This window comes from Globicephala melas, chromosome 1 (assembly GCF_963455315.2).
Source record: "Globicephala melas chromosome 1, mGloMel1.2, whole genome shotgun sequence".
In the NCBI taxonomy this organism is placed as follows: domain Eukaryota; kingdom Metazoa; phylum Chordata; class Mammalia; order Artiodactyla; family Delphinidae; genus Globicephala; species Globicephala melas.
The window spans coordinates 22312301-22600658 of NC_083314.1; the positions used below are offsets into that span (position 1 = coordinate 22312301).

A 288358-nucleotide genomic window follows, 5' to 3' on the forward strand; every position below is an offset into this window, starting at 1 on the left:
GGCTCGCGCTCACCTGGGCGGAGGCGTCCTGCTGAACCACGGGAAGTGACCCAGCACCAAGGGAGGGGAGGGGGTAACATGGCTGGAGGTGGACAGGTGGCTGTGATTAAGGGGGTTATTGTGAACTGGAAGGATGCTCCAAAGCCACGTGCACCTGAGATGCTATGTTACAGAGAGGGATGCGGGAAGAGGGACGATGAGCTGAGGCGTGGACACGCTCAGCTGATGTGACTTTTGGGTGTGGAGTCGGCCGGAGTCCAGAGCCTCGTGCCCCGCAGAGGTCCAGCTGGAGGCGCAGATCTGGGAGCGTCAGTATCCAGGAGGCCATGGGGAGGAGATCCCCCAGGGAGAGAGAGTGGGGAGGGCTGGAGAGGGGCAGCGAGGAACACCAGTGATGAGATGGGCAGAGCTGAAGGAGACGGAGGAGGGGCAGCCGGGGAAGCAGGAGGAAACCGAGAAAACAGGGCAAGATGTAATCCAAAGGAAGACGAGGGAAGGGCTGGTGTTGTCAGAGGTCAGGCTAAATGAAGCCAGAAAGGTGAGCAGCTGGGGTGTGGGTGTGCACAGAAAGGCCCTGGGAGGGGTGACGCTGAATCTAGAGGGACAGGTGGGAGATTCTCGGGTGGAGCCCAGGCACCCAGGATGAGGAATCGTCACATGCAAAGACACACAGCGGGGGACTTCCCTGGGGGCGCAGTGGTTAAGAATCCGCCTGCCAAGACTTCAGCGTCATTTCCCCTGAACCCCGTGGCCTCCTTTGAGACATCTGTTGACTCAAAGAAAGACACACAGCATGAGAGTTGTGAGTTTAAGTTTTATTCAGGGTCCTGCTGAGGACTATAGCCCAGAGACGCCACTCAGCAGCTCAGAGGAAACTGCTCTGAAGAAAGAGGGGAAAAGCCAGTTTATATATGATTTTTGGCTGGGAAATACTTGCAATCAAGCATACATCCTGGTAAAAGATGACTGCTAGTCACAAAGAACAGATATCTCCAGTTAACGATTTTAGTGCTTTCTTATGTATGGGAAGATGCAAAAATATAGGGTCATGGGAATTCTTCCTGAGATATACATCTAACTATCTAGGGGCCCATTTATCCAAAGCACAGGGTGTCTCGTCCTGTTTCTTACCCTGAATGCCTCTCAGGGTGCACGGTTGGTGGGACCGCAGTGGGTTAAGACTTAACCCTTGCAGAACTGGGTGGTGAGCCACATTCTTTGTTCTTTGTTCACACAAGTGTGCAGGATGGCTGTGAAATAAACTGTCTGCGCGTGAGGAATGAAACGGGAGGAAGGTTCACTTCCTCAATCTGGAAAGACAGACAGGCCTCACGCTCCTCAGCCGGGCTCTCAGAGAAAAGGAGAGATGGGGACAGAAGGCCGACTGACTGCTGCTGCTTCAGGGGCTGCTGAGGCCCGAGAACATCCACTTGGGTTGCCCAAGGCCTGGCAGCGACAGAGCCTAGGCCTCGGACTCCTCCAGCGGGAAGGTCAGACTGCCCAGGCGACATGGCAGGTGCCCTGCACAAGTCCACAGAGCTCCCTGTGCGTGCCCGTGGCCATCCAGGAAGACCCTGTGGGGGACGTCTCGGAGCCTCTGGAGGTGGAGGCAGTGCTCAGGAACAGGAGAGGCAGCGATGACCACCCAGGACTGTGGCCCAGGCCCCTTCTCGTGTTCCTATTCCCCTGAAACCCTCGGGACTCCTGATGAGCCCATGGAATTGGGGGGAGGGGTTCTCCAGAAATAAAAAGTGGACGATCCCCCTCGGGGAGATACAAGCTTGAGGTGAGATTAATTTAGTTTAGGAAAATGATGTTTGTTGTTTCTTTTACATTCCAGTGTTAAGGTTCAGTCGGGAGTAACAGAGATCCTAACTTTTACCCAAAAAAGGTGATTCACTGGAAAGAGGATGAGAAAGCAGCGGGAACCTAAAGATGGAGGTACAGAACAGTGTCCCGGCACTGGAACGCCAACAAGAATCAGCCATGCCCCTTTGCTGGCCTCTGCTTCTTTTCCCCCAGGGGTGGGGCATACCCAGAGCTGACTCCTGTTGATCGCTTACTATGTGCCAGGCACTTACAGAATGGAGTACTTTACATGCGTTGTTTAATCCTCATGACAACCCCATGAGCTAGGTATTAATAATATTACTCCCATTTAGCCAATGTCTGATTGAGGCACAGAGAAGTTGAGTCACTTGCTGAAGGTCACACAGCCAGGACATGGAGGGACATATTCTCCAGAGAAACAAGAGGCATCATGAACTGGATGAGCACCCTAGGTGCGTCTCCTACCCCTGGCTAGCCCCCTCCCAATAACTTGACAAGGCACCAGGTAGGACAGGCAGGAAGAAGGCGGACGGACGGGTTATTGTTATCCACCAGTTTACACGACACTTCACACGTGTTCTCATCTCAGCCTCACCACAACTCCCTGTGGAAAAGGAGACCCAGCAACGAAGTGACGGGCCTGGAGCCACTGCCGCTGCTGAGAGCTGGGCCCCGTCCAGGGTCTTGGGGGTGTTTTTTCCTCACCTCAGCCTTGGCAAGCGCAGGGGGTGCTGCTGGCCCCGTTGGTGCAGCAAGGACAGACCGTGTGCAAGGCTTTCCGACCAAGTGGTGTGTTCAAGCTCTCCAGGTCCTGACGCTACATGAGAGGAGCGGGGTGGGGCCGCAGTGAGGTCTCCGCGCTTAGGGAACTTGGATCCACCTGCAGCGCCTGCCTGAGGGAGCCGCCCTTTCTGTGGCTAGGGCTTTTGAGCTCATTTCCTGTCTCGGTTCTCTCTTCAGGTTGGGGGGAGGGCGGCGGGGGGGGGGCGGGAACGCGCGTCCTTCCACAGAGGATGGGTGTGGCCAGGACGGGGCGGGGCTGCGGAATAGCGGCTCGCCCCGCCCTCCGGGGGCAGGAGGTGATGGGGGGGCACTGCGGGGGCAGTTCTGAGCCTTTGGGTTCCTTTCGCCGAGGCGGCTCCTGAATGGAGGTGCGGGCAGAGAGGCCCGTGAGGCTCTCAGGGGCCCTGGGGGCTGGAGGGCCAGGCCTCTCGGGAAGGGTCACAGGCCCGCGATTGACAGACATCCCGCTTGGAGAAGAGAAGGATAAGGAGCTTTCTGGTCACCAGGGAGCGTGTGCCCAGGCACGTAAGAACCACGCGCTCCCCTTCAGCCCCGTGGATGAGGTCTTTAGAGACCCCTGGGACCGTTCCTTCGCCAGGAGCCGGCGGGGCTTGCACCATGTGATCCCTGAGGGGGCTTCCCACTTCTGACCCCCAGAGCTTCAGTTGAACCCCCTGGACTGTGTGCAGGAAATGCAAGGAGGGGGAGGGAGGGAGACAGACTCCAGGAAGTCTTGTTTAAAAGGGAGCCCTGGGGGCTTCCCTGGTGGCGCAGTGGTTGAGAGTCTGCCTGCCGATGCAGGGGACACGGGTTCATGCCCCGGTCCGGGAAGATCCCACATGCCGCGGAGCGGCTGGGCCCGTGGGCCACGGCCGCTGAGCCTGCACGTCCGGAGCCTGTGCTCCGCAGCAGGAGAGGCCGCGACGGTGAGAGGCCCGCGCAAAAAAAAAAAAAAAAAAAAAAGTGAGCCCTGTTCCTGCCTACACCTACTAAATGAGAGGCGGGGCCCAGGATCTGCATTTTCACCATTTCGCACTAAAATCTGAGACATACCACACCGGCCCTTGTGCAGTTCCTCAACCACAGCTTCGCCTGCTCTGCCTCTGCCATTCCCCCAGATCTGCACAGTTCTCCCTCCATGTCATTCAGGTCTCTTCTCGAATGTCCCTCAGAGAGTTCTTTCCTGACCTCCAGTTTGCAATGTTTGGGAAATACTTGTACTAAAAAACTATTTGTTGTGAACCTAAAACTGAAATTGAACTGGGCATCCTGTATTTTTATTTGCTAAATGTGACCATCTTGAGGCAGGAGGACTCTGCACCCGCAACCCCCTGAGAGTAGGGCCGTTTGGTAGTTGAAGTTTCCAGGAGCAGCAAACAGGGCTGCAGCTGCCCTCCCTGCACAGCCCTGCCCTGCAAAGAGGGCAGATCCTCTTCTGGGGCCCTCCTGCATATCTGAAGAGGAGTGTGTAGGAACTTCCAGGCTAGGAGTTAAACCTAAGTGCTTTCTTCTCCCATATTCTCCTCCTTGGCCCTGCTTCCTGCCCCAAATGCTCAGGTGTTCTGCCTCAGTCCCCAGGTGATCACACACTGCAATGGACTCTCTAGACAGGCCTGGGTATACTGTACTCATTTCCCCCCACCCTCCATGGGTTCTTTTGGTTGCTCTAATAATGAAATTGATACAAGACAGATTAACAGGAGGAAAAACAATTTAATTTGTATGCACAGAGGTCTTATAGAAATGGGACTCCCAAAGTGACCAAATCAGGATGTCTATATACCATTTTTAGACAAAGAAATAATTATTTGTGAAGCTTTAACAAAGGGCCCGCAGTGCTTGGGGCTGCAGACTAATGAAGAAGTAACAAAGTTTGTTTATACAGCTTTCTTAGCCTTGAATTCCCTGACTCTGGTGATAAGGATGTTTTCTATCCTTTCCTTATAGGGAGGATACCTTCACATGGGAGATTTATTTACCACTTTCAGGGGGAAAGAGAGGAGTTGGAGTGTTTTTCTATGTCATTTTTTTCCCCACTGGCTGTTTCTCAAATAACTTTAATTCAGATAATCAGTATGCCACTGCGATACATCTTGGGGTGGCCCGCTCTGAGCCCGGAAGGGACAGGGAGCCCCTGCCATAGGAAACAGACGCCACAGGGCAGGCTCAGAAATAGATGATGAGCTCCCTGACCTTCACACCAGTAACCATGACAACTTGTGGTTGGGGTGAGTTAGGAGTTGAATTGTGCCCCACCCCCAGTGGGTATGTTGATGTCCTAACCCCCAATGCCCCAGAATGTGACCTTATTTGGAGATAGGGTCTTTACAGAGGTAATCAAGAGGTAACGAGATTATTATGGTGTCCTTATGAGGTGAAATTTGGACACAGACATGTACGGAAGCAAGACCGTAAGAAGACACAGGGAGAGGACAGCCATGTACAAGCCAAGGAGAGAGACCTGGGACAGATTCTCCCTCCCAGCCCTCAGAAGGAACCCTCCCACCTGCTGACTCCTTGATCTTGGACTCCTAAGCCTCCAGAGCTGTGAAATGATACATTTCAGCTGGTTAAGCTCCCCAGTCTGTGGCACTTGGTTACGGCAGCCCTGGCAAACTAATGCAGGGTGCCGGTCTCAGAGTCCGGGGCTGACTCTACCCTCTCTGCCCTGGCACCTCCCATCCCTCTATCCACCCAGGTGGGGGTTTCCACAGGACAAGTTTGTGGTGAAGCCTCAGGTCACCCTGGGCTTCTTGGATCCCTTAACTTTTGTCCGAGCAACAGGCTTGGTTCAGGAAACCCATTTGGTGTCCCCCAGGTTGGGGTCTCAGCTCTGGTGGCCAACCTCCACGTGGGGAAAATGCCTGCTTGTATAAGAGTTTTGCTGGGGAAACTTGGGCAGTGGCTGCAAACAGTTCACTGTGAGCCAAGGATAAGATTGTCAGGTCTTATAGCCGAAGGAAAGAAATTCAGACCAGCCAGAGTTGGAAACGGCTTTTGGGCACATAAATAAAGCAACATGGAGATCGACTTTCCGGTGTCCAGAGCTGGTCTGTGCTCTCAGGACAAACCTCAATGAGGCAACACACTCACCAGTGGCCAGGACTGTGTTTTATTTCTCTTCGTGTTCCCAGCACCCAGCCCAGCAGCAAGTACACAGTAGGTGCTCAGTAAGTGTCAACACTTCCTAAAATAAAACATAAACATCTTCCTCCAAGCAGTAGAGAAAGGAAATAATTCAGTAAGCTGGGAAGCAGTCCACTTGGTGGTGGGCAATTTGATCTGCTCCCAGTTCTGGAGCAGATACCCAATGCTGGGTAACCTCAGACAATTCTCACCCCCATGCTCTAGGACTCCGCGTCTCTGTAAAACTGGGAGCCTCAGTACCTGACAGGGCAGCCTCCAGCCCCAAGAATCCTTCCTGGTTTGGGGCTAGGCGGATGGTGCCTGGTACTAATAGGCCTCACCAGAGCTAATGGTGGGGAGGTGCTGGCATCAGGGAGCTGGCAGGGAGAAGGCCAGGCTGTTCTCACCTACCCAGCTGCTCCCCAGGACCTCTCCCATCTCTGCACCTTGCAGCCGGCTGGACACTTTCTAACTGTCTGGGTTGTTCTAAAGTTCTACCTTGAGAGGTCAGAGCTTTCAGAGGCTGGAGTGAAGAATCGGGGAAGACATGCCCACCCCCACCACTAGCAACCCCATCAGGGTTTCAAGGGTGAGGAATCACGTGGAGCTGTTGTGGACTGAATGTGTCCCCTCAAAATCCCTGGGTTGAAATCTAACCCCCAATGTGATGATATGAGGAGGTGGGGCCTTTGGGAGGGGATTAAGTCATGAGGGTGGAGCCCTCATGAATGGGATTAGTGCCCTTATAAAAGAGGCCCCAGAGAGCTCCATCACTCCTTCTGCTGAGTGAGAAGATGGTCATCTATGAACCAGGAAGCAGTCCCTCACCAAACACTGAGTCTGCCAAGCCTTGGTCTTGGACTTCCAGCCTCCAGAACTGTGAAACATAAATTTCTTCTGAGCCCTCCAGGCTGTGGTACTTTGCTACAGCACCCCTTATCGACTAACACAAGAGAATGCTTGGCTTATTTATTGTGTATTAGGGAGATGAATGCCAGTTTTGAGTGACTGTCACCTTGCACCTGCCTGTGGACCCCTGGGCCAGAGGAAAATGGGGGTGAGAGCAGAAGGATGGGAGGGTCTGGAGCTCTGCACCTGGTGGGAGGGGCTGGGCATCCTGAGGGGAGGTCCCAGGGCCCAAGGCTGTGACTCACCATCATTGCTGGATAAAAGGAAAGAGTAGACAGACACCAGTGGGGGCAGAGAGACCATGGAGCCAGCAGGCGACCAGCACACTCGGCCAGGCTGGGGAGAGGACAGGGCTGGAAGTGAGTGGGAAGCTGGGGTCCAACACCGTCGCCCTGAAGAAAGTGGTGGCCTTCCTGTCCGTCCACTTCCACTCCCAACTTTGCCTGAACACACACTGTGCTTAGGCCCCTATTCAAGCCACCTTTGCAGAGGTGAGTTGTGAGGGATGGGACTGCCTTAAGAAGTCAACCCCAGTCTTTATTGGGGGTCCAGGGAGTCCAGAGAGTTGGGGGACCACCCCTCTTCACTGGATAACTGGGAGGGCCATGCAGTGAACCTCCTGTTCTCCGGGTGGGGCTGACACACGGAGGAGGCTGGGTCAGTAGCAGTGTGGCCCCTAGGGGGAAGTCCAGGGTTATGGGGCGCCAGACCTGGTTTCAGCGCCCCCCACCAACCCTCCTCACCCCCTCGCTACCCTGCACTACTGGCGGGGGTCAGGCGACTCCCAGATGGGCCTCTCAGAAGGAGCGACAAGGAGGGTGGTGAGCTGATGGCTACCCTGAGGACGGGGTCAGCCTCAGGTTTTGAGTCAAGGTCAAGGTCACCTTCCTCTCGGCCCCTTCAGCCAGTGACTGAGCGAGGTGAGGGCATGTGGGTCTGGCCGTTTCCGTCCTCCGCTGGCTCCTCTGATGGGCTCCCAGCATCCACTGGGCTGCGGAGACGAGTGTAGCAGGTCCGAGTGGCACTTTGCCAGCTCTTCCTACCCATTTTCTCCGCTGGTGCCGCTCCCCTGTAAATCTTTTGAGCCCCTAACTCTGGCTCAGTGCTGGCCTCCTGAAGAACCTCACCCGCGGCACCTCTTCTACACCCTCTGCCTCAGTTTCCACTTCACGGGGCAGTATCTGTGCCTCGGGTTCACCCCTGGCGAGGGGCAGGATGACCCGCCCCCCCGGTCCTCACGCAGCGCCCACGCCCCAGGTGCAGGGAGCTCAGCCTGTCAGAGGCTGGCGAGTAAGACATGTCCTGCGCCCCGACGGAGCCAGGCCCTGCGGTGCGTCCACCCCCGAAGCCCCCGGACCTCGTGAGCCACCCCCTCACCCCCACACAGGAGAGCAGATGGCCTCCAGCCCTCCCCAGCGCTGGCCGGGCCTCCTGTCCTTTTGCTAACGCCCACTGCTCTGCATCCCCCAAGAAGCTGTAAGCGCCCTGACGGGCCCCTCACATCTGTCCACATCCCTCCACCCCGGCCGGCAAGGGTCAGTGAGCGGCCGTGTCCACCTTGCTGGGCAGTTCCTTCCTTTGGAGGCAGCCAGGCTGGCAGAAGGCTCTGGACGGCAGAAATCGGCCTGTCCACGGTCCCCACCGTGGAACACCAGCGCGCTCCGACCCTCCTCCCCACGCAGCCCTTCGGGTGTGTGGAGTCCCCTCGTGTTCCCCAAGTCCCTTCTCCGGGCTGAAACCCCCCATTCTTTCCATCTTTCCTCACATGACTGGACTTTGAGTCCTCTCACCATTCTGGCCATTCAACCTGGCCGTGTTGCGGTTTGCCGCTGATGGCTTTCCGCAAGTGGGATACCCAGGGCTCAACACAGCCCCCAGGAGTGGTCAGATTCGCTGGGCCCGGGGTAAGGCTCTGTGCACACATTTTTGTGGACATAACTTGAGGTCATATTAGCTATCTTGGTCTTAACGCAGATGCTGCATTCAAAATGCCCAGATTCACATCCCTTCTCAGTCAGTCTCACTTTGGATAAATTACTTAATTTCTCTGTTTCTCACTTTTCTTAACTGTAAAATGGGAATAGTAACAGCATTTCCCAATCCCAAGGCAAAATTCGAGGAAAATAAAATAACGGCTGTTGGCCGGAAGGGGGCGCTACACACCCGCTTTGGGCTTGGGGGGGGTGTCACTGTCGAACGCGATCGCCAGGAGTCGCCCGAGCGCCGCCACCCAGCTCCACGGGCCAGGAAGACCCCGGCAGGCCTGGCGGCTCCATCCCGGCGCCTCACCTTGCCTTCCTGCAAGACTCTCAGTAGTTCGCTGCAACCCCTCTCACCCGGATGCGGACCCAAACCGCGGATGCTGTGGCCGGTGAGCAGGTGTGAAGGGGAGCGAGGGTGTGATGGGAATCGCGCGGATGGTGTAATGGGGAGTGATGCAAAGCCTTTGAAGGAATGGAAATAACACTCCGCAGAGACGCACGATACCCCATCCCCACCCCCGTGAGCCCCACCACATCCAAGAATATTATAGGGCTGGGTCTAACTCTGCTCTCCAACAGCCTCCTGCCGTCACCTGCCCCTAAGGCCTGCAGTGGCCCCAGGTCGTCACACCCTCCCCCTGACCACCCCCCTTATATCCCTCCACACTGCAGGGGGTACATTCACTGTGTTTAGGTGTTGTCCTCCTTTCACCAATGCCCCCTGCCCCCCCCCCCCAGGAGCCTACAGACTCCCAGGACAGGGTCTCCTTGGTGAAGCATCCCCAGGGGTCACCGGGACAGGCTGGCCCAGGTCGGTACATTAGAAGGATCTGGGGAATCACAAATGGAATACAGAAGCAGATCTTTGCATTCAACTTCTTCCCATTGGCAATGAAATGGGGGCAAAACCTCTTTCTGGTCACAGGTGGGAAAGGGCATAAAGTTTCCCTTACTCAGCGTAGGAGGAAGCGTTTGGATCTGACCTAAGTGGAGAAAAGTCCTGTTTCCAGAGTGTCTGCTAGGTCTTTGGCAGCCAAGGGAAGATCAAGAGGACATATCTACGATGGTTGATTTTATATGTTGGAGTTGACTGGGTTATGGGGTGCCCAGACATGTGGTCAAATGTTATTCTGGGTGTGTCTGTGAGGGTGTTTTTGAATGACATTAACATTTGAATCAGTAGACTGAGTAAAGCAGATTGCCCTCCCCAGTGTGGGTGGTCCTGACCCAATCAGTTGATGGCCTCAACGGAACAAAAAGGCTGAGGCCTGCAGGGTAAGAGGGAACTCCTGCCTGACTGCTCTCTAGCTGGGACATCAGCTTTTTCCTGTCTTCAGACTTGACCTGAATCATCAGCCCTTCCTGGGTCTGGAGCCTGCCTGCCTTCAGGCCAGAACGACAGTATCCTGCCTCATCCACTGGAGATTTGTTCCAAGGTGTCCAGTGGATGCCTGAAACTGCAGGTCATACCAACGAACCGTGTTTATAACTATGTTTGTTTTATTTGTTTTTTAAAATTAATTAATTAATTTATTTTTGGCTGTGTTGGGTCTTCATTTCTGTGCGAGGGCTCTCTCCAGTTGCGGCGAGCGGGGTTCACTCTTCATTGCGGTGCACGGGCCTCTCACTGCCGTGGCCTCCCCTGTTGCGGAGCACAGGCTCCAGACGCGCAGGCTCAGCAGTTGTGGCTCACCGGCCCAGTTGCTTCGCAGCATGTGGGATCTTCCCGGACCAGGGCTTGAACCCGTGTCCCCTGCATTGGCAGGCAGATTCTCAACCACTGCACCACCAGGGAAGCCCCCTATAACTATGTTTTTTCCTCTACATACATGCCTATGATAAAGTTTAGTTTATAAATTAGGCACAGTAAGAGATTAACAGCTATAACTAATAATAAAATAGAAAAATTATAGGGAATTCCCTGACGGTCCAGTGGTTAGGACTCCACACTTTCATTGCTGAGGGCGAAGGTTCAATCCCTGATCGGGGAACTAAGATCCCCACAAGCCACTCAGCACAGCCAAAAAAAAAAATACAATTATAAAAATACATTGTAATAATAATTAAGTAAATGTGGACTCTCTCTCTCAAAATATCTTATTGTACTGTACTCACCCTTCTTGTGATGATGTGAGATGATAAAAAGCCTACCTGATGAGAAGGAGTGAGGTGAATGACGTAGGCATTGTGACATAGCGTTAGGCTACCACTGACCTTCTGATACCATCTGCTTTGGGTGATCTTGGATCATTGAACCATGATGATGTCAAATGGTTGAGTAACAGAGGCAGACGATGTTGACAGTTGGGCCACCCAAGAGGGACAGAGCAGGAGTTCTCGAGATCTCATCACACGACTCAGAGCGGTGCACAACTTATGAATTGTTTAATTCTGGAATTTTCCATTTAATATTTTGGACCCCACTTGATCATAGGTAACTGAAGTCGTGGAAAGTGAAACCGCGGATAAGGGGGGACCACTGTACGACAGGCGTGGGTCTCCAGCCTGCTGAGTGCAGATTTGGAGACTTGGAAGCTTCTGTAATCACGTAAGCAATTCCACATGCATATATAGATACGCTATATGATATTCCTTATGATATATATGTGAATATACACAGATCCTATTGGCACTATTTCCCTGGAGAGCTCTAACTAATGCAATATCCTAATCGAAAGAGCAACACGATATTCTCTCCTCCCACATTGGCAAAGACGAGTCCTTTGAGCATATGGAGGAATACTGTACATGAGCAGATCTGTTGAGTCAACATTTCCTCTCCGGAGTCTGTCCTCGGGAACCAGCTGCGTGTGGTGAGGGTGTCTCGTGCGCATAAGGAGATTCAGGAGGGCATCTCGGTTTCCCCTGCCCAGCACCCTGCTGGTCCCCGAGTGGCAGGTATCACTTCCCTGCCAGTCACATCCTGCTGCGCGAACCGTGGGACTCCTCGCGCTACTGGGATCACTAACCTCTCCCCCACCCCCGCCGCCCAGCCCCCGCTCCGCTGTTCTCTCTGATCCTGATTGCGACCCCGTGCAGCGTGCATGGTGTGCAGCGTGCGTCCTCCCCTGAGCAGTGAGTACAGGTGACCCATAACTGACGCCAAACTCCTCTGTCCAGGGGCGGGCGTGGTGTGTTCAGCCGTCCCCGCACCCCTGGGTGGGCATCCCTCCCTCACCAACGAAACTCCTGTTATTTGAGCTGCTTTTAAGGTGACTGTTCTGTTACTTATGGCTGGAAGCATCCTGCCAGGTTAGCCCAGGCATCCCGACAACATCCAGTGACCCCTGGCTCGAATGTCTCCCACTAACTCTCTCATAACACAGACCCAGGAAAGCGCTAGGCCAATGGACTTACTCTTTCCTGTATCACAGGTCACTTTCCCCGATGGCCTGGCTGCCTATGCGGGAACCCAAGCAACACCCACATCACCACAGCAATACGTCATCCAGGAGATGAGAGGCATCTTGTTTCCTGAAGGGACCAATACTCTTTACTTTTCCTCTGAACACTTAAAACAATTTAGATAGAAGGCGTTTTCGTTTAGTTTAGTTTTTGATATTTTAAAAATGGAAGAATAGGGACTTCCCTGGCGGCGCAGTGGTTAAGAATCTGCCTGCCAATGCAGGGGACATGGGTTCGAGCCCTGGTCCAGGAAGATCCCACATGCCACGGAGCAGTTGAGCCCGTGAGCCACAACTACTGAGCCTGCATGCCACAACTACTGAAGCCTGCGCGCCTAGAGCCCGTGCTCTGCAACAAGAGAAGCCACCGCAATGAGAAGCCCACGCACCACAAGAAGAGTAGCCCCTGCTCGCCACAACTAGAGAAAGCCTGCGCGCAGCAACGAAGACCCAACGCAGCCAAAAATGAAATATAAATAAATAAATTTATAAAAAAGAATTGAAGTATAGTTGATTTACAATGCTGTGTTAATTTCTGCTGTACAGCAGTGTTTCAGTTATATATATATGTATATATATACATTCTGTTTTCATATTCTTTTCCATTATGGCTTATCATAGGGTACTGAATACAGTTCTCTGTGCTATACAGTAGTACCTTGTTGTTTCTCCATTTTATATATAAAAGCTTCCATCTGCTAACCCCAGCCTCCCACTCCATCCCTCCCCAAACCCCTGCCCCTTGGCAACCACCAGTCTGTTCACACAGAAGGCATTTTAAATGGTTATATTTTCCACAGAGGGTCTAAACATGCAGAAGAATGTTAACACAGGTACCACTGTGGGCTCCGCGAACAGGGACTGTGTCACACAGTTTTATATGTTCTGCAAACTTCACACAGTCCTAGAACCTTAAGGCCTTTTTCTTCTTTTTTCAAATCGAATCAATTTCTCTCTTTCTCTCATGAGGACCTCTGAACCTCGCCAGAAACCACGGAGTCTGGTGTGGCACGTGCTGGGATTTCAAAGGGAAAGCGCCCAATATCTCCAGTTCTTTCCCACGCCTGAGACTCCACCTCCCACCACGCCCATCTCTCACCTCCAATCCCGCCAGTCTGCAGAGCAGGGCTGCACTCACACCCGCAGCTGATCCGCTCTGCTGGAAACACTTTCCCCACTGTCGCCTGTCAACACTTGCTCCTTGAAGCCCATCTGGATGTGGGGCGAATGGACTTTCCCATCCACCCCAGGCAGCATGTATTCTTTCTTCATTTGTGTCTGTGTCATTATATACAACTCGTTACCCATGCATTGTGACTTTGGTTTTGTAAACTAACTTCAGCCCGAATAGTTCGCAGATCTCCTCCCCCTACCCCACGCAAGGGTAGGGGCCACTCTTTAGAGGCAAGTAATACACGCTTCTCCCTCTTCCCCACCTTACAGTTCTAGAGAAGAAAGGGTAAAAAGCATCCAGGGTGAGCCACCTCCCGAAATCTGGCCCTGTGACTTACATCATTCCATTCTTATCTGGGTGTCGAGGCTCTTGTGTATTTGTGATGGAGTTTACTGTGAAGAGACAACTTTAAACTGAGCCATCTTGGGAAAAATGATCTTTTCAAGCTTATTCCCGTTATTTACAAACTAATTGTACCTGACTCCTGGCTGAATTCCAATTAAATCCCCCCCCCCCCCCCCCCCCCCCGCCCAACCCCTTACAGCTCCCTCTGAGGCCTGAGATGTAGCTTGCTGGAAGGCACTGGCTCCACCAATGACAAGCTGCCTTGTGGAGCCGTCACCGTCTGGCAGGGCAGGTTACCCCCAGTTCTAAACTCTAATAGACAGTTTTATTGGATCGTAAGCCCTTTGGCATACCCCTCTTGGTAATCACGCTTTTTGAGTTTATAGACCCAATCCTATCCCTGCTGTTCAACATCCATTCCTGCTAAATTAATCCATGAGGATTCCAGAAAAAAATGCCCCCAAATCCAGGACATCAACTCTTCTTGGCCTTTTGTTAACCTGGAGGCGTTCTGAATAGTTCCCTGTGTCCTTTGCTCGCATCACCAGGTTGCAAGCAGCATCTGAGATGCTCTGCCATGAAGTGGTTGGTAAAGCAAGGGATCTACAAGGAGAAAAATCCCACTTCTGGGTCCATCTGCCACCCAAATCGGAACCTTCTGGACGGTGTTGACCAACGCATCTCAATATTAACAAGAGAATCTGATATTTTCTTGGATGATATTAAGGGGGAAAAGTCTTTCCCTTTTTTGAAAATTTAGGAAAGGAAAGGAGTTTGGGATTTTGAATAGCTCCCAGTTAAAAAATAATAATTCACCATATGGGCAAACATTTTTGGAACTTAACACTAGAGATTTGTATCTTAACATCCGCTTCAGGCCCGAAATCTTTGGGTTACCGCACAGTGGGTGGGATTACTTCCTCAAATCAAACAAATTCCCATGCCATAACGAAGCATGTGAACTCCCCCTAGAGGGAGCATTTTTTAGGAAAAAACAAAAAACAAAAACAGAACAAAAGGCAGCTACTGGGCCTCACTTCCTTTGCCCTGAGAGACATTTCTGTAATCTGTAGGTCACAAACAACTGCTCCGTCAGTCTGTGCTTTGTTAGGTGGAAATTAAAAATTTTAAAAACAATTTCATTGAGTACAAACAACTGAACTGGAGGGGGAAAAAAAGAAGCTTATCTTCTGAGCAAATTCCTCACAATATGTGTAGACATGAATTGTGTTCTTGGTGAGTAAGAGGACGAGGAATTTGTGTGAGAAAGTCCTTAATTCCATGTTTCAGGGACACAGGATCAGACTCCACTTAGGGAATCTCACGGAGGCAGGCTTGGTTCTTCCACTTGACCTTCCCTGTGGACGGTGGGCCGTTCACAGAGGGGAGCATGATGGAACGGAGGTGCACTGGCCCTTCCAGTGGACATGCCCGCAAGTGTAACAGTGACTCCGTCACTGTCATGAGTGTCTTGAAAAGTGGATCAGTATCTGCTGAAGTTGGACACAGGCATGGGCTATGACCCAGGTACATGCCCACGAGAAGCATATGCCTATGGTCACCAAAGACAAGTACTGGGATGGACCTTCATGGCACTGCTAGCCCCGGTGGTCCCGAGCTGGGAGCTGTTCTATCACAGTAGGAATGGACAACCAACCACCACACACGTTATAAATGAAACTCACGTACAGTATTGAGACACAGAAAACGCACCAGTCCATGGGACTCCCCTGGTGGTGCAGTGGTTAAGAATCCACCTGCCAATGCAGGGAACATGGGTTCAAGCCTTGGTCTGGGAAGATCCCACATGCCGCAGAGCAACTAAGCCCGTGCACCGCAACTACTGAGCCTGCTCTCTAGAACCCGCGAGCCACAACTACTGAAGCCCGCGCGCCTAGAGCCTGTGCTCCACAGCAAGAGAAGCCATCGCAGTGAGAAGCCCATGCACCGCAATGAAGAGTAGCCCCTGCTCGCCGCAACTAGAGAAAGCCCGCGCAGCAATGAAGACCTAATGCAGCCAAAAAAAAAAAAAAAAAGAAAAAAAAGAAAAAAGGAAAATAAAAAGGCACCGGTCCTATTTATTAATTTGGTTAGTTGGTTGGTTGTGCTGGATCTTCCTTGTGGCATGCAGGAGCTTTAGTTGTAGCGTGAGAACTCTTAGTTGCAGCATGTGGGATCTAGTTCCCTGACCAGGGATCGAACTGGGGCCCCCTGCATTGGGAGCGCAGAGTCTTAGCCACTGGACCCCTAGGCAAGTCCCACCAGTATATTTAAATAAAGCACAAAAACAGCCAACACTAATCTACGGGGTTAGAAGTCAGGAGGGTGTTTCTCCTGGGTGTGGGCGGAAGGGAACGCGAGAGGGCTCTGGGGTCATGGCAATGTCATTTCCTGATCTGGGTGCTGGTCCAATGGGTGCATTTACCGCGTCAAGGCAGTGAGTTGTACACGTAAGTGCACTTTTTTGTGTTTTACTTCATTTAAGAAAAAGAAAAAGAGGCAAAATATGCCGGGGGGGGGGGGATGCTAGTTGCGAGGACTCCTGACGGTAGCCCTGGTGTGGGCTTGGACGGCTCCTGAGAGGTGGTCTCTGCTCTCACCTCGGGGATCAGTCCCCACTGCAGGGACGGGGGTGCCCTTTCCTGGGCTGACACTACCTGTCTGCAGGGTCCCAGAACTCCACTCAGTCTCAGGAGCAGAGACAGGAAAGGCACAACTCCGTACTATGCATCACATTTCGTCCAGGCTTTCCGTACAAATTTTTGTTCTGGGGGTCAGGAGTGATGATATATATAGCCATAATCATCCAGGAATAACAGAAATCACCGTCACATCCCAGGCAACTTTGCTTTTTTTTTTTACATCTTTATTGGAGTGTAATTGCTTTACAATGGTGTGTTAGTTTCTGCTTTATAACAAAGTGAATCAGTTATACATATACATACCCAGGTGACTTTTAAATCAAAGAGTTTTGAAGACTAGAGCTGCAATGTCTCCTCCCCATGGGGTAGCTTTACAAATGTTAATTAACATCAGTTCAGCATTACAGTACCTCGCAGCCTTTGCTAGGACAGGCCCTGTGAACAGAGAAATGGCAGGATAGTGGCTCTTTACACCTGGTCCATGGAGGAGCCGTGAACTTGACCTCCACGACCTCCACCGGTCTGCCACTACCGGCAAAATCAGGGGGGCAGTCTCCAGTTCTGTGATGCTGAATGTCTCTGTCAGACTGGCCCATCTGTGGTGGGGACCCTCAGCTGCCTGCAGCCGGGTATAAAACCCACAAAGCTTGAGCTGGAATGATGTCGGAAAACCCATACACTTAACTTTCCGGCTGAGAGAACAGAAGCACCAAACCCCAATGCTTGGACCACCCTGCCAGGGGCTTCCTTCCCCTCTGCACTTCTTGCTGGCATGTAATTGCTAATGCAGCATCTTAGGATATCACACCTCATGATAATAAGCTCCAAGAGAACATCTTACTTGGATCTGAGGAGCCTGGCAAATCTTTTTATCATCGAGTCTCTTAGAGGATAAACTCTTCGCTATAGATAATGGGATTGAGCCTGCGATGAAAACCATCACAGTCTCCAGAAGCGAGGGAAGCCGGACGTCACAGTGTACCCTCCCCGACTTCTTTCCTGTGAACCTCGGGGGCTTCTCAGATATTTGAAAAGGGGAGGAGAGGAAAAGAAATTCAGCTAGAAATGAGGTTAGTGAAAAAGGAAAGCACTCAAGTTGCTTTAGTTCAGGCTATGAAGAGCCTTCTTTTCGCTTTCCTGACTTCAGAGAATGGGGGGGAAAATGCAGAAGTTGAAGTGAGGCCATTAAATGGTCACACAGTCTACATGAATGTACCAGCAAGCTCCTTACAAACCACAAGCTCGCAGATATTCTTGGCTGAAAGGTAACCGGCCTCTAGGAAATCCAGTGAGAATGGGATGGTCGCAAGACAAGAACGTGCAAGCCTCAGGTGCCCTCCATTCTCTAGGACTCCAAAGCACTCCCAGCATCCGCATGCAGTGATTTTGTGGTAGCACTATTCCTGGGTTACGGACACAACACAGTTGATACTGAAAAGCACAGGGTATTTGTAGCCCAGAGGCAGCCATTCATTTGTCCATCAGGCTGCTCATTGAGTCTGGGCAGTGGCCTTGGGTGGCTCCAGTGAGGACGGCACTGTTTTCTGTGGACACCATTAGACAGAAGTGAAGAGCTGCGTTCAGGGATGAAGGGAGATTGCTTGACACCCTCCTTAGCGACGGGTTGAAATGCAGGAGGTGGCCCAGAAAAAGCTCTTCAAGTTTTTAGAACTGAGCATATTTTGAGGTCAGAATCACAACCAAGAAAGTGGAACACTGTTTCACATCATGTATTTTTTGATAAATTAAGAGCACTGGTAAAATAAAAACAAGTCTTCTTTGACTTAAGTATTTCATCTTTTTATTTCAAAACAAGAAAGGATACCAAGAAGCAGAAGAGTGAAACAGTTAAAACCAGCAAAGCTGCAAAGTAGGAAAGAAAGTACAAAGGAAGAAATGGATCCGATTTCAATATGGTTGCTTAATGCAAACACAGGGCTCTGATGCTGCAGACCTAAGAAGTCGCGTTAAGTCCAAGGACTTCAGCAGGCTCGCTGACCCATCAGTGGCAGGGCTACGCCCCTTTTCTGCTGAACTTAACTTTACACGTTCTAGACACGTCATGCACATACAGGTTACACTTTACGGTTACACGAAATTGCATGCAATTCACACAGAATCATTTTGAAGGCACTGTTGTGCAGCCGGAGCTGCTACTTTCTGGCAAGTCCTTCCTAAGTTGTCTTGCAAGTGGTCCTCCTTTTTATTTATTCATATTTGAAACTTTGGTGCAAAACCCTGGTGCCGTCTAATCCCACCTACCCTGCCAACCATTTTGGTTTTGTGTCTCACCCTCTCCTCCACTTCTCTTTCTTAAAGGTAGGCTCCAAACTTGGAAGGTAATGTTTCCTGACAATAAGATCCCCCTTTATTTGGATTTACAAATGATTTTTGAGTCAAGCAGCAATTTACAATTTGTTGCTTGAAAACAAGTTGCTACCAGTTTCTTTTATTCCTGAAATTCAGCAAGGCCAGTAACTCAGAAATTCCAAGAGATAAGATACACGAGGTTCTGTATACACATTAAATAATTTATAATTCCAACTCAAATATGGCCTTGGATATGTTTAAGTCAATCTTAACTTTTAAAGTGTTATTTCAGTCCATACTGCCTTAAGAGGCTCACTCCCAGATTATAAAGCCCTAGGTTCACGGGCTGCATGTACTCACATCCTTAGCAAAGAAAACCGCTCTGCATAATCTTTAAGGACATAAATGCACATTTCTAGTTTTAAAATTTTGTAGCAAAGCAGGATAACATGGAGGACTAACCCATCTGGACCACAAGAAATTCACCTTTAAACTTTACCAACTGGGCTCTGCTACAGGATGCTGTTGTCCTATCAACTAGGTAGGTCTGAAAAGGAGAATGTATTTAACATTCTAAATCTCATAATGGAAACGGTGTATGTTGCTCTCCAACCAGAAAGGTTCATCCCTGACTCCCCCACTTCTTGAAAGTAAGATTAAAAAGCACCAAAAAAGCCTTCCTGTCATTCACTCATATGGTCATCCCAACTCCCCAGACGTCAGCAGAAGGCACAATGGAACTGATTTTCGTTCAGGCCAAGTAAAAGGTTTCGAAAACTCCTCCCACAGGCGAGGCAACAGAAAGCTCTGAACTGGAACTTACCTGGATCGACCTCTGCCTGAAGTCCCACTCCACTCAAGCACAGATGGGACTAGCCCTAACTCACCCACTCTCTCTACCCCAGCTACAGACCAGACTTGCAATGCTGCTATAACTACAGACTGCAGGGATGCTTCCTCATTCAGTCTTATCAAGCAAACCAAAAAAAGAATGTCTATGAAAATGTGTAAATACTGTAATTGAGTTTTGAATATTTTGCACCAACTACAGATGTCTCAAGATAGAATCTTCTTTCTAGCTCATTCACTTTTGTTAGAAACACTTCATTTTCCCCCCCAAAAGAAAAAAATACACATTATGAAAAGCGTGTCTTATTGCTAAAAAAAGTGAATTCCAAAACACACACATGCCCACAAAGAACAGAAGTAAAAGAACATCTGCAAAACAGGACTCATCTTTTCTAATCCCAAACCTTCCGATTCAACCTCTGACTTTGTGCCAATTATCTTCTCCTTAAGATCAAGCAAGAACTAAGAACAACATTCACCCAAATGGTGCGGGAGAGTCACCTCGTTGGCTAAGAAACTGCCGTTAGTCTTTTGGATTAACAAGGACCTGGGAAGGAATGACAGCTTGTACACTCGTGTATAAGAAGAAGGGCAGAGAGGGGAGGGCATTATTCCTCCCATGGATGACAGTGATAGAAGGAACCATGGTACAGCGGGCTCAGGGGACATGAGAGCTGCTCAAGTGTATTCCTCCCCAAGAAACAGAGAAGGGCTGCTTCACTCCATCCAGCTCTGCAGAGTGTTTACTTAAAAAAAAGCTACTGGGCCAGAAAAAGAATCAAAAGGGCTTTGTCACTGATCTAATCGTAACCGGAGCACGGTTTCACATCTCACATGATCCCACACGGTATCACTTGGATCTGTGGGAATGGATGGATGCCTGTGCTTCCAGGCTGAGGCCGTGGCCGGGAGAACGCAGACACCTGTAACCCAATCTGTGAAATCTCACGAGTGAGCAGAGGGCCTTGGGGCAGCAGTTAACATAGCACTAACACTGCATGCGGCAGGACTGCAAAATCATCACTTCATCAGTTTTCCCTTACTGTTCACACCTAGGATGCATGTTTTCCAGTGAATAGGGTCTAAGATTTTGAAACAATTAAAAGCAGCACTTAGGATCAGAGAGTAAAACTCGGGCCCTTTTCCCCTTCTCTTGGATCAAAAAGGAAGAAATAAAGCAAACCAGTGGCTGCAGAGTACACACTGGATGATGACACACAGAGCTAAGTGTTAAAAGGAGGGGCAACCTCAGAGACACGGCCTGGAGACCACCACATGGACTAGCCCTGCAGCCTGACAGCTGGTCAAGCCGGCTGGAGCCCAGGCCAATGACCGGTCCACTTCCCACACACAAAGGGAGGAGTGAGACGGCAAAGTGGGAGGAACACGATGTGTCCAGCCTAAGAAAGGGGCAAAGAAGTGGGTTAAAATAAGAATCTTTTAAGATGTTTACTTTCAGAAACAAGGCTATTTTATGTGAGGACCAAATACTACCCCGTAAAATTCAATTTCAGCAACTGAAACCTATAATGATGAGGTGTCTACGTTAAGGAAACCAAATTGTAAACTCCTTGGCTCAGGCCTGAAACTCCCATTCCCCTTGGTAATAAGTAGGTAGAAAAGGAGGCCAGATTTTAATACACCTCTCTTCTGAATATCTAAATCCTCCCAATACTTTTCTCAGGGGGAAATGATTCTCCCTGGACATTTTAGTGTCAAAGTCAGTGCCTACCACCAACCCTTCAAGGCGCAGAACTAACTTAGGTCTACACGTAAGTTCATCACGCCCAGCTTCCACTTGCCCAACCACCACTGCCGGGCAGCCTGGCAGCACCTGAGGTCACACGGGGCCTGGGTGACAGCGCTAAGTTAGTCCACCACCAAGAACGGACAAACCTCAGACTTGAGGATACGAGCATCTAAGGAAACTCCGGAACATTTAAAACACCCAATGCCACGGCAGGCAGAACAAACCGAGTTTACACCTGAGTTCAACATGGTTAATGACAATAAAAATTCCAAATCGGTATCTCTCACCTAAAATTTAAATGAAGCAAATTGAAAAATGTCTCTAAAAATGCCTTTAATCTTTAAAAAAGGGACTCAGACTAAGGTTCCATGGACGTGACTAAGGGCATGAATGAACCATAATCTTGAAAAGTCTTCTGTGGCAATTTCTTCTGTATGATTAAAATAGCTTGTATTTTAAGTGTAAACCAAGAACGTATTTTCTCATTTTCTATAGATTTGAATGGAAACTTTGGGACCTGACAGAGAATTAAATATCCTTCAATGTAAACACCTATCAATATAAATTTCTTCAATGTAAATTTTCTAAATGCCATTTCCTGTGTAATCCAAAGGACCAACTAACTGCATGCTTTTTAATATATTCTAAGTCTTCTTGGAAGAACCACCATTAACCAAAAACCAAATGCACCCATATGACGTTATTCACTGCCTACATTAGCAATTTCTTTTTTATGTATTTTAAAAATTGTTATCTATTGCTGAAGAAATCAGTCTTGGAGCCAAAGGGGAAAAAAGTTAAATCAAATTTAAACATGATAAACTATGAGGCTGTGATTTTTATACAGATTTTTACACTTACGGAGTAAATGCAAACTTAGTCCTCTAATGAAACGTATCAGCTTTTCTAGTAAGTTCTATTAAAATGAAAGCTGTCTTCTCTCAGAACCGTTGAAAAAAGGTCGTATTTGAGTTTTCAGTTAGAATTATATGAAAAAGTGATGTAAAAGAACACTCTTGGGCTTCCCTGGTGGCGCAGTGGTTGAGAGTCCGCCTGCCGATGCAGGGGACGCGGGTTCGTGCCCCGGTCCAGGAAGATCCCACATGCCGCAGAGCGGCTGGGCCCGTGAGCCATGGCCACTGAGCCTGCTGCTCCGCAACGGAAAGGGCCACAACAGTGAGAGGCCCGCGTACCGCAAAAAAACCAAACAAACACCACAACACTCTTTAGATGATGCATATGTCCTCCCTACCCTCAGCTGCCTCCGAGGCCCTGATTTCTTCCCTCTACCTAGGAATCCCACAGACCTACACCAGAAGCTTCCAGGGGCTCTGCTCTCTGCTCAACTGCTCCAAGTATACAACATGCTTCAGAGAAGTGGGGTACATCTCAGTGACGGGGACCTTTTGGCTCAAACACTTAAAACTGAGGATTCAGCTTTATTTATTCTTCATGTTAAATTAATCAGCAAGTATTTGAAGCCAACTACATGCCTTAACTGATACTAACATTTCAGCTTAGAGAGTTTATGTGCAACACATGAATCTATAATAACTGAAAAGTCCTTTTTTTCCTTTCTTGACGTTCAGATATATTGATTTCATCAGATTGAACAAAAATAACCAATAAATGTGGCAGTAATTCTTTCAACATCCTAAGTCATTATGACAATCATTTATTTATCCTCTCACAGCGACAGTTACTTTTTTAAAAAAAAAGCTCTTTAGAAAGAGATATTTACATAGTTCATAACATTAGGAGCTTTCAGTTGTATCTCCTTACTGATTGAATTTGCTTCTCTGTGAATTCACCATTGGTATCAACAAGGGAGATATCCTAGACCTCCATTTAAGTTGATGCTGCATGTCCCTAACCCTCCTAAATTTACTCTAGTAATTCTTTTCTAATCAGTTTTCGACGTTTTGAAAATTTGAAGGTTTCACTTTTAAAGTATTATGAACAGATATAAAAACCTACTGAGCCTCAAAACTTATCTAGAGGCAACATAAAGGAAACAAACATAACCCACAGCCCATTTGGAAGTTTGCAACAGAGAAAATCTGCATTCTAGACCCTCGACAGTCGTTTCTTGAGGGGTTACCAACTTTAGCTTCTTAGGCAAATGTGCTTATTTTGAGAGAAAACTACTCTTAAAAATAAATGTTCTCCACTGTGTCTTTTTGTAGCCAGATACCTGGGACAATTCTATTCACCCAGATTGACAAAGATTCCTTATGCATACTTCAGAAACACCTAAGTCTAAATATAAAATGGCTTTTCAGTGAAAAGTCAGAGGTATTAGCATCACTAATTTCATTATACTCTCGGGATCCCTTTCTCATCCCTTAGAGCTTTGAGGAGATGTACAGATACGAATTCATCTGTTAAAAACAAAAACGGTACTACCAGGAACACGTGTGGAGTTTTAATGTGAATGCTGGAGTAAATGTCTTCAGGAAAGCAGATTATGCAATAGCTTCATAAAGGAATTAAGAGCTCCTAGAGAGTTCTTTCACACAGTATGCTTTATATGATGTCATTCTTACGCTTAATCGATAGAACTGAAAGGGTAATAGGGTTATATATAAAGTTAGGATGGCTACAGAAAGGAATCACAGAGATCCGGTAGCATACCTTTGTAAACTGTGCTTCAAAGGATAACACTACTTAGAACTTAAAGACCAGTTCTTCACAAGGGCACTGGAAGTATATACAAATTTAGGAGACAAAGTTGTATCTAGGCAAATTTTAAAGGTTACCACCCATTACTTCATTTTTGAATGGGAAGTGACTCTTAGTTTGTAGACAAACATTCTGATTTATACATGAAGGGAAGCAAGAACCCGAGACAGGACAGAGAGAAAAAAATCAGTTAATATGTTTACACCTGTGGACTGGGTAATGACTGCAAACGTCAGTGAACGGCAGGAACATGGGGTCCATGAGAAGCGGAGAGGATGAGGGAGGGAAAAGTTGGGGTCCGGTAGGAGAAAGAAGACAAAGACTGTTGTATTTCTAATGAAGACATTCAAATTTTAAAGCGAACTCAAAATCAGTACTTCGTAAGAGTCAGATAAAACGTACTGCTGCTTATATGTGGGTTTCAAGAACTACATATAAACAAACACTATATAAACAAACACTACTGTATAAACAAACACTATAGATACAGATTTCACTATATTTAAAACTCAGTACTTGGTAAGGCCCTTACAATATCCTTTACACTGCAAACTATATAAAGGAAAATTTTAACTGCATAAATGAGTTTAACGTATCTACGCTGTAAAACAAAATGGAGTAAACTTAAACATTTATCACTCTCTTGACTGTAAGACACTGTACCAAGCTGGGCCGAGAGAAAATAAGAACACACAGGGAACACCCAATAGCTATTTCAAGCAAAAAGTAGATAGATACATTACCACATATTCCCTTTGTATACATTACTTAGTATTTATGACTTATGAAATCTTTGTAGTGTTGGTATGTAAACTTTAAGAAGTGAAGTCACGGACTTTAAAGAGTGTTTTCTACATTCAATACAACTTATTTTAGAACCAACAAATTATGTCAGAAGATTATCTAAGTGTCACAAACAAGCAACACGTATATACTGCAATTTTATTTCAATCGCACAAACGAAGTTAGCATGTAGGAAATTTAAATGAAACAGTACGGTAAAAATAGCAGAGAACCAAAAACTCTAATAAGGAAGTACACCTAAAGCATGAGAATTCAACATTCATTAGTGTTTCATCTTCAGTTTTGATTGACACTTGATGCTTGCAAATTTTGAAACGAACTTTGAGATCATGATGACTATTCTGAAGAGATTTCAGCACCAGCACTAAGATTTGTACATTCAGTTGGTTTGCAATTGACTTGTTAGCCATTTACATAGTGTATAGTACAGATTTGTCACAGGTCAGATCACAGTGTTGAAGGAAAGAAGTACCTTCCTGTAACTAGAAAGGATCCCCTAAACTGCACTCAGCTTAAGACATCCAATGTACAAGAGCACGAAAACCATCATAATATTGTGGCTCCAGGGAACATAGTTTTGATAAGGAAAATAACCTAAGCTTCTGTTTCCCATTGTAATTACTGAAATCTCTAACAATGACAAAACTGTCACATAGGACAGCAAATGTATACAGGAATTCAATCAAACGTCTTGGAAAGAACACATTTAGCAATCTGGGATAATGCAGAACGACAGGAAATAAAACGTGATTCAACACTGGTTCTTTTTGTCATTTTACACAGACATCATGTTAATATTAGACCAAGGCACAAAACGTTTAGTGCATAAACCAGTTTCTTTTTTAAGATCTAGCATTTTTACCGTAGTCTTTTATCTTACTTTGGACCACTTGTACCCAGTACTCTATCCTACTATAGACTGTTTAACTTAATCAACAAAATCAAAAGTGATTTCTGACCAGATTTACGGGGGACATAAACATGGTATCATCAAAGTGTTTGCATAACCAAAAGTACAATAGTAAAGATGAAAATGCCTCCTATTTCTTTTAGAAAGTAGTACTTCATAAGCTTGCTGCATCTGTAATGTCTTCACTATTGGATGACAATGAAGAGTTGATAGAAAAAAAGAACTGTATACTTGAATTATGATAGCTCATCCATCACAGATCTAAAAATGAAGTTTCTACGGAAACAGGAACTATTTTAACAAGGGAAAAACATTCCCTCATTCAAACCTCTTTGAAGTGGTAATGGCTGCAAACGTGCAGCGCTTACAAGACTATGCTATCAACAAGTTCTGTCTTATGAACTTAGATTAAGAAAATCTAGAAAGCAGACGAAAGTGGATTATTTCTTCAAACTTTTAGTAAAACTACTGATAATCAAAGGTTTCAAAGCAAATATGGCACATAATAACTCAAGCATAAATCAAGATGGAGAGCCTGGAGAACTGTGATTTCCTAAAATTTCAAAAAATTCTATCATTGCAACATACAGGATTTCTCCCCTATCGTAATCTTAGAAGTTTCAAAGAAAAGGGAGTGGATAACATACACACACGTGAGTGCCCACACAAACACGCACGCACGCACACACATGGTGGTAAGTAGAGTATCTAGTTCCTTCTTTCCACCACCTAAGTCTCACTTTATTTATTAAAAGAAAATTATGCAGGAACCCCCTCGTTGTTTTCCCTTTATCTAATGATTTCTGTGACCTTAATTTGCTGCCGTCATTGTTACTTTTCTAGTATTTCAACATAACAAGGTTCAAAAGCAGCTTTGTAGTCAGGAATGTGTACCTGAACACCTGTATAACTGCAGGGCGCCTAGGTAATAACAGCCAAATTCAGGGATGGAACTTTTGAGTTCCACACTAAGATGTAATTCATGTGAAGCTCAGAATCATGTTTCAGACCACTGAACTTACTCAAGTGAAAATACAAATAGCTGAAGACATGATGTAAAAGATTAAGTACTTGGTGCTGTTAACATATTTACGAATTAAAGTCACAAAATATTCCTCATTATTATTCATGCAGATAACTGAGAACAAAGATAGTGCAGAAATTAACTTTAAATAAAAAATTATTCCTTCCCTTCCTCCCGCTCCCCTATACTCTACAAAATGTTTTCCCTGGGACTAGGCCTTGAAAAGGCCACTACATATTAGTTTGACATGCATTACTGTCTGCAATTTAAAAAGCTAATTTTGTGGTGGTTGTAATTACATTATAAAAATGTCCACGTGCATAAATCTAAAAAAGGTTGAAAACCTACAGTGAATCTACAATATACTGTTTTACATTTGACCACTGATTTGTGTTATGTAGGAGTCACAGATTTGGTAAAGCATTGTAACAATTTAGGAAGGCATCTAAATCTTTAAATTCTGGACAAATTTTATGTTTGAATCTACAAAATTGCATGAAGGCTAAACTCGAGAGACTTCCTATCATTCTAAAATTCCTCACTCCGAACAAATCATTTTTAGGACACTTTCTTATAAATATCACCCTTTGAAAGCACATACAATTCCATTTGTTCCACATTTTATGATCTTAACCTACATAGGGCTGAACTCAATTATTCATGGAATATCAAATATGATAGGAAGACAAACCTGAGAGAAACATTTACAATACAATAGCATAACTTGCTAAATTCCTCATCACCATTCTCTGAAAAAAAATTCTCAAGCCTTTCTCCTCTTTATTTTAGCAATGGATTGTGGAAAACGTGCGATTTTTCTCTTGACATGAAAGTATTTCAATGCATGGTGATCTTGCCTGACGGATTCAGTATTTTCTGCATAACTGATACAGGAACTCCTATATGACTCTCCTCCATCCCGTTGTAAAGGTCAGAGAAAAGCAGAAAACCGTGAGGGAAACAGCTTATCGCCAGAGTAGTAATGTCTGAAGGCTTTCAAAGTATGTTGGTTTTTCCCTCCTTCCGACTGTTTGTCTCCATTTTCTTCTTACAGCTCACAAGATGTAAGGGTTTTGTTGTTGTTAACACAGCTGTTCTTTGTAGGTTTTTTTTTTCTTTTCCTTTCTCCAGATTAAAGTCCTGTCTCTCCTTAGTTTGATTCTCTAGGCAGTATTTGACTTGCTCAGTTCCTGCCTGATTGCTGGGTAGGAAAAGGAAAAATATTAAAAGTAAATATAATGATAAGGTAAAGTAAATGGGTGATTCATTCTTAAGAAATGTTAACGATTGTATTCAAACTCACAGTAATAAAAAGACATACTGATCTTGCACCTTTCATTGCAGAAATCTTTGTTTTCTTATTTTTACGAAGACCACACTGATTTCTATATATTTATATATTCTCTCCATTTTGTACACAAAACGAAAACACCGATTTTTGGGGCTTAAAACAAGAGGTCAGTGGGATGGGATGGATGAACAGAAGTAACCTAGAGAAAGACTTCTTCACCTAGTTTTCCATCTAATACTACTCAACACTGGAAACTTAGGAATCTTGCTTACCCCTATTCTCACAAATAATTTCCATTATATGAAGGAGACAGAGCTCCTCCCTGACTCCTAAACCAAGTAAAGGGCAGGATAATATGGAAAAGTAATTGTTTTATGCCCTCAAGTAATAAACTGGGTATTTCTTTATTTGCATTTTCTTTAAAATGGCTATTCTTGAACACTACTCTAAAGGGTAGCAAATTTGTTTAGACACTCACCATCAATGAGCTCTTCTTTTAGCTTAGTTAATTCTTTTCTCATTTCATCTAAAATGTCCTAAAATATTAAGAGAAAAACATCAGAAATACAGAAAAAAAACTGTTAAAAAGATTCTTGCTCACATAAAATTTTAAGAATGTATGAAATATTATGTATGTTTCTCGTTTCCAGAGTCACAATTTATGTCGTAGAAGATTAACCTTGGTAAATTTTGTTTTAATGGCCTTTGCTTCCCAATCTTTGCTTATTCTAGCTTAGCAAAATATGAAGCAGAATGTTTTCTAAAACTAAAATAATTACTTGGTCATCCAGTCAAAGGTATGATTCAGATAATTTCTAGAAAACGTAATGGCTCTGCTTTTAATCTAGTCTTCTGGGAGCTGTCTAAGAGGTAATAATACATAAAGAAGTTTCAAGGAAGAAGACGTGTGAACTGGACAACCAGCGCTTGGCCAATCTGTCACCTGGTCTGAAGTACGGGGACTCCTTACTTCAGGAGTCACCAGAGCTGCCAAACTAAGTTTCAAGGAATCTAGGATTCCCCTGGAGGGCCCTCAGGGGTTGCCCTAATAGGTGGGGAAGGAAGAGGATCGGACCCCGCTGGACGTGCACAGTCCAAGAAGCAGGGACCAGCCACACATAGCTACTGAGCACTTGAAACGTGGCTAGTCTGAAGCGAGATGCATTGTAAATGTAAAACAGACACCAGATTTCAAAGATTTAGTATGAGGCAAGTAATGTACAATAACTCATTAGTAATTTAAAAATACTGATTATATATTTAAATATTATTTTGGCTATATTAGGTTAAATAAAATATATTAAAGTGAATACCACCTGTTTCTCTGTATGTAATGTGGCTACTACAAATTTAAAGCACTATGTGGCCCGTGTTATGTTCCTAGTTAACAGTGATGCTCTGGACCCTCCTTCCTATATGAAAACCGATCCATCTTTACATATTTTGCAAAATCAATATTTATAAAGTTCAATTTGAAATAATGGATACCCCCTAGTTAAAAAATGAAGACTGTGTAATATGAAAGCTAAAAGGGCTAATAAGGTGACACAATTTTTTTTTTTTGCGGTATGCGGGCCTCTCACTGCTGTGGCCTCTCCTGTTGTGGAGCACAGGCTCCGGACGCGCAGGCTCAGCGGCCATGGCTCACGGGCCCAGCCGCTCCGCGGCATGTGGGATCTTCCCGGACCGGGGCACGAATCCGTGTCCCCTGCATCGGCAGGTGGACTCTCAACCACTGCGCCACCAGGGAAGCCCAAGGTGACACAATTTTAATGGATGAAAAATAGCTATCCTTTGGAAGGATTAATTTCAAGTTATTTGACTTTAATACTGCACACACCTCAGGTAACATTAAATTGCTCTGTGTTTAAGGTTCATTTTTTAAAAAAGCTTTTCACGCTTAAAATAAGGTTGAAAACTATCAATTAGTTTAATTCCTTCATTTTCCAATGAGGAAACTGAGGCACAGAAGTTATTATATGGACTAACAGATAGCCTTTTTCAAATTAACTTATTTAACTTAACTTTAACTGATTTAACTTAAAATCAGTCCTAAAATCAAATCTATCCTCTCTTCTAGTCCCCTACTTCAGATTGCCAAGAACTTACCATATTTTAAATGTGTGCAAGTGCTCCATTTTAAAATGTTTTTCAAGAAAAGAAAGCCATGTTTAACACACAGGAAACAAGGGCTTGATTATCAATGACCACATGCTTTTCAAATTACATAACTCAACTGAACTGTTCAAACAGCTTTGCAGTATAAAAATTAGGTTGATCTGAAATTGTTAGTATTTGTCTCTTTAATTCCTATTTAACTTTGAACTCATTATTGCAACATTATTGGTCTCTTTTTAAGCCCCACTCAAACTTTGTTGGCATTTTAAAAAATGAGTGATAGAATGGGGAAAGCGAACTCCGAATAAAGACTGGGTTCTTTTTTTTTTTTTTTTTAATAATTTAAGTGTGTTAGTTTCTGCTTTATAACAAAGTGAATCAGTTATACATATACATATGTTCCCATATCTCCTCCCTCTTGCGCCTCCCTCCCTCCCACCCTCCCTATCCCACCCCTCCAGGCGGTCACAAAGCACCGAGCTGATCTCCCTGTGCTATGCGGCTGCTTCCCACTAGCTATCTACCTTACGTTTGGTAGTGTATATATGTCCATGCCACTCTCTCACTTTGTCCCAGCTTACCCTTCCCCCTGCCCATATCCTCAAGTCCATTTCTCTAGTAGGTCTGAGTCTTTAGACTGGGTTCTGATCCTGACTGTGGGACTGAGTAAATTTAACTTCTCTGAACCTCAGATGTGCACAACTTGAGTACAAACACTGTGTTATCTGACTACTGTGAGAATTAGGGGACAATGTCGTGCGAATAACCTAGCAAATGCGTGGCACTGAAGTCCGCCAGACACTCAATAAAAGCCTGCTGCAGTGATCTGTGCAACCGTTATTTTCAGAGGCTACCCTGAAGTGCAGGGTAAGAAGACAAAAATTAAATTTTTCACTACAGGCACATCTGTACTCAGGTCTGCAAAACTGAGAGTTGTTTTACTAAGATGTCCTGCCTTCCATTTCAAATCTTTTGAACACCACTATGTAAAAAAAGAATTATTTACCTCTTCTAGAAATAAAATAGTTCAAGGTTCCAAAATCACCTATTACTCCTTCCATTTTTTTTTTCTGTGTATACAGGTATTAAATATAATGCATATGTATCCAAAATACGAACAGTATCTTTTTCCTTTTTATAAAATCGACATAACTGTTCATACTGTTTGGTTACCTGTCTGTTTCACCTAATGTGGGCAAGTGTTCACAATTCATTGTTCAATATTCTCAGTTATGGTTCCTTAATAGCTGCAGTGCCCTCCTCCACACCGTATAGTTACATACTTCTATCCTATTTTCTTAGCATAAATTCTTCAAAGTGAAATTGCCGGGTTCAAAGGTAAATCATTTATTTTTAAGGCTTTTGGTTTGTCTTCCCAAACCGATTCCTAGAAAGCAGAAGTATGTGAGGTGAGAGTGCCCATTTTCCTCACATTCTTGCCAAAACCAGACTTGGTGGGTCCATTTCGGCTAATGATAAGTGAAAGCCCATTTTTTTTTTAAGCAATTGTACACCATTCACTACATTTAAAGTTTATAATATAGCATTAAACCATTGCCCCTACCCTCCACCACTGTTGGCACTTTATGCAAACTTATGAACCAAAACATGAGGATTTGAAAAAAATAACATAGCACTAATGCCACTGTTTAACTTGCGTAAAAAAATATCTAACTCTACATTCTTTTTTTTTTTTTTAACTCTACATTCTTTTCAAACACGTTCGCAACCTGTCAAACATATGCACATGGGATATTTTTTTAAAAAGAACAAGTGCAAATAAAGGGAGGCTGCCACTGGTCACCCACCTGCTTCAGCCTGTCATAATCCAGTCCCTCCGTCTGGACTCCGTTGGCACTGGGCTGTGACGAGGGTGCAGATTTTGGTCTGTACAGATGAAATTTTCAGGACAGGTAAATAACGCTTAGGATATTTAATGAGTTCATTAGTAATTGCAAACTTACCAACCCAACACCAGATTAAAGTACATTTCTTAAAACATGAGTTAAAAAGTTAATTGTTCTAATAGTTGCAGAACTGATAAGAACATATGAAAGTATTTCTCACTTTTCTCAGTATTATCAGTTATTTGTAAAGAAATCAGAAAAAGGTGATAAGATGAGAAGACTTCTCCAGTAGAGGACGACACTCTTTGGGCACGAGGAGGGTGACTGGGTAACATGTGGCAGGGTGATCAGGACAGACGGGAGGCCAGCCGCAACGTCCCAGCCCAAGTAAAACAATCATGTTTTCTCCTTTTGAAACTGTACGTTATCTACTAAATATCTGGCAAACCAATGAACAGGAAATTATAAAGACTTGAATATTTCACTCTATATAAATCAATTTACAAATTCTATGCAGGGGGAAAAATACTTAATGAGTATGATTTCTTTGTATGTGTTTTATTCCGTTTTAAGCATCAAAACAAATAAGGATATTGGAAAAATGATTATTAAATTAAAAGTATATTCATGTGGCTATTTCCCAATGAAGTTTTTATGAAGACATCATCTGAATTGTCATCTAACTACTTCCATAAACTTATTTTATTTTTTTAAAAGGAAAAGGGAGGGGAATGCCACATAGAAGCAGATGGTCAATTACTATTGCACTTTCAGAAGTTTAGCTTCTGTTAAAAATTTTACATGAAGAAATAAGTCTTAAGTATTAGGTACATTTTTATCAAGTCAGTCAGTCATGGCTCCCTCTCCAATTCTGGCAATGAGAGAAAATACTAAGTGGAAAATCTAGAATTTTAATTAGATGGTCCTTTATTTTCAGGTTTAGTATATACTAAGTGGCCACTCTTTAAGGGTCACAAATCAATGCAAATGAAAACCATTAGTCAGGTCATATATTTCCAACTTTGCAGAGTACCAATGTTAGAAATTTGAACCAAGATTCAATGGGTATAATAACTTTTTCAAACTTATAATTGTTATAAGGCATATTTATACTTCAAACCCATAGGCACTGTTTGTGAAGATGAAATATTGAGTTAATCTGCTTTAACATCAAACATATGACAACTTAAAAGATTGCTGTGAAGGAAGACAACCAATTTTATTACATATCTGCTGCTATGTTTATATGAACAAGAAAAATAATAACTTTCAGAAAACCTCATTCAAGAGGCACTGAGCTAGGCCCTGGGTTGGATAAGAAGATTTATATGACATACTTCCTTCCCTCTTGAGACAATACACCCTTTTCACTTTGCTGAGACTACTTAATTCTACAGTCAATTAAGACGTATTGAGACCCACAGTGTGCAAGTCACAGTGCTCTGGAGAGCCTGGTCTACACAGTAAATATTCATAAAGGTTGACATACTGTGCATTTCATTTACCCATAGTGTCCATCCTGCTCTCCAGAAGTAAATTATTATTTATTCTGCTTTTCTTTTACATTTCACATTTAGCTGGTACAAACTAGCTAACTGTTTTCTCCTAAACTTATACTGGGCTGGCCAAAGAGTTTGTTCGAGTTTTTCCGTCAGGTTTTTTTGTAAGATGTTACAGACTATCCCTGAAATTCATGTGAATAACTACCGTCTGCTACTTAACCAGGCAGTATGTTATGAATATATCCATATTTAATAAACAATGCAAAATTATTGTTATATGACAGAAAACTGTGGAAACATGCAATTTTTAAAAACTTTAACTCATGCTAACATGCAATCCACCTCCACCTCCACCGCCACCGCCACCACCACCACCACCACCACCACCACCACCACCACCACCACCACCACCACCACCACCACCACCGTGATAATTTACTAAAGGGGGGAACTTTTCATACTGAAGGAAAGACGTAATCACCACTTCTCAAAAAAGGCTTATCAACATTATCCCAGGGGGCACTACGTATGAAAGCAGCAAGGTAACTGAGAAGATTTACAACAGAAAATCTCGTTGTTAAATGCTACTTTTCTATGTGCTAGCAAATTTTCTAAATAAGTCTTCTGCTCAAAACAATTAAACCATCTCAAAAAAAGCAGGAGAAACTGTTTCACTATTGTATTATGAGCACTTTATGCAGATTTAACTGGCTGACAAAATGAACTTACCAAATATTTTAATCATCTATGGCATGAAAATAATTGTAGCTAATAACAGTCTGGCCACACAGAGTCTGATTACAGAACTCCTTACTCACTGCCATAGACACCCCCTCCATATACTATTTAATTCATGCTTCCAGTAGACCTGATGTGTATTTTTAAAAATAGATGTATATAATAACATGGGTATGTCTTTATTTCTAACATAAGGGTTTTTACCATAATTGATAACAAAAAAGGGGGATTCTCAGAGGTTTTTATTACTTTATAATGAGTGTAGCCTCTAGATACCTGCCTATAAAATAACTGTACTACAACTGTTTAAGTCTCTATTCTGCCAAATTAATTCTAAATATGGCTTAAGCACTTGAGGATTTTAAGTAATTGTCAATTTTTTTAATCAAGAAAGGAATACATGGCTCATATCCTAAGTTTTCTTAATTAAAAAATGGTATAATAAGACTCATCCTAGAAAAGAAATAATCTCAAGGATGTTAGGTTGTTAAAGATACTCAGTATACTGCAAAGTATGTAGGAAATAGAGATTTTCCTCAAATAATAAATTATTACAATTGTGGCTATAGTACTGTCCTGTGTTCCAGTGACAAACAGTACAGGATCTTCTATTCAAATTTTTAAAGCCTTGTCTTATACTCATAAAGAGAACGGCCTTTAAAATAAAATGCAAAAGCTACAAACACTCTAGATATATGAGGTCTTAGCGTCCCACGCTAGTATTTCTGATATGTTTATCATTTATATTAGTATTTCTGATATGTTTATCATTTATATTTATCATAATCCAAATATAAACTGATGGTGGGGAAATGAATACTATTAATCTATTAATTTTTCTCATTAAAATCGCTCAGAATTTTTTTAAAAAGTGTTCTAAATACAGCTAAATATGAAAGGCTCGATCTGCCTACATCTCTCCCTGTGGTGATGACCAATCCATGTAGAAAAAGCTCAGCCCTATAACATATTATTTCAAAATCTCAAATCACAAAGTCACATCAGGATGATACCTGTGTAATGAATCATAGGACCTGTTGTCAAAAACAATCTGATTTTTCCTTGAAGAATCCCGTCTATGAAGGGGAAAAACCATTTAAAGGGGTATACAATAGAGCTTTAAAAATTAATTCTCATTATGTTACTGTTTTATAGGTTTTTAGTTATAGCAAACAGAAGAAGAACTAAAGGAGTCCATTAACTTTAAAATAATTGTTTTTCCCAATTAAAAAAAATTATTTGGAGACTGAATCTAGTTATGTGAGGACACTGTTTACTTGACAATTATAGAGAATTTTTAAAAATCATTATGCCAATGGCTACTTTTACAGACTGCAGACATAGTAAAATCTACCTATACAAAGATTCAACAAGTATCAGAACACAACCAAAGACATTTCTATTAGAGTGAATACAAATAAAACTACAGGTTCAAATAAAAAACACAATGAAAATCACTATAGCTTGAAGTATACATAATTAACTCTTCTCAGGAGGCACATAAAGAACTCTTTTTCCATCTTGAATACAAGATCTGTAAGCTCTTAATAGAAACCACAGGAAGAATTCACAAACTTTCCAATGTTATGTTCCAGGCATGATTTAGAGCATTTTTAACTTCAACACTCTTGCTTTTATTCTGTCTGACATCTTCACTTAATAAATATAGCATAATGCAGTATCTCATGTATATTATAGGATATTAATCCATCTTATCACTAACATAATTTTGACATGGATGTTCAGAAGAGAAATGGGTACTTTCAGTACTGTGCAAGAATAAAGTGTGCTTAAATAAAAACAAAAAATGGCCAATATACTTGCTTTCAGAAGGAACGGGGTAAATAATTTAGGAAGAAAAGCAATACAGTTATTAGTCTTTTAAACATATTTTAAAAATCTTTTATGGTTTAAAACTGCTTGCAGTGAAATTTTAAGACATACATATCAGTGGTTGGATCAAATCTATCAAAAGGGATATGAGCGCTCAGGAAAGAATTGGAACGTCTATTTTGGGAAGAGAGAGGAAAACTATCTACCAGAGCTAGAACATCATTACAATACACTACTAGATATAAGAACCCGTATTTGACAGAATATTTTTTAAATGGTGATGTTTAGAGCACTTACTTAAACTTCCTTTAGAAGTCTGAAAAATCTCTGAAATAAAATTCTTTCCTTCATTAAAGGAACCCACCCACATCAAGGAACACATACATTCCACGTGGAGAAGCTTTTCCATGTCCCTTCTAAGATAGGACTTTGGCCATGAATTTAAGTTTAGCTTCAGCCAAGCTCACTACAGAATCCCTATCAATGAGGAAGGGATGAAAGTAGTGACAAAGGACAAATGGCACGTCACAGTTCTGTTCTGATATGCACTTGATAAACCAGGCTTCGTAATGTGCTACTGAAGAAAATCTGTAACAACTACTGGAGATGCATTAGAAGGCCACATCAATTAGGTACGCGAGAACATAAATGTGCAATTTTTCTACTCTACTGAAAAAACATGTTCACCAAAAGCAATTCTGCCATTTTCTCCTAAAATCAAATATATTCATCTTTCAGTCACTTAGAAACTGAAAGCTTCTATACATTCAAAAAAGGCCCAGTTTCTTTGCGGAGCTTAAATAACTATGTCATCACCAAATCTTCCCACCAACAGAAAGAACCACACAAAAAACAAACCCAAACTTAGATTGAAGCTAACACACAACAGACTTGTGACACTATAAGATCTACTCTTGCATTTTTCTTTATTAGGTTTCTATAATTAGACTCAAGTTTGCTTTTTATGAGGCAAAAATAAGACAAATAGCTCAGAAAGAAAAGGCGAAAAAACTCTTTAGTCTCTAGATACATACCTTTCTCTGGAAAAAATATGAGTCCTTTAAACTGTCTCATAAACCAAGAAAAAGTTTCACCTATGTTTAAAGACCTATGATATAAAGTTAGTTATGATAGTAAAGTATGCCTGGCTAAGAAATACTGAATTTGCTTGACCACGCATACAAAGCCACTTGCAGAAACACGAATTAACCAGTCTTGTTTCTGAGCATTATCTTTTCTAACTCGATTATAATCAGAAGTTTCAACTGAAAAATAAGTCTTTCTACTTTATAAATTCAAAATTTTAGGTTTTATTTTACTCTCTCTTAAACATTGTAGCTTTTTCTCTCCAGCTGCCTTTCAGTTTAAAACATAAGTTTCTTTCAAAAGTTCAATGTTGTTTATTGACAGGGATAATGGTATTGAGGTTATACAGGAGAATGTCCTGTTTCTTAATAAAAATGCTAAAGTATTCAGGCTGAAGCAGCACAGATTTGCAAACTGCCTTCCACCTATTCAGAGAAGCAAGTGTGGATGTGTAGATATGAGTTCAAGCCAATGCTGGCAAAATGTTAATAACTGGTGAATCTAAGTGATGGGTACACGGACGTTTGCTATACTCTTCTTTCAACTTTTCTGCAGTTCTGAATTTTTTCAAAATAAAAAAATTGGGAGGAATAAAGCTATCTTAAAATTTCAGACAACCTGGGTGACAATAATAAGCATAGGGTAGAATTTAGACAATTACTAATAAAAATACAGTGGGGCTTAGTGGTCGTCCAACAGCAGTAGGATTATAGATGTTTTATTTGCTCCTTTGTACAATTTCAGATCTACCATTCGAATATTTTTTACAATAAAAATGCAGATTTCTTTTCAGGTACAATTCTAAAATAAAACTTAGGAAAAAAACTGATACCTGGAAATAACAGGTGACTTGCTGCCATTCATTGTACTTGCTCTTTCCCAAGGTTTTCTTGTCGGTTCTTTAAAAATAAAAGAATGTAAGTTATTAAATATCCTATATGCTCCCAGAGTTAGGATTCTAATCTGTACCATTTCAGACCCCAAAATGAGAAGAAATTAATAAGCAACTATGACAAGTTTCCCTAAGAAGAACTTAGATTGTTAAATCTAAAATACAATGATTTTAAACACCAGATGGTAAGAAGTTTCTCTAATAAAGATAGGATAATAAGATTCAGGGTAAGACAATTTTAATTAATTAGAATGGAATTGTGAAAATTATTTTAAATTAATAAGGATAGTTTAAATTTATAAGAATGGGACAGTATTAACTATACTCTTTTAAACTATTTTTAGTGCCAATGGTAAAACTAATAAAAAGAATCTTTAATGTGTTCATGTACTTCAATAGTTAATCTATATTCAAACAGTCCTCTTGGGAAAAAATTCAAACTCAAAATATATTTCAGAATCATCCGACTGTATTGTACTTCCTTGATTGTCAAACAACCAATCCAATTCTTGGGACTTAGCAGACAACTCCAGTTAAATAAAGTTCCCTCTGAGCTTTTAGTTGATTGTGCTTTGAACTGTTTTTCTAATCTGGGCTGCCTCGCTGATGCCATCACTGGCCTCACTGGATGACTGGGCGAAATCTGGAGTGGAAGCTTGTCACGGAAGGATGAATCTGGGCCGCATGAGCATCAAGTCTACATTACAAGTTGCACAGAGTATTAGCTAAAAGAACTGGTCTGAGTTCCAAGGTAGCCCCTCAACTGGCCTATGCGCATTCTTACTGAGGTAGCTTGTCCTCTTTTCAAACTGCACATATGCAAAACTAAACTTAAACTCTCAACTCAAACTCTGAAACACTGCTTTTGTTCTGGATTTCTGTTGCATTCAGTCACCTAGGTGTGAAACAAAGTCATCTTTCATCTTGCTTTACTCCCTGTCAATCAATCAATGGTTACTCCTTCATCTGTATTCTAACAGCTAACACACTCTCTCACTGACCACCACAGAGTGAGCCAGGGGACATCAGATAATCAGATGAGGAGGTCCACGACAGACAGAACCAGAAACACATCCAAGAGACATCTGCCAGAGGAGGGGAAAAGAGGGAAATCCTGAAGGACAACTGGACAGGCAGAGAATAGCCATTAGGACACTGTCACTAAAGAAGAGGCAGGCAAAGAGATGAAGAAATAATTCCAACATAAGAAGTAGCAATTGCTACCATTTAACAGTTGGCTGACGTCCTTTCTCAATCAGCCAAACCAGAACTATCCTTTCATCTTCAGAGAGTGCATGTGGTTTTGCGGAAGAGCAGTTCAGTTTGGCTCTGCAGATAGTGAGGCCGTGTTCTCTCCGAGGGGGCTCCAGGTTGGTTTCAGGAGGAAGGACAGAGGCTGGGTTGCCTTCACTGGGTCTTTGGAAACACACCAAATCCTTACTGGCACCAGTTTCCCTATCTTGGTCCTCCCTGATTTCTACATCACTCTGCTCACAACTGCAATTTTAATGTTCCTAGAACAGTTTCAGTTGATTGTCAACTCAATTCTTTGCAGGATGAAGTCTAAACTCCTGATCTTCTCATAAAAAGCTTTGAACATTTTACTTCTAACTTGCTTTTCCAAACTTTCTCCCCCAATACGCCTCAAAAAGAACCCTCCATCCTAGTCAGGCAAGTCTACCTGATACTTCCTAGTCTCTTCCAGCTCCAACTCCCATCTTTGCCCATGACGTACCCACTTCCTGAAACAGCACCCCTTCCTCTACTTTCAGCTAAGGTAAATAAATACTCTTTAAGGCAGGGTAAAATGTCATTTTTTCCCTACAAAGACGACCCAGGTGATTCCAAACTATACAATCTCCTCCCTCTTTGACACATTATTTAATAATTCAACATGTGGTTGCAAAAGATGAACTTTTCACTTGTGTGTATCTCATCATCCCAGCTGAGCCATGGATTTCTTGCGCTTAGGGTGACTTTATCTTTCACTTCTTTTTGGCCTGTCAAGTGTCTGACACGTGGCAATTAGGGGGAAAAATTTTTTTTTTGACTGAAACAAGTGAAAAAAAAAGAAGCCTCCAGACCTTCTGAATGAACCTTAATTTTATAAACATGGCACACATATGCAAACATACACACAAAAACACACGCAAAATCCATGCTTCAGTTTTCATATTTTAAATAAGGGGATATATATTAGATAAGGAGTTCTTAACTGGAGTCCACAGATAACTCTCAGGGAATTCACGAATATTTTGCAATGGTGACAAATTTTGTATAAAAATATGATTTTTCCCTCCCTGGGAGAGGGTCCATAGCTCTTTTCAAATTCTAAAAGTTTCTGTGACCCCAAATTACAGTTGAATTCTAAACCATCTATGGTTTTAATAACCGCATGCATTTTGATTTTGGCTTTGAATTTTTAATGAAGATAACATAAACCGATTTGAGTCCTATTCAGAGGAAAACTTATTCACAGTCACAATATAAATTATAATACAGCAATCAGACCGCTGAAGAGTCACTATTCAATAATGAGAATGAGTGGTTACAGACAATTTCCTATAATGGATTCTTATGGCTCATTCTAAATATTAATTCATCAAACTCATCAAATTTACTTATGTCACTTCATTCCAAATTAGGTAAGGAGATGAATCGACAGTCTAATGCTTAGCCTTTAGTCAAATATGAAGAAATGACATGTACACTGTAACAATCTCATATTCTAAATATGGATATAGTCATCATTAAGTACCTCCAGTGAAATGTATTTTGTTAATATTCTAAGTAATATATTCTATGCCCAAGACTTCTCAGTGTCAGAAATTTTACTGAATTCAAGAACATTTCCCAAAAGTTTTAAGGAGATTTATTTCTATTATTTTTTTAATTGAAGTATATAGTTGATTTATAATATTGTGTTAGTTTCAGGTGTACAGCAGTGACTCGGCTATATACACACAGATATATTCTTTTCCATTATAGATTATTACAATATAGTTCCCTGTGCTATATACTAAATCCTTGCTGTTTAAAATTTTTTCAGCCTTACAAATTAGAAGCTTTATTTCCTTGATTATCAATATTATGCAAATGAATGGCTAAAATGACGATTCAATGGGAGAATGTTTTGAGATAGACTTCAATGCTAGCTACATGCTCACATAATCCTTACCTTTAAGAATCAATGACTAAAAATATTTCCCTTCCATATGGATAACATATTTTTCCTTGTTTAAGTGAATAACTTCAAGTCATTAACAATAATATACACAGAATGTGCAAAAATCATGATTTTCAGAGAAAGAGTCATCAGAAAAAACCTTTGGATTTTAATAGATCTCCCAATATCGGAAAGAAATTAACAGCTGCTTCTGGGGTCACAAAAGGTAGAGGAAAAAGTCAGTGCTCTCAAATGTGAACAAAGAACTTGAAAGTTTTAGTAACTAAGCAGTCGCTTTACCCAAACATGGGGAAATGGGGAATTTTTAATTGAGGAGTGTTGATACTTACAGAAAGTTCATAAAGATTAAAATATATCTCGAACTTACCAGGTGTACTCGTTGAAGAGGCCTTAGAACTTACAGGCTCTGAATCTTCCTAAATATACAGAAATACATATTAATAATACCACATCTTCTAGAAACCTGTTGTAGACATTTGGTGTTTCATACTTTCTGCCATTTCCCACTTTTCCCTTCATCGATCTTTTCTCCCTTCTACACTAGTTTAGACCTTTTTCTTATCCTAGCACCTCCACCCCTGTTCCCACCCCCTGCAGCTCCCCATGGCTCCTTTCCTCACGCATCCTCATTGAGAGCTGTGCTCGCCAATGTGATTAAGCCAGATACGAGAGAGAGATTTGAATGGCATCAAAGAAGGCCAAATGCAGCAGGGAAAACAATTATACTGTTAAACACTAATATATAAAACAAATAAAGCAGAGTCTGCCCTCCTGTACTAGAGAGCAGGGCACAGCTAATAACCACAGGGCTTCTAGGGGAAACATTTGAAAACCGTGATTTAGTCTAATTCCTTCATTTTAAATGCAAGGAAACTGGACTTCCCTGGTGATGTAATGGTTAAGAATCCGCCTGCTAATGCAGGGGACAGAGATTCGAGCCCTGGCTGGGGAAGATCCCACATGCCGCGGAGCAACTAAGCCCGTGTGCCACAACTACTGAGCCTGCGATCTAGAGCCCGCGAGCCGCAACTACTGAAGCCCATGCGCCTAGAGCCCGTGCTCCGCAACAAGGGAAGCCACCACAATGAGAAGCCTGCACACCGCAACGAAGAGTAGCCCCCGCTCGCCGCAACTAACTAGAGAAAGCTCACGCGCAGCAACGAAGACCCAACGCAGCCAAAAATAAATAATAAAATAAATAAATAAATTTATAAATGTAAGGAAACTGAGACTTTAAGAGATTTAAAAAACCTAGTAAAAGGTCATTCACTCCTTCAATGGTAGGCTTGGGTACAGAATTAAACTCTAAAGGTGAGAATTTCAGTGCTTTTCCCCCAACTCCACACATTCAACCCATTTTACTAAGTAAGAATGCCATTAAACATTTATAAATAATATCATTTTTAGTATCTGAAGAGTTAAAAAGAAACAACTGTTAGTTGAAATTAATTAAGTTCAAACTAATCTTTGACACAATTTCCTGAATGAGCTATACTTGAATTTCACATTTCCAGGTGTAGCAGACTATTTTTATTTTTACTTATTTATTTTTTGCCTGCACCACGCAGCATGTGGGATCTTAGTTCCTTAACCAGGGATCGAACCCGTGGCCCTGCAGTAGAAGCGCAAAGTCTTAACCACTAGACCGCCAGAGAAGTCTCCATGTAGTAGGCTATTTTTATTAACTTACATTTTTGTCCTCTTTCTGTTCTGTTTCTATTGTTGATCCCTTTTCAGCAATTCTTCTCCTAGAAAGAAGGTAAATCAATTTTTTAAAAAAAACATCAGGTAACTTAGCGTAAAATTATGCCAAAAGGGAAGAACTGCATCTAGTTAAATTATACTTAGAATAAAAGTAACAAAATCCTCTCAATTCTGGACACATCCATATAATTTCTCACTCACCTCCTGGCCAGCAGGGCACTCATTTCTTCCATTAAACCACTGCCCCCTAATGGAAGGGGTCCATTTCCACGACCCGTATCTGTTTTAGATGAGGCCGAATTCACACCAATGTTCCCTCCGCTTGGGAAAGAGGCATCCTCCACCTTAATGAGAATATACATACATAATAAACTCCTATGTGGGACAATCCTATGTTTATTAATATACTACATTCAAAACAGAAGGATGTATCAGCATTCATTTCAATAAAAACACCTAGATATTGTTTTTTAAACTTTAAGGACCAATGGAGTAATTTTATGTATCAGTGAAGTTTTATCAAAGCTAACATCACCAATAATGGGATAAAATGCTATCACATGTCCCCTTGTGTAATACATTGAAAAGGACATATTACGTTGGTAGTAAAAAATGTAAAACCTGCCCCCCAAAATGCATAACTCGAATCAAATCTTAGGAAAATATCAGATAAACCAAACTGAAGGATGATCTACAAAATAATTATATTGTTGTCCTCAAAACTGTCAATATCATGAAAGAGGAGATTGAGAAAATACTACAGATTAAAAGTAAAGAGACATTACAACAAACTATAACAGGTGATGGAGTAGAAAAAGAAGTGCCATAAAAGACACTATTGGACAATAGATGAAACTTGCATAGATTTGTATCAATTGAATTTCCTGATTTTGATAATCATGCTGTGGTCATGTAGGTGAATATCCTTGTTCTTACAAAATACAGAGGTAAGTATTTAGGGAAATGGGGCAAGGTGTCTCTGATTTATTCTCAATTCAGACAAAAAGAGAGTGTGTGTGTCTGTTTATACAGAAGGAAACATACACAAAGAATAATAAAGCAAATGTGGTAAAACGTTAAGTGGTGAATGTTACAGAAACTGTGATTCTTGCAACTTTAATTAAGTTTAAGTTATTTCACATGTTTTTTAGTCGATGAAGTTAATAACATAGGGTTCATAAAATCAGAATACAATAAATTCGATGTTTTAGATACTGAGACAGAATAAGACATGACGTAAAAAATACAATTAATTAGGAGATGCATTTACCCGTGACACTTTTCGAAGTTTTGCTCCAGCAATTGCAGCTGCAAGTCCAGTTAAAGGGCGATTGTCTTCAGACATGGATCCCGAAAAAAATCCAGATGCAGGGAGGGGAGGAGCAGGAGGTGGGGGGGGAGGAGGGGGTACTTGATTAGGAAGAGGCGGCGGAGGAGGCGGAGGCGGGGGCCCTGAGGACGGAAGTGGAGGGGGTGGAGGGGGTCCTGGGGGAGGAGGAAGTCCGGCTGATGCCTGGGCAGGACCTGGCGGGAGTGGAGGAGGGGGTGGAGGTGCAGGTGGTCCCAAGACAATGCCTGAGAGAAAGAAATGTTAAGACCATCAACAACAGAGCTAAGTGACACTATCTTAGGAGGAAAAGCATGTAGAATGACATGCTAAATTAACTTGAACATTTAGTACAAATTAATGTGTTCAATTTATCATAATATTTAAAGTCCAAATCAGTATTAAAAACATACTAACAATTACGGCCAAAGTGTATAACTACTCCCTTTACTGTTAGAGCTTTATTAATAGAACTTTGCAACAGATCATCTAAATTAGTTTTTTTTTTTTTTTCTTTGCTCACGGGCATTTGGTAAATAAAATAAATGCTTATAAAATGTGGGACAGAGGCAGCATCCCTAAAAAGACAAATGAATGTATAGGATGGCACAGTTAGTGCTGCTGTTCAAAATAACAGACCAAAATAATCTGGGTAAACCTTAAGAGTTGAGACAATAAATTCTACAACAGTGAAGGCATATAGTTACTTGCTTTCCAAAGTGACTGAATCGAGAACATGAAAGAAGGGTGGGTCCCAGGCTTCAATATCTCAAAAATATTCCACATTTAAAAGCAATGTATAAAGAGAATTGAGAATCGTTGAAGTAAAGGAATCTACTAGAACAAAGTAAAACCTCAAAACAACTATCAGAAATAATGAGGAGACACAGAATTTGAAGTACAGAAGACAGGGGTTAAGAGAGAAATGTCCAGATCTTGTAAAATCACAAAGGAGTGGACAAGAACAGGAACCAGGAGACTGACCCTGTAGGTCCTCCCCCTTCCTTAAGGCTTAAAGGGGTATTTTAGGACAAATAAAATGGTATTTGCAAACTGGGTGGTAAGTTTTTTGAAACTGCTAACTTTGAACAGTTACACAAGCTGGAATCATAAATTGCTGGAAGAATATAGTGATGGGCTGCATGAGGGGTCATCAGAGCTCTGAGGATACAGGAGGTCGGCCTTTGGACGCTGTCAGGCTAACTGTGTCTCTCTGCTTCCAGAATCACTTTCACAATGATACGGAACTGCACCTACTAGAGCTGTGACTCAACCTTTAAGCAAATTCAGTAAGTCAACATGAAAAATATACACACAGCAATAACGAGCCCTTAAGAACTAAGATTTCTTTTTTAAATAAATGTTTCAAATCCAGACTAGAACACCGTTCCTTTGTAAGTACAAATTTGTTGTCATATTCCTTCCTGTAATCCTCCCTAAATCCTATTTTAAAAGGGAGCGGGTTAAGTATCTTCTTACTTACTTATAGAACAAGGTCCTTCTCTGCTTACAAATAATCCATACTTAGATTACATCCCCCCTCCCCTGTCACTGTGACAGCAAAGTTCAGGCGTGGGGAGTGGGGGGATAACTGTAGAGGATGCTATCCTCTCCCAACTATCCCTTCAGCCTGCTACTTCTTGGAATTTTGGACCATGGAACCCTTTGGGGCACATATCAAGCCTGCCATCCTCTCCACCCTTTGTGCAAAGTTGGGCTGCTCCCCAGGGCTTAGGGTGGCACCCATCCATGGAAGTCTGATATGAGAATCCCAATACGTACAGGACAGGCCAAAACGAAATAGGGTCCAAGATCAGAACTGTCCCAGAGGAGACTCCTGGATGACAGATCTAACGACTACAGCTGGGCACTAAATATAATCTCTATGTTTCCCAGAAATTAAAGGAAGACAAGTTTGATTATATCAATATATTTATTGTGTGGATTAATGTATCAAGTAATGTTTTCCTAGTGAAAATGAAAAGAAACATACAGAAGCCCTTAAATACTGAATAATACTCTGACTATGACACTGCAGAAGATATCCAAATCTAGTTCAATATGGAAATCCCTCATACTGATCCTTCAAATGCAATTAATCCAACAGAAAAGAACCCACCTTCGCCTTTTTCAAAAACCATCCTCCCCATTCTTCTAGGCAATTAAAGCTGTGGATGTGTAACATTTCCAAGTGATTAGCTGTTAGTCGCAATAACGGAAGCCTTACCCTGCTGGGCTGGAGTCTCGGCCGGCTGAGAGGCTGCCTGCAAGCCTGGCTCAGAAGCAGAGGAGTCTCCCAGCACAGAGGTTAGAGGAGTCTCCACAGAGGCAGGGGCAGCTGCAGAGGGAGAAGGGAGAACACTAGGCTTGGATGAGGGAGTTGAGGCAACAGGGGTGCTGGGAGGAGGAGAGGCTTGAGATCCACAGTGTGAGAGTGGTGCGAGGGAAGGCGGTGGCAGCGCAGCTGGCCCTGAGGTAGGCGGTGGAGACACTGGACACGTGACAGAGTCGAGCAGCCCGCTGGGGGCCGCTGGTGATGGAGGCCTCTGGGGCACAGGAGAAGAAACACAACCGGGGAGGACAGGCCTTGGACCAGTAGCTCTGCCTGGGGGGCTGCTAATCATTACTGGAGGAGACGGAGGGAGGGGCGAGAAACTGGAAGTAGACCAGGCACAGGGCTTCGTAGCTGGAGGTTGAGGAGAGGGTGTGTTCACAGGAGAAGAAGGTCGAGAGTTTTTGTTCAGAGGACGAGGAGCTGTAGCATAATGGGGAAGAACAGGGTGGAAGGCTGAACCTAGAGATGTTGCAAAACGTGTCGCGGGGTGTCGAAGTGGTGGTGTAGGGGGTGTGGAAGTGGGTGGCAAAGCAGTCACTACAGCGTAATCAGGAGTGGCCTCTGACACTGGAGCTGAGATGACTTTAGCATATGATGGAGGAGGTGCTGAAGGAGGCTGGCAACTGGCATACTCAGGAAGTGGAGCATGATACAGGGAGCTGTCGGAGGATGGAGCTGGACAGAGGTGGAAAGCAGCGGCGAAAGACAGGATAAAAAAGGAGAGAGAAAAAGGGAGCTAGTAAAGCCACAAAACCAGCATTCAGACAAAATGTACAAATGTAGACTACAGTTAGTACCAGAGAATAAGCACATGGGCAAATAACTAATTTCACTCCAAAATGTCTTAACTTATAAATACATTCTAAGATCCAAAAGAGGACAAGTTTTCTTTTACTCTAACAAGTTGACTGACAAATTAAACTGATTAGCTTATTCTTTACAAGAAAAATATCGTAGTCTTAATTTTCATTATTTCGTCCACTAAAAGGACATTAACATTACATGAATAAGACCACAAAGAAGAGTAAGCTTAGTTGTTTTTTTTTAAAATAATAAAGAGAGAAACTAGCAAAAAGTTTATCGTAAAGGGCTAGAAACCCCCAAATCCAATGTTTATTTGTGGAAAAGTTTTGTTTTGTTGGCTATAACTCCAGAAAACAATTAGGCAATCAAAAGCAAATGAATGAACTCGAACAACAAACCCAACAACCAGTATTTAATCGACCCATGTTGAAACTTTAGATATAGGCCATATGGAATAAAATAATAATTCTTAAATCCTATAATAAATGTTAATTTTAATGAATGTCAAAATACCTCAAATTTTCAGTCATATCTTAACCCTTATGTCTTTCAATAAAATTCCATCAGATTTAGTAATTTTTACTAATTTTTCACAATACTTGCATATATTTAAATTACTAGTTAGCTCTAGAGAGGCTACTTTTTAACCTACTGTTTTTAATTCCTCCTTCAAAAACTTCAGAATACAATCAAATTTCTGGAATGCTACGGTATTCAAGACAATTTAAGCACTCTCAGAAGGGAAATATATTCCAAATTCATCTAATATAAAAATTTCCCATAAAAACACACTTACACTTTATAGCCAATTTATAGGGAGTTCGAAGAATTAGAATGCCAGAATAAAAATTTCCTGGAGCTTTCTTTAAGTCTCCAAGCAATAAAAGCAATAGAAATAAAAAAAGAAAATGTTAAAGCAGCAATAGCCACATATTTGTTCTAATTTCAAATCGTATTGCTTAATCCCAAGCACCTCAAATGTGAAATATTCTTTCTAATACACGAATACACAAAATGCCACTGCCATCCAAGCTCAGACATCAGGAACACGGAACAATCGGTCAACTTCTTACCGGCATTTGCCATTCTTCGCTCTCGCTCCCATTCCAGCTGCTCCCTTTCTAGCTGCTCTTGCCGCTCTCGTTCTTGCCTTTCCCGGTCCAGCCTCTCCAGCCTCTCCCGCTCTTGTCTCTCCAGCCTCTCCCGCTCTTGTCTCTCCCGTTCCAGGCGATCCTGACGTTCCCTTTCTTGTCTCTCTCTCTCCAGCTGCTCCTGTTCTAGTCGCTCCCTCTCCAGCCTTTCCCTTTCTAACCTCTCCCGCTCCAATCTCTCCCTTTCCATTCTTTCTCTCTCCAGCCTTTCCCGCTCCAGCTCCTTTTGTCGTTGCTGTTCTTGTAGTTGCCTGAAATTAAGAAATGAAAAATATGCAACTGTGGCTACTCACCATTAAAAACCCACTCTTTTCACAATGAACCTATGAGAACCTGAGTTCTGATTTAAATACAAAGCAGTGTAGACCATGCAATCAACATCTCTCCACGTGAAGAAAGACTACGTTAGATAGAGACGGCTTATGTTTCATACGAATGAAAATAATTTCTATTATTAGGATCATTTTGGGCTGCTTCAGCACATTACACTAATGTCTCATTTTATTCTGTACTTTTCATGAATAAAGTGCTGCAAATAAATGAATAACTGAACATACCACTTTAATGACCAAGACATTATTTCAATCATTTAATGGAAATATCTCTAAATGGTAACTACCTCCCTAAAACATCAAATTTTTACTGTATAAATTATATTTTATCATTTTAGAAAATGCAATGGCTAGTCACAGCACTAGCTCAATAAATGTTTGGTGAATGGAAAAGAAAAACAGACCTAAGAAGAAATAAACTTTAAATCATATTAAGTCTCATATCCAGAGGTCAGTATAATTAACATTTTGGCATTCATACTTCCAGACTTTTCCACATGTAAAAATATGCATATCAACCTTAAAAACAAAATAAATTAGAATATGTCCCTACCACTCTGAAATCTGTTTTCTTCTCTCCCACTTAATATATTATAAAAGGTATTCTAAGGCACTAAGTACAGTTTTGCACCTTTACTTTTCATAACTGAGTAGTATTCCATTGTTTAGGTGTCCATAGTTTAAGCAGTCTCCTATGGTACTACGTAAGTTTGCCTAATACTATTACTGATACTACAATAAACATTTATCTTCATGTATCTTTGAACCGTTTTCTACCTGCTTCTTAAGGATCATCACCAGAGGCACAGATTTGCTAAATGAAAAGATACAAATATCAACATTTCTGACACACGGTTCCAAACTGTCTTCAGGAACAGAAGCCCAACAGTATATGAGAACGCCCACTTTCCTTTCCCCTCACTAATACTGAACACCATCATTGCTTTTAATCTTTGCTAATATGACTGATATCATATAACAATTTTCATTTATTTGATTACTTCTGAGGTTAAGTACTTTGCAATCTGTTTACTGATTTTTGTGTTAGTATTAAGTGCACATGTTCTTTGACCAGTTTTCTCTTGGGATAGTTAATATTCCATATTCATTTGAAAGAGTTCTTTTCTATATTAAAGATAATAACCCTTTGTCACATGTTAGTCATATGCATTAACTTTTATTACTTTTTTTATGTCTTTGATTTTTAAAGTTTTGTTTTGTAATATGGCTTTTAATTTTACCTAGAAAATCTAGTAATATTATTCCTTTATGTGATCTGCTTTTGATATCCTTCTTAGGCAGTCCTGTCCCACAGCAAGATTATATAATTATCAACACTTTCTTTTCATACTTTTATTTTTTACAATAAAATCCTTAGTTCATATGAAACTCATCTTGGGCTTGACATGTGAAGTAGTGACCTACATCACAGCACCTTTTATCGAATAGTTTATAGACTTAATTTAAGATGCCACCTTTACATGTGTTGACTGTTACTGAAGTTCCAGAATGTTTTGGAGCATAGATCTATTTGTCTGGCATGGCACCAGTATCTTGATGCTTTGATATCTGATGTATACTTTAATATTTAGTAGGGTGAAGCCATCCTTATTACTCTTCTTTTTGAGTTTTTCTAGGTGATTCTCAGATATTTAACTCTTTCTAGGTAAATTTTAGTATCACTTTGTTAAATTTACCCTTTCTGCCAAGACCTATGCTCTCAATTCTATTAACGTTTCATTAAATTTGAAGATCAGCTAGAAAAACATTCACATCTTTTTATCTTCTTATCTAAGAAAGTATAGAATGTCTCAGTATTTACTCAGATTTAAAGATCTTCTTCAACTCTAGGACTTCAAATGATGACTACAAAAATCTCTTTGCGGTTATATTACAAACCTGCAGAAGCCTCCTGGATGTGGCTCTATAACAGTTTGCTTTTTACCTTTCATATATAACGTAACAGAGCATGAAAATGTCTCCAAGTATCCACCTGGACTTAAACAATTATCTTGCTATAAAAATTAACTTGTGCTGGGGACTTCCCTGGTGGCGCAGTGGTTATGAATCCACCTGCCAATGCAGGGGACACGGGTTCGAGCCCTGGTCCGGGAAGATCCCACATGCCGCGGAGCAACTAAGCCCGTGTGCCACAACTACTGAGCCTGTACTTTAGAGCCCGCGTGCCACAACTGCTGAGGCGCGCATGCCTAGAGCCTGTGCTCCACAACCAGAGAAGCCACTGCAATGAGAGGCCAGCGCACCACAAAGAAGAGTAGCCCCCGCTCAATGCAACTAGAGAAAGCCCGCGCACAGCAATGAAGACCCAATGCAGCCAATAAATAAATTAATTAATTAAAAAAAAATTAACTCGTCCTAAGATTTAAAAAAAGTTACACTCATCTTACGCATAAAGTATTTCACAGCATTGTGGGGAAGATTAAATGAGATAATACCGTGACAGCTCTTTACTAAGTACCTGAAGCATAGGAACTCAATAAATGTGAGCTATAGTAATATTTATTTGGAGGTTTCAAACTGAGACTTTCCCTGGACTGGCTAATAAACTGGCTGGATTCTGACTGGAGGCTGAGCTTCATGACAGAATGCGCGTGCTGCCCTTTGCTCCTCCCAACACTACCAAAAAGCCAGTAAGACCTTTCCAGAAATCCCTCCCCTTCATGGTTCCTGAACTGACTATAAAACAAAGGAGAAGCCCAATCCCACTCCTGGGACAACAACACAAAGCCTCTCTCTGGGCAGATCATCGTACTTCATCACTGCAAGAGGAAAACAGAAGACACCTATGGTAATGCTGATTATGGGCTGGCCACAAAGTTCGCTCGGGTTTTTCTGTAAGATGTTACCGAAAAACCCAAATGAACTTTCTGGCCAACCCAACAGTTGCTTAAAATACTGACAACTAAATAATAAAATCTGGTTTTTATGGTACAGTACTGACTTCATTATACCATTTGATAAATTAGGGGTCAAAGTTTCTGAGGGATAACAATATCACTGTAGGGATGAGGGCAAGAAATTAGGTATATTCAGAAGAATGTTTTTAATAATAAACTAGACAAAGTTATTATTATTGAATAACCTGCATCTAATGAATAAACTCAGCTAGGGCTTATATTACATTTGAAATATACAACATGCATCAAAAAATAAGAGCACGTGAAATGTGATAATATTCTAAGCAATCTCTCGGGTCCAGAAGACAAAAGATATACCCATATTATTCTAATTAGAAGATATTTGAAAACAGAAGCTAAGGGAAAGTATTTAACTTTTAATGTAGCTGCACCAAGATCTATGATTTAAAAACCCAATTTATTAGGTCCTGTTACATTCCTGTGCCACCTCTTTCATTTTATTTTATCAAAATAATACAAGCACATAGTTTATGAGTTTGTAAGAAAAAATTAGCAGCTCACTGTTCCAACCCTCCCACCCCAGTTTCCAACATATCGGAGATAATTACTATCAATTCTTTTGGCTGTTTCTTTAGATATGTCAATTCTTTTGATTATTTTAACTTTATACATGTCTACTGGCTTTTAAGATATCTCTTATAACTCCCTCACCACACACAGGCTTTTCCCAATATAGTCATGGGAGAATACTGATTTCTGGTTAAATCAATATTCAGAGTTTACATTATTAATATGATAATGTAAACACTGTTCACAGCTGAACCACACAGTACTGTAAGTTCTTCGTTTTTTTACCCCCAAGTTAATGGCTGCTTCTCTAGACCATATATTGCTTTTAACACAAAAAGTAAGCTTAAAGCACAAGTAGAAGGCCAGGTACGAGTAAAGTGAATCTGAAAGAATTATTAAATAACGGCATTTACAACTAGGGTGTCCTGACTTAAAAGATTGTTCCACACGTCATAATATTCTGGGTTTTCAGTCTATAAATAAAAGAGTATCTACTGATGTAGGGAAAGAGCACAGTGCCAGAGAGATCTCCCAAGTTCACCGATAGATGATTGAAGTAGGCAGTTCATACAGCTGTAGGAGAGTCTGATGACTGTGTATTTTCTTGATTTGAAAGTAAGAAAGATGCAAGAAAGGAAACTGTTCAAAGCCTCTATCTAATTTTTAGCCTGTTTACTAAAAAGAAGCACATCTAAACATATTTCTCAAAGTTGTGTGTCAAACAGAAAATCTCAGGCTTACAAATCTTCAGTGGAATGAATAATTCCACCTAAATTGGATGGTATATATAAATCTTCTGACTTTCATGTTTTGACTTCTAAAGCAAGACATCTGTATATCTTTTTAGGGGGACAGTTTCCAAATGTATAAATTCTGCTTTTCTTAGAACACCACTGCCAACTCACATACTGGAAATGCACATGACTAGAGTTCTGTCTACAAATGACTGTTTTCATCTGGAGATTTTTTCAAAATAAGGGCCCTAATTCTGAATTATGGAAAAATTCTGGAAGACTAATTTTTCTTTTAAGTTAGGATATGCATCTTACAATAATTTGAAACCTTCTGAGAAAACATATTTTTTCAGAAAACAATATAGTGCAAATGACTAATATCATAGCAACCAAGAGCATTTAAAAAATATCAGGAAAAATTCTTCCCACCACCAAAATACCTATTGAATTTCTCACCCAAAAGAGCTATCCCCCCAAATGCAAAGAGATGCACGAAGCACCAGCCAACAATGAGATTAATAGCTTTTTTATATATTTGAACACATATTTAGTTTATCTTAACTCAAAGGCTTACTTTTCTTAAAGCAAGCAAAACCTGTATAACAAAAATTTGAAACACATTTCATTCAGCCTTATGTATAACAAAAAAATAGTGTTAGGTAAATGAAGAGTGATTTACATTTGACATAACGAAGCAGGAGGGCAGATTAGGAAAAATGTTGCGGGCTGATAACATTTAGTAACACTAATGCTACCGACATCTGTCAGAAAATAAAACTGCATAAATAAAATGTGGGCATTTCACTTCTCTATCAGTAAACAAACGAAAAATGGATAAAACTAAACAAGATAATTAAGTTTTAATATTACAAAGCTCCTGAGACAAGAGACAATACTTACAAGAGAAGGCGGTCAACTCTTGGTCCATCCTGCCTCTGAAGGCTAATCGGAGGGCTGTACATTCTCATTGTTCCAACTCCCTGCTTCGGTGCTGGGGTTATTATTCCCCTTTTATAACTTTCAGGCAATAGTGGTGATTTGCAAACTATTTATAGATAGTAACTACATTAAGTTCCATGTTGAGACTGACACAGGACTGACTCATGTTTCTTAGAATATGTTTTTTCATCACAGTCAGCCAAGGAAGCCAAATTAATATGAGTAAGAACCAAAAACTGATATTAACAAATGCTACACAACATATGAATAGAAAACTAAACTACACTATCATTGTATTACTATAGTAAAAGTATTGGACTAATGAGATTTAACATTTAAAGTAAACATTTGTTTTATCAACTCAATTTTATCCTCATTAAAATTTAAACTTGTAAAATACATACACAGTTTAAAAGGTCAAAGAGTGTTACAAAGTTTATAACAAAACACTAATCCTCTTCTCAACCCCTACCACTTCTGATTTCTTTCCCCAGAAGCAACTACTTTCAACACTTTGATACTTATCTCACGTTTCTAACTAAATACATTCATCTGTTTAGAACTAATACTTCTTAGTCTTTCAGATTCAGGAGTTATCTACTGACTTCATACTACACAAATGAGTTAATTCCTATACCCTCTAACACCCTAAAGTCTTTCCTTCTTCATTCTCCCAATAAAATCATGACAGTACTTTGGATACATCCGCATCCATCTAACTTACTCACGGCTGACAATATGTACTTTCCAGAACAATCCCTTTCTTAACCCTGGTGTTACAAATGGCTACCTTTTACATTTGATTCTTTTTCTCTGTACCGACCCCTAACTCTCCATCAGAACTGTAACCCCTCTCAATAGGGTCAAGTATATCAGGTGATCTATTTTTTGTTTGCTTATTGTTTTTCTTTCCCCCCAGAAACTTTTGGTCCATCCTGCCTCTGAAGGTTAACTGTAGGGCTATACACTTTCAACGCTCCAACTCCCCGCTTCGGTGCTGGGATTATTATTCCCCTTGTATAACTTTCAGACCTGCTGGGTCCCTAGGTTTTGCTTTCGCCTTAGTCAAGCCGGGAATTCCCTTATCTCTTTCCTACACTGGATTCCTTGTTTCCTGGCTCCTCCCATGGTATCATCATTCTTGGTTTACTCTCTCATTTTAATAGAATACATCTTCCAGTAGCTTCCTAGGAAACTGTGCGGAGGAGGAAATTTTAGATTGGAAGTAACTTCTCAGGAATCACTTTTAAAATCTTCTAATATTCTAAAATCCCAGTGATATGCCTTGGTGGTAGATCTTTTTATGTTTTCCTACTTACTGGGCTGGACACTTGGTGAATCTTTTCAGTCTGGACCAGGGGACCTGGCAAACTACAGTCCATGACCCAAATCTGGCCACACCCATCATTTCCGCATTGTCTATGGCAAAGCTACAAAGGAAGAGCTGAACAAATGTCACAGAGACCTCGTGGCCCACAAAGTCTAAGACCTTTACCGTCTGGCCCTTTTCAGAAAAAGTCGGCACCCCTGACCACAATCAAGTCACTGAGTTCCAGGAAATTTTCTTATTTATTTGCAGATTCCATTTCCTCACATTTTTGTTTTGTCCCCCTAAAATTCCTCATATTTAGATGTTGGACCTCCTAATCTGATCTTCTTTTATTTTTTTCCTCAGGTACTATCTATCTTTTACAGCTATTTTCAGGGCAGTTTCCTCAACCTTATTTCTCAAACCTCCTAGTATTAAAATTAATGCTTTTAAAAAAAATTCTAAGTACATTTTCTTACACTCTGATTCTTTTTAAATAACTACAAACATTTGCTTTATGAATAAAATATATTCTTAGTTCTCTGAAGCTATTATATCATTTTTTAGGTTTTCTTCTGTTCCCTGTTATTACGTGTTTCCTCCAATTTCAATTTTTTCTGTTTGTTTTGATCTGTCTTCATGTTATAAAAGTTGTCCTTAAAGGTATGATGATCCTTGGCTGTCCATTCATGTTCATAAGTGGTACTAAAGCTGATCAGAAGCCCTTAAATAAATGAGCTTCAATGGGAGGGACCTTGGGTGTCAATATCTTTGTCTTTTCTCTTGGCCGAGCCAAGTTTCCGGAGGAGGACTCTTCAAGTTCCTTACCTGAGTTCTACAGGTCTGGCTGCCAATGACCGGGAGCTGAGCAAAGGAAAGAGACCAAGTTGGCTGACTGTCACTCATCTCTCTTCAGTATGGCCTCTCATCCACACCTTCACAGCTGTGCCTCCTATACCTCAGGCTTTACCAGGAGCCAGCCAACCTGCTGAAGAGGGCCAGAGAGTATCTCTGTCCATATTCTTTTTTCTTCCTTTTTAAAAAAACAACTCTGCAAAAATGTACAAGCCCTCCTTAGCTCTCAGCTATGCAAAAACAGCCCACAGGGCTGGACTTGGCCAGCGAGCTATAGTTTGCCAACTCCTAGCCTACACTGCGATGCTGTCCAAAATGGTAACTATTAGCTGTATGTTTGCAAATGGAGCACTTCAAATGCTCCAAGTTTGAATTGGGATATGCTTTTAATATAAAAACACATACCAGATTTTGGAACACATCCCAGATTTTTCATACCTAGTATGAAAAAAAAGAGTGTAAAAACACCTCTAAAATTTTTATCAATTACCTATTGAAATAATATTTTAGATGTATAGGGTTAAATATACTAATAAAATTAATCTCACTGGTTTCTTTAAAACTTTCAAAAATGTGGTCACTAGAAGACTTTAAAATGACATGTAGTTTGCATTACATTTCCACTGAACAGCACTGGTCTAGCGCATCTCTAGAAGATAATAAATCTCTAGTCTCCTGTTTGGGTGTTGTGGGGAAAATCTGGGTAGCCAAACCCTCCTTATAAAGACGTACCTAACCCTCCTACGTGTAGCATGATGAAACGCCTTGCCACTGAGAGGCACCACAGCAACTCAACCCTTCTCTTCTCTGTCCTGGCTTACTTTAGCTTTTGCTGGTCTACTATGCTAGTTACCACCTGTATTAGTTTTTGTGGTCGCCATAATAAAGAACCATACACTAGGTGGCTTAAAACAACGGAAATTTATTCTCTCAGTATGGGAGGTGACAAATCTGAAGTCAAGGTGTTGGCAGTGTTGGTTCCCTCTAAGTTAGGCTCTAAGCAAGAATCTGTTCCATGCCTTGCTCTTCCTTCGCAGGAAGGCTGGTAATTCTTGGAATTCCTTGGCTTGTAGAAGCATCACTATAACCTCTGCCTCCATCTTTACATGGTGTTCTCTCTGTGTCTCTGTGTCTTCACACGGCCATCTTGCTTCGGTAACTTTCTCCTCTTCTTATAAGGACATCAGTCGTGTTGGATAAAGGGGTCCATCTCACTCCAGTATGACCTCATCTTAACTAACAACTCTATTTCCAAAAGGTTACATTTTGAGGTAGTGGAGATTAGAATATATCTTTCTTTTCTTTTTTTTTCCTTTGGCTGTGCCATGCGGCATGCGGGACCTTAGTTCTCCGACAAGGGATCAAACCCATGCCCCCTGCATTGGGAGTGTGGAGTCTTAACCAGTGGACCACCAGGGAAGTCCAAGGACTTCTTCAAGTATCTTTCTTGGGAGACACTATTCAATCCGTAACACCACTCATCAATAAAATTTTAGAAACCAGAAAGGAGACGGCCATTTCTTGTCTTTACGTTGTACAACTGATGTCCCTAAAGTGCAACTGCTGTTCCTCAAAGTGCAATGGATGGTCCCAAACAAAACCAGATTCTAAATACATCGTTAAACTTTTCTTTAAGCAATTCATTTCCTTTCTGTAACAGTCAGAAGCCAAGAAAAATAACTTGAAGAATAAGAATTTTTAGCTATTCATTAAAATAATCCATTTATAATTTATGGTTCTGAGCAAAAACCCTATCAAGTTTGTTATGCACACCACACATACACATGCACACATATACCCAAGGAGCACACTACTCACATCATTTTCCTCCTAACCCATCCATTATTATTAGCTCACCAAATACGAATCATTTACCAGTCTTCAAAAATCAATTACTGATACCCACTAACAGCTTACCTAAGAGGAGTAACAGAAATGTAACGTTATTATAATATGAACTTGATACTGAAAATATAACTACTAAAATTGCAGGTGAATGTTATGATGCAAACTAATATTCTCTTCTACTACATTTTCCAGTAACGGCGTATAAAGATCCAGTTAAATAGCCAAAGTAACAGGATAAAGTTACTTTTTTCAACTTATGAAATAAAAGTTGCCCCAAGGGTATTTTATCATGCCTCTGCAAATAAAATCAAGCACAAGAAAATTTATTTTTATATAAATAACTACCCAAAATAAATTCTGAAAATATAATTTCTGTTGGGAACCAAACGTCTCACTAGAGTGTGCTGTACATCCCTCTGCCACTGTGTTTTTTAATCTACAAAACGAGATCCAGCCATGCACAGCTGCTGGCTGAGATAAAGTGAAGACCAGCACTGTGTATATAAAATTTAGCAGATATTTTTAGGTGTTGTAGTACCTTTTCCCAAGTATCTTTCAACCATAAGTAAAAACAGATTGTTTGGCATGTAGGTCAAAAGAAAATGGCATATATTTTTCTTATAACTTGAAAATACTGAAGTTTTACAAAGCAAGATGCCTTCTTATTATATGACAAACAGGGAAAGAATATTAAAAAGCAATGTCTTAGCATGGCATAAAGGCCCTTTACGTATTAATTTAATAGCACCATCAGTCCTGGAGCGGAGGAAGAGGGGTAGTACTCACGTCACACAGGTGGTGTGCACTCCCTTGGCTCTTACACATAGACTCTTTCCGCCTAGAATGCTTTTCCATTCTATGATTGGAAACTCCTAGTTCACTTCCCCTTCAAGGCACAGCTCAAAGAGCATCTCCTCAGGAACGGCTCCCACCGTCTCCCAAACAGCACAGACAGAAAAGCCCAGGCAGCATGAAAAGAGTGCGTATTGTCTTATTTAATGGTCCCAACAACCTTATGAACTCATACTGTCTGCCTGTTATGCCCCAACACCTACATATAAATGAATTCAGTACCACTGAACTGCTTGGCTTTTTATTCAAAACTTTATTCAGGTCCCTACTCTCAAGTAGCCTACAATGTTCACTGTGGAGACAAGACTCATATGTAAAGCAAACAACAAACAATAAAAAAGCATGTGGTTAAGTTACAGGAGTTCAGAAACGAAAACCATTAATATACCTGGAAAACAGTCTACAGAAAAGGACAAGACAGAAAGGACGAGAAGGGCAGGACAGAGAGGTAAATGCTACAGAGAAGCACAGAGGGAGAACCCGAGTATGGTGTACAGACAGTCTTAAGGGAGGAAAGAGATCGTGGGGTGGGCTCTTAAGTGTCAGGCCAAAGAATTAAACTGGATGCGAGGAGAGCTGGCCACCCGTACTGCGAGCCGGGAAGTGACATGAGCTCCTGGACTCCTCTTACTCAAGTTGGTACATTTGAGCAGTCAAACTATCTTCCCCCGCTCCAAGATTCTACTGGAATTCCAGAAAAATAAAAGTGTGTATAAATAAACCCACTACAAAGTAGACAACTGAGCTGAGTGGTCTTTAGTAGACCAAATGTATCATCAAATTTCTGGAAGACAAAAAGGGTTAGGGAGGAGTTACATGTCTAGAATTCTCTCCCAGTTCCTATGTACTAGTACATCCAACTGCCTAGTAGTCAGCATCTCTACTTGAATATGTCCAATGGGCATTTCGGCTTAACATCTTCAAAATTCATCTGACCTCTCCCCACAAAACCTGCCACTCACAGTCGTCTCAGTTAATGGTAATTCCATCCTTCCCACAGCTCCCGTTAAAAACCACAACTCCTCCCCTTCTCTCACACCCCACATACAATCCACCAGGAAATGTAAGGATCTGCCTTCGCACCGCTTCCACTGCCTGGGGAAAGCCATCATTATTTCCTGCCTAGTTTACCACAATAGCCTCTTAACTAGTTTTCTTGCTAGGCTGCTATCACAACCCTGTACCTGCTTTCATTTGTGTTTCTCTATAGCCTGGTCTCAACAAAGCAGGCAAACTAATTCTGTTAAAATGTTAAGCCAGATCGTTCCTATCAAAATCATCCAATGGGCCCTCATTTCTCTCAGAAAAAAGCTATTTTTTTTTTTTTTTTTGCGGTACGCGGGTCTCTCACCGTTGTGGCCTCTCCCGTTGTGGTGCTCCGGACGCGCAGGCTCAGCAGCCATGGCTCACGGGCCCAGCCGCTCTGCGGCATGTGGGATCCTCCCGGACCGGGGCACGAACCCGTGTCCCCTGCATCGGCAGGCGGACTCTCAACCACTGCGCCACCAGGGAAGCCCAAAAGCTAAATTCTTTATAATTGCCTGCCATGTCCTGCATGACACGACTCCTCCACTACTCTCCTTTTCTGCTCCTGTTCTCTCTGCTCCAGCCTCCATGCCTCCTCGTTCCTCCCTGTACACGAGCACAATCCTGCCTTAAGGCTCTGCACAGACTGCGCCCCCTGCTGTAATGCACTCACCCAGACATCCACTCGGCTAACTCCTTCCTTTCATTTCCATAAGATCTACTCTGACCAACCTATTTAAAGTTGTAACCATTTCCCCTTGGCCCTCTGCAACATATACTCCCTTCACTTGGCTCTATTTTCCTCCCATAGCACTTACCATCTTCTGCTACACTGGGTCATGTTCACTCTATTCTCTGATTAGGTTGAGGCTTTCTGTCCGCCACCCACCACCCTGATATACTGTAAGCACTCAGAACAAAGCACTAAGCCTCGAACGTAACTGGACTGAAGAGTGGAGGCATCCAGGGTCCCGAACACAGACTCAGAATGGCTGAAGCAGACGCGAGAAGAATCTGGGAAAGACCTAACTTGAGATCAGCAGGTAGAAAGAATGGGAATGGGCAGTTACAACCGTAATCAAGCTGATTAATAAACACACACACTGTCTGAAGAAAATGCTCCAGTCATCCCTCTGTTCCCCAACCTCAGCTCAATGGATGGAATGGCATTTATCACAGAAGACTGTCCTCTAAACAAAGTGAAGAAGCTGCCTCAGATGAGCTAGCGTGTCTGGTGGAACTAGAGGTGGCTCAGCTTCGTGGGGCTGAGGCCTGTTGGCTCCCCCCTCTTGTACCCCAAAGGAGAGCCTGTCAGTCTGTCTGCTTGGCCACTTACACAGACCCCCTTGGCAGCCCTCGGTCAGGGAAGAATGCTGTCCATAGACACCCAAACCTCATAATGGAACAGGAAACCTAAGCCAAGTACTGACGTCATTCAGACTGATTCTTTTTTTTAGAAATAAAGAGACCACTAAAGATTACCAGATATTTGGGTAAAACCAATAAGGCAAACAATACTACTCTATAGGAAGGCGATAATTCAAACAAAGGATGAGAAACAAGAGGGACTTAAGATACAATCATGAATTTAGGACAGGCTGTTTTGAAAAAGGAATAATCGCTCCCCCCGCCTCCGCCCCGCAAAAGGCTCTTGGAGAATAAAATTAAATTATAGGAGATCAACTACTGTGCTGTCCAATTAGGTGGTCATGAGCCACATGTGGCTCTCGAGCACTCATACTGTGGGCAGCCTGAACAGAAACGTGCTGTAAGTGTAAGAAACACATACTGAACTTGGAAGACTCAGTACGACAAACAGAATGTAAAATACCTTAATTTCTATACTGATTTCTTTTTGAAATGATAATATTTCCGTTATAATGGGTTAAATATTTTATTTAACAACGTATTTTATGTTATTAAAATTAATTTCACCTGTTTCTTTTTACTTTTGCTAGTATGGCTACTAGAAAAATTTTAATTAATTATGTAGCTTATATTTCTACGAGGTAACGCTGGTCTAGAACGTATGGTTAAAAATATCATCAAGAATACAGAACACAGAAACAGAGGCAGAAAATGAGAAAAGATAAGCATCATAAGGAAATAACCCAGGAGGCCCAGCATTTGATCAGTAGGAGCTCCCCAAAAAGAGAACAAAACAGAGAAGGAAATGGCTAAAGAAATAAAATTTTAAAAAATCTAGGAGTTGTGGATAAGTCTTCAAATGGAAACAGTCCATTAAGTACTGAGCTTAATAAATCGGGGAGGGACCCCAAAACCAAAAACAAATCACATCTTTGTGAAAACTCAGACTACCATGGTTAGTAAGGAAGTTTAAAAGGATTCTAGGAAGGGGGAAAAAAGATCACCTACTAACATAAAGACAAAGATTTAATGGCAGTAATAGAAAGACTGAAAATGTATAAACCATGGAAATAAAAAAACAAAAAAATAAAATTAAAAAAATGACGTGTCTATCAAAACTAGGTGGTAGAATGGAAGAAAGGGGATAGGGAGATGCACAGAACTACTGCATTCCTCTTACAGAGTGAAGAGTTAAGAGATACTAAGGTTATTAGAAGAACTAAAAACAATAACTACTCATGATTGGCAGGAGAAGTGAAGAATTCATTTTTTCATAGTGTAGAGTCAATAAGTACTATCTGTAATGTGACTAATCAAGAAACAGAAATATAAACACATTATATATTACTATAGAAGAACTCATCAAAAGTACTAAAAGTAGAAATGGTTAAAAGTGATTAAGTCTCATGATTAATATAAGGGGAGGGCACAAGTGTGCAGCAGATCACCCTCCCCCCCTTTTAGACCCTCCTACACTGTGCAAAAAAGTTTAAGAAAAAAGAATCTAGCAGTAATAAAGTAGGAATAAGTGAAAGGGATCTAGCTTAAAGACAGAAAAACTAGCAAGTCAGAAAACTATAGCAGTATACAAGCAAATAAATACTGGAGAAAGCTATTAGTAATGAGAATGTCAGGACAGTAAATCCAACAGGCTTTTAGAGAAAGAAATAACAAAATGTACTTGAATAGATATTGTGAATGAAGATAATTATAGACTTTCTCAGCTGAAATTTTGGGAGAAATATTAGAGAGAAGAAGGAATGTACTTTAAAAATGAAATCATAAGGGTTTAAACTGAGGCATCAGTAGGATACCCAAATGGATGAGCTCTAAAATAGGAATTCTCATTGAGGATCCACTGTTGGAATTAAGGGGGTCTGTAATCCTCTGGACCATGTAAGGGCACACATGTGTGCACATGTGCAAAATCACATGCACATATCTGAAGGGTTAGGTTGGGTGGGGTGGGGGGACTGGATGGAAGAGGACAGTAGTTCACTACTTCTACTAAATTCTCAAAAGGACCCATGACACTACTCCATGTATCTGGAAATATGGGTCTGGCTCTCCATTGGATAATCAGGAGCTGTAGATTTTGAAGCCATCAGCACAGAAGTTAAAAGAAAACTATAAGATCCAACCAAATCATCAACTTTTCAAAGGTTATACTGTGTGCAGAAATAAAAAAGAGATCGCTAAGTGTAAAGCCTTATATAAGAAAAGGAAGAGGTACAGAAAAGGAGAAGAGTTAGCAAAAAAGATACTCTAAAGCATCAAAAGGAAGAGAGAGAAGTGGAATACGTAGACCAAGAGAAGACATTTAAACGAGAATAAGTCAATGATGGTAGCAGCACATCCAGTAGATTTGTGAACACAAAGCAGATTTCATGAGATTAAAATGGAAATGGGGTGGGACTTCCCTGGTGGCACAGTGGTTAAGAATCCCCCTGCCAATGCAGGGGACAAGGGTTCGAGCCCTGGCCTGGGAAGATCCCACATGCTGTGAAGCAACTAAGCCCGTGTGCCACAACTACTGAGCCTGCGCTCTAGAGACCACGAGCCACAACTGCTGAGCCTGCGCTCTAGAGACCGCAAGACACAACTGCTGAGCCTGCATGCCACAACTACTGAAGCCCACGTGCCTAGAGCCCGTGCTCTGCAACAAGAGAAGCCACCACAATGAGAAGCCCGCGCACCGCAAGGAAGAGGAGCCCCCATTCGACACTACTAGAGAAAGCCCGCGCGCAGCAACGAAGACTAAGGCAGCCAAAAAACCCCACAAAACAACAACAACAAAAGAACATAAAAAAAGGAAATGGGGTGAAAAGTAAAGAAAAGGAATGGAGATGAAATTAATAATGAGAGAGAAGGAAATTGGTTGGTGTCAAGTGGAAGAAGAAAGAAGAGTCTGTGCGTGACTATGGACAGAAAATAATTTAAAATTCATACCAATTTTTCAGAAATTCGGATTCCACTCTTCAAAATGACTGAGTTAAAGTCTTCAACTAAACAAATAAGTAATATAAACATCTTCAATTTTCAAACCCTTAAGTATCTACTTACATACAAAGAGAAAAACCTCAAGTCCAGATGAACGCTTTGAAATGAGAAAGAACGTACATGAGGGCATGGCGTTCTCATGACAATTACTAAAAGTTCACTCAATACTCGTTTTCAACTACAACTGCATGCTGCAAGTTCTTGACAACCCTCTGTGAAGCAGATGACCCACCTGTGACCCTTGACAAGGCAGCAGTACCAGCAGAAGACTTCTGTTTGTATTCTGTGCTGCCCTGGACTCCAGCAACTGTGTCTGGGATTACTTGCTTGCCTACTCTGTATTACCAGAGATGATCTATTATGTTCAGGATTTTCTCCTGGTTCTTCCTCGTTTTCTACAAATGTGTTACTCTCAATAAAACTATGATCATTTTTTATGAATTACTTTTCCGTTTGGTGTGTGAGAGACAGCATACAATTTCTAACTCTTGGAATTATTCTAGTATGTTTAAAATTTTCAATATGGAACTGAAATAAATGAATATATTCCTTAAACTTCCCTTATTTCTAAAGAAACTTAATTTTATTTATATCTGTTAAAGCATCACTCTAAAGAGCAGAAAAAGTTTCACCAAATTTGGAGGCTAGTTCCAGAGTGATCTAACTAAACATATAGACTGTGGCAAAAACGAAATTCACTTTAAGAGATCCTGGAGGGCGCTCCTCAAGAGCTAAGTAGTTACACAGCAAAGCAACAACACAGAACCACAGCAAGAAATTCCTTTGACTGTCTGTCAGGGAAACATGACACATATATTAAGACAACATAAAGAATATGGAGAACATTTCAAATATGAGGCCAAATCAAAAGTGACAAGAAAAATTGCTGGCTTGCCATGGAGCAAATGCCTCTCAACTGGAAAATTCCATCTGTAAGATGGTTATCAATTCCCCAGAACAAAACAGGGGTGCCCTACTAGTAACAAAAAGCAGTATCAACATCTCTAAAAAGTTTCAATTTGTTGAAAATGGGGCACCTGGTTTGACTAGCTCAATTTTAGTTACTGAATGTGACTGGATTTTACAAAGCTATTTTGTTATAAAGTAGTCTCTAATTTAGAGACTCTGGGTTAATTCAGAAAAAACTACCCCTAAGTGAGGCCGTATTATAATTTCAAATGTATTTCTAAACTGCACTGAGATAATGAAGACGTTATTGATTTCATTCAATCACAGTTTAATCATAAACAGAATGATTCTGTATTCCATTACTATTCCTGTTCAATATTCAATGCCTTGTACAAAGAGCCAACACTATTTCAACTTTCCAGTCATGTGACAGGCATAATGATCAGATTAATTTATAACTGCTATAAAAATAAGACTGCTTGAAGTGTAAACACATTTTATATGCTGTTAAGAGTATTTAAAATATTTTAAATTCATGAGTATGATTTTTACCAAAAAAGCATATATGAAATTTTATAACATCTTTTGTCCAGCCTATTAAGAATCTGCTTGATTATTAACAGCGATTCTAAAACTTAATATAACAATAAAAGTTCAGACTTCCAAATGGCTGATGAGACATAATCTACCTTCAATATCAGATGTTCACAGATTGGTCTTCTGTAGTAGAAAGAAAAGGTGCAAATAACTCGTGAATTTACCTTCTTTGAATTTCCAATTCTTCTTGTGATGGGCCATTCTGAACTTGGGCAGGTAGTTGTGAATTTTGTCTAGGCAATGTCGGCCCTAAAAAGGGAGGGAAACATTATAGATGAACATTATCTTTATACTGCACTGGATAGAGGAGATAAAATCATGAGAATAACATAAAACCATAACATATTTACAAATGTATCTTCTTTTTGTTTAGCAAAATAAAATATAAGCTTCATATAACACACAGCAAATGAAAGACTGCAACATAATACTGTCATTATCTCCAGAAGGCTTACTTGAAACAAATGGAAAACATCAACAATAAAAGAAAAATAAACATTTATATATGAAGAGCTTGAGTAAAACAAGTGTTCAATGAGCATCTGAATAGGCACCTAAGCTTGACGCTTCTAAGACAATGAGACATTCTCTTTGGGGTACTTATTCATGAAGTGGAGAGGGAGAACTTAAATGAAAAATCAGAATTCAAAAACTCACCTAAATAGAACACTGGAAATGAAAAACAGGAGAGAGAGAGCATGAGAACCTTTTTACTAGACTGATGTATGCTAATGCATTTATAAAATTTGCCCACTTTAAGTTGCCATTCTTATTTAATGGCCTGGCATTTCCAGCACTGGTGAAAACAAACATTTGCTAAACTTCCATATATAATTAATCTACTTCTCTGAATTTTTGATGTAACACAGGTAATTATAATAACTTTTCATTTGGGGTAAAAACAAAACAAAACAAAAAAAACCTGCGTTCAAAGCAACATGGTTCTGTCATGAGAAACTAATGACCATTCATTCCCACATCATATAAAATGCAGACCCATTTTTAGCATCTCATAAAGAAGGCCACTAAATAATGGGACATTTTAATGTCGCTGGATATAAAAATTATGTGTCATAAAATGAGATAAATAAAATACTAGACCTAATATACAATGCCTATGGTTACAATAGAACAATCTTGAAATCTAATCCAGTAAACAAGAGAATAAAGAAACAGTAGTTATCTTCCACTCTTGGAGAGAAATATATGAGTAATGACATGCTGCACATATTTGTGAATTCTAGTGTGCCAGCAAAGGCCCCTAACAGATAGTTTGAAAGTGTTTTGTAGACCACTAGTATAAAAAACAGTTAACAAATAAATGCTTCTATGTGCTAAAGCAAACTCTTGTAATCTATATGAGTTAAAAGCACAAAGTATCTATTTTATACTAGTGGAGAAGATTTCACAAAGAGAAGGATAAGGTTCACTAGAATATAATACAGTACTTTTATATCCCAAGTGCAGAAAAACAAATAATTTGATCTGAACTTACCTACTAATTTTTCTCCTCATCTCTTTACACGTTTTTACATTAATCATTTAATTTGTCCTCTAAAGACAAATTAGATGACAACTGCAGTGATATTTCATTAGATTTCCTAAAAGAGTCTGCTATTTTAAGAGCCACATAGAGGAAATATAAAAATATATTAATCTCATGTAATCAGTAACAGCAAAAAAATAAAATAAAATAAAGCTTTTAAAATTAAAAATGCACTTAAATGTTTGCATAAATGAAAATATGTAATGTGTCTAGGAGACAGACTGGAATTCTTTCCTTCTTTCGGATATTAACATAATGATATAAAAATAGACTGTCCTATTAAGCCATACCCTAAGGTTTAGTACTTTACTCGTCTCTTCTGGCAGAGGAGGGGGACATACAAGGTGGGAGGGTAAGTGTGAGAAAATAAAAACTATTTGTGGTAGTATTTTCCAAAGTTATATTTATCCAAAAATATTAAATGTGAGCATTCAGCATGGGCAACTCACAAGACCACCATGGTTTAACTAGTTTTAAAAACAATGTTTGTGTATTTAAGTTAAAACTTCATGCTACTCGAATAATTAAGCAGTGAATGTCAGTAGGTAGATTTGTTTGGCATCAGTCTCAAAGAATTCGATCCTGCTAATTCACATCTACATCAAGCACTGTAGCTCAACAATAATATTAATAGATTAAACTCACCAATTAAAATCTCGACGCAAGTTTTAACTCAAATACATAAATTCAAGAGAAAGATGTCAAAATTTCAACTCAATCCTTCTGATTTTATTTAAAGGTTTTTTTTTTAAAATTAAACTGTCCAAAGTTTGATACAACTTACAAAAAAATCTGAATGTGAGAAAGGTTTCTTTTAGCAATTTATAAAAACTATTTTGGATTGTTTTTTTAATTTAAAAGTTTACTCAGCAAGCTTGTTTTAAAAGAAGGTTTTAAAAATGTGGGCAATATTTTCTGGCTGATATTATTAATTATAAAAATAGTTTACTACAAGGAAGATCCTTTTAAAATGGGAGGAATCCAAGAACAACTGAACAACTCTTAAAATTCTTTTCTACATGGTTCTTGGTGATAGTGGGTTATCTGTCTTCCCAAACACCTTCGTTATTAACTGGGGGGCAGAAGAGAGGACGCCTTCCCCCTGGCATTTTCTCACATCCATATCTAACCTGGTTATTTCGTTGTTTCTTCTGCATCAATATTGTCAACTAACAATAACAAGCACATTGAAATTCATGTGCATTTAAGAAATAATATAAATATACTGTGAGCATTAAATAAAAGAGTCTTAGGTAAATTATGAACTTCAGGTACTCAATTATATTCTTCATTCTTGTCAAACATTTTACTGGGTTATACAATTGTTAAATTATACCAAAGGCACCACACACAACATAAAGCAGCAATTAAGATTAGGCAAGGCTGTCAGCTGCCACTGTATTTTCTGGAATATAACTATTAGTTACTTCACATAGGTCATATGCCTACATGAGTATTTGTGTTCTCATAGAATGCAAAAAAGGTACTTTCCTAACCAGTGGGTAAGTAACAATATTTTATGAGCATCACAGGGTGGTTAACGGCTCTTTTGGGGGAAAAAAGGAGAAGTGACAAGTGAACCTGCTTTGTTCCTACTATTGTATCATAAAGAACAGTAGCTACATGAGGGTTAGTTTTCTCTGTTCTATTACCACAGCCAAAGACAATGGTTGGTCTTAATTTGTCCTGGCTAGAATTCATATAGCAAAGTATGTAAATCACATGTTTCTAATAAAGAAAATGTGTCCGTGTCACTGATATGGTATCTTATAAATGATGGAAATCAGAATAGAATGTCTCTCTAAACCAGGAATGAATGGCATTTCAGTCTTGACTTCAATACTGAGTTTTGGGTAAAGCATATTTCACTTATTGTCACATTTTAATTTTCACAGACCTAGTTTCACACTTAGCCACAGACTATTTAAAACACAGGACTAAAAGACAAATAGGTGTTATTATACACAATACAATCAAGTTTAAACTTAGCAATGTGGTAATTATATTGTTTGTACACAGTTAAATCAATTAAACATACTACTGGGGGAAACTGCTTTTTAACACATTATTTTACAACTTAAAAAATTCACCTTTATGAAGGCCAAATCAATCTTTTCTCTGCAGTTGGGTAAACTCTATTATTCTGCATGTGAACTACACATATTAAGTAGCGAAGTATAGAACATCAAGTAAGTTTTCAAAAAGAGCTAAAAAGAGTCCTAATAACACAAACACAAACAATCACTCATGGCTAGTTCAAAAGACCGCCTGGAAGAACCCCCAGGAGGAGGCAGAAAAATCAGAACTAAAAGTTACTAATTAATCACTTAATCTGTAATGATTAATTAAGGAACCTGAGAAGGAGTGGAGAGTTTATAAGGAGCCGCACAACAGGCTCACTGCTGTAACTGTCACCTGGAGAGATCGTAAAATAAAACCTCAGGTGATTAAGAAATGCATTAGAATTTTCATTTTTGGAAATTTCTAACACATGCTTATTTGCCTAAACCAGCAAGTATATCAATCTTAAAGCAATTCTCTTTATAGGTCAAGAAACAGTATTAGTAATACTGAAGGATCATATCAAAAACTCTGATTCACATGGATAAAGTACATATACACAGTTGAATTGTTTATATGAAATTTTAGTAGTATATATCATTTTATCTCTCATAAAATAATCTGGCCAGCCAAGGTATACAGTAGTCAAAAACGTATATACGAGTTAAAAAAAAAAAAAAAAAAAGGCTCTAAGATTTAAAAGTCACTTTTTGAACTTGGGTTTTCAAATCAGAAAGTTTTAGGATCAAATGAGAATAAAAAGAATTCAGACGTGTGTGTGTGTGTGTCGTGTATATGTGTACATATATAGATACATCCTAGTGTAAGGAGAAGGATATGCATATAATGCATATACCTGATTAACTGTAATGTGGAATGGTTAAGTGACATAACCGGTTTGTCCATGCAAACAACACATATATGTGCACACGTGTGTATATGAGCGTGAGAGTGAAAGAAAACACTCTGTAAGCCTAAATTCACTCCTAAGCCACAGATATCTAAACTACTGAATAAAGGAGGCTGTCGATCAGAAACCAACCTATTAATAAGAGCTCACATCTGCCTTACAACATGTACACCTGAAAATTAATTCAAGTTAAGCAAAAGCTCCCTTCCAATAAATCACATTTATATTCCCCAAATCATATTAAGATGAATATAACTTTTCCCCTTAAATTCTAATTTAAAAGACTGCTCTCAAAGAAAATAGTTAAAAACAAAAACGAACAAACAAAAATCCCTCTCATTCGTGTTGGAAGAAGTGAACAAGAAATTAGTTCTGAGATCCTAATTCTAACTAAATCCTTTCTAAGAAGCCAACTCAAAAGCTGACCAAACCACCTACATGAACCACAACAAATATCACAACATAAAACAGTAGCTTGCTGTGTATCCCAAATACCACAAACCAGACCATGGCCTAAGGAAACAAAAGTTATGGAAATGCGCAAGGAGTATGTACCACAGCTTGAAAAAGTAATGTAAACATAATGTTGCTTACCACAGAAAATACATCGCAAATTAGTGCTGTCCTGGGTAGCAGTAACTTTGCTCTGGGCTGCAACAGACACCTTGGTGTTAGAAGCTTCAAAGGACAACGGGGCCATCTGAAGAACTTCACATAAACTAAAAGGTGCTTTGAAAGGTTCAAAAGTATTACACATACGTCCTAGCTAGATCCTCATTCTGGAAACTCTGTAATTTAATAAAAACGTATCCTCTTTATAACATAAACTTGTTAAAATTTTTTATGTGTAATCTTATTTGTGGAAAAAACCCTATAATAAGCCACAGACCAAATGATGCACTTATAGCTTAATTATTTCCTGAGTTATACAATCAGAGAATGCAATCGATTTGCATTTTACAATTATCTTAAAAAGTAAGTGGACCTGAGATACAGGAAGTCAGATCTATGGCCATTAGTTAATTCCATGACAGCTACCCTCTTTTAGTATTGCTCATTTAAAAGAATTTGCAGCTGAAAAAAATTTAAGGGAAATGCTTAAGATTAGCTTAACGTGAGATGAACTCATCTCTACTAGTTGAAGACCAAAGCCATTTTACACAGCCTCCAGCAATTAAAGTGATATATATTCATTGATGTCAAATAAGAATATCTTCATTTTTCATCTTTGAAAAACAGCAAAACTATTCATTGTTTTATCAAGCCACATTTTATTTTCCTTTTTTCTTCAATATGTATATATGCATACGAATTTGACAAAATCTTGTTAAAAAATGCGTGGCCACCTCAAAAAGCCACTTAATATTTAGGTTGCCTATACTAAAATTTACCTTAAGTATTAATGAGGTAAATTCTCTTTAAGTGAAAAAATTCAATGAGAAGGAGATGATAATTTATGAAAAGGGGAAAGGCTTTTACAAAAGCAAGGTGACACTCAAAACTGGGGTGGGAAAAACAAAAATTTCTTTTAGTTTTACATTAGTGACGTTCAAAACTTTACATCAATACTTTTCTATAAATAAAATACTACAGAAATTCTTTTCAGCATAGGAAAGATTTTCTCTTTCCATTAGTATTAATCAAGAAACAATAAACAAGTTAAAAATATATTGACTTAAGAAAGACTACATAAAGGCAAACAAGACAGTAATTTAGATTTCCCTTAAAACTGTATTATTTAAATAATACAATTTATGCTAACTAAAAGTTTGCATAGAATCAAAACCAAACCAATTTATATTTAAAGAATGCACACCTGAAAATGGTAATAAATCTTAAATAAGAGAATTTTTTATTGTTTTTTAGAAATTAGATTTAATATAATCCAATTACGTTTAAGTCTTGTTTTAAAGATATTAAATACAGCAGATATTTGCAAACACAAAATAAGATTGTTGAATGTCACCTTTCCTAAGTACTTCCACCCACTTAATCAATTATTATTAAAGTCGCATGCACAATATTTACAGTAATGACATAAAAAAGACCACAGGCATACATATAAAATGTCTACTAGCCTAATCAGATCATGCCAAAGACGATAAACCATTTAGAAGATGTTCAATAATTATATTTTGTTTAAACTTTTTAAAAAATCTGTCTTACCGATGTTTGTAAATGACTACTTCTATAAAGCCCCTATTAAATAAACATGCCTAGTCTTCAGGTTTTACCCTTCAGTTCCTTTTATTCATATTTAAAGGAGGAAAAAAAATAAGGAAAATATTAAAAACTTACAGGAAAAACCTGAGAAATTATCTCATCTCTGACAGCAAAGAAACTGCCACATTCCATTACCGATCACTTTGGTAAAAAGTCATCTGACAATCGTCAGAATTGAGGTAAAACATTACTACCACGTAAGACCCCAAATCCCCAATTTTGCCAGTTTAAACTATTATGCAACATTCTTGCACTTGGTATCTTTAAACATATTCTTTCTACTGACTTTTACTTCATACCATCCCTAAAATACTTATCTAAATTCTGATAAGGTTGCTCCAGTTCTACTGCAGTTTGCATTTCCCGAAGATACTAAATTATTCATTCCATCATATGCATAAGGCTAACAGCACTTCCTGCTTAATACTGATGCTGTTAACTCTTTCTTCACTCAGTTGAGGGAGGAGGGTGGAATATGGGAAAAGAATGTTCAGTGTACAGATTGAGTAAATTCAGTTAAAAAAAAAAGACACGTCTCTTTAAATCAGTGTATTAAAATAGGCTTACGGCTGACAGAAATAAGGATGCACCCTAAAGGAAAACATGACCTAAAGAGGTTAACTAAAGCAGTTAAGATGCATCAAAAAGCAAAACTTAACATCTATATTAGACGTCTAGAAAAGAAAAAAGACCATCTCTATGAGCTACTCTGACCTTGAAATAGTCTTGTCATGGTTGTTCATTTATTTCTAATATAGTTTGTGAAACAGCTGTCCCTCAGGCTTTTCCCCATCTTTTAACATCCTTTAGCATTAGGTATTTTGTACAAGCAGGGAAATACACAAACCTTGGGTGAGATATTAGCAGGAGAAAATGACAGGCTGTCATTTGATCAGTATTACTGCATTTTATTGCAATATATAATTACTATAGTAGACCCTTAGCATTCACATTTTTAACATTAGAGGTCTCCACGATCAGGAGTTAATCCCAAAGAAATTCGTAACGAGGAAACTACCCAGCTCAGCATTTTTTCTGAGGATTAAAAGAGATAATGTTTGCTTACAGCTGGTTTTAATTTGATTTGTTCTCTCTGGAAAGCTGGTCTGTTGAGTAAGCACAGCATAGCATGCAAATTAGCAGTGATCATACTTCTGACCATCATTAGGGCCCCAGGTATTATCCTCATGATTGCAAAGTTCTACTATAACCATTTTTGAGAGGGCATGAAAGCAAATGTGTTTGTGTTTGTTCTAAGGTATACAGAATAGAATGGAAGAAGACACTGCAGTGGTATGGTTGCCTGTGTTCAAAAATAGGTACCATGGGGTATAAACTGGTACAGCCACTATGGAAAACAGTACAGAGGCTCCTCAAAAAATTAAAAAACAGAACTAACATATGATCCATCAATCCCACTTCTGGGTATATACCCAAAGAAATTGACAACAGGATATTGAAGAAATATCTGCATTCCCACGTTCAGTGCAGCATTATTCACAATAGTCAAGATATGAAACAACCTAAGTGCCCATCAACAGAAAAGAAGATGCAGTGTATACACACACACACACACACACACACACACTGCAATCTTATTCAGCCATAGGAAAAAGGAAATACTGTTAGCAGCAATATGGATGGACCTTGAGGGCATTATGCTAAATGAAATAAGCCAGACAGAAAAAACAAAGACTGCACGGAATCACCTGGATGTGGAACCTAAAAAAGCTAAACTCACAGAAAAGTGGTTGCCAGGGGCTGCGGGGTGAGGGAAATAGAGAGAGGCTGGTAAAAGGGTACACATTTTCAGTTACAAAATGAATAAAGACTGAAGATCTAATGTAAAACACGGTTGATAACATAGTTGATAACACTGTACTATATAACTGAAATATGCTGAGAATAGAACATAAATGTTCTCACCAAAACAAAACAACCAATCAACCAAACAAAAAAGATAAATATGTGATAGATGTGTTAATTGACCAGATGGAAGAAATCCTGTCACAATTTACATGTGTATCAAATCATCATCGTGTACACTTTAAACATCTTACCATTTTATTTGTCAATTATACCTCAATAAAACTGGGAGGAAAAAGGTACCATATTTGCAGGGCACTGTGCTAAAAGACATGGGAATTACAAATAGTAAATTTTATACAAAGTGAGGATAATTTTAAAGTGGCATTTAAAAACATTTTCAAAAGAATTTCAAATTTTGTTTTAAAATATATGCAGTTTTTAATAAAGGAAAATCGTTATATATCTCAAAAAATGAGGTATCATGCATCTATAGCCACATGTGAAAAAAATACCATCATATAGAACTGCTCTCTTTTTTTTTTCATTACTGAATCTTAAGCAAAACTATTTATATGACTAGGTTTCCCCGCCCCTCTTCATTTCTTTAGTTCTCCCCCAACTTAGGGTCTCAAATGCATTTTATTCCCTTCTAAGCAAGAATGAAAATGGCTGCTAACAGTTGATAAATTGCTGATAATTGATTAGGCTTGACTGGCAATAGCATCAGTCCAACATCTGTTTTGTAAGCCATTTATTTTTAGATGTGGAATGAGTGACTGTCTCCAGCTAGAGAAACTGAAGTTGAGGGGTTTATAATTTACCAATCCTGCCATATCCTAACACTTCTAAAGGTAAGAGTAATCCGTGTCCCACATTCATTTCTCTGCTTCTTCCTCATGGGCATAGATCAAATTCCCTCACCATCCCCACCCCCTTCTATTTCGTTACTAAGGCACTATTAAGTACATATATGCTCAGAGAAAACACCACATTCAGGTAGAATGCACATTAACAAAGATGATTAGCTTATTACTAGAGTATCTGTTAACTCTCTAACCAGCGCTGTTATCTATTCAGTTATGCAAACCAGATATCTAGGGCCCTTCCATTACTACTATTTAACCTACTTCCAAGTCCTGTTAATGCAATCTCCTCATTGTTCTCCAAACTACCTCCACTGTCACTCTTCATGTTCCATGATCTCTTGGTTTTCAAAGTGGGATTCATATATCCCAGAATGCTAAACATACCCTAGGGTAGGTAGGAAAGAACATAGTAGTACTTCCATTTCTGTTAATTTTTTTCTCATCCTTTTTACAGTTCTATTTTTTCATGTTTTACAATGTATGCCATATGTCAACGCCAAACATATACATAAGCTATAAATGCATGTGCATTAGGAGATAAGCTCAAAAATTAAGGGACCACCAGCCTAGACTATTAAATAAACTGTCCATTCTGATGCTGTACCTCTCCCGTTCCCCACAGCAGCCGGTGATACTTTAATAACTAAACCAGATCAAATCATCTCCCTTAGTAAAATCTCTTCAATATCTTCCCACTGATCTTAAGATAAATACCAAACTCCAGTGCTTTCTCCCCATGATGTGGCTGTGGCCTAACTCATCCCATTCATACTTTGTTTCTCTCTACACTCCAGGTACATTGCCCTTCCAAATTTTCAAATGAGCTATATGCTCCTCCCGCTGCAGGGCTTTTTTTACACATGCCACATGCCTTCTGCCTGTGATATTCTTTTCTTGGTCACCTAGTATGCTTCCTTTTTGTACTAATTAGAACTTTCTGGCAGTCAACACTCAACTGGAGTTACTATTAGCCCCCAGACAACTAATATAATTATTTCTCCCTCCTTCACTCAGAATTCTTATTTCCTATTTCTAGTTTTTTAATTATATATGTTTTTCCCCAGTTATCCACTTCAAAAAATTTGAAAGGAGATAATAAGTATAAAATTGGGTAATACCAAATTTTCTAAGAAATATGAAGAATCTGTCTAAAGACTTAGGAGAAAAGTTTTCATACATTAAAATTAGGCAAAATGGTACAAACTTATATTCAGACAAGAAGGAAAGTGGGAGACAGATAAAAGAGATGTGTGACATCCTACAAAATGAAAGTTTGGGGTGGGGGGGATGATAAAGGCACCCAATTCCATGGGCCAGGCTCATTTGGGGGTGGTGGGCAATCCAATGAGATGAGACCGCCTCAGATCATTTTTAAGGAAACGCATGCAATTTTGCTTCCTCATCCACATGTAAAGAGCTGAAATTCTTTTAACCAAGAAAAAAGTGTTTTCATTCTAAAAGTATAATACAAAAATTTTCAAAGACCATGTCTGTTCTTTCCTCCTTTTGTAAGAGAAAAAGAATTAAGAGAACCAAAAAAGTATGCAGTTCTAAGGTAATGCTCTTGGATGTGGGAAAAAAGTGAAGGACAATGTTGGGCAAGAAAACTGAGCCTGGGGACCAAGAGAATAAACTTCAGAGATTTCACAAATGGCCAAGCATTCATCTCTATTTACATTCAATTTGGCAAAGAAAACCACTACACAATTCTACTTTCACAATTTACCAAGTCTTTAAATGTTGAGTTTTTTAAACTAAAGAATATGAGGAAGTCTTTCTGCTTTGGTTGTAACCTCCTTATTTAAAAAAAATATTAAGTATTAGTCATTACTTTCACTGTATACCATACTCCTACAACTTTAACACACAAACATCAATTGTGAAAATAAGAAGGTCAATTGTTAAAACTTAGAGAGTATGCCTAGATACGTGAATACATGCTTTCTTCTAATGACTTACTTTTCAAACTGCCATACACGATACCTGCTACAAAATACATGAAGCTCGAAAAAATTACGCTAAGAAGCCAGTCATCAAAGATCACATATTGTATGATTCCATTTATATGAAATGTACAGAACAGGCAAATACATCGACACAGAAAGCAGATTAGTGGCTGCCAGGAGCTGGGAGGTATGAAGGAATGGGAGTGGGGTAAGAGTAGGGGTGGTGATAGTGACTTAGGGGCACAGAGTCTCTTTCCCATGTGATGAAGATGTTCTTAAAACTGATTGTGGGGATAGCTGCCCAATTCTATGAATATACTAAGAACCACTGAATTGTATACTTTAAATGGGTAAACTGTATGGTACAGTAAAGCTATTAAGGAAAAGAAAAAGTGCCATGTCATGCTTGTATTCTTCATCTTGGAATTGTTTATAACATAAAGTTGAAAAATATCCCAGTGCCTATTACTTTTCTATTATGGAAAATATTAAAGGTGATTACTTCTGGATGGTGGGATTTTCTTTAAACATTTTTAAAAACATACATTTATTTATTTATTTATTTTTGGCCATGTTGGGTCTTTGTTGCTGCGCACGGGCTTTCTCTAGTTGTGGCGAGCAGGGGCTACCCTTCCTTGTGGTGTGCAGACTTCTCACTGCGGTGGTTTCTCTTGCTGCAGATCACAGGCTCTAGGCATGCGGGCTTCAGTAGTTGTGGCACGCAGACTCAGTAGTTGTGGTGCACAGGCTTAGTCGCTCCACAGCATGTGGGATCTTCCGGGACCAGGGCTTGAACCCATGTCCCCTGCAGCAGGTGGATTCCTAACCATTGCGTGGATGGTGGGACTTTAGATATTTTTACTTTCTTCATTATGATTTTCTGTACTGCTTAAACTTTTATAATAAGCACACAACTTTTTAATCGGAAAAAATTTTTTCGCTAGAAAAACAAAATGCTGTGCTGGAAAACCGAGTTCTACTGCCCAGAGCAGTTCTTGTCGGGTGGAGCTCCAACTGGCTCTAGGTTCTGACGAGAGAACTGGATGTACACAATTGAAGAAGTGACTCAATTAATAGTACCAGCATGACCCCAAGTGTCTGGAAGGACTGCAGAGCCAGCACCTGGGTGTCCCTTCCAAACACTAGAGCTGGTCTGGGAAGGTTCCTCTGCCATCATGTTATTTTTCAGGAGGAATCAAAAATCAAAGCCATTTGTTAGGTCATGACTCTGAATACATATCCATTCAGGATGGTTCATTGAAAACCAGGCCTGTCCTAGTTAAACCAGGACAGCTGTCTACTTCTCCCTGGGAACCCTACTGCCCTCGTCCTTCTCATTTTCTCTGGACAATAATTCGTGATACTTCATCGACGAAACCAAGAAGCAACTTCTATCTAAAACAACCCCAGACAACCCTAACACTTAAATGACAAAGATGTCCACATTTACTTTTGGAAACTCAAAAATAAGTAAAATTTTATTAAAAGAATAGTTTTGATGAATATATAATAAATTAGATAAACTGGGTTTGTTTACCTCACATGGGGTTTATGAAATAGAATTAAATGTAAATAAAGTTATTGGTGTGGGCTGTCAACAAGTACATAAAAATAAACTTGTTCTACAAACTAAACATCATTAACTTCAGTCTCTGAAATGTAATTATATCCATAGCAATATGTATCTTTATTTCACTACTCTTTAAAATATATGACTCATACTTAGTAGGTCTAAATTTGATATGACAATTCAAACGTGAGGGTGTGTTATTTAGAGGAAACATCAAATATTCAGACAAAGAAAATGAAAAAAGCCATCAGCTATGTGGTCAAACTTATAACAATCAAGGAAACTTTAAATTAGGAATGCCATATTCCCACTCTTAAGAATCCATGGATGTTACCCGATAAAGAACAACTTCTTCTGGAAAACTGTGCACAAAATACTTATTATCATATTTTAAATGATATTCTTAGTAATATTTTAGTTCAACCTGTATCCTATGTCACTTTACTTTCTTCATTAGACATTTTCCACATTAAATCTTAGTCTTTTACTACTCATTCTCTAAAAATGAACTACAAAAGCAGCAGTGATACATTGTTATTTAAAAACAAAACAGGGGGAGGGGAAAAAGAAAACTTCAATACCAGCTAGAGCTCAGAAGGAAACACACTGTAAAATACCAAAACTGGTCGAGTCTAAGATCCTTCCAATTTATTGTGAGTTACTACTTTATACTGTGTTAGAGTCAGCTGTCTGCTTCACTAGACTTCAAGATACTCAAAGGTACTATCTGTGCCATACTCAGCTTCCCATTACCAGCAACCAGTATGGTACTTGGCACATTGCAGGTGACTGATTATTTAACTAAATAGGAGTTTTACAGAATCAATGTAACTTTTTTTAAAATAAATTTATTTATCTATTTATTTTTATTCTTATTTATTTATTTTTGGCTGTGTTGGGTCTTCGTTGCTGTGCGCAGGCTCCCTCTAGTTGCGGCAAGCGGGGGGCCGCTCTTCGCTGCGGCGCATGGGCTTCTCACCGCAGTGGCCTCTCCTGCTGCAGAGCACGGGCTTCAGCAGGTGTGGCATGAGGTTCTCGGTAGTTGTGGCTCGCGGGCCCCAGAGCACAGGCTCAGCAGTTGCGGCACACGGGCTTAGTTGCTCTACGGCATGCGGCATCCTCCCGGACCAGGGCTCGAACCCGTGTCCCCTGCATTGGCAGGCAGGCTCCCAACCACTGCGCCACCAGGGAAGCCCAAATCAATGTAACTTAATCAGAACTCGCTAAAGGTCTACTATGTGTTATAAGTACCTTTACATATAGCAATCCATCTAAATAACGCAAATAGGAGAGAATAAATATGAGAATGAATGAATCTGTATATAATTTTATAATAAAGAAGCAGGAGATATATACAAGACCAGAAATATTTAAACAAAAGTCAGGGGAAATAAAACCGTCTTCAACTACAAAACCACCTTTATGTGGACGGGTAAGTGGGGGTTCCTATAAAGCCTTGTTCAGCATAATATAAAGAAATCCCAGAACACGCAGGAAATCTATATCTGAAGTTTTTAATGGACTATAAGGTTGGGATCCCACAAGCTTCCAGGAAAAAAAAAAAAATCAACTCTTTAAAAAGCAAAGAAGGGACTTCTCTGGTGGTACAGTCGTTAAGAATCCGCCTGCCAATACAGAGGACACAGGTTTGAGCCCTGGTCCGGGAAGATCCCACATGCCGCGGAGCAACTAAGCCCCTGCGCCACAACTACTGAGCCTGCGAGCCACAACTACTGAGCCCACACGCTGCAACTACTGAAACCCGCGCTCCTAGAGCCCATGCTCCACAACGAAGAGCAGCCCCCCTCGCCACAACTAGAGAAAGATCGCGTGCAGCAACGAAGACCCAACGCAGCCAAAAAACAAATTTTAAAAAAAAGCAAGGAAAAAGCCTGGTCCGTAGCCAATTCCCAGTGTGAAGAAATTCAGGTGAAGGTAAGTTATTTCCCCAAGCCTCATGACCAAAAAGCATCAGAAGGCAGGGCACAAGAGAACTGTTAAAGGGAGGGGTGACTCTAGAAAACAGGGAGGTGTCTTTAGAAAGGCAGTCTGATTGTGTCTCTTCTGGCAACGACCTTATGCTGAATTTGTTTTTAAGCAAGTCAAGACTCCACAGGCCGGCTGCAGGGACCATAGCATCACTATTCACAGGAAGATAAAATGCACAAGAAATACTTATAGGAAGTTTGAAATGACACTTGTTCAAATTCATACTTTAATGAATAAAAGGGTAAATAAATATTGGCAGAGAAATAAATAACTGCTGGACTAATCGACAATGGACTAATCGACAATGTGGAAATATCAGAGAGTCCTGAAAACCTAGCTCTTATCTGGGTTATGATACTTGAAAATAAAACCGTACTATCCAAACTGAGGCCAAAGTACCTACTTAAGAGGGAAAAGGTATAATTCAAGCTGATTTCCCAAAAGAACAGTTATCCCTTTGGAGCAGAAAAACAGTTAGCTTCTTAGCTTCCTAAGAACAAAACTCTAGAGACTCAAACATCTATTCATGTAAATAATACTATAAATTACTACTGCTGTATTAACTGTACTTGAGAGCTGTTTATATATCTTAGTCCAGATTGATAAGATTGTAGGGTACATTTTAAAATGTATGTATGCATATATCTTTTGGCCTTTGGCAGAAGGAGACACTTTGAATAATTTGATCTTTATGTGCAAATAAAATTGCTAGTAAATGTCACTGTATTAGGATTGTCACTAACTTTGGTTCTGCCAAATTTATTTATACAGTCCAGAAATTAACATTTTAAAGTGTTTTTGAAAACAGTAAGTCTCATTGTGGTGAAAGAAGGAACAGAAGGTGCAAGGACCTGAAGCAGGGGAGAGTGCGTTTAGTTAATGCAGAGTCAAGAGGGGCCAGCGCATGAACGAACCCAGAGTCCTGTTAAGAAGCCTGTACTCTATTCTAAGAGCTATGGAAAGCCACTGCAAGATGATTTGGTACACACAACAGAGGTATGCAAAAATCCACCCTACCTCCCATGAACATACGGTCATTCTCTAGTATTATCTGCGGAAGACACTAGAGACCTGTTTCCCGGGAATTAACATCACCCATTCAGTCAATATCTTCAAATTGGGGATGTATGATTCTAAGACTTGAAGAAAATGTGAAATCCATGGAGACCAGTGACTTTAAATCTGAATTAAGAAAAAAGTAATGCTTTGTTTTTAGTATATTGAATAGTATTATCACAGTAAAGATCAGGACAATATTTGCATAGGAAACTCCTCAATAAAAATACATTTCTTCCTACATGAATGGCATTTTCATAGCCAAATATCATGGAAAATTTCCAGAAAACAGCAGTCATTTGTTTCCTCACGTGAATCATCTCAGAAATTGCAAAAGCCTACAGAAATAGCAGGTCTACCTTAAAGGAGTTATTCCTGGTATCTTTACGTGAGTAGCACGCTATGTTTGCCTATACCACTTCCTAATTACCGCTCTGTACCATGCATGGTACTGACACTGCCTTGCAGATATTTCCGACCGTGGTGTATCTTCTCTACACAACCGCTCCTTAAGGTCAGCAATGTCGAATCACTCATTTTTGTTTCCCTAGTATCATGCAACACAGTACCTTTATTAGGAGTACAAGTAATTCAGTTTACTGTGGCTTTTCCTCTTTTAGATGAGATCATCTACCTCTTAGGAATTTTTAATGGGTTAATAAAACAATGTCACAATATTCTTTATATATAAAAAGCTGATGTCAAAATACCACAATTTAATACCATCTTGAAAAGATTAATTAGAATTTTTCTATCTTGCCTAGATCATAAAAACAGGAATGCCCAATGTTAATTCAGAGGCACTGAACCAATGTGCATCTGCTCTCTGCTGAATACAAACATGGACAGCCCAACAGTACACACTATCACTTACAGACTGAGGAAAGCATGTCCAAAATTAGGCTGTGATCCTAAAACTAATATAATATTGTAATATACTATACTTCAATTGGAAAAAAATTAGGCTGTAAAAATTGGGCCACAGATTTGGCCGCCACTGTGTGTTGTGATTGGTCTCATGAGAGTAGAAGTGGTTCCTGCAATTCATGTCTTGTCATCAATGGACAAGTCAGATTCTATTCTATCAAAGCTTCTCCCTGCACCCCCGTGTAAAGATGAAAAAGTCCGACAAAAAGGTATCAGAATTTTCGACTGTTTAACAGCCAGCAAATGCTTCTCCAATTTATGGGCAACAAATACAATTAAAATTCAAGAATACAAGTAAAGTAACTGTATACAAATTACTATTCTCACACAGGGAAACACGTAAATAATCACGGATGACATCCTCAGTTCACTGCAGCACCACTAATTAAATTTCAAGCTTACTGTAAAATAAGCCTGAAGAACTGAAGTCACCAGCTAGACCTGTAACAGACAATACATCAATAAGATGCCCAACTACCAGAGAAGCAGAGAAACAAGAATGAGAGACAGAATAGTGTCTGTCTGACAACAAACTTCAGGCTAAAATAACTTTCTATATGATTATGAAATACAGATTTATCAAAAACATCTTGTCTCTTTTAGTTATTTAATCAATCCCACTTTGGAGCAGGACAATATCCTAAGTCACACAACCTAAGTCTAAAGCTGTGCTTATGAAAAATGCAATATCAGACTTGAGTTATGGTCAAGCCAAAGCAGCTTTCCCAAACAGTTAGTGACTAGAAGCTTAAAAGTCATGAAGTAAATACTTTAAAATTCTTTTATTATAAATAAAGTCACATATGAATATATATAATAATTCATATGTTAGAACAGTCACCCAAATCACTTTGCATCAGCACTTAGCTCTCTTACGTAACGCTGGCTGAGAAAGGCTGGGAGAGAGGTTATAAGATATGATGGGTAGGGCACAGGAACCAGAAGCCTAACTCAGTAGTTCCCAACCTTTTCAACAACTAGAAACCCATTTATTATTTTAACTAATCCCCTTGGACTCCATGTTTAGGGTGAGCTTGTCCAAAGGAACTGTATTTATCATTAATCTTTGTTCTTCCACAAGTAAGCAAAGATACATAAATGGTCGTGTTCAATTCAGGCACTGGGACTACTGCAACTCTTCTTACCAGTATCTTGGCACAATCACAAGCTCTTCAAAGTGTCAACAGTAGTTAATTAGAACTTACTGGTTTTAGATAAATAAGCATCTCCACAGAGCTGGCAAATTTAGTCTCAAACAAAGAAGCTTATATCTGAGTTAGGAGGTACAACCTGTCACTGGAATGTATGATGTACATCGTTTATTTAGCTTTCCAAAACACTGAAAATTATCTCAGAACTCTATCAGTTGTTCTGTAGTAGCTTTGTGGGTAGTAAGTTGAAAATCATTGTTCTAACCCAAACAGAATTATCTCCCAAGGAAAAGGACATTCATATATAACGTGTATGCTAACTCTGTTAATAAATTACTCAACTGTGGGCTTAACATATTTGTTCTCTAAAAGCTATTTACAGACAAAAACTGTGCCCATGTACCATTCTTTCTAAAACCTGGACTCAGGTTCACAGGAAAAATTCAAACTTATGCTGAACTACATTTTCATTTTTCACCTCTTTCTCCCAAACTACTGATTTTCTTCACATAGCAGAAATAATTTTAGGTCCCACATTATCTGCAAACGGATATGATACTCTCCCAGAGATCTCTATTGTTGTCATGTGAAAATGGGCAGCCTGAATTCTTTTTTAAAGAAAAATTTACCTAAGGGGATGAAGCAGTCGTACAATAGTGATCTCCTGTTTAAACGCACCTGCTTCTATCACTGTAATCCCTCTCCTATTTGAATTTTCTTCTCTATTCTTACTATTTCTGCCTCCACTCAGAAACTTAAGCCTTGTCTCACGGCCTCCAGCAGCTCCCTTTTCAAACCACTGCTGGCCTTCTGAAGCACAGCTTTGTTCATGTCATTCCACTTGCTCAAAAACATACACTAAATCTCTATCACCCACAGCTCTCAAAGGACCTTCTTGATCAGACCTACCTTTCTGACTTTAATCCCCACCAGGCCAATCAAACAACTCCTGGTCTACAAACAATCTCATTCTTTCCACTTTTGTACTCATACGTTATTTCCTAGGCTGGATATGCCTTTTCCCCCAACTCATGTCCCTATGCCTACATTTTATCCATCTTTCAAAATCAGCTCAAAAAGCCATCTCATCATTAACACTTTTCCCCAATTGTTCCAGTGAAAAGAATCTCATTCCCCTTCTCATACTCACACAGGATTTTATCTGTACCTCAGATATGACTTCCTCTTTTGGATTATGACTGTGTCTTATCTCCTCTACAAGAGTAGAAGAATCCTTGAGGGCAAGATTTGAGTCTTATTTCCCCTTGCATGTATCCAAGGATGGATAAATTAATTAATTTTCTACAGGGGAGGAGGAACATAACATGATATATCTGTACCAGGCAGTAAAGACAAAGAAGAGGTTGGAGAAAACTTCTAAGTCTCTCTACCACTTTTATTCCTCTAAGTAAATTAATCCACATGGTAGAATTTTCTGTGTATTTTAAAATGTTAGCACTAAAAAATAACATTCTACTGTATAGTTTAAAATACTAATGTCTTTATCTCATTTAATTCCCATGATATCCTAACACAGGTATTCTCATGATCCTTTCATGTAGTATAAGGAAACAGCTTCAGAGAAGGCAATCTGCCACCAGAGGGACAGTCAACACTGGAGTCTTTTACCTCCAATTTTAAGTTCTTTTCCACCAAATCAAAATGAAAGACTACAAAATTTTACTAAAAACCATAAAACAAAAAGTAAATGAAAGTTCTTCTCTTTCCTGTTTTCTCACCTGAAACTGACTTCCCTCAAAAGCCTTTTAAAATATGCTTTGAAGATCTTGAATTGAAAAGCAGAGGAATGCAATAAAAAGAAATGGCCTGGAGGTCGGGAAAACCCAGTCCCAGTTGTGCCTCCCTTTCTAGGTATATGTGACCTCAGGAAAGTTCCACCTTTCCATATCAGTCTTCCTAATTGGAAATTGGGGGTGACAGATTAACCTCACATTATTGTGGAGACTGAATTTATAAATGGGGAAGGGTGTGAAAAGGTAAGTTAGAGAAGGAAGCAGTACGTGGCAGCACCCACAAAAAAACTGTCCCACCCGCCCAACCCCCAAACCTGTTACTCATTTAATCCTGATGAGCAGCTAACGCTTTATCTGTTTCAGTGTTACTTCTCCAATAAGATTATTGATTAAGGAAAGCTAGAAGTGAAAACTATTATCCAAGACCACCTTTAGAATCCATCTTCACCAGCTGCCCAAACTGACACATCTGTTAATTGTCTTAGAACACCACCCTCCCCTCCCTGACCAGTCCGCGTTACATCTCACGGATATAGTAGAAAGAGGCTGAATGCTAAAATTAAATCTGGGTACAAACGCCACTTACGCCACTGTCTAGCTGTGGGCCCTTGGGCCAGGCCAGTGACCTTCTGAAAGCTCCAACATCACCTCTAAAGCAAGGATAATGCCACCAACTTTGCAGTGTTGTTATAAAGTTTATCAGTAATAAACGTGCCCAATTAGGACCTGCCACACAGCTGGTGCCTAATAAACAGATTATTATTCTTGCCTCAGAACTGCTTTAACGACTAAATGAGGACATAAGTAGAAGGCCTAGAACAATGTCTTCACAGGCACGGTAGGCACTGAATAAAGTCTGTCACCTCCTCTTCACTCTGCTCCTTTCCTCTTTATACTGTGTCATTTCAGACCTCATCGTTCTCACTGATATTATCACAGCGGCGTCCGAAACCCGTCTCCATGCCTGCAACCACATGCTCACCAATCCATCACTTTTGTCCTGAAGCACAAACCTGATCACATCAAACATTTATTCAGCACCCTTCAAAGACCATACGGCAGACGACATCATGAGTTGCACACCCCTCAGCAAGAATACAAGGCCCTTCCCTGTTTCATCTCTTGTGACTTCCCTCCCCCAATAGAAACTCTCGTGCCCAAGCCACAACATCACCTGCTTGTTTCCCAACTGCTCCAGGCTCTCATGGCTCCAAGCCAATCCAGAACGTTCTTCTATCACCTACTCATTCTTTAAAACATAGCTCAAGCATCACCGTCTCTTCAAAACTTTCCTTTACCCTAGAATTTTCTTCTGCATACTTCATTCACAGCATTTTACAAACCGAATTCTAATTTTGCTGTGAAATCCTGGAAGGCAAGGGATAGGCCTTATCATGTTAGCTTTATTCCCAGTGCCTAGCACAGGACCTACGCTCAAAACCTGTTTGATGGTTTCTGTGATATAACCTTAATATTGCTCCCATGAATACTGGCACTCTGGAAGAAAGAAAAATAACTGTCACTATAAAACACATAAAGTATTTCTAGAAACTTTTTGAGATATTTTAAATCCATTTAATTCCAAAACATATCTCAAAAAGATTAAAAAATGCTAAGATAAAACTCATACAAATGCACACAGTGAAAGGTTTATCAGACCAAATTAACAGTTAAAAAATGAATGGAATCTCAGTCTTTATAAATATTTAATTACCAAGTCTAAAGAAAATTTCCAACAGGAGGATATCTTGCTTTCAACAGATATAAAACAAAATCCAGCAAAAGCAGTCTTAGTTAATGGTAAAGTATTTTAAGGTTTTCCTCTTATAAAGGTATGCTTATAAAGGTATGCTTATAAAGGTATGCTTAATCTTGGTTCAGCAGAACAATAGTAGAATAATCTTACTGAACTCTAATACGATTTTCCTTTTAAAAAAATGGAATTTAAAAATTATTTCCTTTTCAAATGACTTAAATCTTTTTCAAAATGAAATAGATTGTCCAAGTTCACATCCACTAATCATGAAAAGGACTGACTTTACATTTTACATAATCCATAACTATTATCTGCAACACTGCCATAACTGTACTTAATACAGAAATCAAAAGTATCAGGTGGGATAATGCATTTTGAATGTACTTATTTGAGTCCATTTCCATTAGACAAAGGAAATTGATAAACTGCAGCTTTTGGTATAAAAGAAAGCACTAATTCAACTCTTCTTCAAAAATGTTAGAACATGTGACTTGCGTTTTTTAAATTCCAAATATAACTCACTGTATTTAGCACCTCCTGTACCTTCCAGTATATTAGATACTTGCACATCAAGTTAAAAACAAAATAAAGGAAAACATTCCTGCCACCCACCCTTTTCATGAAAGAAATGGAAATATTAAACATGTACACAGAGCACCTTTTAAAGGTCAGTATGACTAGCTACAGAAAAAGCTGTTTTTTGTTAATTTAAAAATTTTGCTTGAGGATTTAGAGACGTGGGGGTCAAGGGAAAGAGGAAGGGAGAATTGTGCGATTTTTGATTTTGGCAGAGAAGATGGGTTAGTAATTTCCAAATCCTGCTCTAGGGTACATGGGTGCCCCAGTGGTTATGGTCTTCCAACTCCTACATTAATCAGAGAAGCTCTGGAGGTTTGTTTTTGTTTTGTGGGGAGGGGTCTGTATATGAACTGAGCATCTGAAAAAGATTTTGTTTGAACAAGGGTGTCCATAACTTAAAAATGCCTGAACACCACTAAGAAGGACTAACAATATTCAACGAATAATACATTAACAAACAAAACAAAAAAGCCAGAAGCATTCAATATGGAAAACTGGTTTTAAAAAGTGATAAAACACTAAGTAAAAAAGACTAATAGCTGTAGTTACTTTACCTTTATGAATAAGTTTGTTTCTTTCACTTCTGATCAGAGATTTACGGAGTACACTGTTTGCTTAAGGAGGGACATGCAAGAGTTAAGCTTTCCCAACTTGGTTTTGGCAAGAAGAGAACAGACGGTTTTAGCAAGGAATTGGCTATGAACCCAAAGCAAACAGCTGTGGAAGGCGAAAAGATGTTCAAGATGAGAGGTGACATTATTGGGTATGTTTGTTTAGGTGGATAGGAGGGGCCCACTGAATAACTCTGGGGTGGGGTACATACCTATCCTACTTCAGAGATCTATAGAAAAGTTTATATCCTTTCCCGAGGACACTTCTGATTCATATCATCTAAATCCTCCTATGCCTCCACTGCCAAGCCAATCAATGCTATCAAAAATCAGAGACAGCGTTTAACTACAGTAATTTACAAAAACAGTCACTTTCTAAATAAATCAGATTATAAAGAACATCAGCCATTTTATATGCTTTGTCTTCTCTGATGAAAAAGCTACAGAACCAAAAGTTCCTTTGCCAGTGACTGGGGCCATGATGCAAGGAGATGGCTAGGATGGACCAACTTCTTCCACCATTCTCTCTCTTTCCCCAGCCCATGGTAAGTTGAGACTGTGACAGAGAAGAGAATAAAGCTTCAAAATTATCTGAGAAGAATCTATTCAATTTTTCTGCCTTACCAAAATGCTTGTGTAGCTAATGAGATGATGGGCGATCTTCCCATTTACTAAACTTTCTATAATGTGGAAATTTTACAATAGAGAATGTAATTGAGTCTCTCCACGTTAAGACTCATTAATTTCAAAAGATCAAGATCAGAAGGAAAAAACATTAGTTAGCATTTGCATTTTGAAAACAAATTATATGACTATACACCAATGAAAACAATCTTTTCCAATTGGTTAAAAAAAATTGATGACAAGATGAACAATAATAATTTTAACCACTTTAAATTAGTAACATTTAATTCCCAATATCCATGGATACTCTTCTGAAAGTTCAGAAATAAAAGTAATGTTACATTGTTCCAAACACGGAGAAGCCAAACATTATTGTCATACATATGCTCTTAGATCTAAAGTTTGGTCCTTTAATTATTTATTATGTAGTTGATCTATTTAATTAAGATATTAAGAACCACAATTAGAGTTGCTTCCTTATGGTAAAACTATGGCAACAGAAAAGCAATTCTATACCTACAGGAGAATGTTGATAAAATACTGATGACTGAAAGAAAAGTACAATGACTTAGATGATCTACATACAAGACTGTACATACGAGCAGACTTTTCTATGCTATTTTCTGGACTTACTGACAAACCAAAAGAAGTTCCAGTGATTTATTTTCTCAGAATAGATAAGATATGAGTTAGGTACAAATTATTTATAGAGATACTAATTTCCTCAAAAGAAAATCTAATATAAACTACCTATAGGCATAATGTAGTTTTAGCAAGATTCCAAAGGGTCTTCTTACTCTGAAATTCATATGTGAAATAGACTAACACATGGGCTAGATGTTTCAATCCTTTTTAGAATAGGGCAAGGTATAAAATTTAAAGTATCTATAACAGGTTTTGAAATTCTATACCTTCAACAAAATACCAAATTTTAATATAACTATATAAGTCTTTCCTCTTAAAATATATAAATTTTGTTTATGGCATGCTTATATCAATAAGATTGCTACTAAATACACAAAGACAAGAGTAATCATGTGTTGTTTTATTATAACCTTAATTTTCTGATTATAAAAATCTCCCCAAAGAGAGAACCACAAATTGATATATTTTTTCCTATTTTTTTAAGCCAAAATAAAAACAGAGCTCACCTCTGATACATACACAGTTTTAAATCCTGTGTTTTTTTTAAATAATGTGAATTATTTCTACACATCTTTCTGACCACGATGCAGTGTCAGAGGACATGCAATTCATGGCTTGTACCACCTGAGGGCACTCCAAAAAATCTTTAAACAACTTTTAGAATTTTATCTACTAGGAAGTAGATAGTCCTACTTGAAGTTCAGTAATGGCTTAAAAAAGATGTTTGAGATAACATGTGTTTTTTCCATAAAAAATAATATGATGACAAATATGCATATTCAATCCACTGCATATTCTCTGGGTCTCATGTCCTTGCAATGAAAGTTGAGGTTCTAGATCGGAATAAACAAACTAAATAACTTCAAATGAGAAGGTTAAAACATTACTAACTACTAACAGTCTCATAAGATTATCCTTTTATAGTACACTTTTATCATCAACAACCAAAAGTTCACATTTTTGTAGAAAACAAGAGAAATTCAAGAATCACTTCAAATACATACATGATTTAAAGTTGGTTTAATATATACATGACACTTCAGTTCAAGAAAACAAGTAACCAGAGGACACCCTACCTGTTTCCTGTGAATTCAACACTTCTAAGGCATGCATCATGGCACTTGCGAAGACATTGGCATCTTCTTTGCTGCCAAAGTTAAGACCATACACCTGTCTAGCATCCCGCCATTGGTGGAAGGTCTGTGTAGCTTGATTGTACTTCAACCCTTTAGGAATGGCACAATTTATCACGACCTAAAAGACAGTAATTCTTTTTATAGTCAAGCTAATAACTGGCAAAATCAACAACGTCAACAAAGCCTGATTGGACATATTCATTCAAACCTGCTCCTGACACACCTTGGCAAAAAATGGTTAAAACAATTATCTCGGGTAAAATTAGTCTGCAGAAGTAACAGTCTGATGGACGTTAGGCTGGCCTTAAAAGAGTAAATCAGCAAAACGAAAGAAAATCTATATCCCTCATTAAATATATTTGAACATGTTTACTGAGGTATTATAAATTCAGAAAGTGTATAAAATATAAGCATGTATCTCAGTGATTGCTCCCATGTAGCCAAAACCCTAATCAAGAAATAGGACATTAACATCAAAAACCTCCTCCTCAACTCCTCCCGCCTCCCAAAAGGTATTCGTCCTACCTCTAACATCAAAGGTCAGTTTTGTAGGTTTGGGGATTTTATATAAATGGACTTACACAATACATATTGTAATTTATCTGCCATCTTTCCCTCAAAATTATTTATGAGAGGTATCTATTTGTTGCATGTACTTGTGGTTTATTCTTTTTCATTGCTCCATGGTATCCCATTGTACAAATTATGTTTATTCACCCATTTTCCCATTAATGAACATCTGGATTATTTCCAGCTTGGTGTTACTAAAAATAACAATGTTATAAACATCCTACCAAATGTCCACCAAATGAGCACACATTTCTGTTGGGCACATACCCAGGAGTGGAACTGTTACAAGCCATACATATATGTTCAACTTTAGTAGAAAACTCAAAGTAGCTTTCCAAATCGGTCCTATCAATTTTCACTCCCCCAGCAGTATACAAGAGCTTGCACACCTGCACATACAGTACAACACTGTAACTGGTATAGTCAGTCTTTACTTCAGCAATTCTGCTGGGTATGACTACTACATCGTTGTGGTTCTAGTTAGCATTTCCCTGATTAATATTGAGATTTAGCACCTTTTCATGTTTTAATGGCTATCTAGAGATCCTCTTTTATGAATACCTGCTTAAATTAAATCTTGCCCATTTTCCTACTGAGTTGTCCATCTTTTTCTTTATTGATTTGTAAGAGTCCTTTACATATTCTGGATGATCTCACTGTTGGGATCATCAGTTATGTGTTACAAATACTTCTTCCATTTTGTGACTTGCCTTTTCACTCTCTGAATGGTGTCTTTTGATGAACAGGAGTTCTTAACTTTTATTCAGTCCAAATTCACAATCTTTTTCTTTATAGTTAATGCTTTTTTGTAACCTGTTTAAGAAATGTTTCTCAATCCCAAGTCATGAAAATGTTATCCCCATATTATTTTATAGAAGCTTTATTGTATTAACTTTCATATTTACGTCTCCAATCCAACTGGAATTGATTTATGCCTATGGTATGATATAAGGTTCAAGTTTCCTTTTTGTTTCAATATGGCTGTCCAGTTGATGCAGCACTATCTATTAACTTGCTGCAGGTTTACCTTTTTCATAAATGAAGTGACTAAATGGCTCTATTTTGTTCTACTAGCCAATATGCCTATCTTAGAGCCAACATCAGTGCCTTAATTATTGTAGTTTTATAGTAAGTCTTGATAGCCACTAGAGTATGTCCTCCTACTTTGCTGTTCTCCTCAATATTGCTTTGGCTGTTCTCAGTCCTTTGTGTGCAGCTATAATTTTATACTATCAATTTTGTGTTATTTATCCAATCTGCCAGTCTCTGCTTTTAATTGTAGTGTTCAGTCCATTTACATTTAATGTAAATTATATATAAATTTGGGTCTAAATCTATCATACCTTCTTTTAGAGTTGTTTATTATTGTCCCCTCTATTAGCTTGCTAGTTATACATGTTTTCACTGTTGTTTTAGTGGTTGCCCTAGAGATTACAACAGGTACCTTAAACTTATCAAAGACAAATAAAAACTAGTATTTTTATCTTTACCTTAACAATACAAGGACTTACAATACTTCATCTCCAATAACATTCCCTTTCTTCCAATGCCCATCCTAGGAGTCCTACACTAGTTTTATCAGGTGTTTTAATTCCATTGATATTTTAAACCCCATAAAACATTATTAGTAGTCTTATACAGTTGATGATCATTTAAGATTTACCCAATAGTTACATTTTCTGTTGCTTTTTATTCCTTCTGCCCTCTCCAAGCTTCTGTTCGGACCATTTCTGATCTTGAAGAACACCCTTTAGAATTTCATTCGAAGCAGATTTCCTGGTGATGAATTATCTCCATTTTGGCTTGTAAGAAAATACCTTTGTTTCACCTTTTTTTTTCCCCCCCCTCGGTACGCAGGCCTCTCACTGTTGTGGCCTCTCCCGTTGCAGAGCACAGGCTCTGGACGCGCAGGCTCAGCGGCCATGGCTCACGGGCCCAGCCGCTCCGCGGCATGTGGGATCTTCCCGGACTGGGGCACGAACCCGTGTCCCTTGCATTGGCAGGCGGACTCTCAACCACTGCGCCACCAGGGAAGCCCTCACCTTGATTTTTGAAGACTATTTGTATCAGGTTTGGAACTTTAAGTGGCCACGTATTTTCTTTTAGTTCTTTGCAATCTACTGCCTCTTAAGTTTTTGCTGTTTCTACCGAGAAGTCAGCTGACAGTTTATTGTTGCTTCTTTAAAGTTGTCCTTTTTTCACTGACTGCTCTAAAGAGTTTCACCTTGAATTTAGTTTACAGTGATTTTAATATGATGGGTCTATATGTGGTTTTCTTTGTATTTATCCCATTTAAGATTTACAGCATTTCTAAGTTGATGTCCTTTCATCACTTCTGAAAATTCTTGTTCACTATTATGTCTTCAATTACTGCTCCTGCCCCATTCTCTCCTCTCCTCTGGGATTCCAATAACATATGTGTATACCTTATACTTTTTTACTGTATTTCCTATGTCTCTTAAGCTTTTTCGTATGTCCATATTTTTCTCTCTCAGAACATCACAGCTTCGGACTGAACATTTTCTTCTGACTTATATCCAGTTTACTAATTCTTTTTAGTGGGTTCTAATTTGTTGTAGAACCCATCACTGAGTTGTTAATAGCAGTTATTTTATTTTTCAATTCCAACATTTCCATTTGGCTCTTTTTTCAAAAAAGTTTCCAGTTCTCTACTGAAATTCTCAATCTTATCTTTTATTTCCTTGAATATATTAAGCACAGTTATTTTATTTTATTATTTTTTTTGCGGTACGCGGGCCTCTCACTGTTGCGGCCTCTCCCGTTGCGGAGCATAGGCTCCAGAGGCGCAGGCCCAGCCGCTCTGCGGCATGTGGGATCCTCCCGGACCGGGGCATGAACCCATGTCCCCTGCATCGGCAGGCGGACTCTCAACCACTGCGCCACCAGGGAAGCCCTAAGCACAGTTATTTTAAAGTCAATTTCTGGTAATCCCATTAACTGGATTCCCAGTGGGTCTGTTCTATTACTGTTCCTCTTGTCTCGTTGCATTCTGGTTATTTTGACTGAATGCCAGACATTGTCTATGGACAACTATATGGAAATTTTGAGGCCTACAATGATGTTCTATTTTTCCAGGGAAGATTTACATTTGTTTCTGACAAGCAGCTAGGGAAACTAACAATCTCAAATTACCTTAATCCAAAAGTGATTAGAATGTCATTAGAGGCTGAGTATCAGTTCCTGTAAATGCCAGTCTACTTAGGAGTCAAACTTCTTCCCCAGGGTATGGGGCTTCTGGGTCCCAAATCATGGCCTGGGGGATTACCAAGACAACCCTCCCCTCATTAGCAGGCCCTAACTTATAATTTTTGTTCTACTAGTCCCAGGGATCTTCCAAAAGCTCTGTTCAGCTACTCAGTCCCCTCTTTCAAAACTGATATGTGGTTCCAGGTAAACATACGTCCCAAGTTGGGCTCACTTCTCTGGTTCTTTCTGCTTTTAGGTCATGGACCCATAATTCTTCATTGCCATGTAAGCTCTCCAAATAGACTTTTTTCTTTTAAATATTCTGTCCAACTGTTTTGGTTCACAGAGAGAGGCTCTATCTAAATTACCTCATCCACCAATACCCAAACTTGACAATAATTTTTAAAATATAATCACTTAAAGATGTTATGCTAAGTGAAATAAGCCAGATATAAAAGGTCAAATATTGTATGATTCCAATTATTTGAAATGCCTAGAACAGTAAAATTCATAAAAATAGAATGGAGAATGGAGGTTGCCAGGGGTTATGGGTAGAGGGAAATGGAAAATTATTGTTTAAAGGGTTCAGAGTTTCAGTTTGGGAGGATGAAAAAGTTCTGGAGATGAATAGCAGGGATGGTTGCAGCACAACAATATGAATGTATTTAATGTCACTGAACTATGCATTAAAAATGGTTAAAACAGTAAATTTTGTTATTTTTACTACAATTAAAAAGATACGATCGCCTCTTACCATATGATTTCTATACATATTGGGCTGGGGGGTGGGGAGGTCACAAATCCTTAGCTACCAGAAACCCAAAGCTAGAATTTAACATTACCAGAAAATTATAAACCAAATTTTAAGGCAAATCTATATATATCCCTGCTTGGCAAATAGATTAAAAGGGCAGGCAAAAAAAGATAGTTATGTTCACTTTTTCAACTTGTTCAGTGACGGAATATTAGAAAAAGTTGAGGAAAATATTACTGGAATCAAAAGAGAATTATCTAAATCATTAGTTCACTTTTTCCAATATAGAAATTTTAAAATGTGAACAAATTATTTCACTCGATTCTAACTTTCAAGGATTGACAAAGCTGTATAATCTCGGGGCTTCCCTGGTAGCGCAGTGGTTGAGAGTACGCCTGCCGATGCAGGGGACACGGGTTCGTGCCCCGGTCCGGAAAGATCCCACATGCTGCGGAGCGGCTAGACCCGTGAGCCATGGCCGCTGAGCCTGCGCGTCCGGAGCCTGTGCTCCACAACAGGAGAGGCCACAACGGTAAGAGGCCCGATACTGCAAAAAAAAAAAGCTGTATAATCTCAAAAAGCTTTCAAAGTCAAGGGGGATGCATATACCTTCATTTAATAATAACTGTTTATTGGATGTCCACTAAGGATGTTATCAGGTTTGGACTTCTTCATAATCCTAATACTTCAAACCCAATGAGCTTGCATCTAGATTAGTGATTTCCATCCTACGCACACCATCCATTTTTAGCCTGATCATAACAGATTAAACCGTGCATGTAAACATCTATACTTCCTTCTGACGTGGCTCAATAGCTTATCTTGTCTATGAAGTCATCCACAACCCTCTTCCCCATCTTCTCAACAAAGTGATCATTCTTTTATGCCCTCACTGTACAATGATTTGTCATAAATGCAACAACTAACTGTGCTGTTTTCTTTATATGCATAATATCCCGTTTCTTTACTTCGTTGTTCTTCAAGGTCAGGAATTATTATCTATATAAAACCTAACTACAATGCCTAGAACATAATAGGCACTCAAGTATTAAGGAGAAAAATGGTAGCTTTTCATATATATGTATATAATTTGTACATACTCAATTTTACAAATAAATGGTGGGTCATTGTTTTTAATGGCTCTTAGTACAGAAAGTTTAGATGTTGTTTAATGAATTATACTAATATGTTTCTACTAAGAACAGACTGATAACCATTAAGAAATGAAAAAAGGTACTCTGGAATGAAAAGAAACCATTTATTAGATTTATTCTTAGGTACTTTATCATTTTTGTTACTTTAAGCAGTGTCTGTATAAAATTATATTTTCAATTTGCTTATCGTTAGTTCTAGAAAAATGCTACTGATTTTTTTTTATTATTAACTTATTTATTTTTATTATTTATTTTTGGCTGTGTTGGGTCTTCGTTTCTGTGCGAGGGCTTTCTCTAGTTGCAGCAAGTGGGGGCCACTCTTCATTGCGGTGCGCGGGACGCTCACTATCGCAGCCTCTCTTGTTGCGGAGCATAGGCTCCAGACGCGCAGGCTCGGTAGTTGTGGCTACGGGCCTAGTTGCTCCGTGGCATGTGGGATCTTCCCATACCAGGGCTCGAACCCGTGTCCCCTGCATTGGCAGGCAGACTCTCAACCACTGTGCCACCAGGGAAGCTCAAATGCTACTGATTTTTATATACTGATGTTATATCCAGCAACCTTGCTGAACAATCTTATTAGTTCTAATATTTTATCTGCAGATACTCTTGGGAATTTTTTATGTAGACAATTATATCATCAGCGAATAAGGTCAGTTCTGTTTCTTCCTTTTCAATCCTTATTGCTTCTATTTCTTCATCTTCATATTACTAGGTTACCTCTTCTGCAATACTAAATGAAGATGATTAAAGCTGAAATCCTCAAACTTATTCCTGAGTTTAATGGAAATCCTTCCAACATTGAACTATCTTGTAAGATGTCTGCTATATGATTATATAATTCATCCTTATCAGCTTAAGAAAACTCATTTTTATGCCAAACATGCTGAGGATTATTATGTATGGATTTTAATTTTATCAATGCTTTTTCTGAGACTCTTGTTTCTTACAGGTTTTCTCCTAGCAAATTAATAGGTTATCTAATGTTAAACTATCCTTACATTACTGAGATAAAGAGATAAATCCTATTTGGTCAAGTTGGTGGTCTTTTTTTTCCCCCATACACATTGTTGCATTTGGTCAGCTAATATCTTATTGAGGACTTTTATATCTATATCAATGTTCTTAAGTGAAACATGCTTATACGTTTCCTCTCTCAAATGGCTCTTCTATGTCTCAGATATCAAAATTATACTAGCCTCATAAAACACTTCTTTAGAACCGTTTGCATAAAACAGGTAATAGCTTGAAGGCTTTTAGATTTTGTTTATAAATGCTCTGGATGCCCTTTTTTTCTTAATTTTGGGGGTAGGTTATTAACTACTGATACATTTTATGACTGAGGTCTATTATGTTTCTATACTTTTCTGCCAGGTGTGGTAAATTATATTTTTCTACAAAATGGCCCATTTATTAGTGTAAAGCTGTTCATAATACTATAATTTATTTCCTTCCTATAACTATAGTGATATCTCTTTCCAACCCTAATATTGTTTATTTATAATTTAATTTTTTTGTTTGATTCTGTCAATTTATTCAGGGAAGCAGCTTTTGTGTTAATAAGTTCTATTTATTAGTTATTTTTTCTTTTATTTTTAGTATTTCCTTCTGCTTTTTTGGGTTTGCTTATTATATACCATTAAGATTTGTCCATCTACCTAGAGGGTATCATGCTGAAAAAGTCAGACAAAGAAAGACAAATACGCTATGATTTCACTTACATGAGGCATCTAAAAAACAAAACAAACAAACAAACATGACAAAACAGAAACAAGATTCGCAGATATGAGAATAAACGGGGGGACAGGGGGTGGGTGGTCCATCTACGGACAACTTAGACATCCCACAGGTTTCTATAGGTAATATCTTGTCACTCAGATCCAGGTTGGTTTTTCTTAATTTTTAAACATTTTCTAATCTTCATAATGATTTCATCTTAGTGTCACAAATTATTTAGAAGTGTGTTTTTAAATTGCCAGTATTTTAAGAAACACTCCATTTGTCAAAACTGGAAGTCATAGGATAGTTTACTTCTCTTATGAATAAAAATTTCAGTATTTCATATGGAAATTGCCTGACTTACCCAGATTTCTAATTTTTTTTCAGTTGAGGTATAACTGACATATAACATTATATTCATTTCAAGTTTACAAATAATGATTTGATCCAATTGTTTTTAAATATTCATTTTATTTTTTGCCAATATTTAGATACTTTTAGGTTTGTTCATCAGTGTTATCAAATGACCAATTCACTGAATTTACCAAAAATTTATTTTACAGCTACTAGTTTGGAATGTTGTGTTTAAAATGTTCGATAATGTCTACAAAGTTCTAGTCGTCCAGTTTCCAGTTTTTCTCTATAGTAGCATCTTAGGAAGTATTCAATTTGTCTCTGGCCTAACTCACCGCTGCGACACTTTGCTGGAGGAAAGACAAAGGGGAGAGAAAGTACTCAGAACGACCTGGATACCCCCCAGGGAGAGAGGGTTCTTGGTACAGAGACTGGAGACCAGAGAAGGGCTGAGCAACAGGCACAGAGAGCAAAAGGAGGGAGGCTAGGGAGGAGAAAGAACAGGGTAGGGGGCGAGGGCACAGGAAAGAGAAGGGAGCCTGAGAGGACAGAGGGCAGGCTGGGACAGTTAGTACTAATAGTTACACTTGCTAAATTCAGTGACCTGCCTTTCGGCAAACTGATTCAGGTCTTTAGAAGTTCCTCTCCAGGGAAGCAATGCATTTGTTTTTGCCAGGTGCCCTAGGAGTTTCACTGGCCTGCAACCAGTATTGGTTAATATCTTGACTGGAGCTGTGTAAGTGAAGTTGGAGGTTCCCATTTTTCAGAGGAGCTCCTAAACCAGCTCAGACAGAAACAAACTCCTTTGCCTACCTGTGCTGATTCGGAGGATTTTTCTAAGTCCTCTTTTTATGGTGTGCAGCCCCTTGAAGAGGCTCAGCTTTATGCAGAGATACTGGTTTCAAAGCCCAGCCTCTCACAGGCCACAAAATCTAAGTCCCTGGATACTACCAGTTCATAATCTCCATCCCAAAACACAGGGCTGCTGCAGCATCTGGCCACCCCACACTACACCACCCTGTCTCCTAGTGGAAATGCAGGGACCTACCTTGTAAGAACTCAGCTGGAAACGTGTTACACTTTCCCTGCATATGTTTAACATTGGTTGATTTTACCATCTTACCAGAGCCAAAAAAAAGTATTTTGTAAATCTGTTCTTTATAAAAGTCCTCACTGCTATTAGCATGTACTTAATACTAGCAAGACCCTATTTGTATTTTCCTCTATCTACTGCTCCTTATCTGTTAAGGCTCAAGAACTCCGAGTAATCAGATAATCCAGTCACCTTTCTAAGAAATCCAGAGCAGGGAATCAGTAAAAGTTTAGTTGTCATGGCAGACATGAATTACAAAAGCCTAACTATTCCGGCAACCTTAATACCTACAATTTTTCTATCGTATATGAATTTAACAATATTTTATGAAACTATTTACATTTTGAACTCTTTCCTATAATCCCAAACCCCATACCTTTGGTGGGAAATGAATTCCTTAAACACACTCTGTTACTTAAGTGTATTTCACATTTTAGTTTGTCTTAAATTTACTTTGGATTCCAAAACCCAGCTAGTTTGAAGGCCAAAGCATCTAAAGAATATTCATAACTGAAAAACTCAGATTTATATTCTTGAACAATTAGTTCTAAATCCTCATCTAAATTCAGGCTTTATAAAAGGTGGAGAGGGTGGGAAGGCAAACCTATATCCTTTGTCCCATAGAAACTCTTTTTGTCTATAATTTTAAAGTACTGAATGTATCAAGTCCTTGTGTAATACTAGATAACGTTAAGAATTTAATAGACCCTTACCTGATGGTCCTGAATCTTCCTGCCCACCACTCTGAATGTGTTGTTGCCTGTATGATGATATATATGAACTCTGCTGAACCCGGTTGAACCACCAGCTGGCACCCACTTTTTATTGGCATCATCGTAAACCATCACAGCAGCTCTTGCCTGACAGATACTCTGTTCACTGGGGTGGAGGGGGGAAGAAAAGCAAACTTTTAAGAGACTTAAAATATGCTAAGCTTCCCACATAGCCATATAAACCAGAGTTAGCTAACCGAGCAATTGGTCAACAATTAGTGCTTTACTGGGTGCTAGAAACAGAAACAATGAACAAGACAGAGGCTTCCTGCTCTTATGGGTAGAGTCTGATGGGGAAGATAGACCAAAAAATGAACTGTAATGAGGGACCAGAAAGAGATCAGGATCCACAAAGAGCACTTAGATAGAAGAAACATTTTCTTCTAAATCTGAGGATCTAATACACTCATTAAACTGAATATAACTACAAATATAAATTAATCATTATTTAACTGTATACATATGTTTATAATATTGGTGAACTGTTTGTGATTACCTCTCTTTACTGGCAAAATTACTTTTATCATCAGGCTTGCTTCAAGGTCTATATAACAAATTCTGCTAGGCTCTTCTGCCCCTTGAGATATGGAGTGGTCACTAGCAATCAATGGACAGCCCGGTGACTGAGACAGTCAGTCCCTGACTCTCCACTCAGGCAAGATAACATCTTATGTTTCAAATTTCTTCACTTAAAAATGAAGAAGTAAAATAAGATGATTTCTAAGGATTCTTCTAGATGTTAAATTCTAAGCTTCACAAATAAATATTGAAGAAAAGAAGACCAACTCCATGATAGAATCTTTAAATCTCAGCTTCATCTCAATTATTTGTTACTAAGTGAAACTGAGATACATGAATAAATAAAATGTAGAGATGATCTTAATTCTATATTAAGCAATAGTTTCATCTTTCAAATATATTCCAAAATAATACTGGGCAAAAAAGACTGATTGGAATTTTACTTTATTTTATACCATATGTTATTTTTTAAAAATGAAATACCAAAAGTGAACTACAGAACAGGTATATTAACTCCATGCTGACTATTAACCGAATTAAAATGACTCAATCTCCATATAGAAGACTTATCTTGATGCTTGCTTAAGCAGCTGTTAATGGAGATGCTAAGTAGCTCATCCAACCCCATCTTTTAATGAAAGCACTGCTCATTCCACCAATTTTAGCCTTCAAGATTTTAAACAGTAAATCATGTGGGTCCTTCCCCAACATCCTGGGAAACAGTCGCTTTCATGCCCTCCCTGCTTACCCACACTTCTGGCCCATCTCTCAACAGTATATGTCTGTGCTTTACTAGACTTGTTGTGTGACTTGATGACACCTAAAGAGGTCACAGCACCGGGCAATAAACCCACCCAGAACAGTGGGGTTATAAATGCTTGTAATTTTCCATTAGCTAAATCTTACAAAAACTTGTAACAATACCTGTGCAGCACAAACACTGAAATAAACCCAGTGGTACTGTCTAAATTTTTATGCTGCACCGAATTTTTTTTAGTAAATTAGTTCTGGGAGTAAAAACGAGGCAATGACTAAAGCCTGAATTATTTTTAAAAGCTTGATTAAAGAGCCTTTGTCAGCACAGCAGTTGAAATCTCTTCAACTGCTCACAACAAAAATACTTGTTAAGGGACAAAATTTACATAACCCTATAGAAAGAAACAAGCTAAGGCAAAGTGCCTCTTACAGCATACAATCCAAGAAACAAATTTACTAACTAACTGTAAATAACAACTCAATAAACAAATCTGTAAATTAGTACAGAACAGTATTTTCCAGTTCGAAAATTAATGTTTTTGGACATACACGATGTTTCCCCAAGGTTCAAGAAATAATGTCTCTTCAAGAAGTTCCACTGGGATCATAGAAGTTAAAGCAATAGTTGAACCCCTATTTTGTAAATCAGGTTATTCCATGCCTCAAAAAAAAAAAAAAAAAAAGATACACCAGAAATCTAAAACCAGGAGAGTTAAATAAAATGTCCCAACTTTCTCCTCCACCTTTTTCTTCCTCATTGCTCTACAGTGGGATGCCGGAGACATTCCAAATTACTGAAGCACCGAGTTAACTGAATAGCTCTGACTAATGCTTAATTATTCAAGATATATATAAACCACTTAGTCAGCAAGCAAATGTCTAGTCACTTCAATTTCCCTATAACCACAGAAACAAAGACACCTCTAAATGAACGTATCAAGGTAGCCAAGAAAGGCCAAAAATACAAAAACTGGTTGATTAGTTTTCTAATGAAGATGAAAAGAAATCTTCAAACTGAGATGTTAAGGATACAAATCTAACTCTAAACAAAACCAAGAAGCACCAAGAGAAGTCAAGGTTAAAGGGAAGAAAAACATAAGATGTGGGTAAGAGCTGAAGTGTCACTGGAGGTATAGTCAGAGCCACGCGGGTTATGCAGCAAACTGTGAAGATACAAGCTAAGACCCAAACAACCCTGTAGTTCTACCAGGCATCCGGCCCTCAGAGAAGCCACATCAAGGCCCAGCCAGGAAGGAATGGCGCTGTCCAGTGGGCTCTTAGCGACCAAGCCAAGTCTTTCCATTCCTTTCCACACACCTGAGGACCTCTCCTCAACTAGAGACACACATCCTATGGTATAACAAAATATATCTGGTCTTTGTCAGGTTCCTGGAACAGAGCTCCTAAAACCCTTGGCATCTCCTGAGCAGTAAGAGTGTCTTTGGTATGCTAATGAGATTACTCTAGGCTTCCATACAAAGCCAAGATCAGAGGGTAGAAATGTTCAGTCTCACCCCTTCCCCACCTCTGGGGAGGAGAGAAGGGCCGGGAGACTGGTCTCACTCACAATGGCCAATGATTTAATCAATCATTCCTACATGATGAAATCTCCGTAAAAACACCCAATCGAGCTCACATCCAGGTGCTGGTTGGGTGGCATGCCTAGACAGGGCCTAGAAGCTCTCTATTCCTTGCCCTATACATCTCTTCCACCTGGCTGTTTCTGAGTTGTATCCTTTATGATAAACCAGTAATGGTAAGTAAAACACCTTCCTGAGTTCTGGGAATCATTTTAACAAATTATTGAGCCTGAAGGGGAGTCTTGGGAACCCCCGAATTTGTAGTCAGCCGGGCCTAAGTGTGGGTAACCTAAGTATCCCACTGGCAGTGCCAACTAAAAACTGTCACTTCCCATCTGGTTCTCACTAAGCCACTGGAGTCGCTGACCTTCAACACCCCCTGAAAGGAGTTCGGGGCGGAGATCAGGAATGAGGTGCTCTGTGCTCTGGGGAAAACTGGCAGAACAGGCCTTCAGACAGTTAGATATTTTCAGAAGACTTTATGAGCCCAATTTCTTGCATCTTCTCACATCTAGAAAAGCACTAAAATCATTAACAGAGACATCTGCTCCTCGTGACTAGCAGCAACCTTCTGCCAAAATGTGTGCTTGATTGATCCTCCTTCGCCAAAATCACATAGATACTGACCTCCCCCTTATCTTTTCGAACAGCTCCCCAGAGCTTTCTGAGAAGCTGTCTCCCAGGCTATAGTTCCCATTTGGCCCCAGATAAAACTTACTCACTACTTAACTCACTACTGTCAGGTTGTACTTTTTTTTTTCAGTTGACAGCAGCCAGGTCTAAGTGGGAGCAGGCTTGTGGGACTGAGCCCTCAACCTACGGCATCTTGTACTAATTCCAGAAAGTCAGTGTTTGAATTCAGTTGAATTGTTGGACACCCAGTTTGTATCAAAAAAATAAGAGAACAGGGCTTCCCTGGTGGCGCAGTGGTTGAGAGTCCGCCTGCCGATGCAGGGGACACAGGTTCGTGCCCCGGTCCGGGAAGATCCCACATGCCGCGGAGCGGCTGGGACCGTGAGCCATGGCCGCTGAGCCTGCGCATCCGGAGCCTGTGCTCCACAACGGGAGAGGCCACAACAGTGAGAGGCCCACGTACAGCAAAAAAATAAAAAAAAGAGAGAACAGACTGTTGATTTGAGAAGAAAACTCCCACTCAATATACCAACTCCAAATTACAGGTATGCACAAAATAAGCTAGTGGTACCCAGTTTTGGATTTCACAAACCCATAAACTTCAAAGACCGACTGGATGAATCAGTACAGAACAGGGTTGACAGTATTTTGGCCTACTTGCCAGGTAGGAGATTTCAGGGTAAGGTAGGGGACCACCATAACTTACTAAAATGAAGATATTTTGGAACTTAAAAACTCAAAATAAATACAATGTAATATACTATAACTATAATAATTAGCTTTCCATACAATTCTCTACATTGCCCACTTTTTTTTTTCTTCCATTTCTCCCTGGCCCAGTGAAATACTTATAAGTCTGCCTGCTTTATATGTATGACTATATGACTGGCCTGAGTCACAACAGAACTGCCTGTACGTTGGTGTCTATACAAGCACCAGAGCAGTGACAGGTCAGCTAGAGGTTCTTCTGGTAAGAATTTCCAACTTTATCTAGGAGGATTTTTAGATGAGAAAGTCAATGAGAGAATTTCTGAAATGACGAAATTTCAGAAATTCACATATGTGCAGTTTTTCAGGGAAGAGTAACATGGAAGGAAGGCAAGATTTAAGAACCACAGCTATTGAAGAGTCAAAAAGGGGAAAAAATTAAAGAAAATAAAGATCTAAACGAGCACAGCAAAAAAGACAAAAATTTTATAATCTTTATATTATCATTCTACCTGAATTATAACAAGGCTCAAAATGAATACCTAGTAAGCCTTCAACATTCTGAGTCAGTAAAGGAAGTACATAAAAGATTAAATTAGTAAATTACTGAGCTGTACTTTTGTGAAGATCAGGCAGTAAATTAGTTATAAACAAAAATTTCATTTTATGACCAAATGCAAATGGTATATGTAATTGATTATACCTCATTTTCCTGATGTTAATTTTGTTTTTTTAAAAAATGAAATATGGCATTAGAAGGCTAAAGACAGCTGATTTTTTTAAAAAAAATAAAAACCATGACACTACAATCCAATTTTGTGGCTTTGTAAAAATTCATTTCTAAATATAGTCAAATTTCCTGAACAGGTATATATGATGGTAGAAAATGCTGGCCCAATTTTATTTTTATAGGTTACCTGTGAATGAAATGGTTCCTGGTATTTAAGCAGAGTAAGGATCCCTTGGCTATTCTTGTCTATGCTGTTTACTGAGATTGCAATAAAGCCAAGTCTTTGAAAATAGCAACTTCCTTTCAAAGTAACCATTACTTGTCAAAGAAAGCATGAATATGCAGTGTCTAGGCACAGAGTAGGCATTGTTTACATTCTCATTCAGTACATAATTTCATTTAACAAAATCCTACTCAAGAATTGGATCATCAAGATCTGGATCAAATACCATTCCTTCTGTTAAGTCTTTGTGGAGTCCCCAAAGCCAGAATTAATTGCTCCCTCCTCCCATAGCATTCATTAATTTTTCCACCAGGAGGACTCTCTGCGGAGGTAATATCTGAGCCACAGGAAGGAGTTAGGATTTTACTCCAAGTGCATTGGGAAGCCACTAGAGGGCTTTAAGCACCAAAGGCAAGAGAAAAATTATGTCACCCAGCATTTTACTGATACTCCCAAAGTAGTATGCGACATGCTATAAAGGATGTCACTACTGGAAGTCATGGTCCCAATTAATTTATTTTTACATACATATAAAAATGTATTCATCATCTTTGAAAAGGAGAATGTCATTTATCTTCGAATGACAGAGCCTAGTCTGCAGTAAGTTATCAAGGTCTATACAATAACCTCTGCTATACTACCAACAACTTAGAGAGTTTACTCTAAGAAAGAGAATTAGCATCTTGTCTGTTATGATACTGAGTCACTCTGTGAATCAAGATGTCAGTTATTCAGAAGATAAAATATTAAGAAAGAAATTACACAAAGAAGTTGGGAATTTTAGGGCTTCCCTGGTGGCGCAGTGGTTAAGAATCCGCCTGCCAATGCAAGGGGACACGAATTCGAGCCCTGGTCCAGGAAGATCCCACATGCCGCGGAGCAACCAAGCCCGTGCGCCACAACTATTGAGCCTGCGCTCTAGAGTCCGTGAACCACAACTACTGAAGCCTGCGCGCCTAGAGCCCGTGCTCAGCAACAAAAGAAGCCACCACAACAAGAAGCCCGCGCACCGCTACGAAGAGTAGCCTCCACTGGCCGAAACTAGAGAAAGCCCGCACGCAGCAACGAAGACCCAAGGCAGCCAAAAATAAATAAATAAAATTAATTTTTTTAAAAAAGTTGGTAATTTTAAAGACAGTATTTCCACCTTATTCTCTGATGTCAATTTTTTTTGCTCAAGCTTGTAATTTTATAACATTTCAAGCATTAATGAGGCTTAAACATAATTTGATTTCAATTCAATTCCACAATTATTTTTCACACCTGCATTCCATGGCCTCCTAGAGTTATAAAAGATTATGCACTCAAATAGGGACTAATAAACATGTATTTTCTTCAAATAGGAAAGTAAGCAATAAATAGCATGCCCTGTATTGTGTTAAGCACTAGAGGAGTCACAAATAGAAGGCTTTTTCTCTCAGTTCACCACTCTAGACTCCAGCCATCCTGCAAACCTAGGGGTCACACCAGCATCCTCCCTGCCCTTCACCCTGCCAGGCACTCGGTCACCGAGGCCCGTCAATTCTACTTCCTAAAAACTTCTAAATTCATTAGTTCCCTTTGCTCACAATGCTCAAAAGCTTTAATTTGGGCCGTCCCTGGTTTCTCATCTGGTTTATTTCAAGTCTCCTAACTGGTATCCCTGACTGCAATTTTACTCCTTCTTCCCAGTGCTTCCAGAGGGAAATTTTTCTAAAGCAAATCTCATCACATCACTGTTCTGCTTAAGACACTCTAAAGACTCATTTCAGGATAAACTTTGGCTTCATAGCATGGCACAAGGGTCTACTGTGATTTGGCCTCTGTCTTTCTCAACGTTCATACTTTCTTTCAAATACTTGTAGCATGAAATGTGTACAAGACACCATTCTACCATCCTGCTGCTGGTGGCACATCCCACCACTGGGGGCACATCAGTATTCACTACAGCAATGACAATTATGCCATATTTGTCCATGTATCTACACCTTTGCACATGCCCTGTACCTAACCTACCTGCACCTCTCCTCCTCGCCTAATACTGACAGTTCTGCAGAATTTAGACACGAGTGTCACATCCTCTTGAAAGCTTTTCCTCTCTCCCTCAATATATAATAGGAACTCACTCTCTGGGTTCTCACAATACACTATGCATATCATGTCTCCAACAACATCATATTAAACCCCTGAAGGGTCGGCATTGTATCTTTTCATCTCTCCTAATTAAGATTTGTTGAAGGACTAACTTGGAAAGTAGTGAGCAATATTAACTGTCAAAAGTAAAAATCCATAAGCTTTGAGTAAGAGCCCCAAAACATGCCAGTGAAAGCTCCCTTTTCGGACTTCCAATGCCCAAATGGACAATCTCAGACCTTCTCCTTTCCATCTATAAAACATACCATTAGCACTCAAAACACTCAGCTCTGAGCTAGTAAACTATTCTAATCACCCCGCCGCACTCTTCTGCTCCCAGTTAGGCTGTATACTTATTAAGAAGTCAGCTGTGTTTGTGACCAAATATATTCAGTCCAAGTGTACTTGTACTGTAATTATGCAATTTAAATATTATATAAAGGGATACAACGTGAATATATAGAAATTCTATGAAAATTAAGTTCCTATCAAGATGAGTCACTAAAAAATTGTAAGATATACATAAAAGACGGGGGAATCACACAAGTCTAGCAGACTGCTATACTGAGAATGCTCTGCATATATCTTAAGTTCTCTCTCCACTTTAAAGAAACCAAAGCTGAAACTCTGAAGGTAAAACATGGGCATGCTTCAGGAAAGAAAAATAATGTAGACTTCTCATCACCAGACTAACACTAAAAGCTTTATCAAAAATAAAAGTCACAGAATGAACATAATATAGACTAAAATGCTCTAAGGTACATGTCATTTTTAAGGATACCAAGCTTGAGATCAATTAACCAACCATCATCACCCGTACAGATCACATTACATACAAAAGCTTCTACTATATGCTACATTTGTGAAATACTAACTAGCTTTTCTCCTTTCATATTCCATCCATAAACCAAAAAACTTGCTAAGAATGGCGGGGGGGGGGGGGCGGGGGGCGGGTGCTGCTTGCTAGAACAGCTAGGTGCTGCTGTCCTGGCTCCCTGATTGAAGGATACGGGAAAACTCTGTGAATGCCACTGACAAACAGCAGATACAAATAAGGCAGCAAACAAACTTATTTTCTGCAAGGCAAGAAAACCATCTGTGAGGCAGTAGCTCCAATAACGTAGAAAGGCAAAATTTCCACTAAAGACCACAGAGTTGTATACCATTCATCTCTCTAAGAAATACTAAAAGGTTGGGGTTTTTTTAATAGCTCTTTATTGGAGTATAATTGCTTCACAATACTGTGTTAGTTTCTGTTGTACAACAAAGTGAATCAGCCATATGCATACACATGTCCTCATATCCCCTCCCTCTTGCGTCTCCCTCCCACCCTCCCTATCCCACCCCTCTAGGTTGCCCCAAAGAACGGAGCTGATCTCCCTGTGCTATGCTGCTGCTTCCCACCAGCCAACTATTTTACATTCGGTAGTGTGTATGTCGATGCTACTCTCACTTCGCCCCAGCTTCGCCCTCCCACCCCATGTCACCAAGTCCATTCTCTATGTCTACCTCTAAAAGGTTTTTTTAAAAGGTGAAAAGATCAATGTCACTACTTAACTCTTCATCCCATAACATCTATATTCATGTGCAAAGTACAACTGTAATCTAATGTATAACAGATCCACAGTCACCACAGAACATGACCAATATATCTAAAGCAAGATAGCATGTTTTAGAAAACATTTCAGCAAATCTGTTGGGTTATCCCATAGGATGAAAAAGTCTCTTAAAAAAAAGGAGAAATCATTAGGTAAAATACTATGTAGAAAAAGTACCTGAAAGGAGGCACTTCCTACATGCAGTTACGCATGTTTAGGAATAAGAGTAAGCTTTTAAAAAAATCTTTATGGTACTATTTGACTTTAACTATGCTCTTATTTGAATAAGTATAGAACATGAAAAATCCTATAAATGTGACTTGGCCAACAAAAAGAACCTGCCTCTGCCAACAATATACCTGGAGAGAGAGGAATAATACAGAAAATGAAAATGCGACTATTTTGATATTCTTAGAACCACAAGAGAGAGGAGAAAACGAGGATGGAATTTATAAGGGTTTGTAGAGAGAAAAGAAAATGAAATCATATTGGGCAGGAAGTAAAAAGAGAATTAAGAAACTACTAAGACAGAAAATCTTGGATGGAAACCTGTCTCTGCATGCAACTGGCTGGGCACGTACTGAAGGAAACCTGGCCTGCTGCCGAGAAGAAGCCCAGGTAAATCAAGCCCTCCTGGCTTTCCTGTGATACAGAAGACTAGTTAACAAAAAAAAAAGCAAAACACTATTTTAAAAAAATTAAAACCAACTGTCTCAGGAGACCGTACTCTACAACTATCCATAGATAAATATTTTCAGAGCCTATGTTTCAAAGTATTGCTTAAATGCAAGCACAAAAATCATAACAAAATCAATGAGGGAAAATCTATTAATTTTTGACTATCTATAGTATTTAGTATAGACTGACATATCTCCAGTTGCAGTCGTAAAGAAATCTCCTTACATTAATAAAGACCTAAAACCCAGAGACAGTATGTGACATATATAATTAATTACTGAGTCAGGGTTGTGATGATAATAATGATACTAATAATAAAAACAAATACTAATATGAATACTTAAGAAGATACACACACTGTTCTATGTACTTTGCCTTTCATTTATTTATTTATTTATTTATTCAACATTTATTCATTTATTTATTCAACAACTTTATGTGGTAGATACTTGTTAATATTCCCATTCTACAGATAGGAAATTGAGACAGAGAAGTGAATTAATTTGACCAAACAACATACTGTAGGAAGTGACAGAAATGGGATTCAAAGCAGCAGTCTGCTTCAGAGTCTGGATTTTCGATCACTCTACTTGAATAAGAGAGTTAGAGTCTGCCTACCTACCAATTATATTAGTTCAATCAAATTAACTCCTCAGAAGTTTTCTATCATTTCTGCATTATACTTCATGTTATATTTGTTGAAGCTAAAGGAAGGGAATTTGTATATTTGCTGAAATTGATGGTCTTGTAGAAATAAACCAGGATTCTTTTGAAAACTTCACTAGAGAAAATTATACCTTATACTACTAGGAAAACATATCTAGACTATCACAGACTTTTTTTAAAGATAGTACAAAACATATGCATAAAATTAATACTTCAGGGGAAGTTTCCTTCCAATTGAACCTCAACATTCTTCAAAGAATTACATGAAGGCAAAATCTGTGGGAAGCCTTTTAGACATCAAACTAGACACACACACACGCATGCACACAAATGAAGAATATATAAATATAACATGATTTTTAAGACAAGTCATATGGTAGAACAGCACCCACCATTCCATTACCTTTAACTACCCTGATTTTGTTACTATACAATGTAACAATTTAGCATTAGAGTACATGAACTCTAAAATACACTAGCTAATATGAGGAATACCACTCTCATTTTTCAAAAAGAATAGGTAAAATGAAATAATAGAAGAAACTTTAGTTATTTTCATCCAAGTTAGTATAGTACTGACTAGAAAATTAAGATAAAATTTCAACCTAAAACTACAGAAAAAAGATCCTTTCAGATAAATGAAAACAAAGAAGAGGACTGAATATGAATACAGACTGAACTAGGGGTAACACTATAACCATTTACTAGTGTCTTCCCAACTAGATTGGGAGGGGAGGGACTGTGTTTTACTGATATATTTAACAGTAGCTGGTGTTTAGCCCCTACTCAGGAGCTCACTAAACTTCTGCTGAATCAAAGACGTGGTGCAGGATGAAGTGATAATTAAAAAAAAAAAGAAGTACAGTATAAGAAAGCTCCATTTTATGGCTGAGTTCTAGACGGTTAAAGTTGCCAGAAATCTCACCTTAGGTAAGTGGCTAATTTACTGTCGCTGACTTTCCTAAAATTGGGCACACCTGAATTATAATCTGAATCCAAAATTATTGTAGAAAATGTGAATGGTCAGCAGACCTAGTGACATCTGGTGTGGTAGTTTATTTTCTAAAATACCATAAACATCATCATCTTAAATTACAGTAAGTGCATAGAGTTAATTATTCTTTAAACCAGTCATTAAAACAAAATGAAACTTTTTCTTTTTTAAAAAAATAAATTTATTTATTTTTGGCTGTGTTGGGTCTTCGTTGCTGCACGCCGGCTTTCTCTAGTTGTGGCGAGCGAGGGCTACTCTTCGTTGCAGTGTGCAGCTTCTCATTGTTGTGGCTTCTCTTGCTGCGGAGCATGGGCTCTAGGCACGCGGGCTTCAGTAGTTGTGGCACTCGGGCTCAGCAGTTGTGGCTCGAGGGCTCTAGAGCTCAGGCTCAGTAGTTGTGGCTCACAGGCTTAGTTGCTCCTCGGCATGTGGGATCTTCCCAGACCAGGGCTCGAACCCATGTCCCCTGCATTGGCAGGCAGATTCTTAACCACTGCACCACCAGGGAAGTCCCCAAAATGAAACTTTTATGAAACGGTTTTGTTTTTGGTTTTTTTGGTGAAACTTTTTATGAAAAGCTCAGTCTTTCACAAAAAGACCTGTTAACACCATTTGTAACTTGGTAAAGTTTAATGAAACAACTTACTTAGGTATCTATCACTTGTATTTTTTAACTAGTAGAAACCTCTCTTGTCTGCTATAGATCTCTTTTTCATCAGAATTAAACTTAAAGCTAATTCCTTTCCATGCCCACCTGTGCTAAGCAGCTTCTGAGACAGCCCCCAAAGCAGAGACTTGAACAGATATTTGTACACCAATATTCACAGCAGCACTATTCAGCCAAAAGGTAAACACCAATGTCCATCAACAGGTTAATGGATAAATAAAATGTGGTATATACATACAATAAAATATTATTCAGACTTAGAAAGGAAAAAATCCTGACAAGTGCTATAACACGATGAAGACATAATGCTAAGTTAAAATAAGCCAGACACCAAAGGACAAATACTGTATGATTCCACTTATACAAAGGACATACAGTAGTCAAACTAATAGAGACAGAAGGTAGAATGGTTGTTTTCACGGGCTGTGGGGAGGGAAGGTGGGGGAATGACTATTTAATGGGTACAGTTTCAGTTTGGGAAGATTAAAAAGTTCTAGAGATGGTTGGTGGTGATAGTTACACAACAATGTGAATGTACTTAAGGCCACTGAACTGTGATTACACATGGTGAAAATACATAAACTTTGTATTATATATTTTACCACAATTTAAAAAATATATAATAGCCTTAAATATTAAGAAAACATGAAAATGTAAAAAAGTATTTTTGTCTGTCAAGCAATAAGACTGTATTTATTAATCCCACTTGCATTTGGTTGAAGGTTAATACAAGTCAAAATTTTTATGTTAATAAAGAAAACACAAACAGTAACATTGTCTAGAATTAATCCAACGTGTTACAACGAATATTTAAAGTTTTGTTATGTCTTGTTATTTGAGATGCCTTGCTACTCTTATTTCTTTTTATAAGACAACTCTTTGGGCTGCACTGACAACCATTAGCTTCCTAGTTATAAACTTTGGTTTATAATTTCTCCCTGCTGTTTCTGGCTCCTATTACAAGTATAATTATAAGAAATAATTTGCATCTTCTTCCTTCCTCCCAACCACAACAAAAAAGATGGTTCCCAATGATCTCCACCACCTGGTATTCATGCCGTTGTGTAATCTCTTTCCCCTGTGTGTGGGCTACACCCATCAACTTGCTTCTATTCTATGGCAAAAGTTATGGAATGTCAGTTCCAGGGTTCATTTACAAAAAGACTGTGGCTTCCATCCTGTGGGAAAGGCTGGCATGACAGGCCAACTGTGGGGAGGAACTGAGGCCCTCGGTCCAACTGCCTGCAACTAAATTCAATCAATAACTATGTAAATGAGCTTAGAAGATCCTCCCTCCACCCCACCCACCCCCGTGATGACTTTGGCCAACATCTTGACAGCAATTGTTGAGAAACCCTGAGCCAAAGGACCCAGTTAAGCTGTACTCAAATTCCTAATCTACAGAAACTGTGTGATAATAAACGTGCATTGTTTTAAGCCACTAAATATTGCTGTAATTTTATTGTGTTGCCATAAATAACCAATACAGCACCTCCACACATCCTCTTGCCTGTCCCCCAAGATCTTAAATTTCTTTCTTCCCCCAGTATGTTAGTTCCAGGTATACAACATAATGATTTGATATTTGTGTGTGTGTGTATATAGCAAGATGAACACCACAGTAAGTCCATCACCACACACTTACAATTTTTTTCTTGTGATGAGAACTTTTAAGACCTCTCTCAGCAACCCTCAAATATACAATACAGTGTTTTATGTAAACTTAAAAGCCAAGACAATCTCTATTTCACATGCCACATAGCACTTAGCACACAATAAACAGCACACAATCAACAGGCTCATATCTTGTATCTACACACTTATCTTTTTTTTAAATTGATCTGAAGTTTTCAAAGATTAACTCCCAGTGCACCAGCAAACCTAAACCCTCATTAACAGCATGATAGCTCACAAAAGTAAGTATATTTAGAAATGGTCAGTGACAGAAGGAAAAATACGGGTAAACACTTCACTTGGCAACATGTACCTTCCCTAACCTAGCAAATCCCCCCATTAACAAGAACTGAAGCAACTGATTAGAGATTTCACCTGTTTCCTGAAGTTTTCTGCCTCACATTATTTTCATCAGGTTGTAAAAACTATAAAAGGTTCGATTCACCAGAAAGATACAATCATAAATATGCAGGTATCTAATTAGTTTCAAAACACATGAAGCAAAAACTAAATTATTATTTTGCAATATATCACTGCATCAAATCAACACCTTACACTTCCACAATCTTTTTTTAAAATTTATTTATTTATTATTATTTGGGTGGGGGGGCTGTGTTGGGTCTTCGTTGTTGTGCACAGGTTTTCTCTAGTTGCAGTGAGTGGGGGCTACTCTTCGTTGCAGTGCGCGGGCTTCTCACTGTCGCGGCTTTTGTTGTGGAGCATGGGCTCTAGGCGCGCAGGCTTCAGTAGTTGTGGCTCATGGGCTTAGTTGCTCCGCGGCATGTGGGATCTTCCCAGACCAGGGCTCGAACCCGAGTCCCCTGCATCGGCAGGTGGATTCTTAACCACTGTGCCACCCGGGAAGCCCCTTAGACAATCTTATATGTCAAGTTTATCTCAATAAAACTGGGGAAAAAAACTGACAGAATTAAAGAGAGAACAACGCTTCCACAACATTAGTTGCAAATTTTAACACCACCTCTCAGTTAACTGATAAAACTAGACAATAATTTATAAAGTACATTAAAAAATACTGAACACTTGGGCTTCCCTGGTGGCACAGTGGCTAAGAATCCGCCTGCCAATGCAGGGGAAACGGGTTCAAGCCGTGGTCTGGGAAGATCCCACATGCCCCGGAACAACTAAGCCCGTGCGCCACAACTACTGAGCCTGCACTCTAGAGCCCGCTCGCCACAACTACTGAAGCCCACGCATCTAGAGCCTGTGCTCCGCAACAAGAGAAGCCACCACAATGAGAAGCCCGTGCACCGCAACGAAGAGTAGCCCCCACTCACTACAACTAGAGAAAGCCCGCGTGCAGCAACAAAGACCCAACGCAGCCAAAAATAAATAAATTTATTTTAAAAATACTGAACACACAGAAAATCTGAAAACTATTAACTACTATGACTTAACTGACATTTAAAAAGCATTACACTCAACAACTGCAGAATATACATTCTTTTCAAGTACACACAGTATGATCACCAACACAGATGATATACTAGACCATCAAAAAATTCTCAATAAATTTAAAATAACTGAAAGCATGCAAAGGATATCCTCTGACCACAATGGAATTAACTTTGAAGTTAACCATACTAGGATACCTAAAAACAATTTGGGGGGAGGGGTGGTAAAACACACTTCTAAGTGATTCATGGGTCAGAGAAGAAAACACAGGAAAATCAGAAAATATTTCAAATTAAATCATTATGAAAATATGACAAAAATCATGAGATGCAGCTAAAGCAGTGCTTAGTGGTTAATTTAGAGTTGTAAATGCTTATATTAGAAAAGAAAGGTCTAAAACCAAATATCTAAGCTTCCCTCTCTTAAGAAGTTAGAAAAGAACAAAGAAAACCCAAAGGTAATAAAGAAAACAGTGAAACAGAAAACAGTAAGAAAAATTAAAATTTCTAGCTAAACTGATCGAGAAAAGGAGAGAACACAAATTACCTATTATCAGGAATGAAAGAGGCCTTATCACTACAGATTCTACAAATGTTAAAAAATAATACTAAGGGAATCTGATGAACAGCATTATGCCACCACATCTGACAAATTAGACGAAACTGGAAAAATTCCTGAAAAGCAAACTGACATGAGAAAAAATCTAAATTACTTTATCTATTAAAGAAATTATAGAGCTTCCCACAAATAAAACTCCACACACATGGTTGCTCTAGTGAAGTGTATCAAATATCTAAGGAAAACACAGCATCAATTTTACAGACTTTCAGAAAATAGAAATCATTTCCAGTTTGTTTGATGATGTCAGCATGACGCTAATACCAAAACCTGACAGACATTACAAATAAAATGACACTGTCCTTCCATAATACAGATGTGAAAATTAACAAAATATTATCAAATCAAAATTAGCAATATATTTAAAGAATAATTAAATATTGTTTATCCCAGGAATGCAAGGTTGATTTAACATTTGAAAGCCAAAGTAATTCACTACATTAACAGAATAAAGGAGAAAAGCTGTGCATTGCAAAAGATGCAGAAAAAGCACTGGATAAAATGGATTATCCATCATAACAAGAGCTCTCAGCAAACTAGGAACAGAAGGGAATTTCCTTAATGTGATAAAGAGCATCTACAGAAATAGCTATAACTACCATTATACTTAATTGTAAAATACTGAACTCCTTCCCCGAGATCAGGAACAAGGCAAGAATGCCCTTCTCACCATCTCTATTCAACACTATAGTGGCACTCCCAGCCTTTGCACCAGGCAAATAAATAAATAAAAGATCAGAAAAAGTAATGCCCTCTAATTGCAGATAAAAAATATTTATATAAAAAATCCTAGCAGGCTTCCCTCGTGGCACAGTGGTTAAGAATGCGCCTGCCAATGCAGGAGACATGGGTTCAAGCCCTGCTCAGGGAAGATCCCACATGCCGCGGAGCAACTAAGCCCGCGAGCCACAACTATTGAGCCCGAGTGCCACAACTACTGAAGCCTGCATGCCTAGAGCATGTGCTCCGCAACAAGAGAAGCCACCCAATGAGAAGCCTGCGCACCGCAACAAAGAGTAGCCCCCGCTCGCTGCAACTAGAGAAAAGCCCACGCTCATCAACAAAAACCCAAGGTAGCTAAAAATTAATTAATTAATTAAAATAGAAAAAAATCCTAGCAAATCCACAAAGCAGCTACTGTAACTAATAAGTGAATTTAGCAAGGTTGCAGGATTCAAGTATTTGACTTAGGAATAAATTTAATATCAGATGTGCAAAATCTCTACACTGAACATTATAAAACATTGGTCAGAGAAATTAAAAACAACCTAAATAAAAAGATATACCACGTTCATATATTGGAAGACTCAATATTGTTATGATATAAAGGCTCCCTCAAATTAATCTATGAATTAAATGCAATTCCAATGAAAATCCCAGGAAGCATTTTTGTAGAAATTAACTGAGTCTAAAATTCATATGGAAATGCAAAGAACACAGAATATCCAAAACAACTTTGAAAAAGAAGAATAATGTTAGAAGGCTAACACAATCTGATTTCAAGACACAAAGCTATAGCAAACAAGAGAGTATGGTATTGGCTTCAAGATAGACAAATATATCAATGAAACAAAATAGAGTCCAGAAATATGGACTGATTTTTTTTTTTTTTTACAAAGATACAAAGGCATATTAGTGGAGAAAAGATAGTCTTTTCAGTAAGTAGTACTGGAACAACTGAATATATACATCTCAACCCAGGCCTCACACCATACAAAAAAATTAATTCAAGATTATCACAGACTTAAACATAAAAGCTAGACTCAAAACTTTTAGAAGAATACATAGGAGAATATCTTCATGAGTTGAGGGCAGGCAAAGGTTTCACCAATAATCATAGAAGAAAAAAGTAGGAAGGTTAAAATTTTCCCTCATTAAAAATGACCTTTAAAAAATGCACATGTATGGTATATGAATTATATCTTAATAAAGCTGCTATAGAAAGGAAGGAAAGTAGGGAAGGAGGGAATTAAGGCCGAGAGGGAATTTCCATATAGGCAAGGCACAGATGAGAAAAAAATACTTGCAAAACATAAATCTGAAAGGTATCCAGGATGCATTTTTAAAACTCAACTAAACAATTAAAAGACAACCAATAAAATATTGGGCAAACAATGTGAACAAGTGTCACAAAATGTGATATACAAACGGTCAGTAAATCCATGTAAAAGTGCTAAACATCATTAACCATCAGAGAAATACAAATTAAAATCACAATGAAATGTCACTACCCATCCACCAGAAGAGTTAGAATGTGGTGCAACTGTAACTCCCATACACTGCTAACGGAAATATAAAATTGTTAAACAACTTTCAAAGATGATTTGGTACTTTTTTCAAATAGAACTTACCCTCTGACCCTTCAACTGCAATGCTAGATATTGCCAAAAACTAGAAACAGCCCAGGTATCCACAAATAGAATGGATAAATTGTATATTTACACAATGGTGTATGACAAAGCAAGAAAAACAAACAACAGATACATGCAATAACACAGATGAATAGCAAAAACATACTGTGAAGGAAACCTTATACAAGAATGTGTATTTTATGATTCCTAATAGATGAAGTTCAGGATCAGGAAATACTAATCTACAGTGGAAATAAATCAGAACAGCGGTTGTTTGGGCGGGGGGTGGGGGGGGGCGGGCAGTGAAAATGAGGATGACATGTGAAGGGGCTTTAGGGAACTCTGCCATCACCTCAGGATGTTCTGTACCTTGAAAAAGATTGGGTTACACAGGTGCATGCATCTGTCAAAACTCACCCAACGGTCTGTGCATTTCACTGTATATATTTTACCACAAAAGGAAAAAAGTTGTATTATGGAATCCTAGTTAATGATATACATACTGAAATACTTAGGAAGTAGTGCACTGATGACTCTTTTTTTGAAATTCAAAAGTTTTATATATATATATATATATATGGCTAGATGGATAAGTGATACAGTATTGTAAAATGTTAATGGTAGAATCTAGATGGTGGGCATGTAGATTTTCACCGTTTCAATTGTTCTGTGTGTATAAAATTTTTCATAATAAACTATTAGGGGTTGGGGGGTAAATTAACCAAACGTTCATTCCTGTGTAATGTTCTCTGTAAAGGAGCTAATTATGCACAGACTCAATACCTATAATAAAAATTATGATTATGTAATACAGTACACTTTTTATTTTCAGTAATAAAAAGGAAAGACAAAAGACTGGTATGTTTTATTTCTCCATGTTCATTCAAGAACGCTAAAATTTTTTAATTGAATGGGTTGAAAAACAATGTGTAGATGAAAATAATCAGTTTGGCAAGTAGTCTAGTGACTAATCCCCTCCCCCTCTCATTCAAAATACACACACACAACCACCACACCACCACGGCTTAGATCAGAGTCCACACCCACAGTTTCAACTAATACCTGTTAAAAAGTGCCAAAAAAGTTATTTCCAGCTGATACTTCTCTTCTAAGCTCTAAACCTATATAGACAACTGCCTAGTATGTATTTCTATCTACATACCACAAAATGCAAGCATACCTCAAAATGCAACCTACTTTCCTCCTTCACCCTATCTGCTCCTACTTCCAATCCCAGGTGAAGGATACCAAAAGCCCTACTGTCTGGCCCCAGCTAGAAACCCAAGTGCCACTCCAGACTGCTCCTCCGCTATCGACCCCACATCAGTCACCAAACCCTGTCAACTCCACCATCTAAGTCTCTACTAATACCCCCTCCCTCTGTCCCACTGTCACTGCTTTAATGCATTATTTCCCGAATTACTACAGGGCCCTCCAAAATAGCATTCCTACCTACACCCTTTCCGGGTAGAAGCCGGATAATCAGCACTTTCTGAACAGAGATAAGCATCTTAATAGTACCTAGAAAATATGATGTCCTACTATCTCTGCATAAGAGACTCCAGTTAAGAATATTTTAATTAGGACCTTTTACAAAATAGACTTACATTTCTGATGGCTCCACTAATCTCCTTTTCAGCGTAAACTGATAAAGACAGTTTATTCACATTACCACATCACTTTTATAGTTAAGACCAGGTGACAGTGATGATCTTCGATTTCACCACAGAACTGTTGCTAAGCATATACAAATTATCAAAATCATTGATACGTGGACTATACTTCCCTCCCTCCCCCCAAAACAGCCTGTACTTCAACAAGGTTTCAAATTTCTTTCTGAGAGCTATGTCATCAGTACTAGATTCTACAGGGCACAGAGTGGGTATCTTTAAAAGTGCTGGAGCATGGGAGTTAAGAGCGGAGAATCTGGAGTTGAACCTGAATCAATTTCAATTTCAGCTCTGACATTTCCGGGCACACATATACGTGACCTTAAACAAGTTGCTATTTAGCCTAAGCCTCCTGATTTCTAAAGTGGAATGTAAGAGTTCCTATATCACAGAACTGCCGTGAGAATAAAACCATGTACATAAAGCACCTCCAGTATCTGGCACGTGACGGGCACGCAATAACGTCAGCCATTATCTGTATCAGCAGCAACAGCACTTCGGCAAATGAGGACAGCAAATAAATGGGATTCCAGGATCACAAGTGATGGCAACACTACCAAAGAACTACAGTGCACCCTTAACATTTGATGTGCTGACAAACAAACCTAAAGATCCGTGGCGTGCATGGAGTCATCCTTCAAGCAATACAAGAATCGGAACTTCCCACTCTGCCAGTCTGGCGCACGGACAGTGAGTTTGATGAACTTTCTATCACCTGCATGCCAATGAGGCTTTCTTCATTTCTACTCATCCCTGGGTACCTATTGAATTTGGTGGCTCTTACAGGCTACAGTGGTTATTTATGGATCTGGGAGTTCCTAATAGCCTTGAAATGTCACAAACGTACTGCCGCAAATGGCTGCTGCTTAGCACATCTCTATGGGACTGCAATACAATTCTAGCTTCATGTTTCAAGTTAACTGCTACCGCATGTGACTTGATAAGGATTATGGACTCTTCAAGTCGTAAGAAGTTGCTTTTTGTTAATTTTTAATATTGATTTACAAGTCAACTTAAAATAAGACAAATATGAATAGGATATTCAGGTACATAGGATACTTAGTCACACTAGGTCAATTATAAACAATGCTTCTCAGGCTTAAAAATAACCGCCTAAGGAGCGCACCTGGTTTTCCTATTACCCTAAGGAAACCCTTAATTTCCCAAGAGTATTGCTTGGACATTCATGGTTCCAGACCAGATATTTATATAATTTGGCAAACACATTCAACACTCACCAGCTGCCAAATGTTGCTCAAAACTACTTTTTATAAGCGGTGAAATTCTGCCCTGAAAAACACTCTGTCCACTACAGCTGGGAAAGCATACTTCTCTCCTCTTTCTCCATATATAGTTCTTCCACATAGACAAGGAATTCAGCCCTTAAATGACATATCACCCTTGGCACATATTAGCTAAATCAAACAAGGTCAGCATACTTTAGTTCTGAGGACTAGACTATGATGACTATCATAAAACAAATATTCCAGAAAACGTATCTGAAGATTACAGGAGATGGCACACAGTAGGCTTTCAACAAACATACCCTAAAGAAGTCTAGGAGCCCTGCAGAGCCTACAGCAAACAAATTTCTTGGAAGTTTCAAACTAAAATATAGTGAATATTTTGCAAGTCACTCTACTACAGAGCCTATTTCAATAGGATGTTCTCCACAGAAATCTTTCAGCAAAATTGACGCTCCAGGTGGAGAGGCCATGTTTGTCTTATGGTCTGCTCCATACACGAGCACACTGCAGCATGCCCTGGGGAGGGAGACAAGTAACCCAGCAGTGTGAGAAGATGGAAGTACCAAAGAGTGCTGCCAGCGCTACAAGAGGAAGCCTGAACTGCAAGATGAATACCAAAACTTCATGCAGGCGCTGGGAAGTGGAGGAAAATACATAGATGGAAAGTCAGGAGTCACGAGATTGACACTGACAACAGAATAAACATGATAAAAGCTAACAGGGATTTAGGAATCACTAGCATATGATGTTTTGTCACACACTCTGTCAGTGTGTTCTGAAAGTAATTATAGCACAGCGTGATCAAAGAGAATGACTGGCCGTAATCTGAAAACCAGCAGCCCCACTTTTATCACTGGTCTTCAGCCAAACACAAACTGCATGACATTTAAGAAATTTTGAATTTCTTGTTCTGCACTTCTACAAAATGTTCAAACAAGGTGTAATGGTAACTGCTACATTTTATTTTTAAGTTGCCTGACGAGAAGGCCTTAGTGCTGTGCTTTTCTAATAATACCAACAAAGTAGACTTAATAACAATCAATAGCTGCTTGCAGTGAAGACTGTCCGCTGGAACCTGCTGAAGAAGTAGCCAAACTAATGTGCCTTGAGAATATACCTGCTATTCTTACATAGTATCAGCTGCAAAATTCTCTTTTCAGTCTACCATAAGAAGCAGCTGAAATGAATGTGCGTGCAATGATAAATGTTGAGGTGAGGCTAGAAATGCAGAGATTATTTTATCTTGGGAACCAACTACAGGGCTTCACTGGAACATCGCTAGATTCAGAGTTCAAGGGCATCTGTTTTTAAATGGTTGTGCAAAGTCATAAGCACATGCAATATTCTTTATTTTTTCCAATTTGAGTGAGGACATCTTCAAGCAGCGCAAAGTCTGTTTCTGGGGTTGCTTCAGTGAAACGACATCATTACAATCTCCTAGATCTTGCTGTTCCACTGGGGCATGGTCTCTCTTCTCTCCATTCCTTTAATCAGGCTGTTCCTGAATGTTCAAAAGCCTTCTTTGCCCTCACCATCTTGTTAATTAATTGTTACTGCTCAATCCATACCTTACAGGTCACATCAAAGTATTCTTCTTGGACCGGCCCCTTTCCACACCACCCCTCAAGTAAGTCTGCAAGCACCACAGAACTCCAGGAGTCCTCCTATTACAGCATGATTCTTACTGTATTATAACAATTCATTAGGCAGTGCACATCCTGGTATAGAGAACAGCATCACCTCTATCTACAGTGTTAATACCTGAAGTATATTCAAGTATTTGCTGAATGTCAAGTGAGCAAACGGATTACATTGCCCAGCATGAAACACGGACAACCACGATTTTAAACTTTTTTTTATTAGCGATCATCTCCCAAAGAAATAATATGCAATTTTGTATTTGAAGTAAATGGTAAACTTCTCTTACTTTATAGACACCTTTGCTAAAGCATAGTCAGTGAAGGTTAGAACCTAACCTTCTAAATTCTGTATACGTATTTATTTAGGCACTAAATAAACATACGGAATTGATACAGTTGAGGGAAAATGGGCATCTAGAAAACAACATACAGTGTCAGATCTATTTAATTGAACCTTGGGAGCAACTCAATCTTAAAACCACCAAATTAATCATGGCAAAAGATTCAAACTAAATATTTCTCCTAATCAATTAATTTTAATCAGATGAAGTCCAAAACTGAAGGTGACTTAATGAAATATATCTTGACATGAGCAGTTAGCTGGTCACACTTAACTCTAATTCTTAACAAAATGAGGGGGAAATACTCCCAGCTTTTGAATAGAAAACCTAAAGCCAGTGTTCCAATCACGAAATGCATGACTTTGTCATGACTACTAGGTACCTAAAACAAGGTAGGCATATTCAGAACATTCTAAAGCATGACTTTATACCCATATTCTCATGTGTTAGCTTAATCTTTGAATTTTGTGGCAGCTGACTATCAGCTGGCATAGGACCTAAATCATGATCCTATTTCTCACAGTAATTCACATACATCTCTCCAAGGAACAGCTGTGTAATTCTTAGAGTACATCTAAAAATATAAAGTTCAAAACATTAAAGGAATTTCATCTAACATTTAGGAATGACTGAACAAAATAGTCAAACTCAATTCATGTTAAAGGAGTAATTTAGCAGAAGGCAACATTCAAAACGATGAGTAATTCAATTCACAAAAATTAAAAATGTTTATGGGCTACATTTTAATTTTAGAAGTGTCCTCTTTTTTCCTCAAGATATGTAATGCCTGCAACTAAACTTCAAGTATTCTTTTTATTATTATTTCCCTACTACTAAAGAGGATATTCTATTTGGCTAAAAATTTAGAAAACTATAGTTTTCTCAGTATCTTGACACAGTCCTTATTCCCTCCCACAACTTTAATTGAAAAAGACTTTTTGGAAGCTGGCTTATTTTGTCTTTCCTTGACTGACCTCATAAGCCACTTAGCTGCAAAAGGCTCATGCTATCTTTTAATACGCTTTTCCAGAAGTCCCACTGCTAGTGAGACAGAACAGCTATGTCTAGCACAAAGTACTCCTCACTGGAAAACCCAATTTTCAGATACTTTTCTTTCCTTAGCAACAATCACAATAGGGACTTAACTTATGCTAAGCATGCCAGGGAAACCCACCTAACTGATCCCTCTGCCAATCAGACCTGGCACCTGGTCAGCAGAGTCTGGAGGACTCAAGCTGAGTTCAGCCCTCCTGGATCTTCAATTTCCTGATCTCTAAAGTAAAATGGTCCCTGAAATTACCCAAAAGCCATATTACCAAACTAGGAAGACCACATATAGCCTTGGTGAAGCTTGGGTTGGGGTGCAGGGGAGGGCTGGTTTCAGAAAGTACTTTTCAAAAAGTTTAACTATTCATCAAATAACACTTAAAATATACAATAACAAAAAAAAAGACCACAATTATTCTCTAATTATTAAGCCTAAAAGGAGAGATTTAGCTTATGTATGTTGCTCTGAATCAGTTTTAACAGTTTCTAGGAAATTTGACTTATTTGGTCTAGGAAAACAGTTGAAAACTTGATCATACAGATAAACATTTCATTTCAAAAGTTAAAGAATAAAATGAGGTGATAAAAATCACAGGTGATAAAATGAGGTGATAAAAATCACATCATAATCAGGTGATACAGATGTAAATTGGGAAGCAAAGGGTTAAAAATTACTGTTTATCTTGCAGTTCCATAGGCTATTCCTCACACACAGCTGCCACCTTAAGACTTCAGTTCTTCTCTAGATATTTAAATGAAAATTAAAATAAAACATTTGACCAGTGACATAAATATGGTACATAAGTTGAACAAGTGGTCACAGCTGCTAGCTGCACTGTTTCTCTCATTCTGATGAGACGTCTAGGTCAGGAGACTTAATTAAATCCCCCTCTCATCTCTCCCCTCCTTTCTGAGACTCTCTTGAAAAAGATAATAAAAGCTCTCCAGTCAAGTAGTGGACACCATTCCTATATGCGGGACATATACCCAAAGTAACCCATTATTTATGTTTCTGTTCTGCCAAGAAATGAATATTCTACCAGTGGTGAAGTATAACAATTTAAACATTAAAACCATTTTAAATCATTACCCACAGGGACTCCAGGTTTTGTAATGGTAGTGCTTTGGAACAACGTAGATACTGAAACAAAAAATAACTGAAATTAGAGGACATTCTGGAGGACATTATACAAATAACCTTTACTCATCAAAAAGGTCAAGCTTAAGAAAGACTGAAGAATATTCCATATTAAAAGAGACATGACAACAAAACCCAACATGCCATCTGAACTGAATCCTGAACCAGAAAAAAAAATACACTTCTTTGTTTTCTTTTGCTATACTAAAACTGAACAAAATATGAAAAAATAATGCATGAGGCCTACTAGGTATATTCTAATATCACATTCTAATGAGATCCAAATCTGAAATCAACCTGTTTAACGTTTTAATTTAAATGTTTGCTTCTTAATCAGTGGTATTAAGAGTTTACCTCTGCTTACTGTTTTTTTTAAAATTATTAATATTATTATTTAGTTATATGCTTCTATATGACCTCAATCTTCACAAAACCTCTGCAAGGTCAGTATTCTTAATTCCTTTTTAAAGATAAGGTAACAGGGCTTCCCTGGCGGCACAGTGGTTGAGAGTCCGCCTGCCAATGCAGGGGGACACGGGTGTGTGCCCCGGTCCGCGAAGATCCCACATGCCGTGGAGCGGCTGGGCCCGTAAGCCATGGCCGCTGAGCCTGCGCATCCGGAGCCTGTGCTCCGCAACGGGAGAGGCCACAACAGTGAGAGGCCTGCGTACAGCAAAAAAATAAAATAAAATAAAAATAAAGATAAGGTAACAGCTGCAAAGAACTGAAGGAACCTCCCTCAGAGCACCCAGTAGGACCAAAAGCCCCTTTACAAAGATGTTTATTTAACACAGTAACGTCTCATGTGGTAAAGTTAAAAGAAAATGAAGTTGTTCCATGTACAAGAGTTATTCATATACTTTTACATATGAGTTTCAAAACTTGAACGAGCAAGAGAGAAGAAAGAAATGAAGGAAGAAAAGGAGGGAGAAAGAAAGAAAAAGGAAAAAAAGAAAAAGAAAGGGAAAGACAAAGTATACTCATAAGAACTAAAAATCCTAAATAATATCCACTTAATTGGGTGAGGGTAAACCTCACCCAAGAACATGAAAGTATATTAAAATACTTGTCTTATTGGAGAAGGTACAGATGTTGGTAATTTTTAAGAAACCAACAGAAGTAAATAAACAGGGACTTCCCTGGTAGCGCGCAGTGGTTAACAATCCACCGGCCAATGAAGCGGACACAGGTTCAATCCCTGGTCCGGGAATATCCCACCTGCCGCAGAGCAACTAAGCCAGTGTGCCACAACTACTGAGCCTGCACTCTAGAGCCCACGAGCCACAACTACTGAGCACGTGTGCCACAGCTACGGAAACCCATGTGCCCTAGAGCCTGCGCACCGCAACTACTGAAGCCCTTATGCTCTAGGGCCCACGTGCCACAATTACTGAGGCTGCAGGCTGCAACTACTGAAGCCAAAACGCCTAGAGCCCGTGCTCTGCAACGAGAAGCCACCGCAATGAGAAGCCTGTGCACCGCAACAAGGAGTAGCCCCTGCCTGCCGCAACTAGAGAAAGCCCGCAAACAGCAATGAAGACCCAATGCAGCCAAAAAAAAAAAAAAAAAAGTATATAAACAGAACTATGTTTTAAGTTAAGAGCAAATGGTTAAGACACACACACAAAATGAAAATATACCTTTTAAACCAACAGAAGAAAATTCCAGGGCTTCCCTGGTGGCGCAGTGGTTGAGAATCCGCCTGCCAATGCAGGGGACACAGGTTCGATCCCTGGTCCAGGAAGATCCCACATGCCGCGGAGCAACTAAGCCCGTGCGCCACAACTACTGAGCCTGCGCTCTAGAGTCCATGAGCCACAACTACTGAGCCCACGTGCTGCAACTACTGAAGCCCACGCGCCTAGAGCCCGTGCTCCACAACGAGAGAAGCCACCACAGTGAGAAGCCCGCTCGCTGCAACGAAGAGTAGCCCCCGCTCGCTGCAACTAGAGAAAGCCTGCATGCAGCAACGAAGACCCAACGCAGCCAAAAGTAAATAAATAAAATAAAAAAAGAAAAGAAAATTCCATCTATCCAGTGGAAAGCAGGAAGAGGTAAGGAAGAATAAAAGGATGGTAAAAGATATAAAGACATAAGAAAGCTGGAAGAGCAATCTTTTTTGCTTTTTTGTTGTTTTGTTTTTAAATTTTTATTGGAGTATAGTTGCTTTACAATGGAAGAGCAATATTAATACCCAATAAAAAGGCAAAATTACAGAGGAATGGCAGTTAACAGAATAAGAGAAACAGGAAAATCACCATTTTAAACTACTATAATAATATTTGATTCAAGCAAAAATCAGTATTACGGATGCTAAACACTGGAGCAGAAGTTGTTGGATATTCACTCAGTCTCAAAGTATCTATCATCCTGCAGATCATTTAATAATTATAAAGAGACAAGGATGCCTTTAAAATGGAGAGATCTGGTGGACACCATCTTAACAAAGCAATCAAACTTAACATCCCAGTATCCAGGAAAAATGCCATCATGGGCCTCCAGCTGACGGACTGAAAAGAATACAACCTCACTATGTAATATAATACTCCTGTACCAAAATGTTTAGCCTGAATATACTCACGAAGAAACAAACATAATCAAAATAATGGATATCTTACAAAGCAACTGACTTGGCCTCCTCAAAATGGCAGTATCAAGAAATAAAAAGGCTTAAGAAATGTTCTAGAATCTAGATCAAAGGAGACTAAAGAGACAGTTTTATTAAATGTAACTGATAAATGGAGAGAAGGGGAGAAGAGCAATAAAGAACATTACTGGGGAATTTAAGAAAACCTGAGGGTAGACAGTGTATCAGATAATACTACTATCCATGCTAAACACCTAGAACAAGATAACTGTATTGTGATTTCATAGGAGAGCGCCCATGCTTATATTCAGGGGTAAAGTGTTGTGTGAGACTCTCATACAGTGCGCCAAATACATGAATATACAAAGAAAAATTAGTAAGAAAGCAAGTATGAAAAAATATTAACTGGTGAATCTACATGAAAAATACATTAATTTTCTTTGTAATATTCTTGTAACTTTCCTAAAGGTATGAAATTTTCCCCAAAAATTAAATTGAAAGGAATTTTAAAATATAGAAAGAAGTTATACAGTAAGAAAACAAGAGAATAAAATCTATCCACCATAAGGAAACTCACTCATATATATGCCTCAAAATATACCTAACAACTAACAGAACTGTAGGAGAAAAATCAATTATTCTTTAAGCTACTCTGTTCAGAACTGATAGATCAAGCAGACAAAATATAAGCAAAAATATTGAAGTCCTAAACAATCTAATTAGAAGGCTCAAATCAGAAATACACAGAACTCTGCCCCAATGTAAGAGAAAGCATGTATTTTTTCTAGCATATCTAAAACATTTATATAAATAACCATGTATTGGGAGTAAACGAAGCCTCATTAAATTCCAAAGAATCTATCTTATGGTTATGTTCTGATAATAATTGCAATAAAATGAGAAAGCAGAAAGTAGAAAATAACTATAAGAAACTCCTAAAGTATAATTAAATACTTTATGTTAAAAAGGAAATCAATAAAAATTAAGTAACATTTAGAAAACATGTTTTTCTATATACAGAAAAGGCAAAGGCAGAACTTAATAGAAAAATACATAGCTTTAAACACATTTATCAGGAAATAGAAAAGGTTACAAATTTTAAAACCAACAGAGAAAAAAAGCCAAAAGAATAAAAAGGAAGGAACTATCAAAGACAAGGGCAAAAATCAATGAAAATCTAGACTAAAAGAACAACTGAGAAGATTAACAAAACCAAAAGCTGTTTTGGTAAATATTAATAACCCAGATAAAAACTCTAGTAAAACTGACCAAAAAAAAGAAAAAGAAGACCTAAGAGAAGAGAAATAACTAGACAGACTTTTTCTAACAAGGGTAACTAAACCTTGATGAATGTGTAATCTAAATGAAATGCCAAAATTATCACAGGAAAATACAGAGAATCTGAATAGACTGGAAGAAAAACTAATTGAAAAACAGATCAAAAGATTAAGGAGGGCTTCCCTGGTGGCGCAGTGGTTAAGAATCTGCCTGCCAACGCGGGGCACATGGGTTCAGGTTCGAGCCCTGTTCAGGGAAGATCTCACATGCCTCGGAGCAACTAAGTCCGTGCGCTACAACTACTGAGCCTGCACTGTAAAGCCCCCGAGCCACAACTACTGAAGCCTGCGCGCCTAGAGCCTGTGCTCCACAGCAAGAGAAGCCACCACAGTGAGAAACCCACGCACCACAGCGAAAAGTAGCCCCTGCTCGCCACAACTGCAGAAAGCCTGCGCACAACAATGAAGGCCCAACGCAGCCAAAAGTAAAAATTAATTAATGAATTAAAAGAAAAAGACTAAGGAAAAATTAAGTGGTTAAGACCCCAGGCTCCCAATGCAGGGGGCATGGGTTCGAACCCCTGGTCAGGGAACTAGATCTGGCATGCCACAACTAAAAGATACCGCAAGCAGCAACGAAGATCTGGCACAGCCAAATAAACTTAAAAAATAAAATAAATAAATATATATTTTTAAAAGATTAAGGTAATTAAAATGGCAATGCTCCTCTCCAAAAAAATTTCTGGTTGAGATTGTTTTATTAGGTAAATTTTAAGAAACAGTTTATCCTCATCTAAAGTAAGTTTTTTCAGAAAGTAAAAAAGAGCAAAAGCTGCCTCACTCATTTTATCAGGCTGGTAATCTTGATTCTATAACCAGATAACACTCTAAAGTTACAGGCCAATTCACTTACAAAAGTAGGTGTAAAAAAATCCTAAATAAAATATTGACTAACCAAATCCAATAATGTACTTAAAAAAAACAAGATTCTCCATATTAAAAGTTGAAAGAAAAAATATATGATTATCTCAACAGAAGCAGAAAAACTTCAAGAAATCAGCATCTGTTTAATAATTTTTATCTTAGCAAACCAGGTATAGAAGAAAGTTTCCTTAACTGGTAAAGGTTATATATACACCAAATACTAAAACAAATATAAAACAGACAAACTTCATATGCATTTTCCTTAAGTCAAAAGATAACTACCATGCTGACTTGCAGAGTGCTGAAGGCCCTGACCAACACTGAGAGAAAGGAAAAAGAAAAGGAAACTTTTAGAAGGGAAGAGAGAAAACTGGCACTGTTGCCAGTGACATCGCCTATCTAAAAGAACCAATACAATCCACAAATATCAGAACATCATTTCTCTACAAAATTAATCTATAAATTTAATGCAATCTCAAATTCTAGTTGGATTCCTTAAGGAACTGAAAACTTAACCTAAAAGGTCTATACAAAAATAAAAGGTTAACCAACAACTAAATCAACTTTTAAAAAAATAAGCTTGCAGGATCAGACATTAAGACATACTGTTTAAGTTATAGCCACAATATTAAGAACATTAAGGTATGAGCACAAGAATAAATGGCCAAACAGAACTGAATAAGAACTTACTCCATGACACCAAAAATTAAATGACAATTTAATAAAGGGTAAAAGTGCACCACAAATCAATGGCCCAAAAAATGGATTGTTTAATCAACGGCTCTTGACCATCCAAAATGAGGACTCTACCTTAAGAGTCATTTTCTCGAAGTAAAAATAAATTAAAAATTTGACAAAACAAACATTTAAAATTAGATATGAAACTCCTTAAAACTTCTAAAGGATTTTTTAAACTACATATACACTTCTTTATTAGAGTTCAAAGTACATGTTTAAGAGCTAGTGAAGAATAACCCCTGAAATGAGTTATTTAAGAGATGGCAATCTTCAGCTCTTACAAAATTATTTTTAATTATACATGAATATTCTATATTAAATTAGAGAATATTGAAAAAAGTATGTCTTCCAATAGAAACCTTTGCTTTTCTCTTTCTCCAAAACTGAAATTCTGTTCACCTTTAAATTTAACACTACTATCAAGTTCATTTTCAAAAAGAAAAGGGATTGCTTGCTATGTTTATTCTACCTCAGCCTCAAAATGTACATAGAGGCATTCATTATAGGCATGCCTGGCTACTTAAGTGCTATGAGTCATGTTTATTTTTCAAAGATAACACTCAGGGAATGTCAATCAGAAGGACTGTGAAAAAGTACATTAAGAAAAACATTAGTATTTTCCAAACATAAAGTTTTAAAACTCAGAGCATTAGCCAATATACAAAATGGTAAAAACAAATCACTTAACATAAAATTTCACAAATTTAAGTAGCATATAGCTATGGGTTTAAACAGTCAAAATTTAAAATGCGATCACTTAGGATTGTAAAGAAAAAGACTGTAAAAATCAGAAATTTATTATGTAAAACATGAAAGTACTACCCAATAGCCTTTAAAAGATCAGGTTTTAAGGGGTCAACCTTATTCTAAATCTTATTTATTCAACTACATACAATGTAAAACATTTTGTGGGTACTGTTAGTGTCTGTTAGAAACTTCTAATAAGCAAAAACTTGCATGTATGTCAAAAAATCTTAAGTAACAGTACACAGTATGAGTAAGAATAATAACACTATCATTACACTACATAAACAGAAACATAAGCTATTTTTAGTGGTAGACATGAAAACCAGAATTCCTTGTCTCTTCCATTTTGAAAACAGCCAACTCTTAGGGGGCAATCCAGGCCTAATTAAAGTCCACACTCTTTCACCATTTTTGGCCAGTGAAGTTACTACTGTTACTTTTTCTTCGGATAATGTCAATAACTTGTGAGAGAATGGGCAAATAAGAGAATTGGGAAATAAGGCTTAATACAAGGGAGGGCGGGTGCACTGGATGGCTATTAAACAAAGGAAGGCTGCTTACCAAGTGACTTCTCCACAAGCAATAAATACCAATGTTTAAAAATTATATGTGTTAGAAAACAAACTTATGGTTACCAAAGGGGAAAAGAGGGGGGGATAAATTAGAGGAGTTTGGGATTAACAGATACACACTACTACATATAAAACAGATAAGCAACAAGATTTACTGTATAGCACAGGGAACTATATTCAATATCTTGTATAACCTATAATGGAAAAGAATCTGAAAAAGAATAGATAGATATGTATAACTAAATCACTTTGCTGTACACTTGAAACTATCACAACCTTGTAAATCAACTATATTTCAATAAAAAAGAAAAACAACAACCAAAATAAATTATATGTGTTAACATAGAACACTGGAATATAGTAATAACAGAATATAATAGACCAAACAGTATAAATCCTCCTTTTTTTAAATTCAGCTAATTAGCTCAAAAAAGCAACAAATACTTGGAAATGGAGAAAAACCAAGATCTGAAAATAAGCATAATTTGCATTATTTAGATAAGCCCTAAGAGAAAAGATTACAAAATGGCTGCATGCATATACTTTAATCAACATTAACTAGACATCACAGTAGGGACTGTGAAGGGTTAAACAGTTTATACACAATAGGGATGATGTCAGTATATAGTGTCGATTGCTCACAGGGCTAATGAAAGAAAATCTGAACAACAGAAAAACAGTTCCAAAAACATGAACCTGGAGCAGTCAAACTGCTTGTTAATCTCTGAAATGCAAATAGGAAATACTAAATTAAAAATCTAACACACACACAACTTGTTAATAGCGTAACTTATTACTTTGAAAAGACAACAAGAACATTACAAAATAAAGCTTGAAATGTAAAACAAAGTGTTACATCTGCCCTTCAAACAGTCCTGCTATACCACAAAAAGTACTACTAATGATGGCTAAACAGTGAATAAATTATAATCTAATTTTAAAACAGACTGGATACAAAGATCTAACTTTTAAATTTTACTGGGGAAAAAAAGAAAAGTCACCAGTTTTTCTTAGTATTTAACCAAGCAAGATCTACCAGCCTTCCGTCACAGTTCCTGTAATGTGCAAGCCTTAACTTTCCCAACAATCAAGATACATCCTGGGTGTGCCTACTGTGCCTGTGAGTCGGTGTTGTAACAAAACCAGGTCCAAAGCAAAACCATCATAAACATGGGTCAGTTACTGACTGCTACTAAAAACCACTGGTGAGTTACAACAGGAATCCCTCTTAAATATGGTGTATTTTGTTTTTATTTTTATTAAAGTATTGAGTTACAATGCCGTGTTAGTTTTATTCTGTTTTTAAACTATGATCACAAAATTAGAAAAAGCAAAAGCAACTAAATAGATGTATTCAAGAAACTGTTTTAAGACTAATTACAATTAGCTGGTAACAAATACTCTGTCTTGAAATGAAAAATGATAAATACTATTTAAAATAAATACTACTCTGTATTAAACGCTGAGGGGGTTTCTAGTGCAAAGGTTAGGAATGCCAATAAACAAAGGGCACTGGAATCAAGGATTCTAGTTCCACAACCATTAACTAATCTTATCGCTCACAGCTAACACTCCACAGGGTACTTACTTACTATGTGACCTGCACTGGATAGGAGCTTTGCAACCACTGTCTCATTTAATTCTCACAATAATCATGAAATATATACTATCTGTTGTTATTCCCATTTTGCAGGTGAAGAAATTGAGGCTTAGAAGTTAAAGAGCTTGCCTAAGATTATAAAGGTACTAAACCATAAAATCAGGGTTCAAACTTGAGCAATCTGAACAGAGAATCCTTCCCTTAACTACCAAGTGTGTATGGATGTGGTCTTTTAGGTTTTAGCTTCTTCATCCAGGAAATAAAAGGTTCTATTCTCTTTAGTTTAATCAACAAATGGGAAAACAATAACAGAATTTTCAACTTTTACACAAGACAAGTCTAGAAGCAATGGAAAAGATATCTTTAAAAAATTAAGAACCCAAATACCCCAATATAAAAATGGACAATTCACAAAACATTTAGGGAAGCCTGATAAAGATACGGAAAATACTGAGGCTCACTAGACAAAGAAACCCAAGTTAAAACAAGATATCCTTTCAAACTTCGATAATGTCAGAATGGGAAAAGGGCACAATCATATCTTGTTGATAAAGGTGAAATAAGCATTTTGAAAAGCTGTTTGTCCTTAAACATCAAAAGTCTTTGAAATGTAGATGTGCACTAATCAAGCAGATTACATTTCCGTAGGTTTCACTTAAGTAAGTGTATTAGGTATGTATAAGAATGCTAAACCAACAATTTGTGATGATGGGAAATTTCACCAAGGGACAGACTGTGTAAATACATTTTTAGGTTGAAACTTATGAAACTGCCAGTATTGAAAATCACTTGTGAATAGAAAAGCATATGGTAATTTTAAAAATAATATATGTCTATATTTGAAATTGACATTTCTTGATATTAAATAAGGAAAAAAAAGGATACACAAAACACAGTATTTTAGGAGAGAAGAAAGACCAATAGCGAATATTTGAGAGGCAACTACATGTCCAGGCACTTTAACAAACATAGTCTTTAATTTCACACAATCACCCTGTGATATACTGTCATTCTCAGTTCACCGATTTGGGAGCAAGTCTTACAGAGGTTAAATAATTTAAGGAACTACTAAGAGGCAAGGCTAAGATTCGAACCAGGCCTATATATCTGACTACAAAGCCCATACTATTTCCACTGGGCTACACAAATACATTCCTTTCTCAAGTGTATTTGAAACAATACTGCTTTCAAAGCATAAGAGACAATAAAAATATTTTTTAATGGCTGAATTTTATTAATCTCCCCACACCCCCAGCCCAAATTCATATGTTGAAGTCCTAATGGCTAGTACTTCAGAATGTAACTGTACGCAGAGTTAGGATCTTTAAAGAGACAATTAAGGTAAAATGAGGTCATATACGTGGGCCCTGATCCAATATGACTGGTATCTGTACACGAGGGAAGCGGGACACAGACTAAGGGAAGACCATGTGAGGACACAGCAAGGTGCCACCTACAAGCTAAGGAGAGAGGCCCTCAGAAGAAACCAAACCTGCCAACACCTCAATCTTAGATCTAGCCTCCAGAACTGTGAGAAAATGCATTTCTGTTGTTTAAGCCACCCAGTCAGTGGTATTTTGTTATGGCAGCTCTAGCAAACTGATTAATACTCTTACCCTGAAAGTACTGAACATCTTAAAAACCTAAACCTCATATCCCCCTTGTATTAAAGAATACGCTCCTTTTAGATTATCCATAAAGTACCAAAAGAGAATGTTTTATAAATCCTTCTAATACAATATTAGATCATTTTAAAAAATACATTATATCTAAGTTTACCCTACTAGAATTACCATATTCTAATAAATTAGTTGAAAAGCATTCACAGTCCATTCAAAAGTAAACTTTAATAACTTAACCAATCACAAAACTAGCCCAACGTTTATCCAATAAAATAAGCACACATGAAGGTCCTGAGTAACGCAGTGGACAGCCCCGACACAAAGACCAGAGAACGCCTCACCCAAACACCTCATCCTCTCCTTGGCAGAATGGAACAGTGGCATTTCTTTCAAGTCCAACACGAAATAATAAATAATTTTTTTCAAGGCAGAGACCACACACAAACAAAAGAAGAAAGAGAACTATAGTAAACTATATATACACACATACATACTACTAATTGTAACAAACTACAATTTTGGAAGCTGGAAAGTAAATGGATGAAGAAAACGGAAATTGTCTAGCGAAGTTGTTGAGGGTAAGTGCCCAGAAAAAAAGCCTAGAAAAGTTCAGGAATCAGGAGTGGTGTAGGCTGAAAAGAACTGGTCAACACACTATACAAGGAGCAACTCCCAGACCCCATAACCCAAGAATCCCAATCAGACACTCAGTCCTTCACTCTGGAAAGTTTACACTAGGGACACTACAAACAAAGGCCATTTCTGAAGGAAGGTATAATGGGAATGAAGTGCAAGTCTAAATACTGAATGGTAACTACCAACCACCTACTACCCTCCTCTTCCCCAATGCAGCCACAGAATCTTGGCAGTCAAGTTTATTCTCTTAGGCAGGAAAATCTCTCTGTAGAAAACAAATGCCTAAAAGAAAAAAGACCTACCAACACTGGCAAATGAAGATCTCACAAAGAAAATCAGATCCACTAGTTTACCCTTCAAAGAGGAACATTATCCTATAAGCTGTGCCCATGAAAATACACCTTCCCTTTTTCTTTTTCTTTTTTTTATTACTTCTTCATAGGTCCCTGGACCCTTTATACTCTTCACCTCTGCTGTACATTTTAGACCTATGTCTTTCCCTTCTTTCTACCCAACACAATCCCATTCATCTTTTTTTACTTTTTTAATAACCTTGACAAAAACTTTTTTTTTTTTTTTAATTTTTGGCTGTGTTGGGTCTTGGCTGCTGCACATGGGCTTTCTCTAGTTGCAGTGAGCAGGGGCTACTCTTCGTTGTGGTGTACCGGCTTCTCACTAGAAGAGCACGGGCTCTAGGCACGTGGGCTTCAGTAGTTGTGGCATGAGGGCTCAGTAGTTGTAGCTCACGGGCTCTAGAACGCAGGCTCAGTAGCTGTGGCGCACAGGCTTAGTTGCTCCATGGCATGTGGGATCTTCCAAGACCAGGGCTCGAACCTGTGTCCCCTGAATTGGCAGGTGGACTCTTAACCACTGCGCCACCAGGGAAATCCCTTTCACTTTAAAAGTAAAAAAAAAAAAAAAAAAAAAAAAAAGTCTCACATATAAATCTGAAGAGACAGCCAATGACCATCAAACATTTAAGAAAGCCTTTAACTTGAAAAGAAAGAAGCAAAACAGAAGGAGAGGAAAAGAAATTTTAATACAAAAACAAATACATTAAAGCAGGGAACAGGAAAAATTTCAAACTATGTGAGATTATTTCTCCATCCTCAGATGGAGAAAAACATATTCATTGGTGAAATGAGAATGTATATTGGGACTTCCCTGGTGGCACAGTGGTTAAGAATCCTCCTGCCAATGCAGGGGACTCAGGTTTGAGCCCTGGTCCAGGAAAATCCCACATACTGTAGAAGAACTAAGCCCAAGCGTCACAGCTACTGAGCCTGTGCTCTAGAGCCCGCGAGCCACAACTACTGAGGCCTCGTGCCACAATTTCTGAAGCCCACTCACCTAGAGCCCATGCTCCACAACAGGAGCCACCGCAGTGAGAAGCCCATGCACTGCAACGAAGAGTAGCCCCCGCTCGCTGCAACTAGAGAAAGCCTGCATGCAGCAACAAAGACCCAACGCAGCAATAAATAAATAAATATTTTTTAAAAGAATGTTGTTAAAAGGAACATTCATAAAACAAAACAAAAAAACTTTTGAAATTAAAAAAGGACCCTAAAAATTTTAAATTCAATAAGAGTTGGAATATAAAGAAAAGAACAGCAACAACAAAGACAGTAAACGGAAAAAAAAAAAGAGAAGTTAAAAAAAAATAAATTAAAAAAAATAATAATTGGTTCAGAAGGCCCAAAAACCCCATAACAGGAGTTCTTCCTTTTCAGAGCCCATTACCAAAGAAATAATAAATTTCTTAGCATTGAAGCAAATATGTTTCTAGATTAAAAAGGTCTAGCACAGGGCTTCCCTGGTGGCGCAGTGGTTGAGAGTCCGCCTGCTGATGCAGGGGACACGGGTTCGTGCCCCGGTCCGGGAAGATCCCACATGCCGCGGAGCTGCTGGGCCCATGAGCCATGGCCGCTGAGCCTGCGCGTCCGGAGCCTGTGCTCCACAACGGGAGAAGCCACAAGAGTGAGAGGCCTGCGTACCGCAAAAAAAAAAAAAGTCTAGCACAATGAGTTGGGGTTTTTTTGTTTTTTTTTTTTTTTTTACAGAATCACACTAAGACTCATCACTAAAAAGTTTCAGAGCATCAGGAATAAAGAGAAGATACTAAAGGCTCCCAGAAAGAAAAAGGAGGTTTCTTACAAAGGACTGGGAATCAGAATGACATCAGATTTTTCACAGGAACACTGGAAACTAGAAGACACTTCGAGCAATGCCTTCAAAATTCTGAGGAAAAATAATTTCCAACTCTGACTTCTAACTACAGCCAAATTATTGGTCAGAAGAGGCTCCAAAAAACATATTCTTAAATAGTCCAGGTCTCAAAGAATTTGCTTCCCATGCTTCAGTAATAAGGGAGCTACTAGTAGTAATAAGCACACAGAAAAAAGGCAAAGAGAATTCCCATGATGATGGTGAAGAAAAGTTCCACTACAAGAAGCCAGCCAAGGAAGCGGCCAGTCCAAACTGGAACAGAAGGTTAAAGGTATCCAAGAAAAAAACTAAAAAACAATGAAAGATTACCTGATGTGTTTGATTATACTGAAAGGAGAGTTAAACATCAGAAGGAGAGTTTGGAGCTGAATAAGTGATGAATGCATGTAAAACTAAGTAAATGAACACAAAGATTCATTAAATCTGGATAAAACAAAACGTTGCTTCAAAAGAAAATGTAACCAGAGCATACACAACATGGCGCAGATGTAAATATTATGTAATCATAATAAAGCAAACTTAGTTAACCAAAATTTGTCATATAACCGTATCTAGAATAAGGGAAGTACACATCGTGGGGAGGGAGGCAATGTTTAAAAACTAAACTCCTATCTTCCACAGTGGGAAGACAAGAAATAAATTCTAAAACTGGAGCAAGTTAAGAAATGTTGGTTTAAGCATGTTACCTGGAAATACCAAAAAACTGTAGAGGAAACAAGTAAAAGACAGCAGTCATTCCTCTGGAGAGCTGGATTCTAGAGGGGAAAAAAAAAAGCTAGGGACTACTCCCCCCCTACCAAGTCTAAGCCTTGTAGAACTATTTGACCGTATGTACTACTTTGATAAAAACTAAACTTTATATCATGCTTTTATTTTTAAAAATCATCATTTAGAATAATATTTAAGCAAAGAGATAAACCCATGCACCTATGGTCAACTAATTTATGACAAAGGAGACAAGGATATACAATGGAGAAAAGACAGCCTCTTCAATAAGTGGTGCTGGGAAAACTGGACAGCTACATGTAAAAGAATGAAATTAGAACACTCCCTAACACCATACACAAAAATAAACTCAAAATGGATTAAAGACCTAAATGTAAGACCTGACACTATAAAACTCTTAGAGGAAAACATAGGAAGAACATTCTTTGACATAAATCACAGCAAGATCTTTTTTGACCCACCTTCTAGAGTGATGGAAATAAAAACAAAAATAAACAAATGGGACCTAATGAAACTTAAAAGCTTTTGCAAAGCAAAGCAAACTTGTAAACAAGACAAAAAGACAACCCTCAGAATGGGAGAAAATATTTGCAAATGAATCAACAGACAAAGGATTAATCTCCAAAATATACAAGCAGCTCATGCAGCGCAATATTAAAAAAACAAACCCAATCCAAAACTGAGAAGACCTAAATAGACGTTTCTCCAAAGAAGACATACAGATGGCCAAGAAGCACATGAAAAGCTGCTCAACATCACTAATTATTAGAGAAATGCAAATCAAAACTACAATGAGGTATCACCTCACACCAGTTAGAATGGGCATCATCAGAAAATCTACAAACAACAAATGCTGGAGAGGGTGTGGAGAAAAGGGAACCCTCCTGCATTGTTGGTGGGAATGTAAATTGATACAGCCACTACGGAGAACAGCATGGTGGTTCCTTAAAAAACTAAAAATAGAATTACCATATGACCCAGCAATTCCACTCCTGGGCATATACCCAGAGAAAACCATCATTCAAAAAGACACATGCATCCCAATGTTTATTGCAGCACTATTTACAATAGCCAGGTCATGGAAGCAACCCAAATGCCCATTGACAGATGAATGGTTAAAGAAGATGTGGTACATATATACAATGGAGTATTACTCAGCCATAAAAAGGAACAAAACTGGGTCATTTGTAGAGACGTGGATGGATCTAGAAACTTTCATACAGAGTGAAGTAAGTCAGAAAGAGAAAAACAAATATCGTATATTAATGCATATATGCGGAACGTAGAAAAATGGTACAGATGAACTGGTTTGCAGGCAGAAATTGAGACACAGATGTAGAGAACAAACGTATGGACACCAAGGGGGGAAAGTGGCCCAGGGGCGGGGGGGATGAATTGGGAGATTGGGATTGACATATATACACTGATATGTATAAAATGGATAACTAATAAGAACCTGATGTATAAAAAAATAATATAAAATTCAAAAAAAATAAAAAATAAAGATACTCATGACCAAAATGTTAAAAAAAGAATAATATTTAATTACAGAGCAACGTATTCACAGTACATTATTAACGGGGAAATCATTATAGAACATTATGTTCAACAGAAAACTAATATTGCATTAAAATAATAGGAAGTATACACACCAAAAGTGTTTTTTTTTCTAGAGGAGCAGTATTACTTTCCTTTTATGAAAGCTTTTCTGTATTTTTCAAGTTTTCTATATCACATATGCATTATTTTCTAATTTTAAAATAAAATACTTTTAAGGAGTAGAAGGTTAATAGAGCTCAAAGAACAAAGAATTACAGTAATATTTATTCCTGCCTCAGTAAGTCACTTAGATCCCACTGTGGGGTTAAAAATAAATGTGTTTTTTATAATTACTGTAAAAAATACTGGAGGACACTCAAACTCTAATCAGAAAACAAAACAATGCCAGGCCCCCAGGTCAGAAAATATTCATTTTTTTTTCAAGTATGCTTACATCTGATCCGTCTTCAACTTCATACCAAGATTATCTGACTCAGAGCTGACTCTCCATATCAAAACTCTAGATGGAGTGGTCACTTTCTAAATTTAACATTAACCAAAGAAATGAAAAAAGGAAACCACTAAAAACTTCCCTATGTCCAAAAAAGAACTAAAATTAGACAAACAAAAAAAAAAGCCAACCAACAAAGTAGAGGAAATACTTATACCAATGGCAACACTGCAAAAATAATACTAAACCTGAAGCTAGTGCAACCACTATAGAAGCCAAATATAGTCGGCACACACAGCCTCAAGAAAAATAACAAACACCAGAATGCTCAGAACATCACAATATCACAAAACTAGAAACTACAAATGCAAATGTTCATCAACAGTAGAATGGATAAACAAACTAGTATTTCACACAATGGAATAAAATGAACAATATGAATGAATGGGTCAAACAAAGTTGAGCCAAAGAAGACAGACACAGAATACATACTGTATGATTCCATTTATGGAAGTACAAAAACAGGCAAAACTAATCTATGTTGTTACAAGTCAGAGTGGTTACCCTTTGGGAAGACATTTAACTGTAAGAGGGCATGAGGGGAGCTGTTTCTTGATCTGGGTGTTGGTTACATGGACAACACTAATGACAGGTATACTTCTGTATGTGTTACACATGTTATACCATCAATAAAAATTTTCAATTGAAAAATTTCAATGGCCAACAAGCACATGAAAAGATAGTCAACATCATTAGTCATTAGGGAAACACAAATCAAAAATCACAGCAAGATACCACTTCATTCACACTCACTAGGACGGCCATAATAAAAAGCAAAAATATCAAGTGTTGGCAGAGGATGTGGAGAAAGTGGAACCTTCATACACTGCTGGTGGGAATGTAAAATGGTACAGCTGTGGAAACCAGTTTGGCTGATCCTCATTAGATTAAAAGTGGAATTACCATTTGACCCAGCAATTCCACTCCTAGGTATATGCCCAAAGAAACTGAAAATGGATACTCAAACAAATACTTGTACATGAATGTTCATAGCAACTCTACCTACTCACAATAGCTATAAGGTAGAAATAACCCAATTGTCTATTTACAGATGAATGGAGAATCAAAATGCAGTATATCCAAACACATACCCAAACACATACCAAACAAGGGGATAAAAAGGAATAAAGCACTAACACTTGCTATGGCATAATAAACCTTGAAACCTCAGCTAAATAAAAGAAGCCAGACACAAAAGGCCACATATTCTATGACTTCATTTATATGAAATGCCCAGAATAAGCAAATCCATAGAGACAGAAAGCATATTAGGGGCTTCCCTGGTGGCACAGTGGTTAAGAATCTGCCTGCCGGGCTTCCCTGGTGGCGCAGTGGTTGAGAGTCCACCTGCCGATGCAGGAGACGCAGGTTCATGCCCCGGTCCGGGAGGATCCCGCGTGCCGCGGAGCGGCTGGGCCCATGAGCCACGGACGCTGAGCCTGAGCGTCCGGAGCCTGTGCTCCGCAACGGGAGAGGCCACAACAGTGAGAGGCCCGCGTACCGCAAAAAAAAAAAAAAAAAGAATCTGCCTGCCAATGCAGGGGACACAGGTTCAACCCTGGTCCGGGAAGACGCCACATGCCACGGAGCAACTAAGCCCATGTGCCACAACTACAGAGCCCGAGTGCCACAACTACTGAGCCTGAGCTCTAGAGCTCGCGTGTCACAACTACTGAGCCCGTGTGCCACAACTACTGAAGCCCGTGCACCTAGAGCCTGTGCTCTGCAACAAGAGAAGCCACCGCAATGAGAAGCCTGCGCAAGACCCAACGCAACCAAAAAATAAACATAAATAAATAAATAATAATAATAAAAAAGAAAGCATATTAGTGGTTGTCAGGGACTGGGGAGGTGGTGTTGCAAAGTGACTGCTCAATCTCAGTGGGTACAGGGCTTCCATTTGGGGTGGTGAAAAACTTCTGAAACTAAATAGTAGTAATTGTTGCACAACATGGTGAATGTACTCAATGCCAATGAACTGTAACTTTAAAATGGTTACTGTGGTAAATTTTATGCTATAAATACGTAATCACAATTTTAAAAATTTTTTTTAAAAAGATAATAATGCAAGCCAGGATATAGTTAAGAACTCTCATACAATAGTAACCGCAAAGTATTTTGGCAATAAGTAATTCATATCTTTGCCCCAGTTCATATTTCTCCTGAGAACCAATCCTAAGAAACAAAAAAGCTTTCAATCCAAAAGCACTCATGTAACATTTATAATAGTGACAGACAGAAAGGAAGAAAGAAAAAAGGGAGGGAAGGAAGGGAGGAAGGGAGGAAGGGAGGGAGGGAGGGAGGGAAGAAAGCTAAATGTCCAATTATCAGGGAATAGGTAAGAAAATCACGATGCATTTACAAAATTAATCATGCCAAAACTAAAAATGTTTACTAAAAGCATTCATTGTGAAATGGGGGAATGTTATATTATGAAGCAAATGTGATAAAAGCAGAATACAAATTCTATAAATACAAGCCAAACTATACATCAAAAAAGACTCAAAGGATGTTTACTATGGGTTTGCTACGGACACTATTTTCTTTCTGCTTTCTGCCCCTGGGAACAAAGCAAACTTATTCTCATCTCAAGGCCTTTGGACCTACTATATCTTCCTCCTGATCTCTGCATGACTGTCTCCCTCATCTTTCAAGTCAACTCAAACTTCACCCCCTAAGAAAGGCCTTCCCTAATCACTCCAATCAAGTCAAGCCTTGGTGCAGCCTCTTCCCCCCACCTTTTCCCACCACATTTTATCTTCCTCTTTGCACTTATTACGACATGAGAATAACTGGATTACTGATTTATTGGTATATTCATCTTTCTCCTCCATCCCCTACTAGAATGTAGGCCCCCTGAGTACAGGGACTCTTACCTTATTATTTTAAATGTATCATGCCACGCCCTTCTGGTCTGCAGAGTTTCTGCTGAAAAATCAGCTGATAGCCTTATGAGAGTTCCCTTGAATGTTATTTGTTGCTTTTCTCTTGCTGCTTTTAATATTTTCTCTTTACCTTTAATTTTTGTCATTTTGATTACAATGTGTCGTGTATATTCCTCTGTGGGTTTAACCTGTATGGAACTCTCCATGTTTCCTGGACTTGGATGATTGTTTCCTTTCCCAGGTTAGGGAAGTTTTCAGCTATTATCTCTTCAAATATGTTCTCAGGCCCTTTCTCTCTCTCTTCTTCTGGGACCCCTATACTGTGAATGTTAGTGCGCTTAATGTTCTTCCAGAGGTCTCTTGCACTGTCCTCATTTCTTTTCATTCTTTTCTCTTTGTTCTGCTCCACAGTAGTGATTTCCCCTACTCTGTCTTCCAGCTCACTGATCCATTCTGCTTCATTTACTCTACTATTGATTCCTTCCAGTCTGTTTTTCACTTCAGTTATTATATTGTTCAACTGTGGTTGTTCTTTATATTTTCTCTGTTTAAAAATCCTTCTAACTTATCCATTTTTCTCCCGAGTTCTCGGATCACCCTTACAATCGTTACTCTGAACTCTTTCTCGGGTAGATTGCCTATCTCCACATCACTTAGCTCTTCTGGAGTTCTACCTTGTTCCTTCATCTGAAACACATTCCTCTGCCACCTCATTTGGGGTTAATTGCGTTTCTCAACTTTGGAGAAGTAGCCTTCTGTAGGAGACGTCCTATGGGTCCCAGCAGTGCACTCACCCAAGGGCCAGGGACTAGCGGTCCCAGGGTAGTGTCTGGCCTGCGTTTGCAGACTACAGGCTACTGGATCAGTTTTCTTCCTTCTGATTTCTGGCCCCCTGGTGGGTGAGGCTGGTCTGGAAGCTTGTGTAGGCTTCCTGGCAGGAAGGGCTGATACCTGCCCACTGGTGGGTGGAGCTGGGTCCTGGCCCACTGGTGGGCAGGGCTGTGTGATCAAGAAGTCTTTAGGCAACCTGTCTGCTAATGCATGGGGCTGTGGGGCTGTAATCCCACCCGGTTAGGTGTCTGGCCTGAGGCATCCGGCACTGAAGCCTACAGGCTGTTGGGTGGGGCCCAATGGGCCTTGGTGCTAATGACCCAAGCAAGATGTCTGCCTCAAGGAGAGTTCATGCAGATGAGTAATCCCCAGTATATCTGCCACCAGCTTTTATGGCCCCAGCAGGAGCCACAGCCACCCCCCCCACACCCCGCCTCCCCAGGAGACCATCCAAGACCAGCAAGTGGGTCTGGCCCAGGCTCCTATGAGGTTACTGCTTTTGCCCTTGGTCCCGGTGCACGTGAGACTTTGTGCAATCCCTTTACGAGTTAAGCCTCTGTTTCCCCGAGTCCTGTGCAGCTCCTGCAATTAAGCCCCACTGGCCTTCAAATCCAAATGCTCTGGGGGGGCACCTCTTCCCGATGCCAGACCCCCGGGCTGGGAAGCCTGATGTGGGCCTCAGAACTCTCACTCCTGTGGCACAGCCTCTGCAAGGTCACCCAAGGCAGGGGGTGGGAGTGGAGGGCTAGAGGATAAGGATTTGATTATATTTCGAGTGCACCCCTCCTACCGTCTCGCTGTGCTTTCTTCCTTATGCCTTTAGATGTAGAAGATCTTCTTCTGTAGGTCCCAGTCTTTTTTATCGACGGTTGTTCAGACGTTAGTTGTGATTTTGGTGTGTTCATGAGAGGAGGTAAACTCAAGGTCCTTCCACTCCGCCATCCTGAGAGACTCCTTGGGACTCTTATCTTATTTATCTGTGTATATCCAGGCCAGAGAACTGAACCTGACAGTAATAATGAATATTTGTGAAGCTAATCAATAATACTAGTTGACTGATTAACCTGCTCTTTTCCATACTTTGTTGATTTTCTATAATAGCACATACTGTTCTTATATTTTTAATCTTTTGTTTTGTTTCGCTGGTGGTTTTTGGCCAGGTGGCACGGCTTGTGGGATTTTATCTCCCCAACCAGGGATAGAACCTGGGCCCTCCGCAGTGAAAGTGCGGAGGCCTAACCACTGGACCGCCAGGGAATTCCCTTTAATCTTATTTTTAAATATAAAATACTTCAGTGGGCAAGTAACACTTACCAAGCCAAAGAAAACATAACTTTGTGGATATTCCCTAAGGACAAGGCAAGGGTCTAGTTTTCAGTCATAACAACAAAATCACTAATTACATATTCTTCCTAATAAAGGATAATGCTGTAGTACACGTCATAGCATATCTGACCAATTTTCAGAAATTTAGAGACCTACGTCAAATCTCTGATTCCACAAGGTACTTATAATAACCTTTCCCCCAACACCAATCTTATGCCCACCATCCCAATGCCCGCCCCCACCCCCCCCCACACACAAACCCTCTAATATTTTAATAGAGTCACATCTGAGGCATGAGAATTATTTCAGAACTCACTGGAGCCAATATGCCAATATTAAATAATGTTGAGAAAAAAATTAAATAAATTTAATTTTACTCATATAAGTGATTTTCAAATTAAAATATACTAGAAAAACAGCCTAACTACATTTATTCTTCTGTAGCAATGATCTGTAGTTGAAATGCAGTTTCACAAGAACCTAACTATATGTAGTATTTGCAACTATATTTATATTGTATCCATATATAAAAATTGAAGAGAAAAATATCCTTTTTTGAAGAGAAGAGCTAGTTGAGATGTTCAAGAATCAAAGTGAAACCACCCTTTAGAGGGAGTAATTCCAGACTCCAATAAAATACAAGCATTCAAAATTTACTGTCACCGAGTTTCTACTAGTGATTAGAAAACTGAGTCCACCCACTAAATCAAGGTGTGAGGACACCAGGCTTAAGTCCTGAAAATCCACTGAGCTCAGGCCAACAAATGCAACCTTGGACATCAGAATGAAAAGGACATTTCCACCTCTCATTCTGAAGTTAGATAAAATCTACCTGCCCACTGACAACTGTACCATCAATTCTAAAAAAGTGAATTAAGTTCTACTCACAAAGATACAACCAAACTAAATATGCAAATATACCTCCAAATCCTTGTATCTTACCTTTCCAGGCTCAGAGATACCACAAAAGACTTTCCAGCTTACTGACTGACAACTTGTAGGCCAGGCCTAAACAGAGACCGGGGTTATTAAGACACTGGCTCAGGATATTCAGACACATTGTTTGATATACAGAAGTCAGCATACACCCCAATTAATGCACCTACAGCAGATTCTTATCTCTACGGTATTAAAAAAGCATTTACTCAGATAATCAAAAGGATCTTAACAGAACAGTGCTAAATGAGCAATGGGCAATAGGCTGGCAATTAATTTAGCCTCTTTTGTAAACTCTTGACATAATTAGTACCATGAGAACTGGTCAGAAATATGCCCCATGTATGCAACCCCAACTTACTAGCAAGCTTCAGCTTCAACCACCTAAGCAAATTCTATTACTAACGCTTCTAAAGGTTATTAGAATTTAAATTCCAACACAAAATATGGGTAAATCTTGTTTGATACTGACATCCACAGGATCAAAAGGCATCTTAAGTCTCTACCATTACCAAAATGGTCAAGTAATATACAGCTAATTTTTTAATTCAAACGTTCTGCTACCGCCAGTGATTAAATTCTGAGTAAAAACTAAGGGAAGACAGAAGCAACATTTTTAATTCCTTCATAGTAAGGAGCTGTCAAATACTCCATCAAGGAAGCTCCCTTAAAGAGAAAGGTTATCAGTTAGAAACATTACCAGCCAGAACTAAATGAATCTAACTGGAGTAAGGAGAAAAACATTTATCCTTGAGGCAAAGGAACATAATTTCAGGAACCAGGACGCAGATTTCAACTACATACCAACTTGCACCTAATCCCCAAACAGACTCCATTCTCATTCAAACGTTCCCCTGGAGGAAAATGGCAACTCCCTGAAAGCAATCGGCCTTCCTAACAATCAACTTTTCCAATAACTGGGGAGAAAAGAAAAAGTGAACTGTGGGCCGATAGCCCTCAAAACTAAAACCACCAGCAGCTCTTTGTATGAATGGTTTATCCATCTCTCTTAAAAAAAGAATGGCCATCCAGATACAAAACTGGCCACAGGGACCGCTTTTAACCAACCAGTTGCCCATCTGGGATTTCTTTCTCCTTATCTCTCTCCTTCAGAGTACAGCATAAAAATAAGGGAAAGATAATCGCCTCTGTTCACTTGTGCTTCATCATTCACTAATAAGTAGTTCAATGATGCCAGACAAGTGCTCAGACTCTCTCCAATCACTCAACCAGTCTACAAATATTTTTTGAGTGCCTACTAAATGTCCTATTCTATCTTGTTTTCCTCTGAATCACAGATGAATCCTTAGTGATTTCTGTACAGAACTCAACTAGGAAGGTTTTTTGTTTTGGGCCGCGCCACATGGGATCTTACCCGCCCCCCCCCCCACCAGGGATCTAACCCATGCCCCCTGCAGTGGAAGCACAGGGTCTTAACCACTGGACCACCAGCGAAGTCCCTCAACTAGGAAGTTTTACATTCTACTTACAACACTGAAATGAAAAAGGAGAAAGGCACTTCTGTGCCTTAGGCTTTCTACTTTTAACTACCTTTATGCCAGCAACTACTAGGAAGCCCCTTAAAAAAAAAGACTCCCAAAGGATTCCACCCTGTATAAGACTATATTTCATTACGTAGCAGGTAAAGAATAGGACATAAGCCGGAGTTTAGAGCAGCTTGGTGGTGCCCAGTGAAAGGAAAGAAGGCCTAACATTTAAACCCACAGTAGAAAGGAAGTTAAGGAAGTCCCAGGACCCTACAATGGCATACCTGAAACCCCGAGATGCCCAACCCATAGCGATTCATCTCCCAAAACAGCATCAAATTTTTGAAGCCGGTGATAAATACACAGTACATACTATGACCTAGTACATACATACAAAGAGAACTGAAATATTTTCATGGAATAATACTTGCCATTACCATATGCAATGTATTCTGACATGTTCTATTGTTTCAATTTTGATAAATACTGTTAAAACACCCAGTTTGAAGATCAGCATCCTAAAACACTCCCCTCTTACCCCTCCTCCCTTCCCACTCCCTCATCTTATTTTAGGGACAGAGAAAGAAAAGATGACTACTAGAGAGAAGACCCATGAGAACCTCAAGACCAAGGAGAATCCCTGCTCCCAGACCGAGAGGGAGCAACATCAAGGGGAGTGGGGAACCTTCGATCTTGGGCATCTCAATCTGAAACTCTGAATGGACGGTCCCAGAGAGATGTTTTAAGACATGTCTGCCAGGTCAATTTTGTAGTCCCAGGGTTTGACAAATAAATAAATTATAGACATCAAAAATGTCTGGTGATAATGAAATGTACTGGGTTGAACCATATTCAATTGCCAATATCTGACACTTTTTGACCTAATAGTGTAATACATCAAAGACATGATGAATTAAACGGCCTGAGGATTAAGGACCTAATCACCCCTCATTACAACATAGTTTCCACAGAAAGACATGTGCTAAATTCCTACCAAACAATTGATTTCAAAAGCTGAGACTATCTGAAATTAAGCTGTGATGTGATTTAATAGCTCTGAATGCTTTTTTTTAAGTTTTTATATATTTATATATTTTTAATATTTATCTATTTATTATTTGGCTGCATCGGGTCTTAGTTGAGGCACCCAGGATCTTTCACTGCAGCAAGCGGGCTCTAGAGCATGCAGGCTTAGTTGCCCCGTGGCATGTGGGATCTTAGTTCCCCAACCAGGGATCGAACCTGCATCCCCTACATTGGAAGGCAGATTCTTAACCACTGGATCACCAGGGAAGTCCCTCTGAATGCTTCTGCAATATGACCATTACTGGCTTCTCCTCTATTAAAAGCTTAGTACTTTCCCATGGTTCATTCTTGTTTTCACACAATTACCAAATCTGGAGCCTCAACCTCTGCCCGCCACTTCTATCAGCCCTATCTGATTTTCTGAAAGTATGTTCAGTTCAAACCAATAGATCACAATAAGCTCCTCAATGGTAGAGACAATCCTTTTTAATCTTTAAAAATCCACTTCTTTGCAGAGTCTTGTACTATTCAAAACAATAAAATGTGTCCTGAATTACAACAAATCTTCTCCAGAAAATCCTTGCCTGCTTTCAACTTGCCTAAAATCTTTTGAGGAGTGACAATGCTATCATCCTACCTATTACCAAATTCCAGAGCACTGGCTATCCTTTCACACCTCACGATCTTTATCTCACTGGAGTCATTGGTATATCAATGCTATTTTCTCCACAAAAAAAATCTTCCCAAACATTCCTTCATATTCCTACCAATAATCTAAAGTTGTCCCAGCAACCATTCTCATCATATTGATACTTACTGTAACTGAGCAGGACCCTATGGGACCTTCAGGGGACAGACCCCTCTCCCATATCCTCTGCTTTAGCTCCTTTCTGAAGTACCTAGATAACAGTATGTACTCACCATTAACAAATCAGAGAACTGCACCTGAGCTGACACATACCCTTTGAACCCCTCCTCCCTCACCTGGTCCTTTTTTTTTTTTTTGACCGTACCTCGTGGCTTTGTGGCTTAGTTCCTGACCAGGGATAGAACCCAGGCCTACAGCAGTGAAAGCACAGAGTCGTAACCACTGAACTGCCAGGGAATTCTCCACCTGGCCTTTAAAAATGCTTTCCTGAAACCCATCGGGGAGGAGCGGGGGGAACCCCTCGGGGAGCTTGGGCTTTCTGAGTGCTAGCTATCCCGGACTACTTGTATGACACCTTACAGTAAACGCTGCACGTTTCTTCACCACAATCCGGTGTCAGCAGATTGCCTTTACAGAGCGGCGAGCGGACTCAAGTTTGGTTTGGTAACATTATCACCCTCCTGACCCACTCAGTAGGGCTGTGAGAATTACCTCTTTAAACCTACCTCTTGGCATTGCGCTAAACGAGTAAGCCAGAGAAAGACAAATACTGTATATTCTTGCTTATATGAGGAATCTAAAAAAAGCCGAACTCACAAAACAAAGAACAGATTGATGGGTGCCAAGGGCTGGGGGTGGGGGAAATGGGGAGATATCAGTCAAAGAGTACAAACCTCCAGTTATAAAATGAATAAATTCTGGGGATCTAATGTACAGCAGAGTGACTATATTAACAGTACTGTACATATACAGTTGACCCTTGAACAACGCGGCGGTTAATCCGAGTATAATCTAGAGGTGCCCCTTTGTATCCAAGGTTCCTCCGCATCCAGATTCAACCAACCAGGGACCATGTGGTACCGTAGTATTTACTACTGGAAAGTATCTGTATATAAGTGGACCCTCAAAGTTCAAACCCACATTGTTCAATGGTCAACTGTACTTGACAGTTGTTAAGAGAATAGATCTTATTCTCACCATACACAAAAAAATTAATTATGTGAGGGGATGGAGGTGTTAGCTAACCTTATTGGTATTCATTTCATAACATGTATCACCTTAAATTTACATATGCTATATGTCAACAATGTTACATGTCATCTCAACATAGCTGGGGAAAAAAGGAAATGAACGTGTGTAAATAAAGAAACAAACCTACCTCTTAATAACCATTAATATTATTTTACATTCACACCATGAGGATCCTGTCATTGCACCTACCAAATTCTTCGCGGGTTTTCCCTAAATTAAATATTTCAAATTCGAACTCTTGCCATGTGCTTCATGGGCCTTTAACAACTGAATACATCCCAACTAGGCACTCTCATTTACCACCCGCCTCAGCCCACAGCTTCAGTTTCGTTTAGTTAAAACATACAAGCTCTCTGTAGCATACCTGTACCTCTCACAGCCCTTGGAGACAAGAGTACTCACTTTGGAAGGAAGAGAGGGGACCATCAGATCTGCTTTTGCTCTTTTACTCTCTCTTTGCCTCCTTCTTCTTATCTCTTCCTCCAAAAGCAGCTGAAAATCTGTCTCTACCCCCAACATGAAACATTCTGTGTACTATCGTGTCAGATGTGTAAAAAGGGTGTTTTAACATGTCACTGGCCAACTCTTTAAAGTCTTGCCACTATTAAGACCAAGTAACAAAGGGGAAAAGTGTTATCGATACTGTGGTAAATGTAAAAAGACACCAAAGGTCATGCAAATTAAGTGTTAGGGTTTATGAGTGACTTCGCTTTTTTTCCCCTTTTCTCCAAATTTTTGTTGACATGCTTACATTACCTTTTAAACTGGGGGTGATGGACAGGTTCACCAAGTTGACTGTGGTGATGGTTTCATGGGTACAGACATATGAAAACTTACCCAGGTGTACCTTTTAAATGTGACATTTAGTTTATGTCAATTATACCTCAACAAAGCTGTTAAAATGTCTAAGTTGTATTAAACATTTATGAAACTATGGCAGAATGACAGAACTGCAAGCCTTATACACGTAAAGATAGCTTATAGGAAAAGGCTGAAGGGTGGAGGACCCTACATGCTTCATAAAGTCACTCAAAGGGTGAATTGCAAAAGGAAGAAACTACAAACGGGGGGCGGGGTGGGGGAGAGATACGTTTCTAAATAGAAACCCCACACACGTGGCCGGCCGGTTTACAGAAGACTTCTCAACTTGAAGCAAAAAACTTTCAAGTTAAAGTTCCAGAAGTAGAAAAACTTTTGTATTGCAGAAAAGATTCTGGATTACACTAAGATCCCAAAGAAAGGCAGCCAGGAACTTTCAAGACACTAGACTTCTTACCATGGACTCAAGATATCTCTGAAAAAAACAGGCTTAGAGAAAGAAAGGAACAAGATGAAACAAAGAGGGTTTTTTTTTTACTATTTGTTTTTAAGGATACATGCTTCTTGCGCTTAGCTTTTATATTCTGTTGTTCTGTTCTTTGCATTATATCTATTAATTAGCAAATTAGTCCCTTTGATTTGTTTTCTAAACTATTTTCCCCCAATTCTTCTGTTTTGCTTAATATTAGTAAAATAATTCCCCAAGGGCTCTGAGATTAGAGGTTAGTAACTCTTTTGTGTTGGTGCTTTTCTTAAAAAACACCTGGTGACTGAGAAAAAAAGAAAGGAAATAACTAACAAGTCTTTTTATCTGCAGGAAAAACCCATAATGTCACTTATAAATCCAAAGTACCATGATACTTCCATTAACAAATCTCTTGGAAAACAGACAAGCTTTAAATGTTTAAAGCTTCATGATTTAGTGGAGGTTAGACAATCTGTTCTAGACAATGAAAGGATGATCTGTTTTCCTCAACATCTGGACTCTAGCTACAGGGGAAGAAGCAGCCAAGATGAAGATCCCCTGGAGGGGAAATACCCCAGGATGCTGATCCTTATACCTGTCACAGGGTGAGTTCTTTCTGGGCCACAATCTTACATGGTGGATACAAATAAATGGGAAAGCTAAGGAGTAAGGACCCCCCTGCCCTGCTGGGATGTGCAGTGCCTCCTCCCTGGGTCTGCTTTCTTATGGTGGAGTACCAGGGTCAACAAAGTGGACATGGAATTCCAGTATCTACTCTCTCAGACATCACCCATTCCTGAAAGCAGGATGTCTAAGAGCTAAGCAATAGTTTTAATTTTAAAATGAGTTTTCATTCCAAGAGTCGAAAGATAGGAAATCCCTAGTTAGCAGATGGATGTTTAGTTTTAAAAACTAAGGTACAAGCAATCACTTAAATGAATAAAAAAATAGATAAAATTAATTGTCTAAATAATTCTCACCTCAAATTTCTGGTTTCTTGGCTTACCTAAAGCACTATTTAGTAGACAGAAGTGATTTTTTTTTTCAGTTGCTCAGGGACTTTAAAAGAAATGAGATGTTGAGACTTCCCTGGTGGTCCCATGGTTAAGAATCCGCCTTCCAATGCAGGTGACGTGGGTTCCATGCCTGGTCATGGAACTAAGATCCCACATGCTGAGGAGCATCTAAGCCCGCATGCTGCAACTACAGAGCCCACGTGCCACAACTACAGAGACCGCACGCCGCAACTACTGAGCCCGCACACTCTAGAGCCCGCACTACAACTAGAGAGAAGCCCGCACACCGCAACGAAAGATCCCTCGTGCCACAACTAAGACCCAACACAGTCAAAACAAATAAAATAAATGAGTAAATATTTTTTAAAAAAAGAAATGAAATGTTATCTAACCAATTTTCTTTAAACTTTGTCTTAGGAAACCCTTCCTTTTTTTTTTCTTTTTCTTTTTTTTTTTTTTTTTGGTAGGATCTTAGCTTCCCAACCAGGGATCAAACCTGTGTCCCCTGCATTGGAAGTGTGAAGTCTTAACCACTGGACCGGCAGGGAAGTCCCCCCCAACTTTCTTTTATTATAAAGGAAAAGGAGTGTTGCAAGCTACATTCTTCAAAAAGCTCTATAACGCTGTATATCTAACAGATCACTAACATTAATCTCCAATTTCTTCCATCATCTAAGGCTTCACCTTTGAGACATGTTTCCGTTGTTTTTTTATATATAACTGACTTTTGCCATTGTCTTTTTCTTAGTTGAATATCATAATGGATTATCTGTTGCCAGGATTCCTTCTCTCACTTTAGAAAAGCTCATTCCCCACTACCACTGGTGCTCATCACAGCATCCTAACCCCTACTAGAGAAGACGAGACAGTGACCTAGACAGGGCTTGTCACCTGTCTTCATCCAGGATTTTTCTACCTAAAGATTACAAGAAACATTCTTCGACTCAACTTACAAAAGCTGGATGGAATATGGGAATCTGGAGAAACCATGTGAGGAAAGACTACAGGGGCAAAGAATAAAGCCTAGCAAAGAGAGCGAGTAACTGCTAGTCAACCAAAATTGCTAGCTCTGTTCTCATCCCTGAGGTCTGAGAGCGGCCCTGGCTCCAGCCGCTCTCACTTTGATGCTGTAAACTATACTAGGGTCCTTCTTCAGCTAACTTGAGTTTCCATCAGTGTCAAAATTACCATATACGATATACAGACGCAGACAACCAGCTTAAGTACAAATAGGGACCAGTCCCACTGAGGCTGAAGAATTACCACTTTCGGAATACCTAGTGACTTCCATATTTATCTCAGTGGTGTTACTAACATTTTGTTTTTTACTACTTCCCCCCTCATTTTTTTTTAAATGAATTTACTTATTTTATTTATTTATTTTTTGCTGTGTTGGGTCCTTGTGGCCGCGTGTGGTCTTTCTCTAGTTGCGGTGTGCAGGCTTCTCATTGCGGTGGCTTCTCTTGTTGTGGAGCATGGGCTCTAGGAATGAGGGCTTCAGTAGCTGTGGCACGCAGGCTCAGTAGTTGTGGCTCGCGGGCTCTAGAGCGCAGGCTCAGTATTTGTGGCACACGGGCTTAGTTGCTCCATGGCACGTGGGATCTTCCCAGACCAGGGCTTGAACCCATGTCCCCTACATTGGCAGGCGGATTCTCAACCACTGCACCACCAGGGAAGCCCCACCCCTCATTTTTATGAGGGCAAAAAATAATAGTACAATAAATAAATGCATAACAATAATCTACAAAGGCACTGATACCGACAAAATTGAACTGTAGAGTAAGCAAGCTGTACCACCATACAACAGTTCAAATTATTGTTGTCAGCTTGACATATAAAATACTAAACTGAGAAAAAGGAATGGTGTTTAATGGTACAGGTACATAGCATATGAAAGCTCACGTAAGAAAAATCCTTTAATAAATACCTTTCTTTGTTCACACATTCAGAAGAAAATAGGTAAACTTTCTTCTGGCTTACCAGAAAAAAAATCATGGGATCTAAAGCTTACAAAATCAGTGTGGAAGGCATTCATTTCAATATTACAAGTCTTATATTGATGTTATATATAATTTAGCCCCTCATGTTATTGTTATGGTTGAAAGTCTGAGGAAAAACTGTCACTGAAATACCTATTTATCAGTAAGTGAAAATTTGTATGTACATATCACACACTCTGATTTGGACACATGATGTTTAAGGTGCCTATTAGTTATACAAAATGAACTATTTGTGAGCTTCTTATCTGGAACTCACAAGAGAGAGCCAGCCAGAAACCTGAATCTGGGAATCGGCAAACACGGGGTAAAGTCCAGGGGCTGAATAAGACTGCGGAGGAATGGAAGTCCAGGGTGAGAAGAGAAAGGGAGAAGAGGACCAAGAGATGCAGCCAATGAGATAAGGAGAGAACCAAGAGAACTTAAAGTCACCTGAGTCAAAGTGGTTCAAGGCCAGGAGGGTCAACTGTGCTGAATGCTGTTACGAGGCCAGAGGCGGCTTCCACATTATCAACTTTCAGGAATGCTTTTCCCTCGACCTTTCTTCTACTCAGGGAAAACATTCTAACAGTACTTAATTTTTCTGAATTCTATAACAAATTTTTAGGGAAAAGCCACTTTAACTCCAGAGTTGTTAATTATTTTCTGGCTAAACAAGTAACAGTAACTCAGGCTATATCCAAGAAGCACCCCCTGGACAAGGTGGCCACTGAACCTGATCTCAGATGCTTCTGCTGCCACCAGAGCCCCCTGAAGGGCGAAGGAGAGAGCCAAACCTATTCCTGCCCTGGTTCCCAAGGGAAATGTCATCTGAAACACACACCACTTTGTCCCATACCATCCAACATATCAAAATAATTAAGGGATTGAAAAGCAGAAAAAAATTAGTCACTTCACACATCCAAAAGCATACAGCGTTAAATGAAACCTTATCTGGGCAGTGACTGCATCAAAACAGAACTTAAAAAGCAGTCTAAGGAGCAGAAACTGGTAGCCAGGCCTTAATTCTCTCAAATCCAATCCCACCACAATTATAATTCTAGGTGTAATTTAGGATAAAGGCCCAGCTGAGCTGCTAAGTCAATTCTTCTTAGATTTAAAGGTCAGCATGAAAACATTCTCTGCTGCTGCTGGTTGTGCTGAAATGGACACTCCATATATTTGCAGGCTGGCATGAAAACTGGCACAACACTTTTGGAAAGCATTTGGCAATATGATTCAAGAGCTTTTAAAACTGTTTCTATTTATTCAGAGATCTAATACTATTTCTGGAAATCTATCTTAAGGAATTAGTCTGTAATTAGGAGGGAAAAAACCCTCTGGGTTCATGAAAGCATTATTCATTATACAAAATCACTTTAAACCATACAAACAGCCATTTAAAAGGAAACAGGTAGGGCTTCCCTGGTGGCGCAGTGGTTAAGAATCCGCCAGCCAACGCAGGGGACACGGGTTCCAGCCCTGGTCCAGGAAGATCCCACATGCCGCCGAGCAACTAAGCCCGTGCGCCACAACTACTGAGCCCACCTGCCACTGAAGCCTGCACGCCTAGAGCTTGTGCTCCGCAACGAGAAGCCACTGCAATGAGAAGCCCTTGCACCACAACAAAGAGCAGCCCCTGCTCGCCACAACTAGAGAAAGCCTGCATGCAGCCAAAAATAAATAAAATAAATTAATTAAAAACAAAAAAGGAAATAGGTAAATTACAGTGAAATACGCAACTAATAAAATTCTGAGTTTTAAAAAAGCATAGAGAATGCAAAACATATCAAGTGAACAAATTAAAAATGCATAATCAAACATATATAGAAATGCACAAAAATAAAAGGAGGAAAAATTTTTTTTAAGATGGTGCAACTGTGAAGAGAAATGAAAAGAAAACTGATTATAGAGTAAATCTGTTAGAGCAGGATGAGACCATATAAATCAGGGAAGATCAAGGTCAAGGGTTCTCAAGGCAGAAGATCTACTGGAACGGGGGAGCGGGGTAGTGCGGGGTCAGAGGGGAAAGGTAAGTTCTTCAGTTAAAAAATGAAAAGAGACATAGAGCACCAAGCAGAAAGCAGCGGAGTTCAAACAATTCCATCCCTTTGCATCAACCAGAAGTTCAAATGACACCTTGCACTGCTTTTCTCCCTTTTCACTCTTGCCCATTGCTCTTTACTCTGCCAATACATAATTAACTCCAGATTATCCATGAAAAAAAACCAGCATGAATTTAGAAAATACTAAGAAGTAGATGATCCAACACCAGCTGGCTTTAGGTTTTAAATGGCATCACATTAGAATTTTTTAATAACAATGTACCTTCCTTTATGTTGGTATTAAACTATCAGAAAATAATCTGCATACTCCATACACTCTACTGGAAGGAACAGCATGGCAAGTGGTCCAGAAACAAGCTGAAAAAGGGAATTAAATCTTTTCTATATGATTAACCAAAACATACATAATTTTATATGCAATTAACCATAATACAATACAAACTACATCCTTTTTAAATATTTAGGGAAAAAGCCTAAAATATGGCCAAACTAAATTCATTAATAGTCCGTAACGCTGTTAAAGTATGTTAACTTTACTTGAATAAACTACAAAAAGTAATTTTTTAAAAAAAATCATTGCTCCTACCACTAAACAGAAATGAAAATAATTCCAAAAGAGGACAACACAGCACAGTGGCTGAGAGCACAGAAGAGCTAGACTGCTGGGATCTGAATTCCAGCTCCACTCATGACTAGTGTGTGCTCTTCTCTGTGCCTCAGTCTTCTCATCTGGAACATAAAAAAATACTTACTTTATAGGGTTATTATAAAGATTAACTGAGTTAATTTATCTAAAGCATTTAGAATAGGGCCTGGATTAAGTTACTAAACGGATGCAAAAGGCTATTATTCAGTTCCAGAGATGGAGACATGATGGTTTGTACAACTATGTGAATGTACCTAATGCCATGAAACTGTACACTTAAAAATGATTAATATAGTGAATTTTATGTTTTGTATACTTTACCCCTTTTTTTAGGAAAAGGCTATAATCAATTACCCATTTGCTATTAAAACATTTTAATTTCCCCTGGAAGAAAATAAACTATCAGATTCTACAGGAGATGCTATGCAAGTTTAGGATTCCTATAAAAATACTTTATCAATTAAGGGATGCTGATACCAACTTCTGGGTCCATACTTTTCAAAAATAAATTATAAAATAATATGTTGTGCTATGGTAAAGTTCTGATGTTCAAATTATTTAACTTGAATTTTCAAGCAAAAATTTACTCATTGGAAGTAGCAGTATCATCCCTCTTACAGTACAAGAACAAAAATACTGCTCTAACCTGAAACTACTCGGAAACAGATCTATAAAACCCTCTCTTTGAACACAAGCATTTTAGTGTATCTACTACACAAGAACAGAAAGACTTCACAGACCTTAAACGTACCCAATTACAAAAAGCAACAAAAATCTTTAAATGCCTGTTATAAAATAAAACCTTGCAAAATAGCCCGAAACCAGCTCTCAGATTACAAAATGAGCATGTGGTGAAAAGGGACAGAGAATACCAATTTACTATACCTTATGCTGACTGACAACGTTTGTTGCATAGCAACAAGATTCTGCAGTCTGAAAACAGCACAGAACTCCTTTTCTTGGCTTGCCAAGCCACAGTTAACCCCATAGAGGCTGAGAAAACATGCAAAAACAAATTTGCAGAGACTACTACCAACATCAGAAGTCTAATGATATAAATTCTAAAACTATAGAATCAAATTCCAGCCTATTTACAACTTGAATGTATTGGTATGCCCTCACTCTCAATGTTTCTCTATGTGCTAGAATAAAACTGCTACTTAAATTTGGACTTCTCCTTTAAAACCATCATCTGTAAGAGTTGTTTTTTTAAAATCCTATGTGATAGCATACTACATACCTTTTGTTTCATAATTTAAAAGAAGTAATTGGATCCTTTCAGTTTACTTTCAAAAAATCCTAATTTATAAGAGCAAGGGCTATAATTTCGTAACAATTTAAATTTTCTCCTACTTAAAATTTATTTGAACTATTTTTATGGATTTGCCTATATAGGTAACTAGTAACTTTTTTTTTTTTTTTTTTTTTTTTTTACAGAAGTCTTCATCTAAAGAACAAAAATTTAAAGTTTGCAGTTATCCTTGCCGTATCTTTTTTTTTTTTTTTTTTTTTTGCGGTACACGGGCCTCTCAGTGTTGTGGCCTCTCCTGTTGCGGAGCACAGGCTCCGGACGCGCAGGCTCAGCGGCCATGGCTCACGGGCCCAGCCGCTCCGCGGCATGTGGGATCTTCCCGGATCGGGGCACGAACCCGTGTCCCCTGCATCGGCAGGCGGACTCTCAACCACTGCGCCACCAGGGAAGCCCCTTGCCGTATCTTTAATACTTGCATTGTTTTGGGATATCCCCTTCTTTTGAGAAAGTTAAATGGCTGCCAAGCCCCACCTAAGAAACAGATCAAATACAGATAAAATCAATTTACAACAGTGGTTCTCAGCCTTTTTGAAGACAGGAAGGCCCTTTAAATTCATAAATTCTACTTTTAATACTGGTTGACTGAGAAAATGTGATTTAAAAGTACTTAGAATTTACTATCTTTTAAATAAATCTGTATCTTATTATAAAAGCGCCTACATACTTGAAATACAACATGTATGAAGGCAGGCATCTTTGGGTTACAAAGCTTGGTGCACACAGGGGTTCAAGTTATCTCCCTAAAATAATCCCACAGCTGCCCCCAGAGCCCACAAATTAGAAGTCATTAATCCACCAGAAAAGTTCAAACCATTTTGAAGACATGGGGTAAAATACATACAGGTTTGGAAGTGAGACAAAGCTGGGTTCACGGACAGGTTCCACCACTTATTAGCCATGTACTCTCAGCCAAGGGCATTAGTGAGGGTGATACCTACCCTAGGGAGTAGCTGTAAGGACTAGAAGAAGAAGTGTACAGAAATACGAGGCATATTAGTTTCATTCCTTTCCTGTTGTTCAAAACCTTACTGGATTTTATAATCCAGTTCAATCTGCTGCATTTCCCATCACTTCCTTCCTATACAAACTCCAAGATGCAAGTTGAGACATTATTGGATGTGATCTTAAGGACGGAAAGTGAAATTTGAGAAGCAGCACTGAAAGGTAGAACAGTTAGAGGCCAAAGTATTAACAGCAAGGTCTTTGGATTTATGCAGGACTTTGATTTGAATCTCAGGTGTCATTTAGACCATGTGACTTTAGCCAAGTCACTTAAGCATTGGTTTCCTCTAATGTAAAACTGCAATGCTGACACCAATCTCATTTATCCTCTCCATTAAATGAAATGATTCACATGAAGCATTTAGCAAGTTGCCTGGCTTGTCTTTAAATGCACAAATAATAGCTAACACTTATCAAATATCTACTTATTTTGCATAAGTAGAGGATATTAAAAGTTGTCATATGTAATTGGCTAGCCCACGCAGTTTGTACACAGTGTGAGCAAAGGTTACCTGAAGGTTATCCTCAGAGATACTACAATCTACAGCGAGGGACTTGTGCTCTGTGCCAGGCACATGATGGGTCTTCAGGTACTGGCAAGCCTATTGGCAAGTGAGGAAAATTTATCAGGTCTTTGAGACACAAAAGTTAATAATGAAAATATCTTTAAAAACAATGAGTTAAGTTTATTTTAAACACTTGTATTGAACTAACAATGAGGTATAACAATTTCTTTGAAAGTATTCTTTTTTCCCATTTCACCTATGTTAAAATTCAAAGGCTGATGTTTTTCATCTTCAGGTGGTTTCTAACTTACAAATGTACTTATATCAACTGATTTTCAGAACATATTTTCTTTTTTGAAACACTATAATTTGTGGTTAACAGACTAAAGTCTAGGTAGCCAAATAGATACAAATCTTCTGTAATAATAAATGTAAGAAACAGCATAAGTCACCTTTTTTCATTTAAATATAAAACAGGGACTTCCCTGGTGGCGCAGCAGTTAAGAATCCATCTGCCAGTGCAGGGGACAGGGACACGGGTTCCATCCCTGGTCCAGGAAGGTCCCACATGCCGCGGAGCAACCAAGCCTGTGCACCACAACTACTGAGGCTGCGCTCTAGAGCCCACAAGCCACAACTACTGAAGGCCGTGCAACTAGAGCCCATGCCCCACAACAAGAGAAGCCACCACAATGAGAAGCCCACACACTGCAACAAAGAGTAGCCCCCGCTCGCCGCAACTAGAGAAAGCCTGCGTGCAGCAACAAAGACCCAACGCAGCCAAAAATAAATAAATAAATAAATTTATTTTAAAAATAAACATAAAACATTCAAGGGAATTCCCTGGTGGTCCAGTGGTTAGGACTCCACACTTTCACTGCTGAGGGCGTGGGTTCAATCCCCGGTCGGGGAACTAAGATCCCACAAGCTGCACGGCACAGCCAATAAATAAATAAATAAACTGAACATATTTTTTAAACGTTTAAAAGTTATACAATAATTCCTGACATTTTAGAATTTTGAGTAGTAATTCTCAACTGGGGTGATTTCTCCCCCATGCAAAATTTCACTAGGAAGAGAAGTTAGCAGTGAGCTACAGGCATCTGGTGGGTAGAGGCAGGGATACTACTAAACACCCGAAAATGCACAAGATGGCGCCCACAACACAGAATTATCTGGCCTCAAATATCAATAATGCCAAGGTTGAGAAACCCTGATTTAGATGTAGGCATTCATATTATAGGAAAAAATACTAAACTCTTTCAAGAGAACTACGAATATCCAGATTTCTCAGCATCATTTGTTGAAAAGGTTATCCTTTCCCCATTGAATGGTCTTTGTAACCCTGTCAAAAAATCAACTGACCATAAATGTGAGTTCACCTCTGGGCTCTCTATTCTGTTCCATCCGTCTACAGGGCTAATTTATGCCGGTACCACACTGTTTTGATTACTACAGCTTTGTAATAAGTTTTGAAATCACGAAATATGAGTCCTCCAACTCTGTTCTTTTTCAAGACTGTTTTGGCTATCCAGTTCCCTTGAAATTCCATATGAACTTTAGGAGGGGTTTTTCTATTTCTACAAAAATACGCCATTGGGATTTTGACAGAGATTGTACAGAATCTGTAGATCACTTTGGGTACTACTATCACCTTAACAATATTAAGTCTTTCAATCCATGAACACAGAAGGTCTTTTCATTTACTGAGGTCTTCATTAATTTCTTTCAGCAATATTTTATAATTTTCAGTATACAAGTCTTTCACCGCACTGGTTACATTTACTCCTAGGTATTTTATTCTTTTCGATACTACAGTAAATGAAATTGCTTTCTTAATTTCCTTTTCAGATTGCTCATTGCTGGTGTATAGAAACAACTGATTTTTGCACGTTGATCTTGTACCCTGCAATTTTACGGAATACATTCATTAGTTCTAGTAGCTTTACTGTGGATATTTTGCATGTACTTATATTTAATGTATGCATGTCTCCCCTCTGTATCTGTCATCTGGGGCAGTTAGCTCAACTGATTAAAGTGAGAGGTGAATGAGACCAAAGTCATGGTCCATACCCAAATGGGAAACTCAGGCTAGAGTTGATGTGCTGAAGTACTAACCCCCAGTACCTCAGAATGTGATCTTACTTAGAAACAGGATCATGGCAGATGTAATTAGTTACAATGCGATCACACTGGAGTAGGCTGGGCCCTTAATCCAGTATGACTAGTCTCCTTAAAAGAGGAAAAATGTCATGTGAAGACAGAGACACACAAGGAAAAGACAGACCTATGACCACGGAAGCAGAGATGAGAGTGCATCTCTAAGTCAAGAAATGCCGAGGATTGCCAGCACACACCAGAAGCTAGAAGAGGCAAGGAAGGAATTCTGCCTCAAGACTGTAACATAAAAATTCTGAGTTTCCAGCCTACTGGCCTGCCCTACAAATTTCAGATTCAAGGTACAACATCAACTCCTGTCTGAGTTTCCAGTGTGCCAGCCTGCATAACAAATTTCAGATTAATCAGCCCCCACAATCATGTAAGTCAGTTTCTTTAAATGAATGAATGAATGAATAAATATTGGTTCTTTTCTCTAGAGAATCTTGATTGATACAGAAATTATGGGAACATTTAGGAAAATGGGGGAAGGGAAAGAGTAGATCTGGAGGTCACAAAAAATAAACTGCCTAGTTCATCACTGTATCCATGATCTGTATAAAAACCTTACTGAATTAATTTCTAATTTTAGTACTTTTTACATACTCAGAAAGAACTACAACAGTTAATCTTTTGAAGGGAAACAGGCTTGCTGACTGGATGACAGAATTCTTATTTGTATAAGATTTCCAGGTAGGAAAAAAAATATATATATATATACACATATATATACATACACACACATATTTGATGTGTTGGTCCTTATGCTTTCAAGTAAATATTAAATTTTTTAATCCAAATATCATTACCACCACTTATCCATACCTTTACATAGCTTTATTAAAGGAGTATAAAAACATACTGTTTAATATTAAGTTGTGCGAACTACTACCTAATACCTTTGAAAATCAGATGATTTATCTAGAAAATTAAAATGAGAAGGCCTAAAATACTCAATAATCATGAGTTTAGTTTTTATATTTCTTTTTTAGAAGTTACTGGAAGTCCCTGATTGTACCCAGCATGCTACAAAGTGCTTAGGGAAATGTGCCATGAGTAAAGAGAGCTCACGCTTGATTTTTTGAGGGAAAATTTTAGGTCTGAAGTACCAAATGAGCTGAACAGTCAACAGATGATCTGAGTTCAATAAGAGAGACTTAGCCTGGAGTAATCACTAAAGACATAAACTAGCAGAGGAAACTGAACAAGAGTGAGTCTGAGTGAGCACAGAGAAGGCAGCTTTCCAGAAGACAGAACAGAAGTAATGAGACCAAAATTCCACCAGAACCTTTGGGGAACAAGCAGCAGACCACTGTGAAATGAATTCATGTGGGGTATATGGACAGGCATTCCTGGAATGTTTTGCAGAGGACCCTGAATGCCAGGTTGAGACATCTGTATGCTACAGAGTGCAGGTGAAGGTTTTTTAGGAGGAAGTCTGGGAAGGATAGCTGACAAAGTAGGAACCAAGCATATGAAAGGAAGGTAGTGAGAGACTTGAGGTGGCCACTGCAGGAGAAAGGGGGCTGGTTCCTAGTGATACAAATAATGGTTCCACAGTTCAGGGGGTCTGCTTTTTTTTTTTTTTTTTTTTTTGCTGTATGCGGGCCTCTCGCTGTTGTGGCCTCTCCCGTTGCGGAGCACAGGCTCTGGACGTGCAGGCTCAGCGGCCATGGCTCACAGGCTTAGCCGCTCCGCGGCATGTGGGATCTTCCCGGACTGGGGCACGAACCCGTGTCCCCTGCATCAGCAGGCGGACTCTCAACCACTGCACCACCAGGGAAGCTCGGGGGTCTGCTTTTTAAAGATTCATTTTAACAAAGTTTAAAACATTTTAAAATATAGGTTCTTTAAGAATTTAACCAGCTCCTTGCTTTTAGAGTGCCTAAAATAAGAAGTCTTTCACATTAAAAGTTAAAGAAAAAGGCAAAAGAACATTCAGGAGCTTGAACTTCATTTTTTTAAAAAAGTTATAGTGCAACACAAAGAAAACAATAGCTAGAATACACTAAATCCTCTAAATACATTATGGCAAACCACAAAACAAGGCAATGGATTATTAATTCCGTTTGGCAGAAACAGAAATCGAGATTGGGCACAGCCAACGTCTCACAGTCAGTAAAGACCAGAAAAGCTTTGAAGCCAATGACGATTCTATTAGACCTATCTCCTCCCAAAATGAAACCACCTTGAAAAACTTCCATATCCAGAGGAATATAAAAAGATGATGGAGGAATTTCCCTTAAAGTAGATGCTTTGAAAAAAAGAATAAATGGGTATAACAAAATACTAAAGCAATATAAAATAACACTGGCAACCTGCTGTAATTAAAAGGCATACATACTAGACAAAATTTTAAAATATTATTTGCACATGACATTATTTAAAAAGGAATCAAACAAAAATATATGAAAGTCTCTACCCTCACAATACCATGTACCAAACTGATTAATGCCTCCTCCCTCACTAAACTGTAAGCATAAGGGAATGGGTATGTCTATGCACATCTTGACTTTTTTATAACTGGGTTTTTTAACTCTTTTCCTTTTTTTTTTTTTGGCCACGCTGCGCTGCCTGCTGGATCCTAGTTTCCCGACCAGGGATCAAACCCAGGCCCACAGCAGTGAAAGTGCAGAGTCCCAACCACTGGACTGCCAGGGAATTCCCTGTAACTGGTTTTTGAGGATTCATCTTACTGGGCCATTTTACTAACTTTGGAATCACAGAGCAAGAGGAACCATGTGGGACGTAGGCCATGATAATGAAGAGTTTGGTATTAATTCTAAGAGCAATGGGAAGCCACTGAAGTGTTTGAGAGATAAGACTGAGCTGATAAAATCTGAATTTCAGAAAGACCTGACTGCTGCATAGATCAGACTGGATGGGGTAATACACCAATGCAATAAATTAGAAAATCCAGCAACACATACGTAAAAATGTAACATAGGCCAGAACAGGTTCAGGGGTCTTAATATGATTCATTGCCAGACTCCCACAACTTGCCAGGTCGCCCAGGGAAGCAAAGTCATCCTAACACACACACACCAGAAAAACTAATGAACTAACAACTTATAAAATTCATCCCTGTCAAACATCCCTCCTATGGTAACAGGAGCCTCTGTCAGTCCACCTCACCTTTGCCCTGTCAGTCTCTCAAAGATGGCAGGTATTTCAATGACAAAGCAACACAATGAGTATCATGTACAAAGCAGAAGTGCAAACCTTTCAAAAGATGCACGGCTTTACAAAGTCACTAAAAATGATGAGAACTGTTTCCAACTACTGGCAAAGCCACTGGCAGAAATGAAAATTGGAGAGGGACACTGACTGGGAAGGAACGTAAGGGCACTTAATGGGATGAAAAGTACTCGATATGTTCTGTATCCTGACCTGTCTGGTAGCTACACAGATGTGTATATGTAGTAAATATCCATCCACCTATAGATATACTTATGATTAATACATTTAGGTGTATGTAAATTATACCTTAAGAGGGGAAAAAAGCAACAAAAGAAGAGATGGTCCTCCTTCCTGTAAAAATTGCTAGTTCTGAATGTGAAGCCTAGAAATCCCATGGCCTGCTTGCTACCTGTGTGAAGATGAAATGGATACCCAAGATGGCAAAATGTACCTGGATTCTCAGAGACATCCATGAGCCACTGAGTGTAGTGGGCCTGGAGCCCACTCTTTCTCGGGACTTCCAATTATACGAGACAGTAAATGTTCTTAACGTTTGAGTACTTTAAGTCTGCTACTTGCCCCTGAAAGCATTTGAACAGATACCATGAGCAGATAATGGGAGAAAGCTAATGAAGATGAGATCATAGGAGGGCAAAAGAAAATAATATGAAAATATAAGTGGGCTTTGATAATGAAGGCTTTGAATATTTTGGCAAAAATGGATTTCTTTAGGATCATACTAGAAAAGTCCATCATTACACGAAGTATATAGTTTCATGCGATCTCGCAATTTTTAAAGAAAAATTATGCGAAACAAGCAACCAACACTTGATTCATTCTTCTTCCATTTTAAGAATTTAACACATCGTAGCAACTATAACATGAATGTTTCCATAATTTTGTTTCATTTTTCAAGATTAAGCCCAAGTAAAGTCTTTTCTCCCCACCCCTGCTATCTCTGAAATGTTACTCCTATTCTAGGTCAATTCATTCTACATGGCCTTGTTCTTGTACCAATTATTTTCAGAAAATAAAGAACCCTTATATGACGAAATCACAAAGAAAAAGTAAATTATTCACTCACACATCAACACTTAGAAAATTCAAACACAGACCTCAGTTCATGTTTGAATGAGAGACCCGAGCATACTGGTTAAAAGCATGGGCTCTGGAATCAGACTGCCTGGGATGGAATCCCAGTTTGCTGTTTACCAGTGAGTGACCCTGGGCAAGTTACTTAACCCTCTGCGACTCAGTTTTCTCATCTATAAAAGGGGAATAACAACTGTTCCTACCTTATAAGTTATAAGAGGAATATTAAATGGTTAATATGGGAAGTATTGATATTTCAGGCAGTAAGTACTCAGTAACCATTAGCTATTACATTTCAAAATCTAAGAAAACTGAGGAATATAAATGCCAACATTGGAATTGAGTTACTGGAGAACGAAAAACTTTTTTTAAATCACAGGCTTTATGTTTAAATACAAGTATACATTTTAAATAAAATTAAGACAAAAATGAGAACAGATATACTTAGAGTAAAAATAAGCTGTAAGTTTAATTTCTAAATATGTAAGAACTTTTTAAAGGTACCATATCAAACCTACTAAACTAGAAACTAAAGTGTTGATGCACTTTACTAAAGATGAAATAAAAAATCTGAATATATGGAGGAGAAAAAAGAATGAAAAACTCAGTATTATAAAGGGGTCAATTCTCTCCCCTACCCCTATTAATCCATTAATTTTACACAATTCTAATAAAAACTCCAACAGGTTTCGGGGTGCAATTTTTCTTTTTTATTTCATTTTCGTTGTAATTGATGAAATGATTCCAAAACTAACCTAAAAGAATGTATTAAGTAGAATAGCAAATAAAGTTTTGAAAAACAAGAAAATGAACAGTAACTTTCCTTCCTAGAAATTAAAATATACTACAGACTCAAAGTAATTAAGACAGTGAGGTAGTAACACAGAATTAGACAAATAACTAATGAGTCCAAAAACAGAACCAAGTATTTATGGGAATTCAGTATACAATGAGTGTGGCATTTCAAATCAATGGGAAAAGACAGATTATTCAACAAATCATGCTGACAAAGGACTAAATATTTGATATTTTGTCAAATACTAACCTCCCATCTTACACCAAAACAAATTTCAGATGGCTTAAATTTAAACATAAATGAAACCATAAACCAAAAAGTAATAGAAAAAAATGTAGGTAAATACTAATATAATTTTAAGTCGGGAAAGGCATGACACCAAAGGCAGAAACTATAAAGGTAAAACTAACAGATCTGACATGAAATTTTAATGCTTCTTTACCAAAACAAAATTAAAAGACAAGTGATAAATTTCTTTATAAGATACATCTGGTTGATTTTACATCACAGCATCCAACAGTCACACCTCTTGATTCACCCTTGTGTCGTCTCCTCCCACCCTGACTCTGAGCTTGTCCATGTAACTGGCTTTGGCCAAGAAGACTAAGGGAACAGAATGCAGGCAGAAGTTTGATAAAAGCTTGCACACTGGGGCATGATCTAATGGAAGGCTGCTATTACTAAGTGAGAGACAAACAGACACACCGCATGAACCCAGACAGGGAATGAAAAGATGAGTGAATCCAGGTGAGACCAGCAGAACTGCCCAGCCAACTCACACACGTTTTACTAGGTTTTGAGGCAGTTTGTAATACCACATTAGATAACTGGTATAATATCAATATATCTACACCATAAAGGGTTACTTATTAAAGATGGTATAAATCATTACAGGAACAACATCCCATTGGGAAAATAGGCAAAGGATAGAGACAATTCACACAAAAACAGAGATGTCCAGTAAACACATGAAGAAATGTCCAACTCTAGTATCAAAGAAACACAAATTAAAACAATGAGATAACACCTTTTGCCTATCAGATTGGCAAAGATTAAAAAGGCTGATAATGGCTTGAGTTGGTCACAATGTGGTGAAACTGGCACTCTCATCCATGTTGTTAATTTGGTAACGTGTGTGAAAAACTGATAAAATTCCCTCTGGTCTGGTAATTTCATTTATTATTCACTCAAATACTTATTGCATACGCAGAGGCCTATGCTGGGAACTAGAATATAGTCAGATCAGACAGGACCTACTAATAATTTTGCTTTTATTATTAATTTGGGTTTTATCCTAAGAGCACTAAGATGGCATTGAAGGCTTTAGCAAGCAAAGAACAATATCGCATTTCCACTTTAAGATCATTTTAACTGATGTATAGAGAATGGGGGACAAGAACGCAAGTGAGAAGACACTAATTGTTCCAGTGAGCGTTAACAGTGGCCTGGACTTGAGCAGTGTCAGTGAGATGGAGAGAAGCAAAGGGAGGGCGACGTGATGGGACCTGCTGACAGAAAAAAGTAAAAGAAAGGGGAAAAATAAATACTACTCCTCAATTTTAATTCCAGGAATGTATGCTAAAATATAAGTATCTGTGGAGATATAAAATATGATACACAGTGTACAAAGAGATATACCCAAAGATGTTCATGGCAGTGTTTTTTATAATAACAAAAATAACGAAAAAAATCTAAGTCTATCCTTAAGAGATTAAGGTCACTCCAAGCATAGTGAGAACACTGTGCAGTCACTTAAAATTATTTAGATTTCTATTTAGTGACAAGATGTGGAAAGGGGTCAGTTACAAAATACATAACATAATTTCACTTCTAAATAGTATGATCTCACTTTTATTTAAAACATACTCATACACACAAGCACATTTATGGCTGCCTATGTGCATTACAGAAAGTCTAGGAAGCTATACATCAAAATATCAATATTCTAGATGCTTTGGACTTAAGTTATTAAAATCTTTATACTTTCCATACCTTCTAAAATCTATGCAAAACCTGTACTGCTTTACAGTGAAAGAAAAAAAGTAATTTTATAAAAAAAAAACAACACTGACCAGACATTTATTTGGATAATAGTAAATTGGTTCATTTTCTTAAAATACTGCAAATAAAAGATTAAAGAGACTAAAAAGAGATCAAAATAACTGAAATGGAAACTTAATGATTCGTAAATCTTAAATTGTTAAAAAATGAACAATTTGCTTGCGATACTAGTCGAATGTGAGATGAGAATTTGGGAGAGGAGAGGAAGGGATATCTCAGAGCAAAGCAGACACTCAAATATAACCAATTTTATCATTACAAAACCTGCACGGAAAGATCCCTTCACTGTACTGTTAGACAAGCAATTTGGACTCCCTTGAGATCTGACCTAAAGAGCTATTCATTTTATTGCACTTTATGTTCTGAGGTTCTTTATGAATCTTCTTCCCTACCAAGTTGACACATACAATAACAGATACCGAAAAGGATGGGAGATTGAGGACCTCTGAAGCACAGTTAGTCATTTTGACTTCATTATCATCAGATGTACTGGTTGCCAAAACCAGATGTTCTAGAAGGGCAAAAAAATGTCATCAAGGTTGCTTCATTTCCCAAAGACAAAAACTTTCTTTGGTATTTGAGATTATTGTAAACAGACCCCCCCACCGCAAAAAAAAAAAAAAAACACACTAACTGGTTTGAACAGTTTTCTGAAGATTCTGATGGATTTGCTTCACTGATATAATCAGTGACCTTAGTCATCCTTGCTTATTACAGGGCTACCAGAGAATGGCTGCTACCTGAGCACAAAGATACGACTCCAAAATTTGTTCAGGCCTCTCAAAGCCACCACTAATTAATGTTTCCACTTCAGCACTCCTACCTGCCCGGTTCCCTAAAGAGAAAAGCCCAATGGTTCTATCTTCAATATCTCTTCTTTAGAAAACATGAAGATGTCAATTTAAAATATTAGTCCAAAGTAACAAAAATGTCAGAAACAATGTAAAGCAAACAAGACCATCTTCCGGTATTATTTACTCTAGTGCGTAAGTGAAAATAATAATCCAAGGATGGGGAGTGGAGGTTGAGACATAATTCACATACCATAAAATTCACCATTTTAAAGTATAAAATTCAGTGATTTTTAATATATTTACAAGGTTGTGCAACTATCATCATTGTTTAATTCTAGAACATTTCCCAACACCCCAGAAAGAAACCCCATACACACTGTGATTTGTAAGATATATGTTTGGTTATTCATATATATATATATTTGGTCTTCCTCCACAGTTCCAGGTTCACAGCTCCCAAAACCCTTGGAATTTCCTACATGTAGAGAATGATAAAGGTGTCTTTTGGTTATGTGAATGAGGTAACTTTCAGAAGCACCTAAGGATGGGAGCTAGTGCCAGGAGAACCAACCCAGTGATTAGAGAGTTGGAACTTTCAGTCCCAGCCCCTACCCCACCCCGTCCCCAGGAATGAGGAGAGGGGCTGGAAGTTGAATCAATCACCACTGGCCAATGATTCAGTCAATCACGACCATGTAAAGAAGCCTCCACAAAAAACAAAAGAACAGCCTTTTAGGCTCTCTTTTTTGAAAACTTCCACACTGGGGAACCAGAACATTTCCACGTACCACTGTGCCGGCCCCAAGCTCCACGAGGACAGAAGCTCCCTGTTCAGGAACTCACCCTGTGTAGCAGCTCTTCATCTGGCTCCTACTCTTTAATATAATCTTTTCAGAATAAATCAGTAATCTAGTGAGTAAACAAGTTTTCCTGAGTTCTGTGAGCCGTTCTAGCCAATTAACCACACCTGAGGAGGGAGCTGTGGGGACCCTCTGATTCACAGCCAGTCGGTCAGAAGTACAGGTGACAACCTGTACTTGCAACTCACCTCTGAAGTGGAGGGTGGATCTTGTGGGACTGAGCCCTTTACCCCTGGAATCTCACTCTATCTCCAGGCAGACAGTGTCAGAGCTGAGATGAATTCTCAGACACCCTGATGGCATCTGGGAATTGCCTGTTGGTTTCGGGAAGCCCCCAACCTCCCCCCGCCCCTGACACTCACACACACAGAGTAGAATGGGGTCAGGGAACCCTTTTGCACACACTCACTTCCCACTCCTCCTTCACTATCCCAAGACCGTAGCAACTATTAATCTACTTCCTGTCTCTATAGATATGCCCATTATGGACATATCGTATCAATGGAATCATAAACTAAGTGGCTTTTTATGTCTGACTTCGTTTACTTAGCACGTTTCCATCCATGTTCCTTTTGACTTAATTATGAGTAATGCTGCCATGAACATTTGTGTACAGTTTGCACGAATATATGTTTTTATTTCTCTTGGATGTATACCAACGAGTGGAATTGCTGGGTCATCTAGTAACTCTGTTTAGCATTTTGAGGAACTACCACACTGATTCTAAAGCAGCTGCACCGTTTAACATCGTTTTTCACATTCTTAACATAAACTTAAGAGATGTCAGACTTTCATAGAAGTAGGGGATTTACTCTTCTCAAGCCCATTTTACATGCCAAATGCTATGCCAGGGTTTTATATAATTTCTGACTTAATTTTCCTAACAACTCTGTAATGCAAAAAGCATCTCCATTTTACAGAAGGAATTCATATCTCAAAAACTGTTTGTAACCTACTCAAAAATCACTTAGTTCATAAACGTCAAAATAGAATTTGAACTCAGGTTGACTTCAAAGCCTGTCCTCTTTACCCTCTTCCATGCAACCTCTGCACTGAAATATATGCACACTGACTGCTTTACACCAGAAGGATTCTTTGTAAAAGTACATGTTAACTAAGTTTATTAGAATCATTATAAAACAGAAGCTTCCAGCGTACAGAAGTTTCTAGAAAATATAAGAGGTCTCTTGTGTGAATCATTCCCTGTTAGTAAATGATTTCTTCATGTAGAGTTACTTAATAAAATCAATCTATAAATCATCTAAGCATTATACAGATTAGTTTCTTCCATCAAAGTTATATCCACTGACAAAAAAAATCTGGGTATCTGCTACTGCGGGCTGAATTATTTCCCCCCCAAAAAATCCATATTTTGAAGCCCTAATCCCCAGTGTAACAATATTCGGAGACAGGGCTTTTAGAAGGTAATTAAGGTTAAATGAGTTCGTCAGGGTGGGGCCCAAATCCAATAGGATCATCTCTCTCTCTGTCTCTCTCTCTCTCTGTCTCTCTCTGTCTCTCTGTCTCTGTCTCTCTGTCTCTCTGACTCTCTCCCTCTCTCTCTCTCTCTCTCTCTCTCTCTCTCTCTCTCTCTCGAGAGAGAGAGAGAGAGAGAGAGAGAGAGAGAGAGAGAGAGAGAGAGAGAGAGAGAGAGAGAGAGGGAGAGAGAGAGAGGGAGAGAGAGAGAGAGAGAGAGAGCGCCTTACCAGAACCTGGTCATAATGGCACCCTGATCTCAAGATTTCCAGCCTCCAGAACTTTGAGAAAATACATTTCTGTGGGATTTTGTTAAAGCACCCTAAGCTAATACATCTTCCTTCATAAATATCACAAACTATCCAATTATTGGTATTTTAAGCGCTAGGAAGAATCAAAACAAAGCAGTCATTAGGTAGAGTAGAAATAAGCTAAACCAATAGACATGCATAAGCTTGCTGCTCAAACATATCTGCAAGTCCCATGATCAAAGAGACTAAAAAACAGAATGATGGCCATTCTGTTAATAGAGAATTTAATGAGAAAGTCAAGGAAAGCCGGTATCTTCCAAAAGGGCTTTGGAGTTACGACAAACCTGAATTTGACTCTTTTTGGCTACTTCTGAGCTTTTTGTTCGAGTGAGAAACATACTCTATTTGTTTCTGAACACTATTACTGTGGTCAGGATGCTTGTTTTTGTTTGTTTGTTTCAATTAAATAACATTTACTATATGCCAAATACTATTTTACATCCTATAATACCCAGTACACCTTCTAGAACACTACAGGTGCTCCAAAAATGGTGGTGGTTATTGTTAGTACATAGATTCTGGAAAAGGACACCCCAAAGTTAAGCATTTACTTGAGCACCCACTATTTGCCTAATATTTGGCTGGTACCGTGAATATAAAAACGCTGTCCTACCCTCAAGGAGCTTACAGTGAAGAGGGACAGATAGATCCAGATCATTATAAAACAATGTAATAAATGCAATGGCCAAAAAACATGCAAAGTACATAGTAACACAAAGGGAGAGCTGGGAGGTAAATAAATTAAGGACTACTTCCCAGAAGGTCTGACAAGGAATCCCCTGTCAGAGGAATCCCTTGTCAAGGAATCCCTTCCTGATTTCTATTCCAGAAAACTTCATAAGCCCTTACTAGGGGAATCATTCATTGAGGTACAGCCTCAGCTCAGATTCTCCCTTTTAACTTTTACTTCCACTCAGTTCCATCTGTCAGTTTCAAAGAAGGGGGAGAGGGGCACAGGAAGAGTTTAAGTATCCTTTTCCTCCCCAACAACTGCATAAAAATTGAAATCACATTTTTCCAAATCCTTCTTATGCTTATGATAAAGACTGGGTGTTTTACAAGTTATACAGTCACCCCAGATTTAAGCTGTGTGTAGGATAAGTAACCAAAACTGTCAGTCCAGTACGTAATTTCTTCTATACCAGCCAAATGGGCCTGCCAGTTATTTTGCTTATTCCAACTGGGCTAAAAAGGTATCCAAAACCTTGACTACTCTAAAAACCGGTAAATTTTCTTCATTAATCCACATTCTTATTCAAGATGTGTTCACGTAATACCTACAAGGCAAAACAATGCCTAAATACAATGCACTAACATTCCAAAAAATGCAAATTTGGCTCCTGCCCCTAAAATTAACGTCTGTGAGAAAGTCACACATCCAAAAGCTACAAGCATAAAGGAAGATGTGGGCATAGAGACTACTATTTGTATCCTTTCATGGGTATCTCACTTGACATCTGACACAGCAATCCCTGAAATAATAGAATTATCTCCATTTTTATCTGTTTTCTCCATTAACAAGTCAGCATATAAACCCTGGATCTTCTGAGCTCTTACTGTGCCACACTCTAAAATGTATATTACATTTAAATGAAGGTAACAAAATCACAATAACTACTTCAAAGACTAAATATACACACAGGAAGGAAACTTAAAGATCGGTTTCCTCACCTATAAAATAAGAAGGGTGGATTAGATCACAGATGGTTAAGTAATGAGCATTCCAGGAAACACTCTATTGCCACTCTCTGGGACCCTCATCCCAATTAAACATTACTAATCATGGCACTTTCTCACCAAACCCAGAAATGCAGCTATGTCCTTATCAACATGGCAGCCACTACCAACTGGGAGTAGATAAGCAAAACATAACCTGCTTGTGGGACTTCCTTGGTGGCGCAGTGGTTAAGAATCCGCCTGCCAACGCAGGGGACACAGGTTCAAGCCCTGGTCCGGGAAGATCCCACATACCGCGAAGCAACTAAGCCCGTGCACCTCGACTACTGAGCCTGCATTCTAGAGCCGGCGGGCCCCAACTACTGAGCTTGCGCGCCTAGAGCCCATGCTCCACAGCAAGAGAAGCCACTGCAATGAGAAGCACACGCACCGCACCACAGCTAGAGAAAGCCCGCGTGGTAACAGACCCAACGCAGCCAAAAATAAATAAATAAATAAAATTTAAAAAAAAAAAACAAAAAACCCTTCTTGCCACACTTGGACTGGATGAGGTGAAGCTAAATACCCAAAAGATTTATGTAACTAGTCTAAAACAGAACTAAGCCCTAAAACAAAAGAAGTAATATAATTGTATAATGCTTACAAGTACACAATACACACTCTTTTCCATTATCATTTGATCCTTAATACCCAGTAAAGAATTATGCCTATTTTTACATATTTTAAAATACAGATCAGTGAAATAATGTGATCAGCTCAAGGTCAGCCAGCTAATAAGTGGCTTGGATGAATCCTCACAACTCCACAACACCTTTTTCCATGAGAAAGTCACAGAACAGTGAGTGGAAGCCTGGACTATTTAATATGGACCTAAGAATGTCAATCCAAAATCTTCTGAGCTCTTCTTAGCCACTAGGCTACATGCAACTATTTTAGATCAGACAAGCTCCTCTTTCTATCAAAATAAGATCTTGAGTAACTAACCAACTAAGTAAAAATGTAATCATTTAAAAGGCATACACTATATTAATATTACATATATACACCTACCTCAATCATAAATCTTATACTTTTGAAACATTACATAAATGAACAATAGGAACAGAACCCAACAGTTGGATGTTACACTAACAAAAGTACCAGTTTTTTGGGTCTCAACCCTTTCACTGTCTTATGTAAGAAATACACTTTCTCATTTCTTAAATTCTTATCTGTAAGCAAAACATTAACAAGTAATTCTATATACAGCTTTTTACAAGTACAGAATGCCGTTAAGATTGTTTCACGAATGTAAAGTATTATTCTGTTTCCTTCTGTATAGGAATTATTACATTATACCACAATGAGCGTGCTATTCCTGAAATTACAGTCATTTGAAAGATCTTATCACAAATGCCTAAACCGCCAACATATTTAGCATATCCTCTCTTCAGAATCCTGACCAACTTAAATGGAAATTCCTACTCATGCACTCCTATTTCCGGATGGCCTTTAAAACATCAGAACTACTCCTTAATATAAATAAGAGAGACTCGACTTAATAGCATAACATTTATGTCCTACCATACTTGAAAGCATCATTTGGACTAAGTCAAATATGAATATAACCTGAAGAGCCGTTTCTTAAGCACCAAAATATCCCAGAGCTTTTTGCAGCCAGCACAAGAACCTTTTACTTTCATACCACACCATCCTGCTTTTACAGGTATCTAAGGAAATGTGTATATATGAGTTGTACAAACCACCTACCAAATAATCCAATGCCTTCCAAAGTGAAAAGCTGATCCTCTTTTCTGCTCTTAAATTATTCACAATTAGTCTACAAAGAATTACTGTAGACTACCTGAACAAACTTTTCTGACCTGTGTACCATGTTCTATATTTATGCTACTGGAAAGAATCAGTGTGATTCATCCCTCTCTACATTTAATAAGGAATAGAGCAGGAAAACAGCTTAAAAATTACAAGTTACTTTTTATAAGAAAAGGAACTTTTAAATGAAGACAATTTACTGTTGACAGACTCTCAACTATACATGATAGTGATCAAACTTCACTGAATACTTTTAACTTTTTTTTTTTTTTGGTTCACAACCTCTGAGTATGACAACTTTACGATCATTTTATTTTAAAATATCCCACTTTCATTGTTTTACATTTCTCAATGTTGAGAAAATTTTACCCAAAGTTTGGAAAAATTTGATAAATTCTTGTCTGCAAGACTCCTATAAGCATTAAATCTTTAAAGCAGAGATCAACAATATGTTGTATTACAAGATGTTAACATTACAGATGTTTTATTATAGTTCCTGAGTCTTCAAGGACATCAGTAACTTGATTAAAAAAAACACGCTCAAATGCATGACTCGCATTTTTCAAGCCACATTTTATGAAGATTATGTTTTTTGGTTTGTATGCCATAATTACATTTTGAACTGATCCATTATATCTGAAAATAACTTGCATGTGAAATCACTAAGGAAAAGGGTCGCTTAGAAACACAGCATTAAAAACAAATTTTAAAGCCTTCAAATAAAGGTCTGTAAGTTGGAATTCAAGAAAAACATAATTCAAATTCACAGTAAGCTTAAGTGAAAACTCAACACAGCTTATACCACAAAAAATATATATATAAACAATGTGGTAGTGTTCAACCTTGACAGAAAAAAAAAGTTTAAAATGAAAACTACTTAAATTGAGAAAGAATTCCAATGACATGACATTTTCTTGCCAAAACGCAGGAATGTGTAGATTATATCATTCAAATCTCATTGTATTACATTATAAAGGTCTTGGCAACGGTTAGCCATTAATCTTTTAACACAAAGGAGATTCAAATCCAAATGAACTGTAAGACTATCTCTTCCAGAAGACAGAAATGGAGTAATTTACTTTATCCACAACTGTTTAACCTAAAAGGAAGGCCGAAAGGATGATAACGCAGAATGGATCAGCCTTCAGTCTACCAAGTCCCATTTCTCACGAAGTCTTGCACCAATCCGAAAAGAGAAGGTTAGGGACACAAAACAAGCTTAGGAAAGACTGAAAAAAATCTCCAATGAATGACACACCACATCACGGTTTATTCTCTTACACAATTGGAGAAACAAAAACGAAAAATATCACACCATATGTTTCATCGTATCAATTAAAAAAATATTTTACGGCCGTACCTTCAATTCTTTGGGGCTGAAAAAATAATTTAGCTTCTGTTTTACTGATTACAGAGGAAAAGGAAAAAGCAGCTGCTGCAATGCAACACAGGCTGCTACAGAGGAAGGAGAGAAAACGGTTTTCCAAACAAATCCCTCTCCCGCCCCCGTTTACACACCCCAAACAACTTACTTATCCCAGTCTTTCACTGTGTCCCCCCAAATATAAACCTAATAAATTCTTTCCCTTCCCCCACCATCGTGAAATTTCACCTTTCAGAGCTTTCACCTATCGCTACCAGAGCACTTTATTCCCCACAGAAATTTCACATCTTTCAAACTTTTCTCCCTTTTTTAATTAAACACGAGAGTTTTGTTATAAAAGTGCACGAAATTTTTACATACAGACGGAAAAATACCTGTTTCCCAGCAACATGCACGCTTCGATTCTCGAACCCCTCCCCATCTCCCAGGTTTGGCTTGCAAGGCTGGTGGGGGGAGGGAGCCAGGAGCAAATTAAATTTAGGAAGGGAAATCCTGGGCGAAAGAGGAGCATTTGAGGAAAAACGGGACAACGTCGAAAAGAGGACCCCCCCCCATAAGAGGGTTGGGGAGGATTACAAGAAAGAAAGAGAAATGAGAAGGGACAAAGGGGGAGGGGGGAGAAAGAGACCAGAGACCAGGGAGACGCGCCGGGCCGGGAGAGGGAAGGCGGGGTCCGGGGAGAGCGGGGTCGCGGCTCCCGTGGCACAATGGCCCGCCGGCCCCCGCCCCGCGCGCCCCTCACCTCATGGTGTCGGCCGCGCTGAGGCTTCCCCAGCAGCCGGGAGACGCGGGAGGCGCCGAGCCGAAGGGGGTCTCTCCTCCAGGGGCGGGAACGCAGCTCGGCGCCGGGAGACAAGTGTCCAGCTTCTCCTTCGGGCGGCCGCGGGGCTACACCATCTCCTCGCACAAAGCCGAGGCGCCGGCCCGGAGTGGGAGAGAAGAGGGCGAAAGAAAAGCTGGGGAGGGGGCGGAGAGGCCGAGGCGCCGAGCGGGTCCCGCGGCCGCCACAGCCCCCCACCTCCTCCTCCTCCTCCCCCGGGAGCTTCCTCGGCCGCCCTCGGAGGGGTGCCCGCCGGGGCCGCGCGCCCGGCTGCAGCTCCACAGGCCCGCGCTCTCCGCGCCCGCCGCCGAGGCCGTGTGCAACCGGCAGCTGCGGCAGCCGCGGGAGGAGAGTCGGGATCGCCTCGAGAAGCCCGGGAGGAGGCGGGGCGCGCGGCGGAGGAACACGCAGGCGCCGCCCTCCTCCTCCCCTTCCCCCGGGGGCGAGGGGGCGGTGAGGGGGGAGGGGAGGCGGGGGGCCGGGCGTTCCCCTGCCGCCGGCCGGACCCCCCGCGGGACTGCGGAGAGCGGGGAGGGGCGGGAGCGGGCTCGGCGACTACGGGTTAGCAAAGGCTCTTTGTTGCTTTCCCACCCCGCCTCCCCAGCACCCTGGGATCGGGGCTGCTCACCCCCCGTCCGCAGCCGGCTAGGGTTCCTCCCCCGGGGTTGTCCTTGGCCGTCGTCCCCCCCGCGGTCGCCTACCGCTCCCCTGAGACTGGGGGAGCTCCCGGGCCTCCCCCGCGCCGGAGTGTGGAGACTGGGGCGCCGGGACCTCCCGGCGCGGGACCTGCGGCCACCGGCTTGCGAAGCCAGGGGGCGGCAACCGGGATGCGTGACTGGGCGCCGGGCCGGGGGACTCCGGATCTGCCCGTCCGGGTGCCCTCGTGCGGGGCTTGTCTTCAGCACGTCCTGTTGCTATCTCAGGAACGGGACCTGCCAGTCGATGGGCAACCCGGCCAGCCCCACGGCCCGCCCCAGCCGCGCGCCGCTCCCCGCGATTCCTCTGGGATGGGGGGAGGGAGTGGTGTATAAATGTAAAATATGGTCATCATTGTTCGCTTCGCTCCTTTTCTTCCCGAGGAATCCCAGTGTGCTGTACCGATTTAACGAGCTGATATGCACACACCAAGTATAGGGATGACTTCATCCCCGAAAGAACGCAGCCAACTCGCGGGGAAACGCAGTCGCCGGGAGACGCGCGCTGCATCGTGTGCGACAGCGGGAATGGAAGAGAAACGCAGCCCGTGAAACCGCTTTCTATCGTCATTAGCAAAAAGGGAATTCCGGCCGCGGGAGGGGAAGAGAGAGGGGCGGGGGGCCGGGGAGTGATGTCAAATAATGATAGTTTAAAATTTTTCGTCATTCGTTTGGTCTTGAAATCACCTTGAAAAGGTAAACGTAAAATGCTGGCGAAGAAAACATTTAAAGTCAATGGCATAGGGGGCGGAGTCCATCCAAGAAGCCAGGATTTATAGTTGTGGGAGTTTTTAGGTATCGAAAAGCAAATCCAAAAATCAAATGAAAACTTAAACTGGACAAATTACAGGCCTCTTGTAGTCCCGACGAAGAGTGTGTATTTTTTAAGATGACTAGGATGGATCTAATCCAAAATGGAAGACCTGCCATGACTCCAGGAATCTATTCAAAAGTTTTGGTGTTTTATTTTAAGATGGAGGCACAATTCAAATTATAGTTTTGATAGTTGAGATCATTTACACTTCCAAAAGAAAAGTGAACAAGTTATAGTCATACTTGGTGAATGTCTGACTTGTCTATAATAGAACTGTGTGGCCCAGTTTTAACTATAAAAAGCTTCCCCATTTCAGACTCAATACCAAGTTATTTTCTTTTCGGAACCTGCAGCCTCAAACCAACAGCCTTATATACTCAATGACCTGGACCTATGGCACAGGACCAGAGTGGCCTCAAGTAGTCAAAAGGTACAGTGCCTCTGCTTAAACATGGTGTACTTGAACACTAATTTCCACCCACATGCCTAATTACAGCTTACCATCACAGAACAGCATTTTATTCAAGGATCTCCAAGCACTGGAGAGAAAACAGCCTTGCCAGTCCAATGTCCTTGTTGCCATATTACAAGTAGAGACAGGGAAATAGAGAACACAAGAACTGGATGAGTTTGTGCAATAGGCACAATTAAAAACCATAGCTACTAACTATGAGGTTCATTGCCTTATCATAAATACTCACTGTCATTTATGTAATTAAAACGCATGCACCTCAAATATTCTCCAAATTAACCAAAGAACATTTGCTGTGGAGGCTTTTTTCTTGGAAAAGTTATAATAAGACTTATCGAACCATCTTGGAAAAGTATTAAGACATATTTGACCACAAAGAATTCACACCAATTTGCCTTAGTTCATTCATAGCAATACAGTAAATCCAGCAGAGCTTATGTTTCAGGGAAAACTCTTACAAAGGGCCAAAAGGGGTGGAGGTGTTGCTGTAGTGACTCAAACTATCTCCTCTTGCCAGAGACAAGAGGCAAGGATAAAAATGCTTTACAGATGACTCCATAACATAGTTCTCATTTGTGAAAGTTAATTCATATATCACATCATCTTTATCCTTACAGCAAATGTTCTGATGGTCTGGGCACCAAATTAAGCAATCCAAGTGGAAAATGCTGTTCTTATTGTCTATGTTTATTAAAAATGTACCAGCCAAGAATTTTGGCCGCCTACAACCATTTCCATCCTTTTGGATGGCAGCCCGCCAGCTCACAAGTTGGTCATACCATTGCCTTTGGATTTAGATATTGCAATGGGTGGCCTGACCTCCAAAGGTCATTCAGTGGAAGGGCAATTTGTTGGCTGTGACAAAATGTTATTGCTTCTTGTTCATATTTGGTTTAACAATAAAAGAGGGCAAAGGGAAACTTGAGCTAAGAAATCACCAACTAATTCTGGTCACAAAGGAAACTTTGTGGAATGTGTTACCATATAGAATAAAAGAATTTTAGGGATGGAAGGAATCTTAAGTCCAACCCACTCATTTTTCAAAAAAGGAAAGTGAGGCCCAGAGAGGTTAAGTAAATTGCCCACAGTCACACAGTCTCTTTTTGGTGGAACTGGAACTTAAACCCAGGATTTATAATTATGGGTCCATTGCTCCTTCCAGCACACCATACTGCCTGCCTATGGCATAAGTAAGTGGGTTAGACAGTAAGAATTAAAGCGGATTCTCTTCTCATAAACCCTGCTCTAAAATTAGCCGAGTTTGTGCTGGCTTGGCTGAATGGTGAAAATCACTTGAATTTTTCTCTCACAAGGGCTACCCAGCCTGAAGCCCAATACCAGGCCCTCAGGTAGGCACCCGGATGTTTGGAAGTAAATGAATGGATAAATGAATGAATGAATGAATGAATGCTCTAATCGAAGAGGAAACTCTTCATCAAAAGAAATACAGTCTAGGGACTTCCCTGGTGGCACAGTGATTAAGAATCCACCTGCCAATTCAGGGGACACGGGTTCAAGCCCTGGTCCAGGAAGATCCCACATGCCACAGAGCAACTAAGCCCGTGTGCCACAACTACTGAGCCTGTGATCTAGAGCCTGCGAGCCACAACTACTGAAGCCCGCACGCCCTAGAGCCAGTGCTCTGCAACAGGAGAAGCCAATGCGCTGAGAAGCCCGCACACTGCAACCAAGAGTGGGCCCCCGCTCGCCACTACTAGAGAAAGCCCACGTGCAGCAACGAAGACCCAACACAGCCCAAAATTAATTAACTAATTAACTAAAAAAAGAAAATAGTCACCTCTTAACACTGAGTATGTGGACCTCAACTTTGGCTCACAGAGCAACACCCCAGCTTAACACCACAATGGGAGGCCTGCTCCAAGCCCTAGGTGTGCACAGCGATCCCAAGTTGTTCTACACCTCTATTAGCAGTGTGCGTACGATGAAACAAAACATGCTTCTGTTGAAGATGGGTTTGCTGCAGGAGTGTTGTCAGTCTGGCTCTGAGGGTTCTCTCAGAACAGGCCTTGTTGAAATTCATCTGAGAGCATCAGTGTAGGCTTGTCCTCCATTTATGGGCATGAGGAGGATGCATGACTAATGCTGCTCAGCAGTGAGGAAATCATTGCTAAGGATTGTAGGCACAGTCTCCTCCATCACCCAAAAAAGGGTTCTACCCTGAAAATTCAGGAGTTACTTAGGGATGGGTGAGGACAAGAAGATAGTTTGGAGTGGATGTGATTGTATACTTTCTACTTATATGTAACAGTATTGAGTTTTCTTTTGTGGCAATTAGTGTAATTTTTGTTCGTTTTCCCAAGAATGGGAAAAAATAATGTAGAACATGATATTCCAGTAGAATTCAAGATATTTTTATTACTCATCTTTCAGCTTTAGTTGTCCATATATAATCTCGGTTCTAAAATATTATCAGGAGACAGACATTAGAGGAAACTATTTGCCTCTCTGCCATTTGCATTTTTCTTCTATTTGTCATTTTTCTCCCTTCCAAATTAGGATTTATTAAGCTAATTTCATTTCCTCTTCCCCAGAGTCTCTTTCTTTTCTTAGTGCCCCAGTGTTTAAACTTGGCAGGAGCTTCCTAAAGCCTGAACAGTATTGGAATAACAATTGGTAGAGGCCATATTCTATAAAATGCAAGGCATTATTTCCACAAAGTTCAGCTATGGTTGCCATTTAATGAATATGGCAGGTGGGCTCCATTTCTAGATAACAATCAAATCATGGTGCTTTAAGAACCGGATTGAAAAGAAGCATCACCATAACCCAATTCTGAACTCTTATCTCTTATTTTATAAAATCTAGCTGATAGCTTGGCAAGAAAAAAATGAGTGGTTGCCCTGTTTCTTGCATTGAATTGATTTACTTGTCCCATTGACTTAATCAAATTTGAGAATATCAGTCAGTATCCTAGGGACATTATGATTGGGTGACAACTGACCTTGGAGTATTTCCTCAAAGGAGATGAGGAGAAAAGCTAATAAAGAAAAGATTATTTTCTGGCTAATCACAGTAGAGAAGAAAGATCTTACCACTAGGATGTATCCCGTAAGAGCTGTCTAAAGTCACACTGCCTAATACCACATCTTTTATAGCTCTTATCCCACCTTTCTGGTAAGTTTCAAAGCTCATTAAAAATCCCAATTATCTTTCTCTTTGAAACTGTTGCTCAGCATGGTAACATGGCCAAATTCTAGTTTGAGAAATTATCTTCAAAACTTAATTTTCTTGGGTTTAATGTCAAAATTCAATCTCTAGTCAAGTTTTCCTGAAGTCAAAAGAAAAGCAGCAATTATTAGAAAAATAATTTATGTCCCTAATCGTTAATACTCTCATTTGACCTAACATTCTAATGCTCTTAACTCATTTCTCATTGCTACCAACTTATGGTGAAATAAAATGGTGATATTGTACTCATTTTGTGTATTAAGAAGTCGAGTCCTTTGACCAAAGTAGCCAGTGGCTAAATATTCTAGTGGTAAATGAATCGAATTGCAAATCAACAATGAAGGCACTTAATGGCCAAATTTACTCTCATTCCCCTCTTCTATCTGTATTAATGTCTGCTATAGATGGAAACCAACAGAGATAGGCTTTACGTTTGAAGGAACAAGTGTTCTTTGAGTCACAGGAATGTAAGAGATGAACATAGATAAGTGACTGGCTAGCCAATAATGATGTTTGCTAACCTGCTAGGCACTTACATACATTAATTCAGTCAATCCTCACAACATTCCTAGAAACTGGCTACCATTACAGTCATCCTTGCCATACATGTAGCTCATGAATGCCAGGTACAGAAATGTTCAGAGAATAACCCAAATCATACAGCTAGGAAAGGGAAAGCCAGAAAGTCCTGTTCCACAAGCCACACTCAAGCTCTGCACCAGGTGGCTTCTATTTCACTTTACTTCTCTGATTAAAAAAAAGAAGACGACGACTCAGGTTCTACTTAGGAAATAGAACTAGCATAGTTAAAAACAAAGCAAAACACAAGTCACTTAATTCCTGATTCTGCTACAGCAATAGCCCATCTAGTAAATCATGACATTTGGGTTACCCAAACTATAAATAAACCTCTCCCTTAGGCAGGGATTTGTATCCCAAGTGCCTAGGCTTGTACCTCGTGCAATGCAGGGGCTCAATAAATGAGTTGAATGAGTCTCCAAATTAGGGAACTCCAATTAATATTTCTTTCCAGAATGATAATGCTACTGAGAAGCGACCAGTGGTAATTCACTCATTCACCGCTCCTTCCCTTAGATATTCCAGCCATACAACTACCAGAGGTTAACAGAGCTTACAAAGGTCAAGTTTCCTTAAATCAATTTGGTGAACCAGAAACTCATATAGAAATGCTTAAGTATATTCGCTAACATTTTTTGTTGAATACAGGGCAATAAACGAAATGAAGCCAAGCCTAAGTGTTTTTAAAGGTGTTTAGAGAAGTGTCTACATACTCTTTATTAATATTCTAACTAATATCAGAGAGACTAGATAGGGAATACCATACCCCCTATGTGACCCTGTACTATCTTTAGCTATGGTTGTTCGCAAAGCAATTGGCCGTAAAAGTCTTAGTCTAGGATGAGACTTAATAAAGTCTTTGAAAAGGAATCATCAATTTTTTCATTTATCTTCTTGTGAAAGACCTTTTTAGGACTTAAGTACTCATTGAAAATTTATCACCAATACCTATTGGCTACAATACTTTAGGGAAAGGCCTTGAATAGAACCCTGCTATCTTAGCTTCCTGTTCAGGCTTTCTTATCTAACTTAGGTGGCATTTTATATCTGTCAAGCATCTCATAATTAATTTTTCTTTAAATAGCTCCTGTTTTATGTGGGTTTTTTGTAATGTTGCCTTCACTGAACATCTCATTGCTTTTCATTTTATTCAGTGTCTCTCGCTTGCAAATATTTCCCTTCAGAAGTTCACAGTCTGGTCTTTTCCTTCCTATTTTTCACTTTATTTTTCTGTCCTATTACTAATGAGACAGTGATTTTGATTTGCTATTTGAGTTATTTATATCTTCAGGCTTCTGTTTAATATCAGGTCTGGTTTGGCATTCCTTTCCTACTGAATGATGCCCAAATTAAGTTAAGAAACAATTCCTAAGAAAGCTGGCCTGGGATTCTTCATGTTCTTCTGGTATCCCAAGCACTGGACAGTCTGTTTGACTTTGAAAGTTGATGTAACTAGCTAAGTTCATAGTTTATATCAGGTTTGACTCAGTGAGTCCTTTCCAGAATAACTCTGTTCTAAAACTGGTTGGGGTGATACAAGTAGGGAAGGAAGAATTAAAGCAGTCTAGGTGGTGAGCAAAAGTGCATAAAAGTTATTGACATGCAGCAATTTGCTGTCTTGGTTAACTCCTACTCATTTGACATCAATCCATAGACTCTAAGGCATTTAATCCTCTCCTAATGATGGGGTTTCTAGTAAGAGGACACTAAGTGGAGTATGGTAACAAGAGGCCCTGATGCTACATCTACCATATGTAACTACTCCCACCATTACCATCAACCTATCAAAGAACTATATTTAAAATAGATAATCAACAAGGACTTACTGTATAGCACATGGAACTCCGGTCAGTACTCTGTAATAACCTAAATGGAAAAGAATTTGAAAAAGAATAGATGCGTGTATATGTGAAACTGAATCACTTTGCTGTACACCTGAAACTAATACAACATTGTTAATCAACTATACTCCAATATAAAAGTAAAAAATATGTTTTTATTCTATCAAATAAAAGGAACTTTCCCCCTTTGACCTTCTGTTGAGGTCTTTTTGTTAGGTTTCTGATGGCAGCTGACAGAAATCCAATTCAAAGTAGCTTAAGAAAAAAAAAAGAAAAAGTATCTGTATATTTCAAGTATGATCTTCAGGCCAGCTAGATTCAGGGGTTCCAACAATGTCACCATCTTCATCTCATAGTTCTGCTTATCTTTGCCTTTTTGTTCTGACTCTTGTGTTTTGACTTATTTTCTCCTACTGTGCTACCTACAATTTCACATCCTATCAGCACTGTGATCCCAAAGCTGGACAGTCCATCCAACCAGCAGGGACTCTGATTGTCCAGCTTGAGCCACAGCACCGTCCTGAGACACTATGGGCAGGGTGAAGAGGTTCTTTAATTAGCCAGGACCAACTTGTGGGCCCTGTGGTCAGATTTTTTGCAAAATGGCCATTATAAATATTCTCTCAGTATCCATGCCTTTGGGTTGGACTCTCCCATACCTACTCTGAGCTTGGTCATGTGGCTTGTTTTGGCCGGGGAAACAATAGCAAATGTGACACAAGCAGAGACTTGTAAAGGCTGCCTGCCCTTGCTGGCTACTCTTTGGAAACCAAAAATGAGATGGCCATATGAAGAAGCCTGGGCTGGTTTATCCACATGGATGAAAGGGAGTTGTCCAAGTTGAGGTCCTAGATCAACAGCCTGTCAACCTGCAGATTGTGAATGAAAGTTCCAGGGACTTCCCTGGGGGTCCAGTGGGTAAGACTGTGCGCTCCCAATGCAGGGGGCCCAGGTTCGATCCCTGGTAGGGGAATTAGATCCTACATGCATGCCACAGCTAACAGTTTGCATGCTGCAACTAAGAAATTCACATGCTGCAGCTTAAAAAAAAAAAAAGATCCCACATGCTGCAATAAAGATCCCACAAGCCGCAACTAAGACCTGGTGCAGCCTAAATAAATAAAAATATTAAAAGAAAAAACAAAAAAGAGAAAGTTCCAGACCATCCAACCCCAGCTGAGCACATCCAGACCAAAATAACTGCCCAGTCAACCCACAAAATCATGAGAAATAATGGTTATTGTTTTAAGGCCGCTAAAGTTATGGGATAGTTTGTTACACAGCAAAATTAACTGATACAACCTTTTCTTCTTCAAGAAGTTGCCACATTCTTTGAGTAGAGCAATGTCTGCTGCACTGAGAGGGAAATGTGTGACTAAAGTTCTTGCTCTAGTTGAAGGGTGTTCACTTGTGCCCAGGTTCTCTTATCAAGGGATGTTCTGAAGACTTCTCAGAGTCTATGTGCCTCTAGACACCAAAACACTGCATTGGTTGGGTGGTTATTATACTCTGAAGTTCTTCCTCCAGAAGAAGGCAGAACCTGCAAGATGGGGAAGAATGCACAGAATGATAAAAAGGCAGGACCTCTTAGGACACCAAATTATAAGCACATAAGACAGGAGCTCTTGAGGTCATGAGCAAGAACTGTAATTTATATACCAGGCAATCTAGCTTCTTGTTTCCCTCTCTGCTTATTTTCCTTTTGTTATCCACAAATCTTTAGCAAAAATCTTTTTTGAATGCTCCAAACTGCTCTCAGTTGGTCCACAAGTTATTAAAAGTTTTTGTTCATGTTCAAGTTCCTATGGGGGAGAGAACCCCTCTCAGGCCATCAGTTTGGTGGAAGAGGTAAATATGAGGAAGAAACTCCCCCCTAATCCACCAAACTCTTAGGAATCAGCTCCTACTCAGTTCTTGGCAAAGTTCCCAGTGAGGGACCATTGTCTATATATCATGGCTAAGGAGCCAGGCATAAATTGGGATGAAACCCATGTTTCTCTCCAACTTGATAAAGACATTGAGGTCATTCTTCAGAAGAGTTCAAGAAGGCGGTTTCTCTCAATGGAGGGAAGAAGGGATGAAGCAGATATTCCTGGAGGTCTCAGAGTAATATTTTAGATCCTGGCCTCCAGGCTTATAGGCAGCAGCCCAGTGAAATGACTGCAGTGAAGCAAGAGTATCTGATAGATCCAAGAAGGCTCTAAGAAGGGAAATTGGAGCTCAGGCCACTTAGGTCTGAATGGAAATGGTAATCTCGGTCAGGAAGGGGGAGGAATGGATGGGAGTGGGAGGGGAGGCCCTTTAGAAATATCTGGGGTGCAGTGATCTGGAAGGGGTCCTGGAAACCAACAAGTTGCATATCAGTATACATATGCCCTTGTTGGAGGACCCCTGAATTTTTTTTCATTAGAGCCCCAACCACTCTCTGCTGCCCTGGAAAGGTTGATTGCATTGTAGTCCATTGCCAGAGGACAAGAGACCTATGTTAATCACTCCTTTTAAAAGGTTGTAATAGACAGAAAACCAGCTTGAACTGAGGGAATTATTTCTCATGTAATAAAATCTCAGGAAAGGCAGGGATGACCAGTGTGCCGAATGGTCAAGACTCTTTCTCTGTCTTGTTTCTACTTCTCTCTGAATATTAGCTTCTTTCTCTCAGATTGGCTTATTCACAAAGCTATAACACAGCTGCCAGAGCTCTTGGCTCACCTCTTACTTGGCTATCAGGGAGGGACATGCTCCGTCCCAATAAATTGTACGTGGGGGAAATGGAGATAGATTGTGATTGACTTGCTTGGGTCCTGTGCGCATACCTGACCCTAACACTGGCCAGGGGATGAGTACTTTGGTCCAGCTTGGGTCCTTGCCTGGCTTGAGGGCCCTCCTAGAACCACACCTCTGGAGGGAGGAAGAGAGGTTCCTGAAAAGAAGGTAGGGAATTTCCCCTGAAGACAGAGATAAAGCAGTTCTCAATTCTTCTGGCTTCCTGACCAAGTTCTGCTCCTTCCCAGGGGATCACTCCTTTAAAGAGTAACATGGAAAACAATAGAGTCTAAATGATGGCAGAGTGGCTATAGAATGAGTTCTGGGCAATGTCTCCCTCCTTCACTTTATCCTCCATCATATTTTACTTTTCCACATTTCTTTTCCTCTGGATGTACACTAAAAATGTGAAAATAAGATACAAATGAAAATACAAAGGAACAAAGAAATGTCTAAGACCAGCATTATTAAAGATAACTGTTTTATGAAACTTAACTACATAGAGCAGAGACACATTTAAAATATAGAAAAATATAAAAATAACTTTTCCAATGGGTGAAAGGTGATGCATGCATCCTTAACATAAATTATTTCCAATTTAGTGGAGTTTATTAGTACCCCGCTAACATCTACTTGAGTTGCTTTTTGCTAATGTGTGGAACTGGGGCTCTGTATTATACTGGCTACTGAATTTTACTGTATAAGTCTCTCCCTTTGCTTGGCTGAATGGAATGGAATGGGAGATCCTTTCTATATTTGTTTCTGTTTCTTTTTTTATTATTTTAAGACATCAATTCATAATTAAATAGAACCAATGGAAAAACCTGCAAACCAGATCGACCGCCATGTTTTTAGTTTATTTTTTTAGTTTATTTTACCATCTAAGTTCAATTTATTATTTTAAATGAAATGTATTGTAGTATAATTTATATGTAATAAAATGCATGTGCATTTTATTGAGTTTTGCCAAATTTATATGCCCTTGCGACCGCCATCACAATCGAGGTATAGAACAACTCCATCACTCCAAAAACTTCCCTTGTGATTCTTCCTAGTCAATCCTTCCCTCACCCTCTGCCCCAGGCAACCACTGGTCTGCTTTGTGTCATTATAGATTAGATTTTTCTCTTCCAGAGTCTCACATAAGTGTAATCATGCAGTATGTACTCTTGTGTTGACTTCTTTTACTCAAGAGAACGCATTTGTGATTCCTCCATGTTGTTATGTGTATCAATAGATCATTCCTTTTTATTGCTGAGTATCCATTTTAATGCCATTTATCCATTGATATACATTAGGGTTGTTTCCAGTATTTAGGCTATGATGCATACAACTGATATGGACATTCATGGACAAGTCTCTGTATGGACTTTGTGGACTTTAAATACTGAAATGACGATGTTTTTATTTTTCTTTGGTAAATGGATTTGGAAGGGCTGGATCATATGGTTAGTGTATATTTAACTTTACAGAAATCTGCCAAGCTGTTTTCCAAAATTGTACCATTTTACATTCCTTCTAGCAGTATATGAGCATTCCAGTTGCTCCACATCCTTGTCAACACTTAGTATGGTCAGCCTTTGTAAGTTAAACCATTCTAGTGGATATGTAGTGTTATCTTATTGTGATTTTAATTTGTATTTCCCTGATGACTAATAAGCTGAGTATCTTTTCATTTGCTTATTGGTCATTCATATATCTTCTTTGTTCCTCATTGCCACTCTTCCACATTCAGGCTCTCATCATCTCCTGTTTAGAATGTAAATTTCTAACTCATCTCCAGTGCAAACCGAGGTCTGATCATATCCCAGCCCTATTTATAAGCCTTCCACGGACCCATATTTTCTTGGAATAAAATTCACACTTAGCATGACATTCAAAGTTTTTACCAATTTAGCCACACGAGACTCTTTAAGACCAATTTCCTGCTATTCTTCTCCCCTATCTTTTCTCCCTGCACACTTGCACCTTACACTGTTGCCCATTCCCTAATCCTGCCATAGATGCTCATGAGTTTGTAGCTTTGCTCATGTTGTATATTCTACTTGGGTTGCCCTTTGCTCTTCTCTACATGAATACAAGAAATGCTCATTCCTCAAGGCCCAGCTCAAAAGTATCTTCTTCTGGGAAGATTTCCTGACCTCCTCAGGTGGAATTAACAATTACCTTTGTGCTTTGGTAGCACTTAGCCCATGCTGCCATCAAGGTCCTCACCACAGTCTGCTGTAGTGACTAGCTGTGGGGCTGCCAACCTTTCCTCGCTGGAGTTTAATTCCTTAAGGACAGTGTTGGTGTCTTATACTCTTTTTTGCATTCAGAGGGCCTCACATTAACTCCTGCTTGCTAACCATGGTTGCTTGAATGTGTGGATAAATGACTGGGTGAATAAATGAAAAAAAAAATCTGCCTTTAGGCAAGTTGTTTACCCTCTCTGTTTACCTCTCCATTTCCTTATCTGTAAATTGAGAAAGTAAGAATAACTGATTTATAATATCTTTCCAGTTCTAATGTTTCTAAAATTCTATGTTTATTATTTGACATCCAGCAAAACAGTATATTTCAACGTATTCCGAACTGGATGATGGATGAAGTGGTGCTAATTAGATAATGATGGATTGTCACTGACTCTGATGCTTAAGGAGCCGCATCTTATTCACTATGAAGTGACAGGAGGAAAATAGTGGGATTCTTCACAATTAAGTTTGCTAGCAGATGTGATCACGAAAAATCGCACAGTTTTAGTCTAAATCTACAATGAAGCAGCAACAGTACACTCTCACATTTTCTTATAAATTTGTGCCTTGATGTTTCTGTATGTTGTGTTTCTTTTCTTCTTTTACAGTTTGAGGGAAGGCAGAAGGAAGAAGAAGGATAATACTTAGGAAGATATAGTCTACTATGTAGCTGTATAGTGACAATTAAAACAATCTAGTAATTATTACTTAAATTGTAACTTGCAGTATTTATAATCTTTAAAAAAATGTTGTTTACTGAAGTATATCATGTTAAAAATACATGATGAAGAAATTTTTTCCATATGGAATATGACAATTATTGTTTCAAATAATACAAATTATCTACCTTTTTTTAAAAGTGTACATACTGCTTTTTAAAATTATTTATTTTATTTATTTATTTGGCTGCGTTGGGTCTTTGTTGCAGTGCATGAACTTTCTCCAGTTGTGGCGAGTGGGGGCTACTCTTTGTAGTGCGCGGGCTTCTCATTGCAGTGGCCTCTCTTGTTGCAGAGCACGGGCTCCAGGCGCGTGGGCTTCAGTAGTTGTGGCTCGTGGGCGCTAGAGCTCAGGCTCAATAGTTGTGGCGCACGGGCTTAGTTGCTCCGCGGCATGTGGGATCTTCCCAGAGCAGGGCTCAAACCTGCTAAGAGAAGTTTCTCTTCCACATGATTACCCTGAAGCAGTCTATGATAGCTTCTTTTTTTTTTTTTTTTTTTTTTTTGGTACGTGGGCCTCTCACTGTTGTGGCCTCTACCGTTGTGGAGAACAGGCTCCGGACGCGCAGGCTCAGTGGCCATGGCTCACGGTCCCAGCCGCTCCGCGGCATGTGAGATCTTCCCAGACTGGGGCACGAACCCGTGTCCCCTGTATCGGCAGGCGGACTCTCAACCACTGCGCCACCAGGGAAGCCCCTGTGATAGCTTCTTAACTTCTTCCCAGTATTATAGCATTTGTTAGCTGGCAACAGTGAGAGCCAAATCCACAATTTGGATTTTGAATTTAGTAAGTGGTAAATCATTTGTAAGACCCAAAATACTCAAATCTACAGCAGCAACAATATCCTTCCCAAGCATTTCAGAAGGATCACAAGCACACTGCCAACACTTATTAATTGTTCTATAAAAAGGCACACATGAAGGCATGAGCCCCAAAGGTCTGATGATGCCAAAGCATCATTACGATTATTAACTGTCAATTAACTCTGAAGCAAAAGCTGCTCATGGAATTACATAATAATCTTCCAGGGCATCTTCATATTTTTTAAGAGTCTTTGTCAAAATTAGGGATTTTCTTCCTCCTCTGACAGTTTGAATGCCACATTGAATTGGCCCATTCTGCATGTCTCTTTCCCATATGTAACAGATCAATATTCCTGCCATTTAGAAAAAAATACCAGACCAGAAATAACTCTCTGCGTGTCTGTCTTTCACCATCTATAAAATGGGAGTAACAGTCTTAGGAAAGAGTCTACCCAGTGGGGCGCCTGTAAAAACAGGTTTAATTATTTTCTTAAAACTCTACAGTATCCCTGAGAAAGTCCAGAACATGAATACTTCCCCAAAAGATAATAAGAGGTGATTATCTTTTAAGGATTCTTACTGTACAGCTATTAAAAAGTATGTATCTGAAGATTATTTAAAAATATGACATGGGAAAATGCTCTTAACATATTTTTTTAATAAATTTATTTTTTAAATTAATTTTTATTTTTGGCTGCGTTGGGTCTTTGTTGCTGTGCGTGGGCTTTCTCTGGTTGTGGCGTGCGGGGGCTACTCTTCATTGCAGTGCACGGGCTTCTCATTGCGGTGGCTTCTCTTACTATGGAGCACGGGCTCTAGGTGCGTGGGCTTCAGTAGTTGTAGCATGTGGGCTCAGTAGTTGTGGCACGTGGGCTCTAGAGCACAGGCTCAGTAGTTGTGGCTCATGGGCTTAGTTGCTGTGTGGCATGTGAGATCTTCCTGGACCAGGGCTCAAACCCGTGTCCCCTGCATTGGCAAGCAGATTCTTAACCACTGTGCCACCAGGGAAGCCGTCTTAACATATTATGAAGTGAGAAAACCAGGCTACCAAACTGTAAGAATGGAATAAGGCCAATTTTTAAAAATAAGAGTGGATAAGCCACAAATCCATGAGTATGTAAGACAGGATAAGAGAGTGGTCAACAGTCTAAAGTGTAAGTGTATGAGGGGTTTGGGGGTCAGGGGAGAAATGATAGGGAAGAAAAATGACAGGAAATATATATATTATATATTTATATATACAATATACATAATGTATACATATATAAATATATATTTGTGGTGGGTGAGTGTATAGAATGGGGGGATATGAACACAAATGTTAAGTTATCTCTAGACAGTGGCATTATTTTCTTTTATTCACTTTTCTATAATTTCTAAATTTTCTACAGTGAATATATTATTTTATAATAAAAAGTTATTTTTGAAAAGATCTTTTAGGACTTCCCTGGTGGTGCAGTGGATAAGAATCAGCCTGCCAATGCAGGGGACACAGGTTCGATCCCTGGTTCGGGAAGATCCCACATTCTGCTATTTAAAAGAAGCCTATAATCAGGACTTCCCTGGTGGTCCAGTGATTAAGAATCCATCTTGCAATGCAAGGGATGCCCATTCGATCCCTGGTCAGGGAACTAAGATCCCACATGCAGTGGGGCAACTAAGCCCGTGAGCCACAACTACTGAGCCCGCGCTCTAGAGCCCATGAGCCACAACTATTGAAGCCCACGTGACTAGAGCCATTGCTCCGCAACAAGAGAAGCCACCGCAATGAGAAGTCCATGGACCGCAACAAAGAGTAGCCCCCACTCGCTGCAACTAGAGAAAATCCCGGGCACAGCAATGAAGACCCAAAGCAGCAAAAAAACAAACAACAACAACAAAAAAACTTAAAGTAACTGATTATAGGGTTCTTTTTTTTTTTTTTTTTTTTTTTGCGGTACACGGGCTTCTCACTGTTGCGGCCTCTCCCGTTGCGGAGCACAGGCTCTGGATGCGCAGGCTCAGCGGCCATGGTGCACTGGCCCAGCCGCTCCGCGGCATGTGGGATCTTCCCGGACCGGGGCACAAACCCGCGTCCCCTGCATCGGCAGGCGGACTCTCAACCACTGCGCCACCAGGGAAGCCCTAGGCTTCTTTTTAAAAAAATTTATTTATTTATTGGCTGTGTCGGGTCTTAGGTGCGGTACACGGGATCTTTTGTTGCGGCATGCAGGCTCTTCGTTGCACTGCGTGGGCTTCTCTTTAGTTGCGGCACGAGGGCTTAGTTGCCTCACGGCCTGTGGGATCTTAGTTCCCTGACCAGGGATCGAACTGGCATCCCTTGCATTGCAAGATGGATTCTTAACCACTGGACCACCAGGGAAGTCCCGATTATAGGCTTCTTTTAAATAGCTAGCTCCTCTATACTACATTTATAATATGATTTTTATTATCACAACTGCTATGCAAAGTGAGACACACCTGCTTAACTTGTTATTGCTTCATATAGGAAACACCCCACTGATCCAGAGGTCTGAAAGCTGGTAGTTTCCACTATATAAAGACAACTAAGAACCAATAAGTAAGCAAAAAAGGCATTTGACAAAAAATAACAAGTGTTGGCGAGGATGTGAAGAAGTTGGAACTTTTGTGCATTGTTGGTGGGAATATAAAATGGTGCAGCTGCTAAGGAAAACAGTATGGCAGTTCCTCCAAAAATTAAGAATAGAATTCCTACATGACCCAGCAATTCCACTTCTGGTTATATACCCGAAAGAATTGAAAGCAAGGAGTCAAAGAGATATTCGTACGCCCATGTTCATAGCAGCATTATTCACAATAGCCGAAAGATGGAAGCACCCCAAGTGTCTATCAACAGATGAGTGGATGAACAAAATGTGGTATATGCATACAATGGAACATTATTCAGCCTTAAAAAGGAAGGAAATTCTGACATATGTTTCAATACACATGAACCTTGAGGATATTATGGTAGGTAAAATAAACCAGTCACAAATGTCAAATATTTTATGATTCCACTTATGTGAGCTACCTAGAGTAGTCAAAATTCGGAGACAGAAAATAGAACAGTGGTTGCCAGGGGCTGGGGAGGAGGGGGAGTAAGGGAGTTATTATTTAATGGGCACAGAGTTTCAGTTTTGCAAGATGAAAGAGTTCTGGAGATGGGTGGGGTGATAATTGCACAACAATGTGAATGTACTTAATGCCACTAAACTGTATACTTAAAAATGATTAAGATGGTAAATTTCATGTTTTATGTATTTTACCACAATTACAAAGAATAACAACAACAACAAAAAAGCTTATGTTGTTTTAAAAATCAATGTACAAAAGCTCGGGCAATTAAGTGAGGATTCAGGCTAACATTGAAACTGTTTTCAGTCTTATTTATTAAGCAGTTCTGAGAAGTTGAACCTTCTGGCTCCTTGGCCCTATGCAAATTAAAGTTAGCAAAAAAGAAAGGGGCCTCAAGAGGCAGCTCTGGATGTCACAGCATGGCAAGCCAGCACCTGTACATGGGGACAGGAGAGGAGCCCCACAAACCTTACAGGTCCTAAACATGGAATATTAAGGGAGTCTCAGGAAAGAGGACCCAGAGCCATATCCAGTTAAATTAAAGGGAATGCATCTAGAATATTGCAAAAACAACAACAAATATTTAAAATTTGCAGTTTGGGTTCTTAAAAGAATAAGTTTCAGTTACCTGGAATAAGTTCCAGTTATAAGTTCACCAATAATCGAGAAGTTCATTGGCCTCCCCAGCGCTAGACAAAGGAGGTGTTACTTGTCCATTTGTTTGCAGTCCTTTCAGTAACACCACAGCCAGGCCAGCCTCACGATCGCCTAGGTTACAGTCTCTCCGGCAAAGCTTCATCCATTACCGCTCGCTCTCGGTGCTTCCTCTCCAGGCACGTGCCTCTGCGCCCCGGATCTCGGCATCGGACCTGTTACACGCCGGACTCCGCCTGCGGCATCCAGCCCTCTCCGGCGGCCCTCACGGGGCAGCTGCAGGTGCGGGACGCGGCTTCTCTCCAGCATCGTGGGTCAGGCATTAGGAGGGAGTTCACGGACACGTTGAGATCTCAGACTGCACACGCTGCTATCACTCAGTCCTTTCTTTTTTTTTTAATGTATTTATTTGTTTATTTATTTTTGCTGCATTGGGTCTTCATTGCTGCACACGGGCTTTCTCTAGTTAAGGCGAGCGGGGTCTACTCTTCATTGCCGTGCGCGGGCTTCTCATTGCGGTTGGTTCTCTTGATGCGGAACATGGGCTCTAGGGCACGCGGGCTTCAGTAGTTGTGGCACTCAGGCTCAGTAGTTGTGGCTCGCAGGCTCTAGAGCGCAGGCTCAGTAGTTGTGGCACACGGGCTTCGTTGCTCTGCGGCATGTGGGATCTTCCTGGACCAGGGCTCGAACCCATGTCCCCTGCATCGGGAGGCGGATTCTTAACCACTGCGCCACCAGGGAAGTCCCAACTCAGTCCTTTCAATGAAAGGGAATCCTGCCCTTTTTTCTTTCTTTCCATTTGGGCCCAGGATCAGTAACCATGTTTAGTGCATAGTATTTTAAAAAGTGCCCAAAGATCACTTTTGGCTGGTCACAGCAATTGGTCACCAGAAGCAGAGAGCTAGAACCCCATTTAGGGTTGGGTGACTTTGTTAGAGAAATCAGTTTGGAAGTATTGGAGAAATGACCAGCTTTACCCCCCAAAAAGTAAATGCTACAGTTTTGGCACAGAGAGAGAGACAGAGAGAGAGAGAGAATGTCCAGGTGTGCTTCAGTAAGACGTGTAAAGACTTAGAAAGTTCTGGTCAAACCAATGGGCAGTTTCAGGATTCCTCAGGCCATCTTATGGACAGCACCCTCCTGGGGGACCTTCTGGGTCCCTCACCCCCTTCAGTCAGAGCAGATTTGCCTTCGTTACTTCTAAATTCTGAGTATACTTTTATTTAGAAATCCATAAACAAAAATAAAAACATGTTTCTGCTTCTAGAATGGAGGTGAAGGTTGAGGACTCTTCAAACGAGATAGTTTGGATCAAATCTTACACTTGCCAGTCCCTGGGCAAGCCAACGACTTGAGTCCTAATTTCTTAGGAGAAGTTGTGATAATGTTATTTACCTCACATGAGATAGCTTGTTAGTAGCAAAGCCAGAACTGACAGGTTGTAAGTTACTAAAATTTTATCCAGTCCATAGTGCATCAGTCTACCTCTGTTTAATCCCGGGATTAAACACTTCTGACTTAAAGAAAGAGCTTAAAATTTAAATTCAGAAAACCTGGTTTCTAGTTCCTATGCTGCCCCTTCTCAGGTAGGTAACCTTAGATATGCCACATAGCTTTTCTGAAATTTCTTTCCTCACATGCAAAATTATTTGTTAATACAGGCCTTTACCTCCCTGATTATTGTGAAAAATCAAATGATCACCCAGTTTTTGTGTTTAAATTGACTTTTAAATATCAATGTTGAATGTGTCGAAGTACTGAAATTATCAATATTTTTACTTACAGAATGTCTTATAGCCTAATTTGCCCAAGACCAGATACCTCCTTTTTTTTTTTTTTTGTAAATTCAGAAAGAGCTTGTAACACGATCCCATTTCAGTCAAATTGAAAACCTGGGTTTAAAAGAGTGGTGTTTAGAGTTAATAGGGGGTTTGGAGCTCACTCTTCCTAACTACTCATCTGGACTAGTTCGAAATGCTCTCACTGGCTTGCTTAGTTCTGGTAAAGGTCTTTCTGATGGGCTTCAGGGAATGTTGATTTAGAAATGTGAGTGTCATTCTAGAGTCACCTACCAGAGGCTGTACCTGACCAGGGGTTCTAAACACAGGGGTCAAAGGACACCTGAAACTAAGAAGAACCACTGCTGGTACAGCTTTTCAGGCAGATGGTGCTGCTGTCTGACTGGCCTCTGGGGAAGCCGGCCTGTCCCTCTGCCTCCCTCTGCACAGGCCCTTTGGCTGCTCACCCTGCCTCATCTTTCCCCCTCACCTGCCTCACTTTCAACCCATCACCTGCCCCCTCCCCAGCTGTGTCTGACTTTCTTTAGTGATCCAAGGAGGGGAGATGTCAGAAAATGACAAGGTATGAAAAGTAACAACTCAGGCGGAAACAACCCAAGTGTCCATTGACAGGTGAATGGATAAGCAAAATATGATATCTAGATGTGGTGAAATATTACTCAGCCTTCAAAAGGAAGGGAATTCTGACACATCTAGCATGAGTGAAACTTGAAAGCATTATGCTAAGTGAAATAAAAGGACAAATATTGTATGATTCCACTTATGAGGTACCTGGAGTCGTCAAATTCACAGACATAGAACGTAGAATAGAGGTTACTGGGGCTGGGGAAGGAGGGAATGAGGAGTTACTGTTAATGGGTAGGGAGTTTCAGTTTCGCAAGATGAAAAACTTCTGTAGATGGCTGGTGGTGATAGTTGCATAGCAATGTGAATGAATGTATTTAATGCTCCTGAACTGCCACTTAAAAATGGTTGAGATGGTAAATTTTATGTATATTTCACCACAATAAGACAAAAAAACTAACATCTCCCAGCAGAAAGTTTAGGAAACCCTAGCAACACTTTTTTTTTTTTTTCTTTTCCAAAAGATCTAAATCACGAGCAGTTCAGATTTCCTGACCAGAGTGTTGGAAATCAAAGACAAGTGCTTATTACTTCTCAAGCATATCCTGTTTTGTTCCACTCATTATAGGACTGGCTTAGCCAGTAAATTATATCTTTATTTCTCACTCACAAGTCAACAGAAATTATAAGCGGATAAGTAGGATTTGGGCATCTAGTGAAAGTATAATTGTACTGGTAACTTAACTCTAGAAGATGCTCTTAGCAATTCAGGAAATTGCTAGCTGCTTTTCCTACCCTCTGTAAAATGTCGAAGTTTTCAAACATCTCAGATGTCTTTGAACCCTTTTAAAAAGTAAGATAGTATCATTGTACTTTACTACATACTCATCTATAAATTCATTTGTATTAATAAGTAAATAACATTGATGGAACCCCAAAATTCAGTTATTTGAAACGCCTATATACATTGAGCTGCATAACAAGGAATGTAGACAAATACTTGACTTAATTATAACGTTTGGTCCAACACCCCTAACTTTGTTTGAAGGAGAGATTGCCTTATTCAGCTGAATGACTTCTTTAACAATGAACCATTCATTCGCTTGTGATTGTACCAGGAGAGAATTACCAGTTCTTCCAAGAAGCTTTTGAAAGCAAGACACTAGCCTTTTGCGGGTAAGGAAGGCTGGGAACAGGTAGGGGGTATGAAAGTGGATCTAGATTAATTCAACGTGGACCACCCAGGACCAGGAAGCCAGTTCCAAATTGAGGTCTTTGGGAACTTCCCTGGTGGTCCAGTGGTTAAGACTCCACGCTTCCAACACAAGGGACACAGGTTTGATCCCTGGTCAGGGAACTAAGATCCCACATGCGGTGCGGCCAAAAAAACAAAACACAAAAAACTGAGGTCTTTTATCTGAGTTCTATACTGGTGGCCCTATGCCTATTTTTAATGCAAAGAAATCTTCATCACACTGAAGCAGCTGATACTGATTGGTTAAACAACCAACTCAAAGTAGAATCTTTATTCCAGGTCTCCTGATTTCAAATGTTGACTATAAACCTACAGAGTTGTAATTATAATATTTAGTATTTAAATAGGAGATAAAGCATTTGCCTAAATCTTAATGATCCGAAGTATTAGTTTGCTATGACTACTGTAACAAAGTACTGCAAATTGGGTGGTTTAGAGTAAAAGAAATCAGTGTCTTATAGTTCTGGAGACTAGAAATCCAAAACTGAGATCTCAGTAGCGTTGATTTCTTCTGAGGGCTGTTAGGGAGAATCTATTCCATGCCTCTTGCTTAGCTTCTGGTGGTTTTCTGGCAGCTGTATCACTCCGATCTCTGCCTTTATGTTCACATGGCATTCTCCCTGTGTGCATGTCTGTGTCCAAATTTCCCCTTTATAGAAGGACACCAGTCATATGGGATTAAGGGCCCACCGACTCCAGTATGACTTCGTCTTAACAAATTACATCTACAGTGACTCTATTTCCAAATAAGGTCATATTCTGAGGTAGTAGGGGTTAGCTCATACATTTTGAGGGGAAACAATTCAACCCATAACACAAAGATATGAAAGTTTCTTCCACATTTGCAAGCCGAATAGTTCACAATTGATGCTTTTATTCCAGTAAGTCCTTGGGACTAGGAATGGTTTTTAAGACAGTAAAGTTTGCTGTACTGTAGAGACACTTAATACTTTATGGCAGATACATTTCCTGGGCTTCTATGTGGCTAATTGTACTTTATTCTCAGTAATAAGTAATCATGAGTACTTCATGAATTATTGAGTCAAACGCATCCCTGGAAGCCATTGCTTGTATTCAGTTTAAAGGATGCATCCATTTCAATTGCATTTTGAGAGTGAGGGCAGCTAATGAACTGTGTCCGCAGAAGAGCCTGGTCCAGGTGGCACATGCTGTACTCCCACTGGTAAAAATGGGTTTGTGCAAAAATACAGTTTGAAGAAAATATTTTAGTCAAGAAATGTAGACAGGGAACATGGCCTGTTACTAACTTGGGTGAATTTATTGTGGAAACCTTTTCTGCTTTAACATTCAAAGGCTGATCCCAGGAGAAAACTTTCTGCTCAACAGGTGTCTTGCCTCGTTCATTTATCAACCATGAAAATCACATCGCAACTCACACACACATGGGTGCACACACATATGTGAAACAATTTACGAAACAAAACTTACCCTTACTACAGACAATGTCCTCTAAGTTTTTCTACTCTATTGTATTCTATTTTGTTTGTTAAAAATGTTTGTTGTGTACCACTCAATTAGGTTCATGACCTGCTAACGAGAGCCTGTTTGGAAAAAAACCCTGATGTAGGATATATACCCAGGGCGAAACTGCTGAGTGCTAGTTATATGCATGTTGAACTTTACAACAAAATGCCAAATGGGTTTCCAAAGTCATTATACCAATTTACATTCCCACTAGGAATGTGAAAGAATTCCTGTAGCTTTACCTCCTCGCCCACACCTGGTGTTGTCAGCGTTCTTAATTCTTGCTAACCTGGTAGGTGTAGGTGTCTCACTGAGGTCTGCATTTGCAGTTCTCTGAGGAATAATTAGCTTGGACTTCTTTTTTTTTTTTTTTTTTTTTTGCGGTACGCGGGCCTCTCACTGTTGTGGCCTCTCCCGTTGCGGAGCACGGGCTCTGGATGCTCAGGCCCAGAGGCCATGGCTCACGGGCCCAGCCGCTCCGCGGCATGTGGGATCTTCCCGGACCGGGGCACGAACCCGTGTTCCCTGCATTGGCAGGCGGACTCCCAACCACTGTGCCTCCAGGGAAGCCCGGACTTCTTTTTGATTGTATATTCACAGTCTCAATGAATTGCCTGTTCACGTCTTTTGCCCATCTTTCTATTGGGTTTTTTACAAGGTGTCGTTAAACACGTTGCAACACTCTATGATGTTTTGCTCATTTAACACAGGGCTTAAGTGGGAAGATTATTCCTTTGGGGATGGATTGGGAGTCAAGGAACTTGATCTGGTGTGAAGGAGGTGTAAGAGGAAAACTGGGACCTCATTTCTGGTTTACTACCGAACCCTTCTCTTTACTCTTGTCAGGAATACTCTGCTCTCTTAGCTAGGTTCAGGGCCTCTTTCCCTCCCTTTCTTAACGAATAATAGCTGTTGGAGACAGTTGCAGTGGGAGGTGTCATTCCTCACTGACACCGCTTGAGGAAGCCAGCCTACCTCCCCCTTCCCTACTACGTTTGTCTTCCACCCCAAATGAACATCTTGCGCCTCTGCTGACCGGGCACTGGGATTATGGGCTCCTGTACATTCTCGAGGCTTCTTTTGATGTCATCCATAATTTAGTCCTAAGTCAAACTTCCGGATCTTCTCTTTCACACACCCCTCTCTTCCTTGATATTTCACCATAAGAGGTGAGAGAATCGCCGGGCACTGAGTGCTGGTAATAACGGTGCTCCGACCAGCGAGCTCGTGCCCTTTGCCCAGATCTGCGCCTGCCTCTGGGTCAGGGTGGACCTTGTCCCACAGGGGCTTTTGTCGCAGTGCAGTCCATGGAACCACTTCATAAAGTGGATGACATTTTCCCATGGTAACCATGTTATAGTTGGGGGGTTGCGTTGTTAACTAAATCAATCATAAATATAGACACCCCAATATCAGAAAAACAACCCCCCCCCAAATATACAAGCCACTGTAATAATAAATGAATTGAGTCACTGCTACCACAGAATAGGGTTTACAGAAGACCTTACTCAGAAAATGAGGGAAGCTCAGATTCGCCACTTCTAGCATCTGGAGCGTGACCTCATGGTTACAAGGTTCACAGTGGTCCTAGTTTGGCTTTGATGAAGTTATCCTTGCTAGTAGCTTTGGGCCCTGCTTCCCACAGCTCAGGGGTCCTCACACTGGGTTTCTTGGAGCCTCACTGTTCTGGGGGAAAACCTTCAAGTGGACATCATACCCCTTGGGTATGACCTCTAATGTGCCCTGACAACCAGAGCAGGTAGCTGGAGCTCTGGGCCCTCTCCTCTGTTTCAGCCAGAGCAGCCCTTTTGTTTTCTTATTCATAACTAGAATCCCATGTGAGAATGTATTTATAAATGCAGCTGCTTTTTTAAAAGTTTGGAAATCACTGCGGTTCATCTGGAGGCAAAGGTCCTTAGAATAGTGGGCTGTATCCAAAGAAGAAGGGCAGGCTGGTATTTGCTGATGGTGTCTTTTCCTTCAAATGGACATGCAGTTCCTAAGGAACCTTTTTGCTTTCCCCTTCCCATGATATTTCTAATGGCTGGTCAAGGGTCTATAATTTCCCCTGTCCCGGCGGATATGGCCTTCTGGTTCCTTATTGTAGCAGACTGCCCTTGTCTTCCCAGATCTGTGTGCCCCCTTCTCTCCTGGTAATGGAGTTGCGACCCACACATCCCCACCCAGCCAGGGTCTTCATTTCCCAGCCCCCCCCCCCCACGGTTCAATGTGGCTCCGTGGCCACGTTCTCGACTGTGAGTACCAGTGATGTGTGTAATTCCCACATCACTTGCTTAAAAAGAAACTGCTTATGCAGGGCTTTTCTTTCACTCTTCCCCTCTCCTACAAGCTGAGGGCAAATATGATGGCAACCCTGCACCCCATGTGCAGACAAGGACAACTCCGGGGGGAGATAGAACAGCAGATAGAAAGGATCCGGATAGAAGGGATCAAAATGTTTGGTCACATTTTACAGCAGAAATGAAGAGTGATGGAGACTGCCCTGGCAGTCCAGAGGTTAAGACTCCGCGCTTCCACTGCATTATGTCTCTTGATCTTGGCTTCTTGTCCTTGTGCCACTGTTCAGATTCCTGCTTTCCTTCCCGAGTCTCTTCGCTTGAGCCCTGCCCTTATGTGAGAGTCCGTTTTCTTCGTCTTTCAGCATCGCCACAATTTCCCTCTCTTTACTGAGCAGACCCAGCTTTCTGTCTGATCTTACTCCTTGGCTTCCTTTCCTTCTTTGCCCCGTGTCAGCAGAACATGGAAACAGAAAATGGGCGGGAACACTTTGGGTGACAGCCCATAAGATGCCAAGACAAACAGGACAGATTGCTTGGAAGTACAATCGTATAACATCCAGGGATAAATGAGTGACAAGCTCAAGGTTGGACTTCTGAAAAAGACCACCACCTCCGCTGTAGATACTTGAAACCAGGGTCTCAAAATGAATGACTGCAGGGAAGGCAACAAATTCTCCTAAGAGGGCACACCCTCCACTGTTCATCCATTTTTCTTGTCACCACCTTTCTGGTTGAAAAGAAATAGAAAGGGGCTTCCCTGGTGGCGCAGTGGTTGAGAGTCCTCCTGCCAATGCAGGGGACACGGGTTCGCGCCCCGGTCTGGGAAGGTCCCACATGCCGCGGAGCGGCTGGGCCCGTGAGCCATGGCCGCTGAGCCTGCGCGTCCGGAGCCTGTGCTCCGCAACGGGAGAGGCCACAGCAGTGAGAGGCCCGCGTACTGAAAAATAAAAAATAAAAAGAATCTGCCTGCCAATGCAGGGGACACGAGTTCGTGCCCTGGTCCAGGAAGATTCCCGCATGCCACGGAGCAACCAGGCCCGTGCGCCACAGCTACTGAGCCTGTGCTTTAGAGCCCGTGTGCCGCAACTACTGAAGCCCGTGAGCCACAACTCTTGAGCCCAGGAGCCACAACTACTGAAGCCTGCGTGCCTAGAGCCCGTGCTCCACAACAGAGAAGCCACCGCAATGAGAAGCCCGCACACTGCAACAGAGTAGCCCTCGCTCACCTCGACTAGAGAAAGCCCGTGCGCAGCAACGAAGACCCAACGCGGCCAAAAATAAATAAATAAATATTTTAAACAAAGAAAAGAAATAGGAAAGCTGTACTTGAGTTTCACGCTGGTGCTTTTTGCCTTTTTGCGGTACGCGGGCCTCTCACTGTTGTGGCCTATCCCATTGCGGAGCACAGGCTCCGGACGCGCAGGCTCAGCGGCCATGGCTCACGGGCCCAGCCGCTCCGCGGCACGTGGGATCTTCCCGGACCGGGGCACAAACCCGCGTCCCCTGCATCGGCAGGCGGACTCTCAACCACTGCGCCACCAGGGAAGCCCCTCACGCTGGTGCTTTTTAAGATCCAGCAGGAGTTCCACATTCTTTCATTGCCTCCTAGATTTCATTCTCTTCACCCCTTTTCCTCCTTTTTTTAAAAAAATTGATTAATTAATTTATTTAATTTTGGTTGCATTGGGTCTTCGTTGCTGTGCGCGGGCTTTCTCTAGTTGCCGCGAGCGGGGGCTACTCTTCATTGCGGTGCGTGGGCTTCTCACTGCGGTGGCTTCTCTTGTTGCGGAGCACGGGCTCTAGGTGCGCGGGCTTCACTAGTTGTGGCTCGCGGGCTCTAGAGCGCAGGCTCAGTAGTTGTGGCACACGGGCTTAGTTGCTCCGCGGCATGTGGGATCTTCCGGACCAGGGCTCAAACCCGCGTCTCCTGCACTGGCCAGCGGATTCTTAAGCACTGCGCCTCCAGGGAAGCCCCTCCTTCTTTTTAAATCAAATCATTTAACAGACAAGGGGCAGAGCTAAAAATAAATGCTCAGTTGTCAGAGCTACCTATGATGACATTTACTGTATTCTTGGGTCTTTGGAGTCAACACTCCAGACACACAGGCATGTAGACACACATTTGCAAAATAAAACCTCAGCTCACAAGCAGCTTCCGGAAGCTTGTGGTATTGCTTTGAGCTGAGGACTGGACTCTTCCAGGGGCTATTCATCCAGATTGCTGCTGTGCTTCCCTATCACCTTTCACCCAGGGGTCTTACCTGGATCTGTAGCCCAGCACTGGTGCTCATACATCCCCAAGGAGGTATTAGTAACTGCTTTTAACCGAAGGAAACTGAGGTCCAGCGAAAAGAGACAACAGACCGAGTTGAGTGGGGAAGTTTCCGGACAAGTTAGAAATAAAATTTATTTTGTGTAAAAACCAGGAACGCATGCTTTGATCTGTTTTTCTTTTGGCTGATACCAAAAGGTGGTCAACATACAGGGGGTTAAACATGTGGGGGAAGTAAATTCAGTGGTGTCGGCTCAGGACAGAACATATTGGGAATGAATAAGAGAAAAACAGTACTCTCGCTAAGTTTCATAACTCCAGCAAATTTGTGGATACGGGTTAACCGAGGCTGGAATTCCAGAACTCAAGTTACCCAAGTGTGGCAAGCCAGGGGAATTTCTGTTGGTTGGATGGGAAATCTTCAGTGTCAGCATTCGTGTTCAACTGTACTCAACATTTTCACCTAGTATGTAAGTAACTTTCTTTCCATTTTTATGTTGATAAGGAGCCTACAGTCTGGATGGAACAGAGGAGAAGGTCTGTATCCACTCAGACTAAATGTGGCCACCGGCCATGAAGAATGCTGACTGTGTCCATTCCCAATCAGCTCCTCACGCCTGGCACTAAAAGACACTGGACACCTCAGGCTGCAAGGACTTCAAGGCAATGACCACATCATGCATTTGTCACTCGATCTGTGAGCTGCCACGAGTCCCCAGCTGGCTGTGTTAAAGTGTTCCACCTCCCCCTTGAGCTGCAAGTCCCTTGAGGGCCGGGACTCCCTCATATTCCTCTGCAGCTCCCGTGGTGCACCATGTTGATTTTCCATCAGTCAGATTTCAGTGGGGAAAGCAGAACCACTGGTGAGTATCACAGGATGTATCGGGCAATTATGGGAGAAGCTGGGGAAGTAGGGATACCTAATGGGGAGCTGGAGGACTGGTGCCTAACCAGCTCTCCTGGAGCACTGGTGTGAATGGACCAGTCAAAGTTTGCCAGGAATAGGGGCAGCCAGGTACATGCAGCTGCTGGAGTAGAACTGTGAAAGCAGAGTTGGTAGAGAAGTCCATGGAGAATTATTGCCTTTGCATCTGGTGGTTGGGCCTGGGGCTACTGGACCAACCGTCAGAAAGAATTGCTGGAGAGAGTCTAATGGTGGTTGCCAGGGGCCGGGGGCAGTCATTAGTCAAAAGGTACAAAGTTTTATTATACAAGATGAGTAAGTCCTAGAGGTCTCCTGTACAGCAAAGTGCCTACTATTACCAATACTGTATTGTATGCTTAGAAACTGGCTAAGAAGTTAGATCTTAGTTTAATGTTTTAATAACACCAAATATCACACAAAACAAGAACAGTAATGTCAATAATAATAAAATAAAGAGGGTATGAAGAAACTTTGGAGGTAACAGACATGTTTATGACATAGATTATGGTGATGGTTTCATGGGTATATACTTATCTCTACACTCATCAAGTAGTACACATTAAATATGTAAAGATTTTTGTATGTCAATCATACCTCAATAAAGTGGTGGAAAAAAGAAGGAGAGAAAGGAAGACAGAAAGAGAGAGTTGCTGGGCATGGAATGGGAAAGAGCAAGGACACACTGGGACCCACCAGCCCTTTTCCATCTGTCTGTCACCACATGAAACCACAATGACCTTCACAAAGTAGTGGCTGTTGCTTTACTTCCACCTTCCAAATCTCGCCCCCATTTCTGTTTGGGCCAACTCTAACCCAGAACCATACAGAGAAGGGGATTCTGGGAAACGATTCCAGATAAACCAAGTAGACACAATACAGTACAGAAGCATCACAGATATGCAATAGTCTCTCTGAACTCATCTGGTCAGTTTCTAGCATCGTTGGGAAAGTTCTTATCTAGAGTCAGGAGATGAGTCTGGTCATGGTTCTACCTCTAAAATTGTGTCCTTAGCTAAGTTGCTTAACCCCTCGACCTGGCAGGTCCTCAGAGGGGGAAAGGAAAAAGGATTCATCACCTCCTAGGAGGTCCATGCAGAGGTGAGGGAGTTAGAATGTTAGCAGTGAGCTTTGATAACTTCCATCCAAAGGTCCTGAAGGATACTAGATTCTGCAACATTGTTTCTCACAGATTTTGCTAGTGTGCATTTAAAACATGTCTATTTACAGCTGAATCTCCTGGCTAAAGTATGGGTTTGACAGTCAGAAATTCCAGCTAGTTTTTCTCTAACTATAATCTTGGCGTGCTATAAAATTTGGAGCAAGTCATTAAACCACTTGCTGTCAACATTTACTTATGCACAGAATGGGGATAATAACATTCCAAGAACAGCAGTTGCCCACTAACTCGGTCCCTTAAAGAAATGAAGCCCCGGCAGAGCGACTGTAAGCTTTACCAGAGCAGTGTTCTACAAAATGTCCAGGGCTTGCTCTGTTATCTCCTTCTTGGGGCAGTAAATAAGATTGTTCCAGAGTTTATGAAGCCAGCAAACCTACCCCATTTCACCTCGAGCTGAAGCGACAGCTGAAGCTTCCTTTAATGATGTAATATCAAACTCAGAAAAACTGGTTCCAGTCTGATCATCTGCAAAGCAATAAAGAGTGTCCTTCCTTGCTCGGTCTACAGGATGTGGTGACAGGGAGCCGAAGAAAGGGGAGGAGAAGGATTCAGGCCACGGTGGAGGAAGCAGGCTCTAACCCGAGCTGATTACCCTCTCCCGAGACCAACTAGCTTCTACAGAGGAGCAGGGAGCCCTGCCAGAGACCTCCCTCCAGAGACCACAGCTCTGAAGAACATAGAACACAAACTGCACCCCTTGCATGTGGAGGGTTAGCTTCACGGCAAACAGAGGGTTAGGAAAAGAAGGCACAATATTTCCCCTCCCATTTTTCATGGGCGACATGTCCCGTCCTAGGTCTGAGTACTTTAGTGCCTACCCTTAATAATCACTATCTGGGGCATTAAACGTCTCAGCTCTTTCTACCTGGCAACCATAAGTGTCAACCAGAACCCACTAACAGGGCTTCCCTGGTGGCGCAGTGGTTAAGAATCCGCCTGCCAGTGCAGGGGACATGGGTTCGAGCCCTGGTCCGGGAAGATCCCACATGCCGCGGAGCAACAAAGCCCGTGTGCTACAACTACTGAGGCTGCGTTCTAGAGCCCACGAGCCACAACTACTGAGCCCACATGCCTAGAGCCCGAGCTCTGCCACAAGAGAAGCCACCGCAGTGAGAAGCCCGTGCACCACAATGAAGAGCAGCCCCTGCTTGCAACTAAAGAAAGCCCGCGTGCAGCAACGAAGACCCAATGCAGCCAAAAAAATAAATACATACATACATTAAAAAAAAAAAGAACCCACTAACAAATGTAAACATATGACATTTGAACACAAAGTCATATCTCTTGCCCTCACAGGTGACAAAGCTCAGAGTAGCATTTTTCGCTCTCAGCTTCCCACCGTTAGCCAGTTCATTTATAAAGATGAAGCCTTGGGAATTCCTTGGCAGTCCAGTGGTTAGGACTCTTCGTTTCACTGTCGAGGGTGTGGGTTCAATCCCTGGTCTGGGAACTAACATCCCGCAAGCCGCACAGCCCCCCCAAAATAAATAAGTAATAAAATAAGGGTGAAGCCTTGTACTGCACCATGCACGTTCTCCCCCAGGTCTCTGAGATCCAGGGGCGCGTTTCAGCAAGTTGGCTGATGGACAGTGAGTGAGGTCTGAATATTTATGTAGCGTCAAGGATGAACACATTTTGGTACGTTAAAAGCCCAGCATAAAAATAGCAGTAAGAATATTGCGTGATAAAACTAATCAATTCCAAAGTCCTTTATTAGTATCCCCCTTTCTTGATGGGAAGACTTTCATGTGACTTACAGCGTTTGGATCCAGTGTCATGTCTGTTAAGTTTATATAGTAACCAAAACGCCAGATAAATATTTATGTAGTTACAAAACTTTTAACAGGCCCCAAACTTGGAATCATCCAAAAGAGAGCAAAATGCTCCATTTGGGGCAGTGGTAAATCCCCTGTTGTCAACGTGACTTGGACATCGGAAGGAAAGGAGTAAGCCCGAATGGCTCCCATATGTTTTGCCAAGAACAGCCTTTGAGGGGTGGGGGCAGAAGGGAGAACAGAGGAAGGGCTGCAGTGGACGGTCTGCATTGTGTCCCAACAGTCTGGTAACGGGCAGAGCATCATTTTGCACTTGTCAGCTGTTGCCCGGTGGACGCCTGAGTGATAAATGAATAATGGGAGCCACGGGGCTCTTCTTACACTAAAAAATTCATTGCATATGGTTCTGGCCAGTTCTCTATCCCACGCTATCTTTTGGTCATTATGGAAGTACATTTGTTCCCCGGGCCATAAAAAAGAGTATGACAGCTTTTAGAAGAGAATTGAGGCCAACAACTTAGAGATTCACTCTTCAGGGACATGATAGAAAGGACTCATATCGGAACTCGGGATGCAGGGTCATCGAGAAGAGTACTCAGGCTCACTGGGGCAGGGTCGTAGAGAAAAAAAAAGAATCTAACGAGGATTGGTCCTTTGAATCCATAAAGACCCAAACGTGCACATTTTAAACTGGTAATCATTTGAGAAATTTTACAAGACAGAGAAAGTAAGTCAAGGATGCTCCCAGGCATGTATGCATTACAAAGCAGCTGTGGGCTGACATAAATTTGGGGCCAGTGATCTAAAAAATAGTAACAGTAACTGTACTGACCTCACAAGGTTGTTGTGAGAAGTAAATGCAGGAATATAGACGCTGCTTAGCACAACACAGGCACAAAGTAAGGGGTAATCCATGTGCACTCTTAGTATTATTATTACTTAGCTTTGGAGACACTGCCTCACTACCTGCACATCAAGAGAGAGTTCATACTAGATATATTTAGCTGAAACAACTGGAAAATTTAAGCAGAAAGTCTTCGCAAAGGGCTCGGACTTGGAGGAAGCATGTGTAAGGTTCTGTTCCCCGAAAGCTCTGGCCTAGGGGCATAGACAGTCTCTCCCCACCCAGGAGAGAAACCCTACCCTCACTGTGGCTAAGTTAGCAGAATGCTGGCCTCCTAGGAATGGAGGCCATAAGGGCCTTTTCGTCCTTGAATAGTTCAAAGCATTTCTGGAAGCTTTGCTTAGTGGGGCAAGGAACACTTGGAGAAACCTGAAATAGCCCTGGCAGGGCTGACAGCCAACAGCTGCGGCCATGGCAGTTGCTATGTCCCACGTCACTGCACCTGACCCCAGGCATGGGGATCCCTGACAAATGTTTATGAGAGCCTCACAATTTTTATCTGTCTGGAAGCCAGTGGGAGGTGAAAGGGAGCCTGATTCTGGTCCCCAACACTGGCACCCTGTCAACACTGTCACATCCCCCTCCTATTACCTCTCTCCTTGCCATGGAATCCCAGGCTTTGGAGCTATACAAGGAACATTATTTTATTCTGTTTTCAGGACAGTTTTCTTTCACCTCGAAATTCAGGTAAATTTCCCATCAAAATAGAATTTTATACCTGGTGCTATCTGAATATGGTTTTGAACACTGAATATGATCTGAGCAAGAATAATGATGTAAACTGTCAGTTATTAAGCATCTGCTATATGCCTCTGAGTATTGTGGGTGCTTTATATATACCACTTCACTTAAGCTTAAAAGTGTTACCTCTAGTACCAAGGTTACACAGCTAATGAGTGGCAAAAGTAGAATCAACTCATCTTTCTCCTCCGTAGAAGGTTACCTGCTTTTTCAGAAGTCTTTTCCTTCTTAAAAATGGTTTATAAACTTTTCTGGTTATAAAAATAATGTATGTTCATATTAGAAAATTCAGGAAATATTAGATGCCTAACGAAGAGTGATTCTGCTACCCCATGTAACTGCTGTTAACTTAAAAAATTTTTTCTAGTGTATTTTTCTGTACATGTATTTATAGTATTTCCCCTTTTCCAAAATTGGGATCATGGAACTTTTTAGACTTTCCAAAGATTTTTAAATTTCCTTGAAATACCAGGAAGGCTGTTTTACCCAGGGAAACAACTGTGGACTTCTGGAGTTCAAATATAGTTCAGAAAACTGACCACACAGTTTCCAAGAGGTGACTAAATTTGGCAAAATGCCTTTTTCCACCCTGATAGAGGCTTTAAGTGCCTGGTCATTTGTTTTTCTGGCAGCAGGACCACTCTTCAGTGTAACCAATGGCTATTAATGTCATTAGAAGTTCTTCAACCTTTTTAGGCATTAATCATGCTCCAGATGTTACAAACATTTAGTGACTGAAAATGAACATACATTAAAGTCTTCAGCTGCTGCCTCAAGGTCATAGGGATTTCAGCTTGTCTCTTAATTTGGAGTTTCAGTGAGACCCCATCAGGGGGATTCTACCCTCATTATAAGCCAAGGAGATTTCATTACACACATATTTCAGTATTTTATATTTTCAGTTGGCCACCCCAGTGGTGTATGTATGCCTTTGAAACATCTCTCCTTTGATAGATAGCCCTTCATGGGGTCCTTTTGTGGGCATGACAGATTATACTGTTTTGAGTCTATCTTTGCCCCTGAGATAGCAACCAGTAGCATTCTTCCTACTTTGATCAAATAGAATTATTTTTAGTAGAGGCTGTTTTGCTTGAAAGACAGCTTTTAATCTTAAAAAGCCCTTTACATTGTAGACATATGGGTTGCTTGACAGTGTGTGGCTAGAATTGCAATGTCTTCTCTGCCCAGAAGGCTACCTTTGAATGCACTCTTTCTGCTCCTGTATGTCTGTAAAGATAAATGAATCCCTTTGGTGCCGAATATAGTAACTGTAGCATCCATCATTTGTGACAACCACTTCCTGAACTTCATCCCTGAATGTTGTATAAACCATTCTTATTGGTCCTCACCAGAGCTCAATGGTGCCAAAGGAAGTGATCAGCACGCAGCAGTAGCAGGCCGGAGGCCGTACCTTCCCATGACTTTTACACGCTGCTTTACACAACTCTGTCCCATAATTTTACATGTTCACTTAACAAATGGAATGCACGATCTATTTCACTGGAGCCCTGTTGGATAAATATGGAAAAAACGTGGGAGTTATGTCATGAACCACAATGGGTCTGCGTTCTGTGAAATTTGAAGACAAGATTCCTTTGCTGTGTGTCACTTACCTCCTATATTACCACCGTCGCCCAATATTTCATAACCATCGATTCTCTGCCAGTGCCCACATGCAAAGATGGGTTTGTATTAAAAAATAAATGAGAACAGCACATTCTGATGTGGTGTAGTATATCAACATTTTCCACCCGAAGCCTCACTGCCTGCCCTTCCCCTTTTAGGAAACAAAGGATACAAGGTAGAGCTACTTATCCAGTTACAGCTCCCGGTGAGAAGGGTGACCGGATGTCAGAAAGAAAAGAAAAGCCTTTTTCCTTTGAAATATCTAAATGTCCAAAGATGGAAACAGTCACGGGGGGAGACTACTGTGCTATGCAGTTTGATCTGATTCTGTGGACCATCCATTTCCAGTTGGAAAGCTCAATTACTTTCAACTGCCAGAAGCAAAAAACCAGACTTACAGCGGCTTCAACATAGAGAGCTTTATTTCCCTCACAGAACGAGGAGACCGGAAGTGGGCGGTCCAGGCCGAGTCATCCAAGACTTAGGTTTTCCTTTCTGCTCCACCAGCCTTACCATGTTGGGTTTCTTCCTTGTGCTTCTTGTCTCATGGTGGCAAGGTAGCTGCAGCACCTCTGGGACTCATTTTTAAGGTAGGAAGAAGGGGACAGGGCCATACTAGCCGGACAGTGGTCTCCTCTCACCTGGGAAGCAAAAGGTTTCCCTGAACGGTAAGCAGATCTCTGCTGTCTTCTCATTGGCCAGAACAGGGTCACGTGGTCACCCTCAACAGGCTTAAAAAGTGAGTTTTAGCTGGGCGCACGGCGAACTTGAACTACAGTGTGGTTGTGCTAGTGCAGAAGAGCGAGGAATGAATGGGTGCAGTTTAGTCACATACCTCCCACAGCTGCTCTCCTTAAGATGCTACTGAGAGGATGGCGCGGCTGAGGGAAGGGCGCGGCTGAGGGATGGGCGCGGAGGTAGAACGTACTGACCTCTTCGGAGATGTGACTCGTCCCCGTGATGTGTTCTTCCAGGCACAGGAATCGCAGTAACCCTTGCTATATGAGAACAGTCCCAAACTTTTTGTTCATATGTGAAAATTTCTAGAACAGATTGTTAATTCCCCATTGCAATTGTTATGAAAACGCAATGTGTTTAAATTAATGGGAAAGTGAGTGTTCTTTTTAAAAGGTTAATCTGACCATTTTACCCCCCTGTTTAAAAGTCTTCCAGAGCTTTCCATAGCTCCTAAGATAAACGTAAAAGGCTTGGCATGACCTTTAGAGACCTGCAGGACTTTATTTCAGCAGCCTCCCATCTGTCTGTCTGCCTCAGGGCCCTTGCATAGGCCCTTTCTTCTGCCCAGAAGCCTTTCTCCCCACTATGAGCTTAGCACCCCTGCTTATCTTTCTGCTCTAAGATTGAAGATTCCCTAGAGAAACATTCCTTAACCTGTCAGGCTAGCTTGGGGCACCCTGATATGAACTCCGAGTACTCTAATCTTCCTGTTAGCATTTATCTAAAAAAAAATAATTAATTTGCAGCGAGTTTTTCCAAGTCTGCTTCCCCTGCTAGAATGTTAGCTTTGAGAAGGCCGTAATGTTCTTGTTTATTGCACCTGGTTTATTGCCTGCTGTGTAGTAAGCACTTAACAAATATCACTGAATGAAAGAAATGAAATTCTAAAAGCATGAAACTGATTTTGGTGATGATATGCACTTGTGCTACTCAAAATATAGTCCTTGAACTGGTGCTAATCTGCAAATTGCTCCTTGTTAATCTACCACAAATATAGAAATTGAAAGTGTTTAGAAACTTCTATAGCCATTTAAAAAGTGTTGTCACTCAATGGTTGGGAAATTTTAAAAAATAAAAAAAAGCTAGTCCTTCAACACAGATGGTTTGAGAAGCTCTGTTATAGGTTACATACTACAAACTGTCATTACACCAGTGAAAGGCAAGCATTTCTAAAGCTTCTGTCACACTAGTATATATAAATAGATAACCAACAAGGACCTACTGTATAACACAGAGAACTATACTCGATATTTTAAAATTATAACACAGAGAACTATACTCGATATTTTAAAATGATAAGGGAAAAGAATCTGAAGAAAAAAGATATGTATGTATGTATAACTGAATCGCTTTGCCGTACACCTGAAACGAATGCATTGTAAATCAACTATACTTCACTTTTTAAAATTAAAAAATAAAATAAAGCTGCAGGAGCTCCACAGCCACTGCCAGCAGCCATCAGAAGCTGGCAGAGCAGCATGAATTGTCAGCAAGAGGAAGCCATACAGCCCCACCTCCACCTCCTGAGTGGAACCCTGTCTCCCTAACATCACAGCAAGTTATTTAACTTGGACACGTTCTTTCGTCCTTTGTGCCTTAGTTTCCTCGTGTGTCAATGGGGATAACAACAGAACCTACTTCACAGGGTTGTTGTGAACGATTAAGCAGAGCAACTGTAGGCCAAACGTTTGGAGACACATGAGGATCTGATATTATTATTACTTGCAATGCATGAGAAAGCCACTTGGCCAAAATAAGAGAGGATTTTAAAACCTGGTTTGGATTAAAATAACACTTGGGGTATAAAAGCACACTGAACAGAGATTGACATCAGACACTGAGAACAGCCCGCTTGGGAGGCTGGGAGGCTGTGTATGCTGAGGCAGGCTGAGACCGGGTTCTGACCTCAGATCAAGGAAAATATCTGCACAACAGAGCTGGCATATTCGTGCATAGTTCCTATATAGGAAAACTGGCAAACCGAACAGTCGGAGAGCGAGGGATGAGTATGTGTTTTTTCACTCTAATATTCTGTTCCAACTCAGGGTAGATGAGTTCTATCTATCACAAGGGCTGCATCCTCTTAGTTGAAGGCTTTAGTGTAAAATGCAAGCACAACTTATATTTACATTTTAAGCTCTTGTCAGTCATTTACACTTTAGCGTGAAGAAAAAAAGCTGAGCGGAGCTCAGATGGGAGCCCTTGGCTCATGTCTTACCCTAACTAGGCCCTTGCTCCCTAACCCTACTCCCACCCCCGCAAATCCTGCCCATTATATACAGGGTAGCCTTGCTCACAGTTTAAACTTGAATAGCATTTCCTTTTTATTTCTTTGTCTTAGAACAAAGTCATTTATGAGATTTTTTTTTATTGGAGTATAATTGCTTTACAATGTTGTGTTAGTTTCTGCTGTACAACAAAGTGAATCAGCTCTATGTATACATATAGCCCCTCCCTTTTGGACCTCCCTCCCATTCCACGCCCCCCCATCCCACCCATCTAGGTCATCACAGAGCACTGAGCTGAGCTCCCCGTGCTATAAGGCAGGTTCCCACTAGCTAGCTATTTTACACATGGTAGTGTATTTATGTCAAGCCTAATCTTCCAGTTCATCCCATCCCCCCCTTCCCCCGCTGTGTCCACAACGTCCATTCTCTGTATCTCTAGAGATCTCTAGAGATTCTCTGCGTCTCTATTCCTGACCTGGAAATAGGTTCATCTGTACTATTTTTCTGGATTCCACATATATGCGTTAATATGCGATATTTGTTTTTCTCTTTCTGACTTACTTCACTCTGTGTGACAGACTCTAGGTCTACTTCCTTGGCTGTCGAGCCTCACTGTTCTCCTACGTCCCTGATAGGAAGTATAGGCTGTGCCACAAAATTTAGCACTTATTTATTTATATTCTGCCATCCACTGTTCCACGCTGTTTTGGGGTATTTATCTTAATTCCATCTGCAGGTTCGAGGACCCCATCTTACACTTTGGGTCACCCCTCATCCCTAGGCACAAGGCTGCATACAGAATAGTCCTCAATAAACTCTTGTTGGATCACAAGGAAGGTGACGCAGAAAACCTGGGACGTCTGTGTCAGTAGAGTGTAGGGGTAAGCCTGGATTTGGGGCTGGAGAAGGTCATTGTGACGTTAAAGAGAACATTTTCGGTGGGGAACTGAAGTGGGGGGCAAGGAGGAAGGAGCAAGAGGGTGGTGAAAACAACGGAGGCAAGAAGTGTAATAGAAAGTCTTTTCTTTTTCTATGTCTTTTTTTTTTTTTGCGGTACGCGGGCCTCTCACTGTTGTGGCCTCTCCCGTTGCGGAGCACAGGCTCCGGACGCGCAGGCTCAGCGGCCATGGCTCATGGGCCCAGCCGCTCTGCGGCATGTGGGATCTTCCCGGACCGGGGCACGAACCCGTGTCCCCTGCATCGGCAGGCGGACTCTCAACCACGGCACCACCAGGGAAGCCCCCCTATGTCTTTTTTGCTGCCTCCTTCCTCTTTATTTTTTTTCTTTCACTATTATTGAGATATAATTGACATATAGCACTGTACAAGTTCAAGTTGTTCAGCATAACTTGACTTAATGTATTATGAAATGATTGCACAATAAGTTTAGTTATCCATTATCTCACATGGACACAAAAAAGGTTTGTTTTTTCCTAGTGATGAGAACTTTTAGGATCTACTCTCTTAGCAACTTTCAAATATACCATACAGCAGTGTTAACTAAAATCATCATGTTGTACGTTACATAGTACTTATTTATCTTATAACTGGAAGTTTCCTTTTGACCACTTTCCTCCAATTCCCCCTGCCTCTGGTAACCACAATGTGTTCTCTTTTTATATGAGGTTTTTTTTTTTTAATTCCATATGTAAGAGAGAGCATACATTATGTGTCCTTCTCTAACTCGTTTCACCTAACATAATGCCCTCAAGGTCCATTCATGTTGTCCCTAATGTCAAGTTTTCATTCATTCTGTTTTACGGCTGAACAATATTCCATTGTATATATACAGCACAGCTTCTTTATCCATTCATCCATGGATGGACACTTCAATTATTTCCATATTTTGGCTATTGTAAATAATGCTGCAGTGAACATGGGGGTGCAAATATCTTTTCAAATTAGTGTTTTCATTTTCTTCAGATAAATGCTCAGAAGTGGGATTGCTGGATCACATGATCAATTAAAATCAAAAATTTTAATTTTTTGAGGCACTTCCATACTCTTTTACATGGTGGCTACGCCAATTTACATTCCCACCAACAGTGCACAAGGGTTCCAATTTTTCCACATCCTCGCCAACACTTGCTATTTCCTTTTGATGACAGAAAGTCCCTTTTAAAAAGAGTTCATCAGCAAAGGCTATTGGAGGAGGCCATAAGGAGGGAGGTTTTCAAGAGAAAAAGACCTGAGCTTGTTTGTATGCTGGAAGGAATGAAACCACAGACAGGAAGCATTTGTAGGTGAAGAGAAAAGGGAGAATTGGTGAATTACCATCCCCGAAAGGCATGAGATTAAGGGTCTCAATAGAGGGGTTAATCTTGGTTATAAGGAAGGACCCCTGCTCTTCTGAGACAGAAGGGAAGGAAAAGTGGGTGAGGACACAGAAACACTGAGAGGTGGAAAAGTAAGTGGATGAGGGAAGGAACTGGCAGACTTGAGCTTCTTAAAAAATTGAGAATCTAGGTTCCCTCCAAGGGAGGGCATCCCACCTCTTCTCACCTGTATCCCAGAGTTTGAGGCTTGATAATAGTGGAAAGAATGTTCACAGCAGGTGCTGAGATATCAGCAAAGAGGTGCTTAAAAAGGGTACTCAGCAACTCTGAGGACCCTGCTTTAACAGGCTGCCACAGATGTACATCAGACCCAAGCGGGTCTCTAATCCATCCGGCAAGTCTGTCTGGCACCTATCTTCTGCTGGTCTTACTTAGAGCCTTAGAGATTCAGCTGTGAGCTAGGAGATTCCGTGCTCTTCTCAAGGAGTTTGTACACTGGAGGGGAGACAGACAGGCAAATAGGTAGTTCGTGGACACAGTGCAGCGAGTATTACAATAGGGGTAGATATGGGAGCTGGGCAGAGATGACTCCAATCTTGAGAGAACTAAAGGCTGCGAAGATTATTGCAGCCATGGTGAGTGGCAGGATCAAAGGCCCAAAGGCAAGAAAGGGCCCTGCATTTTTGGAAACTGCAAGTGGAGCAGTGTGCCTGGAGGGAGGAGAAGGTGACCAATCAGGGAGGTGGGAGGGGCCAGATCGCGGAGGAGCCCAACCTGTCCCTCCAGGGCCCACCCAACATGCTCCAGGGTTTTGTTCTGCAGGGAGGGAGGGAGTTTGGAAACAAACAGGCCTGTTAAGAGAGTAGTGACCTTGGAAATGAACAGAAGTGAATAGATCTGAGGGGTTTATAGGAGGAATAATTGACAAGGCTTGTTAGTTGATTGGATAAGGGAGAAGTGAAGGAAGATTCTCAAGTTTCTAGCTTGGGCAACTGGATAGAGAGTGGTGCCACTCACTGAAAGAGAGAAACAGGAAGAAAAGCTAGTTTATGGGGAAATATGATAAGCTTATTTTTGAACATATGGTCTTTGAGAGGCCTATGGGAAATGTAAATGGAGAAGGCAATGTATAGTGTATGCATCTGGAGCCCAGATGAGAGGTCTGGGCTGGAGGCACTAAATTATTGGTCTTCAGCATGAGATGATAAAGGAGGCCACAGAGTCACTGGGCTGAACCAAGGGACAGGGGAGAGTAAGAAGAGAAGCAGACTGAGGCTAGAGTAAGAGAGATCATAACCACTTAGGGACAGGCAGAGGCTGAAGAGCCCACAGAGGAAGAGGAACTCACACAGGAGACTGACGACGGAAAATAGTAGGAGGAAAAGTAGGAGGCAAAGATGAAAGAGTGTGATGTTATGGAAGTCAAGGGAAGAAAAGGCATTTCAAGGAAGGGACAATTAACAATGTCAGAAGCTGAGGAGAAGCCAAGGAAGAAAAGACTGAAGGTTGTCTGTGGGGTCTCAAAGCCACAGGAATATTTTAGTGAACTTGGTAAGACTGGCTTGGGAGAGTGGTAGGTGAATTCAGAAAAAAAGGGAGGACGGAAAGACAGTGAGAGGGGACCACTGTTTAAAGAAGGTTAGGGACTTCCCTAGAGGTCCAGTGGTTAAGACTTTGCCTTCCAATGCGGGGGGTGCAGGTTTGATCCCTGGTTGGGGAGCTAAGATCCCACATGCCTCGTGGCCAAAAAAACCAAACATAAAACTCAGTATTGTAACAAATTCAATGAAGACTTTAAAAATGGTCCACATCAAAAAAAAAAAATCTAAAAAAAAAAATTAAAGAAGGTTAAGTAGAGGAGAAAATAGAATGACAGATGGAGGGGGCTGTGGGGTCAAGGAACGTTTTTAATTTCATTGTCATTTTTAAAAATCGGAGTAAATTGAATTTTAAAAAATGCTGATGGGTAAAAACCTGTACAAGAAACGTTGAAGAAATAGGGAGAGTGAATTAACTGATAGAAATGGAGTTCCTGGGGAGGCAAAATAGGATAGAACTCAGAACACCGAGGAAGGCCTTGGACTAATGCTCACAATTACGGGAAGTTTCTTGTGTGAGTCCTTCTGCTGAGCCTTTTATGTCCATTATCTCATTTAATGCCCACAACAATCCAATAAAATAGGTACTATTATTATCCTGATTTTTAAGTGGGGACCAGTTTTTAACTGAGGCCCACACAATTGCCTCAATTAGTGTCACCGAGCTCGTAAGTGGTGGAGCTGGGACTTTAATCTCATCAGGAGTGGAAGAGGAGAAGATGGACTCAGATGCAGGCAGGAAACTGTGGGCATTGTCTTCTCTCTCTGTGAATTAGGAGGTGGGGGGAAGGGCAGTGGAAGGGCCAGAGGGGAGGGAGAGGTTGCCTGCAGTTGTGAGACAGTTGTGAGAGATAAGCAGCTGACAGGGCCACATCTCTAGCAGCTCCTGGCAGCCAGGGAGCAGAAGCAGAGGCGAGGGCCACACAGGACTGGGGATTGATTCTCACTTGTCCTTCCCTGTTTTTACCTGTCAGACCTGAGGGAGGACCTACCTTGGAGGTGTACTAGCTGGAATGCCAATGTAGAAAGAAAGGGGCAGGAAACTCTGGTTACCTGCCAATGCTAGTTCATGTCAGAACAATTGTACTGCCGGGTCCTGGAAAATTATGGTGCAACGCCCATGTCATTACCATCCCTATAATTTTTCACTGGCTTTTGGAGCAACTTTGTACTTTGTCTTGAATTTCATTTTTGAGTTACCAAATCTCAGTAGCATAACAGTTTTTAGTTCTCAAATGTTTCATTCATTTCATCATTCATTTATTCATTCCATGAATATTGATTGGGAGGCAGTGGTGGCCAACACATCCATTTTCCCTGTCCTCCAAAGCCAGGGAAACAGATCTATTTTAACTAGAGTGTAAGTGCCACAGATCAGAGACTTGGATTATTTTGTTCATTGCTGTATTCCTAGTGCCAACAACAGTACCTGGTATGTGATAGATTCTCAATAAACAGGTGTTGTATGCAGAAGCGCCTTGAACTGTGAAGCCAAAGGAGTTTAAACTTAAGCCCCTCACTTGCACTGGCCCCTTCCAAGGCTCTGGGAGAGGCCCTACTATGTGCTTTCATGGTTATATGTTTTTATTAAAATTTCAAAAGTAAGATATTTTAAAATTTCAAAAGTAAGATATTTAATAGATAAGACCTCTGTCTCTACTCCAGCTTTCCCTCCACCACCTTCCCCTCCTGTCAAGGGATATTGGAGTGGCCATGGGCATTTAGGGATCCAGATAAGGGGCAGTTGCATTGGGAATACATTTAGTATGGGATGTGGGGGACACAGTTATATGGTACGCTGTTATTTAAGTGTAGAGTTATTGCTAGCTGTCCCAGTGTAGGAACAGCTTCCAGGAATACTCCCACCACCCACTTTGAAGACTCACGTGGCATGTCACAAAGGAGCAGGGTCAGATGTGGTGTCACAAAAATGAGCATGTCCTAGGCTCCTGGCACTAGAAGTTCGTGGGTGGTAGAGAAAGAAGATCTTCCTTAAAGAGGGCCTCCAAAATTGTTTCAGGCCCCTCAAAACATGCATCTACCCTTGGCTAGATAAATGGGTGAATCTAAATCCTCTCGGGATGAGAAATAATCAGCTGCTACTTTACTTTTCTCTAGTACTTACAGACAGTAGAGTGTAGTTCAATGCTTATTTTTGGTCCTAGGGAATACATCACACCCTTCTAGTAAATGGTTCGTCTTCCTAAATGATGCTCTTGTGAGACTTCTCTCCAAAGGGCAGCTAGCTTGCAGTCACATCTTCAGAGCTGAGGTAGCCATTAAATTCGAATTCCTTATATATAATTGCCAAGTAAATATTGGCACTGTCAAGTTCTTTGTACCAATTGCTTTAGCTAATGGTTATCTTGGTAGATTTCTGGTGGTGTTCATTCATTCATTCATTCAATAAATGTATTGAGTCTTTACTATGAGTCAGGCATTGGGGGTAAAACATTAAACAAGACACAGTCTCCTTCTTCAAAGAGCTTTCAGTCAAGTGGGGGAGTGAGACATTTAAACAGGCAATGACAATTCATCATTTGCACTAAGACGGGGCAGTGATGAGCACAGCATTTTCCAAGCACTTGGGTGGAGTGCACCTGGCTCCAGAGGCGAGTCAGGGAAAACTCCTTGGAAAAGCTGAGTCAACCACTTGGCAGGGATGTGGAAACACTGGGTGGGAGGGTGAACTGGATCAAAGGTTCCCAAGTCAGGCTGATCAGCACAATCACCTGGGACAGCTTCACGACTTCCAGGCCCACCCCCGACCTACTGACTCAGAATTTCATCCGGGTGAACCTCAGGAATCTGTCCTTTAAAAAAAAAAATCATCATGGTGGTGGGTTTTTTTGTTTTTTTTTTGCGATACGCGGGCCTCTCACTGTTGTGGCCTCTCCCGTTGCGGAGCGCAGGCCCCGGACGCGCAGGTTCAGCGACCATGGCTCACGGGCCCAGCCGCTCCGCGGCACGTGGGATCTTCCCGGACCGGGGCACGAACCCGTGTCCCTGCATCGGCAGGCTGACTCTCAACCACTGCGCCACCAGGGAAGCCCCCTGGTGGTGTTTTTGATCAACCAGATCTGGTGAAGTAGATGACCTTTGGGATTGTGGAGGAGATAAAGAGGCCTGCAGGAACCCGGAAGGTCCTATGGTGGAGGCGGCGTGAGAAGGAGGGGCTGAGGATGGAGGCAGGTGGAAGGGATGTTCCGGGCAAGCAAACAAAAGCCTCCTAGATGGGCTGTTTGAACGGATCTCAGGCCTTTTTAGAAGAGTCACTCAGCGTGGCTGGCAGTTTGCACGGCTGCCAGCTAACTCAGGCTCTGAAAGACGTTTAACAACCTGATAGAGGGCACAGAGCCAGGTGTGTCCTGCAGGGAACAGGTATGTGAGTACCTGTGCTGTGAGCGAGAAGAAGGCTCAGGCTGCCCTGTGACTCTACAGGGACTTCCCATCCCCTGAAGGTTGGCCCTAGTCCAGCCTGCAATTCTCTAGTTCAAGGGATAGCTCCTTGTGTCATTTACCTTTAAAAAAAAAAAAGAACTTAGATGTAATTCATATACCATAAAATTCACCCTTTTAATGTACCATTGAGTGGTTTTTAGTATATTCACAGAATTGTGCAACTATCACCACTACCTACTTTTTTTTTTTGCGGTACGCGGGGCTCTCACTGTTGTGGCCTGTCTCGTTGCGGAGCACAGGCTCTGGACGCACAGGCTCAGCGGCCATGGCTCACGGGCCCAGCCGCTCCGCGGCATGTGGGATCTTCCCGGACCGGGGCACGAACCCGTGTCCCCCGCATCGGCAGGCGGACTCTAAACCACTGCGCCACCAGGGAAGCCCCACTACCTACTTTTTGAACATTTTCATCGCCGCTGAAAGAAACTTGAACCTATTAGGAGTCCCTTCTCATCCCCCCTTCCCCTACCCTTATTCTTCTCCCCATCCCCTAGCCACCACCACTCGGTTTTCTCTCTATGAATGTGACTCTACTGTATATTTCATATAAATGGAGTCATACCATATGTGGCCTTTTCATAGCATGCTTTTAAGGCTCATCCATGTTTTAGTATGTATTCCTTTAATATGTACTTCATTCCTTTTGATGGCTCAAGAATATTCCATTGTATGGATTTTGTTTATCCATTCTTCCGTTGACAGTCATTTGGGTTGTTTCTACCTTTTGAATATTAGGAATAATGCTGCTATGAACATTTGTGCATCAGTTCTTGTGTAAACATAGGTTTTCAATTATCTTGGGTATATATGTAGGAGTAGAATTTATGGGTCATGTGGTAACTCTATGTTTAACTTTCTGAGGAACTGCCACATTGTTTTCCAAAGCAATTGCCCCATTTTACATTCCCGCCAGCAGTGTAGCAGGGTTCTGATTTTGCCACATCCTCCCCAACACTTGGTTTTATTCTTTGGTTTTTTTTTTTTTTTTGCGGCACGCGGGCTTCTCACTGCTGTGGCCTCTCCCGTTGCGGAGCACAGGCTCCGGACGCGCAGGCTTAGTGGCCATGGCTCACGGACCCAGCCGCTCCACGGCATGTGGGATCCTCCCGGACCGGAACACGAACCCGCGTCCCCTGCATCGGCAGACGGACTCCCAACCACTGCGCCACCAGGGAAGCCCCTGTTCCTTGTTTTTATTAGAGCTTCATCCAGTGATGAAGCGATACCTCGCTGTGGTTTCGATTTGCATCTCCATTATGACTAATGACGTTGAGCATCTTTTCATGTGCTTATCAGCCATATATATTTTTTCTTTGGAGAAATGTCTATTCAAATCCTATGCCCATTTTTTTTGAATTAATTAATTTTTAAATTTTTGGCTGCATTGGGTCTTCATTGCTGTGTGCGGGCTTTCTCTAGTTGCGGCGAGCGGGTGCTACTCTTCGTTGCGGTGCGCAGGCTTCTCAGTGCGGTGACTTCTCTTGTTGTGGAGCACGGGCTCTAGGCGTGTGGGCTTCAGTAATTGTGGCACGCGGGCTCAGTAGTTGTGGCTCGCGGGCTCTAGAGCAAAGGCTTGATAGTTGTGGCGCAGGGGTTTAGTTGCTCCCTGGCATGTGGGATCTTCCTGGGCCAGGGCTCGAACCCGTGTCCCCTGCACTGGCAGGTGGATTCTTAATCACTGCACCACCAGGGAAGTCCTCTATGCCCATTTTTAAATTGAGTTGTCTTTATGTCAAGTTGTATGTGTTCCTTATATATTCCAGATATAAGTCCCTTATCAGTTATATAACTTGTTAATATTTTTGCCCATCCTGTGGTCTGTCTTTTCCCTTTCTTGATGGCATCCTTTGAAACACAACAGGTTTTACTTTTGATGAGGTCCAATTTATTTTTAACTATTTTTTCCTTTGTCACTTGTGCTTGTATTGCCATATTTAAGAAACCATTGCCTAATCCAAGGTCATGAAGATTTATTTCTTTGTTTTCTTCAAAGAGTTTTATAATTTAGCTCTTACACTTAGATGTATGATTCACTTTGAATTAATTTTTTTATGGTGTGATATAGGAGGTCAACTTCACTCTTTTGCATGAGGAGATCCAGTTGTCCCTATGCCATTTGTTGGAAATACTATTTTTTTCCCTCTTGAATTCTTGGCACCCTTCTTAAAAATCAATTAACCGGGTTTCCCTGGTGGCACAGTGGTTGACAGTCCGCCTGCCCATGCAGGGGACACGGGTTCGTGCCCCGTTCCGGGAGGATCCCATATGCTGCAGAGCGGCTGGGCCCGTGAGCCATGGCCGCTGAGCCTGCGCGTCCGGAGCCTGTGCTCCACAGCGGGAGGGGCCACACCAGTGAGAGGCCCGCGTACCGCAAAAAAAAAAAAAAAAAAAAAAAAAATCAATTAACCATATGTGAGGGTGTATTTCTGGACTCTCGATTCTATTCCGTTGGTCTATGTCTCTATCCTTATGCCAGTACCACACCTGTCTTGACCTTTGTAGAAAAGTTTGGAAATCAGGAAGTAGGAGTCCTCCAACTTTGTTCTTTTTCAAGATTGTTTTGGCTATTCTGGGTCCCTTGGATTTCCATATGAATTTTAGGATTAGTTTGTTAATTTCTGCAAAAGAGGCAGCTGGGATTTTGATAGGGATAGCATTGAAGTCATTTATTCTTGAAGCAGTTTCATGAGGTCACTAAAAGGTCAGAGAGGGACACAGGTATTTATTAGCACATTGACATATAGGAAAACTGAGACCAGAACAATGCATTTTAAAAACCTCTCAGTCTGACAATGCTGCTTTCAACAGTAGGACAGATACCTCCTAACCCCCATGATGCCAATCTCCTTCTCTGTTCTTCTCCATTAATTTTCAAACAAATATTTACTGAGTGCTTGTTCTGTGCCAGGCACAGTTCTAGGTACTCAGAAACTTAGAGGTCAACCTTAAGAAAGGACCATTTGAAATTTGCTGTCAAACCAGTTGTTCTTTTTGATACAGAGAGATGATGTCCATTAAAAATTTTCATGCTCTTTACAGAAATTCCCAACTAAATTTTCTTTTAATTTAATAATTTACCATTTTTTCCTGATTACAAAATTAAATGTGCTTATCATAGAAAGTTTGGGAAATACAAAAATTCCAAAGAACAAAATAAAAATTACCCATAATCCCACTAGTCAGAGACAATCACTATTACCATGTTGGTCTAAGTCTCTAAACTCTATAATAATAATAGGTAACATGGTGGTTACTGTGTGTCTGGCCTGTTTAATTACTTCATATTCGTCAACTCAATTCAATCCTCACAATAACCCAACAAGTTAGGTATTTATTTTCTTGTTCATTTGTTCAATAAATATTTTTTCAGCCCCTATCATGTGATCATTTGGTCCTAATCTATGTGCTCAGGATGCAGGGATAGACTATGAAGAAGTGGCATGGGTTGTCTCACTAAGTAAATAGGATAGTTAGGTCTATTTATCTATTTATTAGGATTATAGTAGAAGTTCTGATGCTGTCCAAGTACCGCTTCAGGACTGAAGACTTTTCCCCCAGCTGCTGGGAGTGTTGACAGACTTCAGCTTTTTTGGAAATTGCCTTTGATGAAGAAAGTCACCTTACCCAAGATCACACTGGCTTCAGGGGCAGCCCACACCCAATGACTGGTTAATGTGAGGATTCAAAGACCTGCTCCCTTGCCCCAGCTTGACACTACTCCAAAGGGTCAGTCCAGCTTTAGACCTTCACATGGGCCTGGCTACGGCCTCACTGAGGCTGCACTGTGGTCCAACCAACTTCTCCCTGTATACAATCCTGCCCCCTTCACTTCCCATCCAGAGGTGTTGATATCAAGAGTGCTTTCTAACATAACTTCTTCTGTGTTGATACCTGCCTTGGGATCTCCTTCCCTGGGAATTCAACCTATGGCTATTGGTATCAGCAGTGGTTGAAGAAAGAAGGTGCTGAGATAGGATTTTGGAATTAGATCACCCATCATCCAGCTGACAGTAAGGACCCTGCCTTACCTAGTAAGGTAGCAGTGAACTTGTTAAACCTTTCACTGATGGTAAACTGGGATAGTATTCTGGTGGAAGGGAATGGCACTAGTGGGTGTGATATATCAGGCATTTGAGAAATATGGGGGAAATAGTAACTACTGGGACAGTGGAATTAGAATAATTAACACTTTGCAATATTGAGAAGGATTAATCAGCAATTAAAAACCTGGTGTAGGGGCTTCCCTGGTGGCGCAGTGGTTGAGAGTCCGCCTGCCGATGCAGGGGACGCGGGTTCGTGCCCAGGTCCGGGAAGATCCCACGTGCCGCAGAGCGGTTGGGCCCGTGAGCCATGGCCGCTGAGCCTGCACGTCCGGAGCCTGTGCTCCGCCATGGGAGAGGCCACAACAGTGAGAGGCCCGCATACCGCAAAAAAAAAACCCAAAAAACAAAAAAACAAAAAAAACCTGGTGTGAAAACCAGAGGACCTCCTTGGGAACATATAAGGAGATGCTCACCTGTGTCTGGAGGACAGGGAAAGCAGAAGAGCAGGTCCAAGACTTAATCACAAGAGTAGCGAGCACTAAAGATGGTCAAACTCCCAACGTAGACAGGACAGAGCCCTTATTGGGAAAGAATGGAACCTCGACACATGGAATGTGAATATCTGAGTTGATGTACCCCAAAACCTTGAATTTCCAGGTTACCTGAACGCTCTGAGCCTGCAGAAGTGGCCCACCTCTCCCTAAGAAGGGCTGGCACTGCCCCCTTGCTTAGAGAGGTTGCAGGGGGCTCTCCCTGGCAGGACACACACCTCCTATAGAATCTGCCGCCATCTGCCCTCCTGACCCCTAGGCTAATACCTAAGGTAAAGCCACAGCATAACCTGGACAGAGACAAGCTAGGCCTGATAAGGTAGGATAGGGCTCCTACTCCAGAGGAGCTGCTAAACCTACCCACATACACCAGGAGCTGCTGTGAGAGTACGCAGGCGACTGCATTCTGAAGGTGCGGGATTAACAGGGGCAACGTATAAAGCCGGAAAAGAGATTTTCAATTTGGGAGCCGTCTTTCAAGACATAGGATTTAATGCCCTGGCAAGATTCCAGGGTGAGAGTGTGAACATGCTGCTAGGATGGTTCTCAGAAGCATGGAAAACTGATGGCCTGCACTAAGTGAGGTAGAAATGCTAGAATAGCCGTGGCAGACGATGGAAGATGGGAATAAAAGGCTCAGAGGAGTGGGCACGTTAGAACTCATATACTATGTGCAACAGAAAAGCCTGCCAGGTGGCTGTGTCCCATAGGAAGGCCTGGAGGATACCTCAAAGCGTAAGAGGTATCCTGGTGAGTGTGAGAGGGGCACCAGTGTCACTAAGAGTCTATAGGCCAGGGCTAACGGTAGGAGCTGCCGTTACAGAACCCAGCTCACTAATGATAATGGGGATGGTAGGACCGTGAAACAACAGGGACCAGATGTGGTAGCTCACCCTCAGTAGCCAGGTGGATGCAATTATCCTAATGAGTAGCAAGGCTGGAGTGGCAGCCAGGGGACTCTGGCCCCCAGAGAATTGTGGAGATGGTTAATAGAACATAACAAAAGTAATTGGGCAAAAGTGTTCTGCTCAGTCTGGTGATCACTAATCCAAGGATGGCAGCCCCAATAAAAAGCCACGATCCCTTGCTCAGTTTCCAGAAAGGAACTAGTTTTCAGACCTAGAACTCATGCATTGATAGAAAGTTCAGGTCCCCAGTAGGAAGTACCCTGTAACACCACGATGATGTACATGGAGGCATTTCCCAAACCTTTCCCAAAAGGGAACTCTGGCTACTTGTTTGGGTAGTCAGATACTGAGAAAAGGGAATACTCTTTCAAGGACTGTTGGGCATGGGGTCTGGGTTGAGACCCTGATACCCGAAGTATCATCATGAGAACCCTGTTAGCGTGGGTGCATATGGGGGCCAGTTAGTAAGTGGAGGCTGGCCCAGGTCTGGCCCCCAGTGTGCCCACTGGGTCCATGGGCCTACCAGGTGGTTACTTCCCTAGTCTCTGAATGGACATATTTTGGTTCATTGGCCTGTGGAATAAAAGCTATTTAGCGGAAAGGCCTTAGAAACTCCCTTTCTTGCACCACTTCTGCCCCCATGAGCCAAGATAGTAAATAAAAAACAATAGTGCATCCCAGGGAGGAAGATAGCAATTCATACAAAGTAATTACACAAGCAATTCAGAGTCCTAAGGGTTACAGGGCTGGTGGTCCCCAGCATGTCTCCATTTAATCATTAGTCTGCACCCTGCAAAATTCAGACAGATCCTGGAGGATGACAAAAGATTACTGTAGTCCACCAAGCAGTAGACCTATCTGCAGCTGCTGTGCCAGATGTTATGTCTTTGCTAGAGCAAATTATCATATCTTCAGGTACATAATATGTGGCCAGTGAACCAATGAGTGCATTTATTTCTATCCCTACCAGAAAGAGGATCAGAACAGTTGATTCACTTGGAACAGACAACACATACATTTACAGTATTTTTTTAAAATATTTATTTATTTGGTTGCATCAGGTCTTAGTTGCAGCAGGTGAGCTCCTTAGTTGCACCTCTCTGGCTCTTTAGTTGTGGCATGCTAACTCTTGGTTGCAGCATGCATGTGAGACCTAGTTCCCTAACCAGGGATTGAACCTGGTCACCCTGCATCGGGAGCGCAGAGTCTTAACCACTAGCCACCAGGGAAGTCCCTCCATTTACAGTCTTGTCTCAGGGCTATGTTAATGCTCCCACTCTTGGCATTATGTAGTCCCAAGAGACCTGGACTGGTTGGATATTGATGACATCATGCTGATTGGACCAGATGAGCGAGAAGTGACTAGCTCGTTAGAGACCTTTGTAACACATGCATTCCAGAGAGTGGGAGAAAAACCTTATGAAGATTCAGAGGTCTCACATGTCAGTAATGTTTTTAGGGGTCTAGCGGTCTGGGGCATGCTGAGACATCCCCCCTCCCAAGTAAAGGATATATTAGTGGCTCTTGCATTTCCCACCACAAAGAAGGAAATCCAACACCTGTTAAGCCTCTTCGAGTTTCACAGGCAGCATATTCCAAACCTGGGAATATCACTTCAACCCATATACCAGGTGACATGAAAGCCTGTCAGCTTTAAGTGGGGCTTAGAGCAGGAAAGGTCTCTGCAGAGGATGTCCAGGCTGCAGTGCAAGCAGTCCTGCTACTTGGGCCATATGATCTGGCAGACCCTATGTTCCTAGAGGTATCAGTGGTAGAAAAAGACGTCATGTGGAATTGACGACAAGTCCCGATGGGAGAATCACAATGCAGATCCCCAGGGTTCTGGAGCAAGGCCATGCCATCTGCCGTAGGAGCTTTCTAGAAAGCTCCTGGCATGCTATTAGGCCCTAATAGAGAGAGACATATGACCGTGGGACAACAAGTGGCCAGGAAGCCAGAACTGCTCAGCATGAGCTGAGTTCTGTCAGAGCCGTTGGAATCATAAGGTCAGGCAGTCCCAGAAGTAGTTCATCGTAAGATGGAAATGCTGCATCCAGGGTCAACCATGAGCAGGACTGATGGGTATAAGTGATCTACACAAGTTGGTGACCCAGACACACAGGCCACCCATCACTGCTGCACCAGCTCCTCTCCCTCAGCTCACTCCCACAGTTCCATGTGGATCCCTGGCTACCAGGTAATGACCAGCTAGCGGAGGAGGGAAAGTCCTTAGTGAGGTTCATGGATGAGTTGTCTTGATATGTGGGTACGAGCTGAAAATGCATGGGTAGCTGCACTACACTATCATTCTGGGGGGATCCAAAAGACAATGGAAAGAGAAATCCTCTCAATGGCAAGACCTTCAGGCACTGAATCTGTCATCCAATTTGTGTGAAAGAAAGAAGTGGCTTGGGTTTTGGAATAAATAAAAACTCATGGGCAGTGGTGAATGGCTTGGTCAGTGACCTTGAAAGAGAAAGAGTTGAAGGTCAGTATAAGGAAATCTGTGGTGGAGACACTTGGATGGACATGTGGGAGCCGGCATGCAGTGTAGAGGTCGTTGGCTAGCATGCCTATGAGACAGTACTTACCAAAGAATAAGAATTAAACAACGAGGTAGGCAAAACTGACTCAGCCCGTTAAAGTCAACCCACCTCTGTCATATCTGCTGGCACACTGGGTGCATGAGTAGAGTAGCCATATTGTGAGGGACAGAGGCTATGCATGAGCCCAACAGCATGGGCTCCCCCTCACCAAGGCTGATCTAGCTACTCTGCTATATGTCCAACCTACCAGCAACAGAGGCCAACTCTGAGTCTTTTCTTTGCTATCATCCCTGAGGAAACCAACCAGCTACCTTGCAAGGAGTAGCAATTAAATTTTTTAAATAGGAAAACTAGCAGAAAATATAACATTTATTAGGTCTGTGCAGGAATGACAATTTTCATGGCTTTAAAGCAAGAGAAGCTATCAGTGAGGAAAAGATGAACAGATTTGAATACTTTAAAATGTAAAACTTCTGTGCAAATGAAGAGATAAAAGATGGAGAACATTTGCATTAAATTATGACACATAAATGATTAATGTGTTATGACTTTAATTTATAGCCTACTCGATGTATAAGAAAAGTGCTGGGACCCTAATAGATGAATGTAGAATATAAAACTACCATTTATTGAATATTTTTCTATGCTCACATAGATTTACAAAATCAAATTGTACTGATTGTTTTGTGTATAAAATGTTTTATGAACAGCTTTTCTCACATAACAGCACAGACTGTGTTACTAACTAGTCTTCTAGAGCATAGTTTTCAGTAGTTACAAAGTATAATATTTCATTGATGAGGAAGTACAGCTCTATTTTAAAGTTTTCTTCCTTCCTTCCTTCCTTTCTTTTTTTTTTTTTTTGCCATTAATGTTGCAAGACTTAGATATTCCATTGATGACTTTGCCTTTTCTCCATGCAGGGCCTCAACCAGTACCACTATCCAAGTGCTTCTCCAGTGTTCCAATCTGCCAGCATCAGATCCCACATAACATTGTATTAAACCAAGGGACTCCTTTGCAGCAAAAGAGGTACGAATGTAGGCCCATGACCACAGGCATACGTCATACTATCTAGTCAGAGAGAATGAAGGAATAGGCTGTCGAAGCATCAACCTGAAGGCATTGCTAAGATGGCAACATCCTTTTTCAATCTGGGAACCAAGAGGCAGAAGCAAGAATGACTCCCTTTACCATCACTCTCAATGATCCACTCAGGGAATTTGCGCTTCCTGTCTCTGCAGCTCTGGGCTCTGCAGGGTTCGAGATTCTGGTTATAAAAGAAGGAATGCTTCCACTAGGGGACACAGAAAAATTCTCACTGAATTATAAGCTATGGCTGCCCCTTGGGAACTTCAGGCTCTTCGTGCCAAATGACAAGTAGTCAAGAGGTGGAGTCCCCATCTTGGCAGGAGTGACAGACCCTGACCAGTAGAGAAGGCAGGATGGCTGTTCCACACTTGGGGCGAGAAGAACAATGTGGCATGCAGGGGATCCATTTGGGTGACTCCTGATACTTCCTCACCCAATTTTGACAGCTGATGGACAAGTCTAGAAGCTATGGCTGAGAAGGGCATGGTGACAGGGAACAGAACCATCAGAGACGAGGGTCTGGGTCACCCACCGGGTAAGCCACCTAGATCAGCAAAGGTGCTATTTGCAGGTGACGGGAATCTAGAATGGATAATACGGGGAAGGAGAGAAAGTAAATTTCAGCTGTTGCCCCAAGACAATCTGCCATGCCAGGGGCTGTGGTTCATCCCCTTAACCTCTCTCTTGTTAAGTTTCCCCTCAGAAAGAAGCCACCTGGAATTCTGGAGGAGCTGCTCCCCAAACTTCTATCAAGTAGTAGATCTAAGCACAGAAGGGGTGGATTATAATGGATGCTGTAATGCACTGCCCATGGTCGGCATCAGGGCTGATGACCTTATTCACCCAATTTGTTGGGAGCGCAGCCAGCAGACATCCCTCGGCTGTCAGCCTTCCTCTGGAACTGCCTCTGCTGAAGACAGTCCCCTGATCCCTTCCCTACAGCTGCCTTCCAATGGTCAATTCAATCCAATGTCTGGTTGAATCAGGTAGAGAGTGTCTTAGCCCCTCACTCTAACTCTGCCAGCTTCAGAGCTCCGTGTGGGGTTGGCTTACAGCTTTGTTGAGACAGACCAACCCCGCTTCTTCCTCTCCCTCATGTGGGAGTTGACCCCAAGAGCACTCCTAAATAAAATTCCTGCATGCCAATCTCCAGCTCTGAGGCTGCCCTCTGGGGAACCCATCATGTGACAGTGCTATCTGAGCAGACTTGAAAGGAATAAGAAGGAAGATCATTCCAGGCAAAAGGGTGGCTATTCCAAAAGCCCTAGAGGCAGGAATGTCTGTGTGGTTAAGAAACAGCAAAAGAGGGCTTCCCTGGTGGCGCAGTGGTTGAGAGTCCGCCTGCCGATGCAGGGGACATGGGTTCGTGCCCCGGTGTGGGAAGATCCCACATGCCACGGAGCGGCTGGGCCCGTGAGCCATGGCCGCTGAGCCTGCGTGTCTGGAGCCTGTGCTCTGCAACGGGAGAGGCCACAACAGTGAGAGGACCGCAAACCGCAAAAAAAAAAAAAAAAAAAAAAAAAAAAAGTAAAAGGATCATTCAGGCTGCTGTCTTGAGAAAAGAGTGGTGGAGGGCAAGGATGGTCACAGGGACACTAATTAGGAGTCCATTTCAGTAGCCCAGGTGAGAGGGGATAGTGGCTCAGATGAGGCTAGTAGTGGTGAAGGTGATAAAAGCTGATCTGATTCCAGATATATTCTGCAGGTAGAGTCAACAGATTTTCTGAGAGATTGGATGTAGGGTATGACAGGGAAAAAAACAAAAAGAATTAGGAATGACTCTAAGCTTTTTGTTCTGAACAACCTGACGCACGAACGGAATTGAGGTAGGAATGCCATGGGTGGAGCAAATTGGGGAGTGAAAATAAGGATGTTAATTTTGTTTTGTATATTAATTTTGAGATGCCTGTTAGACATCTAAATAAAGCTGTTGTGTAGTCAGTTGGAAAAACCAGCCTGTATTTCAGGGAGAGGTTTGGAATGGAGATATACATTAGAATCATCTGCATACAGATATTATTCAAAATCTTGAAACTGGATGAGACCATCAAGGGAGGGTGAGGGGTGTAGATGGAGAAGACCAAGGACTGAGTCCCAGGTGCTCTGTCCTTAAGAGGGCAGGGAAAAGGGAAGATACAGCAAAGGAGATGGAGAAGTGACCAATGTGAGGTAGGAAGAAAATCTAGAGTGTACAGGGTCCTGGAAGCCAAGAGAAAAAAGTATGTCACAGAAGGAGGGGCCAACCGTGCTGAATTATGCCCAATTATGATGATAGCCAAGGATTGTTCGTTGAATTTAGTCAATGTTGGTGACCTGGATAACGTCAGTTTCACTGGAGTGGCGAGGGCAAGAAACTGGTGGGAGCCGATTTCAAAGAGTGTGCAGATAGCCTACTCTTTTGAGGAGTTTTTTTGCCAAGAGAAGTAGGGAAATGATCAATCAAGGCTGGGAAAATGGTTAGGAGAAGGTACTATTATTGTGCCCATTTTACAGATGAGGAAACTGAGGCTTAAAAAAGTTGAGGAATTTGCCCAGGTTCATTCAACTAGTAAGTTGTGATTTGAGCACAGATCTGTGTGATAGAAACTTACTCTTTCTTAAAATTGTCTGTTGTAAAACTGATGAATATTCTTATAGATAAGCATATAATTACATCTCTGAATATTTCCTTAAAATGAATTTCTAGAGGTAGAAATTCTGGGTCAAAATGTATACACCTGTGGATACCTTTGAATCCACATTGCCAAAGCCCTGCAGAAAAGCTTGTAGCCGGTTACACTTCCATCAGCAGCCTATGAAGTCTGTTTCCCTGCATTATTGCCAACACTGGATCCTATCTTTCCTCCCCCGTCAGTTGCAGAGGTGAGAATAATATCTTATTTTGCATACGTATGATTACCAGTTACAGCTGACCATGTTATACAAGCCTGTTTCCCAGCATCCCTTTGGCTTCTGCTGACGTTTATCACTCTCAGGCCTGATCACCCTCACCTGACCACTCTCTTCACGCATACTCATCCCCTGCAGCAACATGTCCAGTTTAGAAGGTAAACTACACAGAGCAAAATAGAATTAAAAAGTAATAATAACTTTAAGGTAAGAAATTAGATCTTGAGTGGTTTTTTTTTTTTTTTTTTTTTTTTTTTTTGCGGTACGCGGGCCTCTCACTGTTGTGGCCTCTCCCGTTGCGGAGCACAGGCTCCGGACGCGCAGGCTCAGCGGCCATGGCTCACGGGCCCAGCCGCTCCGCGGCATGTGGGATCTTCCCGGACCGGGTCACGAACCCGCGTCCCCTGCATCGGCAGGCGGACTCTCAACCACTGCGCCACCAGGGAAGCCCTTGAGTGGTTTTTATATCTGAGAGACTGTGGAAGAGCTAAAATATTAGGAAAAGTTGGGGGGCAAAGTGGAACTGTGTCTAAAAGGACCCTGTATATGATCTTCTATGTGACTATGACCTGAGAGTATCCAGTTCCAAAGAATCCCCCAGGGGGTGAATGGGAGGGGAAAGGGACATCCCTTTGTAAAATATACTTTGTAGCCCATAATTTCCAATTTAGTCACTTTTTTTCTTTTAATAGATTTTTTTTTTTCCAACAGCTTTTCTGTTCTTCATTTGCTCTTCAGTCTGGGAAGAAAGCTGATAAACTGGCCCTTGCACATTTGAAAGAAATAAAGATATTTATTTATGCCACCAATACTAGTTGTAGAAAGATTAGGAAATAAAGAGAAGCAGGAAGAAAAATAATTAAACCAACAGAAATTCCTCCCACTGTGCTCTAAATAATTATTATTTATATTTTGCTGATTTGGGTTTCCAGATATTTTTATTAAAAATTTTACATAATACATTTATATAATCTATTATTTTCAGTGAATAAATCTTGAACACCTTTCTGGCTTTCTAGTTGTCAGCAAATATTGATCTATATTGTTGTTTTTAATGAGTTAATTTTTTTTTAATTTATTTATTTATTTTTGGCTGCATTGGGTCTTCGTTGCTGCGCACAGGCTTTCTCTAGTTGCGTTGAGCGGGGGCTGCTCTTCGTTGAGGTGCACAGGCTTCTCACTGCGATGGCCTCTCCCGTTGTGGAGCACAGGCTCTCGGTGTGTGGGCTTCAGTAGTTGCAGCACGCAGGCTCAGTAGTTGTGGCGCATGTGCTCAGTTGCTCCACGGCATGCGGGATCCTCCCGGACCAGGGCTCGAACCCATGTCCCCTGCACTGGCAGGTGGATTCTTAACCACTGCGCCACCAGGGAAGCCTGGTGAGTTAAATTTTATAAAATTCCATTATATAGATAATTGTGATCAATTTACTTAATCTCTTATTTTTGGAATTTTAGGTTATATCTTAGTTTTTTATTGTAATAAGCATGATAAACAATCTTATACATACATACTTGTGCACTCATCCACTATTACTCTAGTATAAATTCAAAGTGGGTTTACCAAGTCAAAGAGCATGCACATTTTTAGGGTTTTTTGTGTTTTTTTTTTTGCGGTACGCGGGCCTCTCACTGTTGTGGCCTCTCCTGTTGCGGAGCAACAGGCTCCGGACGCGCAGGCTCAGCGGCCATGGCTCACGGGCCCAGCCGCTCCGCGGCATGTGGGATCTTCCCGGACCAGGGCACGAACCCGTGTCCCCTGCCTTGGCCAGTGGACTCTCAACCGCTGCGCCACCAGGGAAGCCCTGTTTTGTTTTTTATTTTTGGCTGTGTTGGGTCTTCGTTGCTGCACGCGGGCTTTTCTCTGGTTGTGGCGAGGGAGGGCTACTCTTCGTTGCCATGCACAGGCTTCTCATTGTGGTGGCTTCTCTTGCTGTGGAGCATGGGCTCTAGGCACATGGGCTTCAGTAGTTGTGGCACGTGGGCTCAGTAGTTGTGGCTCGCGGACTCTAGAGCGCAGGCTCAGTAGTTGTGGCGCACGGTCTTAGTTGCTCCACGGCATGTGGGATCTTCCCGGATCAGGGCTCGAACTCGTGTCCCCTGCATTAGCAGGGAGATTCTTAACCTCTGCGCCACCAGCGAAGCCCTTTTTAGGGGTTTTGAGATGTGTTTCTAATTGCCCAAACGCTTCCCAAACCACTTTATCTCCACAACAGAGTTCTAGCTCATAAACGAACATTGGTTTTCACTAAGCAGTGTTCATGCTGAAATAAACAGAAGGAAGTCACAAGTTTTCTTTGGAAAGATAGTTCCCTAGGCAAGGATATTACTTAAGAAAGACAAAGTGAAAACAAGAAATAAGTGGAGGGAGGGTAGATTAGCGTCTAGAAAGTGAAGAAGCAGATCTGTACTCAAGGAGGACCTGAGCTTCCAGAAGCTTCATTTGGCCTGGACTCTGATTAATGGCAGCGGCAGTGCCAGGGCTCTTGTTTGTACCTGTCTACTTTTGCACCTGTCTCCTTCCAACACTCCTATTGACACTTATCCAATGCCAACTCCTTGTGCAGGTGGCTCCTGTAGGCTCCTTGTCGCTTTGGAAAGGACCTAATACCTTCCAAGTTCCCTTCCAGCACACAAAATTCCTGCTGGCTGACGGAAGACATGATGGCATCAGAAGAAGAGCCAGGTCAGAGGTGAACGTGTGTGGACATGTAGGTGGCACAGACACCAGGAGAACGTGGTGTCCTCTTAGAAGACCCACATCACAAGCAACAGAAGAATCCTCTGCAGGAACCCCGACAGCCACCTTCACTCTACACCCTGGTCTCTTAACCCAGCAGGCCCCAAGGCAAGCTCATTCTTATCTCCTGTGGGCTCCTACTCCTGTCTTCACCTACTGGCTTCCCCACCTCTTAGGAGCCTGTATGGGAGGCCTCATCTGTCACTTGTGACTGCTCCCTCTCCTTGATCTCCGACATCTAAGCTGCCAATCATATGCAGCCATTCTATCGTCAGAGCATCTCTTTCCCTCCTCTCCATCCTCACAGCCTTGGGTGAAACCACCATACCTCTTGCCTATGAGAAGGTAGCAGTGTCCTGAATGTGTCTTTCCATGCAAGTTCAAAATTCTCATGGCTCAACACAGTCTGCAGGGTACTGTTTCCATTCCTGGGTAAGGCACTGACAGCCCTTCCAAACTCTGGCCCCATCCCCGCTTTTCAGCATCACGCCTGCCCCTTCACTTCTTGTGTCCCACCCCCACCAGCAACCACCTCCTTGTGCTTTCGTTCCAGTGTTTTTCCCCCACTGTTCTCACTGGTGCTCAGTCTGCTGAAGTCCTTCACATCCTCAAAGGCCCGACGCAAACATTAATTCTCCGTGGCTTTCTCCAGGCAGGATTAATTATCCTCTTTTCTGTGTTCCCACAGCGTTTTGTCTGTACTGCTGCGGGAACATTCATCATGGTAATAGCTGCCTCCTAACAGACTGGGAGTTCACTAAGGACACGGACTCTGTCTCATTCATCTTTGGATTCCTAGAGCCTAGCCCAATGCCAGGCCGATAGTAGGTGCTTAGTAAATATTGGTTGAATAGGGTTGAGTCAGAAATAGACTCAGGTCACTTGACTCTTATTCAGTGGCTTTTATACTATCCCAAAGCAAAGGCTTGCATGGCTAGGATGGGCATTACCGCAAAGCAGGATGGGCTAATCTCTCAACTCTCCACTGGCCATGTCTGTTACCTGTTGAAATTCCACTGGAAATTAATTCTTTGGGGTATGATATTATCTCTAGTTAAATTACAAATATCTCCGGGAGGGATTCATTTTCAACACAATTAACCCTGCAAAAATTTTCATGCTGGAAGGGAACTTAGCAGCTATTAGCTTTTTTCCCCCCAACAACTGACCTACAAGAGCCACCTGCAGGAGTTGGCGTTGGATAAGTGTTGATAGAAAGAGTAGAAGACAGGTCCAGGGAAGGGCCAGTCCTGCATGAAGTACCATGAAGGGAGGTACAGGGCAGCAAGAGGGCATGGATTCCAGGGCAGGGGGTGTTCACTGGGGAGTGGAGTCGTGTGGTGGGAGGAGAGAGGCAGCAGAGAAAAATTCCTCCAGCGTCTCAATTTGGTCACATGTCTTCCTCGTGTACCGTACTGATCCTTAGTTCTGATTTCTAAACACCTCTGGTAAATCTTTTCTGCTAGAGTGCCAGAAAATTCTCAGGTAATTTTCCAATTTTAATTCACCTTAATCTTAAAAATAAATACATGCCTCATGGCATTTTTAAGAGGGGTGGGTGTTTGATGAGATGAAATGAGTGACAATAGGGTGTCACAACTCCAGAAAGGTTTCATATCGCAGCTTTAGAGTTTGCCAGTGAGTAGGAGTTTGATGAAGTGAAAAAATGAAATGGCTTCCAAATCACTCTGCCCTACTATGCTGATTTGCAAACACATAACCTTCCTACACTGCTGAAAAGATCCAGCCCTGGGGTGAATGAACCCTGCGCTTGGCACTCACCCAGCAGTTTGAAAAAGGCAGTGAAAGGAAACGTTACCAGTCAACTGATAGCAGCAGGACCGTGAGGGAAGGAGGGCCCAGCCAAGGCAATTTGGACGGGCATCCAGGTCACAGCACAAAGCCTTCCTGGGAATTCTTAGGACAGCAGCAGGTTGGAGCCCTGGCCTCACATTTCACTCTAAAGGAGGCCACCACCGAAATGGGTTGAGATGCTCCTTTCTGGTTTTCTGTATTCAGAGGTTCACACGCCCAGGAGAAGAGAGAAAAGGACAAATCAGCCTTATTAGATCTGTCTACTCTTGGGCTTGACTCTGAAGCAGCATCGGGTGGTGTCTTTCAGGACTAGAAGAGTCTAGAAGCTGCCAGGCATTCATGACTTAATTTCACATTTTTTAAAGCTCTGGATTATGTAGCACTCTTCTAGATGTGATTGTCACCTCGGATGGATACTTCAAACTGTGATCTTCCGATTTCCCAAAGAAGAGAGTTTGGGGAGTCCGTTAGGCTAGAATCTGCCTCTTTTAGAACCAGCAGGTGGTGTGGCGACCCCTCCACATGTGCCCTGCTGAGGCCCAGATGACTTTTTTAGCCTTACCTCTCACCCAGGGAGTGACTACCTCTCCCTCTCTAGTTTTTCCTTTTTCAAAACTCTTCATAGCTACCAACAGACAGGGCTCTGTCAACATTTAAAAACATTTTTTTAGGCGGCACCATATGGGATCTTAGTTCCCCAATCAGGGATCGAACCCGGGCCCCCTGCATTGGGAGCACAGAGTCTTAACCACTGGCCAGGGAAGTCCCTCCATCAACATTTTTAAAGAAAAGGAACTCTTTCAGGTCAAATCTGTGCCCAACCTCAGTCTATAAAACAGAAGAGATGGGGTCCTCTGGTTGACCTGCGATGGGGGCCTGGTGTCTTCACCTTCCCCTTTCCTCCCCTGGGAAGCAAATCTGTCACAAGTTCAAGAATTCTGCCATCATCCAAATTACAATTTCTCAATCTCCAAGGGAAATTTTGTCATCTGGCATTTCCATGGCTGTTTTAAAATGTTACAGAAGATTTGGCGTGTCCCACTGGGAGGGGCGGGCACCTGTGTCTGGACTTGTAAGCCAGCGGGTGTGACAGGAGAAAGGGACCACTGCTTGCTCGGCTCAGCGGCTCCTGTCCCCCTGTCCTGCTCGCCGTCTACACCACACAAGGCATCTGGATGGGGAAACGGCTTAGGAAGAAGCAGAGGATGACAGAGAACAGAAAGAGTATGACACACGCTTGAGTTAGGTCAGAGGGCCCGGCAGCTCTCCTTTCCCAGCTGACTCAGGACGCCTCCCAACAAGCTGCTTGCTTGCCGAGGCCTGTCTTGACAACTGGCATTAGACGGTTGTGACTCGTCAGTTCTTACCCCAGGGGTTAATGAACACGCAGCAGAGGCAGACCTGCCACGCCTCAGAATCTTCCCGAAGGCCCCGGATGAGGTGTTCTCCTTGTCTGAAACCCCTAGAGACTGGGGCCACACGAGCAGCTTCCATGCGGGGTCAACTCAAGAATCCAAGGCAGCTGTTGCTAGGGATTTTTCTAGAAAAGAGAGAGGAAAGGGCTCTGCCTCCATGAGCAGAGGGGGCTGCTTTGGTATTGGAATCAAAATTAAATGAAATGCGTTCTTTGGAATCCTTGAGCTCTGTTCCCGGGACCCAGAAGGCATGGGGGTCAGGCCTGAGCTTTGGGACTGATTTCAGGCGCCCCCAGGCTTTGGCAACGTAGGAGAAGCCCTTGGCCCCGTCGTGCTCCAGATCCCCTTGCCGATCAGGCCCAGTGGGCTCTCCGTGCTCTCCGCACAGCTCAAGACAAGTGCACTCGGTATCCTGTCTCCCGAAGACTGACCCGACCCAGGGGGCGCGTGCCAAGGTGTCTCTGCTTGTGATGGCAGGGACGGATCGTAACGCTGCCTTGATCAAAGGCATGAGTCCCCCCGAGTGAGGGGGGCAGGCCAGGCCTCCTCCCTGAGGGGCGCACGTCCCCAGAGCCTGAGCCCGACACTCAGCTCTGCAGACTCACACTCAGTGCCGTCCTGAGAGGCAGCTTAAGTGACAACTGTGGAGATTCCAGAATCAGGAACTAGGTTATCTGAGCTCAAGGCCCAGCCTCTGTGAAAAGGAGATAGCGATCATACCTGCTTCCTGGAGTCAGAGCCAAGAATGAGCTAATATGGATAATGAGACAGGGTCCAGCACACAGTAGGTGCGCCGTTAGCGCGACACGCGGATTTGCCTCAACCTGCCCCTCAGCCCCACTGGGGCCACACTCCAGCCGTGATTTCTCCCAGGTGCTGAAAACAGGGGCTGCCTCTGGCTGTCTTACCCCTCCTCTGCCCCCATCGCATCTCCAGAGCTCTACAGTGTGACGTCTGTCCTGGAAGAGTTCCAACCTCCCCGCTCCACGACTTGCTGGCAGTCAGATCCACTGGTGATTTGGTTGGAAGGGTTGCTTTTCACCTCTTGTCCTAAGCCGTGTACCCAAGAATTCCGTCTCTGCCTTTCTCCCGTGATTATGAGCGCCCGATGTGAGCGGTGAGTACACCGACTGCGGAGGCCCTGCTAGGCACTCACCGAGTGGATGGACAGAGCTCGCTGAGTTAAGTAACCAACGTGCTAGAAATCTGGGGGTCATGAACTCTTCACTTTTGCTACTTGGCCTCATGCTGTTCAGCCAGTTACTTCTACCTTCTGCCCTTCCTAAATGGGAATAAGCTATCTCTGAGATAATTTTAAGAGACACTAATGAAAATGATTACCAAGTGCCTAAGTGGAAAGCACAGTGGACCTATGCGCATTATGTAATGGCATTCAGTCTTTCTTCCTCTGTTTGCAACCTGAACCACAGAATCAATAATGTTTTTCCAAGTGCAGTGTCCCCAGAACAAGATGTGAATCCATTCCCTGAGCCCTGCCCTTGGCTGGGGAGTGGCCCCTGCCCTTTGGAGCCTGGTGTCTGGGGCTGGAGCTGGCTTGCCGTGGTTAAGTGCCCATCCCTTCCTGGGATTCCAGCCAAGATACCAGGGTTGCACATTTCTCTAATTTCAGAGGAAGCTTTGTTCAGGGGTTGAGTCTCCACAATGGCTTTGGCCATCTATCTCCATTCTGGATTCTCAGATGTAAATTTAACTATCTTTTATTGGGCACCTTTTGTACTCCAGGCACTGTGCTAAGTGCATTCACCAGCATTATCTTGTTTAATCCTCTGAGCAGCTCCACGAGGTAGATGTGTTGCCACTCCTATTTCACCTGAGGAAATGGACTTGTGGTGGGGAGTTAAACAAGTCAGCAAAGCAACACAGAAAACAAGGGGCGGGGCCAGGATTCTACCCCAGAGCTCGTTATTACTTCCCATGTTTCCTTTATCATCGTTGTCCTGCATACGGATGGCTCCAATTTAAGAGAAAATTAAGCTGTAGTCTGAGAAAGTGCTAATTAGAGAGCCCAAGGTAGTGGGGGCTTCTGCCCGTGTCCTGGGGAGGATGCTCTAACTGTGGCTACTGGGGACCATCTGCCTTGAAGGGTGAAGGTGGAAGGAAAATTTCCCTCCTCCTTCTTGTCCTGGAGCCCAGCGCACAGGCCCGCATGCTGTCAGAGCACTTCCTGCAAGCTGTGGATCTGAAACACCGAGCATCCCTGCTGTCAACCCCACAGCAGGGCCCCCAGTGTGCTGTGTTTCATTCAGCATTGTCGGCAATCCCCATTTCGGCTGAGTCATCCAGGCCTGTGAGAGTTGCCCACTTGCTACAGAGCTTTGCTGCAGCTTGTGTGTGGTGAACCCTTCATAGGGTCCCATCCGTGGCAAGTGCAAGCGATGGGTGCAAACTAGAACCAGAGCACATGCTTCTCTTAGTTCCATGCTTCTCTTAGTTCTCTATGCAGAGACAAAAGTATTGATTACTAGCCCATCTATCAAAGGGAACGGAGATACAGAGCAAAGTGGAGCTCCCTATAGAGCTACCAATATTTTAACTTATCTTAAAAGGGGGCTGGGGGCTTTCTGACAGTTTTGTTTGGGGACTGGGGCAGAGACTTCAGGTTCCTACATACTATCGGTTCTCCTCTTCCCCGTGAGTTATAAAACTCCAAGTTTATTTGGGACAGCAATGTGCCCAGTTAATTGTCCACATTTCTCAGCTTTCCTGACCAGTTAGATATAAGAGGATGTTATATGTGCAACTTTCAAGAAGTCTGCTTAGATTCAGATGGGCAAGATGCCCTTTTGTTGCCCATTTGCCCTTCTCCCTCTGTCCTGTCGCCTGGAATGCAGATGTGACGGCTGGCATGCGGCAGTCCTCTTGGACCTTGGGGAAGCAAGTGCTAAGGATGGTGCTAGAGAAAGCCAGAGCAGCTTGGGGTTCCTGATAACTTCTGGAGCCACCATTCCTGCCCAGGACTGAGTTCCTCTGGACTTCTTTCACATGAGAAAATGAACACTTGCTTTGATGACCACAGAGTGGTTTTCTGTAGATGTTTAGATACGGAGACTTTGGAGGTAGCTCTAAATTAATGCCTGAATTCAGTCCTTTGTTGAATAAATTTATATTAAATATCTACCACCTGCCAGGTATTGAGCTAAAATACATGGTCTCTACTCTCAGGAATTTAAACAGGCAATTTAAACAGAGTATACTTTAAGGAAGTACTACAACAGAGAGGAGGTCCCTAACCTAACCTTGGGGAAGGCTTCCCAGAGAAAACTGGGGCTTGTAGGGCAAGTGGAAACCAGTCAGGAGTAGAGTAAAGGTAGTCAAATAAGGAGCTTTCTGTAGCTGATATGCAGTCCTTTTTTTCTTTATTTTTTTGCGGTATGCGGGCCTCTCACTGTTGTGGCCTCTCCCGTTGCGGAGCACAGGCTCCGGACGCGCAGACTCAGCGGCCATGGCTCACGGGCCCAGACGCCCCGCGGCATGTGGAATCTTCCTGGACCGGGGCACGAATCCGTGTCCCCTGCCTTGGCCAGTGGACTCTCAACCACTGCGCCACCAGGGAAGCCCTATGCAGTCCTTTTTAATGGACTACATTTGTCTTTCCAAACAGGCTATGACCCAGTAGCTGATTCTTGCTAAGCTTGCAATGATCTTGCAAAGATCAATACTGACAGCCACTCCATCACTGGACTCACAGTTTAGAAGGTAGTTTATCTTTTTCCTTCTTTTTTTTTTTAAAAAATATTTATTTATTTACATATTTTAGCTGCACTGAGGATCTTCGTTGCGGCACGCAGGATCTTTTAGTTGCGGCATGCATGCGGGATCTAGTTCCTCGACCAGTGATCGAACCTGGGCCCCCTGCATTGGGAGAGTGGAGTCTGACTCACTGGACCACGAGGGAAGTCCCTCCTTCTTTTTCTTTTACCACAATCTTTTCTCCCTTCTAGGGCCTAGAGCAAAGGAAAAAATGCACGTGGATCAAAAATCTGCTCCTTTACTGAGAGTCGATTTGGGTGAAGGTCAGCCTCTGGTTGTATCCGGATCAACTTGCATGTTCCCCGTGTGCTCTTAGCCCTGGGCCTTGGAGGAGAGGTGGTGCCGGGCGGGAGAGTGTCCTTAGTGATCCATGGTCTCTAGGGACCAGTTTGATTGTCACTCCCAGTACTGAGCTTATCAGGCCAATTCTAAATCTGCTGCTTCTGCCCTGAACAGAAGTTCAAAGTTTTTGTTTACATTGAAGATGAGACTGAATTGGTCTTGAGTAGCAGAAACAACTTAAGCCAGCTTAAGCACAGAAGAATAAGTCATTGAATGGGCGAGGTTTCTTCTTAGGCCCGCAGCCGGAGAGCAGCTGGGCCTCAGGAAAATACCAACGTCGAGGCCTAGAGGGTATCAGGGTGTCTGTCCATGCTGCATCTCTATGTCTGAGTCCATTTCTGTCCTCTTACTCTGTAATGGACTTTTTATGCTCTCCAGTCCATATGGTAAAAAAATAAAATAAAATAAATATTGTTAATAAAAAATACCCAAAGGCCATGCCTTAGCTCCTGGTGTCTTACATGTTCAAGAGATCAGCCCAGATTGAATCTTTTAGTCTGAATTCCAGATCCTGTGGCAAGGACACTAATTAGGTCAGCGTGGCTTAGAAGCCCATCCTGGGATGAGAACCAGGGAAGGGGTCCACAGACAGAGCTGCAAAGCCCACGCCTGGACCACAGAAATGGGAGCAGGCACAGTTGGTGAGGTAGGTCAGCAGACAACCCAGCAGGGCTCCGCTCCAGTCTCTGCACAGCAGCCTAGAGTCTGGAGTCCCAGAACTTACATTTCTCCCCCAGATCCTGCCTGATCCTCGCAAGGACCTGATCCATGCAGTTAGAACCTGATCTCTCAGAGAAATGTCTGTACCCTGGCTAGAAGATGAGCTCCGTAAGGGCAGAGGTTTTCATCTGTCCTGTTCACTTGCTTAACCCCAGAAACTAGAATACTGCTTGGCACCACGGGGGGCACTCAAATACTTGGGACGTCAAATCATGAAATTCAACTTCTGCATTCTATGCCTTCCTGGAAGGGGAAGGGGGACAGGATGGCAGCCGGGGAGTAAAGCGCACAGGAGAGAGGATCAGAACAGAATCTCCAAAAGCAGCCCTGAGGCATGTTTGTAGGCATTGGTCTACCCAGTTTCTGGGCCCTGGACGTGGTCGTGGAGCAGCGTACAAGCCCTGATCTTAGAGCCTGGTAGACACCGTTCACTAGATGCAAAGCCTGTCTACTCAGCATTGACAGGCCTAGGTTTACTATCTCTTTGGTCCTGTGATTCCTGGCTACCTTGTAGCCTCTCTGAGTCTTCATTTGTTTATTAGTAAATAGATCACAAGGTTATTGAGAAGATCAAATGATATATTAAATACTTCCTTGTATGTACTACGTACAAGCTGCTCTATAAGTATTTATTGACTCTTGCAAAACATGGGGTCGGATTTTGTGTTGTTTTCTGGTGGGTAAATTGGGAATAGGGTAGAATTGTAACTATGTAATTTACTACGGGTCTTGGGTTCTTAGAGGAGATGGAATTCACTGGTATAATTACCATTCCTCACACAAGAATAGTCCTGCCTTCACCTAGTTCCTTTTTTAAAAAAATTAATTAATTTATTTATTTTTGGCTGCGTTGGGTCTTCCTTGCTGCGTGCGGGCTTTCTCTAGTTGCCACGAGCCGGGGGTTACTCTTCATTGTGGTGCGCGGGCTTCTCACTGCGGTGGCTTCTTTTGTTGCGGAGCATGGGCTCTAGATGCGCGGGCTCAATAGTTGTGGCTCGTGGGCTCTAGAGCGGAGGCTCAGTAGTTGTGGCGCACGAGCTTAGTTGCTCTGCGGCATGTGGGATCTTCCCGGACCAAGGTTAGAACACGTGTCCCCTGCATTGGCAGGCAGATTCTTAACCACTGCGCCACCAGGGAAGTCCCTCACCTGGTTCCTTTTGTGGAAGTGCTGTTCTTTCTGTATGAAGGCAAAGCTTTGGCCCATCAGTAGGAGCCCTAAATACAGTATGGGTCAGTTGGGGAGATGACTGCAGTTGTGTTGCCCCGTGGATATCTTCCTACACACATCGTGGGCAGAGGGCAGGTCAAAGCTAAGGGCTCCCATGGAGTGAGTCCTTGGCCTCATTCGCTCTGTCTCCTTCCCACCTCAAGTGCAGTTCAGCCTCAAGTGCAGTTCAGCCTCTTTGAATCTCCCTTCTGTTACCTGTGCTCCAGCCACCCCCATCCCTCAGATTCTTTTTTTTTTAAATAAATTTTTGTTTATTTATTTATTTATTTTTGGCTACCTTGGGTCTTCATTGCTGTGCGTGGGTTTTCTCTAGCTGTGGCGAGCGGGGGCTACTCTTCATTGCGGTGCGCGGGCTTCTCATCACAGTGGCTTCTGTTGTTGTGGAGCATGGGCTCTAGGCACATGGGCTTCAGCAGTTGTGGCGTGTGGGCTCAGTAGTTGTGGCTCGAGGGCTCTAGAGTGCAGGCTCAGTAGTTGTGGTGCACGGGCTTAGTTGCTCCGCAGCATGTGGGATCTTCCTGGGCCAGGGCTTGAACCCGTGTCCCCTGCATTGGCAGGCGGTTTCTTAACTACTCTGCCACCAGGGAAGCCCCCTTCAGATTCTTTTCAGACCTGCATTCCCAGCTCTCCTGCTTCCACAGCCTCGCCACCTCTTCTGCTCTGGTTTTGATGCCCTGCCCCCAACTCTCCCAGGACTTCCCCCCCTCACCCCGCCCCCTCATCCTACACTGACCTGAGAAAGAATGGCTGCCAGGCCCTCTTCCTCCAGAGACCCTCCCTCCCTCCTTCCCACCCTCCCCCAGTTTGGCCTCGTAGGGCAGACAGTTTGTGTTTGAGAATCAACCCTCTCCTCCGGATGTCCCATTATCCACCTTCAGCCGTCAGGGACACAGTGACAATCTGAACTGAATGGAGGATGCAAGAGAAATTTTTAAAAGAGAAAAAAAGAAGAGATAATTTCAAAAGGACATTAAGCTCCACTCAGGGACACAATCTCCAATTAACAAAATGAAAGGCAAGCGGTAGCCCCACAGGGACCGGCTGAAAGGCAGCTGGTGGTAAGAATGCTTCTCACACAGGCCTCCCTCACTCGCCCAGCGTCAGCTCCCTTCCCAGCAACCAGCCCCACCCTTGGGGATTAGGTGTGGACTCCACCCCAAGCGACAGGGCCTGGGGCCTCCCTGCCAGTGGGGCTTCCTCCCTGACGGGACTCACAAAGGCTCCCTCACCAGGGGTAACTGCAGGACCGTGCTTGGCTGACAGAATCTTTTGGCAGAAAAATGCCGTCTGAGTCAGCCCTCAGAAATAATTAACCCTCAGGATGTTTCCTGGAGCACTGAAGTGGGTTGAAGGCCGAAGATGCGGGGAGTGATGAAGCATTTGTCGTCTGAAGGTGAGGGAGGGAATACTTGGGCACTCAGGGCCCTTCCAGCTCTCTGGGCCTCAAGTTGTTCTCAGAGGCCGGCAGAAGGCCCTTATTTCCTTAGAGACTCTTCCTAGAGGCCTGTTTTCGTTTAGGGGCTTTTCAGAACATGAGTCAGGCAGTAAACAAAGAAGAAGAGTCCCTGTTTGCTGCTAAGTGTGGTACCAAGTGCTCAGAGGAGGTACAGGTGAAATCTGAGACCCAGACCGGGTCTCGGGGAATTCACCACCTGGGTAGAGAAGTGAGACAGGAAAAGACATTAAATTAGATAGTCTGTTGGTCATACATGCATACATCCAGTGGGAAAAGAGAAAAGGCATTTTCTTGAGCCTAAGCAGATTATTTTGCACGTTTAGGCCAGGAGCACAAAGACTTGCTAGGATAATAACGCTGCCCGTGATTTACATTGGTTCTTCCTTCTAAGAAGCCTTCAGAGCTCCCTGCCAATGTTTCAGTGAGACTTGGTCAGATTCGCCTCTTTCATTTCCCTCCTTTCCAAGGCCAAAATTTCTCATCCTCGTTTCACAACCAGGAAGGTTAAGAAACAGGCCACTGGCCGGCCTGCCAGGCAACTGGGCCCACATCTACACAGACTCAAAGGCGCAGCCACTGGCACCTCCATCGTCATGCACACAATGAATCCATTGAGTTTTTAATTGTTAAGTGCACTCTTAGAAGAGGCATATTCCAAAGAGAATCGGAGAATGACAGACATCACACTGGGGCTCACTGGCAACACATGTGACACTGGTGTACTGTATTAGGATGCTGTAGGTGCTAGCTCTAGGGTCAACAAACTTTTTTATAAAGAGCCAAATAATAAATAGGAAATATTTTAGCCTTTGTGGGCCAAATATTATCTCTGCTGCATATTCTTCTTTTCTTAACACAAAAAATTGTGTTAAAATGCACCAACTTCTCAAGGGGGAAAGACACTCTCTTCAAAAAATGATGTTGGGGGCTTCCCTGGTGGCACAGTGGTTGAGAGTCCGCCTGCCGTTGCAGGGGACACGGGTTCGTGCCCCGGCCCGGGAAGATCCCACATGCCGCGGAGCGGCTGGGCCCGTGAGCCATGGCCACTGAGCCTGCGCATCCGGAGCCTGTGCTCCGCAACGGGAGAGGCCACAACAGTGAGAGGCCTGCATGCCACAAGTTTAAAATAGATCCAGAAATCTCATTTTTGGATATATATCCAAAAAAAATTGAAGCAAGATCTCAAAGAGATATTTGCACACCCATGTTGATAGCAGCACTACTCACAATAGCCAAGAGATGGAAGCTTAAAATGGTTAAGACAGTAAATTGTATGTTATGTCTTTTTACCACAGTTTAAAAAAATAATAATTTAAAGGCCCAGCCAAAAAAAAATATTTTACCATCTTAACCATCTTAAGTGTACAATTTAGCGTGCAAGTGCACCCATGCATGTGTGTGTTTAACAACCTTTAAAAATGTAAAAAGCGGGCTTCCTTGGTGGCGCAGTGGTTAAGAATCCGCCTGCCAATGCAGGGGACATGGGTTCAAGCCCTGGTCCGGGAAGATCCCACATGCCGCGGAGCAACTAAGTCCATGCACCACAACTACTGAGCCTGCGCTCTACAGCCCGCGAGCCACAACTACTGAGCCCACGTGCCACAACTACTGAAGCCCGCGTGCCCAGAGCCCGTGCTCCGTAACAAGAGAAGCCACTGCGATGAGAAGCCCGTGCACCGCAACAGAGAGTAGCCCCCACTTGCCGCAACTAGAGAAAGCCTGCGCCCAGCAACGAAGACCCAACACAGCCAAAAAAAATAAAATTAAAAAAAAAAAAGTAAAAAGCCATTCCCAGTGTGCAGGCCTTACAAAAACAGGCTATGACTAGATTTGACCCATAGGGCATAGTTTGCTGACCCCCATGCTAGATCAATATACACAAGACCTAGATTTGGTAAAATGTAAAGGCTTTAATCCAGGACAAAGGAAAATCGTCATATACATGAGACAGTAGTATGGTTGTTAAGACTGGTGCCTCAGTCAGACTTTTAGCTCTGCCACATACTGGGAATATAATCTTGGACAAGTTACTTACCCTCCCTATGCTCAGTTAGTTCATCAGTAAATTGGGGTGATAACTGAACTTTCCTTGTAGAGTTGTTGTGAGGATTAAATGAGATAATACATTGTAAGCACTTAGCATAGTGCTGGGCACATAGGAAGATCACAGTAAACTTTGGCCTCTGTACACGTGATGAATAGGAATTGTGAGAAAGACATCCAGTTAACTGCACTATCAAGGTTGAAACCATTGGAATTCCAAGATGCAGCAGTGGTCCAATATTTTTGCTCAGCCTGGAAAATCTCTGGATGCATGTGGGCTACAAGAACTGACTGCAAGTTGTATTGTTACAGACCAGGGTTCTTGGCCTTCCTTAATCAATAGAAATTGATAAGAGGCCAGACAAGAAATTCAGGCAAGGCTTTATTGGGACTCCTGCTGCAGCAGGAGGGAGTGAAAACAAGTAACAGGTTCCCTTGCTCGGTCCCCGCGTCGGGGCCGAGCTAGTTCCTTACATGGGGTGAGGGTAGGGGTGTGTCCAGGGGTCAGGCTGGAGGCGTGGCTCGGGTGGTTTGTCCACCTCTCTGGTGGTGTTGAGTGCAGGGGGGTGGACTGAGCAGTACCTGCTTTTTCTCCCTACACCCTGTTTTCACTCACGGTTCTTCAGAAGTGGCAGTTGGGGTTTTGGTCTTTTTGCATCTTAACAGTAAACTTGAGGGGACTTCCCTGGTAGCGCAGTGGTTAAGAATCCGCCTGCCGATGCAGGGGACATGGGTTCGAGCCCTGTTCCGGGAAGATTCCACATGCCGCGGAGCAACTAACCCCGTGCGCCACAACTACTGAGCCCGTGCGCCACAACTACTGAAGCCCGCATGCCTACAGCCCGTGCTCCACAACAAGAGAAGCCACCGCAATGAGAAGCCTGCCCACCACAACGAAAAGCAGCCCCCGCTCGCTGCAACTAGAGAAAGCCCGTGCTCAGCAGCAAAGACCCACCACAGCCAAAAATAAATTTCTAAAAAAAAAAAACCAATAAACTTTATTTTTTAAAGTACTTTTGTTAAATTAATTTATTTTTGGCTGTGTTGAGTCTTCATTGCTGCGTGGGGACTATCTCTAGTTGCAGCGAGCGGGGGCTACCCTTCGTTGCGGTGCATGGGCTTCTTGCATCTTGTTGTCCATAATTTGCCCTAACTTTGCATGCACGCAGTTATTTTTAGTCCCTCATAGTTTCTTTGTAGTTCGTTGCTTGAGGAGACATTTGTCCAGGTGCAGGCACTGCAGCAAAGGGCCCCAGGTCCCAGCCTGTCTTAGTATGGTCCCATCACCCTGGGGCTCCTGGGTGGGGAAGCCAGGCCCCCTTGAGTTCACTGATGGTGCTGTTTGAACCCTGCCAATTTGGCCCCCTGCTTCCCCTGCCCTTTGGCCTCAAGCTTTAATGCAGATGACGGGCTGCCCACCCACCTCCACCACAGCGTTTCCCATCCAGGCAGGAGAAGTGGAGGCAACCGGTTGGTCAGGAGGGACAGGTGATGAAGGGCGTCACAAGATAGAGAACCTGTGGCTCAATGGGTGGAGCCAAAGCCTCAGAGGCCAAGCCAACCACACACAACGCGCTGAGGGCAGCTCTTTTTTGCCCCAACGCATGTGACGGTTGGCCACGGGGCCAGGAACAGAGACTGATCGGTGCACACCCTGGCTCCTTAGAAGGCATCAGAGAAATTAAGACAGGGATGAGGATTCTGACACACCCCTCAAAACAGCCTCCTAACCCCCACTCTTCCGCCACGCTGTCAGCAGCCTACCCTGGAGGCCCTCTGTGTACACAGCCCCATGGGAACCAGTGGGCAGTTAAAAGGGAAACTAAGACAGGGCTCGGCCCTGGCCGTAGAGGGCTCACAGTGATCCACATAACACAAGCTAGCACGGGAGGACAGTGCTGGCTCCAGACTGGTACATGAGTGCTTCCAAAGCAAAGAGGAGGAGAGGTGGGGATGTGCTCACCCCGCCTCACCTCCAGCAGCTGCTCCTCAGGGGTCACTGTGGCCCTGCCTTAAAGGGCACCAACAGGCCAGGAGCCCGGTGGGCATCCTTTGTTTTTAGCAGAAAAACAACCACAATCAGATTTCAAGGCTTTGAGTCTCCACCCTCTCCTTCCAGTCTTTTCCAAATAGCTGCATGAACAGGGGAGGTGGCCTCAGGCCCCCAGCACGTAGGGCAGGAACCTCTCCGAGCTCCCACCCAGCTCCTGCTGCCCAGGCCTGGCAGCAGCCCTGGCTAGGAATCTGTAGGAGCCAGTGAGGACCAAGCCTGGGTGGTTCTGACACCAAGATCCACACCAGGAACTCAACCAAGGACAAAAAGAGCAAACAAGATCAATTTCCTCCCACAGGAGACAGAATCTTCATCCCAGTGTTCAGAGACACCTCTATCCTGTGCTGGGACTCCACCCTCTTCAGGAGCCCTTTCCTTTCCCCTTCCTCCTGAAAAAAAGGAGAAGCCCCTGCCCATTTGCACTGAAACCCCTCTAGGTGTCAGCAACAAATGTTTTATGAATTACTTCTCCCAGGGTGAGCTAGTTTCAAAACTCAAGTTAGGATAACAACAAGGGCCTACGGTATAGCACAGGGAACTATATTCAATACCTTGTAACAACCTATAATGGAAAAGAATCTGAAAAAGAATATATATATGTCTATGTATAACTGAATCACTTTGCTGTACACCTGAAACTAACACACCATTGTTAATCAACTATGCTTCAATAAAAAATAAAGTAAAATAAATGGAATGTCATTCAGCAATAAAAAAAAACAAAACTGGAGTTAGGGTGGGAGGAAACTTTAAGACTAATGAGTGATGTATATTAATAACATTGTAATAACTAGGCTTATCTTGGTGATCATTTCATAATGTATCAAATCACTATGTTATATACCTGAAACTAATATAATATTGCATGTCAATTATGATTCAATAATAAAAACAATTTTAATTAAAAAATAAAGACATGGGCCTTTAGAGCCTAAAAGTCACACACCTCAGGAATGGTGCCCCCTTTAACCCTGGGCACTGGGGGCAGGGGTGTGGGCAGTAAGGTGTGTTCAGACAGGGACCACGCCTAAGATCAAAGTGTCACTTGCACTTTTAACTGCAGCCTCCCCCCCTTGGGTTAGTTGTTCCACAAGCAGTGGCATCACCAGCAGCCCTTCAGCTGGCATCTGCAGTCATGCTGAGTACCCCGGGGGGTACTCAGGCTTTATGAGGTTCTAGGACCAGGCATCAAACCTCCAAGGGCTGGAGCCACGCAGGCACACCCAGTTCAGCAGAAAGCAGTCAAAGCTAATAAAGGAAGATATATTTCAGAAGTCATGTCCCAAATTTGGCTCCCTCCAACTGCAGATCCAGCTCTGACCAAGACCAAGATAAAAATTTGCATTATTTTGCATTTTAAACAATCTACTAGTCTTTCAAAGAGTGCTGATTGATGAGTGGCAATTAACTCAAGTAATCAGTTGTAAATTGCCAATAATTGCTATCATTTCAAGTACGGGTTTTTTTCCTTCTTCATTTTCTCCTCTCTGCTCTCTGTCTCTGTTTTTAAACCAACGTATGTTTATTGACCTTCTTTAGACAAGGTGGGCTAGGAGCCACAGGGCATAAAAAGATACACCAGCCAAATGTTTGCATTTGGGAGATTCCTAGTCTGGCTTAGGGTAGCAACAAGGTACACACAGGGAAAAAACCCAAATGTCCAGAGTGCTGTGTGATGAATGCTAGCCCTGAAAAGGGCAGCGTTGCACTGGATGTTCAGGGAGTTTGATTTTCAGTTGTTGGGGGTTGTCAACGACTTTTGTTTCCAAGGAGGGGCTTTCCTGTACATCAGTGGTTCCCAAACTTGAAAGTCTATGAGTTAGTGACAAAAATTCTATGAAAAAGGTGTTCTATTGGCCAAAAACATTTGGAAGACATGCAGGTTTCTTTTTACGTAATTGAGATGCAAGTGACATATAATGTTGTGTAAGTTTCCGTTACTGCTGAGCATCACAGAGGCTTCAAGAGCCAGAGTGCATTACGAATCAGTTCAACACGGTGTAGGCAGCAGGTTCCAGATTTGACTTTGAAATAGTCCCTCCTCCCTGCCCCTTTGCCCACAACCAGTACATGTCAGCATCTTTCTAGACATGATGATTCCAGAGAGGCTAAATATTCTAACTCTGTTTGGAAAGCCAAAAAAAGGTTTAAGCCTCATTCTCTCTACGAACTTTCCCCTCAAAGTTCAGCGCATACTGATCCCTCTTTCCCCAGATCTCCAAAAGCACTTCAGTGTCACCAATTTAGCACCCAACCTTCATGTGTTTCCTGCCTGTTTATACAGTTCCATACCACATACCATCCAACTCGCACAGAATATATAGCAAATGCTCACTAATGAGGAATTACCTGGTAATTAAATACACTTCGACATCATGGATAAAAGCAGACCCTGGGGCTTCCCTGGTGGCGCAGTGGTTGAGAGTCCGCCTGCCGATGCAGGGGACACGGGTTCGTGCCCCGGTCCGGGAAGATCCCACATGCCGCAGAGCGGCTGGGCCCGTGAGCCATGGCCGCTGAGCCTGCGCATCCGGAGCCTGTGCTCCGCAACGGGAGAGGCCACAACAGTGAGAGGCCAGCGTACCGAAAAAAAAAAAAAAAAAAAAAGCAGACCCTGGACTCAGGAGGCCAGAGTTCAGATACTGGTTCTGGCTTATTGACTGTGTGACCTTGGGAAAGTTACTTAACCTCTCTGGACTTTTTTTGGGTACTTCATGAGGTTGCTGTGAGCATTAAACTAAAGGGCCCAGCACACAGTCAACATTTAATCAATGTTAGCTATTAGTCCTAAATGTGTTGTGCCCTTGGTCACCAAGAGAAGGAGAGAGCCTGGCCAGTGCATGGAGGGCTAGATTTCAAGGGCAGCCCATAACGCTGGCCCCAAACACAGCGATATTGTTTGTTCATCTCTTCCAAGATCTTGAAGCATTTTAAAATCTCAACTTATTACTTTTCACAAGAGTTCCTTGACATAAGTTGGAATCCAATATAATCACCCTACGGAGGGGTTAATGACCTGCTCAAGGTTACTTGCCAGGGTCAACCACAGGCTAGAAATAGAAATTGGCTCCGCGATCACCTCTTTGTCTCACCAGCTTCCTCCCATTGTGGTTTTGGCAAAGATAAAATACGCAGGAGTGATGTAGCAACTGGAGTGAAGGTCAAAGAAGAGCATCTGTGTTTAGCGCAGCCTTGATGATGCTTTTGTTCCTTCGTCCTCCCACAAGCAGGCTGATATACCCAGCAGCCTCCTGTCCCTCTCGAAGCACTCAAAATAGTATTCCCTGACCTCCATTCACCAGGACATGCCAGTGAGAGGGAGCGAGGGTGCGCTGGCAATGCCACGTGGAAGGGCTGCCATGCAGAAAGAGGCTCCCTGACCTCAGACCTTTTTGCATCAACACATCCTTCCCATCACCTTGGCTGCCTCCCACCAACACTGCAGTCACACTGGCTCCTTGGAAGGAACCCACACTTCCCTTGCTGCTGCCATAAGCAAGAAAAATTCTCTGCAGCCCATCCCCTGCCCGAGCATCCTGGGACCAAGCTGGCAACAGCCCTACTTACGACTGCAAAAGCACTTAGGTTCAGCAAAAAGCAAAACAGAAAACTCAGAAAACCATATAACAAAGTCACTGAGAAAACTCTTCCTGGATGTTTGTGTTAACGTGTGTGTGTGTGTGTGTGTGTGTGTGTTGTCAAACCCCTCTCTGCCCACCCTCTCTGGATACTCACAGCTCCTTGTTTTTACGATTCCAACAGTTAATAATTTATGGAGTACCATACTGCATTCAGAGTCTCCCATGACCACCTAGAATTGTTACCGCCCCAGGGATTTTACTGCCTAAGTCAATGGGACAGAATGGGCAAGTAAGTCACAGGTGACCAGTAAGGGACAGGTGACCTAAGTTGGGGCTCCTGGCTTCACCGAGGGTTGGGAGAAGTAGTATGAGGAGGTGACAGAGGACAATGGAAGAGTCTGGTCTGCCTAACTTACCAGCGGTAGTGATACGAAAGCAGGTGGGAGGGATGCCAGGAAAGTAGAAAAGTATAAACAATGAATCCCTGATCAAGCTGTCAGGCAACCTCTGTTGTCACAAAACATGCCTGGAGTGGCTTCCTGAGAACCCAAACATGGGCTCTTGGAGAGCAGGATGGATCAACAGGTCAGAGTGCAGTCTAGCCTGAGACCGAGGCTATGGGCACTGCGGGTTCTATTCTTGATCGCCTGCTTATCTGCGGCCCCAGATATTACCTGGGGACCGATCAGCCGCTTCCTTCATAGAAACCTTTTGTTCAGGAATTTTGCTTGCAGGGCTTTATGTCTGCTCTTTATTGCTCGTTACACAGAGAATTTCAAGGTATATCTTCTTTTGGGTCTCTGCCCTCTAACAGCTTACAAAATAAGGCAGAGTAGATAAGACATGTACACAATGCTGCTTTTGTGGGGAAGTGAACGGGAATGCTGCTCTGGAGCCATTTTTGCAAAAGTATGCACCCTTAGAACAGTGTTCCAAAGTCTCTTTCTAACACTGATAGTTAATATTCATATCAAATAGTAAAAGCTGTTTGCATTTAGAGACATTTTAAATACCTTCCCATATACCTTATTTCATCTAATTATAGATACCATCAATAGAAGATGCACTTTTATTTTTGTATACCAGCAAGAAAGAAAAAAATAAACTTCTATTGACTGAAAAATGCACCTTGATTTCAGAGATATTAACATGTGAAAAAATGTGCATCTTAGAATTGATACAATATTAGGCTTAAAGGAATCTCCTTTTCATCAGCTTCTTGCCATATGTCAGAGAAAAGCACCTTACCTTCTCTGCAAATCCTATGTGACGCCAGCCTGCTTTACAGTTAATATCACCGAAGAAAATCTAAGAGGAAGGAAAGGAAGGGGGAAAGATGGATTTAACGTTTATATGGATGAGATCCTGTATGGATAAGCATGTCTATTCATCCCACCTCTGCTTCCTGGGTCTGCTAAATAATTGAGCTCAGCATTAATGGAAAGGGATCTGGGGAGGGGGAAGGATGTGCCTTCTAGACCCATTTTGTACAGAAAGATTTGCCTGTACCTAAGGCAGCACATGGGCTGTGCTACAGGAATGGTTCCAGCAGTAGAACTGGATGAAAGCTTTGTAGAAAAGGCATTTGATCTGAGCTTGAAGCATCTCAAGACTGAAAATGCAGGAAGACAGGAAGACATGCAGCATGGTTGGGTGCTTGTGCCACCTCCTTAGTGACAGCAGACAGTGGGCAACAAAGCTGGAGAAAGAGAAAGGCATGCAAACAAACGGTTAAGGATTTTGTACCTTCTTAGGCTGGCAGTGGGCCACCATAAGGTTTTAGGTTTAGCATTTTGATGGCGGGTGGCGGGGGGGGGGGACAGCACTTCAGAAAACAAAGAAACAGAATTTCAAGATGACAAATTTGCAGTTCTGTGTATAGTAAACTCAATGGGAAAAGGTAAAAGTTGAAAGGACTAATGAAAATAAAAACTAATATTAAAAATTTTTTTATTTAAATATAGTTGATTTACAATGTTGTGTTAATTTCTGCTGCACAGCAAAGTGACTCAGTTATATGCATATATACGTTATTTTTTAAAATATTCTTTTCCACTACGGTTTATCCCAGGACATTGAATATAGTTCCCTGTGCTATAGAGTTGGATCTTGTTGTTTATCCATTCTATATGTAATAGTTTGCATCCACTAACCCCAGACTCCCAGTCCATCCCTCCCCCACTCAACCTCCCCCTTGGCAATCACAAGTCTGTTCTCTGTGTCTGTGAGTCTCTTTCTGAAAACTAACATTTATTGAGTGCACTATTGACAGAAACAGCAAACTAAAGGAAAGAGCTGTTCTGAGACAGCAGTGGTAGAGATCATTGATTTGGAGGATAAATTTGAGATAATAGAAAAACTAGCCATGAAGTGAATTGGAGACATAGAAATGATGCTGGGGAGAGAAAGAATGTCAGTCAGATTTGGGAGTCGTTTTTATAGAGGTGCAAGGTGAGTCAGGGGGTTCTGAAGTCATAGGAAAAGGTGATATTTAGAATGTAGACACTCCCCAACTTAGAAACGAGGTGCTCCAGAAAAACATGTTTGAATTCCAGGAGGCTTTGTCCCCTAGACGCAAACACATAAATGTTGGTTGGAGTTCCACACATGTCCACAAACACGTAAATTACTCATAATTTGGTTAAAATATTGGGGGAGGGGGGAGAAAAAGAAAAGGTGATATTTAGAAGGGAGGTACTTTAGGACCTCAATTAAGAAATTGTTTTTTCATGGGCTTCCTTGGCGGCGCAGTGGTTGAGAGTCCGCCTGCCGTTGCAGGGGACACGGGTTCATGCCCCAGTCTGGGAAGATCCCACGTGCCGCGGAGTGGCTGGGCCCATGAGCCATGGCCACTGAGCCTGCACGTCCGGAGCCTGTGCTCCGCAATGGGAGAGGCCACAACAGTGAGAGGCCCGCGTAAAAAGAAATTGTTTTTTCAGAAATAGACTCACAGACATAGAAAACAAACTTATGGTTACCAGAGGGGAAAGGGGAAGGAGGGATAAACTAGGAGTTTGGGTTAGCAAATACAAACTACTATATATAAAATAGATAAACAAAATAAACAACAAGGTCCTACTGTATAGCACAGGGAACAATATTCAATATCTTGTAGTAACCTATGATGGAAAAGAATCTGAGAAAGAGTGTATGTGTACACACACACACACACACACACACACACACACTCTTTGCTGTGTACCAGAAATATAACATTGGAAATCAACTATACTTCAACTTAGAAAAAAAGAAATCGTTTTTTAAATTAGAAAATATTTGAAATATGCAGAATAGTACAGAGAACAATGTAATACACACCTTGTACCTACCTCCCAGATATTTCAAATGTCAGTCTTTTGATATATTTGCTTCAGATTCGTTTTTTACCTTTTCTCCTAGAGAAAAACCAAACACAGATAAAACAGATCATCCGCACTCCCTCTCTCCTTCCCTGGAGGTAAGTACGATTCTCCTATTGCTCTGCGGCCCTTCTAATCATTTTTGTACTCTTTATGACATAGGGAGACAGACAAAAATATTATGTTAGATGTTTTAAGTTATTTATATACATGATGTAATAACATACATGTTCTTTTGCAATTTTCATTTCATTCAATATTCATATTATGTTTTGGAAAATCATCCATAATTATGGATATATATATGACTCATATATATGAATTATGTATCATTATATATAATAATGGAACACATTCATTTAACGTCTATGTAGTCTGTCATTATAATGACTATGTCATGAATTATTTATCCATTTTTTTCTAGTTTTAACTATTATAAACAATGCTGTAATGAACATCGAAGTATGTGTTCGAAGTATACCTTGTGCACTTGCCCCAGACTTTCTGAGGGATATATATGGAGAAGTAGAATCCTAGGTTGTAGGATATAAACATTTCTAGCAGATATTGCCAAATTGCTTTCTAAATATATGTACTAAACTCTATATCTCCACTAATACTTGGTATTGCCAAACTTTAAAATGTTTGCTCATCTAATGGCATAAACTGGTGTCTTGTTTTGTAATTTGCATTTTTCTGGTCACCAGTGAGTGTGGGCATTGGTCATTCAAGCTTCCCCTTCTAGGAATGGAATTGCTTGTTCTAATTTATGCCCTTCTTTTCTATGAGGTTGATGATTTTTTTAAAACTGATTTGTAATGTTTAATATATTTTGGATAGGAATCATTTGTCAGATACATGTGTTCTAAATATCTTCTCCAGTGTAGGTCTTGTCTTTTAACACTATTCACAGTGCCTTTATTTTTTTTTATTATGAAAACATCCAATCATGCACAAAAGCTGAAAGAACAGACTCAACCATTAACAATGCTTTGTGTCACTCATCTTATCTCTTTTTTCTTTCTTATATTTCTGCTAACATATTTTATAGCAAATCCCAGATGGTATGTCGTTTCACTGCTATGTCCTTCGTAAGCATCTATACCACTATGGACATTTTCTTACATTGTCGTCATGCCATGATGATATCTATCAAAATTAGCGATTATTCCTTCATATCACCTAATATATGATGATTTGGGAAACATGGAAGTTTTTAATTGGGCCTCATTTTTTTTTTAATTTGTTTATTTTTAAATTTTTGGCTGTGCTGGGTTTTCGTTGCTGCCCGCGGGCTTTCTCTAGTTGCAGCGAGCGGGGGCTACTCTTCGTTGTGGTGCGCAGGCTTCTCATTGTGGTGGCTTCTCTTGTTGGGGAGCACGGGCTTTAGGTGTGCGGGCTTCAGTAGTTGTGGCACGTGGGCTCAGTAGTTGTGGCTCATGGGCTCTAGAGCGCAGGCTCAGCAGCAGTGGCACATGGACTTAGTTGCTCCACGACATGTGAGATCTTCCCAGACCAGGGCTCGAACCTGTGTCCCCTGCATTGGCAGGCAGATTCTTAACCACTGGACCACCAGGGAAGTCCCTGGGCCTCAATTTTTCTACTGTAAGACACAGATGTAACATTGCCTGGCCTGGGGTTATGATAGCTGTACTTCCTATGTGAGGACGACCCACGGGGTGTTCCATGATGACCAATGGCAGGTCCTTCTTCAAGAAGCAGGCAGGCCTTTGCACACCTTGGGGAGACGTGAGACACTGTCAGTCTGTACTCTGACAGCTGCTCACAAAGCCTATGATGACTTGAACCACTATCTCTGACACTTCTGTTAGAAAACAGCCATCAGCCTCAGAGAAGGTGGTCTTCCTGATGCTAGTATTTCCTGATGCTTCCTTGTGAGGCCAGTGCGAGTTCACACATAAATTCTTCATATCCCCGAGGGAAGAGGGGAGTCAGAGAAACCCAACTAGAGTCAGGATGGTTTGGGGGATGAGCTGGGTTAATTCCTCTGCCATGTTCCCAGAATAAAGAAAACAGACGTTTACTGGGAAAAGAAAGGGCTTGAATACAAATACTAGAACAGTGTGTTCTGTGAATCCCTTTACTCAGAAAAAAAGAGTATGGATTTCTCTCTATACTGCTCAACATGGCAAAAGACCCTGAGTTACTGGAATTAATGGGAAGACTGGAGCAGCTCTGGATAAGACACCAGTGAGGTAATGTCTGGTTTTTGTTAAATATCCCAAATAGATTACTCACTCTTGCTAGATAAAAGGTAAAGACACTGTCGTGTATAAACACAAACCCTGCTGAAAACAGGGCCCCTGCTGGTTCCTGGGCTGGGGATCCCCTAGGCTGCCCCGAAGACCAGTGACCTTGGCATCACAGGTAAACCTGTTGTCACAGGAAAACCAGTCAGCTCTGTGATCTTGGCACAGAAACTCTTACTTGCTAGGACCCCAGGCCACCAGTGAGAGCAGGGATACCCATATCAGATGAAGCCAGAAAGAAGGGTCATGTGAAAGGTCCTTTCTCTTTGTCTTCAGGAGAAGACTTAGTCTGGCCCAAAAGGTTCCACTCAGCTCCTCTGACCCTCTGGGAGCCATTCCCAGAGAATTTTGTGCCTGGAGCAATTCCTTTCATTTAAACCACTTTACAGTTGACAAAGAATTTCCTCATTGATCCTCACAAGATAAGCAGTTTACAATGAGGCCCCATAGGTTAAGTGATAGGTTAGGTGACTGGGCAGAACTTCCAACCCAGGATGTGGACACCAAGCTCAGGGGTGCTTTCCTCCATCCACCGAGAGGGTTGGATAACCGTCTCCTAGGCAGTCCCTGTTGACCTTACAGTGTGGGGTTGTCAGAGGCCTGGGAGAGGCTTAGAAGAGAGCAAGGGATCATTTTCCGGTGCCTGGGGTTCAGCCCAGGCATCCCTTCATGTCACCGCATCACCCCCCAGCATCCTGCCAGGGTACCATCTCTCTCGTCCCCACCCAAGGCCACAGGCTGCCATTGCAGAGAACAGACCAGATGCCCAGTGCTGGGCTCCGAGGCAGAGCTTCTGTTCTGGAAAGAGACTAATGGAGTGCCAGGGAAGTGGACCGATTTCCCCAAGGATTCTTGCTTCAGCCAAGTCATCCCACACACTCTCTGTGGTAGGGTCCTTGAGATTTCATTTCACAACTTCTTGGCGGATACCAGGGCAGCGGATGGTAATCCCATTAGAGTTGGCCAGCCTCCCAAACAGGCGGGAATCCTGCTCCATCTGCTGCAGACTTCCTCCTCCCTCACACGGCTGCCAGGCCAGCCGGGGCCATAATCTTGGTGGCAAGCTCTGAAACCTCGCCAAGAAGTCTCTCCAGGACACCTGAAGGCAGCTCACGGTAATGAGCAGTGAGGCTGCCGCGCTCCCCGCACTACCACCCCCCAATCCGGCCTTTCCCCTCAGTCAAAGGATGTGAATGCTCCCCACCCACCTCCGTTAACAAGCTCATGCTTTGTGCAGAGCCTGCCTTACAGAAGCCCTGCGGCACAGACAAGCTCCTAGGAGCTTGAAGCTCCTCCAGGACCTGGGGGGACCGGTCTGCACAGGGGAATGTGTGTCCTCAACCCATCTCATCATATCATCCAGAAAACTTCACCTCTGAGCAGCCCAGCCCTTCTCACGAGGCTTCTTACTGCTCCCAGATCCTCCTTCTGAAGAAATCACCAGCCTCCCATGGGGTCACAAGGCTTTAGTAACCAGGACCTAAACAGCATGGAAATGTGATGAATTGCATGGAGGCAAAACAGGACCACAGCAGTACCTGCTGTTATCAAAGCCAGACCAAAGTCCTGCCTGCTTGGTCGTCTTTCAGTTACCCAGGCTATTGGTGGGTATGAGGTCGGGGAGGCTGTGGTAGAGAGAAAATCATAATTTTTAAAATAAACACATTTAGAATATGTTATTTATCTCAATCTTAGAATGAAACTGTCTGGGACATAGTAGATTCAAATGTTGGTTTTTCTGAGGTTGGGAGGTAAGATATGATTATCCCCACTCTACAAAGAAACAAACCAAGGCCATAATTACTCAAGATTAAAAAACATATATATATATATATATATATTACACTAACAATGAAATATCAGGAAGAGAAAGTAAAAAAAAAATCGTGTTTAAAATCACATTAAAAAATTCCTTGGTTAGGAATAAACCTAATCAAGGAGGTGAAAGACTTACATGCTGAGAACTATAAAACATTGATAAAGGAAATCGAAGATGATTCAAGGAAATGGAAAGATATCCCATGCTCTTGGATTGGATGAATTAATATAGTTAAAATGGCCATACTACCCAAAGCAATCTACAGATATAATGTGATCCCTATCAAATTACCTATGACATTTTCCACAGACTAGAATTAAATAATCTTAAAATCTCTATGGAAGCACAAAAGACCCAGAATTGCCATAGCAATCCTGAGGAAAAAGAACAAAGCTGGAGGCATAACCTTCCAGACTTCAGACAATACTACAAAGCTACAGTAATCAAAACACTGTGGTGTTGGCACAGAAACAGACATATAGATCAATGGAACAGAATAGAGAGCCCAGAAATAAACCCACACACCTAGGGTCAATTAATCTTTGACAAAGGAGGCAAGAATATACAATGGAGAAAAGACAGTTTCTTCAGCAACGGGTGTTGGGAAAGCTGGACAGCTGCATGTAAATCAATGAATTTAGAACACTCCTTCACACCATAGATAAAAATAAACTCAAAATGGCTTAAAGACTTAAATATGACATGACACCATAAAACTCCTAGATGAGAACATAGGCAAAACATTCTCTGACACAAATTGTAGCAGTCTTTTCTTAGGTCAGTCTCCCAAGGCAATAGAAATAAAAGCAAAAAGAAACAAATAGAACCTAATCAAACTTAAAATATTTTGCACAGCAAAGGAAACCATAAACAAAAACAGAAAGACAACCTACTACTAGGAGAAAATATTTGCAAATGATGTGACTGACAATTTGGGCTTAATTTCCAAAATACACAAGCAGCTCATACAATTCAATAACAGAAGAACAAAAAGCCCAAGCAAAAAATGGGCAGAAGACCTAAACAGACGTTTGTCCAAAGGAGACATACAGATGGCCAAGAGGCACATGAAAAGATGCTTAACATCGCTAATTATTAGAGGAAAGCAAATCAAAACTACAATGAGGTATCACCTTGCACTTGTCAGAATGGCCATCATCAAAAAGTCTACAAATAATAAATGCTGGAGAGGGTGTGGAGAAAAGGGAACCCTCCTACACTGTTGGTGGGATGTAAATTGGTGCAGCCACTATGGAAAACAGCCTAGAGGTTACTTAAAAAACTAAAAATAGAGTTACCATATGATCCTGCAATCCCACTCCTGGGCATATATGCAGAAAAGACGAAAGCTCTATTTCAAAAAGACACATGCATCCCAATGTTCATAGCAGCACTATTTACAATAGCCAAGACATGGAAGCAAACTAACTGTCCATTGACAGATGGATGGATAAAGAAGGTGTGGTATACACACACACACACACACACACACACACACACACACACACACACACACAGCAGAATATTACTCAGCCACAAAAAAGAATGAAATAATGCCACTTGCAGCAACGCGGATGGACCTAGAGAATACCACACTAAGTGAAGTAAGTCAGACAGAGAAAGACAAATAATATATGATAGCACTTATATGTGGAATCTAAAAAATAGTCAGGGTCTTCCCTGGTGGCGCAGTGGTTGAGAGTCCGCCTGCCGATGCAGGGGACACGGGTTCGTGCCCCGGTCCGGGAAGATCCCACATGCTGCGGAGCGGCTGGGCCCGTGAGCCATGGCTGCGGAGGCTGCGCATCCGGAGCCTGTGCTCCGCAACGGGAGAGGCCGCAACAGTGAGAGGCCCGCATACCGCAAAAAAAAAAAAAAAAAAAAAGTCAAATGAACTTATTTACAAAACAGAAACAGACTCACAATGAGAAAACGAACTTATGGTTATCAAGTGGGAAGCAAGGGTGGGATAAACTGGGAGTATGGGATTAACAGATGCACATGAGTATATATAAAATAGATAAACAACAAGGATTTACTGTATAGCACAGGGAACTATATTCAATATCTTGTAAGAAAATATAATGGAAAAGAATCAAGGGAAAAAAGAATATATATATACATATATGTATATATAACTGAATCGCTTTGCTGTACACCTGAAACTAACACAATATTATAAATCAACTACACTTACATTTAAAATAAAGTATATATATATATATGTATATGGTAGTGGCCCCTAGGCTCAAAAGAGCTTTCCTGGCTGCACATGTCCAGATCCCAGAATCCTGGGGTACATACCTTACCTCTTCCTTCCTCTTAAGTCCTTCATCCAATTAGTCCTCTCGACACTATAGCTTTAACCTATCTCAGATGTGTACCACCCTCACTCCTCCTGGCACGGTTCTAAGCACTTTAAATCTAGTAACTAATTTATCCTCATAAAACACTAAAGTAGGTATCGTTATTATTCTCATTCTACCGATGAGGAAACTGGTGCACGTAGTGGTGAAGTAATTTGTCCAAAGTCACATGCTTCTAAGTGGCAGAGCAGGAGCCTGAGCCAGGTGGTCTGGCTCCTGAGTCTGGGCTCTTGACCACTGCGTTACGTCAGCTCTCACTCACTTTGTTCTCAGTGCCTGCCTATCTCAGACATTAGTCATTAAGTCCCTTGAAGGCAAAGATCATCTTTTTATCCTTATCCCCGAGCCCTAAGAACAATGTCTGGCACACAATACTTGCTCAATAACTGTCTGCTGTATAAACGGGTCGGTAACTGGGAAGGAGGGAAGCTGAAGAAAGGCCATCCTGTTTAAACCTAAACTCTCAGAGCTCAAACTGGTCGTGAATTCTTTCCTCTGCTTTTATCCAAGATATTAAATGGCCACAAAAACAGGTCATTGATCCCACTGAGTCCACTTCTGATGAACTTTGAGGAAGCAGCCCTCCCGGGGGCAACAGCAGAACCCAAGGACGGGATGCAGAGCTCCCGGGGCACCCCGCCTGAGGTCCAACTTCAGTCTCCCAGGACTGCACTTCTGGGTCTGGGCTTAGAATCAATAGGCTCCCCACAAAAACTGGAAATCCTACTCGCAGGTTCTATGCTGATGTGCTGAGTTGGAATCAAATGGTGAGGACCTCCCAGAAAGTCCCAGTGAATCAGCTGCTCAGTTTGGGACGAATCCAGAACATGTGCCCGTGAAGGGTAGCACGTTGCAAATTGAGATCTAACATGAGCCATCTGGTCTGGAGAAACGGCCAACTGGAGGGATGGGGGCCTGGAAACCTCCCAGAGAGCAAACTTATCTGGGGGAAATGATGAGTCAGCTCTGCCCAGAAACAAAAGGCTTCCATAAAGCCCTTTGCAATAGGCCCCACAGCATCTCTTCTTGGAGGCGTCAGAGTTGGGCAACTCCATCTAAAGGTTACCTTTGGATTCAAGGTTCTAAGATGCCTGGTCCCGGGCTCAGCATGGACCTGGGTACCATAAACCTGCATTGCCGTGTTGGGGACAGCATGGAGTGCAGAGAATCATTTCACAGCCAGACAGATGTGCCAGGCAAGACGTGACGGGAAGTACTGGACTGGTCGGGGACCAGCATCTTCCCCTAAAATCAAGACAGCTTAGCCTTGATCCTGGAGGACAACTTTCTTCTGTGTCTTCTCCCAGCCATAGTCACTGTTGCCTGTAAAAAAAGTAAAAAGCAAACCAATTACCAGGTCTAATTATCTCCCTTCTTTCTCCTCTTGGTAGCCGCTGCCGAGGCTCTTGCCAAAACTCTGCTTCACCAACACCCTGATCCAAAAAGCCCCAAGTTAGCGAGAGAAGGCTTTGCCAGCGCAGAGCAGCTGTAAGGCTTCCCAACACCAAGACGGGGTGCAGGAGTTCAGCGCAGGAGCTTCAAAGCAACTCTCTCCCAGGAGACCCCTTGGCCTCCGCGTGTGGACAGAAAAGAAGTAGTGGCGCCGGCCACCTGGAACTGCACCAGAAAATGAGGCAGTGGCCACCAGCAGCCACTTGCCCTGACTGCCCACCCACCCCGGGAAGTGAGGAAGCTGTTTAAAGGCTCATTTGTGCTGGTAGTGGGAGCTGCCAGGTAAGGGTGAGCTCCACGGCCATTTCTGTCCAGGCTTGCTTAGAGCTGAGCCTGAGCCCCCCAGCTGAGCTTAGCTGGGAGGTGGGCCAAGGGCTCTCAAGGGGACACTGGGAAGCCCTCCAGGCACCACGCCAGTGCCTGTGCACACCTCCTTGCACTTCCAAAGTAGCTGTCCTGTCTCTGCCCAGCCAGAGACCTGTTAGTCTCCTCTTGCTTGGAGCCAGAGGTAGCTCACTCCTGAAGGATGCCCCCAGCTTCGAGGCTCTCTTTGACTCTTGCCATAGTGACAGCCTCTAAAACCCCAGTCGCCTCGGGGGCCTGGCCTTGTGGGAGCCACCAGGAGGCCATCTACTCAGCCTCCAACATTGCAGCCTCAGGGGAAGAAGGACCAGGTGCAGTTCACGAAACCTGAGAAGAAGCTGGAGTGCCTTTGGGCTGGTGCTTTGAGAACAGGTAGGTATTGTGTGGTTGGGTACAGAGCGGGTATAGAATACCCATCAGTTCACATACAAACACCATCCCAGCCTTGAGCGGGGAGGGAGCAAGGGCCTTCCAGGAGCCTGGGTGATCTCCAACAAGAATGGAAGAAGGACGGCTGTGTCCATGAGGAGGGTGGTGACCCACACCCAGAAGAAAGCAGGCCCAGACGCCAAGATGGACGTGCTTCCCAGCCCTCACCCCAACGCACACAACAATTCCATAGATCTCAGAACATATGCCTGAGACACCTCCGTGGATACGGAAATTCCATCGGTCAGTGATCAAAGAATGTTTTCCTAAAATCCTTTGGTGGGGATTAGTTTCTCCACATGTCATCATGCTGGCCATCAGCAAATAATTACTGTCTGTGTGGTCAAAGGTCAGTGTGGGCCCTCCCAGCCCCTGCATCCTGAAGACAGACTGTAAAGGGCAGCAAAGCTTAGCTAGATCTCGAGCAACCAGACACAGCTGGCTTGCAACTGGTCAAACACAGGAGACACAGAGCACCTCATCTCTGTGCTGAAGTCAAAGCTTTGCATGTCTTACCATTTTTCTCTTTCACAGTGGCTGGAAGGCTGGGAAAGGTGAGAAGGGAATAAAAGCAGGAGAGAAATTGGGTGAGAGCACAATGGCGTGTGGAGAGAGTGATAATAGAGTGAGAGGTAGTGGGCCTCGGGGAGGGAGCTGTGGGAGGGCGGCTCCCAGGTCTGAGTGGGGAAGGAGACAGGCAGACACCTAATCAGTCATTGTTTCCCCTGGGGCTGGGCTTATCTTCTCCATCGGTCCTCCCACAGTCAGCCAGGGCTCCGGACTTGGTAGGTTTCCCTTTCTCCCTTTACTTACTGTGATGAAGGGTGTAGTTATCAATGTCCCGGTTCCTGCAGCCCCAGGCGGCCACACGAAGATCCCAGGTCAGTCCCTCACCCTGTGGCCTCTAAAACAGATAAAATCCAGGCAGAGGGGGTGGGAGGACCTTCCTCACCGTCTTTCCAGTCATCAGTGGCCACTCCAATGCCCTCTTTCGCAACTGGTCATCTCTGCCACTAAGGTCGCCGTGTTCTGAGTACCCCAGCCTCCCCCTGGAGAAGGGCTGCACCCGCTCCTTAAAAGTTTGTCTCTGTGCCTTTGCTTACACCTTCTCTGTATCCTAAAGCCTGCCCATTCCATCTGTCATAATCTGGCCTTTATTTTTAAAATCCAGCTCCTCTGTGCAGTTTTTCCTGATTCCCATTCCCAATTAACCTGTCCCTTCTCTGCTCAGAATTTTGTGACTTGAATGTAAACACTGCTTATGAAAGCCAGTAGTGCTTACAGCTGTAGCCTTCTTCATGCTGTGTCCATCCCCCCTCACAAAACTCCAGCGAGTACCAGGTAGACACTTAGGACGTGTTGATTGACTTGTTGGACTTGAGGACATGACAGCTGTGATCAATCAAGAGTCCACAGTCACCATTTCCCAGGCCACCCGGACAGTTTCCACAGCAGAGCCTGCTGCTGAGTGGAGATGTCCTCCGAGTTATTTATTTATGCAGTTATTGGTGTTACTTTTATTGTTAGTATTATTGATATTCTTTTCTTGTCATTTCGCAGAGCATCCTTGATCAAGTATTCTGCTTTCTTTGCCAACTGCACCTCCCTTCCCTCTGCCAAACTGACTCGTTTTCCTCTTCCTTAAGAAGGCACATAGGGAGGGTGGGAGGGAGGGAGACGCAAGAGGGAAGAGATATGGGAACATACATATATGTATAACTGATTCACTTTGTTATAAAGCAGAAACTAACACACCATTGTAAAGCAATGATACTCCAATAAAAATGTTTAAAAAAAGGCACAATTCTCTATCTTAAGAACAAAACAGAACAAAACAAAACTTTGATCCCCTAACTGTCTTGGACTTATTTTATTGCAAAACTTCTTAAGTAATATGTATGTTAGTGTCCTGAGATTTGTTTTCCACTTCATAATTTTACTGAGTTTATATACTTAAGACTATTCTCTAATTTTCTTATTATCTTTCAAATCCAAAGGGATTTTCTTTTTTTCTTATTAGTTATCCATTTTATACATATTAGTGTATATATGTCAATTTATTATTTTTTTTACATCTTTATTGGAGTATCATTGCTTTACAATGGTGTGTTAGTTTCTGCTTTATAACAAAGTGAATCAGTTATACATATACGTATGTTCCCATATCTCTTCCCTCAATTTATTATTAATTATATGTTGATTTATTAATTAACGCAAACACTGTTCATCCAAATGCTCTAGGGCACAGTCTAAAAAGAAATCCAGAACATTTTTAAAACACGATAAAAATAACATTTACCAGCCTAGGAATAACTGAAGTTCTATTTCTAGACCTTTTGTTCCAGCAGTGATCCCCTCCCTCCCCAACCGCAGCCCCCATAACCCCCTACCAGTTGGTTGTCCCCTTTTCCCACCTTCCCCACTGTGCTTCTTTGGTGATGAACAGAATTCCTGCCAGTGATTGCTAATTGGGTTAATGGAGTGACTGCGTAATTGTCCTCTCCCTGCAGCCCAGCCCACCACACTGGCTGCTCTCTGACTACCTGCCTCTCATCTGTTCCAGGATCACTAATTTGCAACAATGACTTCCATTGTCGTCCACAGCTGGGACTTTGGGGTTTTAAGTGAATCTCCCTAAGGCCGAGAACAGAAGATGCTGCTATTTTGGTTTGTCTCATCTACAATGGGGCCATTCTCTGGAGTTTCTGGGCAGTGCGGGGCTGCCCGGGTGAAGGGGAAATCTGAGCAGTGATGGGACCCAGGCCAGAGCGCAGTGTGCTGAGGAGGGAGGGGAGCAGGCGGGGGTAAAATTCTGACCTTTTTTCCCCAGCGACTTGGGTTTGCATTTCATTTTAATCAGTTTCAGAGGAAACTGACAAGGCAGGAGCCTCGGAATCTCAGTGCCCCCTGCCATTGGCCTCCCGTCTCCAGAGCACAGCGGCCAGGGTTGGGCAGCATCTGACCTGGCCTGACCCACCTTCCCCCAGAGGAGGCAATACTGAGGGTGGCCTTTCTGATCCCCAAGGCTCAATGGGAGCCTGTTCTCTCTCAACACCCTTGGACAAAACAAGGCTTTTCCCCCCTTGTTTTTTGAGGTGTTTTCATTCTGCTTGAAATGTTTCACCTTAAAGGGAGAATTACCTGCCCAAAGTACGGCAATGTTAGCATCCTTGGCATGGGGTTCAACTGGGGCAGCGAGAGACAGCCTCCATGAACTCTGCCGTATGCCTGGGGGACGGCTTTGTCGGTGAGGGTGGCATGAGGGTGCTAGCACAACCTTTGGTCTCTAAGCCCCTCTGAGCATGGCTCTGGGAAGGGGCTTTGTTTCTTAGGGTGACTTCTATCTCGGCCTGTGTCCCTCCCTCCATCCCTCCCTTTCCTACCCCGAGCCTGCAGCCTCAAGGTGATCCTTACTGTTCCTATGCAGCTCCGGGGGGGCTTCTGATCACAGAATCTGCTGGATGTGGGTCCTGGAGGTCAGCTCTGGGCTTCATACAGTCACACTCTTGTCTTTACCTCCTGACCACCCCTCACCCCCAAACACCTGGGAGGGCAGGGGATGCTTAGACCTGCTTGAATCCCCATCAGTATTTGTTTCTGCCTCCAGTTTTGATTATTTATAAACTTGCCTTATCCCTGCAGCCTGCTCTGCTCTCATTAGCGTGTAAGCTTTTCACGCACATCTTTGTTTTCAGTGTAGAACACCTGGTAGCGTGACTGACAGGGAAGAGGTGCTCGATAAGTAATGAATGAATTAAACTGGGTTGGAAGTTCCTGGCAATTAAGTAAGAGCTGAGGCTTTCTCCGAAAAGGAAAAGTTGAGATTGAGCAAAAGGTAATACAGCGCACCAGTAACCTCCTCAGCTAAACTAGGGGTATGTGCTGCATGTGGACCATGAAAAGGCTGAAGTCAGCAGTCAGGGACCCGTCTCCGCGTGACCGTCTGCACACCACTGCCCTCCACCGGACACTGGGCCAAAGCTGCCCCCGACCTGCAGCTGCGTCAGGATGTCCTCAGGTTTCCTTCCCTCCCCGTTCTGGATCCAACTCCTGGGCAAACCGGTTTCTCAGTTGCCTTCTCTTACCAGGTTTGTTACACTCTGACTGCTCTGCCTTGAATCCATGAGACCTGGGAAGGCACAAGAGGAACAGCGGCTTCTTTGACTCCGGTGTATCGTGGGTTCCACAAATGCTTATTGCATGAAAATCAACAGAGTAACACGCAGTTCCTGGCGTGCCAGCAGCACTGTGGACTGTCATTATGATTGTTAAGTAAGAAGCCACTTAAGAACCTACTCCTATTCGTAGTCTACAACCACTATGGTGCTGACAGGTTTTAGAAGACAACCGAGGAGGACAAAAAGCTCCAAGGAAAGAATTTGAAAACAATCAGTCATTTCTAACTTAAAAACAACAACAGACCTTCCTCCTTAGGGGAAAGAGGAACAGAAGAGTAAACACATGTATCGCCAAATCTTGTGGAATGGACGGCTCTCTGCTGTACTGTGACACATTTTCTGTCTTTAATTGTAGGTATTTGAGAATTTGCCTTATTATCTCTGCCCCTGACCTCACTAGCTTATAAATATTTTGCCCAACACAATCACTGGCCCTTGAAAGTTCTGCGATACATAGGTATTGAATTCCTGGCAGTCAAATATAATATACGAGTGGCTAATAATTTGCCAAATGGCAATAGTAAAATAAGTTTAAAAGGAGGCATCACATTTATGGCTTATAAATTGCTTCAATTTGCTGAAAAATTGTTTTCACCTCCCAAAATTAAACTCCGGGGTTAGCCCCGGGGTCTGGCAGTCTTTTGGATATATGAATCTGAAGCTCAGGGAGGAAGCCTGGACTAAGCAGCATGGAGGTGGAAGTGGAAACCCAAAGAACGACAGAAAGAACTACAGAGAGTGCAAAGTCTGGTATCTTGGGGCCCAGTGGTCAAGTGCTGAAGGGCCAAAAGGGCACAGGAGGCTAAGAGAGAGCTAGAGTGGGAAAAGCCAGAAAGGTCGAAGGAGGAGCAAAGAAGGATGGAGTCAAAAAAGCCAAGCAGCTGGGAAATTGTAAGGATTACGGGGTGGTCCATGGCCTCAGATGCAGCTGAATAATCTGGTCAAGAAAAGATTAAGAGCTGTCTGCTGGATTGGGAAATACGAAGGTCACTAGTGACCCTGAGAGCAGTTGGTGACCTCGTGAAAGCAACTTCAGTTGAGGGGTGTGGTGGGGACAGAGTGGAAGACACTGTAGTGGGAATGGAATCGAATGGGAGGCAAGGACAAGAAAACAATCACAGGAGGCAACCAATGCAGGCAACAAGGGCTTTTGGTTTTGACCTTGCACCCAGGCTGGGCTCCACCCATCCAGCTTCCCTACTGTCACTAGTGACATGTTCTAAAAATCAAAATTAATCATACCACTTCCTGTTGTTATTAACATCTGCTAGCTTGCCAGTTCCTGAACAATGGAGAGCATAGGCCAGTGCCAATCTGTTTCGTATAATTTATTTCTCAGACTTGGTTTCTTCATCACTTGTAAAGGAGAGACGCACAGGTCCATAATCCCTTATCCAAAATCCTTGCAGACACCTATCTTTCGGAATTCACAGCTTGCTGGACTCTAGAAAGGTAATATGGTACACATGCCATATATTACATAATACCTCCAGCAGAGACTAGGCTCCACCCTATAATCAAATACACCAAGTTGGACAAATAAAGACTACAAATAGCCTTATGAGAGGTCAGGTCAAGTTTTCCACCAAGATATCAAGATACTTCTGTTTTTCAGAGCTTTTCAGACTTTCGGAATTATGATAAGGGCTCGTGGACCACCCTCACAGGGTTGTTTTAGTGCTCAAATGAGATACGTGTGTGAAGATGAAGCCAAAAGGATAACCACAAAGGGTGCAGAGGCCCTGCTCTTCCTGACTCTGGGAATGAAAGGAATTTTTCTTTTGTGACGTGCAAGTGTGAGCAGTTTATAAAGGACACTCTTTGATAGCCCTTCGGAAGCTATTTCTCCACAGCTGGAAAGAATAACCTACTTTAAAGAATGCACCCAAGTGTGGCTGGGAACATTTGAATGAAGAAGGGCCTCTCCCTTCTTCCTCATCTTGATTTCTCTCTCTAGGGGCTGGGCTGGGCTAAGCTCGGGGGATACTGGAACTCATCATGGGAACCCTCACAATGGAAATCACTTCTTTATTGTCACCCTGCCTTCTAAGCTGTGATCTCGATGAGGCAGGGACGAGGTCTTTCTTGTTCACTGCCGGGTCTCCAGTGCCTAGCACAGCTCCTGGGGCTTGCCCAGGGTGGGCACTTGATATATGTTTTGCTGAATTGAATTGATCTCTTATGTTCCTCATCGTGATGAATGCAAAGTTAGCATTGTCTTCACTCCCATTGTTTTCACCTTCAGGCAAAAAACCCCTCCTCCCGGAGGGTCATTATTTCTGACTCTGCCCTCTCTGCCTCGTCCTTTATGGCTCCCCCAACCCCGTTCTCATTAACTGAGGATTTGGACCGCTGGCTCACAGCCTTCTCCTACATCCTATCCCCTTTCTTACTCATATGTGACTTTGATCCTTGTATGGCCAACCCGGGAACCATTCTCCTCCAAAATGTTAAACCCCAATATCTCATCTGACCATAACTTCAGTTCCTCTTTCCTGTTATATTACCTTCAGATTTCCTAGAGACCTGGTCCCTTAAACTCTCTCTTTTGGCCCAATTAATTATCCCATGATTTATCACTTCAATTGCTCTCTTGCCTGTACCTTCAACATTTTTGTCCCCTTGTCCTTCTGCCTTGCATACCCTGCAAATCCCTACTATCTGCCTTTTCCATTCTAAGACCCAAGCTTCTGGATGGTGCTGGAGACCATCCAGATTGGGGCAGATGTGCAGATTGGAGCAATTCCCAGGGTATGATCTACAGTTTCAGCTGGGCCTTCAACTCTGTTTGATATACTTTTTTTTTAAGTTTCTGGTCTGCTTCCTTACTCATTTCACACAATGGCTTTCCTAAATCTTCTCAAGGCTCCAAACCCACTCTTGCCCTCCTACCTTAGAAGATGGCCTTGCCTCTTAGGTGGCAAAGAAAGTTTACCTTCTTGTCCTCGTATCTACATATTCACCTATATCCTTACCCACCTTACCCTCCTTCCCCACCACCTCAAAGGCAATGGTGAATCTTCTGTTTTCATACATCTGTGCCTTTAGTCCTCCCCTTCATGTTTCCCCTGAAATCTTGCTTTCCTCTTTCTCTTGTATTATTTAATCTCTTACAATTCCTTCTGTGAAAGTTATAAACAGGGACAAAATCTTTCCGTCTTAAACAATAACACTTTCTTTACCGGTGTCTTTGGGCCATCTTCTTACCTCCTCTTCTTTTTTTAATTTTTATTTATTTAACATCTTTATTGGAGTATAATTGCGTTACATGTTGTGTTAGTTTCTGCTGTATAACAAAGTGAATCAGCTATACGTATACACATATCCCCATATCCCCTCCGTTTTGCGTCTCCCTCCCACCCTCCTTATCCCACCCCTCCAGGCGGTCACAAAGCACCAGCTGATCTCGCTGTGCGATGCGGCTGCTCCCCACTAGCTATCTATGTTACATTTGGTAGTGTATATATGTCCATGCCACTCTCTCACTTCGTCCCAGTTTACCCTTCCCCCTCCCCGTGTCCTCAAGTCCATTCTCTATGTCTGCGTCTTTATTCCTGTTCTGCCCCTAGGTTTGTCAGAACCATTGTTTTTTCTTTAGATTCCATATATATGCGTTAGCATATGGTATTTGTTTTTCTCTTTCTGACTTACTTCACTCTGTATGACAGACTCTAGGTCCATCCGCCTCACTACAAATAACTCAATTTCATATCTTTTTATTTTCTTCCACTTCTGTTTGTGGTTAAGCTCTTATAAAGGAGAGTATAAAGCAACTGGCTTCACTTTTCTACCTCTTCAGCCTCTTTCAGTCGGTTCTACTCGAACCCCAGTATGACTGAGGGTTCTCTGGTTGAGGGTCGCCAATGGCCTCCCAATGACTACAATCAGTGGACTCATTTTAGTTCTCTTTGTACTTGCTCCCTACCCGCCACCTGACACCACTGACTACTCCCTCCTCAAAACCTTCTCCCCGCCACTTCCCAGACACTCCTGGTCTCCTTTTATCCCTCTGATAATTTCTGCTTCGCCTCCTTTGTGAGCTCTACTCGCTCTCTCTAACCCTTTGTACATGTGGCTGTTTCACAGGCTTTGTCCTTAGTCTTCTCTTCTTATGCTGTGTCCTCTCCCCAGGAAGGCTCAACTAAGACCTATCTGCTGATGACTCCTATTTCATACCGCTCCTGGAGTTACCGATGGAGATACCCAGCTAAGTTACCAGACATCTTCACCTGCATGTCCCAAAGATATTTCAAACTCATCAAGTTCACAACTGAACTCACTGTCTTCCCCAATCTCCCCCAGACCTTTTCTTCTTCCCTTTCCCCTGCATCAGTCAATGGCATCACCACCTCCACTGGCCCAGGAATCATTCTACTTTTTCCTCTCCTGAATACCCCACATCATTCACTGAGTAAATCTCAAAACTGTTTCCTCCTCTCCGTTCCTAAGCTAGTGCCTTAATTCAGATCCATGGCTTTTTTGTTGTTGTAAAATATTGGCTATATTCCTTGTGCTGTACAATATATCCTTTAAAACATTTTTTTTGGAGTATAGTTGTTTTACAATGTAGTCTTAGTTTCAGGTGCACAGCAAAGTGAACCAGTTGTACATATACAATATACCCACTCTTTTTTAGATTTCTTTTCCCATATAGGTCATTACACAGTACTGAGTAGAGCTCCCTGTGCTATACAGTAGGTCCTTTTTAGTTATCTATATGCCTGTATTACTGCATGAGCATCTTAAGAGGTCTCCCCATCTCCAGGTTTGCCACTTCACTTCAGTCTTTGTGTGAAGCTGGAGCCCTATAATATGCAAATCAGCTTAAAGCCCTTGCATGGGCAGGAAAACTAGAGTGGCAGAAAGCAGGTCAGTGATTGTCCAGGGTTAGGGGTGCAGGTGGTGGGATTGAAGATAAAGAAGCATAAGGGAACTATTCTGGAGATAGAGATGTTCCTTATCTTGATTGTGGTATCTGGTATACGGGCATATATCCAATGGTTTTAATATATAAATGTGTGTGTGTGTGTCAAAATGCATCAACCTGTACATTTAAAACTGGTGTGTTTCATTGTACAAAAAAAATTCTTCAATAAACTTGATTAAAGAAAAATACCCTTCTATACCACTCCATTGCCTGGAGAACAAAGTTCAAATGTCTTCTCCTGGTTTAAGTGATGACATGATTTCTTCCCTTGATTCTTTTCTTCCCCCATCCCCCAAATACCTATCACATTAAATACACTACAGATCTAAAGTGGGCCTAGATATCCTGTCCTGCCTTGCCCACCTGTTGGACATCCACCATGTTTATCTAGATTCGGCTTGTGCCATCACTATAGCATCCCCCCACCCACACGTGATCACTCTTCCTTTGTGTTCTACTAACCCGACATAAATATCCATCACATAAAGTTTTCGGTTGCATTCTTGTGTTTATGTCTCCTCTCGCTTTTACTAAGCTGTAGGTGTGACAGCTGGACCCTAATGTCTCCATTCTTGTAGCTCCAGCGCTTATCACTAAGCCGCTCAATGTTTGCTGAAGAAACTTAGGCTTCACCATTGGAGTCCAGCCCAAAGAACAGCGGGACAGATTCTCCTCCAGTCCGATAGGGGGCGCTGTGGCAACCTCCATCGTTTCCTCGCTCTCCACTTCTCTGGACCAGCTCCCAGAGCCACACGCTCGGGGCTCCACCTCCTACTTGGCAACATCCCTCCTTTCCATTGGGCGAGGGCGGTCAGGACCGTCCAATGGAACGACGCGTTGGTGCGAAGAGGCGCCACCATCGTTGAGCGGCTGGGTCTCTGCCGCAGTAGGTGGCTGCGAGAGGTAGGGAGGTCGGTGGGCCGCGTCGCGTCGCCTCAGGTCCGTAGCTTTGCCTCCCTCTCCTGTTCCGCCGCGGGCCCACGATGCCGCAGTACCAGACCTGGGAGGAGTTCAGTCGCGCAGCGGAGAAGCTCTACCTCGCAGACCCTATGAAGGTAAATCACTGGAGGGGCCAGTGCCTCTGTCCCAGCCCCCGGTCAGGATAACTTCTCTGCCGTCCGCTCGGCCTTCGAAGCTTCTCCAGCATCCTGGTAGGTGCTGTGAGTGAGGAGAGACGGACCCCGCCAAGTCCGCTTGTTCCTCCCTTATTAACGGCCGATGAAGCCCTGAAACGGGCAAGATCGGGGTCATTTCAGGGCCCTTAGGTAACCTTCCTCCGCCCCCAATCCCTGAACATCCCTTATGGCTGTCGTTGGTTTACGTGTCTGTAAGGGCAGGGCTCCTCCCCCTGCAGTTTCGGCCTTCTGTCCCTCAGCTGTTTTGGTGCCCTTGTCCCGTACTACCTCGTGTAAGATAAAACGGTTATGTTTTTCTGCCACCGCAGAGAAATTTTGGGAAGACCCCAGTTTGGAGGCATCTACAGCCATTAGCGTAGTGGTTCTTAATCTTTTGGAGGTCAGTGCCTTTTTGAGAACATGAGATGCTTGCACCCTTTTCTCAGAAAAATCCACTTGTACGTAGAAGTTTGTAAACAATTTTAGAGGGCCCATGGATCCCTGTAATTCATGCATGGCCCCCACAAAAATTATAAGTGAGTGTCAGAGATTAGCTTATTATTAAAAAGCAAAGAAGTCGCAAGGATGAGAATATAGCATTTGGGTCTTGACTTTTCTTCCTCTCAGGTTTTTATTTATTTTATTGTCATCTAAATAATATTTGAAGCAGCTCCCTGTTAATTAGAAATTTTGCTAGCGGGACTTCCCCGGTAGCGCAGTGATTAAGAATCTTCCTGCTAATGAAGGGGACATGGGTTCCATCCCTGGTCCGGGAAGATCACACATGCCGAGGAGCAAGTAAGGCCCTGAGCCACAACTACTGAGCCCACGTACTGCAACTACTGAAGCCCGCGCTCCCAGAGCCCTGCTTCACAACATGAGAAGCCGCTGCAATGAGAAGCCCGCACACGGCAATGAAGACCCAATGCAGCCAGAAAAAAAAAAAAAATCCTGCTAGCTTTTTAGACCTAGATAAGTAATAAGAAGCTGTAAAACATTCTTAGTTTCATTCTTTGCAATACAAAGATGTAATAATAACAAATTATGAAATGAGTTAGATATTTTTGAAATTGAGTACTTTGTTTATGACACAATTTCTGGCTCCTCCATTTGGTAGATTTTGTTTGTAGGGCCATCTGTTTCTTTAAGCAGTACACCATGAGGACAATACAGGAATTTTGTCCAGAAGTACCCACAGTGTAAACTAAAAATATTTGAAAAAGTAGTAAAAATAAATACAAATTCATATCAAGAGTAATCATATTTTAAGAATGTGGTCATTCTTAGGGAAAATGAAAATAAAATGGCAATTATAGAGCATTGCTGTGAACAAGGCATGTCTAGTATAGGCAAGAGAGCGAGAATCTTTGAGCTCTTTCCCCAATCAGAAAATTCCAGTGGCCTAAAAACTTGTGCCTTCTTATGATAGCCTTGCACTAGTTAAAAACTAGTGATTTTTTCGATTGGAAGGTGAGGGGATGAGTGGGGAGATACTGACAGTTATATTGAGTACCTTGTATGTGACAGACATTTTATATATATATTTATTTGTATAATTTATGTGAACAATTAAGACAGCTCCTTGAGGTAGACGAATAAACAATCTTAGATACACTAAATGATTTGCTTAGTCTCTAAGAAATGAAGCTAAAATTTGAACCCACGTCTCTAAACCCCATGTTCATGCTATTTCTACCAGTCCATACTGCTGGGACTAAAAAAGAAAAGAAATTTTGTCAGAACTCTTTGGGATCTGTTTTACAGAATTCTGTCTTCTCTCCCTGTTGATTACATTCATCACCTTTTACCATTCTCTGTTGCATCTGCTCTAACTGAAGATGGCATTATTTCTGGACCACTCTCATACCACAGCTATCTAAAACACAAAAATTGAACTCTCAGTTTCCTGCTTTAAACCTGGTTCTTCATTGATTGCTGGTAGACATCCGGACTCCCAGTCTCCAGTCTGACCCTCTCTCCAGTCTTGCTGGCTTTGTCTTCCACCATTTCCGCCATACTCAGCCCTAGTCTCATGAAGCTACATAATGTATCATATCTTCAGACTGCCACTTCAGCTTTTCTCCTAACTTCTTCCGTAAAAGAAAAGAAAATGCATTTCTGAAGCCATCTCCATAAAGCCTTTTCACACTTCCCCTTGTCCCAATCTAAATTACTTGCGTTCTCTTTTAACATTTTACCTGTATGTGCCTTTATAGGGCTTAATTTATGTTGTCTTATGTTTTGATTATTTTGCTTGGTTGAATTCAAAGTTCCTAAGAAAGCAAGAACCTTGATTTCTTTTTCTCTCTTAGTGGCATCTGACATGGTAACTTAGGCGCTCTCTAAGTTACAGAATGGACTCTCTTGTATAGTATCACAGACCTTTTAACTCTCATTTCTACTCGCCATTGAGTATTCTTTTAAGTGAGAGTTAAAACCTTACGTAGTTGTCATGCTTAGTATATTTTTTAGTTTCAGTTTCTTTTTGTTTCTGGAGGACTGAATTTTTTTAAATACGTAAAACTGAATTTAGTAGCTCAATAAATAGAATCAGTTAGGTAGTCTAAAGGTACTTAACCTAGTTGTCATTATTTATACCTACTTAAGTGCTTGGTGCGTTCCCTTTCCTCCCTCACCAAGACAAATCTCAGGGTGGTATGACTTTTGTTTTTGCAATCCCAGGAGAGCAGAGAGCATAATGGGAAAAGCTGTAGGAAAAGCTCTAATAGCCCTTTTTATCTAGTTTCCAGAATTGTCTTGAGGGTCCTGTGCTACATTGTAACCATTTTAAAATTATGTTCCTGTTTTGGCTTATAGATACTTAGCACTTTTTAAAACAGCTAGCTAAAACTAAAGAAGGGTTGTTTATTTTGGTTAACAAGAAACTTGACTCTGCTGCAGTACACTTTCGAATCCATCATTTAAAGTAGTAAAAATAATGTTCATGGAAGTTGTAAACTCTATTGGGAGATGTCTTCTTTTATTGGAATATTGTGATACCTAAATCATTTTCTTGGCTTCCTAACTGTAGAATACCAAACAACAAAAAGTGCTGTGTAGCATGGCACTCAGTATAGGAGTTATTCTGGATTTAGAAAGTTGTTGATGGAGACATCATGTTGTGCCATCACGATAAAGATGTGATTTTGCTGAGTAACTTAGCCTGAGTCCACCTCCTGAGAGCCATGGGAAAATGGAAGGTATGAATTGCGACTGCAGTGCTCTTTCCTGGGGAATGGATTTGCCATTTCTGCTATTTTTTTCCCCCATCTTTGCCTATCATTCATCTGTGGCTAGGTGTGTTGGTATTGTAGGGGAGAAAAAACTTTCTCCTTTACTCTCTTAGGTGTTATGACTGGGGCTCTGCAAATTAACAGGTAGAAACATACATAGCACAGAAGTTCACAAAGAAATGTGACCTGAGGAATTTGGGACCTATATGCCATCTTAACAAAGGGTGGGAAAGAGGCTGGACAAAGGAAAAGAGGTTTGGGGCTTCTGGGAGGGGGTAAGTTGTGAGAAGGTGACTAGGAAATGTATGGGAAATAAGAGTTGTTTAGTAAGGTTTGTTAGGGAACAAACCGTGTTCTCTTTTCCCAGGGAGAGGGAAACACCTTTACAACTGGAAACTTATGTCACCTTTACAAAGGTTAATTTATGTCCTGCTTTTGGCCAGAAAGGGCAGAGAGCTAATCGCCTTCAGCTCAAAACATTCCTTATGCCCAAGTGGTATACTTTGAGGTGGCAAGCTGTGAATACCCTTCAGTATATTATTCTGACTGGCAAGAAATGCCAGACCACCTTAAGAGTCTCACAGGCTCTCTGAATATGGATGTGTCTTGGGAATTTTCAGTACATCTCTTCAAAGTGGCTGAAAATAAAATACCTGACTATTTTAAGTCTTAAAAAAATTGCAGCAATAGAAATGAACAAAATCCTGTTTTCCCACATTTCAATAATAAGTTTACAGTAAAGGTGCCTTTAGATGTTTTGGCTATTAATTCTACAAGGATCCATTTTAGCCCACCTGAAGACTAAATTATTTATGAGAAATGTCTTCTGACTTCACTGTTTCTAAATATGTATTTTTATTTCAGGCACGTGTGGTTCTCAAATATAGGCATTCTGATGGGAGTTTGTGTATTAAAGTAACAGATGATTTAGTTGTAAGTATACATTTTTATTTGTTGCATACTTTCAGATTTGTTTGAGTTAACCATTTGTTTGAAATTATTTACATAGAATTTATGCAGGTCACCCATTAGGATGCTTATTTCACATTTCATTCCCAAGTCAAGAACCTTGGTCTAGAAGCTTTTTTTTTTTTTTTAACATCTTTATTGGAGTATCATTGCTTTACAATGATGTGTTAGTTTCTGCTTTATAACAAAGTGAATCAGTTATACGTATACGTATGTTCCCATATCTCTTCCCTCTTCCATCTCCCTCCCTCCCACCCTCTGCATCCCACCCCTCTAGGTGGTCACAAAGCACCAAGCTGATCTCCCTGTGCTATGAGGCTGCTTCCCACTAGCTATCTATTTTACGTTTGGTAGTGTATACATGTCCATGCCACTCTCTCACCCTTTCACAGCTCACCCCTCCCTCTCCCCATATCCCCAAGTCCATTCTCTAGCAGGTCTGTGTCTTTATTCCCGTCGCTACCCCTAGGTTCTTCATGACATTTTATTTTTCTCAGATTCAATATATATGTGTTAGCATATGGTATTTGTCTTTCTCTTTCTGACTTACTTCACTCTGTATGACAGACTCTAGGTCCATCCACCTCACTACAAATAACTCAATTTCCTTTCTTTTTATGGCAGAGTAATATTCCATTGTATATATGTACCACATTTTCTTTATCCATTCATCCGATGATGGACACTTAGGTTGTTTCCATCTCCTGGCTATTGTAAATAGAGCTGCAATGAACATTTTGGTACATGACTCTTTTTGACTTATGGTTTTCTCAGGTTATATGCCCAGTAGTGGGATTGCTGGGTCGTATGGTATTTCTATTTGTAGTTTTTTAAGGAACCTGCATACTGGTCTCCATAGTGGCTGTACCAATTCACATTCCCACCAGCAGTGCAAGAGTGTTCCCTTTTCTCTACACCCTCTCCAGCATTTATTGTTTCTAGATTTTTTGATGATGGCCATTCTGACCAATGATATCTCATTGTAGTTTTGATTTGCATTTCTCTAATGATTAATGATGTTGAGCATTCTTTCATGTGTTTCTTGGCAATCTGTATATCTTCTTTGGAGAAATGTCTATTTAGGTCTTCTGCCCATTTTTGGATTGGGTTGTTTGGTTTTTTGTAATTGAGCTGCATGAGCTGCTTGTAAATTTTAGAGATTAATCCTTTGTCAGTTGCTTCATTTGCAAAAATTTTCTCCCATTCTGAGGGTTGTCTTTTGGTCTTGTTTATGGTTTCCTTTGCTGTGCAAAAGCTTTCAAGTTTCATTAGGTCCCGTTTGTTTATTTTTGTTTTTATTTCCATTTCTCTAGGAGGTGGGTCAAAAAGGATCTTGCTGTGATTTATGTCAGAGTGTTCTGCCTATGTTTTCCTCTAAGAGTTTGAAAGTGTCTGGCCTTACATTTAGGTCTTTAATCCATTTTGAGTTTATTTTTGTGTATGGTGTTAGGGAGTGTTCTAATCTCATACTTTTACATGTACCTGTCCAGTTTTCCCAGCACCACTTATTGAAGAGGCTGTCCTTTCTCCACTGTACATTCCTGCCTCCTTTATCAAAGATAAGGTGACCATATGTGTGTGGGTTTATCTCTGGGCTTTCTATGCTGTTCCATTGATCTCTATTTCTGTTTTTGTGCCAGTATCATACTGTCTTGATTACTGTAGCTTTGTAGTATAGTCTAAAGTCAGGGAGCCTGATTCTTCCAGCTCCGTTTTTTGTTCTCAAGGTTGCTTTGGGTATTCGGGGTCTTTTGTGTTTCTATACAAATTGTGATATTTTTTTGTTCTAGTTCTGAGAAAAATGCCAGTGGTAGTTTGATAGGGATTGCATTGAATCTGTAGATTGCTTTGGGTAGTAGAGTCATTTTCACAATGTTGATTCTTCCAATCCAAGAACATGGTATATCTCTCCATCTATTTGTATCATCTTTAATTTCTTTTATCAGTGTCTTCTAGTTTTCTGCATACAGGTCTTTTGTCTCCTTAGGTAGGTTTATTCCTAGATATTTTATTCTTTTTGTTGCAATGGTAAATGGGAGTGTTTTTTTGATTTCACTTTCAGATTTTTCATCATTAGTGTATAGGAATGCCAGAGATTTGTGTGCATTAATTTTGTATCCTGCTACTTTATCAAATTCATTGATTAGCTCTAGTAGTTTTCTGGTAGCATCTTTAGGATTTTCTATGTATAGTATCATGTCATCTTCAAACAGTGACAGCTTTACTTCTTCTTTTCCGATTTGGATTCCTTTTATTTCCTTTTCTTCTCTGATTGCTGTGGCTAAAACTTCCAAAACTGTGTTGAATAAGAGTGGTGAGAGCGGGCAACCTTGTCTTGTTTCTGATCTTAGTGGAAATGCTTTCAGTTTTTCACCATTGAGGATGATGTTGGCTGTGGGTTTGTTGTATATGGCCTTTATTATGTTGAGGAAAGTTCCCTGTGTGCCTACTTTCTGCAGGGTTTTTATCATGAATGGGTGTTGAATTTTGTCAAAAGCTTTCTCTGCATCTATTGAGATGATCATATGGTTTTTCTCCTTCAGTTTGTTAGTATCACATTGATTTGCGTATACCGAAGAATCCTTGCGTTGCTGGAATAAACCCCACTTGATCATGGTGTATGATCCTTTTAATGTGCTCTTGGATTCTGTTTGCTAGTATTTTGTTGAAGATTTTTGCATCTATGTTCATCAGTGATACTGGCCTTTAGTTTTCTTTCTTTGTGACATCCTTGTCTGGTTTTGGTATCAGGGTGATGGTGGCCTCGTAGAATGAGTTTGGGAGTGTTCCTCCCTCTGCTTTATTTTGGAAGAGTTTGAGAAGGATAGGTGTTAGCTCTTCTCTAAATGTTTGATAGAATTCACCTGTGAAGCCATCTGGTCCTGGGCTTTTGTTGGAAGATTTTTAATCACAGTTTCAATTTCAGTGATTGTGATTGGTCTGTTCATATTTTCTATTTATTCCTGGCTCAGTCTCGGCAGGTTGTGCATTTCTAAGAATTTGTCCATTTCTTCCAGGTTGTCCGTTTTATTGGCATAGATTTGCTTGTAGTAATCTCTCATGATCTTTTGTGTTTCTGCAGTGTCAGTTATTCTTTTTCATTTCTAATTCTATTGATTTGAGTCTTCTCCCTTTTTTTCTTGATGAGTCTGGCTAATGGTTTATCAATTTTGTTTATCTTCTCAAAGAACGAGCTTTTAGTTTTATTGATCTTTGCTACTGTTTCCTTCATTTCTTTTTCATTTATTTCTGATCTGATCTTTATGATTTCTTTCCTTCTGCTAACTTTGGGGTTTTTTTGTTCTTCTTTCTCTAATTGCTTTAGGTTCAAGGTTAGGTTGTTTATTAGAGATGTTTCCTGTTTCTTAAGGTAGGATTGTATTGCTATAAACTTCCCTCTTAGAACTGCTTTTGCTGCATCCCATAGATTTTGGGTCATCGTGTCTCCATTGTCATTTGTTTCTAGGTATTTTTTAAATTTCCTCTTTGATTTCTTCAGTGATCACTTCGTTATTAAGTATTGTATTGTTTAGCCTCCATGTGTTTGTATTTTTTACAGATCTTTTCATGTAATTGATATCTAGTCTCATAGCGTTGTTGTCGGAAAAGATACTTGATACGATTTCAATTTTCTTAAATTTACCAAGGCTTGATTTGTGACCCAAGATATGATCTATCCTGGAGGATGTTCCATGAGCACTTGAGAAAAATGTGTATTCTGTTGTTTTTGGATGGAATGTCCTATAAATATCAAGTAAGTCCATCTTGTTTAATGTATCATTTAAAGCTTGTGTTTCCTTATTTATTTTCATTATGGATGATCTGTCCATTGGTGAAAGTGGGGTGTTAAAGTCCCCTACTATGAATGTGTTAGTGTCGGTTTCCCCTTTTATGGCTGTTAGTATTTGCCTTATGTATTGAGGTGCTCCTATGTTGGGTGCATAAATATTTACAATTGTTATATCTTCTTCTTGGATCGATCCATTGATCATTATGTAGTGTCCTTCTTTGTCTCTTCTAATAGTCTTTATTTTAAAGTCTATTTTGACTGATATGAGAATT

General features: G+C 41.3%; 2 protein-coding genes across 14 annotated transcripts in view; one reads left to right on the top strand and one right to left on the bottom strand.

Annotated features, from left to right (window-relative positions):
* Positions 1-17979: 17979 nt before the first annotated feature.
* ENAH (ENAH actin regulator) lies at positions 17980-180113 on the bottom strand. Of its 13 annotated transcripts, none has more exons than XM_030868412.2 (16): positions 179588-179717; positions 100278-100443; positions 90657-90834; positions 70669-70725; positions 65722-65806; positions 48262-48590; positions 46277-46387; positions 43993-44297; positions 42924-43066; positions 42709-42766; positions 41386-41434; positions 37772-37838; positions 35034-35096; positions 31742-31820; positions 28294-28351; positions 17980-27725 (listed from the first exon to the last, which is right to left on the bottom strand). In XM_030868412.2, exons 1-16 carry the CDS (start codon positions 179590-179592, stop codon positions 27688-27690), a joined length of 1791 nt encoding a protein of 596 aa, XP_030724272.1. In that variant the 5' UTR covers positions 179593-179717; the 3' UTR covers positions 17980-27687. The 13 variants fall into 13 exon arrangements, with proteins under 13 accessions (XP_030724272.1, XP_060157489.1, XP_060157766.1 ...); XM_060301506.1 differs by having other exon boundaries at positions 46277-47059; XM_060301783.1 differs by lacking the exon at positions 100278-100443 and having other exon boundaries at positions 46277-47059; positions 179588-180113.
* Positions 180114-279815: 99702 nt separating this feature from the next.
* Positions 279816-288358, top strand: part of SRP9 (signal recognition particle 9) — a 15422-nt gene continuing 6879 nt past the window's right edge. Inside the window, exons 1-2 of the mRNA XM_060302096.1 lie at positions 279816-280034; positions 284192-284260. Coding sequence (XP_060158079.1) covers positions 279963-280034; positions 284192-284260 — 141 coding nt within the window. The 5' untranslated portion in view covers positions 279816-279962. The remainder of the gene's footprint in view (positions 280035-284191; positions 284261-288358) is intronic.

Excerpts from the sequence above, each read along its gene's own strand:
- ENAH (XM_060301506.1), bottom strand. Across the intron at positions 48,591-65,721 it reads GAATTGGAAATTCAAAGAAG|GCAACTACAAGAACAGCAAC; the intron begins GTAAATTCACGA and ends TCTTAATTTCAG. Across the intron at positions 27,726-28,293 it reads AAAAGAAGAGCTCATTGATG|CAATCAGGCAGGAACTGAGC; the intron begins GTGAGTGTCTAA and ends TTTCCTACCCAG.